The 260,146-nt window shown below is 37.7% G+C and overlaps 28 protein-coding genes, 1 non-coding gene and 2 pseudogenes across 49 annotated transcripts; 16 read left to right on the top strand and 15 right to left on the bottom strand.

Moving 5' to 3' along the window:
- Positions 1-17,103: 17,103 nt before the first annotated feature.
- On the top strand, positions 17,104-19,813 carry LOC110616803 (BTB/POZ and TAZ domain-containing protein 1). Of its 2 annotated transcripts, none has more exons than XM_021759294.2 (5): positions 17,104-17,368; positions 17,464-17,597; positions 17,940-18,243; positions 18,351-18,667; positions 19,380-19,813. In XM_021759294.2, the coding sequence occupies exons 1-5, from the start codon at positions 17,213-17,215 to the stop codon at positions 19,537-19,539; spliced, it is 1,071 nt and encodes a 356-aa protein (XP_021614986.1). In that variant the 5' UTR covers positions 17,104-17,212; the 3' UTR covers positions 19,540-19,813. The 2 variants fall into 2 exon arrangements, with proteins under 2 accessions (XP_021614986.1, XP_043813187.1); XM_043957252.1 differs by having other exon boundaries at positions 17,233-17,368; positions 17,457-17,597.
- A 1,545-nt stretch (positions 19,814-21,358) lies between these two features.
- LOC110617044 (vignain) lies at positions 21,359-25,548 on the bottom strand. Its single transcript, XM_043957221.1, has 5 exons — positions 23,731-25,548; positions 23,320-23,552; positions 23,159-23,231; positions 21,889-21,956; positions 21,359-21,776 (listed from the first exon to the last, which is right to left on the bottom strand). Exons 1-5 carry the CDS (start codon positions 24,176-24,178, stop codon positions 21,516-21,518), a joined length of 1,083 nt encoding a protein of 360 aa, XP_043813156.1. The 5' UTR covers positions 24,179-25,548; the 3' UTR covers positions 21,359-21,515.
- Positions 25,549-25,797: 249 nt separating this feature from the next.
- Positions 25,798-28,489, bottom strand: LOC110617089. Its single transcript, XM_043957222.1, has 2 exons — positions 28,385-28,489; positions 25,798-26,092 (listed from the first exon to the last, which is right to left on the bottom strand). Exons 1-2 carry the CDS (start codon positions 28,487-28,489, stop codon positions 26,006-26,008), a joined length of 192 nt encoding a protein of 63 aa, XP_043813157.1. The 3' UTR covers positions 25,798-26,005.
- A 693-nt stretch (positions 28,490-29,182) lies between these two features.
- On the bottom strand, positions 29,183-32,365 carry LOC110616562 (autophagy-related protein 16). Its single transcript, XM_021758971.2, has 5 exons — positions 32,131-32,365; positions 31,859-31,985; positions 31,412-31,593; positions 31,126-31,321; positions 29,183-30,528 (listed from the first exon to the last, which is right to left on the bottom strand). Coding segments are annotated over exons 1-5 (1,530 nt in total). The 5' UTR covers positions 32,133-32,365; the 3' UTR covers positions 29,183-29,505.
- Positions 32,366-34,204: 1,839 nt separating this feature from the next.
- LOC110617989 (alpha/beta hydrolase domain-containing protein 17B) lies at positions 34,205-37,834 on the bottom strand. The gene is made up of 5 exons (XM_021760981.2): positions 37,267-37,834; positions 36,487-36,523; positions 36,157-36,393; positions 36,005-36,052; positions 34,205-34,946 (listed from the first exon to the last, which is right to left on the bottom strand). Exons 1-5 carry the CDS (start codon positions 37,566-37,568, stop codon positions 34,455-34,457), a joined length of 1,116 nt encoding a protein of 371 aa, XP_021616673.1. The 5' UTR covers positions 37,569-37,834; the 3' UTR covers positions 34,205-34,454.
- Positions 37,835-40,717: 2,883 nt separating this feature from the next.
- LOC110617937 lies at positions 40,718-44,036 on the top strand (annotated as a pseudogene).
- Positions 44,037-48,590: 4,554 nt separating this feature from the next.
- TRNAT-UGU lies at positions 48,591-48,662 on the bottom strand. The gene has a single exon. It is a non-coding gene; the product is annotated as a tRNA-Thr (tRNA).
- Positions 48,644-51,193, top strand: LOC110617514 (protein MHF2 homolog). 4 transcript variants are annotated; one of them, XM_021760353.2, is made up of 6 exons: positions 48,644-48,791; positions 48,868-48,916; positions 49,000-49,040; positions 50,436-50,475; positions 50,634-50,687; positions 50,813-51,193. In XM_021760353.2, the coding sequence occupies exons 1-6, from the start codon at positions 48,768-48,770 to the stop codon at positions 50,914-50,916; spliced, it is 312 nt and encodes a 103-aa protein (XP_021616045.1). In that variant the 5' UTR covers positions 48,644-48,767; the 3' UTR covers positions 50,917-51,193. The 4 variants fall into 4 exon arrangements, with proteins under 4 accessions (XP_021616045.1, XP_021616046.1, XP_043813475.1 ...); XM_021760354.2 differs by having other exon boundaries at positions 48,651-48,795; XM_043957540.1 differs by having other exon boundaries at positions 48,715-48,791; positions 49,000-49,095.
- A 467-nt stretch (positions 51,194-51,660) lies between these two features.
- On the bottom strand, positions 51,661-53,832 carry LOC110617512 (leucine-rich repeat receptor-like serine/threonine/tyrosine-protein kinase SOBIR1). Its single transcript, XM_021760352.2, has one exon. It carries the CDS (start codon positions 53,755-53,757, stop codon positions 51,859-51,861), a length of 1,899 nt encoding a protein of 632 aa, XP_021616044.1. The 5' UTR covers positions 53,758-53,832; the 3' UTR covers positions 51,661-51,858.
- Positions 53,833-54,813: 981 nt separating this feature from the next.
- Positions 54,814-58,030, top strand: LOC110617560 (protein-L-isoaspartate O-methyltransferase 1). Of its 3 annotated transcripts, none has more exons than XM_021760428.2 (5): positions 54,814-55,140; positions 55,922-56,068; positions 56,375-56,645; positions 57,086-57,250; positions 57,573-58,030. In XM_021760428.2, the coding sequence occupies exons 1-5, from the start codon at positions 54,889-54,891 to the stop codon at positions 57,821-57,823; spliced, it is 1,086 nt and encodes a 361-aa protein (XP_021616120.1). In that variant the 5' UTR covers positions 54,814-54,888; the 3' UTR covers positions 57,824-58,030. The 3 variants fall into 3 exon arrangements, with proteins under 3 accessions (XP_021616120.1, XP_021616121.1, XP_021616119.1); XM_021760427.2 differs by having other exon boundaries at positions 54,848-55,140; positions 55,898-56,068; XM_021760429.2 differs by lacking the exon at positions 55,922-56,068 and having other exon boundaries at positions 54,846-55,140.
- Positions 58,031-58,846: 816 nt separating this feature from the next.
- On the bottom strand, positions 58,847-61,470 carry LOC110617561 (28 kDa ribonucleoprotein, chloroplastic). The gene is made up of 4 exons (XM_021760431.2): positions 60,769-61,470; positions 60,561-60,662; positions 59,455-59,736; positions 58,847-59,184 (listed from the first exon to the last, which is right to left on the bottom strand). The coding sequence occupies exons 1-4, from the start codon at positions 61,321-61,323 to the stop codon at positions 59,119-59,121; spliced, it is 1,005 nt and encodes a 334-aa protein (XP_021616123.1). The 5' UTR covers positions 61,324-61,470; the 3' UTR covers positions 58,847-59,118.
- Positions 61,471-61,724: 254 nt separating this feature from the next.
- Positions 61,725-65,492, top strand: LOC110617562 (rhodanese-like domain-containing protein 11, chloroplastic). Its single transcript, XM_021760432.2, has 10 exons — positions 61,725-62,014; positions 62,141-62,236; positions 62,496-62,603; positions 63,086-63,182; positions 64,305-64,344; positions 64,441-64,515; positions 64,684-64,771; positions 64,902-64,969; positions 65,102-65,174; positions 65,269-65,492. Exons 1-10 carry the CDS (start codon positions 61,856-61,858, stop codon positions 65,350-65,352), a joined length of 888 nt encoding a protein of 295 aa, XP_021616124.1. The 5' UTR covers positions 61,725-61,855; the 3' UTR covers positions 65,353-65,492.
- A 1,127-nt stretch (positions 65,493-66,619) lies between these two features.
- LOC110617253 (serine/threonine-protein kinase AFC2) lies at positions 66,620-70,394 on the top strand. Of its 3 annotated transcripts, XM_021759924.2 has the most exons (12): positions 66,620-66,867; positions 67,593-67,788; positions 68,119-68,145; positions 68,231-68,384; positions 68,489-68,537; positions 68,633-68,747; positions 69,038-69,129; positions 69,251-69,407; positions 69,486-69,550; positions 69,658-69,755; positions 69,836-69,938; positions 70,040-70,394. In XM_021759924.2, the coding sequence occupies exons 1-12, from the start codon at positions 66,769-66,771 to the stop codon at positions 70,184-70,186; spliced, it is 1,302 nt and encodes a 433-aa protein (XP_021615616.1). In that variant the 5' UTR covers positions 66,620-66,768; the 3' UTR covers positions 70,187-70,394. The 3 variants fall into 3 exon arrangements, with proteins under 3 accessions (XP_021615616.1, XP_043813388.1, XP_021615617.1); XM_021759925.2 differs by lacking the exon at positions 67,593-67,788 and having other exon boundaries at positions 66,653-66,867; XM_043957453.1 differs by lacking the exons at positions 68,489-68,537; positions 68,633-68,747 and having other exon boundaries at positions 66,645-67,788.
- A 1,820-nt stretch (positions 70,395-72,214) lies between these two features.
- LOC110616523 (cytochrome P450 71A1) lies at positions 72,215-75,267 on the top strand. The gene is made up of 2 exons (XM_021758913.2): positions 72,215-74,346; positions 74,496-75,267. Exons 1-2 carry the CDS (start codon positions 73,378-73,380, stop codon positions 75,108-75,110), a joined length of 1,584 nt encoding a protein of 527 aa, XP_021614605.1. The 5' UTR covers positions 72,215-73,377; the 3' UTR covers positions 75,111-75,267.
- A 616-nt stretch (positions 75,268-75,883) lies between these two features.
- LOC110617622 (quinolinate synthase, chloroplastic) lies at positions 75,884-81,317 on the top strand. 2 transcript variants are annotated; one of them, XM_021760541.2, is made up of 8 exons: positions 75,884-76,727; positions 76,899-77,183; positions 77,509-77,727; positions 77,814-77,993; positions 78,639-79,148; positions 79,586-79,747; positions 79,820-80,004; positions 80,959-81,317. In XM_021760541.2, exons 1-7 carry the CDS (start codon positions 75,981-75,983, stop codon positions 79,889-79,891), a joined length of 2,175 nt encoding a protein of 724 aa, XP_021616233.1. In that variant the 5' UTR covers positions 75,884-75,980; the 3' UTR covers positions 79,892-80,004; positions 80,959-81,317. The 2 variants fall into 2 exon arrangements, with proteins under 2 accessions (XP_021616233.1, XP_021616230.1); XM_021760538.2 differs by having other exon boundaries at positions 80,952-81,317.
- A 1,270-nt stretch (positions 81,318-82,587) lies between these two features.
- Positions 82,588-86,673, top strand: LOC110617701 (manganese-dependent ADP-ribose/CDP-alcohol diphosphatase). 2 transcript variants are annotated; one of them, XM_021760662.2, is made up of 3 exons: positions 82,588-82,725; positions 83,670-83,753; positions 85,283-86,673. In XM_021760662.2, the coding sequence occupies exon 3, from the start codon at positions 85,303-85,305 to the stop codon at positions 86,263-86,265; it is 963 nt and encodes a 320-aa protein (XP_021616354.1). In that variant the 5' UTR covers positions 82,588-82,725; positions 83,670-83,753; positions 85,283-85,302; the 3' UTR covers positions 86,266-86,673. The 2 variants fall into 2 exon arrangements, with proteins under 2 accessions (XP_021616354.1, XP_021616353.1); XM_021760661.2 differs by lacking the exons at positions 82,588-82,725; positions 83,670-83,753 and adding an exon at positions 83,768-84,383.
- Positions 86,674-87,118: 445 nt separating this feature from the next.
- LOC110617702 (high-affinity nitrate transporter 3.1) lies at positions 87,119-88,231 on the bottom strand. The gene is made up of 2 exons (XM_021760663.2): positions 87,988-88,231; positions 87,119-87,779 (listed from the first exon to the last, which is right to left on the bottom strand). The coding sequence occupies exons 1-2, from the start codon at positions 88,115-88,117 to the stop codon at positions 87,295-87,297; spliced, it is 615 nt and encodes a 204-aa protein (XP_021616355.1). The 5' UTR covers positions 88,118-88,231; the 3' UTR covers positions 87,119-87,294.
- A 1,484-nt stretch (positions 88,232-89,715) lies between these two features.
- On the top strand, positions 89,716-93,297 carry LOC110618189. 2 transcript variants are annotated; one of them, XM_043957943.1, is made up of 9 exons: positions 89,716-90,541; positions 90,623-91,293; positions 91,496-91,701; positions 91,810-91,890; positions 91,976-92,062; positions 92,141-92,147; positions 92,363-92,434; positions 92,744-92,893; positions 92,982-93,297. In XM_043957943.1, exons 1-9 carry the CDS (start codon positions 90,132-90,134, stop codon positions 93,062-93,064), a joined length of 1,767 nt encoding a protein of 588 aa, XP_043813878.1. In that variant the 5' UTR covers positions 89,716-90,131; the 3' UTR covers positions 93,065-93,297. The 2 variants fall into 2 exon arrangements, with proteins under 2 accessions (XP_043813878.1, XP_043813876.1); XM_043957941.1 differs by having other exon boundaries at positions 89,717-90,541; positions 92,141-92,273.
- Positions 93,298-94,505: 1,208 nt separating this feature from the next.
- On the bottom strand, positions 94,506-95,477 carry LOC110617936. The gene has a single exon (XM_021760934.1). The coding sequence runs from the start codon at positions 95,475-95,477 to the stop codon at positions 94,506-94,508; it is 972 nt and encodes a 323-aa protein (XP_021616626.1).
- Positions 95,478-98,495: 3,018 nt separating this feature from the next.
- On the top strand, positions 98,496-106,891 carry LOC110618285. Its single transcript, XM_043957323.1, has 5 exons — positions 98,496-98,536; positions 105,148-105,354; positions 105,455-105,541; positions 105,692-105,758; positions 106,502-106,891. The coding sequence occupies exons 1-5, from the start codon at positions 98,519-98,521 to the stop codon at positions 106,516-106,518; spliced, it is 396 nt and encodes a 131-aa protein (XP_043813258.1). The 5' UTR covers positions 98,496-98,518; the 3' UTR covers positions 106,519-106,891.
- A 4,581-nt stretch (positions 106,892-111,472) lies between these two features.
- On the top strand, positions 111,473-116,157 carry LOC110616595 (probable serine/threonine-protein kinase WNK3). Of its 2 annotated transcripts, none has more exons than XM_043957322.1 (8): positions 111,473-112,090; positions 112,250-112,287; positions 112,450-112,677; positions 112,767-112,990; positions 113,082-113,239; positions 114,163-114,331; positions 114,657-114,761; positions 114,863-116,157. In XM_043957322.1, exons 1-8 carry the CDS (start codon positions 112,004-112,006, stop codon positions 115,612-115,614), a joined length of 1,761 nt encoding a protein of 586 aa, XP_043813257.1. In that variant the 5' UTR covers positions 111,473-112,003; the 3' UTR covers positions 115,615-116,157. The 2 variants fall into 2 exon arrangements, with proteins under 2 accessions (XP_043813257.1, XP_021614712.1); XM_021759020.2 differs by having other exon boundaries at positions 111,474-112,090; positions 114,651-114,761.
- A 1,600-nt stretch (positions 116,158-117,757) lies between these two features.
- LOC110616596 lies at positions 117,758-119,855 on the top strand (annotated as a pseudogene).
- A 2,915-nt stretch (positions 119,856-122,770) lies between these two features.
- On the bottom strand, positions 122,771-126,372 carry LOC110616594 (protein DEHYDRATION-INDUCED 19 homolog 6). 2 transcript variants are annotated; one of them, XM_021759018.2, is made up of 5 exons: positions 126,153-126,372; positions 124,472-124,614; positions 124,020-124,097; positions 123,655-123,875; positions 122,771-123,153 (listed from the first exon to the last, which is right to left on the bottom strand). In XM_021759018.2, exons 1-5 carry the CDS (start codon positions 126,229-126,231, stop codon positions 123,054-123,056), a joined length of 621 nt encoding a protein of 206 aa, XP_021614710.1. In that variant the 5' UTR covers positions 126,232-126,372; the 3' UTR covers positions 122,771-123,053. The 2 variants fall into 2 exon arrangements, with proteins under 2 accessions (XP_021614710.1, XP_021614711.1); XM_021759019.2 differs by having other exon boundaries at positions 124,472-124,587; positions 126,153-126,355.
- A 22,559-nt stretch (positions 126,373-148,931) lies between these two features.
- LOC110618090 (pentatricopeptide repeat-containing protein At3g48250, chloroplastic) lies at positions 148,932-151,780 on the top strand. The gene has a single exon (XM_021761129.2). It carries the CDS (start codon positions 149,572-149,574, stop codon positions 151,435-151,437), a length of 1,866 nt encoding a protein of 621 aa, XP_021616821.1. The 5' UTR covers positions 148,932-149,571; the 3' UTR covers positions 151,438-151,780.
- LOC110618091 (pachytene checkpoint protein 2 homolog) lies at positions 151,753-157,022 on the bottom strand. Of its 3 annotated transcripts, none has more exons than XM_021761131.2 (14): positions 156,709-157,022; positions 156,560-156,623; positions 156,267-156,373; positions 156,028-156,095; positions 155,751-155,854; positions 155,564-155,668; positions 154,957-155,046; positions 154,759-154,834; positions 154,137-154,206; positions 153,962-154,032; positions 153,734-153,824; positions 152,989-153,116; positions 152,317-152,445; positions 151,753-152,125 (listed from the first exon to the last, which is right to left on the bottom strand). In XM_021761131.2, the coding sequence occupies exons 1-14, from the start codon at positions 156,836-156,838 to the stop codon at positions 152,075-152,077; spliced, it is 1,284 nt and encodes a 427-aa protein (XP_021616823.1). In that variant the 5' UTR covers positions 156,839-157,022; the 3' UTR covers positions 151,753-152,074. The 3 variants fall into 3 exon arrangements, with proteins under 3 accessions (XP_021616823.1, XP_021616822.1, XP_021616824.1); XM_021761130.2 differs by having other exon boundaries at positions 151,753-152,174; positions 156,709-157,016; XM_021761132.2 differs by lacking the exons at positions 156,560-156,623; positions 156,709-157,022 and having other exon boundaries at positions 151,753-152,174; positions 155,751-155,849; positions 156,267-156,333.
- A 764-nt stretch (positions 157,023-157,786) lies between these two features.
- LOC110617101 lies at positions 157,787-158,588 on the top strand. The gene has a single exon (XM_021759710.2). It carries the CDS (start codon positions 157,959-157,961, stop codon positions 158,388-158,390), a length of 432 nt encoding a protein of 143 aa, XP_021615402.1. The 5' UTR covers positions 157,787-157,958; the 3' UTR covers positions 158,391-158,588.
- Positions 158,589-166,002: 7,414 nt separating this feature from the next.
- Positions 166,003-168,263, top strand: LOC110616556 (pentatricopeptide repeat-containing protein At1g08070, chloroplastic). Its single transcript, XM_021758955.2, has one exon. It carries the CDS (start codon positions 166,061-166,063, stop codon positions 168,155-168,157), a length of 2,097 nt encoding a protein of 698 aa, XP_021614647.1. The 5' UTR covers positions 166,003-166,060; the 3' UTR covers positions 168,158-168,263.
- Positions 168,264-171,106: 2,843 nt separating this feature from the next.
- Positions 171,107-175,674, bottom strand: LOC110616998 (protein JOKA2). Of its 2 annotated transcripts, none has more exons than XM_021759559.2 (7): positions 175,422-175,674; positions 173,047-174,113; positions 172,834-172,957; positions 172,472-172,729; positions 172,218-172,367; positions 171,587-172,138; positions 171,107-171,419 (listed from the first exon to the last, which is right to left on the bottom strand). In XM_021759559.2, exons 1-7 carry the CDS (start codon positions 175,443-175,445, stop codon positions 171,321-171,323), a joined length of 2,274 nt encoding a protein of 757 aa, XP_021615251.1. In that variant the 5' UTR covers positions 175,446-175,674; the 3' UTR covers positions 171,107-171,320. The 2 variants fall into 2 exon arrangements, with proteins under 2 accessions (XP_021615251.1, XP_021615252.1); XM_021759560.2 differs by having other exon boundaries at positions 172,472-172,723.
- A 1,682-nt stretch (positions 175,675-177,356) lies between these two features.
- Positions 177,357-177,929, bottom strand: LOC122723898. Its single transcript, XM_043957862.1, has one exon. The coding sequence runs from the start codon at positions 177,912-177,914 to the stop codon at positions 177,402-177,404; it is 513 nt and encodes a 170-aa protein (XP_043813797.1). The 5' UTR covers positions 177,915-177,929; the 3' UTR covers positions 177,357-177,401.
- A 25,929-nt stretch (positions 177,930-203,858) lies between these two features.
- Positions 203,859-206,710, bottom strand: LOC110616907 (plant intracellular Ras-group-related LRR protein 9). Its single transcript, XM_021759431.2, has 3 exons — positions 205,703-206,710; positions 204,792-204,958; positions 203,859-204,717 (listed from the first exon to the last, which is right to left on the bottom strand). The coding sequence occupies exons 1-3, from the start codon at positions 206,444-206,446 to the stop codon at positions 204,087-204,089; spliced, it is 1,542 nt and encodes a 513-aa protein (XP_021615123.1). The 5' UTR covers positions 206,447-206,710; the 3' UTR covers positions 203,859-204,086.
- A 321-nt stretch (positions 206,711-207,031) lies between these two features.
- LOC110616906 (C2 and GRAM domain-containing protein At5g50170) lies at positions 207,032-213,592 on the bottom strand. Of its 5 annotated transcripts, none has more exons than XM_021759429.2 (10): positions 212,824-212,946; positions 212,160-212,274; positions 210,734-211,942; positions 210,442-210,624; positions 210,077-210,360; positions 209,762-209,878; positions 208,849-209,111; positions 208,600-208,777; positions 207,666-207,935; positions 207,032-207,577 (listed from the first exon to the last, which is right to left on the bottom strand). In XM_021759429.2, exons 2-10 carry the CDS (start codon positions 212,227-212,229, stop codon positions 207,326-207,328), a joined length of 2,826 nt encoding a protein of 941 aa, XP_021615121.1. In that variant the 5' UTR covers positions 212,230-212,274; positions 212,824-212,946; the 3' UTR covers positions 207,032-207,325. The 5 variants fall into 5 exon arrangements, with proteins under 5 accessions (XP_021615121.1, XP_043813375.1, XP_021615117.1 ...); XM_043957440.1 differs by having other exon boundaries at positions 212,160-212,488; positions 212,824-212,928; XM_021759425.2 differs by lacking the exon at positions 212,160-212,274 and having other exon boundaries at positions 212,824-213,591.
- Between the last annotated feature and the right edge of the window lie 46,554 nt (positions 213,593-260,146).

Here is a 260,146-nt window from a genome sequence, read left to right as displayed (position 1 = left end):
GATTCTGGGCTGGGCCGAAAGCTGGGTTGGACGCTGAACCCAGGAGGAGAAGGAATCCATGGGAAGGTTATACGGGCTGGGCCAATCTCGATGAGGAAGAATCCGGTGGAGTCCGGCCTCAGGGGTCTGATGATCTGGGCTTGTTTTGAGAGGACGTGCGGGCCTTCCTTTCATGGGCCATGGCCGTAATCTAGGCCCAGGATTGGGGGTAGGGAAATCCAGCGGTCATCAATTGCCCCTTCACCTTCTTGGCAGTTATTGCTCTGACTGCCGAGGGGGTGAATACCGAGAACCATTATGACCGCGTCTGTTCACGTACAGATGCCTTCATAACTCCCTTTCATCTTTTTGTCATTCCTCATTTCTTGAATCCTATCTCCCTCTTTCCCTTTCTGGCCTTTCCTTACCTCTCAGATACTCTGCTCTTCTTTACTTTCCTGTCATTATCGCCTGGACATGCTTCTTTTTCCTTTCCCATGAATATCTTTTAAAGATCCTGATATCGTGGGCTTAGAGTCTAGAGTTATTTTGCGCCAAGACTTCAGATTTTGAGCATATATCAGTGTTGACTCCTCTTCACTTCTAGGGCCTTTGTCGGAGAAAGGGAGTCTTCCCTTCCAGCGAGATTCTCCTATTTTTTCTGCAAAGGATCTATTTGACGCCTTCTTCAAACGGATTGAGGTGAGCCCGGGGCTTCATTGCTTTATTGCCCTAGGGGTTTGCTTTAATCTTGCTTTCATTATCTTGACAAAAGATTATCCTGACTTGTCTCTGTTTGGAACTTTTTGCAGTACCTGAGATAAAGATGGGTCAGTCCAAATCTCTCGAAAATCTGATATTACCTCGAGGGAGTCTGAAGGTTGCTTCTGAGGTCCTCCTAATAGGGCGGTTGATGGGTGGAGCCATTTGGCAGGTCGTTGAAATTGTTTTACTCGGATCATCTGGCTGGCCTCCTCCTCTGGTTGTTGTTCGAGCTCCAAAGAGGCTATGGGATGTTGGGGGGTCTGTTTTGACTTTACCTCCCTTCGAGAAGGAAATTTTCCCGATGTCCATGTTGTCTGCTTTTGATATAAATGGAGGTGGCGAAAATGATCAATTTATTGTCCCCTTTGGTGTGGAGTACCTGTATTATGAGAGGCTGAGATCTGTCGCACTCAGTCAAGTTTCCGTCGATGCCTTCGAATATATGCTCTGTGATCTTCTTGAAGTCGTAACTCGAAGACTTATGTTTTTCATGCGTGACATACGAACAGCATATAATATCTGAGCTTGTTCGTATGTATCGTGCATCACATTTGGGCAACCGAATGTTTGCCTATAGGGGAACAGTGAGAAATGCTTATGGGAATCAACTTATTCAGTTCCCCTATAATAACGAAGCGAGGCTCGGCCAACCTACAGAGCTCGTTTTCCGTACCCGAGAGTTCCTCTGTATCGAAAACTGGGATAGTGTGATGGGTGATAGTGATGTAAACGTAGACGATGTATCTGGTCATGTAAATCCTCTAAGGATAGTTTTTTATTCTGTAATATGGGTATTCGTAACGTGCTGTAATGAAATTTTCATTTTTTCGTTCATATTTGAACTGTTCCTTCTTTATTATGAATGAGATGTTGAGACTGTTTTCTCCGTGGTTTTCTCTGAGAAGTCTACGATATTGTTTTTTCCTTCTTGCCTTTTAATTGACCCGACCCAGAATCCATTTAGCCAGTCTCAGTTTTTAGTTTACTCTTTTCGAGCTGTACCGACCGACCTGCGAGCTCACTTTCGGTTTACTATATCCAAGCGAGACCTACCGACCTGCGAGCTCTGTTTTTAATCAAGGGGTTGAGCTTCTGACCCATAACTTTCAATTTACTTTTTTTCGAGCTGGACTAACCGACCTGTGAGCTCTGTCTGCGTTCAATGAGCCGAGCTCTAAGTTCCCTTAGCTTTTACTTTTTCCGAGTTGGACTAATCGACCTGTGAGCTCTGTCTTTAATCAATGGGCTGAGCTTCTGACCCCTAACTTTGTAAGATTCCGAGGCGTCTTCATTGCTTCGTTCTGGGCTCCTGGCCTTTGCTCAATGGTGATCCCTCTTAGGTGATAGGCTGGTCTGACTTTTATCATGCTTCCTCCTGTTTGTCTCCTTGGGTCTTTCTATGACTTACTCTTTTTTCTTAGTTTTTTACTGCCTGAGCGGTGATGATGTGCATTTTGCATGTCAGGTCGTCCTGAGGGAGAGATTCGACTAGAGATCGGTTTCAAGGTTTTGACGACTTGAGTTTGTTTTATGCGGATAGCGTGTGGGCCTTCGGCTGATGGGCTATTGTCATGGGCCTGGCCCTTTGTAGGGGTGGAGAAGCCCAGCGGTCATCTTCTTGCCCCTTTACCTTCTCGCCGGTTATTATCTAACCGTTGAGAGGGTAAACTTCGAGAGCAATTAATGATCGCACCGCTCCAAGACAAAACTACTCAGAACAACGTTTCATCTCATTATTGCCTTTCACTTCGAATTCTCTCTGTCTTCTGAAGAAATTTGCTCTCTTCTGCTCTCTGTTTTCCTGCAACTTCTTCTGTTTTTTCCACCCTATTGCGTTTTTAGGTACGCTTCTTTGCTCTTCCATGGAGGGTCCAAAGCTCCCGGATGTCGCTAATTTTAGGTCGCATATCACTTCTTCTACCATAAATAAACATATTTCTCGGAGGTATCTAGATACTCCACTTTATCTTATTCGAGCTCCTTTCCAAAATGAAAGGATAGTTCTTCCAAACCCTCCCCCCCTGGTTTGATGGATCCCCAGAGGGGGCGTTGCCTAGTCTTTTTTCTCAAACAGAGGGATTTCGGTCTACCTTTCCCTTTTACTCCTTTTTTTGTCGAGGTTTTCCGATACTTCGGAGTAACCCCCCGGATGTTATCCCCAAATTCTATTTTGTTCATGAGTTGTTTCGAATCCATCTGCCGAAGCTGGGGTTTCACACCCATGGCCTGTCTGTTCGTCACTTTCTTCCGTCTCGTTAGGGCGGTTCAGAATTTCTATTATTTTTCCCCTCGTAGTGGGTTGTCTCTTTTCACGGGCTACAAGGATTCCATAAAGGGATGGGTTGAGAATTTCCTTGTGGCGGAGCTGAAATTAGAATCTGCCTTATCATGGGGAGTGGATCTAAGTTGGGAGGATGTTCCTCCGGGCTGCAATGACCTGCCCCGGTTGAGCCTTATTGAGCAGGTGGGATTGCTTCGACTGACTTCTGTTGAAAAGAAGTATGACGTCGAGAAGTGTATGTTCGTGTCTAATCTTAGGGATATCCGGGACACGGGTATAGTGCCTCGTCCAATGACTGTTTCTTTGTTGTAAATGATATTATAAAATGCGCTAATCCTTTATAGTTTCGTGTTTTTGCAGCTTCTGTCGTTGAAATGGAAGAGATCAGGCATCCGAAGAATTTAGTCCTGTCTCGGGATAATATGCATGCAATTTTTGATGCCCTTCGGGCTGGGCGTTCTGTGCCTGAGGTCGCTGCAGAGGTGGCTCAAGTTGCTTCTTCCAAGAAAGTTAGCCGACCTCCTACCAAGGCTTCCTCTCGGGATCCTAAGCTGAGCTCTCGAGGCTCTAAGTCATCTCGGCCCTCTAGTCGTGCCAAGTCGGCCTTGAATATTAAGCCTATTGAAGAGTCTAAGTCTACTCAAGGTTCTTCAGAGGGTGTGAGGGGAGTTTCTCTAGCCATTGTGGAGCAGACCGAGGTCGTTGAACAGGCACAGTTGGGTCTTGCTCGTTCTTCTGAAGAGGTGTCAGGGGGAAAACTTAAGTCCCCCGTTACCGAGGATGAGGAGGCCCCTGGGAAGGGGAAAGAGATCGTCCTTGTGGAGGATTACGTCTTGGAGGCGCCTGCCAAAAATGCCCCTGCCCCTGTGGGGGTCAGGTCTGAGTCTGGAGACTCCATAGGAAAAACCGGGGACAAGCGTTCAGCGCCTCATGGAACACCTGCCCCTCCTCCTGCCCAAAAGAAGCCCGGGGTTTCCAAAGGATCTTCTCCTGCCCTTCCTCCTATTAGGAAGGGAAAAAATGTTCCTGTTGTGCCTCTATTGTCTTCTACTGACAACGACACTCTAAACGCAGCGGACATCACTTCTCAATCTCCGGCCAATGCCGTCGCCGAATTTCTTAGAGAACGGATGTTCGGCGGAGCTACAGAGGCCTCGGATCCACGCCTGCTTGCCCTTACTGGTTTTTTAGCCAGTTTTAACAAGGAGCAAGCGTCCTTCCGATCCCGATCTCGTGAAGAGCTTGGGAATACAATCAGGGAGATGCTTTTGATGGTAAATTATTTTTCTCTCTCTTTCGGTCTTCTTTATTTCTTTCTTTTGATGGTTGTCCTCTCTTACTAGGTGACGGGTCTTTTTATGGAGGTGGACGCTCGCGACCACTCCCTCCGGGAGTCCGTGGATCGCCGGATCGAAGAGGCGCGCCTGGAGGAGAATATATCTGCCACCAATGACGCCAGGGACAATCTTATAGCTGCCCGGGAACATTCCCAGTCCCTCCAGGCGGAGTTGCACTCTGCGTTGGAGGCCCTTAAAAGAGCTGAAGACAAAGCGGCTGAGGCATCAGAGCACACCAAATCCCTGGAAGCAGGGTTGTCTCGTACTCGCAGGTTCTCCAGGAGTCTGATGAGAGGACAGCTGAGGTGGAAGTTCGTTGTGTAGAAGTTTTAAAGCAGCTGTCCTCTATGACAGCGGCTCTTCAGGAAAGAGATGAGGCTGTAAGTCAAAGGGATGAAGTCCAGTGCCAATATGAAGCCTTAAAGGCTGATTCTGAAGGACTTCAAGTTCGCCTGAATGAGGTGAATGCTCAGAAGGAGAGGGCCTTGGCTCGGGTGGAAGTCCTTGAGCAGGAGCTGAGCACGAGCTCTGAACGAATCAGAGTCCTGGCTTCATCGGCGGAGGAGTCCCAACTTCGCCATCAACAGCTTAACCATGAAGTCAGGACTTTGGAACGTAAATGTTCAGCCCTGCTCGAGGTGGTGAAACATGCTGAAGGCAAGGTCCTGCTAGAACGCGAGAGGTGTCTAGCAGAATATCAGGAGTCGGAGGAGCTGAAAAGAAAGATTGAGCAGGCCTGTGAAGCTCACCTTCAGGACTACAAGGATTCTCCTGAGTTGAAGGCATTTATAGCTGAGGCCTGTGAAACACATCTTGACGAATATCTGTCCTCTGCAGACATGAAAGCTGCTGTTCTTCAGAGCATGTATGTAATTGGTTACAATCGCGGTATAAGAGAGGCTAGGCATGCTCCTGATACTCCTCTGGCAAAGCTTCGTATGGCTGAAGTGGACTCTGATGGTGAGCCGGTATTGTATGGAGAAGATGATTTCCCTATGCCTAGAGGGGACTGTCGTGTCGGAGGTCCGTCGGCTGTATCTTCTGAAGAAGAATCCGAGTCGGATGGGGAGGACCTGGGAGCCCTTGAGTCTGAAAAAGGCGACCCCGAATCTGGAGGGGAGGACCTCAATCCAGGGTTGGAGATTGCCCCTGTTATTGATACTAAGACATCTAACCCAAAGGATGCCGGGCTTCCTCCAGATACAGTTGTAAATAAACATAATGTAGGCGAGGATGTTCTTACAAATGTAAGTCCCTTAAGGACTATCTTTCCTTCAACCTCGTCCGATAAGTAGATTGTAACAGCCCTGTATTCTTAATGAAATTTGAATTTCTTTTGACTTGAGCTCCTTTATAATTTATCTCTCCTTCTCGTAACTGTAATGCTTACATTGTATATTTTTATTCATAAGCTTTTTCTGAACTAGATTAGCCTTTAGTCATGAGCTCGATTGTCTGAACTTATAAGTCAGAGCACATACCTTCTACTGGTGATTAGCAGGGTTGCCTTTTTGCTTTTAGTTCTGTCTTGTCAGGAAATGAAGCTGAGGTCCTTTCTTCCCAAATTGCCCCCTTGACCTCCTCAACCTTTCATTGCATGAGTGTTGAGGGGGTAAATAATTTTTTCGGCTTCCTTGGTTATGAGCTCGGATGTCTATTTGACGAACTCGAGTTATGAGCGCGGTCCTTCAGCTTCGTATGGAATTTTTTTTTTTTTTTTTATATATCCTAGCTGAGAGCTCGGCTCTTTACTCTTCACTTAGGCTTTTACGCCTATGGCTTGTGATGCTTCGTATATCCCTGGATATCTTTCGAGCTGTTTGCTGTCTAGACCTCTTTGTAAGCTGAGCTTAGCATTAGCGATCACTTTTTAAGTTCAGTACCTTTTGGCCATAGTGCTCCGAACTCCTTCGGGAGATCGGAGTTTGGCCTTTCTTTGATGCCTTTGGATGCATCTTTTTGTGAGGTCGGAACTGTATTTTTATGCCTTGTCCCTGCATATGATATGGGGAATTTTTGCTTAAAGATGGTCTTAAGGCCTTCTCCAGCTGTTTTTTACTTTGTTTTCCTGGGAGTTCTTAGGGGATCTCGGTCTTCTTTGTGTTTCCGGGACAACCTCGGGGCCTCGCCGGCTGTTTTTTGCTTTGTTTTTCCGGGAGTTCTTAGGGGATCCCGGTCTTCTTTGTGTTTTCGGGACGACCTCGGGGCCTCGCCGGCTGTTTTTTGCTTTGTTTTCCCGGGAGTTCTTAGGGGATCTCGGCCTTCTTTGTGTTTCTGGGACGACCTCAGGGCCTCGCCGGCTGTTTTTTGCTTTGTTTTCCCGGGAGTTCTTAGGGGATCCCGGTCTTCTTTGTGTTTCAGGGACGACCTCGGGGCCTCGCCGGCTGTTTTTGTTCCAGGAGATCTTACGGGATCCTGGTCATTTTTGTATTTTCGGGATGACCTCGGGGCCTCGCCGGTTGCTTTTGTTCCAGGAGATCTTACGGGATCCTGGTCATTTTTGTATTTCCGGGATGACCTCGGGGCCTCGCCGGTTGTTTTTGTTCCAGGAGATCTTACGGGATCCTGGTCATTTTTGTATTTCTGGGATGACCTCGGGGCCTCGCCGGTTGTTTGTGCTCTCAATTTGGTTTGCGGTGTCAGGAAATCTAGGGGATCCTGTACACCTACCTTTCTTTTTCATGGAGGAATATTATTCATGGTAATAAAGATAATCTCATTGTGTAAATAACTTGTTTCCTTCATATTCATCGGAATACAATGTTTTTTTTTACAACTATATCAAGGGAAATACCTCTTGAGGTGTTGAATATTCCAAGCGTGAGGCTCCTGGTTCCCTTGCATATCTTCAATCCGGTATACTCCTGGCCGGACTACTTTTGTTACCTTGAACGGGCCCTCCCAGGTCGGTGCTAGCTTACCAGCTGCCGCCCTTTTTCCTGTGGCTTCCAGGTTTCTTAAGGCCAGGTCTCCCACTTTCAAGCTTCTTTCTCTGACCTTTTGGTTGTAGTATCGTGCTGCCCGTTGTTGATAGGCGGCAGTTCGGACTTGAGCTTCTTCCCTGATTTCCTCAAGGGCATCCAGGTTGCTTCTTAGCTTGTCATCATTAGTGCTTTCATTAGCAAATTGGACTCGATGAGTAGGAATCTGCAACTCAACTGGGACTACGGCCTCTGTACCATAGGCAAGTGCAAAGGGCGTTTCCTTAGTGGGTGCTCTAGGGGTGGTTCGGAGTGTCCACAGGATGCTGTTGAGTTCTTCTGCCCAATTTGTCTTTGCCCCATCTAGTTGCTTTTTTAATCCTTGTAGGATGGCTCTGTTGGTGACCTCTGTTTGGCCATTAGTTTGAGGATGAGCCACAGAGGAGAATTTATGCCAGATACCCATGTTCGTGGTGAAAGCTCTGAAGGTGCTGCAATCAAACTGTCTGCCATTATCCGAAATAAGCACTCTGGGTACACCAAATCTGCAGATGATATGCCCCCACACAAAATCTATCATCTTTCGAGCTGTGATTGTGGCTATTGCTTCCGCCTCTGGCCATTTTGAGAAGTACTCTACAGCCACCACTACAAATTTCCTCTGCCCCGTGGTTTTGGGGAAGGGTCCCAGGATGTCAATTCCCCATTGCGAGAAAGGCCATGGATTGGATATGCTAGCTTGAGGAGTGGCTGGAGTTTTGATGGCATTAGCAAATCTCTGGCATACGTCGCATCTTCGGACGAACTCTTCTGCTTCTTTTTTAACAGTGGCCAATAATACCCTTGCCTGAATACTTTATTAGCTAATGTCCCTCCTCCCTCGTGGGCTCCACACATGCCTCTATGTATTTCTTCCATCACCTTCGTAGCCTCTTCCGGGTTCACGCATCGGAGCCACGGGCAGGACTTTCCTTTTCTGTATAAGGTCCCCCTTATCGCTTGGTAGTTAGCGGCACGAGGTGCTATCTTTTTGGCTTCATCTTTATCCTCGGGGAGTTTACCTTTTTCCAGGTACTCTAAGTAAGGGGTCATCCAAGTCGGGTTCTGTTCTACCTGCAATATTGTGTTAGTTTTATTAAAAGCAGGTGTATGGACCTGTTGTATGTACACTTCATCGGGAAGCTGTTCCAATTCTTCTTTGGATAATCGGCTAAGCAGATCTGCTTCCTCATTTTCCTCTCGGGGTATTCTTTGAAATCTGATGGTTACTCCTCGACTTGTGAGCTCGGCTTCTAAAGTTTTTACTTTAGCCAGGTAACTCTGCATAAGGGGGTCTCTAGCCTGATACATCCCTGTTACTTGGTTGATCACCAGCTGAGAGTCGCTGTTTATCTCGAGATCGGTTACTACCACTTCCAGTGCCACTAACATCCCATTTATCAGGGCCTCATATTCTGCTACATTATTCGAGGCTTTGAACTCTAGACGTAAGGCGTAACATACTTTAAAATCCTCTGGCCCCTTAAGCAATATTCCGGCACCACTGCCCTTAGTGCCTGATGCTCCGTCTACATACAGCTTCCAGTTAAATTCTGGATGAGGCTCCCCCTCACGTTCCTGTCCTGCTATCCCTGAGGATGATCCTCCCTGCCCCTCGTTGAATGAGCACTCTGCTATGAAGTCAGCCAAAGCTTGAGACTTTATAGCTGTCCTGGGTCGATATTCTAGACAGTAAGGGCTGATCTCTACGGACCAAGCCAACATCCGACCTGAAGTTTCCGGCCTGCGTAGAATCTTCTTTAAGGGTTGGTCTGTCATCACAACTCCTTGGTGGCCTTCCAAGTAAACTTTGAATTTCCGGACTGCCAGCAATAGGGCGTAAGCCATTTTTTCGATGTTCGAATATCTGACCTCGGTATCTCTGAGTACCTTGCTGACGTAAAAAACGGGTTTCTGCTCCCCTTCTTCCTCCCTTACTAACACTGCGCTGACTGCTTGTTCTGAGGCTGCCAAGTATATCAAGAGTTCTTCTCCTTTCATAGGACTACTGAGCACGTGGGGCGAGCTGAGATATCTTTTAAGCTCTGCGAAGGCCTTTTGGCAGTCTTCTGTCCATTCAAAGTTTGGCACCTTCCTCAATTTTTTGAAAAGGGGTAAGCATTTTTCTGCTGACCTTGACATGAATCGATTGAGTGCTACTAATCTTCCGGTTAGTCTTTGGACGTCCCTTACGCAGGTCGGCTCTAGCATTTTCAATATGGCTTCTACCTTCTCCGGGTTAGGCTCGATGCCTTTTCCGCTCACCATGAATTCCAAGAATTTTCCTCCTCTAATAAAGAAAGCACATTTTGCTGGATTCAACTTCATTCTGTACTGGTTTAATACCCCGAATACCTCCCTCAAGTCCGCTATGTGCTGCTGGAAATTTGGGCTTTTGACCACCATATCATCTACATAAACTTCTACATTCCTGCCAATCTGATTTTTGAAGATTTTATTCATCAATCTTTGGTACGTTGCACCGGCATTCCTCAATCCGAATGGCATAGCTCTGTAGCAATAAGTCCCATCTTCAGTTATAAACGAGGTCTTTTCCTCATCCGACCTTTCCATTGGGATTTGATGATAACCAGACATAGCATCCAAAGAAGACATATAATCGAAACCGGCCGTAGAGTCGACCATTTTATTAATATCAGGAAGTGGATAACAATCTTTAGGGCAGGCCTTATTTAGGTCAGTAAAATCTATGCACATCCTATATTTGCCATTGGCTTTTTTGACTAATACAGGATTTGCTAGCCATTGTGGGTACATAACTTCCCTAATAAAGCCTACCTCCTCGAGTTTCTGCACCTCCTCCCTGGTGGCCTGCTGCTTCTCTCTCCCTACTACTCTCTTCTTCTGCTTTACTGGCTTGGCCTCGGGGAGTACATTCAGTTTGTGTGTCATGACCTTAGGGTCAATTCCAGGCATGTCGGAGGGCTTCCAGGCGAAACTAGACGCATGACCTCGGATTAGGGCCATGACTTCAGCTTTTTGTTCTTCAGTGAGGCCGGCGTTGAGACTGAAGACTTTTTCTGCCTCTGCTTCTGACAAAGGGAAGATCTCCAGCTCCCCCACCGGTTCTGTCCTGGCTTCTGTTTTCTCATCCCGAACCTCTAGAACTTCCGAGTCAAGAGCTTTTTCAGTGGAGCTTGGTTCTGCTACTGTGGCTAAGTACACTGCTCTTGCCTCTTCCTGGCTGCCCCGGACTATTCCTACTCCTTCTTCTGTTGGAAATTTAAGCGGCAAATACCTGATACTGGTGACAGCTTCGAAATTGAACAGCGCAGGCCTCCCCAAGATCACATTATAGCTTAACGGAAGTTTGACCACTAAAAATACCTCGTGGTGAGTACGAGTTCTGGGTGCTTCACCCAAGGTGAGGGCCAGCTTCACTTTCCCTTCCACGAGCACCGGTACTCCTCCGATCCCCTTGATTGGTGCCTGGTTTCAGACCAACTGTTCTTCCGGAATTCCCATATGCTGAAAAACCCGGTATGGTAGCAAGTTGACTTTACTCCCGTCATCCACTAAGACCTTCTTTAACCGATAATTATGAATGACGGCTTCAATGACGAGCGCGTCGTCATGGGGCATCTGAATACCCTGAGCATCTTCTGAAGAGAAGGTGATGGTCATGGGAGAGTGGTCAACGATTTGCATGACCTCAGTACTGCTGCTCTCTCCCTCCCGACTTCTCTTCTTCCCTCGGCGGCCCATCCGACCTCCCGTTCCTCCAACAATCATGTTGATGGTCCCACTGGATCCATCGTTCACTGGTCCCGTTCCTGCTCTCCTCGGCACCTGAACCGCAGGGCTGGATTGAGGCCTTTGTCCCTCTGATTTCTTTACAAAGTTCTTGAGGTGCCCCCTCTTTATTAACCTCTCGATCTCTGCTATCAATTGGAAGCAGTTGTTGGTATCATGGCCATGCGTCCGATGATATTGAAAATATTTGTCAGGATTCCGTTGGTCTGCTTCCGACTTCATAGGTTTGGGCCACTGGAGGAATTCCTTATTCTGGACAGCCATGAGCACCTCGGCTCTGGACGCATTTAGTGGAGTCGGCTTCTCAGGGACCCAAGGGGGAGGCAATCTTGACTCAGGGACTCGTGGAGGGGGCGGCCTTTGATCCCTTCGCTCCCAGGCCTGCTTGTACGGCTCGGGCCTCTTACCGTGTTTCTTTTCGTGTTTCTCCGGCCTCCTTTCTTCTGAGGCTTTTTCTTTTCCTGTCATCCTTTTGGCAAATCGGCTTGTTACTAAGGCGTCATCCTGCCTTATATACTTCTCCGCTCTCTGCATCAGCTCGGCTAGGGAGGTCGGAGGCTTTCTGCTTAAGGAACCGAAGAACTCGGTAGAGGTCGTTCCCTTTTTCATTGCCTCTATCGCCCTTCCTTCATCGAGATCAGGAATCTGCAGGGCCTCCGTATTGAAACGAGCGACATACTCTCTGAGTGATTCACCCTCTTTCTGTCTTACTGTCTCCAAGTAGCTTGTCTTCCTCTCTGCTAGCACCCCGGCTATGAATCGACTGATGAAGCGAATGGCTAGGTCTCCGAAACTTCTGATACTTCCGGCCTCAAGGCTGTTGAACCACGCCCGCGCTGGTCCCGAGAGCGTCGTTGAAAATACTTTACACATTAAGGCATCTGACAGAGTCTGCAACTCCATGAAGGTCTTATAGTTCATGACGTGCTACCTCGGGTTACCAGTTCCATCATAAGCCGCCATTGATGGCATCATAAACTTCTTAGGGAACGTCTCTTGCTGCACCCACTTTGAGAAAGGGGAAGAAGTAGGCAAAGAAGTTTGGCTTTGGTCTTTCTTACCTAGCTCGGCTAGGAGCTGTTCTCTCAATTTCTTCAACTTTTGGTCCACCTTCTCGTCTTCTGGGCTGGGTTTTTTCTCCAGGTGGTATTCCTCCTCCTCTGCTTCAGTTCCCGTCCACCCGGTTATTTCGGCGGAATAGTTATCCACCTCCTCATTTTCTATCATCTCCCTCGCCCTCCTCGCATGGATTCGAGCCTCCGGTCCTTCCTCTTCGCCGGCTTTTCTTCCTCTTTCTTCAGTATCGCGGCTGCTGGTTTGAAGACGGTCAGGTGCAGGTCGGGGGTCATTGGTCTGAGGTTCCTCTACAACCGGGAGTGTATTTACTGGGGTGTTGAGGCCTCTCTGTTGCATTATCTGCCCCAACCAGTGGGCGGTATTCTGTAACTGGCAAGCCATGTTTTGAAGATCCTGGTTAGACAAGGTAACAGCGGGAGCATTCCCTGCCAAACTTGGCGAGGGATTAAGAGGAATAGGTGTTTGGTTGTTTAATGTCGTAGGACTAGAAAAGGAGAATTGTTGCCCCTCTTGGGCAGAGCTTAGGTCATTTGGGACGTTAAGGTTACTTTCTTGGTGATTAGCCATCGTGGATCTCAGTGGGTTTTGTTAAGAGTGAAAACTCCGGTGATGAAAAGATCTCCGTTGTTTCCCACAGACGGCGCCAATTGATGACTTGAGATCCAATAGAATAGAGTTTTACAAGAGTTTTGATATTGAAGAATAAAACCTTTTTTATCTCTCTAGAGGGGTATCCCTTTTATCCTTTCTTCCTGCTTGCTGGTGACGTATAACAGCTCTCCCATGATTGGGCCACGCGTCTCTGTCATACAGATATGGGCGTACGAGGATATCAGGCACCTGCTCCATGCGTAACGGCTTCTGATTCTCTCCCGTGCGTACGCTCGAGCGGATCTGCCAGGCTGTATAACGAGTCTCGTTCTGGATTCTGGGCTGGGCCGAAAGCTGGGTTGGACGCTGAACCCAGGAGGAGAAGGAATCCATGGGAAGGTTATACGGGCTGGGCCGATCTCGATGAGGAAGAATCTGGTGGAGTCCGGCCTCAGGGGTCTGATGATCTGGGCTTGTTTTGAGAGGACGTGCGAGTCTTCCTTTCATGGGCCATGGCCGTAATCTAGGCCCAGGATTGGGGGTAGGGAAATCCAGCGGTCATCAGGTATTGTTTAGACATAAACGACAACACGTTTGACAGAGGTTGGATACCCTCCGTGCATTCGGATGCAGAGCAGTTAAGGTGTTACAAGCAAGACTATTTGAGCCCATTGTAGCGGATCATGACAAGTTTTACATTAGGTGTGTGTGAGAAAAGGGTTACTTTTTTGGTTGTCAAGATTCGCCTAATTACATTGGTTAATGCGACGGAGTTGCAGAGTTGAGTGATGAGCCATGGGTTATTGGCAGAGCCGATTCAGAGATTTTCAGCTCGAGTAATGGACCAAACCATGTGGCAGACAATTAGTGGAAATTGACCTAACTGGAGTGCGACTATGACCAACAGAAGAAGATGAGCCAATCCATCATCCAGAAAAAGCAAAAAAAAAAAAAACTTGACCATGTGTACAAGATGACTCAGATTTGGACGTATGACCAGGAAATCTGCAGAGCTAATTGGCTTTATTGCGAGGCAACTGGGTAGCTGATTGGATAGGAAATTGTCAGACTCATATGCATCTTTCACAATTTAATGGCTTATCCGTTATACCTATAATCACTTGCCAGTAATTTTGAATCTTGCAGGCATGAGAGGCTGCCTAATTATGAATGTTTGAATTCTCCTCCTATTAGATTCTTCATTCAAAATCTTTGATAAGATTCATGTTGACCTCAGTTATGGGGAAACTCTTTATTCAAAGTTGTCTCTAGACTTTCTCCTGAGAAGAATTTTCCTCCCAATGCTGTATTACATTCTACTAATGATGTTGGACTCTTATTGAACTTAACTCATCCTTGAATTTATTTTCCTTTTTATAAATGGAAAAGAATGAAAATCAGAAGTTGGAAGGGGAGAAGATGATTGATAGGAAAAGAAAGAAGGCAGTGCGATTCATTTTCCAAAATTAATAATTTTATAAGAATTTAATTTAATTTATATAAATTCTCTTATTTTGAAAGCAAGTATTTAAATATAAATTCTGATGATTTTGTTTCTAAATTTTTATTAGATAAAAAGTGGCAGGCAGACATATTGGGCCTCTGAGAGTTCATGAAGCCCACAAGAGTTGGTGAAAAATGAGCTAATGAATAAGAAAGTTTGAGTGTTGGGCCATTGCAATCCAAGCAGCCCTAACTCCTGACGAGGGCTTGCTGTCCTTAACAACAACCCACGCAACAGAAACGCACCGTTCCAAATTCTCATCGTTTTTTCTTTTTGGAAGAAAATGCTGGGATACTAAATCCAAGAAAGAAAATAAATAAAACAGTGAAATGAAATTGGAGTAAGCCCAATTTACAAGGAGAAGGCCAGAAGGGATAGAACTCTTATGAGCATATAGAAAGACAGCCCAACAGCAAATTTTGACAAACTTTTATACACATGCATGGGCTTACAGCCAAGATGGCAATCTTATTAGAATAGATTTATAATATTTTTTTATGCATAGGAAGGCGAGCCTTTAACCCGTGACGAAAATAAAAAATATCCTGTAATCTAAAGCATCCAATGTTAGACATTACCGCCAGATTAACTAATGCATCCGTAACACAATTTATTTATTTATAAATATGTATAAATCTCACTTAGATATATCAATCGATAATATTAATATAAAATATTAATATAATTTAAATTTTTATTTATATTAATTTCTATTAGATCAATACTAATTTTAAAATTTATTTTTATTATTAACCGTTTAATTTTATATTTTGTGCTATTTGAAGACTAAATAATACAACATGTAACTACTTTTAAACGAATGTAATAACCTCTCAATCATATTCTACATTAGTTGTGCCCCTCCATCTAATTTTTTTAATTTTTTTTAACCATTTTATTTATATCTAATTTAACCCAATCAAGTAAAGGAGATTATCGAGTAATGTTTACCGATATTCGAATATAATTTAGAGTTAAATATCTATTTATATAAGTTTAATTAAAATATATAAAATTAAATATATTTAAATATTTTTTTTGTGAGCCGATGATCGCAGAGTTTAAACTGATTTGATTTTAGTGGTATAAGATAAATTTATTAATTGAATTTAAAATTTATTTAAATGGTTACAATATTAAATTAAAGTAGAGGCTTTTTTTATTTCATAAACAATTTTTTTTTTTTAATGAGAAGATGGAGATTGAGACGATGAATCTTAATGGGCATTCCATTAAGCAACTTAACGGAATTTAGTTTTCTTAACGCAAACAACTTGCTTGTGATCATCATTAAATTTAATACCTAGCTACTTTTATAAAATTATATTATTATAAAATAACACGCGAAACAACGACGTCGTTCCATACCACATGGAAAATGTGTGCATGTTGCTTCCTTGAATGTTCCATATCTTATTATAAAATAAGATATTATGTGGCACTGTGGCGCACCACCATGGACCTTATTGTATCATTCAAATCAGAGTCGGTTCCCACATTAGCTTTGTTTGGTGCATGGCGGACCAGATAAAATCACAACGCGTAGAAACGTGTGCATGTATGAAAGGCGACAACGATGTCTAGGCTTGTTATGTAATGTCTGCCAATTCAACGGGATGGCACCACGTCGAAAGTAATAGTTACAGGTCATCTATTTGTTATACAAGGGGACGAAAGTTTAGCTGGCGTGGATGAGAACGCCTTAACGAGTTTGATTGATCTGAGAGTTAGACTCTTCTGAATTGCGATATGGTCGAGCCGTTTATTACAAAATCCCAAACATTTCCCAACGTGGGTTATCCATCCTATGTCGGATTTTTTGGGGTCCTTTGTCTGTTTTCAACTTAGTATTTTCTCTTTCCCTTATTTTTCTTATAATTTCTTTTTATCCTTTCCATTGATATATTTATAATTTTAAATTAACAAGTCTCGAATTATATTGAAAAAACATTTTAAATATGTCCTCGTCATTATATATATATATTCTGATTTTTTTTTATCAATAAATTGATCTAAAAATATATAAATGGAATAAATTAACTGATCTTTTCTATAATTTTAAGGTATAAATAATTAAAAGAAACTGAATTTGCAACTTATTATTTAATTAATATAAAATTTGTTATTTCTATAATGAAATTTATGAATCACAATTGATTTTGAATTATTGAAAGTTTATTAATTGTATTCAAAAAGTAGTTAACTAAAATAATATAATTAATAATAACGTGAAACATGTGACGGGGCATCACATTATAAAATCCAATTTATGTGTTATTTTCCTATTATTTAAATAATATATTTCTATTTAATTTATATTTAAAAGATAAAATTTATTAATTTTAAAAATAATTTAATAGCATGAATTATTTAATTTTGATTAAATCAGAATAACATAAATGATGAATATATCATAAAAAATAAGAAAAAATAAAAAAAAACATTTACTTGTCAATAATTGTAGAAATTATAAATTGAAATTCTTATTATTATTGTATTTGATTTTTAAAAAATAACTCATTTGCACATTTAAAAATAAATAAATTATAAATTTGCTATTTCAGGTATATCCCACAGAAAATCACTGTCACGCACTTCTCCAGGGCAGGCTAGGCTAGACTTCCATGACTTGCATGATGGCGCTTCTCTTTTTTTTTTGTTTTTGCTTCCCCAGTTATACCTCCAACTCCAATGTGTTTCTTCTTCCATGCGCAATAGTTGACTACACTTCTTTTGACTGGACGACTGTTCTTCCACGCACCACCAGGAGCGCGTGCTTCGCCTTTTCCGCCTATAACATTCGTATTTTCCTACTTAAAAAAAAAAAAAAATCGCTGGCACTGTCTTCAAATGTCTATAAAGCTCAGGGACAGCCTGCTCCTTTGTTATTGCAATATAGCGCAAAAGACTCCTAATACGTGTTCTTTCTTCCTATCCACCTTCTATGGAAGATTCTCACAACGCAACCACCACCGCCATCGCCTGTGATCTCTACGGTCATTGTCAAATCTCCGATCAAATTCCTCGTGAAATACCGAAACCCGACGTCCATATTATCACCTCCGGTGGCCAACGCATTCCGGCTCACCGTGTTATACTGGTACTAAACACACACTCTCTCTCTAATTTTGATTATTGATTTGCGAGATATTGAACTAGTTTTTAATTTTTCCTTCTCGATTTGCGAGGATGCAGGCCTCCGTATCGCCAGTATTGGGGAATATCATTGATAGGCCACGCAAGCATCGCAGCTCAGAGAGAATTATCCCCATCCTCGGCGTCCCTTGCGACGCTGTTGTGGCGTTAGTTCGATTCATCTACTCTTCAAGGTTGGTTATTTGCGTATTTGCCAACGTGTTGATCTCGGCCGTCCATCAGATCATCACAAGCTGATCAGATGGGCGAAAAAAAGAGAGTTCAATTTGACCGCTGATTAGTGATATAATTAAATAAAAAAGGAAATTTCAAATAAATTAATTATCTATGATTTATGAATTATCTTAGAAGCTTACATTAAAAAAAAAAAAAAGAAAAGAATTTTATTCCATGCTATTTATTTTGGTCGGTTACGCAAAATCGGCGATGCTATTTTCCAATCTTGGTGAAAGAAATTTAATTGATTAAAAAATATATTTATATTTAACAAAATGACGGAAACGCCACTGTTGCAGGTGCAATGAAGACGAGTTGGCGAAGTTTGGGATCCATCTACTGGCATTATCCCACGTTTACCTGGTCCCGCATCTGAAACAGAGATGCGCCAGGGCTGTGGGTCAACAGTTAACGATTGAGAATGTGGTAGACGTGCTTCAATTGGCAAGGCTCTGCGATGCACCGGATCTTTACCTCAAATGCATGAAGTTTGTCTCTAGCCATTTCAAGGCTGTAGAGAAGACTGAAGGCTGGAAGTTCATGCAAAATCACGACCCCTATCTGGAGCTCGAGATTCTTCAATTCATTGATGAAGCTGAATCGGTAATTTCCTATTAAAATAGCTATAACTTCTGTATTGTGTTTAGATGGGTAGTTAGAATTAAGTTATTTTCTCTGTTATTAACAATGATTATGGGAATTATCAACAGAGGAAGAAGAGAACGAGGAGGCACAGGGAAGAGCAGTGTCTTTACATGGAGCTGAGTGTGGCGATGGACTGCCTAGAGCACATATGCTCCGAAGGGTGCACAAGCGTTGGGCCGTATGACGTGCAGCCCAACAAGAAGAGAGGCCCATGTAGCAAGTTCTCCACATGTCAAGGTCTCCAGCATCTGATCAAGCACTTCCTCGCGTGTACGAATCGGGTAAATGGAGGGTGCTCCCGTTGCAAGAGGATGTGGCAGCTACTGAGACTTCACTCTTCCATGTGTGAGCAGCTCGATTCTTGCAAAGTTCCTCTGTGCAGGTAATTAACGAGGTCCTTCCTATTGATCATTCTCATTAAAACTTAAAATGGTCGTGTTCAGGATCTAATTTTCAGTTAGTGTAAAGGGGGAATTACTCTATGTGTTCAAATTTTGTTTGCCTCTGAAGTTTAGTAGTGGTTGGCTTGTCACCATTAATTGTTCAATATCAACTTTCGTAGCTGTAACTTGTGACGAAGTGGGATTTTCCCCTTCTCTTTTTTGTTCTATTTCTGAGAAAAGGGCATCGTACCAAGAGGACAAAGAAGGTGATATTTATTTCATTTAGTTCAACAAAGTAATGTTTTGGACCAAGTAACTTTATGTCTTTATGGCTTTATCTGAGGATGAGAAAAGCCCAGGTCGACAGTTCATCAGTTGAGAGTGGAACAGGGGAACCTTGTAACGTACCAATTTTCTTCGCTTTTGGCTTTTAGGAAGCATTACAACGGGCTAATACTTCCCTTTTTACTCCAACAAATTAAAGATCACTTGGTCTGTTAGGAATAGTTACAGAGAAAAATAATCGCCTGAAAATGCAGTGATGATGATATATACGTTCTTTTTTAAAAGGGGTCCGTACATTAATTGACAAGCATGTATTTTGTTTTAGCAATATAGGTTTATTTCATTCCTTGAGTAGTCATTTGTCATAGGTTTATCACACAATTACGAGTACTATGTTTATCCTGGCTGTTTTGTGTCGTGTTATAGGCAATTCAAACTGAAAATGCAACAAGAGAAGAAGGGCGACGATGCGCTATGGAGGCTACTAGTGAGGAAGGTAGTGTCGGCCAGAGTTATGTCTTCTCTCAACCTGCCCAAGAGGAAAAAAGGAGCAACTGAGGGACTCAATACGGTACCGTCGGATTAGGATCTCCAGATTATAAATTTACAAACCAACAAGTAGCAAAGTGCAGTAAGATTCATTATAATGTTTGTTCTTTTTGTGGATAATTGTAAAAATAAAAAAAAAGAAGCATTTTGGTTTGTTCCTTTGCACTCATTTTCCTTTTTATTAAGAGTCTGTGAAGGAGTAGGCGAAAGTGTTAATTAGATGATGAAGTTGAGTACAATGATGTATATGGAGGAAAAGGTAGTTGCTTGTAATATTAAATTCTCTAAATAAACTCATAGTTTGGCCTGCATTTCTTTAACTAGTATCTTATCTTCTTGATTCCGCTAGTTATCTATAATTAAGAGAGTCATTTCATCTGATTTTTCAAATCAGCACATCAAATATGACATGATGGAAGTCGGCAGAAAAGTATCGTCCACCAGTGTGAATGAAGCCAAAATTTCAGCTGCCCCATTGAAGCTCCACAAGAAGAGACATTCACATAACAGACCAGCCTGATTATAAATTTTTGCATGGGCTCTATATTCATTTGCTAAATTTTATATATTTATTTCTATTAAAATGAAAAATTTTAAATAAACAAGAATTAATTTTTATTAATAAATTGATAGAATTTTTTTATAAAATTATTTATTTCAAATCTCTAGAGTAAATGCTGCGCTCACCTTTGGAGACCCAACTATCTCTTTAATATTTCACATTGGAGCATATTCATTTTAATAATTTTACAAAAATAAATATAATTATCAATAGTTACATGTTTAGTTTAATGGTAAGTATATCTGACTAAATTTAAATTTAAGAGATTTTATATTTTTAATTTTTGATTAAAATATATATATATATAATTATAAATTTGACGAGAACTAGCTTCAGCTGGCTTGAAAATTGGTTCAAAATTGTTGATTGAAGCTGCACGCAGGAGCAATTTTCAAATCATAAATAAAATGCATGTATCTATTTTCTATTTCAGTTTCAATTGTCAACAATTTTGGTCACTCGGCAACAAAAGATCTCTGGTTGGTCACAGGCATCAATCAAGATTAAAGGCTTGTTAGTATTTTTGTTAATAATTTTCAATGGACTAACATCGTCTCTCTCAAATTTACAGTGTTATGATTGGTGAATTTAATTTGCACAGCTGAAGATGCCCACCTATTGTTGGTATCGACAAGCTAGCTGGCTAACTTTTCTGTTTTTTAATGGAAAAAATCGCTCAGAAGATGTCTTTTTCTCATTAGTAAATGTGGAAAAGATGCCAACTTTGTTTTTAAACAAGAGACTCCAAATGAAATTTCATGGGCCTGGTCCTACATTATTTGGATTCATTCCAACAAATTGGGTAACTTTAAACTACGTTTGCATGTGAAAAATAATTGGCATATTTTTTTATAAAAAGTGTTTTACATAAAAAAATATTTTCTACTAAAATTATTTATTTTTTATTATTTAATTTTAATTTTAATAATAAATTTCTATAATGATATTGATAAGATTCTAAAATTTAGAAAGTGACTCATTAAAAAAAAAGTCATTTTTTAAAAAATTAACCTAATTCTTATTTTAATTAGAAAAATATATTCTATTACTAATGTTTTTAACACACCAAATGTTAAAAAATGTGAAATAGTGGATCATTAATAATAAGATGTACTTCTTTTTTACTGGGTTTCCTTTTGCTACTTTCTGGTAAAATTATTTATTTATTTTTTGAGCAATTGTCTATTTATTGAGTAATTAGTAATTGTAGCTGCATGAAAATTTCTGAGGAATTTAGATGGTCTGCTTTGAATTTGAAAGAGGTCAATTCCTATAGAATCTCATGCACCAGAGATAATCTTGAAAGATTTTATTCACGTTCAAACAGGAAACAAGAGAAAAGAAAGTGTTCAACTGATACACCATACTGGAATCTTTCCGTCATTGCAGCCATTCAATCAGAGAGACATGCGGCTGAACTGCCAAGCAAACTCCATGACGGCATATGTTGTTTATAGTTCATCCTTGGCAGAAGATTGAACTTCTGCAGGATTATTTGAGTTCTTAATGGGATAAGAAGCCTCCATTGCTATACCACAGAGTCCCTCTTTCTCTGAGATGCCACGCTGCATCCTTATGTAACCCTTCTCTCCCCATTCTGCTCCCCAGGAATTCTTCACAATCCAGTACTTAGTTCCACTAAGTGTTGTTCCATAACCCACGACTGCAACTCCATGATCCAGCTCTGTTCCACAACTTCCAGTAAACACCCCCTGTGTTCATGCTCCACAATATTAAAGGAAGGATCAACTTGCAAATTGTTTTGTGTTAAAGTTGGTTAATCAACTTGTAAAATGTTTCTTTTTGACGAATAATAAATTTTACCTCCGAGTAGAACTGGAAATCTGAACCTCCAGCATCTATGGCCACAGATACAGGCTGCTTTGCCACTGCTTCAAGTAAGAGCATTTTTTCGATTCATGCACAATTTAAAAAATAATTATCAGTTCATGCAGAATCCGAAAATATTTTCGGATTCTGTGTGTCAACAGAGCGTGTTCGACAGTCATACTGTCGAACACGCTAGTTCGACACTCATAGTGTCGAACAATGGGGAGTTCGACACCATGAGTGTCGAACTGCCAGTAGCTTCTTCGGCACCCATGGTGTCGAACAAACTGTTCACTGCTCCCCTGGCCGGTCCAGTGGCATGAACAGAAATTTGAAAAATAATTATTATTACCATTTAGTATTTACATAATTAAATTTTAAAAATAAAAAATATTATACTTAAATTTTTAATACATATAATAATTAAAATTATATTTATATATAAAATTATATTTTATAATAGATATTTTTATATATAAAAAAATATCTATATTTAAAAATAAATTTAAGTAAAAAAAGAACCTGATGATAATGGAAATGTTGAAAGGTGAAGAAGGAAATCTGTTGAGGAAGGAGCTGGAAACGGAGAAGAAATTGCTGAAGAAATTTGGAAAAAAAAATACTAAAAAATTTTGAAGAAGAAAATGCTGAGAAGAAAAAATTTGAGAGATAAAATAGAGAATGAGAAGATGAAAGCAGAAAGATGGTGTATGGAAGGAGACTTAAAGTCTCCTCCCCGCGTAGCTGTGCGTGGGTCTCCTTTACCCAGACAGTGGCTTGCATGCATGAACACATGTCATGCATGCAAGGCACCCCTTATGCATAACATGTTTCATGCATGCAGGCACTCCACCCAAAATGACCTGCATGCACAGCGCCCCATTCGACATTCAAAGTGACTTGCATGCACAGTACCACATGGGTCTCCTGAAAAGTGCCTTGCATGCATGACACATGTCATGCATGTAAGGCACCCTTTGCATGCATGAGACATGTCATGCATGCAAGGACATGTCCACATGTCCACTTTATAGGCTGTTCGGCACTTTGGATGTCGAACACACCACATCAGACACGCCACATGGCAATTCGACACTCATGATGTCGAACTCCCCATTGTTCGACACTATGAGTGTCGAACTAGCGTGTTGGACAGTATGACTGTCGAACACGTTCCGTTGACACACAGAATCCGAAAATATTTTCGGATTCTGCATGAACTGATAATTATTTTTTAAATCATGCATGAATCGAAAAAATGCTCCTTCAAGTAACGCATTCTCATTATTTTCAGGAACCTTCTCATACCCATCAATAGAAACTGCTGGTGAATTCTCCTGGAATCGTTGCAATTACAAGAAATAATAGAAGTTTATTATCTCATCTAAATTTAGTTCGAAGTAATTATGGAGAATGGATATCTACCTTCAAAACATTACAAATTTCGTCCTCAGCTTTGTAAGGGTAATTAGCCTCAGTTGTTATGCCTCCATGTTGCATAATGAACTCAAATGCATAATCCATTAGCCCTCCATTACATCCTCCGCACTCAGTGTCACAGTCCACCAACTCTTGCTCGGACAAAGACACTAGCTTATTAGTCTTGATTTGATTAATGCCCTCAACTGCTGCGATGGCTGAAAATGCCCAACAACTACCTATGGCACATCGAAAATGACAAGAATTAAACTACAAGCAATCAAAACATGTACCATTATCGTTAATCGACATTCCACTCCTTTTTGCAATTCTGTCAGAGGTTCGTATATGTCACTAATAACTATAACTTGAGGAAGATTCCATAACGCAAGCCGTTACATGAAAAACAAGCCTTACCACATTGGCCTTGGTCCTTAACGCCTGTAACCGCACCTTTCTTTCTCCAATCAATGGAGGGAGGGGCGGTTTCCACCTTCTCATACACGAAGCTCCCGTTTCCCTGTGGCAGCCCTCGAAACATCCTGTGATGTTTGACATTTGAGCTAGCATAAATGCTCCTAAATTCATAGCTGGTCATGTCTGCAAACTTGTTCAGCTTCAGTTTATAAGGCTTATCCAGCTTGTTAGTGTTGTGAACATGCATGACATTGTGCTTGAAAACATTGAAACGCTTGTGTTTCTCATTGAGACTCCTGGAAACAGTGTGGTAACTCCTCCATCTCTCGTACAAATCCCACAAACTTTCCTCAGATGCCAAATCATTTTCATTGAAATCAAAACTCTCTGCAATTCTTAGAACCAAAGTAATTGATAGAGCAACAAGTAGAAACCTCTTCATTGCCATATTTTTTAGGGCCAAAAAAAACTCAACGCTTGATGGGAAGTAAAGAACTCAGGTGCTGCGTTATATAGAGAAATAAAAGACGAATAACAGAAGAAAGACTACGAAATTAATAAACCAAACAAAGAGCAATAAATGAAGAAGTTAGAAGTTCTTATGGGCATCGAACAATCAGATAAAATTAATAGAAGATGATATGGAGATTGGGTGCGAGAATTTTTTCTTTTTCTTTTTTTTTTTTTTTAAAATTTTTGATAATAAGGTTCGAGAATATTAATGGGAAGGAGCTGTATGGATTGATATTTACCTATACGAGAAATACAAATGAAGAAAGGATAAAGGCAAGGGATGAGCTTTTACATGAACAACACGCTATTACGTCATCTTGTTGAAGTAGAGTAGGAAAACAAAGAGGTGATGAGAATGGGCATTACGTGCATGGAGTAGACTCTTTGAGCCACGATTTTTCCAAGTAGGAAGCAAAGTCGCTGATAACTATCTTCGATCCATTTGGAAAAATTGCAAAATCTTTCCATGGTTATGATGGAACGAGGGAAACGGCCATGTACTTTAGTTTTCAGATCATGACCAAGTATGAAATGGCGGTATAGATGCATGCCATTTGCATATGAGGGGCCACCTTTCCCAGAATTGGGGGGTAAACCAGAAAGAAACTGGAAAAAGCTTCAACCAAAATGTTCATTTTGTTCGCTGATAGGTACCAGTGGTGCTTGCTTTCTTGCCTATCGATATCAATACTTAAAATTTAACCCTCAACTTACCATCAACGGAAGAGGGATCCCTTGCTAAACTTGTTTAGATTGCTAATTATAGAGGTTTTCCTGATGTAATGAAAAATCCAGAAGAGGAAATGATCCAAACTTGTTTAGATTGCATTTTTTTACCTCATTTGATATGAATAATTTTGCAAAAAAAGAATACAAATGAATTCTTATAAAATCATTCTTGATTTCATCTCTATACATATAATAAAAAATTTTAAATTCTTTTATTTCGAAGAAGAATTTTGTTTGAAAAAAATTCAATAAAAAGAATTTTGAATTGAATTTTTATCCAAATAACTGCTTTGTACAAACTACTTCAGTTACTCCTCATCATGCACCTATAAATCCATAATAATACCCCATTTTCATAATGAACAATTAAGCCATCATAATCTACAAGCAGAAAGATGAGAATGTGGCATTAAAAATTAAATGGTGAGAGAAAACTTAGCTGGAGCATGGTGATGCGCTAACTTCCAAGTTGAAACAACCATTCTTGGCTGTGATTCGTAATTCTCTTGGTGGTGGGAAACTTAGCTGGAGCATGGTGATGCGCTAACTTCCAAATGCTTTCATCTTAACTACAATTCTCATGCATCCTAAATTTGTGCATTATCTAGTGCTACAACAATTTCCTCCCCCAAGGCCAGCGTTTTCAAACGACATAAAGATTTATAGAAAGAATTAGAAATTCCAGGTTCAAAATAATTAAGCACACACCAAAGTTACTCATGCAAGCAAGCTAATGGGAAGCAACATTGATCATAATTAAAGGGTCTCTCTCAGTTATAATGTCTTGAGATGAGATTCCGCTGTGTCAATAACTCTAATCAAGACTAAAAGTTGAAACAAACTTGTTAGAACAATTATCAATTATTTTTCATAAATCAGCAACAAGAAGGAAGGAAACTGTTCTCAAAACATATAAGCAAAACTGCCAAATCAATTATTTCCTTACAATGTTTTAGAAAAAGGAAGCTCAAGAGCTAGCAGCACTTGAGGGAAATAAAGGAAATAGAAATTTGACCACATGAGCAGCTTTGGCTCATGCTAGACTATCCTTCTGTTTAGCCTGCTGCAATAGCTCTTCTCTGACCCTCCTTATCTCCATCTCCTTTTCAAGTCTTTCTTTCTGAAAGAATGATGGCACAAGGCCAATACAAAACAAATATTATAAACCAGAAAAAGGGAAGAAAAAAAAAGACATGAAATGAACTGCAAATTGCTGGACAATGGCAGCCAAAAGAATGTGAGAGAATGATTAGGATAACTGAAGACTCTAAATTCAAATAATGTGAATACACGACAAATTCATTATTTTTTTCAAATACATGTATGATTAACCTTGACAGATAAAACCAATAGTTTGAAATTGATTTGGACAAAGTTACTGCAGAATTTTATGGAAGATTGTAGAAGCTAACAGAAATATTGCATCAAAATTCAAAAACAGTAGTGCAGCCACATGTATCACTGCATCAAAATTGTTGCCCTCACTGCACAGTACAATGAAACTGACTCGAGCAGTTTTATAATGAGAAATTTTCAAGTCTGAAATTAATGAATATGATTCTGGCATATCAATATAAAGCATTTTAATCTATACTCACATGACAGGGATAATTTATTTCATTTTTTATACTCATAAACGTAACTGTAATGAGGATTAGTAGTTGCTCAAAGCTTTGAACCCAATCTTTTAAATTATGATATGGCTTACACTCATATATTATTGATAAATTTTGGAACAAACATGGAACTTTAATTTGTGTGGACAAAATTAATCAACTATAAACTTTTTTTTCAGCAAGGCCCTCCATAGATTTAGCCTGCTTTTAGTTGTAGAGTAAATTTAAAAAGAGGGGAAAACTTTGTTTGTTATTTCAAATTCTACCAATAATCACCTCCAATTTGAAACCGTGTTGACAATTGGACTTCATATCTAATATAGTTACTGTAAGATTCAAATTTCTTCATTAATCCGTGAACTCTCAAGCAACTTAATATAGCATTATGCTATCTCTTACCCGCCTGGATAATAGTTGACCTCTTGTTTTTCCATTAAAATTTCATTTATTTCACGAAAAGTATTTTCAATAAAAATATTTTCACATTTTGTAGTGTTTTTTAAAAAATCTGTTGAGGAAAATGTTTCTTGGACAAAACAAAATTAAGCCTACTTAGGAAAAATTACTCTCTTTTTAAAGAAAGTCTAAAGACTTTAAGAATATTATTAATACAACTGGACTTTCTACACAAAAGTATTATTAAGTTTTTGTTTGTTTGTAGAAAATATTATAAATTATTTTGAATGAATATATTTTTCAATAAAATAACTTGTAGTTTATTTATTAATTTTAATTTAAAAAAATATATTAATAAATTTATACATCCAAATTTTAGACTCAATTTGTTTTTCGGAAAATATTATATAAAAAAATATTTCTCATATTTTTTTATAGTTTAGAACATTCAGAAAAATTAATTAGCCGAAAATATTTTCCAATCTAAAGAAAAAATAAAGTCATTTTCTCTATTTAAAATTTTTTTTAAGGCCTCTTATACAAATTTATTAATATATTTTATTTTTTTAATTAAAATTAAAATTAAAAAATAAAAAATAAATTATTTTATTTAAAAATGCTTTTCACAGAAAACATTTTTTAAAAAAAATTTTATAAAAAATATTTTTTAAATATAAATTATTTTTTACAAACAAAAATAGTTTTAATAATTTTTTTTTTGAAGTATAGAAAATACCTTTCACTTTTGAAAAGTAGAACTAATTTTATTAAAATATCTTACTTTTTGTTTTAATTGAAAAATACTTTCAATTGGCTAATTTTATTGAATACTCCAAACACAAAAAAAAAAAAAAAAGAAAAATAATTCCCGTTAACCTCTCTTTTTCTATTTAACATTGGAAAATAAGCTTTTTTTTTTTTTTTAATATTCCCTCCAAAAATATTTTAGACTTAGTTTCCGTGAAACAAAATGACCTAAATAAATCTATCAAAGTCGGGGAAACTATTCGTAACATCATCAAAACTATAACAATCCCACCCACCTTAAATTTAAACCGCATGGTAACAGAGTTTTCCAATTTTCGCAGGAGAATCACATAAATCAAAGTAGCTGGAGAACAGAACTCCTTTACCATCTTTTCAAAACCATCCCCAACCCCAAGTTTTTTGATCTCTGAAGAATCTATAGACCAAATTTATAACACGAAATTGGGCATACAAAACAATTGCAAAATTTCCATACACAAGGAGCAAACTCCAAGAAATTATTGGAGTTCATAAAATGTGCGATAAGTGCATTGCTAGGAGGTCTCAGTTCAACTCTCCCAATCCCCTATCCCTTAAAAAAGAAAAAACTCTCTGAAATAGAATTTGAAAGAAAAGTAAGAAGAGATAAGTACCTTCTCATCCTGGTGAAGAGCAATCCAGACATGGACTCTATCCATTGATTGCCAAAATAAAAAGGCCCCAAATGACATTGCAAAATACGTTGCCACTTTCACCATCTTCGCGCTTCACTCTATTCTTCACCTCTTCCTCGAGAATTACTTGATTGGGGAATCGGCAGTTAAGAGAGATCAATGATTATATACGAATCCGATGCAATTGGGCTTCCGTCGGATGTAGGCCGCTGAATGGGCATTGCATCTGATTCCACTTAAATCCAGTGAAGGCCCAATTTCGAACGCAAGCTCCAACTGTGTTATGGTTTATTTATTTATTTTTATTTTTTATGGGTGTTTTTAGTTAACAGTTAGATGCAAACCATAGATATCAAATAAAGTATTCTTCTAAAACATCAAAAAATAGTTGATATTAGTCATGACGTATATAATTATATTTTGAATCAACTCTACTTCCAATCAGCTGGTAATTTTATTTTTTATTTAGGCTATCTTACTTTTTTCATTTTATTAATTATATATATATTTTAAATTAAAATTTTTATATCAATAAATATTTTAATCATTATAATATGTAATACATAAATTAAAAATATTATAAATAATAATTAAATTAATTATAATACTCATTATTATATGATAAAAATTAAATATATGAATAAAAAAATAATTACATAATTATATTTTAAAATTTAAAATTTTTTCTTTTAAAGAAAAAAAACTTATACTATCTCAAATTCAATTTCAAGAAAATCTTCGTTGCTTTAAAATAAACTCCCACAAAAAAAAGGCCTAGAAACAAAAAGACAACGAATTCAATTTGTAAGAAAATATGGTTAAGCAGCAATATGCCACATCCAACCAATTCAATTTCTAATATTCTCCAATTACTTGCAAGTAATGTACCAATCAATCCGTTGCTCCCTCTTTACAGCAACTATAATTTTTCTATACAAGTCCTAGGACACAGGCAGGCACGCCCCTCCGTTAAGAATCGAGCTGGGCGACTGCTCTCATGACTCACAGCATTCCACGAACTTGTTTGGAAACCAGACAATTGAATTTTAACAAGATTGCAATAAACAATTTGGCATGTTGATGGGTGCACAAGTAAACCATCATGTCCAGGTATGTATAATTCCCTTCTTGTCAGCAGTAGCTAATGGTTTTCCAAGTCCACTCCACGAACAACAAAGGACAGAAGAAGTGTGTTCCTTCTGAATGCTTACGATATCAGCTTTAGATATTGACCAAATATAGACAGATCCATCAGCTGATCCAGCAGCAACATAGTTGTCATCAGGACTTATACAAGACCGACTCCAATTATATGCCGCTCTGTTTCCAGCAGCTCTTAACGTTCCCCAAACTTCCAAAGACCTCATATCAAATAAGTTGTGCAAGTTATCTCTCCCACTCGTCAATATGACATTCCCATTTTGAGATAGACTTATAGATGTAATGGCAAGTGAATGTGCAGCAACTTCACTGAGTAGCTTTCCTGAATGAACATCCCATAAACGAAGATTTCCATCAACGTGCCCTGAACAAATGGTCAGTCCATCCATACTGAAACACACAGCATTGCAATTGCTGTGGAAAACAATAGTGCTGGTGCAGAAGCCCTTTTGCAAATCCCACACTTTTATTCTACGATCATAAGCAGCACTGACAACATGTCGACTTGAACTTTTGCCGACATCTACAGCACACACTTCGTCAATGTGGCCAGTGAGAGTGTGACGGACACGCCCTGAATTGGCATCCCATACATACAAGTTGTTTGAGCGACTGGCTGCAATGACAGATCTATTATCACTGGTCACAGAAAGATCAAGAACAGACCCAAGGCAACCATAAAGAGTACGACTTAAAGATCCAGTGTTTGCATCCCACATTTTGATTGATTGATCCTGTCCACCACTGATCAGTTTGCTTGAGTTATACTCAAACATCACAGAAGCACAGCCGCCCTCATGAGCAGTAATTTTGTGCTTGCATATAGTGGGAATGGTTGATTCCACAAAATACCCAGCACCCTCTTCACTTTGCCGGACCATCCCATCCACTTGCTGCTGTGCAAGTTTCTCTAAATCACTTGTCTTGAGCGGATCAATCATTTCTTCATACAGTGAATTTGCCTAAGTTAATTATGGAATCAATAATTAGCCACATATATACAGTAAGGAAGACGAAAAAATAGAATGTAAATAGAACCCCACAAAAACCAAGAATAATAAAACAACCTATATAAACTCCAGTCATGCTTTTTTGGTAATGATAAGATCAATCTACAATATGCAACTTACAACAGAGTAAGTATAAATGAGACAATTATGTCACAACATACAAATGTAATACCCTGGGATCTGAACAAAACTAATTTATGATGCTCTGGCATTTAACATGCAGGTAAGATTACAGAAGCAGAGCAACAAAATTAACTACCTTCCCTGCATGTGAAACCAAATCAGGAGACTATCTCCATCCAAATTCTCTTTGCAACCAATGGTTTACGGAAGGAACATAAAAACAACGTTTCAGAAGATCTCTTCAAGCACATATTAGATTTTGTAGAATCGCTATTCCATTGCAATAGCTTAAGAAGAATTTTCTCAATCAAGTGTTACTCTAAAAAATGAAGAAAACATTAGGAGAAAAAGATTAAAAAGAAGGTCAGTGGACCAATTAAATCTCTTCCACACTTTCATTTTGATTATACGGATGATATGAAGTACCTCATTAAGACGTTCAGCATCCTGCACCTTTTGCAGCATCCAGCGATCAACTAACATTTTATTTTCTGCTTCTGAATTCTTAACCTTGACAGCCATCTGTTCCAATTGATTTTGAAGAGATTGATTCTCACCCACAACCAATTCTAAAGCCTTAATCTTTTCTTCCAAATATGCCCTTAATTGAGAGCACACATCCCTGCAGCACAAGATAATGCTTCAATACTTCTTGACACCATAAAACCTCATAAGCATCTCCATATAAGGCTAAAACATAGACCAATGTAACCTTGTTTGAGCCAACTCCTTTTGCAAATCAGTACATGCTGCTTCTTTTTCTTCTAAGGCAGCTTTTGATGCTCTGGACTCTGCCACCTCCACCACAAGTTGCTCGGATAATCGAGATTGAGCTTTGTAACATTGCTGAAGTTCGATTTCGAGATTTTCTGCTTTCTCCTTCCATTCTGATCCCTTCCGTGATATACACAACCAAAACTTACCCCATTAAAAAATAAGGACGTTCAAAATTAAGTTAAGATAATAAAGAATACAATGCACATGGAGGGAAACACAATTGCAACTAAAGTACATATCAAAGCTTGGAAATTTTATAAGCAAAAATGTATCAGAATAAGGAGCCATTATATTAACAAAACAGATTGTAATTAAAAGATTTGTTTTTCTCTAGAACACAAACACAATTTGATAAAATCAATTGGGAGAGAGAGACAGGGACCTGAGAGATAATAGGCCTGGAAAGAGCAATACAAGCAGGAGCATGAGCACCTTCTTCAAGCAAATGGCGCTTCCTTAGCGCCTTCAGCGCAAGCTTTATGGCTTCCCTCGCAAGCTCCTCCTGAGACCTGAAAATTTTTCCTGACGTCAAATCACCAAATTTCATAAACAGAAGAAATTCAACACTCAACTAAAACAAATTCATCGTTCGGACTACAAGAACATTAAAACTATAGAAATCAAAGGAAAAGTTGAGGACCAAATTTTACTTACATAATTGATTGACTGGCAAGGACCAGTTATGAATTAGGGTTAGAAGGCGTAAAACTATGCTATTCTCATGAATATGATGGCGGAGTAAGTTTAACACAAGGTTGCAGCAGCAAAGCAATTGCTTAATCTTTCTGCTTTTTTTCCCCTCAAATCTTATTCATGATGTTGGAAAACAGAAGCAGAATGAATTATATGTGGATAAATTATCAGAACAATCCTATTCCTTATCAAAATCAACCACTTACGTTCTTACTTTTAAATGATTCCTATTCCTTATCAAAATATTTAAATTTAGGATTAGTTAATTTATTTTATTAAAAAAAATTATAAATATACTATAGTATTAAAATTAAATAATTTAAATATTTAACATTACAATGAGTTTATTAACTTCTTCATAGAAATAATAAAACTATTGGATTTATAAAATATAAAAATATTTTAAGTGAGTAATTGGAAATAAATTTGATAATGATTACAAACTTAAATAATTAATTTCGATAAATATAAAAAAAAATGAAGATGATTTACCAATTATTATGCTGAGATCGTTAGTAGGCAAATTTAAATTAGAAAATTATCTAAGTTGGTAAAGTCCTTTCAAGAATATTTAGGGTTTTGATAAAATTTTTCATTTCGCATTATATAAACTTCATAAAAAAAATTATTCAAATATATATATCTGTTGTAAAATTTTGACTCAATTTTTTAACATATTTCACTTTCTATAATATAAATTTTTTAATGAGTCTATTACACTTAATAAAATTTATTTATTTATTATTAATTATCAATATTAAATAGGAATATATAATAATACATGAAAATAGTACAAGTGCTAATAAAAATATGAATTCTTATGTTATATAATGAAAATAAAATATCTGTATAGGGCACTAAAATATAATAAAAATCAGTCATATATATATGCTTGTTCAAGACGGTTATCAACTCCAAACGCCAAAACATCACGGCTCCTTTTTCAGCGCTACATGTAAGATTTCGGTTCAAATTAATTTAAATAATTTTTAAATTTATTTTTTTTATTTAATTTAAAATAATTAATGTAAATTATTAAATAATTTTTAATTTATTATTATATATAATTATAAATTTAAATTTTCATAAAAATTAAATTAAATTAAATTTTTAAATATTGTGATTCGCTGATTCGCATAATTTTGTATTGAGAATGTTTTGATATCAAGGGTAATAACTCTATCCCTTTAAGACTTGTCCTACGGAGATATACTGAAATTTATAATTATATATAATAATATATTAAAAATTATTAAATTTAAATATACTATTTTAAATTAAGTAAAAAATAAATTTAAAATTATTTAGATCAATTCTTACACACGCCTTTGGATTATTTGGTTGTGGAAGCTAGATCATGCATTATTGTGCTTTTGGTGTATAGGATATTCTCCCTAGACATGCAAGGTGATTTACGTCGTCATCAAATTTTGCCAAAAGTCATTCCCCTCAGGCTGATTTTTATTGAGGCCCGTCAACCAAAACAAAAACTATTAGCAGACACCCTACTTCAAAGATAGAAACAGAAAATTTTGATGTAAAGGAAAGGCAAGGCAATAACAAAACGAAGTAACACAAGAATAAAATAAATATTGAGAATCGTTTAACGCGTATGGAATCAAAGCGAGAGTTTGTCTCAGAAGAAGAATGAAGTTGACCCTCAGTCTTTTGGAAAAACTTTGCCTTGGAGAAGCAGCAGCGGCCGAGCAGCTGTAGGAATCGGGGAAGACAGAGATGATGCCGACTTCTAACTGACCCAATCTAGAAATCCTTATTTCAATTATTCAGGTTTGCCCTAACTGAACTGAGGCAACAAAAGGTACTAAAATCAGAGGACAAACTCTGCCTATATATATCATATATGTTAATGCATATAGCGTAGATAAACTGACCAACAATCATGTCCCACGTGTGCATAAAATTTGTATCCTCGGTATCACATGCCATGGCTAGAGAAACTCGCCTATGCCAAATGCTCATCTCAGACATGCTTCTGTGTTAAACATGGTATAACATTGCAAGAAGATGGGCTAACTATATATAACCAGTGATCTTCATTTCTCTTGGAAAGTCTAAACAAAGAGGTTAGAATTCTTCCATTAACAATCAAGGGTAACAAATCCCAACCCAGTATGTATCAAACACCTACGACCCATTACACAGTTATTATGCAACTTCAATGAGCAAGGCACACACTCCGAAATCACAAGTTAAATGCCAAATAATTCCCCATTTTTTCCCTAAAACCAATCAAGTGCACAAATTTTACAAAGGACTTGGCATTCTTACCCAGTACGAATCCTATCAATCCAATCCACACTTTTCCTTGCCTTTTCTAGCTGTAGGTCAATGCTCTTTCTAGATTTGTCATGGTATTCCACACTTCTCCGTGACCTCTCCATTTGGTCAAAGGAAGTCTTTAACTTTTCTAGCTTCTCAATATTCGTAAACTTATATTCATGAAACTTCAGTTTTTCAGGTCTATCAGTGCTTTTTCTTGGTTTCTCCCTCCGATCTGTACTCTTTCTCGGACCCTCATAACAATCAGTACTCCGTCTTGGCTGTTCAAGTCCATCTGTACTCCTCCTAGCAGTATTTCTTCGTAAAGGTGATTTCTCAACTGTTGATAAGAACTTCTTCAGATGCCTAAGATACTCTGGATACAATTCTAAATCGCAGTGATTTCCTCCTTTGACCCATAGGGGTTCATATTTCTCCTGGCACAATTCCCAAAGCTGCTTTCCATGAGAACAGTCAACTACTTCATCAGATGTTCCCTGTAACAGAGCAGGTAAACTATAGCAGTTAATGTCAAGCAACTCTTAAGTCTTGAGTAGACTCCCAAACCCACCCCAACAGTTAAATTTTCAGCTCATTAAGGTTTTTTTTTTTCCAAAGCAGCATGACAACATTCAAATATGGATAAATGTTGACTCCTCCACGAAGTAAAGTTAACTAATTTCTAGTATATTATAATGTTAAAACATATTATTGTGTCTTTTCTTCATATCAATGACTTTTTATTTAGATGGACAAACATATACATAGGATAATGCACTAATGACTCGCCCAAGGAGACTAAGATATTCCTCATCATTTAACTGAAACAATACTACAATTTTCACAGAGCAAATATTCCTAAGGGTTTGTGTAGATCGTTAATTAACTTATAAGATAGTTTGATAGCTTATAAGCTCTAAAAATAAACTGACATATTTGTCTGTAATATTTTTCGCATTTATGAGCTCAGTTTATAAGTTAAAAAAAATGGGCTGGGGGAGACCATGTTATCATTTCAGTGCTTATAAGCTAGGTTGACCAAATACTTCACTATATTGTCTTCGTTTAATTTCAATATTCCATCGCGTACTTTATTTAATATCCCTTTTAGTAATTTTAACAATAAATGTGCTTAAAAGTTACTTTTTACTAAATGAATCAACTATCTATCAGCCAATATAAGCATCTTAACCAAATATGTAATTACTTAAAATTTTAAATACTTGTAAGCTTAACATAGCTTATAAGCTTTAAGTACTTGTAAGCTAATTTTGATAATTTAAGCCACACCCCCTCTAAAAATGCTTGATACGGCCTCAGCTTGGTTGTTGACCAACACCAAATTAAATTTTGAATAGTCTTGTAAATAGAAACAAACATCCTAGTACTTATAAGCTAATTTTCATAAATGAAGCCAAATACACTCTAAAAATGCTTGATATGGCCTCAGCTTATTTGTTGATCGACACCAAATTTAAAATTTGAATAACCTCGTAAATAGAAACAAGCAACATCTCAATTTAACTTCATGCAGTGCTGAGATCAAAATACTTACATGGATAACCAGCACAGGACACTTCACCAATGGAATCTTGTCTATATTCTGGATTACAGCCAAGTAAAAGAAATTTCAGTTCAGAGGCATAAAATGCAAGTTTGTGCTCTTTATATTATAAAGGTATTATAATGGAAGAAGAAAAAAAATACCTTGTAGATATCAAACCAATAGGTGCGCTTCACAGGATACATGACTCTTAACCCTGATAGTATAGGACTATGCAGGACAACAGCTCTTAGCCGAGGTAAACGTGCAGCAAGATCCAAAGTAGGCCCACTACCAACAGATTGACCATAAAGGATGATATTCTCCTGCTTGGTACCATAGCTCTCTTCAAGACACTTATAAGCAGCTTCAATATCAGCATAAGTATTGTGCTCACTGGGCTGCAGAAAGGCAAAAAATGAAGCTTTAGAGAAACAGCTTGACCACAGTAATTTCAGTCAAATATCAAATCTAAGAATATTTATATTGCTCACCTTCCCTGATGACTGTCCATACCCAGAGTAGTCATACCTGCATAAATTGCACAAAAAGGTATTTAAACACTTACCCTGTATCTAATACTTAACTGATAATATATCCACCTTATTAAAGAGCAGGTTCCTAATTGACGAGAAGATATAGGAATCTTCTGGTCCCCGTTGTATTATTTTTACTTCCCCATTAACCAGAAACCGTGGACAAAATATATTACTTACCGAAAAAGCGACACCCTCTTCAATTATCCCTTCTGCACAAACTATTTTCATGTCTAGGCAAAAAAATTACCCTCAATATCCTTTTTGCCCAACATGTTGCTGATATTACTTAATTAGACAGATATGCCAATTCCAAATATGAAAATCCATAAGATATTCCATTCCCCAAATCAAAGCAGTTATTTCTTAACGAAAGAATCATAGGAAATCCAGTGAATTTGACATTAGATCTGCTGGAAGAAAACTCCACTTCCTTAATTCAGTTAATCTATCAGCAAGAACACTAAACCAGGCACACAACAACCACTTGATCTTAAACAGACTCCGTCCCATTTAAAGAAATCAAACCAATGCTTGATCGATAAAAAACATTTAAATCTATCCAAAATTTATAATTTTCATCAAGTAATTCATAATCTGCAGTACAGCTCTTTCACAAAAGCAATTCAAATTACCTACTCTCTCAACGGCGAATCACACACTAGCCAATTTCAACAACATAGCATCTGAATATACAATTTCGAAATTGAAGACACGGCTAAGTGAAACTGAAGTTACCCCATGAGATTTACACGCAAGTGGATGCTCAATTCGATAAAAAGCTCATACATCTGGCCGATATCAGCAGCATTTCCATGAGAATATAGCAGAGTAGAGGTGGCCATAGGGTACCTAACATAAACAGCAACTATCTCGGTACCCCGGCGGGTGGGAAGGCGCAAGACGTCGACGTTCTCGCGGTGAGGGAAGTGGTCCAGCAGCAAAAGGCCAGTGGCATCATCAGTAATTAGCTTGTACGAAGGAGGGTTCGGCGGAAAAAAAGCAAATTTTGCTGCCATGGAAGAAGTCACCCCACCCATTCCTTTGATGCTCGGAACTCCCTTCTCTCTCTCTCTCTCTCTCTCTCTCTCTCTATATATATATATATATATATATATATATATATGCCCAATTGTTTATGCTCTGAAAAGGAACAGTGAGTTAGTGGAAATTAATCAGTAGAAGGAGGAGGAGATGATGAACATTCCTTGGCTTTCTCTTTTGGCAGAGTTCTAAAGAGAAAGAGAAAGAAGTAGAAGAAGGCCAGAACTGGTCAGTATCAAATACGTTAATTTTGTGGGTGAAATTTTCTCTTGCCCGTTTAGAGAGCAATGATATGATTACAGCTTGTCTCATGCGGATGTTCATCACCCACTCTCTCTCTCTCTCACGTGGTTGAGCTTCTGTCCTTATTATTTTGCACATTTACCCTTATTTTTGTATATTTTCTAATTTACCCTGACCTTCCATTCGTGCCCTTTCTTTACGGATTACGCATATTGCATGTTTATTTATGTGAATTTTATTATTTAATATTTTAAATATATTATTCTTAATATAATAAAATCATTTTTATTAAATAATTATTTATTTATTTATTGAAGAAAAACACTTTTTGAATTCGATTTCATAATGCATTTATTAGGAATAAAGGAAAGTTTAAACTTTGAAAACTGGAGGCATGTTCCACTTTTATTAATAAATTTTTTTTTTCTATAAAAGGGCATTCAACTTTATTTGAGAAAATAATGTCTAGCTGGCCCACAAAACAACAATATTTTTGACTCGGACATCATTCTCTTGCAAAATTATAATGACCATAATCAATTACATTTACAAGCGCAAGTTTAGTCAGTATTTTCATATTCATACCTCAAGTAAATAAATAAATAAATTACTTTTAAAGTTTTTTAAAATTGAAAAATTATAAATGTTGTAAAGAAGTGAATAGATAATTAGTAAGTTAAAATTTATTTTAATTAAAGTTTATTAAAATTAAATGGTGGAAACTTTTTTTTCAAAAGAAATGGTGGAAATGAAAGCTAAATAAATCCACCAAAAGCATTGATTTGTATCCAGGTTGTCCCATTTTCTTACACGTGTCGGTGATTAAGAAACAACAATACTCAGCGTTTTGGGAATGTATTCCCTGAAGCGCAAGCACAAGCAACAGCAAATGTGAGGACCATTAATATGCAGGAGAAGAAGGTTACAAGTTTAGTGTTGAATAAGACAGCTTTGTCCAACAACCAGATCTTGAATTAGGTTGGATTATGTGATTAATGCAACCAAACAACTCAATAAGATCAAACGGTTCCTATTATAGTAGGTGTAAAATTATTATTTAATTATTATAAATAGAAATATAATATAAATTATAAATATGAGAATAATAAATTTTAAATTAATTAAATAAATATCATATAACTTTAAGCTAATAAAATTAATATAATTTGAAGTTAATAAAAAAAATTAATTATGAACAAATTCTTGGACGGAGATTTAAAAGCAAAGAGAAATGAGATAGTAGGACCCATGTTAATAAAGATGATGGGTTCCTATGAAACAAACCCACTTGATTGCTCAGGTGGAGCCTCCTTTAATATAAGATCCCTTATTATCTATTTTCATGTCTGGACGTTGACTCATCTATTTCTCTTCCTTTTCAAATTTCGATTTAATGTTCTGGATTATTTTATATTCTCAATTTTAATTTTATCCTATTAAATCTTTTAATTTTTAAATGATTAAATAATTTAATGTCTATATCTTATATATATATTATCATATTATAAAAATTAAATTATTTAAAATTTAAAAATTATTTAAAATATAAAATAAAAATAAAATTAAAGGGGTAAAATAACTTTCTATAAAATATTAAAAAAAATAAATTATACATTTTACCAATTATATATTTTCAGAATAATAAATACATTATAACTATGGAAGTGATCGTACGTGTGGCTATTAATAATTACAATTTATATATTTAATTGAAATTATTTAATAGATATGAAAATGTAAGAATGTAAATTTAGAAATTATTTACAGTTTTAATTTTTAAATGGTTTCACAAATTAATATATTAGAAAATAATTATTTTTAAAATAGTAAATAATTATAACGAATTTTCATAGATTAAGTAAAATTTTATGTGAACTTGTATTTTTTATCAATATTTCCAAATTTTTTTCACATTAAAAGTAATTAGAAAATATAACAATTTCGTAAATTTATCTTTCACAATTCAACATCTAAAAATAAATATAACTATTAATTAATGTATTATTTTTTTCTAATTGGTAGATTATTCTTTTTCATCAAGAATTTGACAATTTATTACTAGTTAAACTCTCGAGTCTGGAATTTTTTATTATTATTTCAAATTTAATATTGAGAAAAAAATAATTTAGAGAGAAATTTAATCTCCATAATTTAGATGATTTTATTAAATGAAAACATTAAAATATTTCATTAAATTTGATGAAATATCATCATAATTTAATAAGAGATTATACAGAAGACAAGTCCAATTCCTTTTTTTTTCCTGTAAATAAATCTCTAAATTTATATTTAAGGCAAAATAATTCATGATATAATAAAATATTATACTCTAACAATAATTTTTTAATAATAAATATCAATTTTGCAATTTTAAAAATTATTACTATGTATATGTAGTTTTTTAATTTTTATGTTAAGTAAAATAATAATTTTTTGATATTTTATTATTAAAAAATATCATAACTTATTTGAGCTTAAAAATAACATTTAGAAATTTATTTGATAAAAAATATTGAATTAAACTTATTTAGTTTTTAATTAAAAGTTAATTTGTACTTTATTTCTACAAATATATCCAATACTTTTATTTATTAAACTTAAATTTTTAACTATTTTATTCTATCAATTAAATGAAAATTTTTCATTGTGTTATTTATTTATTCGTGGTCATTGAATTTTAATTACGATTTTATTATAATTTTTAAATTTTAATTTTATTTTAAAAAAATTATTAACGTTTAAATATTTACTTGAAACAGTAATATAAATAAGTTTTCAGTAAATTTTTTAATAAAGCATACACGTGGTTTAATATTTTTTTAAAAAAATTTCTTTGAAGCTTAACAAATAGAGTTAAAATTTTCTCTAGATTTCTAAGTGCTCACCCTATGTCAATGAGAAAATGGAAGCGGCCATGAAAGACGACCATACTACTAAGAAGTGCAAGATTCGTGACCGCTTTATTGCAATATTTATAGGAATATTCTTTGGAGACAAGGTTCTCGGCGCCACAAAAAAGATATGCTTGTTCAAGAAAGGTGTCTCAAGCAATAGTGATGTGAATAGAAAAGAGATAGTGATGGAAAAATATAAGCAATCTGGAGAGTGAATGCAGGTTACAAGGCGTAATAAGCGTTCTCAAAATAAAAATATGGTAAAATTTTCTAAAATAGACCACCTTAGGTCCAGATTTAGAGTGCTTGATGAAGAAACCATATCCATCACTAAAAAAGGAAAATAATAGGTCTAATTTTTCTGCTCTTAGTGGTATAAAAAATAATGGTGATTCTTGAAAAGCAATAAAGTGATGAAACGAGTGAATGGGCAAAAGGAGACAAATGATTCTAGATGGATTACATAGATGAGATCAAAAAAAAATTTTCTAAAGATCAATGTCGATAGAGCATGGTACGCCGATACTAACATAGGATATGGAGGAGGTTTGATTTGAGATTGCAACGACACTTGGATTCAAGATTTCAAGACCACTTTTCCAAAGACTAGCGTTTTACAGGCAATATATGAAGGTATTCATCTAGCAAGAGAGCTACAAGTCCAGAATAGTCATAACAAGATGGCAATTGACATGCTCAATGGTAAGAATCCGATCCCAGCAAGGTGGAGTAAATGAGAGGAAGGAGGACACCGTCAACAAAGAGTTCGTTGACGAATAGTAGATCGAATTTCGAGAAGAATGGATTACTGATCATCCAAAGCTCGAAATTAAGGGAGGTGGAAACGCAGCTTCTTATTCCACTGTTGCATGGAGAGAGTGGTGCTTGCTAGGTATATTTCGAGGACTATCCATGGTTGGTGTACAGATATACATAGAGAGAGAGGAGAGAGAGGAGATAAGGTGGGGAAGTTTCTTAATTTGCTAAGGAGATGTGAGAGTTTTAGTACAAATGATCCTAAAAGAACTTTATTATTTGATGTGTCAAATGAATTTCTTTGAGTCATGTAGAATCTGTCACATGTGCATTTATTAAAAAATTATTTGAGTGAACATTGATTATTTTTTTAAAGTAATTAAAATTAAAAACCTGCAATAAAATAGTGATTTGAATTTAATGACCGTAAATGAAAATTATTTGCATTAACTCAAAATATTTCTTGTTAAATTAATGAAAAATGAGGGAAGTAAATATTATTTATATAAAAAATCTTAAACGCCCTTGTATTAGGAAATTGCGAGGTTATAATAATAATAATAATCTCATTTACATAATAATCAATTGTGAAATTGTTTTAGGAAATTGCGAGAATCGAATCCCAGAGAGAGAATGAAAGAGTGAGAAAAGCGAAAAAGCCTAGAGCAGAGCAGCATAGATATTGGTGGTGGTGGGAAATTGCAAGGATCAAAGACACGAGAGCGAGAGGAGTATGTTGGTGAAGGGCAAGACAATATCCTCGATAACACACTGACTACCCACATGTCTCCTTGTATGGGTCGCCACTTGCTTCCCCACATCTTCTTTTTTAATTTTTTCAATCAGATTCAGATTTCATATTTGAAAGCTTCATACAATCATAAATTCTTTTTCCAACATTAACACTATGAGGAAAAGCTGTATGTACGAGGCCATCACCTCCAACTTATTTGGAGATAAACCCATTGTCTAGACTGAGTGGCCCATTCATGAAAGTACGATTAGACCCATAATTTTGAGGATCTCACGTACACGTGCTTCAAACCCAACAAAATATCTAAGCCATGTTTTTTTTACCTGGGCCGAGATGTTAGAGAAAAAGATCAAGGATCACCGAACACGTCATTGAATACAAACCATGACACTGTTGTGTTATTTTAGTGGTTAATCACATGATTTTACTAAACTAATCACCAATTTACAAACAATAAACATTTTCAATTCAGACAAGACAAGGCAGAAAAATGGAGCATTAGTCAGAAAGATGTATAACTAGAGTGTTGCTGGGAACCTGCTAAGTGGGAGACTGATGATCAGTGAGATGCATTTTTTCAGTTGATTTTAGGGCCCACCTGCTAAATTATCTCATCTTTTCAGTTCTTGCCAAGTGTCACTCTCTATTATTATAATAATAACAATAATAATATATGTCTATAAGCTTGCCACATGATCTTCTAACATTGCATAAATATGGAAGGCTAGTGCCAATCCACCTAGCTCAAGCATGGATTCCGATGTGCTTCATCAGTGTATTATTGAAGTCTCTCAAAAACTCAATTCCCATCTCCAATCTCCTAAGCACAACTGCGTCACCACTCTCAAAACCCCAACACCACGCATCAGCTGCTTGGCAGTCCACAACATCTTCCTTTATGCAGCCTCAATCAATGAAATCAATGTTTTTGACTTATCTAACTACACCCACATTGATACATTTACTACTAATGATCCATCTTCCCGGCTTCATCAAGTCTATAGCATTCCATAAAGCTAAAATCTTCACAGCTCATCAGGACTGTAAGATCAGAGTCTGGCAAATCTCTCACTCCAAACAACATCACCTTATCTCCACTCTCCCTACTCTTAAAGACCGGTTTCGCCATTTCGTCTTCCCAAGAAACTACGTCAGCGTTAGGCGTACACTGGGATACAGTTTCAGGGTTAGCTGTGCATGGAGGATTATTGTACTCAGTTTCATGGGACAAGAGTTTTAAGACATGGAATGTTGAAAACAATCGGTGTTTAGAGTCAATATCATCAGCCCATCAAGATGCTGTTAATACATTGGTTGTATGTGAAAATGGAACTGTTTACACAGGTTGTGCTGATGGGTTAATTAGGGTTTGGGAGAAAGTTGGCAAGGAGAAACACCATAGTTTGGTTGCAACGCTGGAGAAGCATAAGCCAACAGTGAATGCGCTTGCATTGAACGGTGATGGATCAATGCTATTCTCTGGTGGCTGTGATTCGATCACCGTGTGGGAGAGGAAGGGAAATGAACATCAAATGGTGTTTGTGGAGGCACTGCGGGGTCATGCAGGGCCAATATTATGCATGGTGACCGTGGATCATTTGCTTGTGAGTGGGTCATCAGATCGGACGGTGAGGATTTGGCAAAAAGGGAAAAGGCATGGATATAACTGTGTGGTGGTTTTGGAGGGGCATGAACAGCCAGTTAAGTCGGTTGTGGCAGTTGCAGGAAGAGATGAGTATGAGAATGGTGGTTCGTCCTTGTCAATTTGTAGTGGAAGTCTTGATGGGGAGATCAAAGTATGGGAAGTCAGAACCTAAGGAGGATTATCTACAGATCATAGGCCATCGATAATTAGTAGCTTTTGTGGAATTTGTGAAATATTTATCTGGATTTGATCCATTGTGAATCAATAGATTTTCAGAAAATAATTAAATGAATTTTATTAGAAAAAAATAAATAAAATTCACTTTAATACTTTAATGTATCGGATTATTTAAAAATCTTCATTGGTCATAATTGATAAAAAAAAAAAGAGAAAACAAAACATTCTCCCTGATTATTACATTCAACAAAAGGTTGTCTCGTTGATTACATTTCAATTAATTATAAGCATCTTTTAGTTAATGTGTCATTTATACATTAATCAAAACCCATTTCTTTCCTTTTTTTTTTTTCAGGTTTTTTGGGAACAAAGTCATTGCGCATAAGTTCAATAATCTGAAAATTATATTTAATTATTATAATAAGTCACTTTTTAAATAAATTATAAATTATATATGTATTTTTTCTAGCAGCGAATTATGAGGAATAGAGATTTGAATTTAAGTCTATTTTTGGATCACTAATCAAATGAGGGTGTGGAAATTGGTAGCAAATTTGATACTTAAGAAAGATGTTAGCTCTGAAAAATGGGTGCATGTGATGTGAGATGGATACTTAAGAAAGTTGACCCATATCGGCCGGCATAAAATAGTAATGTGTTTGCGTAAGGGCTTACGCATGCAATTTCAAAGCTTCAAAAAGAAACACATCCTCAGCCGATGCTTCATAATTATAATTATTGGCTTTTTATGGTCTCACAATAATTAAAGGTGTTTCTTTTGAAGTAACATTATTCTTTTTTATTATTTTAATTCTTTATTAATTTAAAAATAACTCTGAATATTTTAAATAATTTTATACTTATCAATAATATAAACTAAAAAATTAAAAATATTATTTATATATAAGTGATAATATTCAGCAAGGTTACCTTACAATACCATGTGCAACTTCACTGTGGACTGATCTTCCTACCAGCCAAAGACATTAGAAAAAAAAAAAATACTCCTTTTTTTTTAATCTATCATTTTAGTAGTTTCTTTATTTCAGTATTTTATTAAATATATATATATATTTTATTTTTTCTTCAATAAATAAAGTATTTTAAAAATATTAATTAAATTAATGTGAAAAACTTTAAACAATTGAATAAAATAATATAGAGGGAGGATATAATATGGCTGAATTCCATATTGAGATTGGCACACTTGTAAAAATCCACTAAATTTAGTTTAGCCCTATGATAGAATAATATTTCATTTGGGTATCAAATTATGGAGTGACCATTGCGTTTACCCCAAATATTCCTCTTGAATTAACAAAAAGATACCATTATCCAAGCTTATCATATGATACAGTGATTGGTATTTGGTGATGTTATTGGAATTGAAAGGTAACCTTTGCCAATGGAATCTATATGATTAAAGCTTAAGCATTCCCCGAGGCAGTTCCAATTGGATCACAATGTATTTCAAGGTTATCCTCCCCGTGCACCTCATAAAAGCAGACTGCCCAGGACAAAGTTTATCGTTTATGGGTCTCAAGTATCCCTTCGGGCCAGCCCTGGACAGAAATTAGACAGCCCAGGCCCAACCCAGTCTCAAATTTTAATTATTATTATCATTCCACCCATCCCTTTCATAATTTTTATCCATTTTTTCTATTTAAATTATTTCAAAATTATTATTTATTGAAAATACTAATCTAACACAACTCTTTAAATATTTGTAGGATAATCATAGAAATAATATGTCTTAATCTTGTAACGAAAAATTGAATCAACATAATGTCTACATTGAATCTTTCCCGACCCGACTGCATCAGATAATAGTACCAAGGTTACACTCCAGCCTCTATAACAATGACCATGCCAACACAAGGGTAATATCCAAGAAGACTGACTGACTGACTGTGTGTGTGTGTGGGGGGGGGGGGGGGGGGAGGTTGTTTACACAAAGCAAAACGATACAGCTATTACACCACCTTTAATTACATAAATCAAAACACCAATTTGTCCCATATATGAATATTTCTCTTCAGACGTGAATCTAAATTTTGGACAGGATAGAAGAAGTCCAAATCAATCTAACAAATCCTCTTGACGGTGGCATTGACTTAAATTAAGTCCGTGTATTTTGCTCACCCACGTACCCAACAATCTTTGTTGGAACAGAAATTCTCAACTTATTATTTATAGTCTAGCACTCTAGTTCCTTGTAGTGTCAGTTCCACCACATGTTGACATCAATCACATTTCTGTTTCAGTGACACTCCAAAATTTCCTTTGTTATCTGCTATTACTAGTGCACTTTGATTGGAAGTTTGTGAAACAATTCATCTTAATTATAACTGTAAACACAACATTTCCTGACAGCCACAAATAGGATTCACCAAATTGCAGTTTTACATAATGCATTGGATGAAGACATAGAAGTATGACCAGATCAACATAAGAATATCAGCTCGATGTCAGTAGTTTTGCCGGCAAAGCTAAATACTATTACTCGAAAGTCCAATCTCAAGAAGCAGACATCAAAACTCCATTGACTGTTGCTACCTCTGTACTGCAAGATACCTATCTAATGGAGATGCATAACAACGCGAACATACATGGACACAGCAGAATTTAAGTACAATCATAAAATCATATTTTTGCCTCCCAAAAAAAATCTGCTTCAAAAGTGCCAACATGCATCTACGGGCATGAAGATTATATGCTCAACTGAATAACAATGCTAAAAATCATATAGACATCCAAAAATAACAAAACAGTTGCAAAGATTTAGCAGAACAACACAATTTTCGTCTACACTTGACAAATTCCATATAAATCACTATAAATACTCGATTCCATTTAAGTCTTTAAAATATAGCATACCTTATATCTTGATTCTCAAAGTCATTCAAAGAGAATAGAATTACTTCAGTGATTGTGAATGATATCAAAGCAACTGATGAAAAGGGGATAAATACCATGTATAATTGTCATCAAAGAGGAACAAAATAAAGCCTTTTGCTGCTGATACTTATATGCTTCTAACTGTAAACATGTAATTGATTTTACAAAAATGCCCACAGACCAAAAAAAAAGTTCTTTTTTTCATATGCTTGGACTGCATCGTATCTCTGAAAGGTCTCAACATAACAAAGCCTAAACCAAAGTAGTGTGGTCAGCTACAAAAGACCAGAATGCCAAAATCTATATATATCCTTCTTGTTCTTACCTAAACCAAAGAAGTGTGGTGAGCCTAAACCAAAATCCTCTAAACCTTAGACCATTTCCTCAATATATATCCTTCTTGTTCTTACAGTGTTCTCCTCATTCAAAAAGGACATGTAAATACACAGCGATTAACGTTTCTCCAAACTTCGATCTCTCTCAGGCCACCTAGCCATTTGCATCTGATCATAAGGCTAATTCCACATGAAAACAGGTCTTAATCCCGTCTTATATTCTTTTCTAGATATCTTTTGTGTTAATTAATGTCTTCTTTTTTCTTTAGACAACTTTATGTATATACATAAATATATGAAGATAAGTCTTATGATCTTAATACCATCCAACTGCAATAATAAATCGCCTCCATGAATAAAAAAGTCTTGCCATTTATTTTAGTCTTCTAGAAATCTTCTTCCTACACTAAGCTTATGAAAGCGCATGAGCTTTTTTCCACCATCTATCGAATTTCTAGCTTTGCCAATGCTATCACAGCGCAATTTTGCTGCGTCTCCATCAAATTTTACGCATTTAGAAACGGAATGAAAGGGGGAAAAGCTAACTTCTGTTTCTAGTTACTAACAAATTGAGAAGGTAAAATATATAAATTCCAATAATTTCCATCCCAATCATCAAGAAATAAGTCCTTTCAATCCATTAAATAAACTGGGATGCTATTGGTACCCCAATTGAATATTCATATTCTAATTCAAAATCAGTGAAAAAGAACAATGTCAATGAACCACCAAAACATGGAATTTCTTTTACCAAATGCCTATCGTGCCTTTCGTCGAAGACGCTTCCTGAGCTTCTTGTACTTGTGCTTGTTCATCTTCTCCTTCCTCTTCTTCTTCACGCTATCAGCCCACATGGTCCTCGCATCATCGGTATCTTTTTCAGCAAAACCAGACCCAACATCCTTCAATTGATCAGTCCCAATTATAGGAATGGGGTTTAAGGAATAGCCAAACGGGAAATTGGGATAACAAACCTGGAGGGGTTTAGTAGGGTTTTGAGTTATTGAGTTGTTCTCTGCGGCTGTTGAGTCCCAGAGAGAAATTGAACTGTTCACAATATCGGGTTTGGTAGCGTGAAGGACGGGATTGAAGAGCAGCGGAGTTTTGATGGCTGTTGCTACAATTCTTACAGATGGGGTCGTTTTTCGAGCGAGCTGATTTATTAGGCTCGCCATCGGGGGAATTCGCCTTTCACCATGAAAGCTGTAATAAAGAGATTTTAATGGGATCTCACAACCCAAGGGGAGCTTAAAACATAACGGCGTCGTTTAAAATGGTGATATGGATGAAGGAGAAAAAATTTGAAAATTGATATATGCCCCCACGCAGGATCGAACTACGGACCTTCAGTTTACAAGACTGACGCTCTACCACTGAGCTATAGGGGCTTGATGTTTGGAAGGTGAGAAATTATTCTATAGTTGTTTTGCTAAAACTCGAAAGCAGAGAATTTTTTGAGGCAAGAGTCACAGGCGAGCATTTGCTGGACTCACATGGATGACAACGCTTTCGATCCTGTATGTATGTGTATTTCCTGATATTTCCTAATGTATTTAACTGTATGAATAATTTATGAGGGTTTTTTTTTTCTAGGATTTGATTCGCGCCATTTTCAAGCTCGTTTGGAGCAGAAGAGCCCTCGGTTTGTAAATATAACCATCTGTTTTTTCCCCCTTTGTTTTGGTATTTGACCTAAATAGTTAAAACTTCCCGGCCGTGTTGCAGAGCGTGAGAAAAATGAAGGAGCTGATGCTGTGGACTGCGAGGTCTCTTTTATACTTTCTGCGGTCTCACACTTGTGATTTTTCTGTGTTTTTTAAGGTCTGAATCGTGTTGTGGTGCACATGTTTAAGATCTATACTCCAATGCTTCATCTATTTTTTAGGTTATAAAGCAATGATTGCTAAAATTTCCATGGTACTATAGGAATCGGATTCCTGATTCTGGGTATGCAAGGATGCAATTTGCTTTGTGATATAACTTGGGATCATCTGGTTTTTTAAGAATATTTTTATTGGAATTCATACGGATACATAAATTCTTTCAGTTTTTTTTTTTGTACATTTGATCTTGAATCACACCGCTTCAAGTTTGTTTCTTCTTTAAAAATCTCTGAAGCTGGATGCCCTTGGAATTAGTCTTCACTCTTATGTGGTTCTGTATTTCCATTTTCAAGAGGCGGACTGAAGAATTCCTGTATTCTGCTTTCCAGCATGCTTAAAATTAGATATGTTGCAATCCTTATAGGTGGGTGTACAATGCAAGCAAGACTTGGTGTTGGTTCATCTCGCTACTAACTCTTTGTGTGGGACTTTTGATTACTGATGAATATCTGGACAAAAGTCAGCAAATTATCCTTTCTGTGAACAACAAAGCCATGTTCAATTACAATAACGTGCATTTTCGTAGTTTATCTTAAAACCAAACATTTAATAGATTTCGCCCCATGGGCTCATCACCCTATGAAACAACAATGCATGGTGGATTAGATGTTTATATGTTGTCCTATGGTTCTCTTCTATGTAACTTTTCCTTTTCTTTCTCCTTGATCTTTTTTTGAACTCTTTGTTCTCTGATCCAAAGTAGGCAGATATTTGTGCTTCTAATGCATCATCAATGTCTATTTCCCCTCTTCATTTCTTGCTGTTGTAGGATCTTAGCTTTAATTAAGTTAAGTTGCTATAGTGCTTTTCTAGACGATAGATTATTGTAGCTGAGTGGGTCTGGACCTGTTTCTTATTTTGGAGAATATTGAGTTATTGGCGTTTCATCTTTTACATATGAATCTTAAATGATTCATTAATTATTTGATTTTGCATTTGCATCTTTTCCCACCTGATTGTGCCGTGATTTGCCCTCTGAACAAGCCTCATTTTACTTCTTCATTTGTTGGCTGGCAACCTCTCCTTTTAATCCTTAAGTTGTAAGGTAGTTAATAGAATGCCAATGTTTTCCCGTGTAAATGGTATGGAACAATATAATATTAAGAAAAATGAACTCATGCATCATTCAGAAGATTGTGCATTGTATAATAAATCAGTATCTGGTGGATTATGTCTTTTTCCAGATTAAAGTATCCCTATTTCTTTTTTAGTCTGCACTAGTCCGCTTTCTTGAATGTTGAATTATGTATTCGCTCTCATCAGTCTATACTGGTGCAGGTAGGAGTTGGAACCTCTAAGAAGATTCGGCCCACTTCTGGTATCTCACATAACTACTTTATATATTTACACCCTTTTCTATTAAGCATTTCCCCCAATCTCCGCATGCATTAATTCATTTAGAATGAACCGCAATTGTGATGTAGCAAGTATCCATCCGTTTGATTATCATTCTTGTGTTGATTTTTTCTGATGCAGCTAATTCAAATGCAGTAAAGCTGAGCTGTGAACTTCTCAGAGTTTTTGTCGCAGGTTGAACCACGTTCAAAAAATTTGGTGCTTTCTTGTCAACACAACGATGTCTAACTTGTAATGCTTGTCAACCAAACTGAGTTTCTATGATAAAACATTCTGATGAAACACTTATAACCATGCAGAGGCTGTGCAGCGTGCTGCTGCCATTGCTGAAGCAGAGGGAGTTAGTAAGATTGAAGCTACTCACTTGGAGAGGATTCTACCACAGTTACTTATGGATTTTTGAAAAGGCATATAGAAATCCTTATGGATTTTTTCTTTTTTCTTTTTTCTTTTTTATAATAGCCATACAGAAAATATGGTTATGGTTTTCTTTTTCTTTTTCCTTATGCTGGAATTCGTTCTTCCCAAATTCTGATTCGCATAAATAGTAACTATTTAACAACACATTTTTTGTACGTTGATGTAATGAATCAGCATAAATGGTTGATGTTCTCTTCTTGTCCTTAAAGAAGAGAGAAACTTTCATGTCTATACTAAAATTTTCTCGTCTGCTTCTTCCATTTTCATTGTCTTCCATTTATTTGATTCGTTATTTTCAAGTTAGTGCTCCCGTTTTCTTCTGTTCCTACTAAGCATGCATCTACATAAATTACTTGTATATTAATGCAGCATGGATGAAGCTCTCCGCTTTTTCTTTCATAGAAGCCTCTTTCAAGCCTGAACAGATCTCAACTCCCTGTCTACTATTTATTGTGGATCTCGTTTGTCTTTTGTTTCAATTTTTTTTAAGTTATGCAATGCCAAGACGAAGAGCCGATCCATAAGGCTAAATTAAACATGTAAGCTCTTCTATCATTTGATAAAATTTCCCAATGACAGCGCTTATTGAACCTGAACGGCTGACTTTAAGGAATTTCAGACGACGTCTGCAGCACAAACTTTCTCATGAAGCCCAGTAATCCAAAAGTTAATTGAATGTCCTTTTAGTTATGATTGAATGTCCTTTTAGTTATGGAACTATGTTAACTGCACCCGTAGTCACGGGCTTCAATTCAAGGAATTTTATTATACAAATTGAAATTTGAATATGATTTCACTATAAAAACTAAAATTAAGGTGAAATGTACCTCAAGTTCCTATAATGCAAAACATCGCATTGGACAGGATCAAACTTAAAAAAGAAGCATTTACATGCCCAATTATTCTTCCAGGGTTGCATACTCAATTAGTGCTTGATCTGAGACAGCATACACCTAACATCTTTACTGTTAGGCCTTTGTTTTGGATCATCCAAAGTGCAAAAGCAAGCAATTTTCAGGACCAGCAGCATTTGCTCCTCGTACCCTTTACCAATCAGACTCCGATCGATTGCCTGCTCTGGATTTTCAGATGTCATGATATTTCTCATCCACTTGACCAGACTCATTTCCCTGGTGGTTTGGAAGAACTCGTCAGATGGAAGCTTTCCTATGACCAGAACCCCAAGTAGCACACCAAAGCTGTAGATGTCACACCTGTCTGTGAATTTCAGTGTCTGATGATACTCTGGTGCTATATATCCCACTGTTCCTGCAACATTGGAAGTTGTAACATGCGTATTGGCATCAGGCACTGCCTTTGCGAGTCCGAAATCTGCAATTCGAGCTTCCATGTCATCATCAAGAAGGATGTTTGCTGGCTTTAGATCTCTGTGAATGATGCGTGGACTGTGGCTCATGTGAAGGTATTCAAGGCCTGATGCTACTCCTAGAGCAATTCTGTGCCTGACGAGCCAATCCAATTCTCTCGTCCCCATTGAAACGTGATTCAGTGCGTCTTGTAAGCTACCATTCTTCATGAATTCGTAGACAAGGTAGTGGCAATCGGGCCGAGACACATGTGCCAGGAGAGGAAGAAGGTTCCTGTGTCGAATTTGACCCACTGTGTTTATCTCTGATCGAATTTGCCTCATTTTCTTGTTCATAAACTTGCTATCTTCTTCAGTTAGTTCTGCAGCATCCATTGATGGTTGGACGATCTTCTTTATTGCAATCATTTTTCCATTACTTTCAGGCAATTCAGCTTTGTAAACTTCCCCACATCCTCCTCTTCCAATTACTTCCAGATTAGAAAGCCCATCATCTTTCTCCAAGAAAGCCAAATGCTCTACTTTCTTTATCACATGAGGACTAAAGATTGCTGGCCCTGAGTCTCTTCCTCCACCTCTGATAGCTGCCAACGCAAACTTAAACATTACCAAAAACACATACCCAGATATACCTCCAGCAACTGCTCCGGCGAGAAATCCTATGATCCACCTACTAAGCTTCTTTTTGGTTTTTTTGCTCTTGTGATGGGCGCCTCTTGTCGACGATGGGCTAGGAGCTTGAGCAGAACCCACGAGTGCAGTGGGTCCAGCTGCAGAAGAAACATTTTTGCTTCCCCCGATTGTATTATTCTCAGCTAAAATGTAACGTTTTGGGTATTGAGACTCTATGGATCCAGCTTTGTTTACAGGTCCCTCAAGGAAGTTATTTCCAGTGAAGTCGAAGAATTGGAGATTGCGAAATGAACGTATAGATTTAGGAACTACTCCAGAGAAGAGATTATTTGCAAGAGAGAGACGTTCCAAGTTGGGGAATTGCTTCAAGAAACTCAAATTGCCAGAGAACTTATTATTGGAGAGATCAAGAACTCTAAGATGTAAAATATTAGATAATTCAGAGGGAATTTCACCGGAAAACTGGTTGTTTCCAAGGTCAATAATCTCCAGTTTCTCGCAGTCAACAATCTGTGAAGGGAATTGGTCAACTAGTTGGTTTTTTGGAAGAGAAAGTTCTTTGAGCTCAGAGAGGCGGCCAATCGCAGGAGACAAGAACCCAGTGAGGCGTTGGGACTTAAAGATAAGCCTGGTGATTTTGAGAACATAGGTGTTGTTGTTAGATAGTCTCCTCTCGCAGAACACACCTGGGCTGCTGCAAGGGTGGATGAAGGAGCTGTGTTGACCGCTGATGCCCAAGTCTTTGGAGATGATGAAGTAGGCTTTGAGGTCTGAATGATCGAGATTCAATCTTGCATATGTAAGGAGGAGGAGGGAGAGGAAAATGAGAAGGTAAAGAGAGGTCTTATGAGGTTCGAAAGCCATTTCCGGCGAAATGTAGGGGGTGGGAGTTTGAACCAGGGTTTTAAATTCTCCCGTTCTGGTTGGTGATGCACTGGTCAGCGGTGTTTTATTTATTTATTTATTTAGTTTTTGAATTATATTATTCATATAAGCATACACAGTGAGAGAAAAAAAGAGTAGTAGGCCCCACGAATCATCAAACATGATTTGTCAATCGCTTTATTTTCTGGTTTTTTCTTCAACAATTTAAATGAGTTATTTGAGAAATTTACCATTCATCTCATCAGACGTTGAAAAATTTATTAATTTATATATTTTATATTATTAATTTGTGTAAAGTGATAATTATTTTTGTAAAATAATCATTTTATGGAAAATATATTAAATTAACAAAAAATCATTTTTTAATTATATAAATATATTTTTATATATTAATATAATAAAATTATATTAACTTAATAATACTACTGTTAATTCTGTTATTTACAAAGTAGGTTATTACATTTATATTTTAAAGTGTTAATATTTTTTAGACATATATATCTTTTATTAATTTATAAAATAGAGATAAAATATTATAGATTGTAATTTAAAAAATTACAAAAATTATATTTATATATTATTTTTATTATTATTGTATTTCTGTTAGTAAAATATATTCTTTATAAAAAAATAAAATGAATTTTATAAAATTTAATTGATTTTTTAGATGAATTGCATTGAAATTAAGTACCCAAAAGACAAGTTTACACGTTGTTAGGAAAAAAGATTAAATATTATAGGTAAATTACAAGTCACATATTTAGCAAATGTTATATTTTAGTTTATATATTATTAAATTTAGTTTTTTAAATTGTATTTAATTAATAAAATTATTTTTTAATTTAAATTTTATATTTTTAACTAAAATTAATCTCTCTATTTTTTTAAAATATTGCAATTCATTTAGATAGCAGAATGGGCTGACAGATCCAAATAGATAGCGGTTGCTGTTTTCTTTGGAGCTTGGGCCTTTAAGTAATTGAGAAAAAGAAAGGTCCATTAGGAGGCCCAAAAATAGAAGATGTGTCGGCGTTGGGAAGCGGCGAGAATGGGCTGACAGGTGTGAGAGCCAGAAAGAGAGTGAGAGAATGAACCAGAAACCAAAAAGCTATGCCAGTATCTATGCCTCTATCCCCAGTAATAGCGTTTGGTTGCCGCAACTGTGTGGCTCCTCTTAAGCGCCTCTTAACCTACTCCTCCCATTCTCATTATCACCATCGTCGCCGTCTTCTTCATTTCCTCCGCACTGGCAGTCTGAATTTCCCCTCTCACTTTTCTCCTCTATCTTCTTTCCATCATCTCCCCGAAAATCTCAACCGTTTCTTCACGGGTAATATACACTCACTCTTCTTCCCGATGGAGGTAACATACTCGCTATCTGTCTCTATCTCTCTTCCCTACTGTTAAGAGATGGATGTTTCGGGTTTTATTTTGGTAAATTATAGTTGGGTTTTGATTTCATGTATTATTTTGTTTGATTCTGTTATTTTGATTAGTTATATTGCTGAGAAATCAAGTGCAAAGCAAAGGATATCTCTAGGATCCTTTGATTTTTGTTTCTTGACATTTTGTTCACTTTAATCAAATGCTTATGTGGCTAATTGGACATAGATGTGACATGTTTTTGGATATGAAGTTTATTAAATAGGCTAGTCGAGCTGGTATGATGGCTACACTGTGGATGTTTTCTTAGTTTGAAGTGTGATTATTGTGAAAGGGAAGGATTTTGGGAGATTGATGCTTATAGCGAGTGTGGCAAGTTCAACCGCTGATGAAAGACCTTTACTTAACTGTGTTTGTTGTGTGTGTGAATCGGAAATGGAGTGGAGACTAAGAAATTGTGATTTTGATGTAAAATGTTTATTGTTACAACGTGCGCTCTCTTGACGAATGTTTTTAACGGTCGGATGTTCAATGCATCTGAAGATATTAATGCAGGCAGTCTTTGGAGAGTTCTGCTATGATTGGTCATCAATAAACTATTGTAGGATCTATTGGCTTTTTGTGTGATATATAAGTTGATGAGAAATTGAGATTGTCAGTAGCAGTTACTAAAAAATTTTTGTGTATAAGAAGATATCTGCTGACATCAACTCGTAGTAAAACTAGTCCTGTTTAGGTTGTTTTATGTGTGTATTTGCAGGGAAATTTATGTCAAGTTGGGTGGATGTACTACGTACTACTGGCCATTGTTACTGGGGTTGATTGCTTTGTAAGTGATACCCAAACTCACACAAGCACGAGGACCTTTGACCTTCAAACTCAACCCTTGGCTGCCTGTGCTCTGGAGGTGATGCATGAGAAGCTACATACTTTGAAGATTTCAATTCCATGTTTCAGATTCAGACAGACTTCAGTGCATTTCTGTGATTTTACTATTGTGCAGTTTAGATTCTGGTTATGCATCCTTCTTAAAGTATGAGAAGTAGTATGGCGTCTCAAAAGTATCGAGCTTATGTATTGTGTTTAATATATCATGTTCTTTTTCTTTTGGTGCAAAATTTAATTGCATTATGTCATGTTTTTTCATTCTACTGTAGCTTATTCTCTTTTTGTGCTAGATTTGAGTTAAAGTGGTTCTGTTGACAATTAACAGAGATTCTTTGCTGGAAGTGGCATCAACAAGAATCAAGCAATGGTGGCACATTTGCAGCATTATGGAGTGATCAGCTCAAAAAAGGTGGCTGAAGTAATGGAAACTATTGATAGGGCTTTATTTGTACCTGATGGATCTCCAGCTTATGTTGACAGCCCCATGGCAATAGGTTACAATGCCACTATTTCTGCACCGCATATGCATGCAACTTGCCTTCAGTTGTTGGAGGAGCATTTAAAACCTGGGATGCATGCTTTAGATGTTGGCTCAGGTTATTTTCCTTACTATTGATTAAGTTCATGTAAAATTAGTCATTGAAGGAGTTGATTGTTATGTTTGTTTTGATGTTGGAGCTTTAAGATAATGATGATCAAAGCTCTCTCTCTCTCTCTCTCTCTCTCTCTCTCACACACACACACACACACACACTTTTGTTTGTTTTGGTGGTGTGGCAGTGAAGGGGGAGGGTTTATTTTTCCCTGAGCAATGTAGAGGGGAGGTTGATTTACTCAATATCTTGAACAATGTAGCTAGGTTATCACCTGGAATATAGTACCATCTAAGAATAATAGCATTATTGATGTCCTAGATTTTTCTAGGTTATGCAAAATGTTCTCTTAGTTTGGGATCAAGGCTTTGTTGCTGTCATATACACAATATTCTCTCCACAGTTGACAAAACTCACAACTTTTGTGTGTTTCCTTCTCTTAGGGACTGGGTATTTAACTGCATGCTTTGCTGTGATGGTTGGACCACAAGGTCGTGCCGTTGGTGTGGAACATATTCCAGAGCTTGTCACATCTTCAATCAAGAATATTGAAAAAAGTGCAGCCGCTCCATTACTGAAAGAAGGTTCTCTCTCGGTACATGTTGGTGGTATGGGCTAAAAACTTTTTCTACAGGACATGTATTTCCCTTTGTTATGCCGTTTAAGGAGTTAATTTGGCCAAGCAGTTGAATAGCATACTTGCACATGTCTACCTCACTTTGTAGGTTCTTTTGGGCCATAACTGTTAGTATTTTGTAACCTAATAGACTAAGTTCTACTGGTGGTATAAGCTGGGAATTTTAGTCCGTTGATTATTGATGCCTTTTTTGTTTTTGGGTTTATTTGATTCACCAATCTTGTTTATGAAATACATTCAGTTGCAATCAATAATTTATTAACTGCCTTTAACTGTTGTGATAATGGTGTTAGATGGAAGACAAGGTTGGGCGGAGTTTGCACCTTATGATGCCATACATGTAGGTGCAGCAGCAGCAGAAATCCCACCGGCACTTGTTGAGCAGTTGAAGCCTGGTGGCAGAATGGTGATTCCAGTTGGCAATATATTCCAGGATTTGAAAGTTATCGACAAGAACGAGGATGGTTCCATTAGTGTCCGGAGCGAAACTTCTGTTCGTTATGTTCCTCTAACGAGTCGAGAAGCCCAGCTACGGGGTTATTGAGTTATGGATGTTATCATCAAGTCCAGATAGATGACTATGGTTATTTATGCATTTTGATATACACAAGTCTATTGTACAGTTGTACAGGATTGACGTTGCTGTTGCATGTTTTGGTTTCTGTTCCTTTGTTGTGGGAGGCCTTTGCTTTGGCGGACTTGTAAATAATAATAATAATAATAAGTAATTATAAAAAAGTTCCTATCAAAATCTTTGCGTTTTCTGTGTCTTCACCATTTGTGTAATGTCATGTGTCGTTTGATATTTGATAGATTTTACTTGTGATATTTGATATTTGATTTGAAGCTAAAACTTTATGATAGTATGGTGTTTAAAATTTTATTTAGGATAAAAATTTATTGAATAAGTATAGGAAATGTGTAGGTGAAAAAGTTTCTAAAACTTGGCAGATAAATAGGTTAAAGTGGGCAGCAGTTAAAAGGAAATTATACATTTCGTCTCCGGGTATCTCAATCCAAACCCTTCCCTTCTATTTCACTTTATCCATTTCTCTCTCATCACTTTGAAACCCATGATTAATTAAGACCTCAAAGACTCTTTGATAAAAAGAAGAAGAAGAAAAAAAGACCTCAAGACTTTTCTAGGACGGGAAATTATCATGAAATCCACCCGAATTTCAACAAGGACAGCCCCACCAAGTTCCTTGGCTTTCTTCATTAAATCAACATTTGATCAACTGGTTTTGCCATTACTGATTGCATGTTATTAATCCTTGAATATCTTCAAGCACCATTTGGAAATTCAACTATGAAAATTGTCCTACCATAAGATCAACGCCTCCTGCTGCTTCTGCGATAATTTTGTTTCAAATGCTAGTGTTATGATATAAGCTCAGCGAGAGCAATGCAACACATTTACAAAACATTTGCAGAATGATGCGATCAAGGTTTCCTTCCACCTACATGCCAATGCCAAGACAAGCATCAACAGAAGACGCTCAATGCTGCTCAGATTGCAGGTCATCAGGCTCAGCAGATCTAGTTTACAAACTGCCTTCCAGGAGAGTTTCATTAAGATTGTCTCAGCACCATAAACTTTCTTTCAGTAAGAAAATTACTAATTATCTCACAAATTATACTGAACTGTCAACTTGAGCAACAAATTTTACGGAACACGTGAAGCAATTTTTGGATAGCTTCTTCATATATCCTCAAAGAATATCATCCACAAAACTAGCTGACAAAAAATTGATACTATAAAACTCACTCACAAAAAGGACAGGAAAAAAAAGAAGAGAATTATGCTACCCATGAAACTTTGTATCTAAATATATGACGTCAAAAGAAGTTGCGCCTTGGTCTGTCTTCAGCAACATTTACTCTGATTGCCCTCCCCTCAAGACTCTGAAAAACCAGACAAACAGACATTATCAAATAGAAATCATATAACATAAATAGTCCTTGCACTAATAAATACCCCATTAACAGAAAATTACATCCATTTCTTTTCTGAATTCCAAGTATACATGACCAAACTAGTGGATGTTGGTAACATGAGAAAAGGAGTTGCCAAACATAAATCTGTGTCGCTATTTGCTTTTCCACATGTAAAATTATGAAGAATGCCCAAGTTCTAGAATAGCTTCCTTTTATGAAAAGTAAACTACTACGTACCCGCCCATCAAGTGCAGCTATAGCATCATTCAACTCAGTCTCAGTGGACATGGTTACAAAGCCGAAACCACGAGAGCGACCACTTTCCCTGTCATAAACTACTCGAGCATTCACCACCTTACCATGTTCGCTAAAAACTTGCTCCAAGCGAGCATCATCTACATCCCACGGCAAGTTACCCACATAGATTCTATAAGCAGATTCATAGACACGAGGAGGGCGTTCAGGCCTTGATCCTCGAGGAGCAGCCTTGTTTACAGTCAAGAATCTACCATTTAAATCCTGTTCAAATACAAATGAAGTAGAAACAACCTTGTTAAGAGGGAAAACTAAAGCCAGAGATTACACATATAGAGAATGCAGGATGTGAGTAATCATTGGCGACATAATTAATAAAGGAAAATCTAATACTAACATTCTTATACATAGTGTTACTTAGATTAGCATGCCAATATACAAGCTTATTACAACCAATTACCAGCTAAAATATTTTGCCATCTTCAAGTAGATGCATACACAATCAGAACACAGCAAACATTTACTTGCCCCAGGATAAAGACTAGTTTAACAACTAATTCCCATCCCAATGCTAGGCATTTACTATTGATGTTATTAACCTAGTTTCCACAAAATATTAACTGAAACCAAAAGCCTATTTTGCTTGATCAGCGAGTTCTAATCCCTTTCTAGTTGAATCACAAAATTGTAGCAACTTTTTATAGGAAACACGTATTGAAGTGTTGTTTATAGCAAAACATTTCAATCCACAGTATTCTGAAATTGAAGAGAAATATAACAGTCAGGTCTAAACTTAAAACTGAGGCAAATGGAATGAAATGATTACTATTGGATACTTCTAATATCATATATACATGTAGCTTTAATCTTAAAGAGCCAGTGGCACAGAAGAGCTAGCAAAAGACCAGGGACATCTGCAATGATATTGACTTTCTTCACCCGATGATTAGCATATAAACATCATTATCTCAATCAGTTCCTATTCCCATTTGCTACTATTCATTTCTTATGCAGTTACTTCAGATAATGTTGAAAATTATACAAAGCCAAAGGGAAGGGGAAACGAAAAAGAAAAAGAAGGAACTTACATAGCGGTGAAACATATCCACAGCCTTCTCTGCTTCCTCAACGGTACTCATAGTAACGAATCCAAATCCACGACTTGAATCAGTTTCCCTGTTGTAAATAACCTATAACGAAAAGATTCAACGAAAAAAAAGGCCATCATGAAAACCCCCATAAAAACCACAAAAGATACAAATAACCAAAATTCAAATAGAAAGCAGAGACTCATACCTCAGCAATCTCAACAGTTCCAGCCTGCTCAAATAGCATAGCTAACTTCTGACTATCAACATCATAAGGCAAATTCCCCACGAAAATCTTCGCATCCTCAGGTGGCTCCACAAAGCCCTCCTCTGTTTCCGACTCCTCAAAAACCCCCTCAGCAGAACTCTCACCATCACTCCCATCTGCCTCCACCACCTCATCTTCTCCATTTGACTCCCAATCAGAAACTTGGGCTTCAACATCACCACTTGGTTGATTCTCCCATGTGGCTTCTTCTTGTTCAGATTCTGATAGAGTGATTGTGGTGTCGCCTTCCTCTTCTCTTTGGGTCCAATCAGAGGTCTGAGCTACAAAGGAGATAAATGATGAGAAATGGGTTTTGGGTTTGAGAGAGAGAGACGATAGGGAGTGAGAGGAGTAGGAGAGGTGAAGCTTAATGGGTTTGGGTGGGATTGAGAGACATTGGTAGGGAGGTTTTGAGGCAAAGATGGAAGGGAGTGAAAGGAGGCATGAGTCCGCCATCGATAGAGGCTTGAAGGTGGGAGTAGCTGTGGCCGACATTTGAATGGAGGAAGAGAGAAGGGTTCAGAGGAGGCTGAGGACTGAGGATAAGGGACAGACTGCAGGGAGAGAGAGCGGAAGAGAGAGGTAGGTACAATATCAAAAGACAGCGAGCGCAGAATAACAAAGAGTAGGGCTCGGTGGATGGTCCAAAATGGCCTGCAATTCTTTCATTGTAGTTATGGATAGGCAATGGGCTTTTTTTTTCTGGATTTTTTAGGGCCAATCAATCAATTGCTTTTCTTTTTTTAAATAAAATAAACACACATACCATAGCAAGAGATGAGTTTCCTCGACATTTATTGGGTGCCAAAACATTTCTAAACGGTGCGTTTCATCTTTAGCCCAAAACGGCAACGCTTGGACCAACTTATTTGTTAATTGTTAAGAACAAAACGTCAAACTTATGCGAAAGACGAGATTAATCTGGATAAAGCCGTTCCGAGGAAAAAACTATTATCCAGGATCAGCAAGTTCGTGAAAAAGTTCACTGCTTTTTCTAGTCTCGTCTCCCAATTTCAGGCTCGCAGCAATGGATTCTTTACGACTCCCTTCTCTCAATGCTCTTACAGTTACACATTCCAGCTTTCAAAAAGAACAGAGCGCTCAATTTTCGGGAAAGTTGAATTACTTCAACTCTTCAATGTCCCCTTCTCTGAAACTCGGCCCCCTTCTTAGAACTCACCGTTTTGTATGCCAATCTTCAGTCTTCTCTGAGCTCTGTTTCATGCTTTTTTTTTTCCAGAAAAAAGAAAAGAAATCGTTTTATCTTGGTTTTATACCGGCTATCAACTAAATATTTTTCCCTCAAAAACAGCGTAGGAGGGTTATCCAAATGCAAGCTGAAGATGAAGACTATGATTTGAAGCAAATGAGAGACATGGCTGCTGCAAAGAGGAGATGGGACGCTATGGTAATGATCTCATGATACAACATTAATATAAGCAGTCGAGAAAGCTGGAACCCTTGTAGCGAGTCTTAATTTGCGTGCCACTCAATGTGTGTGTGTCTGATGATGTATGCGTAAGAAAGGGAACTTTTGTTGTTGTTGTTGAATGCATCTTTAGTTTAATGCATTGCAATCTTTAATTTGAGGGACTGGAGTTTGATTAGAGAGTTCATAAATTTTGCTTGTTTTATTCCTTTTTTTTAATACTGTTTTGCATATGTAGATTAGGGAAGGAAAAATAAATATTCTTACACCAAGGGAAGCAGGTTATGCAATTCAACTCAATAACAGAACCCTACTGGATGTTCGACCCTCTGTTGAGAGGAAAAAGGTATAGTTCCTTTTTCTATCTGTTCCTTGTTCAATGTCAAATGTTGGAACTTCTAATTTTCTTATTCTTTTGTTCTTGCATATTTTGTGACTTAACTCCCTCCATTTGATGGTTATAACATTTACAAGGGCAATTTCTTAATAGCCCAATAATATCTGTGCGTGTCATTGCAAGAATTTCACTGATTTTGCAATGTGATGGTTGATCTTGTATGTTAGCAACTTGCTTGTTGGTTAGTCTTGTTGATCGAAAGATCTATAATGGAATTGTGTAATGAATAGCAAGTTGGCTTTTATATTCTTCTTATTGACTCATTTGCTATAATTTTTGTTGAGAAACTGGAATTAATCTTTTTACTCCACCATTTGGTGTTATTTGATGTTTAGTACCGATTCTTTCACCACCATGACTTGTTTTCCTTAGTGCACATTTTAATCTCCTTTTCCATTGGGTTAATTGTTAATGATTCACCTGTTTTGAAGGCATGGGTAAAAGGCTCAACTTGGATTCCAATTTTTGAAGTTGATGATAGATTTGAGATGGGAACTATTTCAAGAAAAGTCACAAATTTTATGATGGGTATCATCTAATTTGTTCTCTTGTCTATTTCATTAATCTTATTGCATAGCCATGCCATTCTCATCATCTGTCTTGGTTATCATATATAATAATTTCAGCAGATGAATAGTAAAATGATCATATTTGTACAATTGCTATAGGCATAGTCGTCTAATCAAGATTAATCCCTCCTTTTGTTAATTGGGAATTGAGAATCGAATTGAATCAAATTATAAGATTGAATATGAATTTTAGAAAATGATTAAACAATATATATAGCAGTGTAAAATACATTCATCTATGATATATTTTTGCAAATGCATCAACATATAGATCTTTTTTCAGAAGTATAGTGCTTTAGAGTACAAATCATGGATCTTTAAAACTGAAATTGATGGCTAATCTATATAAACTAAATTATAACTATATTTTAATAAGATGTTAGAGTACTAACAATATGAAAAATAAAATAAACGCAAAATACAATTATAAACTAAAGGGAAAAACAAGATACTCTTTACAATAATATAATACAATATAAATTATAAAATGTAGGTAGATAGTTTTATTGTTGTAAATGGGCATAGCAAGTCTCTGTTTGCTTGGGAAGTATGGGAATAGTGGAAGAATACAATTGGAGTAGAAGATGCAGGTGCATTATGCATGAACAGTCATTTGGTTTTATTTACTCTATGGGAGTTTTTTTTTTTTTTAAAAAAAAAAAGAAAAAATAGTTTTTAAAATTTAAATTTAGTGCAGATCACTTTGGGGAGGGTTTAATATTCTTTCTTGCTAAGGTCAATGTTTAAATTTGATTTTTACACTTGTTGGATCTTAAAAACGCTATAGCGAAAGAAATCAGTGAATTGGTCAATTCATTCAATTCGCTATTAATTTGATTTGGCACTGATTTAGGTATGCTTGTGATTCTAGCTTATATATTCAAATTTGTAGGAAAGGGGAATTGGCTTGAATCGTACAATTCTAACAACACTGGTTGTAGGCCTAATTGGATTGATCAGCCTGACTGAAATGGGTCACTGTTAAATAACACATATAAAGATCATTGTTCCTTTGATCACTTTTAATTTTCTTGTAGTTGTGTTCATTTTTTTCCCTTTTAAATGGCTTGTGCATTTGTAGGTGGCTGGTGGAGTGGTGTGCCTACATTGTCCTATGATAAGTATGTGGTTAATGGGTTTAACTTTCTTAATTACTTGCGCATATTTTTGTTTGCATATGAATGTCTTCCTTGTTCACTAGTTTTCTGTCTTTACAGCCAGTTCATACCAAAGGTTGAGGAGAAGTGTCCAAAAGATGCGGACCTGATAGTTGCATGCCAGAGAGGATTGAGGTCAATTCTTAGTTTAATCCAATAATAGTTTCTGATATCAATTTATCCACATGTTTGAAGAAGTGAATTTAATTCTTATGGAAGCTTTAGGGGACACCTAGAGTTGCATTGCCTATTTAAGTTTATATATTAACGATAAATTTTCTGCTTTATGTTGAATATTCACAGATCTCTAGCTGCTTGTGAATTGCTGTACAATGCTGGTTACAGAAACCTTTTCTGGGTTCAAGGAGGTCTTGAGACTTCTGAAGAAGAGGTATACAGATTTCCAATGTGAATTTTGGTATTTCCTTCAGTTCTTATGATTCTGATTTTCCTTTTAGTTGATTTTTTTATACTGATTAAATAAAAGAAATTTAACCCATCTAGTGACTTGAATGGAGTAGGATCTTGTCATAGAAGGTCCTCAGCCTCTTAAGTTTGCTGGAATTGGTGGGGTTTCCGAATTCCTTGGGTATACATCTCATCCTTTCCTCTTTTTAATTAGTCTAGTGAAATAAATGTTGTGTATTTTTTTTTTTTCCTAATTTTTATAACGTACATGATAGTCCTTGATCTTATGTGTTATCTTGTATTGGATCTTTAGTTGGACAGATCAACAAAGAGTTGCAGCTGCAAAAGAAGGTTGGGGTTATCGATTATTATTCTCTGCGCGTCTGGTAACTACAATATTCGCGTTAATGGTAAAGTAACATTATAGGAAGAGCAGTTGTCGGCTTAGAAATTTAATGTCCATTCTTATTCATGATGCAGGTTGGAGTCTTTCTCGTTGCTGATGCCTTGTTTCTTGGTGCTCAGCAAGTAAGCCGCTATATTCAGGATATAAGGTCACACTGATTTGATCTTGAAGATACTTGAGCAATGAACTTAAGAGAACATTGTAATTAAATAACAGTAGCATTATCCACAGATTCCAATGGAATCAGAATTTTTTGAACCAAAATTATAGAGCACAAAGCTGTGCACGTTTAGAAAAACAACCCACACCATCAAAAAGAAAGTGGAGGAAGATCTCGCCAAACTGGCTGATCCAAAAAGTTCATAATCCCCTGCCTAAAGAACATGGGATGTGAAGCAACAAAATTATAAACCTCTAAACTCACATAAAGGCCTCGCCAAGAAGATGCAAGTTTAGCTTTTCACTCGTCTTTTTATTATTTTTATTTTTTTTTATAATAATGTATTTTTATAAATAATGGAATAATTTTTTTAACTAATGACACATTCAGTTTTTATTGATTTAACATTTTTTATAAAATAATCATTTTATAAAAATACATATTATTTTATAAAATATAAAATTTCTATAAGATTTTTTTGTTTTAATAGAGTAAGTTTCACTTTATTTATTTATTTTTTCTCTCAAAATTTATATTGATAATTGAATGCAAGTGTGATGAACGTACTTAATAGAGGTAAAAAAAATTATTAATTGATTTTTAAATTTTAAAAAATATATTAATATATTTTTAAAATTTTAAAAGATTTATTAGATAGTGCCTCTATTAGTTTTGATCAATAAATATTATAAAAAAAATATAAAATATGAATTAAATAACAACAAGAGGAAGGATACACTACCCCTATAAAGACTGACCATGTGAATGGAACAGAAAAAGTACAAGTATAGTTGCATATTGAAAAAAGACAATAAAAAATAAAAATAAAAAAGAAAGGGAAGAACTAGATTTTCTAAAATTCACATAATTCAAAATTTATTTTCAAATTTAAGACGTCATAATATTATAAATAATTTAATATATTTTTTAAAATTAAAAAATAGTTAGTATTTCTGTACTATAAAAATTAAATAATAATAATAAAAGAAAAAAAAATTAAACGGAGGTTACCGTCAAAACTAACGCATTAACAACTAACAAAGTATGTTTGGATGGTTTTCCGTTGCGATAAAAAGAATGGAAAAAATAAAAAATGGTTTTCCGTTATTCTCGCTATTAACTAACGGTAACTTAACCATGGTTAAACAGACAAATTAACTGAGGCCATTGAAAGCTAGTGAACACGTGTCGTGGTCAAACCCACGGTTAAGATCAAGACACTTGGACGGCCCAATCTCGTCTCAACCGCCTAGCACTCACATTGTTGCAGGTTAAAATTAGGGTTAGCTGCAGCTCTTCCTCATCCAACGAATTTTATCTTTCTCCGTTGTCTGGTTGTTTATTTCTCTTCAGGGTTCCAAGATTTGTTTTTCCCAATTTTCTTTTTTGATTTTCTCCGATCTAGCTTCCGATTATGGAGATGGAGCGCGTGACCGAGTTTCCCCTGGCGCACCTTGATCGCCGACCCAGGAAGAGGGCTCGTCTGGGCTGGGACGTTTCTCAGGTCCCCAAGGTAGCAGCTTTTGTTCTTTCGATCTTATGTCGCTTGTTTTTTTGTTTCACTTTTGCAGATCTGATCAATTTTGTTTAGGTTTACTTGTGCGATATATCAGTTAGGGTTGTTTCTAGTTTTTCACCTACTCATGTTGCATAATATCAGAACTTTGGTTTTATTTTTATGCAGATCTAACATTTTCGTTGTATTTGGGTCTTTCTCTCTGTTTAAATTTTACACCTCTTGGGTTTTCTTTGCTCTTAGCATGTTTCTTTTTCTTCCTGTATAACAGATCTGTACATATACATGTATGTATTGGTTTAGGTTATTGTGATATGCGTCTTGTTATTCTCGTCTTGAGATTATCAGGTAGATTGTGCTTTTTTTGCGGTGGATAATTGTATTTTAGATTTCATGCTGAGAAATCTGAGAAATTTGACTGTGTATACCTGGAAAGAAATCATGCTTTGTATTTTCGTTAATTTGCTGAAATTATTAATCGTATGATTTTTCATCTATGTTAACCTGTTTTTAGGATGCCTCACTGTATATATTGTATTATCTACTTTTTGCTCTACTGTTAATATGATTTTGTGGTTTTTTGTCAACTGGGATTTGTTTCTCTTCTTTCCTGAATGAGTATTTATCAATTAGTGAACGGGATTCCCAAGGGTATGATGGTATCAGGTTGAAGTTTTCATTTAATTTCTTAAAATGGTACATGAATGGGTGGCTATGTGTAGGCTCAGGTAGGAATATTTTGTGGACAAGAGGTTGGCAGTATAACAAGCTATGCATCTTCTGGAGCAACCCCAGACCATATTATCTCTAGTTCACTATTTGTAAAGGGAGTGGCTCGAAATGGTTCTCCCCCATGGCGGGAAGATGACAAGGATGGCCATTACATGTTTGCAATTGGAGAAAATTTAACTTCTCGCTGTAATTACACTTTACTATCTTTCTACATTTTTAAACAGTTCGTAGGTTTTGTAATAAATTAATGTTGATCATGACAGCAGGTTTTATTGATGATGCACGATCTTGATGTTTTAGTGCATTGGGTGATGTTGCTGCCTCTTTTTTTTTTTTTTTTGGGGGGGGGGGGAGGGGTTGGGTCTTGGTTCTTGGGAACTTCTTAAGACCATGCATGGGACTGGTTGTTCCCTTATGAAAGCTATTTTGTTAACAATATTGATCAATTTTGCTATGTTTGGTTGTTGTACAAACTCACTAAATTTATTGTCTTTCCTTTTGCTTCCATTCATGCAGATAAGATACACAGCAAGATGGGTGAAGGTATGTCAGGTCAATTCTTCGTTGTTTTTTGGGTTTACCCATCATTCACTTGGCATAACTCTGGGACTGTTTATTATTTGTGTAGGCACCTTTGGTCAAGTATTGGAATGCTGGGACAGAGAAAGAAAGGAAATGGTTGCAATCAAAATTGTCCGTGGGATTAAGAAGTATCGTGAAGCAGCTATGATAGAGATTGAAGTGCTGCAACAGCTTGGTAAACATGATAAGGGTGGCAATCGGTGAGTTCTTTAACTTCTATTACTAGTTCATATTGGCATTGCAGGCCCTATAACAAGCTTTCTCAAACACTATGTCAGTGGTTAAATGGCTTTATTCCTTGCAGTTGTGTGCAAATACGGAACTGGTTTGACTATCGTAACCATATCTGTATTGTAAGTATATGGTTGATTTGTGATGGATTGATTTCCCCAATTCAGAAATAATCAGGGGGTTAAGACTTCTGGGTGAATGTTAATGGTTTCAACAGGTTTTTGAGAAGCTTGGACCAAGTTTATACGATTTTCTACGCAAAAACAATTATCGCTCATTTCCCATTGATCTTGTCCGTGAGATTGGAAGACAACTGTTGGAATGTGTAGCATGTGTGTAGTAATTACCTAAGCTAGTTTATTCCAATGCATATTTGCATTTTTACTTTTCCCTGTTATGGTTTCAACTGTGTTATTCGTATGATCTCCATACCTGATTATGAGATGTGCTTTTTTCACACTTGTGTACCCACAAAATGCTACATTATTATTGTGTAGCAACTATTCACATCTTTTTTTTCTCCTAACAAAAATGAAAAAGGTTCAGAAACTTTTGTTATTGCATAATTTTATTAATTTAATAGGGTTGAGTGACAAATGTTGCTATTTGTTGAAATCTGCAGTTATGCATGACTTGCACCTGATTCATACTGATCTGAAGCCCGAGAATATTCTGCTTGTTTCTGCTGATTATATTAAAGTTCTTGATTACAAGGTAATGCCCTGTCTATTGTTGTTGTGACATTTTATTCGTTTTCTGTTATTGCAATCCCCTATTGCCAACAAATTAGAGTTCCATAAGAAACTAGCATATTGATGTATCTAGTGGTCTGTAGGGTTCGTCCCGAGCACCAAAGGAAAGCTCCTACTTGAAAAGAGTCCCAAAATCGAGTGCTATTAAGGTGATTGATTTTGGTAGCACTACTTATGAGCGCCAAGATCAGAACTACATTGTATCTACCAGACATTACCGTGCTCCAGAAGTTATTCTTGGTAAGTGCTTAATTTTGTTATGCTCTCCATTTTGTTCTAATGATTGAGCAGAAGATGAATTTCTTGATATTCTTTTAGGACTTGGGTGGAGTTATCCATGTGATATATGGAGCGTCGGTTGCATCTTAGTGGAATTATGCACTGTATGAGTCTGAATTTTGCTTGCTGCTTTTTAGTGTTATATATATATAGCTGCAGCTGGGTTTTGTGCTGACATGGACATTTACAACTCGGGATACTGCTTTTACAGGGAGAGGCATTATTCCAAACTCATGAGAATTTGGAGCACCTGGCTATGATGGAAAGGGTCTTTGGGCCACTGCCTCAGCATATGTTGAAGAGAATCGAGTATGCTTAGTATGCCTGCTTTTTCATGAATGCTTAACGTTTTATTGTGCACTGTACTTATATTTTCATGTTTTGAACAGTCGACATGCAGAGAAATATATTAGAAGGGGTAGATTGGACTGGCCTGAAGGTGCGACTTCAAGGGAAAGTATTAAAGCTGTTCTGAAGTTGCCTCGTCTTCAGGTTTTGTGGTGTTTGATTTGTGTAGTCTGTAAATAAAATTCAGTAATATTAGTTTTGTGGTTATTAATTTAATTGGTTTTATGCGACCTACGTACTTGCAGAATCTAGTAATGCAGCATGTTGATCATTCGGCTGGAGATCTGATACATCTATTGCAAGGATTGCTTAGATATGAACCCTCTGATAGGCTAACAGCTCGTGAAGCCCTAAGGCATCCCTTTTTCACAGGGGACCATCTAAGGAGATGACCAACAGATGGTTGACAATCGATAGATGTAAATAATAAATATATTCTTATTCCCAGGGATGTTACGGCTATGCCTGGGCCTCGCCTTGCCATCTCGGTAAAATTTGCACCCAGTGCTCTGTTAAACCTGCACTAACCCAATGCCATGTGTATAATTAAAAATTATCAACGTGGAATGAAGAAGTTACTTGTGCTTTTTCCCTGGAGAATTTTGTTGCGTGTTTTGTCATTTGTGATTGTGGTTGGAGTTGAGGAGTTGAATTTGCTTATTAAGCACGATGGGAAGGGTGTGTGCCGTTGAGGGTTGCATTTTTTGCATGTCTTTACACTGGCGTCTAAATTCGTTGGAAACCAAACTCCCTAGCAAACACACTTGACAAATAGACGAACTGAAGGATCTTCACAATCTTCTAGTATTTAGACCATGTTTCTTTTTCTTCCCAATATTCGCCTTTAAAGTGTAGGAGGAATTTTTTAAAATATTTAATGAGGGAGATGTATGAATTTTGTTCAGTATTATTCTATAGTATCTCGGCTCCTAATACTGGTGTAAGGAGCATTTTGTATTAGACTAACTATCGAAAAAGAGAAAAAATCTTAGATCTTCAATTTCTTTTTGCTCATTCTCTTAATACACATGCTCCGAGAGTTTTCTTCACCTTCTCACTTTCCTTTCTCGGATAATGATTGTCTGAGAGTGAGTATAGATTGAACAAGATAGGTTTTTAGATTTTTCTTCTATTTTTCTTTTTCTGTTCTCGATAATGATTGTATGAGAATGAGTATCGATTGAACAAGATTGGTTCTTATAATCCAAATAAGTTCTTCCTTTTAAGAGTGTTAAGGGCTACAAAAAGTGAAGTTACTATTATTATTTGTTATATTAGAAGTGGCCCATTTATTTTAAAATTTAGTTTCTTTAATTATTTTTTAAAATTTATTTTATTTTGAAATAAATTATTGTTGGATATGTGATTGCAAGATTTTCATGTTATTTACGAAATTATGTCAAAAAATCAAAATGGGTGAAATCCCATTGGAAAAGCATATAAGATAAATTTTAAATTTCTTAAACTTGTACTGAATGGACCGAGAAGAAACCAAATTGAATAGTGTGTTGGCTTCTATCTATATTTGTGACAGTTGATGAAGTTGCTGCAATCAGTGTGGAAATTGAAGGTTCATCAAAAGAACAGAAGAACCAGTGATTAGACTAGAAGATGGCCCAATTAAACAAGCAAAAAGAGGTTGCTTCAGTTAGAAACTTTGGACATAGAGTTAAAAAGATTTAGGGAAAGAAGATAAATTTTCAGCCCTTTTCCTACACTCAAGCTATATAGGAGGAAGGATGTTTATTTCTCTTGGTTGTCATGGCAAATAACTAGAGGAAAAAGAAGTGATAATAAAAATTAAGAATTTTTCTTAAGTTTGAAAGGTATCTTGGAAGAAAAATATTCTCTCTTCTTTTTTAATATTAGAACTAAAGTTTTCAAGTATTAAAAATAACGGTAAGAATTAACCAGTTGCATTTTGTAAATATGAAAAATATTTTAATATAATTTTAAAAATTTAAAAATTAATTAATTTCTCTAGACACTAAATACTAATTTTTTCTGATCTTAATCACTTGGAATATTTCCTTCTCTCTAAGACTGCGGGTTATCCGTTCATCATGTCATCAATGTGGCTTGCGCGAGCCCCAGCCTCAGCCTCATCCTCAAATAAAATTAGGATTCTCTTCCTTGGCTACAAGTCAAGAATTGCCTCTTGCAAGGCTTCTACACTGAAGGCTTCCTTCTGCTAATTTCGACAACCATATCTCAGCAGGCAGCGGCCCCAATGAGGTCCAGTGAGTTTCTGTCCAAATAATTTGTGAAAAAAATTATTAAGCTAAATAAGATAAATTTATTTGACATATAAAATAATTTTCTAAGAAATAAATTTAATTTCAAGTTACAAGAGGGGATAGTTTTTATAAATATTTTAATAAATATGTATTATAATTATTGATTATAATAAAACTAAACCAAACAAAAGAGTTTTGTGGCTTTTTCAAAAAGTTGAAATTAATCTACTTAAAACAAGATCCAAATAAGGTGGATAAGACTTGAGTTTTTTGGTGTTCCATAATTTCCACAATATATCTATTTATGGAAAAAGCTGCTGTATTTACGATAAACCTTGCTACCTTGAGCAAAAGTATTAATTGTAAAAAATGCCTATCCTACTGGATTTGCAGCAAACATAGGAAGAACGGACTAACTCCACGCCATCTTCCTGCTTAACAATAAATTAATATATTAAATTTTACTAAAAATATTTATATAAATAAAATGAAGTTAATATTTTATTGAAACGTAAATTAAAAAATAACAAAACATTGAAATTATACATAGAATAGAAAAACTCATAAAAGGAGGATATATATGAAAAAACCACAGAGAGAATATACTTAATTTATCATCACAATAATCAGAGTTGGAATCTTAATCATTGTCTATGATTCTAGAAAAAGAGAGATTTATTATAATATGGTTATTCAGAGTGATATTTTAACTTGTAAAAAGTAATAAATTAAAGTAGATGTTGTGACTAGTATTAAATTGTCTTTTAGTATATTTAAGATCCAATTTCTCTTAGACATGCAGAGAATGTGATGAGTCTTTTTCTTGGGAATGGTACCTATCTATTTATTTTCTTTCATTTGTTGAAGTAATATTATTCTAAATATGAATTAAATTAAATAAATAAAACTTAGCAGGTCTAATCTAATAATATTAAGATACGAACAATAATAATAAATTGAATTATCTTTAGGAGGAATTGCATTAAATCATTGAATGATGAGCATAAGCAATCTTCGCAGACACCCAATTTTCCTATCTGTTGCCATTTCCATAAATAAGCGGCAAAAGGTGACGAAATCGTTGACACGACAACAACAGATGGGGCGATCCTATCAACTTCGCAGCAAGGAATGATGTTCGAATTTGTCTGTGTATTAATGTGAAGGATAAATCAGAAACACAGCAATCTATGCAATCTGTATATCCATAACATTTGACAGCACAAGTGATCTATTCTGCTTTGCCGCTTCATGAATTGTTCGTATGTGAAAGGTGATAACTCATTTTGCTTACTATATATATGGATTGAGAGGTGACTTGTTGCTAGTTCATTGTGCATGAAAGAATGGTGGAAATCAACCGAATGGCTATACTATCATACTTGCAGCAAATTGTGCGAGAACTGCATAGGGGAGTAGCAGAGCTCAATCCCTTTCTTGTCTCTCTTCTTGTCATTTTATTTCTTCTCTTTTGGCGTAAGCTTACTGGAGGTGGCAAACACAAGAAGCTACCTCCTTCCCCACCAAAGCTACCCATAATCGGCAACCTTCACCAGCTAGGTAAACTCCCCCATCGTTCTCTTCATACTCTCTCTAAGAAGTATGGCCCTCTAATGCTCTTGCAATTCGGGCACAATAAGAATCTCGTGGTTTCATCTGCAGAAGCAGCCAGAGAAATGATGAAAGTCCATGATATTGTATTCTCAAACCGACCTAGAATAACAGCTGCAAATATCTTCCTGTATGGGTGCGCCGACATCGCATTCTCTCCCTATGGAGAGTACTGGAGACAAGTTAGGAAGCTTGGTGTAATTGAGCTTCTAAGCCTTAGAAGGGTTCAATCGTTTCAGTTCGTAAGAGAAGAAGAAGTAGCAATTTTGTTGGACGAAATCCGTGGTGCATGTGCTGCAGGAGCTTCCGTTGATCTTAGTGAGATGTTGCTTGCTATTTCAAACAACATAGCTTCCAGATGTGTTATTGGGCGGAGGGCTGATGATGAGAAATTTGGTAAGGGCAAGTTTGCAGAGTTGTCGAAAAGGATCATGGAGCAATTTGCTGCTTTTATAAGTATTGGGGATATGTTTCCATTGTTGCGATGGATGGATAATCTTACTGGTTTAATTCCTCAGATGAAATCATCTTTCAGAGAGATGGATGCTTTTCTTGATAAGGTGATTGAAGAGCATAGAATTATGGAAAGTGATGATCAACCCCACTCTGCTGAGAAAGATTTTGCGCATATTCTCCTTTCTCTTCAGAAAAGTTGCAGGCTTGATTTTCAGCTCACTCCAGACCATCTGAAAGCAATTTTGATGGTATCTCTTCTTCCTCCCCGGAAATTGTTGCCTTTTCTTTCCTTTGGAAGAAAAGCAAAGCAGAAAGCCATATCTTTTTTGTAGTTAAAGTAGTTAAAAATGCATGAATTATCGTCGAAGCATCAACTTTATCTCGTTACAAATTTCAGGACATGTTCGTGGGAGGAACTGATACAACTTCAACTACCATGGAATGGGTGATGGCAGAGCTTCTAAAAGACCCAAAGTTGATGAGAAAAGCCCAAGAAGAGGTAAGGAGAATTGTGGGAAAGAAATTAAACGTCGACGTAGCCGATGTTGATCAAATGAACTATCTGAAATGTATAATAAAAGAGGCTCTAAGATTGCACCCTCCTGCTCCTCTACTGGTTCCAAGAGAAACATCAGCAAAGGTTGAATTGGGAGGCTATGAAATTCCTCCCAAGACAACAGTCCATGTGAACGTACTTGCCATCCAAACAGATCCCAGAATATGGGAAAGGGCGGAAGAGTTTTTACCAGAAAGATTTGAGAATAACCCAGTTGATTTCAAAGGCCAGGACTTCCAATTCATCCCATTTGGTGGTGGGAGAAGGGGTTGTCCGGGTATAGCTTTTGGGATGGCCTCGGCGGAATTTGTGATTGCCAACCTATTATATTGGTTTGACTGGAAGTTGCCTGATAGTGGTGCTGCTCCTGAGAATTTGGACATGACTGAAGTTTTCGGAATAACTGTTCATAAGAAAATTCCACTTCGTGTTCAACCTACGTTGTACCATCCTTGATCATGTTGGTGCGTAGTGATAAAGGGAAGACGACGAGGGTTTTCAAAGAGAAGGGATGGAATTGGAGGGACTGCATATCTTTTTTTACTTTTCTTTTTTAAATAAAGTGGGTATCTTAATTTGTTATCTTTTGAAAAAAATAAAAATAAGCCCTAATATGAGTAATTGCACCATATGCAGGTACTTCTGTATTAAATAGCAAATCATATATAAATTTCGATTAATGGTTACTCTATGTATTAAAAGAGATTGAAATCACCTTTAGCTCTATCTCTTCTTCCTGTTGAGTCTTAATTAATTTTTTTTTCCACCACATCGTCGCGTGCATGTGGAGTTTTCGGTTATAAAAGGTTGCTAAAATCTCTCGGCTCTATGGATGCAACTCTCCGGTTGGTTTTTCCGGGCACAATTGCTCCGGAAATGGTGTGAATTTGGGGGCAGCAACCTAATGTGGAGAAACAAAGCTTGCTAGGCCATACTGCTGAATTGGATTCTTGCAGACTTTAGGGTTTATTTGTTGTTTGGGATCAGCCAGTTTTTCTGAGATCTAAAATGGGTGAGCTGTGTGTGTTATGGTCTGGACCTCGAGCCTTGTCGTAATGGGCCTTCAGTCTTTTCCCAATCTAATTAAAAAATAAAAATAAAAAAGGAAAAAACAAAACGGAGTGTCGTCAAAGAAATTGCATAATGATAAATTCGTTTTTCTATTGGTTGATGCTAAGTGGCGCCAACGTCCTTTTCCAGAATCCTTGTTTTGTGACCTTTTAAACGGCCCTGCTTTCTCTTTTCTCCACGTCCATCCGTATCAACCCAACCCATACTTTTCACTCCCCTACACGCACTTTTAGGCCTCTCGACTTCACCTCTTCCATGGAGTTCTCTGCTACCATCCCCATGAATGCCTCTTCTTTCTATTATTCTCTTTTCTCTGTCTCCCCAAACAATACGCCTCATCGTAGACTCTTTTCCCACAAAACCCAATTTCCTTCCTTTTCTTTTACTTCCCTTAATTGCGTCCGCCCTGATTCCAACTCCAATTCTTCTAATAACCCTAATGTTTCTCGCTTTTCCTGCTCTGCTGTTGCTTTCTCTCACTCGCCCACCACTGACCTTGTGGCTGCTAAGCTGCGCCATCTTATAAACGAATTTCAATCCCTCCCGGAATCAGTCGACCGAGTGAAACGGGTCCTTCACTATGCATCTCTTCTCCCTCCTTTTCCGGACTCGTCCCGGGTGGATTCTAACCGGGTCATGGGATGCACGGCCCGAGTATGGCTCGATGCCCAGCTTGATCACTATGGAAAGATGAGATTTTTAGCTGACAGCGATTCAGAGATTACGCGAGGGTTCTGTGCTTGTTTGTTATCGTTGCTGGATGGGGCGGCACCTGAAGAGGTGCTGAGCTTGAAGACGGAGGATTTAGCGGTGTTGAACGTGGGGTTGCCTGGTGGCGAGAGGTCGAGAGCGAACTCTTGGCATAATGTGTTGGTGAGTATGCAGAAGAGGACGAAGAAATTGATAGCGGAAAGGGAGGGGAAGAAGCCTTTCGATCCATTTCCTTCATTGATTATCGCTTCAGAGGTTATTCAGGCCAAGGGAAGCTACGCTGAAGCCCAGGTTGGCAATGAAATCCTTTAATTTGATTTGACTTTAATTGCATTGCTTGAACGTGATCAGGATTATAGAACCAAGAGAATTCTGCTTTCTGTTTGTGAAAATTTAATTGGATACCTCGTTTTTAAATTTGTCTCCTCTGCATTTACTAGAGCATTTTGTTCCCTTTGATAGGCAAGATATTTGTTACCAGATGAGTCCAAGGTCCAAGAACTTGTCAACGTGCTAAAGGAGAAGAAAATCGGTGTTGTTGCCCACTTTTACATGGACCCTGAAGTTCAAGGAGTCCTAACTGCTGCACAAAAGCATTGGCCTCACATTCACATATCTGATTCATTGGTCATGGCAGATAGTGCTGTAAAGATGGCTAAAGCCGGATGCAAATTCATAACGGTCTTGGGTGTAGATTTTATGTCAGAAAATGTGCGTGCAATCCTTGATCAAGCGGGCTTTGCAGGGGTGTGTCTTTATTTATTTATGTGATTTGTGTTGATTCTGCATGCCAAATTATATGCAAATGGTTAAAAAGGGAAAGAAGTTGCTGGCCTGGAGGGAGGGGAGCGTTGAATATTTTTTTCTTGACTTACTCTTAATAGTTAATGTCTCATCAAAAGTTTGTTTTGATGGTAAATTTATATGCTAGAAGGAAATTCTGAAGTTAATGTTTCCACCTTTATACTTTATATCCATATTTGATGAAGTTCTAATTTAGACATAACTCTATTGATGTCCAATACCATTGAAACGGTTCTGAACATTGTTTCCCTGTCACATTTAACTTCAGGTTGGTGTCTATAGGATGTCAAAAGAGTCCATCGGCTGTTCTTTGGCAGATGCTGCTTCTAGCCCTTCTTATATGAATTATCTGGAGGCAGCTTCTGGGTCTCCACATTCTTTGCATGTTGTCTACATAAATACTTCACTTGAGACAAAAGCTTATGCTCATGAGCTTGTGCCTACGATCACCTGTACTTCGTCTAATGTTGTCCAAACTATCCTGCAGGTGAGTAATATTAGCTGTCTCAAGTCAGCATATTGTGTGGTGTGAAGCATCTAATCTTGGGTTTCCCTTTTTTCCCTTATCTGCAGGCTTTCACCCAAATTCCAGATTTAAATGTGTGGTATGGGCCTGATTCATACATGGGTGCCAATATTGCAAAATTGTTTCAACAAATGACAATGATGACAGATGAGGAAATTGCTGAAGTACATCAAGCACATAATAGAGACACCATAAAAGCATTGCTACCTCGCTTGCATTATTATCAGGTAATATCTCTTTTCAATTTCAGCTGAGAGAGGATCAATTAAATGGGCTGTGCATGGTTTATACACTATATGGTGTGTACTGTGAACATTATTGGGGAAAGAAGGTATTTGTCCAATGCATCTACTGAAGTCTGCGTTGTTGTTGATTTGGTCATTTTTTATTGTACTGTGTTCTGCTAATCCAGTAGTTTCAAGTTATAAGATAAATGCAACAATGCATATATAAATTTTTCTGAGCCATTGAATGTGAAGTTAGATTTTATTTGTTACTATGTATAGTGATTAGTGATACTGCAGCCATATTTTATGAGTGAAATATGCAAGATTGTATGTCTGGCTGATATATTTTGGACATGATGTTATTGTCTTGTCTTGTGCAGTTATTTTGGTAATTCCCATTTGCATAGGAAGAAATGTCTTTAGAAAATTTATTTTGACCGTTACTTCTTCACTCCTACCCCTCAAATATTCTCAATGTAATCTTTCAACTTTGAGGTCCATCATCTTTTATCTTATTTGTTTTTTTCTCTATTATCAAGCTGTGAGTGGATATGGACTCTCTTTCCCCTGTTATTTTCTCTAGGTTGATGCCCTATTGCTGTCTTGTTTTCTAAATTTATTGATGATAAAGCATTCTTGTGTCAGGATGGGACATGTATTGTTCATCATCTTTTTGGATATGAAGTTGTGGATAAGATAAAGGAGATGTATTGTGATGCTTTCCTAACGGCTCACCTTGAGGTCCCTGGAGAAATGTTTTCCTTGGCAATGGAAGCAAAGAGGAGAGGAATGGGAGTAGTCGGTTCCACCCAAAACATATTAGATTTTATAAAGCAGAAAGTTCAAGAGGCACTAGATAGAAATGTGAACGATCATCTCCAATTTGTGTTAGGAACAGAATCAGGAATGATCACTTCAATTGTTGCAGCAGTTCGACATTTACTAGGTTCTGGAAAGTCATCTGGGGAAGCTAAGATTACCGTTGAAATTGTCTTTCCAGTCTCTTCAGACTCAATAACAAGAACATCACCAAATTCATCTCCAGGTCTAAAATCAGCGAATGCAGGGGACTTCATGTTACCTGTTGTACCAGGAGTTGCTAGTGGGGAGGGATGTTCTATTCATGGTGGCTGTGCTTCCTGTCCATACATGAAGGTTAGCATATTCTTGTTAGTTCATTGATTGCATAAATTTCTGTTTATTGTCAATGAAATCAAGTTTTTGAGTCCAATTTGTTGATTGTCTTAGTTGCACACACTTGCAATAGTTTTGCAGATGGACACTTAAAGCACACTATGCCAAAGTAGGCGGAAGTTTTCATGATAAAAAGAAAAAACTAATAATAAATTAAGCACAAACTTCCTTCAAAATTATCAATTTCTACTAAGCTTGTTTGCATTGGAAGATTACATCTGGGTTTGTGAAACAACCCTGTCCTAAACAAAAGAATTGGATAATTTCGAAGTTGAATTTTCTATTAACAGCTGGAGTATTCTTGTCCTTTTGTAGACTTGTAAATGCTATCTTAAATCCCTGAGGAAATTTATGCCTGAACTTAGGCCTCTAATATGATATTTGCTGTTACCTGCCAGATGAACTCTCTTAATTCCCTTGTAAAAGTTTGTCAACATCTGCCTGATGAGAAAAGTGCCATTGTGGCATATGAGGCTGAGCGATTTAAAGTGCAAACTCCCAGCGGAAAATCAATTGCAGAAGTTGGATGTGAACCGATACTACACATGAGACACTTTCAGGTTAGACTTTTGGAATCTTCAATCTATCACATTATTGTTCTAAGCTTCTCTCTCTTTTGATTACATTTGCAGACTAGAAAAGAACTACCGGAGAAGCTTGTAAATGATGTTCTTCACCTCAATAGCAGCAGAAGGCCAACATAACAAGAATGAAAAATTCTGCCTCCTCTTGGAAGTTGAGATGCTAATTTATAGAGAATCCAGCATGAAGGGGGTTCTGAAAAATGAGCGATTCCCTACCATTGAAGATTTTTCAGGTCAGCATATATTCAAACTTTTGTTATACACAATGTCTTTTGTACTTGTCAACGATATAGTTTACCCCTCCCCCTTTCTTTTTCTTTCTTTTATAGAATACGGTGTTATAAGATGTAGGGGAAAATGAAGCAAAATTCATGATACATTATTTTATGTTGTAACCATTTGTTTGCGTGTATATTAGGATCATCATTCATGGGAACAGCATATTTTGCTCTTGAGCTAAACAAGATGAACTCCTACATTGCTCATTATAACAAACATTTTATTGTTTGTTAACTATTAAGACTGAATCTAATAAAAATCTCTCAGTTATGGGAAACTAGCCATCTCTTTGGAGACTATAATTTAGGGTTTGGCTACTGGATTTGGTTCTTTAAGCTTTGTTATTTTAAGCTATGTTGTATTGAAAATGTCAATGGTGATAGGCTTTTTAAAGCTTTTCAAATGAATAAAACCTACTGTTAAAAAAATGTATTGGATTTTTTTTATTACTCTCAAAGTAAAAGTAATTTATCTATTCAAATTTAGTTTTGACAGGGATATACATATATAATTGCATAAATAAAGATCAAAATCAGCGTATTAGTAGCACTTATTGTTATTATTGAATCGCAGAAATTTATAAAAATAGTTTATATGCATTTAAAGATGGTGCATTTTTTTTTATAGGAGATTGTGTGGATAGGGAGATTCAAATTTGGTTCTGGTAAATTGAATTTGATATCTTGAGCATTGGATAACTTTCTTTTAAATTGTTCCTTAAATTATTTTAATAAAAGGGTAAACTATCTTTTTTAGCTAAATGTATATGCAGTTTTTTAATTTTAGTTTTTTTTTTTTTTTTGTTATGTAATTTTAGTCAAATTGAAAAGTTCAGTTACAATTTTCCAATATGACTGCTTAAACAACAAAGAGAATAATGTTTTAATGTCTCACTCTCTAGAATTTAGGGAGGGACCAAGCCGAGTTAGGAACATCAATAAGAAGCAAGACTCCATGAATGGACAATCTCCAACACTGAAGGAAGAGAACAAATAAGGCAACTCCATCATCAACAAGACAACATCTTCAAAAAGGGCGAAAATAAGAAAGGATGATAGGCAGAGCTCACCTGCAATCATTCTAATATGTCTGGATTGACCATTATTATTATTATTATTATTATTATTATTATTATTTTGTCGAAATGGATTGACCATTAGGCTCGGTAGATAAAGTCTCCAAAGTTGCCCGCTAAATAAGCAACAGAAACCCCTCTACACAACACCTTTTATAATTTTATTTTTATCGATTTTGTTGTCAGTCCTTACAGATATTTGCTCTATCAAGAATCAGACTAATGAATCCTTCACTACATGCACAAACAAGCTTTGCCTCCAGATAGAAGCTGTTTTGGTCCAAACATCTTCTCTACAAGGAAAATGGAGTAAGTAGATCTATCCAAACCATCTCATATTCCATTTTGATTTTACTAAAACCACCAATAAAATGCTATGTATAAATTTACACGACACGAGAAGAGGAGGGAGAATTCATTTTATGGGTAAAGGAACGGAACCTCCGTCGCCGGAAGGACAACTAACTGGTTCCTTGATGTAAAACAAAAACACAAAAACAGAGAAACGCATTAATTTATACATTAAGAATTAAAAGAAGTGAATCATAAACTTAATTTCAAATGTTAATAAATAGATTTTTTTTTAATATAAAATGATATAATTTTATTCTATATTACTTTTTTAATCGACTATTTGATATTGTATTAGTTTATTAGAGATAAAAGTATAATCATAGAGGAATCAAGGAAAAAAAATGAAATGTAAAAGAACATATAAAGAAGATGATTAAATAATAATAATAATAACTAATGATACTTCTATATAAATAAAACCTGAAATTACATGGATTGATATTCATGGGTTTAATATAAAAAATCTAAGATTTCGATGTCAAGTCTTAAAGAGGATTCGGCTCCCAATGCATTGGTTTAAGAAGCCGAACCTTCAAAGGATTGGGTCAAGATTGAATCCCTTAAAAGATTTGGTCATGAAAAAGCCAAATCTCAAGTTTGGCCATGAAAGGTTGAATTTTGGATTCAATCATGAAAAAGCTGAACTCTTAAATTTCAATTACTCCTCTGAAATAATGGATGTTAGACTCATTCCATACTAGAAATAATTACAGATTTAACAATTAAAAGAATGATCAATTTTTTTGTTTTCTTTCTTCAAATGAAAACACTAAGAGAATTCAACACTCAAAAAAGAATTTAATACTTAAAAGTTAAATTTTTTGATTTTGGTATCAATCCAAAATCAAATTTTCAAATATACAATCCACCTTAACCCTAAGTGATAAAAAAAATAACTTAGAATCCATATCCACAGTGAACTATAAAAAGAATTTCAGCTTTATTAAAAAAAAAAAATCATGAGAGCTTATAGAAAGGAGCATATCAGGTAGGTCTAACTAGTGTTCTCTTTACTCTTACAGGTTTATATAGACAAATGGGTGATTGTTGTTTTGTCCACTATTACATCTGACCCAATTGACATCGCTGTCAACAACATGATTCCCAACGCTGAAAAGCAATTCATACACCTAAAAGGCAATGATCCAATTGACGTTGCCACCAGTAACATGATTTTCAACACCTAAAAGGCAATTCATTGCCAAGATCAGCAAGAGCGACAGAATCGTTAAGGATAACTTAAAAGGTATTTTGTTGTCGAAGTTCACAAGAAGATAAGATCGTTAAACAGTTACTTGCTAAGGTTTATAAAGCGATAAACTTATCAAGAACAATCTAAAAAATAATTCATTATCAAAGTTCACAAAAAAATATGATCGTCAAGCAATTCATTGTTAAAGTTGATAATGTGATAATAGAACTTGAGATATATTTTAACTAATTGATTCGATTACTGTTTGTTTAAGAAGCCAATTTAGTTTGTCAAAAATAAATCATTTAGAGTTAACTTTCGTAAAAGAAAGGTTAATTTGGTTTGCACTCTCTTTTTTTCTTTTTTAAATGTAATTTTTTAGTTTTTAAAAATCATATTATTGGTTAAAAAATCAAATTAGGGTTTAGGGTTTATCACATATTAATTAGTGTAGAAAAAATTGAGGCAAAATATTTTCATCTTAAATTTTACTAAAATGCCACTATTGCACTTTAAATTTTAGAAGCCTCCCATCCCACGGCACAAAACTAAAATTATAATTTTAATATAAGCTCAAAGTAGTAATATATACTTATAAATTCAAATTACTAATTTAAATTTACCATTAACAATACATTGTTTAATAATTATAATTATATGTATATAATATACGAATTTTATAATTGAAATTCATACCATATATTTTATATTAAAAAATAATATTCTCAAATTTAAATTAATTTAAAAAATTCAAAAAATTCACCCAATTTATTAATCGAAATTTCATTTATCTTATTAGTTCCTACCCACCGACATAAAAAAAACCTCTTAATATAAAGTTTGAAGGGTGTAGATTTTTCAAGGTGTAAAGATGTCATTTGGCGTACAATTAAAAATAAAATAAAATAGAATAAAATTTTGGCAAAAATAAAATAAAAGACTTTGGCAAGTGAAGAACTGCAGCCCATCCTTTCTGACCAAGTTATTTCCTGATGCAGCCAGGACTCTAATCAAAGCTGCAATTTCATGGTCGCTGTCTCTCGTCTCCACCAAAATTCGACGGATCGATTCCAAAAACAATTGTACGCTCCCTAAACATTCTGCACTCTCTCTTGTCTTCCTCTTCTTCTTCTTCTTCTTTCTCTTTCATATAGAGCTATGCTTTCCTCATGCTTAATTGTTATCGTTTTGGGACTTTCATCTTTTGCGTGGGTTTTAAGCAAATTTATCTTTCTTTCAAGCTCTTATATTCAATTCCAAATCTGCATCCCTTCACTTTTTGAGTTTAAGGGCATCTAATGAATTTTTCTAGCATTTTGTCATAATTTTTCTAGATTTAGCTTATAGCTTGTTGCTTGTCAAAACCTAAGCGATTAAGGATTTGGGGGAATAAAATTAGTCACTTGTTTGTAATCGAAGGCCTCATTAGCAAAAAATTCGTAATGTCACAAGTGTTTCTCCAAAAAAAAAAAATATTTTAGTTTATTCATGTATAGATGAGACCTAAAAGCTTTTGTAGCTCAAATTTATTCATTACTCTCATGTATCTCCTCCAACTTGAAACTCCATTTCTATCTAATAATAATTTTTTTATCAGTTTCGGATCCTATATCATGCAAGCAAATGGCACCTTCTGTTATGGAGCCAACTTCAATTAATGGAAAGGCGGTTGTCCTTCTCCAGGGAAATTTGGTTGTTGTGTTTGTTTTCTTGTAAGCATATGAGTGTTCAGCATTATTAATAGTCATATAGGTGCTTATAACTTTGTTGGAAAGGTTGTAATAAGGATGACCATTATTTAGCTTTGATGAGTTATACAGTTAATTTGTAAGTTAGCTTTCTATTCAAAGTTAGCATTAGAAAAGGTTTTTATGCCTGTGGGATTCGGGTACACTATATATGCATAGTAACATCTTTGGTTAGGGGTATATATTCTAAAGACTACAAAATTTGTTCTTTTAGTGTTTTGCAGTTTGACATATTTAGTGTAGTGTTAGTTTCTGTTTTATGTAATCATTAGAATACTTTAGAACAGAGATGCTGCAAACTCCAACATTGGAGGTTTATTTATTTATTTTTCCAAAGGAATTAATTGATTCACAATGTCTTGCACCTTTAAAAGCTACATTTTAGGAAAGAAAATTTGCTGATTGATTAATATGGCTTTAATGATTTTGCATCATTTGTTAATTTCAATGGTTACTCAATTTTGTATTCTCTACAAGTTAATCATGTAGAATTATGATGTAAGATATTCAGATGATTTTATTTCCAGCAGGCATGATACTATCTTTATCTTGACTCTTTAAGCCACATATCATAGTAATTTGTTCTGCACCTGTGAATTTAATCAATTCTGATACTGGATTGTTAAACTTAACACTTTTAGGTTGAAACTTGTATTGCCAGCTATGTTAAGATGCTTTTATGCTCTCTTATTTTGAAAATAAAATATTTAAATTATCAAAAGACATAGATAACTAGGAAAATAGACACAAGTAACATATGAACTTTTAATTTGCTATTTTCTGCAGACTTGTTAGTCATGGCTAGTGTGCTTCAATTCATTATTTGATCACTTTTGCTAATATATTGTCATGTTGTTTGATAGGTTGTCTGTACTACTACACTATGGGTTCTACAAGTGATTTAGCTACTGTACAGGGGAAGCAACCTCTTTTTTCTTTTGGAGTTATCTCTGATGTCCAATATGCTGATATTTCCGATGGTTACTCGTTCATTGGTGTTCCCCGTTATTATCGACATAGTATTCAAGTATTGCAAAGAGCAGTGCAAAAATGGAACAACCACGGGATGCTTAAGTTTGTGATGAACTTTGGGGATATTGTTGATGGAAAATGCCCTCAGGCTGATTCTCTAAATGCTGTGAAGAAAATAACTAACGAATTTAGGAAATCGAATTGCCCCGTCTATCACATGATTGGTAATCACTGTCTCTACAATCTTGCCCGTGAGAAATTACTCCCCATATTGGAGATTTCCAGTCCTGATGGTCATGCCTACTATGATTTTTCACCTTCTCCAGAATACAGAATCGTTGTGCTTGATGGCTATGATATCAGTGCCATTGGATGGCCTCGAGATAATCCTAAAACATTAGAGGCATTAGAATTTCTCAGGAAGAAGAACCCAAATTCAGAAAAGAACAGCCCAGACGGACTGCTAGGCCTGGAGAGGAGGTTCCTTATGTACAATGGAGCTGTTGGGGGAGAACAGATGAAATGGTTGGATGATGTACTTCAGGATGCAACAAAGTTGAAACAGAAAGTGGTTGTTTGTTGCCATCTGCCATTGGATCCTGGTGTATCATACCAAGAAGCACTTTTGTGGAATTATGATGAAGTAATGAATGTGATACACCAGTACAATTGTGTGAAGGTTTGCCTATCTGGTCATGATCACAAAGGTGGGTATTCAATTGACTTCCGTGGAATACATCACAGGTCGTTTGAAGCAGCACTGGAGTGCCCTCCTGGTACAGATGCATTTGGATATATTGAAGTTTTTGATGACAGGTTAATGCTTGTTGGTACTGATAGAATGGAGAGCACTGATATGCATTTCAAGCCCTGAACAAAATTTCAGGATATGACAGTACTAAATCATTCTTTAATAGAAGAGAGTACATTATCTTAAACAAAAGCCTCTAAAGAAAAATTCATTTGTCATGGAAGATCACACATTCATATCACTTGAGCATGAGGTTTCTTTGCAATTACTGAAAAAGGTATGGATGCAATACTCTATTGTTTTGTAAGTGCAAGATTTACACTGGAATACATTTGCATTCAGGGTACGTTTTCTAAGGCCATATCCATGTTCTCAAATGGGTAAATTATGCCCTTAGCCAACGATTAAAACATTCAGTTATTTATTTAATGCCTGAGGTTGAAAATCTGTAAAGCAGTTTGTATCTATATCTGAACAAATAATAGACTTATGATCCTTCAAATTTTAGAGTAACCAAAGTTTATCATGCCATTTATGGATGTTTGCGCTTATTTTCTGCAGCCGGTTTCCTTTGTCATCCCCAAAAGATATTGGAGGAATCACAAACATAAATTGATAAATATTTTCGTACTTTGTACACTTCCATGCATTCATGGATTTACCTAGTAAAATTGCTCTGTTTATTTTAGTCTTGAAACTATGTTCTGCTCAAGTAGTATCTCGTGATCATTCTTAGTCAGTACATGATAAGAAAAATGAGAAGCAAGTTGATGAATCTATTACTTGTTTTCCCAAGAAATATTGCACATTAGAAAATTTCTGCTTAAATAATTTGAGAACGACCACCATTGTTAGCTTGCTTTTACTTCTTATATTCCACACTTGGATTATATTTCAATTGTTCATGTAATAGTATTATTGACAAAATAAATTTTATTCAATAAAATAAAACAAAAGTTAATATAGAAGATCACCTGCAAAGTAATGTATTTTTCTTTTATTTTCTTTTGAGCTAAGAAATAATTATCTATTAAACATTGAATTACCAAGCTTGCATTACCCTTGATGATCCCTTCCCCAGTAAAACAAGGAAACCCTAATACACCAAAAATAAAATAAAACTAAAAATGCCTTCAGGATTTCTTTTTGTCTTCACTTTGCTTCAGTTGTCTTGGCATTTCTCTTCTCGTTCGCGAAGAAACCAAACAAGGCCAAAACAGAGAAGGCACTAAAGCAAACTGAGGCAATATCGAGTGACACGTGGCGTCCGGTGATTGCCTGTATCTCAAAGAGGTCGGTGGTTTTGTGAGCATCTGTGCTCTGACCATAAGCCACCTGGGCCCCTTCAGAGTTGAGGGCGTAGGCGCGTACAAAGTACGTGGCAGTGGGCACGTCACGCTCAACGGTCCATGTAAAGGATTGGTTGTTTTTGGCGTAAGGCCTGGAGACGATGGTGACTTGGCAAGTCTTGTCCTTGGATAGGTTGTCCTCGGTTTTTCTCCACGCGCGGTCCGTTTGGCTTGCAGGCGCATAACACAGCTTCACCTTGATGGTCTTGTAGGCCGAGTCAGTCCCAGCTGGGAGCGTCTGGTTTACTCCCCAGGTTACAGTGATATTGTCCACCCCAGCTTTAAGAACTGCAACTTTTAATTATTAATTAAATTTATTCTGAATTTACCGAAGACAGAGGAAAAAGAAAACAGCTGAATCTTAGAAACCCAAGTTAAAAAATGAGAAAAGATCTACTGGATTAAAAAGTTTGACAAAAAGATGGTCAATTTTATGTGAAATAGAGAATTGAGAAAAAGAAATTAAATATAGAACAAGCTGAGAGAGATTGATTACCTTGTCCTGGTGTTGGTGAAGCAGTGAGTAGAAGAGTTTTTTGCAGAGAAGAGAAGAGGATAAATCCATAAGAGGAACCACAGAAACAAGAGAAAAGAAATGAAGCCAATAGAAGATTATGTGCTGCCATTATTGATACTTGGGCTTTAGAGGTAAGAACGAGACTGCCAAAAAGGTGGGAAAAGTTAGAAGAGAGATGTTGATGATGGGAAAGGTGGGGGCTGGGGCTGTGGTTGCCTTTATACAAGGCAACGACAAGTGCACAAAGGATGAAGGAGAAAGAGTCAATGGGCCAAGCTGCCCATGCTTAGTGGGAGAAAACTAAATTAAATAAAATAAAAATGGCCCTTAAGCATGTGGAAAGGATAGGGTTAAGTGTGAATTTGGAATTGACATGTATATCTTTGGTGATAATACTTGTTGATTATTTTAGTCCATGGATTTTGTCCCCCATTACACCTAAAAGAGCAAATCAACAAGGAAACACAAAGAATTGGGAAGGAGACGAAGGAGGCTGAGCTGCAGAATCAAAGGAAAAGCCAGGTTTATTCTTTATCAAACTGTGCTTTTGCAGCTCTTTGAAATTTACCATGTGCAATACCCTAAAAGAAAAAATTAGGATTTAATTATGGCTATTTTTAATATTTATTTTTAAATGTCACATGTGCATTCCAATGAATTTATAAATGTGATAATTAAATTTTATTTAGAATATTTATTATCGCTAAATTGATAACAATATTATAAATTTATAATTTTTACTGTAAATATTGCTGCAAGTGGTAACCATGTAAATAATTGATTTACAAGTAAAAGAAAAAAAAAGTTTCTGTTTTTCTTTTCCTACTCATCAACCTCTCTTTCTCACAGACCACATATATTTGTTATAGCTTAGTTTTTCAATAAATTATTACTGTTGCATGTCTTTTTTTTTAATTAAATTTCCTTATTTTTTGTATATATATGTATTTAATTCTCTATTTTTATCCAACACTTCCTTTTAAATCATATTATTGATAAATTTAATTAATGAATGAATGACCAACCACTTAATAGAAAGGAATGTCCATAAGAAAAAACTTCCCCTCTATCTAATTAAGATGGCATGTTCTTGTTGCCTATAGTTTTATTTTATTTTAAGTGATTTGATTATTTTATATGTATTTGCTCTATTTGTTCTTTCTTATTTGGCATATTCTAACATTTTTATAATGATTTTCTCATTCTTCCAATCATTTTTAGTTATCAATTTTACTACTGTCTAATAATGAAATGCAATTCATTTGTTTATTTAACCAAATATTTTTTTATTATCATTTTGCTCTTTTTAATTATTTTATTACTATATATCCATAAGAATTTTCAAAAATTATATGAAAATGAAGTTTGAAATTTTTAAGATTTTTAAATAAAAATTAGAAAACGAGCCCGAAACTATGTCATTTTGATTCAGCAGCCTCAGCATCACGTGCATAAGAAGTGCAAGCCAAAACGCTGTCATTCTGTATGCGTGCAAAACAAGCGATTAAAAATTCAGCTGCAGCTTTTGCGGGAATTAACAGAAGAGTTTGCTGGTTTTCCCTTGTTCCTGCTCTTGATCTTTTCCTCTTCAGATGCTATCGGCTGCTAACGAAGTCCTCTCATCTTGGCTATGCTGAACAAAATATGCGCCACTGCTCAATATTAGAAAGGATTTAGATTCACCCCCTTTTTTTTTCTTTTTTTTTTTTTTTTTCTTAAGGCTCCTTTTTATTGGGCTTGGATCTAGTATTTAGATTTTTATAGTATTCTTTCATGGGCTGCTCTTTAAATTATTTAATCTGATAAAAAATCAAGGAGAGCACACACACGGCTTCGTATTTGCTAAAACGCAGTAATTTGATCGTTCCGCTAGCAAATTCTTGAAAAGACAAACAAGAACTGCATAGGATTAGATTGCTCGTCGTCCCTGTCAACGGCTATAGCTTTGTACAAACTTTACAAGGAAAATGACATTCCCACAGACTGCCGGCCAACATTCTCCTCTTGCTGATATTATCAATGTCTCGATTCATTGACAGAACATATATGTCAATGTACATTAATATTTGCCTCGTGTTCTTGACCAAAATCGTAACACCTTTCCTTCTGCGTGTTCCGAGACAATGATGGAAAGGAGATTGAGCAAGGAGTCCTCAAGAGGCTCTGTCACTCTGCAAAAGAAGCTAGTAGAATCTCGCCAACCAAGCAAAACCCAACAACCACCGGACCTCACAGATTTCATGAATGACATGTTCTTTGGAACTGTGCAAACTGATAAGAAAGCTTATAACTTGACTGGAAGTCCTTCGGAGGATGATGACGAAGAAAGTTTCGATGACAGCACCAGGAGTAACAGCAGCAGGTTAACACAAGAGTGGCTAGAGGAGGCCAGACGAATGATGGCTTCATCTCCTACGCGGTGTGACTCGCCTACCAAGGTTGCTGGATCGCCAAAGTTCGCAGCTATTCCTGGCAGGCTTTCATCACCTTCTGTACTTGATAGGAGGGATCCTCTCTCTAGGTCTGCTAGAAGGTACGTTTTTGTGATGATTTACATTTAGATTTTACTGTGAAGCTCAGAATGATACCAAAATTTTTAGTATTTTCTTCACAGGCACAAAGCAATAGAAGGGTTCAGTGGAGAGATACTTGCAAAATCAGCAAAGCACAGCCGTAATAGATCAGAATCATTAGATAGCATGCCCAGCTCTCCCTCAGAGCCATCCCCTGCATTACAGGTCCAACAGTGGTTTTCAAACATGCTCAAACCCTACAATCCAGAATCCCACCAACCCAACGACTCCCCCACCCCCTCCATTGATCCAGTAGCCACAGTGCTGCCTCGTCAGCCAACATATCGCAAGTCCCGCTTCCAAACTGAGCCAACTATACCTGCTTCCCAAGGAGTACCAGTACCGTCACGCAGAACTTTCAAAGCAGCCCCATTACCTGATACCCAGATGCTCTCTCCTCCAAAGAATCTCATTGAGTCAGCTCACCGGAGATCAATATCATCCTCGACATGTTCCCAACCGGAGAAACAGCTCTTGTCTCCACCGAGGAATGTCGTAGAGTCTGCTCATAGAAGATCAATAACGAGGTCGACGTGCTCTGTTGGGAAAATTGCACCAAAGCCTCATGTAAATGGGTGGCAACAGAAAGAGGAGGGAGAACGAGTCGTTAGTCTAAATGACTTCCTTAAGAACCAAAGAATCAAGATTGAGAGGATTCTGAATGGGGAGATTGATTCTAAGGCCAAAGTTATCCTTTCTGGCACTTCAACCAGTTTAGTACAATTTACTTTATGAATAGATATTAATTCGACGGTTTGAACTGAAGTTCACTGCGAAGTTGAATATCAATATCTCAAATTAAAAAGAACTTACGAACACTTCTATATATGAATTAGAAGATTAACAAAGTTGAATTACTGTTTTTTACGTTGATTTGTAGTTCTAGTAATGTCTGAGATGGATTTCTTGGGCAGATACAAGTTCAATGGTAGCGGCAATATGCTATGCATGGTTGTTGGAGAATAGGTTCATAAAGAATAAAGGAGAGGGAGATGGAGACCGTGATGTAGTGGTGCCGGTGATGAATGTAAGGAGAGGCAGAATGTGGAAGCAAAGGCAGGCGGCTTGGCTCTTCCACCATGTTGGCCTTGAGACTACCTCATTGCTCTTTGCTGATGAGGTGCTTCCAAATTAATGCCATTTCTGTTCCTTCCTTAATGCATAATTTTTGGAGACTTTTCTTACTTATTGAATTGCCACCCTTCTCTAATCCTTAACTGTAATTCAGGTGGATTTGGAGAGTTTGATAATGGCAGGGAAATTAACCATCCTTGTGGTTGGACAGGACATACTGAAAACTGATAATGAGGTCAGTACATGTTATAATAAAAGATCAAATGGGCAAAAGTATATCCATTTCAATATTTACTTTGGCCTTCTATTTTTCTCTGCAGGTTGGATCTAAGTGCACTATTCTTACTGATAATTACTGTGAAGATGCTTATGATCTGCTTCAAACCCCAGTGCTCAAAAAGCTTTTGGTAAATTATATCACAGCTCTAGTGTAAAAAGGAGACTGGCTTTTCTTGGCTGAGGCTTAATATTTCCTTATCTTGCAGCTTGCAGGTATCCTTTTAGATACTCAAAATCTGAATGCATCTACTAAGTTGTCAATGACAAGGGATGCAGAGGCAGTTCGGTTGCTACTAGTTGGTTCAACTGCTAATTATCAAAATGCCCTTTTCGAACAATGCATGTCTTCTGCTTCTCCAAACCATCAGCAAATTTCTTCATTCTCATCTCATGATTTGTATTCTTTTTTTCTTTTTCTCTTTATTTAGTAATTCAAGATCAAAGAGACAGTTCCTTCTTTGAGACTTTGCGGTACAACTACGGAAAGCCACCTAGTGAGAGTAAGCTGTTTAACTTTCTCTTGTATCTAAGTGAAGATCCTTTAGGATTAGTTGAGAGAAAGTAAAATCGCTTATGATCATGCATGTCACTTGATTACTATAATTTAGAAATTAAAGTCCTTGTGGCAGTTGGATTCATTCAAGGATTGGGTAACTAACCAAATGAATGATTAATCAATCACTCCACAAATTTAAGGGATTAGGTGTAATCTATGTATGTGTCTGGTCTGAAATTCTTGTGCATTTGCAACTTTCTGTTTCACTTCTTACAAAGCTTGCATACTTTTTTACTGTGCTTGGTGAACGAAGGAGGACTCGACAGCACGACCCAGATGGAGCAGAGAGAAGCAGAGAGAAAGTCAACTTCTATCTGTTACAGTGAAGCCAGTGTACCAAATTCAGATAAGAAGTCTAAGGATGTGAAAAATGCAAAATCCAACGGGGACACACCAAAATCAGGTAGCAGTCCATTTTTGAAGAAGAGAAGCTTTGAAATTTATTATTCATTAGTTAGCTATTCCTATTTATCTATTAATTATTCTTGCAGCCGAAACTGTGAAAACAAATTCTGATTCCTCTCGCGGAAAGAGTAAGTTCTTCCTGGCAAGGTGGTTTGGTTTCGGGAAATGATGACAGAACTCTGCACTCATCATTTTGCTCATTGTGGCAGAAACCTTAACTTTTAATGAGATTAGACTTTTCTTTTTTCTTCAGACGTTTCCCTTAGGGATGATCGAAATAGCTGAGCAGAATGTCCTGAAGTCATAGTCAAATGGCCATGGCTGCTATGCTTATTCTATTATTATTTTTGTACCAGACAATAATGTCAAAAGGTTTTAATAACAGTCAGATTGATAACATCATCTAATACTTAGCCATCTTTATTGACGACGAAAATCTTGTTCTTGTCAAATAATTGGAAGAATAGGACCACAAAAAAAAAGTCGTTTCATTTCATATGCCAGAGGACTAGATTTATGCGTTACAGAATTTTTCTTCACTTGAGAAGAGTCTCTTTGGCAGGTAAACATCACCTTTCTAATGATTTATAAAGATGATTAAACAATATGTGATGCTTCATATTGGTTTTGCAATCATATAGTTTGCAGGTTGATTATTTTGCTCTACCAACTTTATCATAACAACAGCCAATTACTGCAAAAATTTAAAAATATTCGATACAGCCTAATGCCCTTGACTTCAAATATAAAAATGGTATCCTATGATATACAGTCTGCCCTTTTCATTAAAATCATTGGATTGGTTGCAGAAGATTCAGAAATGGTAGGATAAACAGAAATTATTGTCTATCGAGTTGACAGTAGGTAAGGGAGAGCTCCCCAAAAACAGAGAGAGAGAGAGAGAAAGAGACAATGAAGCTATTCCCATTACAGGAAAAGCATCTGCTTTTGATGTTATTGAGGTTAGGATCTAATTTTGGAACACGTAGAAGAAAAGCAAAAGCAAATGAAAAAGGATGATGTAAATTTGTTATGTTCATGTGCAATACACATGCCAAGCAAGTTCTTGCAATATAATTAGTTATTCTCATCACCAGCAGCCCCCACCTAAGAACCAATCCTTCACACTCTTCATCACATGCACCAGCCGGCTCTGTTTAATTTGCCGGATACAGACATTCAGCGCAACCTGTGGAGAACTCAGAACTCCTTGTCTAGATATCTCTTTTTCCCATTTATAAAATTTAGGAACATACATATTGGTAGATTTAGGTACAAAGTGAAAGGCTAATTGCTCATATTTCAAGATCAGATCAAGAACAAAATATGAGAATTTTGTGAAAAAAACAGATGGAGATGCCTCTTGATGTTAAATTATTGTCTTGTCCAGTTATGCCCACTTGTTCATCTCCAGCTGTAACTAACTCCCAATCTCTCTCTTCGGTCCTACTTCATTTCTCATCCTAATCACCTGTCCCTCTCTCCCCCCAATCTGTATCCTCACCACCTCCACATGCTGGCCCATAACATCAACACCTCACATCTTCTTTTACAACCTTCTTATTTTGGGTGTTGGTGGTGGTGCATATTTGCTGCTATGTCGTCTTCTTTTACCATTCAACTCTCCAGGCATAGAGAAACAAGCAAAAATCGGATGACCCACCAGCGTTAAGTCCCTCTAGTGAACCTGAACTTCCTGTCTGAGAAGACAGTGGTGTCGATGTCAAGGACGATAACGCTGGTGATGAAGATGATGTTGATTGAGAGGAAAGGTATATGGATGGCAATGTTGGCTTAAAGATAAACAAAGCATGCCTTAAACCAGGACTAAATAGCCAGTCATGGACATCCCAGTACACTTCTACTCTTAGTTTATTAAGATTAAAGGACTGATTACCTCTAAACTTCCATTGAAGATGCTTCACATGAATTGCCAAGTGTCCATCAATCCTAATCTCCAATTCTGGCTCAACCCCATTAGCAGAATTGCTATTGTGATGACTTGTGTTCTTGCATTCAATAGAGATCTCATGAAACCTACCTCTCTCATGAAACTTCATCCTTGTAGAAAACTTCTTCTTGCCAAATATGTGCTCCTTCCTGGAAACTAAAATTGGATCAATAAGGGCAGGCCTACATCCAGTTTTTCGATATGCGTCTTTCTTTAGATCACCCAGAAGTAGTACAACCTCTTCATCGCAGACGACAGCAACATAATACTCGGAGTGTGGCTCAGTTTCACCGTTGAATTTTGCAGCCTTCAGGTCCCAGAAGATATCTATAGCTTTTCCATCCGCTATAAAGCGCTTGGAGCCTTGTTTCCTCCAAAAGTACCAAGGTTTCAGCTCCACTTTGCAGGTGTACTGGCTGTCTCCTTCAGGACCTTCCACTGAAACTGATAGGCCATGGAGCAGCAAATTCTTGCACCATGTTATGGTGATCAGACGGCACTGATCTACAATTTTTGTACGATAAACAGACATGAACACGCTCTGCCCTGACCTGGTTACTGTGGCAGGATCATCTGTTAACTTCTCGCCAGATGTGAAACAAGCAGGAATTCCAATTGGGTGGTCTTGCATGGCTTTGATCACCTTGAAAGAAAGCTTGTTAATGGGTTTAGCCTAATTTAGACCAAGATGAAACAGAGTGACCCAACAGGATGATGGTGAATGAATTGGACAGAACTCAATTGTATAAAAGGAGATGCAGAGAGAGAGAGAGAGAGAGAGAGAGATCTTGCTTATCACAAGATATGTTGAGTCACATATGCTGCCAGATCGAGGTGTTCTCGGCAGCATTAATGGAAATAAAGAAATATTTTCAAAGTGGCAAATAGATGGCAGTGAGTGAGAGTGAGTGAAGAAGATCCCCTTCTTTTTATATTCAATTATGCTCAAACTCTTACCTGGATTTTGTATTTCATAAACATGTATTTCTTTTCTTTGTTCCCTTGACCTTATATAAAATTTTTTTTTCCCCTTTTTATCTTTAACAATACAACTTTATTGAATCCGATGTAGTTTTGGTTATTCTACACAGATAAATCACTAAATTACTTATTCCCATACATGGTTAAAAGCCGAGAAGGTCATTTTTCACCAGATTTGGGGCATAGATTTCTACGTGCACAGTAGGTTCCCTTGGGAGTATGACAGCACATGAAGTCATGAATGGTAAAACTTGATCAGTCAAAACACAACATTAAAAAATTTAAAAAATATTATAATAAAATTCACGTAAAATTTTATATATTTACACTCATATAAATAAATTTAATTCAGATAAAAATAACTTTGAAAAAATAATAGAAGCATATTACATCTTCTAATACACTAATGCTTTGTCTTTAACTGATATGAAAACAAACTCTTACATGTGATATCACTTCTAAAATATGAAGGTTTTTTCATATTTTGAGAAAAATTAAGATCATTTTAATACAGTTAGGATTGTGGGTGTGATTTCACTTTTTAACTTCCTTTTGGTGTAGGAAGGAATCTAGGTTATAGGAACTGGCAGTGAGACCAGTAGCAGAAAAATTCTGAGGAATCTTCAGCTGCATTTGCTGATCTGGTCCAATTTCACTTTTGCTTACCCAACGGATTTTACGGTTAGGTTTTAGCAGAAACCTTTAAACAGTAAAAACTGAAGTTTTAATTTAAAAGTTTTGCATGTTAATTATTGCATTATCAAAGGAGAAAAGAGTGGTCCCCGAAACAAGCAGCCAGTTATGAGTTACTGTTGAATGCTGTTGGTATAATGATTTTGGGTTGAAAGTGAAAAATAAAAGTGGAGAGAATGATGGGAATGATGATTTATGTTAGTTAATTTGACAGTTTAGTTTTGATTTAGAAGTGAAACATTATTTAATTCAACCGTTGTATGAATAACTTTTTCATATTAACCATTATTTGCTATAGCTGGATTTTCAATATACATATGTATGGATTTGCTGTTTCGGGATTTGAAATCCCACGTCCACAACTTAGCATGTTTAATATAAACCTATACTAATTAGGATGAGATTATTGAATAATTTAAATTAATCATTTTGAATCAATTATAAAAAATTATTTAAATTAATTTTAATGGAGTTTATCGAAGGAAAATAATAATATACTTCTATATAGATTATAGACATTTCTCATCTTGAACTAACATTTAAATTTTTAAAAAATTAGACCTGATTTAAATTTAAATATGTTACGTGTTAGTAAAATTCTGAGTACTCCCCTCTTTTGAGTTTAGCTATAGTTGATCTCCGAAAATATAACTTCTCCTCTTTGATTCTTTTTAAATTGATTTTTAAATTTTTAAAATAAATCAAATATGATTTAATGTGATGTTATGATTGGTTGGTATTTCAACTTTTAATTTTTTTATTTTATGAGATAAATATTTAATTTTAATTTGAGGTACTTTATGTGTTGATTGTGTATGCATTTTTGTTTGCACTCTATCTTCACTAATTAAGCTCTATTTCTTAAATACTCACTTAAGAGTTAAGATAAAGAAATCAAATTCATTAGTTTTTTTGGAAAAAAAATATTAGTCTACTTGTTTATTTAATATTTATATTATTTAGACTTTATAAGTTTAAATATTTATATTATTAATTTAACTATTTATACTTTTTATTAGTATTAAATAAATTAATTAATAATAAAATAAGTAAATAGTTTTATTATATAAATATATGAACTTTTTATTTAAATAATTAAAAATCTTGATAAAATACACCTCGTAATAATAATTTACTCCAATTTCCTTTTATTACTATCAAAACAGGATTAAATCTGCGGATAGTTTGGATCATCCGTATGTTTTTAGATTTAAATAAGGAATTTGAGATTTTTTTTTAAATATTTTTTTTTATTTGATCTGTCCTGAATCGAGTTTCCGCAAACTAATTTTTAATTAAAAATGTAGATTGAAATCGAGCCTACTCAAACTAGTTATAAAAATATAAATAAAAAATATATATCAATTTTTAAATAAAATTTAAATATTGTTGATTTAGAGAAAAGATAATGTTGATTAATATTTCCTTTTATTTTGTATAGTTTTTAATAAATTTATTTTATTATTTAAATTTTTTTTTAAAACATATAGAGTTAAAATTTATTTATTAATTATAATTTTTTTTCATTTATTGATTGATCGTGATTATTATTATGTGTAATTTTAGTTAATATTATAAAATTAATTTATTTTTTTTAATTTAAAAAAAAAAGTAAATTATTCATATTCGTATGCAGGTCCAATATGAACAGGATCAAACTTAAATATTAAAAATTTATTTTTTAACAATTTTTTTTTAATTTAATCATTTTAAACTTAAGCCCACACAAATCAAATCGAGTGAACAGTGTTTTGATAGCACTAAATCAAGTGTTAATCAAGCAGGATGTTGGAGGACAGCTAATTCGTGAACAGAGGTAGAAAAGGCAGTGATAATAAAGGTACATTTTTTCCAAATTACAAATTATGGGTCTTAGTCCTATTTCTTTGATTGTTCCTTGGAATAAAATCCTGAATGTTGTAGAAGAAATATGGCCGTATATCTCAAACATCAAACTGCAAATAGGTATGCTCTTCGTTATTCTTCCAACAACATGACATGTTAGAAGTATCCCACGTATAAATTTATTCTTAAAGAAATAGAAATGGACAGAATCTCTCTTTTTTGTAAGAAATTTTTTTTTCTAGGATCTATCTCACCTGTTGGAGAGGGTTTTTTTTTTTTTTTTTTTTTTTTTTTTTTTTTTTTAAATATCTGACTTAGTTAAACATCGGTTTAAACTCAGTATAATCATAATGATTTCACCAGCTCGCTTCTCTCTCTTCTTTGAAGTCTGTATGTTATTTCTTCGGCTATTGTAGGACTTCTGCTATACTTGATATTTTACGCATGGAGTTAGGATTAAGAAATTTATGAATCCATTATGTTTAATTAGCTGTTGATAGAGTTTTCTTTCTATTACATATTTACATTCACTACTGTGATAGCTTTGGTCCATGGTAGTTATTGAAGTGAATAGAGAGTTTGATTACTGATCAAGCATAATTTAGCCACATTTTTATTATAATTATTATTGTTTATTTACACATTTTTTAGTTTAATTTATGGTTTTTATCTTGTTTTTGTAGAAAAGGAAGAAATTGAAGAGTTGAAGAAAAAGTGCAGAAAATGACAGCAAAAGTGATTGGACTAGTGATTTGCCCAAATTTGCCCAAATCAAACTGAAGCAGAAACCTGAAGGCAACAGGCAGAAGTGATTTGCCCACTGATTTGCCCAAGACACTCGAAGACACTGGTCAAATCACTCGCAGAAACAGAGAGGACTGACTCACAGAAAAGTGATTGGGTCAGTGATTTGCCCAAAACACTCAAATCACCAGGCAAATCACTTTGACAACAGAAAATACAGCAGATGCGGGAAAAGAGCAGAAATTCCAAAATCAAAGGAAAGAAGTCCAAATCCACTTCAAACACTACAAGATCAATCCCAAGAGCCACGCCCCTCATTTAGAGAGTTCCATTCTCAATCAAACACAAAATTCAAAGAGGAATCAAAGACCACAAAGAAGACCAAATCAAGTTGAAATTGCAAAACCCTAATCAAATTGAACTTGGGACTCTCCAGCTATATAAGGGCAGCATCAAAGGCATCTGAAAATCATCTCTCAGCCTCAGCAACTCTGCAGAAAAATACAGCAGCCACTCTCCATCTTCTTTTCTTCTTTTCTTTTGTGATTTTGTCCACCATGAGTGGCTAAATCCATTCTTTTCTAGTTGAAGTTGGAAAATTCAGATTTGTGATGAATTGGGAGATTTAAATCTCCATTGTTAAACTTCTATTTATTTTCAATATTTATACAATTTGATCTTTCTATAATTGTTGCTTTGCTTTTAGAATCAATTTAGGCCTATTGCTTTTAATTGCTTGAGTAACAATTGTTTGAATAATTTAGGTCCGTAATTGTTTAGATTATTTAAACACACATTTAATCAAGTTGCATAATCTAAACTTGACCACGCGGTTGGCAAGGTTAGAATTATGTTTCTCTAAATCTTAATGCAGTTAACAGTTGTTCGATGCCAAAGGCCCCAAGGACGTTCCTTGGCAGCTAGTTAACTAGTGTTTGATTAGCGAACGTTTCCTAATCAAACTAGAACTAAGGAGGAATTTGGATTGTGAGAAGCGTCTTCCACATGCTAAACTAATTTATTGAAATAAATAGGAGTATCTATAAGATCAATGATCAATTCTAAACAAACTGGAATACATCCATACTTCAACTAGAATCCTTCTCCCATTGAAATTCTTATCTTTTTAAACTATTGCTTTCTCTTGCTATTTAGTATTAATTCATTATCATCAAATCAAAACCCCCCATCTTTTTATTTATTTGTTATTTACTTGTCCAAAGTCATTATTAGGAAAATCCGTAGTGTCAAGTCCTTGTGGTTCGACCCTATTGCCACTATCTACAAATTTATTTGTTGATTGATAATAGGTTTATTTTTGACGGCTTCGACAACCGCCTATCAAAAATTGGCGCCGTTGCCGGGGATTTGATCTAACTAACGTATTTTCCTTTTATGATCAGAGCTGATCATAAAGAAGCTCTTCTTTACGATCCTGAAATTGAACGCACTACCAAGACCTTACAAGTATGGCTACGGTAAGTATGTCTTTTCTCTCTTCTCAAATTTCTGAACTAACCTCTCTTGTGGATAGTTATGTCATAGGTCGAGCTCAACACTTTCAGCCACCAAGACCATGTAGGATCTGTGGATATGTGGGACACCCAACTGATCAATGTCCCACACTTTATCAATATGACCAGCAAGTACATGCCTTTGGAGGATTCAATAGCCAGCCAAGACATGATCCCTACCTTGATACCTACAATCCATGTTGGAGGGACCACCCGAATTATGACTATGCAAGGGCTAACTACTACCAAAACTATCAAGCCCAAGCAACACCTCAAAACTCCACTATGGAACTTGAAGAGATGGTAAGGAAGTTGGAAATTTCTGGGAAAATTCTCCAACAGCAAGTGGATCAAGCGGTTGACCATTGGAACACACACATATTAAGAAGAGAGGAAGAGCTTCAAGATCTATGGGACGATGACGAAGGTTCCCAAGAAACAGACCGAGCTGTTGAGTCTGCTGCACAAATCACCACTACACTTGAAGCTGAACCAGCTACTGCCCAAACAATGCTTGTTGAAGCTTCTGTCCAAACTGCCGAAGAAAAGACAGCAATTGCTGTCGAACATGCTGAAGCCCCTGCTGCAGAATTTTCTGCACCAGCAGAATTTTCTGCACCAGCAGAATTTTCTGCACCTGCAGAATTTTCTGCACCTGCTGCAGAATTTTCTGCACTTGCTGCAGAATTTTTTGCATCAGCAAATTCACCCACTGCCACACCGGCCACTGCTGAAATTACACCAGAAACCAAGTTCCAGATTACTGCAGAAAATCCAGCAATGGCAGAACCCCCTGTTGCAAGTGAAGAAGCTAAAATTCAAGCTGAAAATCTACATGTCCAAACTACTGCAAATAGAGACAGCAGTTGCTGTCCACCTTCTGAAAATTCCACAATTGCACCAGCAATTGCTGAACCTGCTGTCCAAAAATCAGCAAGTGCTGAATCTGCCACCATTGCACCCCTTGTTGCTGTCCAAACACCAGCAACCTCAGAAATTGACACAACTGAACCAGAAGTTGTTCCACTTGCTGAACCAGAAGTTGTTCCACTTGCTGAACCAGAAGTTGTTCCACTTGCTGAACCAGCAACATACACTACTGAAACAGCTCTTGAACAGCCAGCAAAGAAACAACAAGTGAGCCAAATGGCCACTTCAATGAGCAAATACGAGTCTCAAGGGAAGCTACCCTCCCAAACTGAAATAAATCCAAGGCAAAATGTTAGTGCCATCACATTGAGGAGTGGAAAAGAGTTGCAAGACAATAGGGTTGAAAAATTGCAAAAACAGGCCATGGAAGAAATTCTGCCAGAAAGTGATCAGGGCAGTGATTTGCCCAATTCACTCATAGAAACTGACCCGATCGCTGGGCAAACTGAGCTGTCCAGCAGTGATTTGTCCAGATCACCAGATAATCTGCCCAAATCACTGGGCAAATCAGACAGCAAGCAGACAGAAAACCAGCAGACAGAGAAAGCACCAGATCTGAAACCCTTGCCTAGCCACCTCAAATATGCCTACTTGAGAGCTGAAAATACACTTCCAGTAATTATTTCCAACCAGCTCAGCCAAGAAGAAGAGGAAAAGCTCATTGATGTGTTGAGGAAGCACAAGAAAGCAATTGGATGGACCTTGGAGGACATAAAAGGCACCTCAAGACCATTCGGTGGAGGCTCAAGACAGGGTGCAGCACATGGAAAGCATGTTGCATCTGCTGGTTCAACACTTTCTGCCCCACCACCATGACAGACAGTGATTTGACCAGTGATTTGCCCAAATCACTGGCCAAATCACCCCCAGGCCAGGAAGTCTCTTTCCCTTTTCTTCTTAAATTTTTTATATATATGTTTACACATTGAGGACAATGTTTGCAGTAGGTGTGGGGGTACTGTTAGGTTATTTTTGCATTGATTACATTATCATTTGCTTTCTTTTTGCTTTCTTTTGCATCTTTTTGCCCCCATAAACACACACCAAAATTTTTCACACATTTTTTTCACTTTTTGCACACACACACACAGAATTTTGACTTAGCTTTTGCTCTACTCAGCATAGATAACAAGGTTAAAAGAGCTTCCTATCTCATGACCCCATTGATTTACCACCCCTTTAAGCCTAAATTGAATCAATTATAGTGTGCTACCTTCACTTTGAAAGTTCTTTTCTTGAATTGAATCCTTAAATTTGCTGTGGTCAAGGGAAATAAAAATATAAATACATGCAAATAAAAAGTTAGTGTAACTCTCTAAAAACTGATTTGCCCAAACTGACATGAAAAGAAAAGAAAAAAGACCAGCACAAAAGCACAAATTAAACCTGTTCCACTGGTCTAAGACTATGAACTGAGCCTAATAGCCACTTGGAGAAGTGACTGACTGAGTAACCGGGGGTGTATCACCCATGTACACAATCGCGTAAAAAGGTTAGTGACTTTTTCAGGCAGAAATAAGTTTCAATGGTCTAGACTATGAACAGAGCTAGTAGCCACTTGAACAAGTGACTAACTGAGTAACCGGGGGTGGGTATCACCAATATGCACCTTCGCGTAAAAAGGTTGGTGACTTTTTCAGGCAAGAATGAAAAGTGCTGCTGAATAAAATAAAATAAAATATTCAAAGAAGGGCAAGTCACTCTTAGAGGTTGCATTGAGCTCATATAAAGAGAATATGCATGATTGAATCAAAAACCTTTTTTTTGACCATGGTAGGTGAGGGGAAACAAGGAAAAGAAAAAACAACCTTGGTGCATGTATTCTATACTGTGATACTTCAATTTGGGAGTCTAGGGGGGGCTGATTAAGTGGTACTTAGGCTCTAAGGAAAAAGGGGCTTGATTGGCTAAGTTATTTGTTGCTTGAGGACAAGCAAAAGACTAGGTGTGGGAGTATTTGATCAAGCATAATTTAGCCACATTTTTATTATAATTATTATTGTTTATTTACACATTTTTTAGTTTAATTTATGACTTTTATCTTGTTTTTGTAGAAAAGGAAGAAATTGAAGAGTTGGAGAAAAAGTGCAGAAAATGACAGCAAAAGTGATTGGACTAGTGATTTGCCCAAATTTGCCCAAATCAAACTGAAGCAGAAACCTGAAGGCAACAGGCAGAAGCGATTTGCCCACTGATTTGCCCAAGACACTCGAAGACACTGGTCAAATCACTCGCAGAAACAGAGAGGACTGACTCACAGAAAAGTGATTGGGTCAGTGATTTGCCCAAAACACTCAAATCACCAGGCAAATCACTTTGACAACAGAAAATACAGCAGATGCGGGAAAAGAGCAGAAATTCCAAAATCAAAGGAAAGAAGTCCAAATCCACTTCAAACACTACAAGATCAATCCCAAGAGCCACGCCCCTCATTTAGAGAGTTTCATTCTCAATCAAACACAAAATTCAAAGAGGAATCAAAGACCACAAAGAAGACCAAATCAAGTTGAAATTGCAAAACCCTAATCAAATTGAACTTGGGACTCTCCAGCTATATAAGGGCAGCATCAAAGGCATCTGAAAATCATCTCTCAGCCTCAGCAACTCTGCAGAAAAATACAGCAGCCACTCTCCATCTTCTTTTCTTCTTTTCTTTTGTGATTTTGTCCACCATGAGTGGCTAAATCCATTCTTTTCTAGTTGAAGTTGGAAAATTCAGATTTGTGATGAATTGGGAGATTTAAATCTCCATTGTTAAACTTCTATTTATTTTCAATATTTATACAATTTGATCTTTCTATAATTGTTGCTTTGCTTTTAGAATCAATTTAGGCCTATTGCTTTTAATTGCTTGAGTAACAATTGTTTGAATAATTTAGGTCCGTAATTGCTTAGATTATTTAAACACACATTTAATCAAGTTGCATAATCTAAACTTGACCACGCGGTTGGCAAGGTTAGAATTAGGTTTCTCTAAGTCTTAATGCAGTTAACAGTTGTTCGATGCCAAAGGCCCAAAGGACGTTCCTTGGCAGCTAGTTAACTAGTGTTTGATTAGCGAACGTTTCCTAATCAAACTAGAACTAAGGAGGAATTTGGATTGTGAGAAGCGTCTTCCACATCCTAAACTAATTTATTGAAATAAATAGGAGTATCTCTAAGATCAATGATCAATTCTAAACAAACTGGAATACATCCATACTTCAACTAGAATCCTTCTCCCATTGAAATTCTTATCTTTTTAAACTATTGCTTTCTCTTGCTATTTAGTATTAATTCATTATCATCAAATCAAAACCCCCCATCTTTTTATTTATTTGTTATTTACTTGTCCAAAGTCATTATTAGGAAAATCCGTAGTGTCAAGTCCTTGTGGTTCGACCCTATTGCCACTATCTACAAATTTATTTGTTGATTGATAATATGTTTATTTTTGACGGCTTCGACAACCGCTATCAATTACTTTGTTAACGGGGATTGTATTTTATGTTGGACTCTCAGTATATTGCCATTATCTGGAATCCTGTGAAAGACAATTTTCCATTCTTCTAGAACAGTTTCTTAAACGAAATCACTTTGAAATTCTTTTTGCAGACAAAAATTGGTTCAATAACAGATGCAAGTTCTATGTTTAATTGGTCTTTATGGACGGCAGCGGGACCTCCATTCCTCAGCAGGACCATGACAACGGCAGGAAATTCTGCTGAATCGGCTGCAAAAGTTGCTTCAAAAGCCATCACTGATGGTGCCTCCCGCATCAAATTTAAGAGACTCGATAAAACTGCCAGGCATATAATGCAGGCATGCATCCATTTGTCCAGTTTGGAGTTGAATATTACTGATAGTACTTGAGTTTTTCTTTTTTTATCATTGTAGCTATTGATGATATTGTTGTTAAAAGATTCTAGACAAGGAAGCAGTGCAAGAAGTAAGGGCACAGAGGGAGATAACTGATATTAAGCCCGGTTATATTGTGCAACTCAAAGTGGTATATCTTTTTTATTATTGTAGTTACTAATGTGTCGTCACATGTTAATTGCAGGAGGGATAATAGAGAGTTTTTTTTTTTTTTTTTTTTAAAAAAAATTTGTATAATGGACTCAAAGTTTTATTCCATCTTGATCCTTGATATGACCAGGAAGTACCAGAGAATGAGAGACGTGTCTTGCGATGGAGTACGACTGTGAATTTGCTTATGGTTGAAGGTGCATAGAAATATGGGTCACATAAATTGATGAAGTTGAAGTACCGTCCAATTTCTAATGGTTAGGTTTCTCCAAAATGTGATATACTAAGGATTCACTTTGATTTATTGGGTTTATGGCGCACACATCCTAATTTTGCCTTATTATATACATTAAATAATTTAAGGTGAAAATTACCATGTATAAGACAGTGGCAAGTGGCAACATGTAGATATAGAATCCTCTGTTCACAGATGGAGACGATTATTCATCATCTTCTTCCATGATTAAACAACCCTGTCATGGTTGGGGGAGGAAACTAATATAGATTGAGGCAGAACTTGATGCAAGAGAAAAACCATTGTTGTTTTCTATTGCATACCAGCTCGCTACAGGATTAATGTGACTAGAGAAATGTCTATCATTTTAGTCGTTGAATGTAATGTATAATTTTGAGTTAAATAAATTTTTTGTAGTGTTTTGCATAGCTTAAGAATTTTGCGGATAAGGGCAGTATAAAATGAATTATACAGAAGTAACAGATTGCAACCTTGCAGCAAAGAAAAGAATGTGCCCAGATAGGTAATGGAAGTAGTCATTGTCTTGTCCCTTAATTTTTGGTTGGTTTCGTTTTATAGTCCACACCCCTCACCCCCTCCTTCCCCTTCCACCTCCTCAAAAAATGTTTTTCAATTGTTATCACTGTTTATCCTTTCTGCACTCTGCTTCTAGATGATGATCCTATAAATGAATGGTGATTACAGGTACTCACCTAACATAAAGGAAATAAAGGTGCTAGACAAGAAGAAAGTGCGGAGGGCCAAGCTGTACTATCTCAGAGACAAGATGAATGCACTTAACAAATAGTAGAAAACTTGATAATTAGCGTGAGTTTGATTATCGGTTCATTGAGAAAGTGGAGTTAGTCATGCTGGCAAAAAGTGAGAACCATTTGCATTCCTTTTTAAAATTTTGATGCTATTCAGGTTTAGTTCCTTCTCTCTTTTCCCTCGATTTTGAAATTGCGAGAATTAGGATGGTGAAAATATATTATGTGAGGCTGCCAGTGGATGAACTGCAAGCTTCAAAAAAGATTTAAATGTGTTTATAGCTATGCATCATGATAAAATATTCTAGTGCATACATTTGCATTCCTTGAGTTTGACTGCAAATTCGTTTGAACTTTAAAGGCAAGTCATTTTGAAAAGAGACTAGGAAACCGTGACACATGGTGCATCCAAATCTAGATGTATGGTTATTATCATAATATAGATTAATCTGTACTTCTCTACACTAACAAATACTTTCAATCATGAAAAATAGATACCAGTAACTTGGGTAGGATTTGACAAGAGATAAATATAAAAAGTTTCAATCGATGGATCAAAATAACTAAGCTATAGTTTATCATGGAAAGTTGTTATATACAAGTTTTGCATGTCTCGAAATGCATAATAGCTCATAATAGAAGGAGGAAGTAGTTTGCCAAATCAAATATTTTATATTTATATACGTCTGTTTCTATCTTATGTTACCTTTCTGGTCCATTAAAATCCAGTTGTGGTGTGGTGTGGTCTGGTCTGAATGTCACAAGAATCCTGAAAACAGAAGTGGACTGAATGCAGTTAATGTTTCTTCAAATGGTGATCGATGCTTCCACTGAAGCAAAGGGGTCAATTCTCTCTCCATTTCTTTTTATATCAAAGAAATATTCAATGAATAATCAGATTTTTTTGGCCGACTGCCCATAAGACGGATCGAGCGCTCCACCCGCCACCGCCGTTTTGTCTTTCACTATCTCCTGCCAAATAAGTATCCTTATAATAGAACTTTTTATTTGTCAATTCCCACTTTTCTGGACACCCAAGCTTCCACTATTGGTAGGGTGGGGTACTTGATTTAATTTATAATAATACCTATTATAAGTATTTATTTTTTTAAATAATAAATTATATTAATTTATTTTTTACTACGATATTATAATATATATTTCTTTCATGTGAAGATATGATTTAATTTTAGATTAAATAAACAAATAAATTATATTATATGAAAAATTAGCAAAAATAATTTTTACCTTTGCTAAAATTAGTGTAAATAATTTATTTGAATTAATGAAATAAACATTTAGTGAAATTTTAAATAAAATGTTAACAATATAGTAAAATATTTTATTAAATTAGCTCATGTGCACTAAATGAAAAGCTTCATTTCCACTAAAAAATTATAAGCTTTAAAAATATTTTAAAAAAACAAATTCACTTCAAACTATAAAATCATTTTATGGGTTAAGTTAAATACTTCTGAAATAAGTTATTTTCAAGTATTAATTTCACTTGATTTTTAAAGAATAAATTTCATTGATATAAAATCGAATTTAAATGAACTTTAATTTATTAATAATATGGATTTAATTTTGGTTATTCATGATTTACATTTATTTATATTAATAAAAAACTATATATTTTGAATAATATTGACTAGTTACTGTTGCTAATTATTGGGATAACACTAAAAAGAAACAATCATTTTTTTTTTCACATGAAAAGTAAAAACATTAATTTAGATGAAAATTGCGGATCTACAAAAGTATTAATACCTATGTTTTATTTTTTAAAAAGAGTTAATGATAAAAAAAATCTGTAATTGTAATTATATTATGATTTTTTTATTAATTAAAACTTAATTTTTTAAAATTATTTTAATTGTACTTATCATTAAAAAACTAATAAATTGCTACGTCATTTGCTACATTAATATCATCATGTTACCACTCCACGTTAACAAAGTTTAGAATTAATTGTTAAAAAAATTTATACTTTACTTTTATGTTAATTAAATTTTATTTTTTTTAATATTAGAGCAAATACACTCTATTAATTAGGAAACTTACAAAATTATTAAGTTTTTTTTAAATTAAATATAAAATATTACTATTATTATTATTCAATTTTATTTTAATTTTTATCAATAATTTTATAATAATAATATATTTCTTGATCTTATTTTAACTAAAATTATTATCAATTATTTACTATTTAGCATTACTTTTAAAATTGTTTTTTAAAAAATAACCTCATTAAATATATTAGTTATAAAATATTAAAAAATAATTTAAAATAATAATTAATATAATTTAATTTAAAAATGTTAAAAATAATAAAATAATTTTTTAAGATATTTTTTTAAATTATTCTTTTAACTCTAAACTATAATACTATAATCTATCATCTTTTTTTAAATTATATTAATATTTAGAATGAATTTTAAAAAATAAAATAAATAATTATTAAAAAATTCTATTTTTATTCTAAAATTTTAGATTATTGTTAATTTTAAAATTTATTGACATGGCTTGTTGATGTGGGATTAATATGGCGAGTGATGTGATAATTTTGTTAATTTTTACCGGTATAAATAATAATAGGATACAATTGAAATAATTTTAAAAGGTTAAATTTTAATTAATAAAAAAAATATAGATTATAATTGCAACAAAATCAAGTTTCCTTGTCCTTTTGTAACTCGATACTCTGACTTTTTTCTTTTCTTTAAACTTAATTTCTTATTTTCCCTTCTCCATAAAAAACAATCTGCGTCAATTGATTATTAATTAAGAAAAAGATGTTGTCCCTATTAAGAGATCAAGAGATATTTCGATCATTACTTATGATTTTTATATGGTGTTATTGCATTGAAGGATTTGGTTCCTACTTACAAGTCAGACATTTTATTTTTGATAGAAACAAAAGTTATTAGCTCTCGTATAAAATTTTTTTATAATTTTTGACAAGAATTGGGAGGAGGCCTTTCGTTAATGTGGAAGAATCATGAGTCTATTTTTGTGATTGACTTTTTTTCAAATTTTATTAATTCGATTGTTTCGGAAGGTAATATTCAATGAAAGTTTACTAATTATTATGAGTTTCCGGAATCATAAAAACGACGTCAGTTTTGGAATCTGATTTGAGATTTATCTCGTAAAAACTCTTTTCCGTAACTTTATTCGGAAAATTTTAATGATTTAGGTTCGAGAGATGAGAAATGAGGAGTATTTTTGTCAAATTATCTTATACAGAGGTTTAGACACATACTTAAAAATATTTTTGTCAAATTATCTTATAAAAGAGTTTGATTTTGAATGATTATAAATATTTATTAGACTCTATAACTGATATTTCTATTACATGGGTTCGTCGTGATGTTACTCTAATTGCTATTACTTTGGCTATAGAATATATCAGGTATAATTGTCTCTTTCATTGGGATGATATTCCTATTTATTTGATAAAATTTTATTAATACAATAAATAGTTTTATTTGAAAAGAAATTGCAACAAAATCAATAGGAGATTTTTTTTTTCTAAATTTCTTTTAATAATTTTTTTAATTAATTTAATAACTGTTCTTCTAAAATTTGTCACCTCCATTTTCGCATGAAATAATTTATATATACATTAACTACTAATAAACATTTAAAGAAAACTATTACTAACAAACGACGATATGTTTATTTCAAAATGTAAAATTTTTACATTTATTTTTTTATTAAATTAGTAAATAATTAATTGTCAGTTTTTTGACAAATATAATTTATCTATAAAATTACAATAACTAGTAATATAATTATAGCTTTTAAAAAAAATGCAGTTACAAAATTATATTTATCAACATCCTAATTAAGTAATTGAAATATGGCTTATTGTATAAAAAATTTAATACTTTGCATTTTGTTAATATTATAAGCTGATCTTCTAATTTTGTATAGCAAAATTTAATTTTTTTAATTAGTTATAATTATAGTCAAATTTCAAAATTGATTTTGATGGATTTTAAATTTAGTATACTTGATTTAATATATATTTTTTTTTATTTTCTTAGATTCTATTTATTTGCAGTAAATAATTTATATTTAAAAAATATTTTATGTGAAAAATAATTTTTGTAAAAAATATTTTTTAATAGGATAATATATTTTATATTTTTTAATTTAAAAATAAAATATATTAATAAATTTATATATTGATGTCTTACTAAAATTTTTAAAATATAAAAATGACATTTTTTTTTAAAAGTTAGTTTTTTAAAATAATTTAACTTTTATTTTAATTAAAAAAAATATTTTTTCGTTAAATAAAATTTTTAAATACCTTAAACATAAAAAATATTAAAAAAACAGCGTTTTAATCAAAACTAATGCCACAATATATCATAAAAAAAACTAATTATAGTTAAACCCTTTAAGTAACCCCACTTAATCTACTAAAATTCCAACTCTGATCATAACAAAATTCCTACTTTCCTTAATTAAATAATATCTCATAATAATTTATTTATATAGAAAATGCATAATTGGAATGTTGAACTAGAACTTCTCATGGTACAATAAGCCTTTTTAAGTATTAGTAGAATCTTAAAGCTGACTTAATCAATCCATACCTAATCTTAGCATTAGTGATTCTTTCAAAAAATAAAAATATATACATCAATATTAGCAAATATTCAATACAATTCTAACCAAGTAATATGTCGAATGAAATTAATAAATTTCATTTATAAAAAAAAAGAAAATCAGAATTGAATGTTGATCTAGAACTTTTCAAGGTTATATTTACAGCGGCTAAATCCGTAAATCATAATAAAATTAATAATTTTAGAATGATATATTATTTATTCTTTTATGTTTACTGATTATTAATTTATTAATAACTTGTAAAGAAAAGAATTAAAAAAAAAAAAAAAAAAAACAGAAGGTTGAGTAAAGATGGAATGAGGAACGCAACGCAAGCAGTTGCAATGACGGAGAAGTTTTTGGAGAATAAGGGAAGATTCTTTCATACTTTTCCGTATTCACATGTAAATCCAAATCTTACCTTTATACACCAGTAGCTCTCTTCTGACTCGGCCGTCGCCATTGATCTTATAGCTTAGCTTTCCTTTCACAAACCCAACTGTTTCTTCTTCTTCTTCCTATTTCTCAAACTCTAAATATCTTTCCTGACCCGCTACTTTTCTTTTCTTTTTTCCCTTTCCTGATCGAGGGTATTTTTCCTATCAGCCAATCGTTTAATTTCGCTAATTTTTGATTCGGATCCCACTTAAAGTTTGAAAGTCAATTGCAAACTTTATACAATAGGTAGAAAAAACAACCGTAGCGCTTTACTAATCCATAAAATTTATCCGAAATCTTTTGTTGATGCCTTGATTTAGGTATCTATCTTTTTTTTTTTTTTTTCTCGAATCGGTATCGTGCTTGAGGGACGAAGATGCCTCAGGAATCCCAGTCCGAGCAAGACCCTGACGATTCCGATGCTGAGTTCGTGGAGGTTGACCCTACTGGTCGATATGGTCGGGTCAGTTTTTCCTCCTTTCTTTTAATAATTATTGTTCGTTCATTTCTCTTTTCAGCCCCAATTATTATTATTATTATTATTATTATATGAGTTAGCGTTTTGGTTCATTCTAATTGGAGGGTTGCTGCCGATTTTTGGTTTTACATTGTCTTCTTGCAGTACAAAGAGATTCTAGGGAGAGGGGCTTTCAAAAAAGTGTATCCTTTTTGTGCCATTCTGATCTCTTCTTCATCGCTTTTTTTTTATGGATAATAAAAACAACTTTGTATGCCAACGATTAATACACGTATCAGTACTTCATAAGGGTTGATTGCGGGTATAATTTCTGTTTATCCTTGATAAAGCTGCGTGGTATTTAGATACAGAGCATTTGATGAATTGGAAGGAATAGAAGTAGCTTGGAATCAGGTTAAGGTAGCGGATCTTTTGCGTAATGCTGTTGATTTGGAGCGTCTGTACTCTGAAGTTCATTTGCTTAAGACTCTGAAGCACAAAAACATAATCAAATTTTATAATTCCTGGGTCGACACCAAAAATGAAAATATCAACTTCATCACTGAGATTTTCACTTCTGGGACATTGCGGCAGTAAGCTTTTTAATCACAATGCTACAGAAGTTTGCATTTCAGTATAAGTTTATTTGTTAAAAAGGAGCATTGTTTTAAATCTGTATTAGGTACCGAAAGAAACATAAGCACGTTGATTTGAGAGCACTGAAAAAATGGTCCAGGCAGATTTTGGAAGGCCTTTCATATCTTCACAGTCATGACCCCCCAGTCATCCATAGAGATTTAAAGTGTGACAACATCTTTGTTAATGGAAACCAAGGTGAGGTGAAAATTGGTGACTTGGGTTTGGCTGCCATTCTTCAGCAGGCACGTTCAGCTCATAGTGTCATTGGTGAGGACAGTGTTCTAGAGATCTGTCTACTTTCTTGATTATGAAGTGTTTTTATATGATAACAGCATCTTTATCACAAATGTGACTCTAGGTACACCGGAGTTTATGGCACCAGAGCTTTATGAGGAGGAATACAATGAGCTTGTGGACATTTATGCCTTTGGCATGTGCTTGCTGGAGTTGGTGACTTTTGATTACCCTTATGTTGAATGTGCGAATGCTGCTCAAATATACAAGAAAGTGACATCAGTAAGGCATTTGAGATTCTTGCCCCATTGTATTCATGTGCTATTCATGCAACCCATAACCGTTCATCATCCCCTGTAATTTAATTCAATATCTTGCTATGGTTGTAGGCTCTTATTAAAAACTGCAAAGTACTTTGGCTGATTTAGTTTGGGAAGATTATTTCTGTAGATTTATATATTATGATGTTAGTTTTGTTCATTCATTACTGAACACATAATGACATTGGCTGTTTATATACAGGGTAAATAGAAAGTTCTATATGCATTTTGTGGATATTCTGTCTTCCTCCTTCATTATCACATGCACGAAATTTCTTTTTCTTGAATAGGCTATCATATGACAGCTAACTGATATATGACGCTTTGGGTATTGGGTGAAAGCGAAAATTTAGGGTTTGTTTGAAACTAGTAAATTGATAACTTTTTGTAGGTAATGCATGTGTTACGCTTTGGGTATTGGGTGAAAGCGAAAATGTTGTACTTGAACTTAGGGTTCGTTTGAAACTCGTAAATTGATAACCCTTAGTTCTTCAATGATCATGTTTTTGTAGGTAATGCATGTGTTTATTGTTTGCATATTTTGGAATATAAGAAGAGGAAAGGAGAGCTCAAATTGTCTTTTCCTTTCTCCTCAATTTCAATCTTTATATGCAGTGGATTTGTATTATCAAAGTGGAATCTTGTCTGGTTGAAAAGATTGATATTATACTAACAAAGTTGCTTTTTATGTATTACCATCAATTTCTTATGGATTATTGTTAAAGAATTTGAACAAATTTCAAAATGTTTTAAGAAGACACCATGAGCCAGCCTCTATGCAACCATAAATTCACACTCATCATATCAAACAGCTGCCACCACATGTTAAAATTGCTACACATCTTGGTGTCAAGGACTTACTTGTCACGTTTTTTTTTTTGGTAGGGAATAAAGCCTGCATCATTAGCAAAGGTGACTGATCATTCTGTGAAAGCATTTATAGAAAAATGCATTGCGAATGTCACCTACCGATTGCCTGCAAAGGAACTGTTGATGGATCCTTTTCTCCGATCTGATGAGGAACGTTCTTTACAATTCAATTTGCACCATTCAGGTAAATATGAATGGTTATGGTTTCTGAGATCTATAAAAGTCAAAATCTCATCATATATTTGTTTTATAGGAAAACAAGGGAGTGGGGGTGGGGTGATTGGAAAGAACCTGAAGAGAAGGAAAATAAGCGCCTTTTAAGAATTCAAATAGAATTTTTTACTGATTTCCAAATGAAGTGAAGTTCCCAATTTGTATAAATCCCCTCCTCCACTATATATATATAATTTTAAATCAATCCATTCTCTCAATTTTTTTTGTTTTTTTTCTATGTTTCCCCTCCTCCCGTGCTAATGTTTTGTTTTGAATTTCAACATGAGAAGATACAGGTGATAGTTCTGATTCAGCTGAGCGAAGTAAGGACTTCACAGTACAAGGACAGAGGAAAAATGTTAACACAATATTTCTGAAACTAAGCATGGCTGATTCCACAGGTTCTCCCACTCTCTCTTTCATTCAACTTCCACTTCCAGAGAATAAAGATTTTGTCTATTATTATTCATAACTGTCAATTTAAAAATGTTACATTCTCTAGGTAAAATCCGTAATATCCACTTCCCCTTTGATATTGAGGTAGATACAGCGATAGCAGTTGCTAGTGAAATGGTGGAGGAGTTGGATCTGACTGATCAAGATGTTTCAACAATTGCTGCAATGATTGACTCAGAAATTCAGTCACATATTCCAAATTGGGGAACCTCTAAATTTTCTGCAGATAATATTTCTGAAGAAGTTGCAGAATCTCCTTCCGAAAGCAGGGATTATCCAACCATAAACAATGAATCAACTCCTTCTCCTAGTAGTCTTGCATTTGAGAGATTGAAGACTCCTTCTAGTAGTCTTGCATTAGAGAGATTGAAGACTTCTTCCAGCAGTCTTGCATTAGAGAGATTGCCTTCAGGTAGGAAGTATTGGTCTGACTCACCCAGGGTAGTTGGTGGAAGCTCTCCAAGTAGGCTTGGCCACTCGAACTCGCCTTTCCACCAAACTTCTCTCAATAATCACCATGATGCTGACAGTCAAAATGCTGCTAGTTCAGTTGTCCCGTTGGAATCTGAGATTGGGACTAATGTGGAATCTAGTGATATCAACAGTGTCCCTCTGAATGTGAAGGTACTTGCCGAAAAACTTGAAGAACTGTTGGTAAAGCAGCAAAAGGAACTTGATGACTTGAAAAGTCAGCATGAAGTAGCCATATCAGACCTTCTAAATGAAGTTCCTCCAGAAATTAGTCAGCAGGCTTTAAACTTGTGTAAGCTAAAGATGGCTGATTACAAAGTGCTATGAAATGGTGATAAGCAATGCAGAGTCACAAATGAGAAATGAGGAGGGCGGTCGGGTTTTAAAAACCAAAAAGCATGCAATTTGCACATCTCCAATTTGAGGCTAGATGGTAACTAGTTTAAGTTGCTACTCTACCCAAAAGATTTTAGAAAGTTAAAGCATGCTAACATCTAACATCTCATAAGTGCTTAAAGATCTCTATAGCAAAAGGTCATGGTATGGGACAATTTTTGAGAGCAGACAGTGTGGCTATGAGTTCCATAGAGGAGATCGTCATGCAAGACATTTAGCTTGAGATTATGCAGCTTAGGTATGCGTGATCAATAAGTAGTGTTTGTGTAATGCTTGATTTTTTGCATAGAAGTTGATCACGACATCCACACGAAGTTCTATGACATTTTAAGGTTTGCAGTTTGATACATATGATCAAAATTTTGTGGAGTGTATAGGTGTACATAGGTTTTATGAAACTTTTTGGTTTAAATTACGGTTACAGACTTTGTTGCATTGTTTCTATTTAATTTTTTTTTCTTTGAGAAGCTCCAATTTCTTTTTCCAAATGGGTGGTTAGCTTGTTATGGCCTTTGAAAGTGTGTAGAAATTTGATTCTAACTAAAGAGCAGTAAGCAAAAACTACTTACCTTTTGGGTATTATTATTATTAATTAACATGAGCCATATAAAAAACAGAGCATACAAGTTGGGGCAATGGGAAAGTGAGGATTTCAACTTTAAGGGTAGATTTTGATACTTACATTGTATTATAAATATAAATTTATTTTATTTTATTATTATACTCATATTTAATATGTATTAAATAAAATAAAATTTATTAATCCTAAAAATAAATAGTAATTTAATTTGCTTAATCCTAGGAATATAAGTAGATAATATATTATAAAAGATCAAACAATATTTATTAGTATATTAACTACAAATGCATCCGAGTAAATCTGGGAGATCTAAACTTTAATTCCCCGTTTCCCATTTCAAAAAAAAAAATTAAATTAAATTTATTTTATAGAACAAAAATAATTTTTATATAAACAAAAAATTTATAATTAAAGAAACTAAAAATTATATGTATATCCTTTATAAATTTATATATGTAATTTAATATAATTTAATTATTAATATTTTTAAAAACATATTCCTTAATAGATGTGATCAAATAATATTTAACTAACTATTAATATTTAATTTTATTATAAAATCAATTATTTGTTATTTGTATGATAACAAATAATTTTTAATCAATAAAATTATAACATATGTCAAAAAGTTATGAATTTATAAATTAAGCAATAAAATATGCTTACTTATGTTTTTAGGTTTTTAGTAACACCACTATATTGATATATTTACAAAATTTTAATTCAATTCATATTAATATCATTTATGAGAATTTTTTTAAAATTTTTTTATAAAAAATAAGGTGTGCCAAATATTAATTTTAAATTATAAAATTAAAAAAAAAATAAAATGGAAAAAAAAATAAGGTGGGCAATTTGCCCAGCCTTCGCGGCTAAGTCGGGTAAGTGATTGTGAGTTGGGTTGATCTTTTCCGTGTGTTTTTCTTTTTTGCTATCATCCATATTTTTAATGTTTAATTCTATATTAGTTTTGCATCATATTAATTTAATGTCATTCAATATCTTAGGAAAGATTTAAAAAGCCAATCCCTTCCTAAGTTAATATTGACCTATGTCCATATTAATCAATCAGTCTTTCTATCTCAAAAATTATATTTATTTATTTATTTACCTTTAATTTTGTTAAAAAATTGTGTGTTTTTTTTTTTACTTTTTATTGATTAAAGTGAGTAAACATTTATATTTCACTTCAAATATTAAAAATTCATGAATTTTTTAAAAATATTATTAAAAAATAACTTTATTTTAGAGGGAAAATTGACTGATTATATATGATCTCCTAGCTTCCTTACTAAAAACTTTACAGGTTTGAAAAACAAACAGTAGAGAGCAGCTGTACGAAAGTGAAACAAATGAGGATGTTTTGATGATGATGAGAAATTCATTACTTCACTTTAATTAGAGATTTGGTTTGGTGTCATATGCATGGTTTCACGAGTTATGTGGAATCTAATGTTGAAATTAGCAAGTTTGCTCATTATAGCGAGGATGGTTGATTATCTATTCTATGAGCAGCTTGATCGGCCACAAAGGAATTAAGGGTAAGTTTTTTGTTTCTTTCTTTAATCACTCTAGTAGGGCCATTTACAGTTCCAATATAAAATGCGGACTTTCAATCCATTACATATAAAGTTAATTCTGATTCTAATTCTGCAGTGCTATTAGTTTTTCGGTTCACCATATGCTCTAAGATATTAGAGTTTTCTATTATAGTTACCATCCATATTTACTCTCACATCTCAAATATTTGCTGCCGGTGATTTTTGTCAAGTAAATATTGTTGCATATATTGTAGCTAAGCTTTGCCAACATAATGTATTTTTGCCGGATTGGCAATAGTATACTATACTTGTTGTAATGAAACCTTACTGCAGATTGCAGCCGTGAAATGCAAATGTTTGATTTGTAGGCAAAAAGAAAGTATAAACTCAGCTTGAACTGAAGAAACAGATAATAAAATGGATCCTTTCTTCCCTATGTGCTCTCTTGGCAATCTCAAAAATCTCACTCTCCATGGCAATTCCAGCCTCGGCCACAGCCCTCACCACCTCTACACTAGTTCAGCCTCATGCCTCCCCTTCCTTTGCAAAACCCACCAAGCTAACTCCCAAAACCCTACTCTCCTCTTCCTTCATTTCCTCCTGCCTCTCTACCACACCCTCTCCTTGTTCATCTTTCTCTACCACACTCTCTCCTTATCTTCCTCTACCATCACTACCCGCGGCCGCTCCTTTAACGTCCGTGCCGCCCGAGGGAAATTCGAGAGAAAGAAACCCCATGTCAACATTGGAACTATTGGCCACGTCGACCATGGGAAGACCACTCTTACAGCTGCCCTTACCATGGCTTTAGCCGCTACCCGTAACAGCGCACCCAAGAAATACAATGAAATTGATGCCGCCCCCACCATCAATACGGCCACTGTGGAGTACAAGACTGAGTCCCGCCATTATGCCCACGTGGACTGCCCTAGTCACGCTGATTATGTCAAAAATATGATTACAGGTGCTGCTCAGATGGACGGTGCAATACTCGTCGTCTCCGGCGCCGACGGCCCCATGCCCCAAACCAAGGAGCACATCTTGCTGGCAAAACAAGTTGGAGTTCCCAGCATGGTGGTTTTTCTGAATAAACAGGACCAGGTTGATGACGAGGAGCTTTGGCAACTGGTGGAATTGGAGGTGCGTGAGTTATTGTCTTCTTATGAGTTTCCTGGTAATGATATACCCATCATTTCTGGCTCTACGCTTTTGGCTTTGGAGGCCTTGATGGAAAATCCTAGTATAAAGCGGGAAGAAAATCAATGGGGCGATAAGATTTATGAACTCATGGATTCTGTGGATAGCTACATTCCAATTCCCCAAAGGCAGACTGATTTACCATTTTTACTTGCTATTGAAGATGTGTTCTCCATTACTGGTCGTGGTACTGTGGCTACAGGCAGGGTTGAAAGAGGGACTATTAAGGTAACAGTAGATCTTGTGGGGTTGAGGGAGACTAGGAATACTACTGTGACAGGAGTAGAAATGTTTCAAAAGATTTTGGACGAAGCCATGGCTGGTAGATAATGTGGGATTGCTGTTGAGAGGTGTCCCAAAGGCTGATATCCAGAGAGGAATGGTTTTGGCTAAACCTGGCACACTTTCTCCGCATACTAAATTCTCTGCCATTGTGTACGTCCTGAAGAAGGAAGAGGGTGGTAGGCGTTCACCATTTTTTGCTGGTTATAGGCCTCAATTTTACATGAGGACTACTGATGTGACTGGTAGGGTCTCTTGAATTATGAATGACAAGGATGAGGAGTCAAAGATGGTTATGCCCTGTGATCGTGTGAAGATGGTCGTTGAGCTTATTGTGCCTGTGGCTTGTGAACAAAGGATGAGGTTTGCTATGACAGAAGGAGGGAAGACAGTTGGAGCTGGTGTTATTCAGTCTATCATTGAGTAGATAGTAGATACTGTACGAGGAAATGCTCTTGGCTTTTTGAATATTTTTGAACTTTATGTACTCAGTTGAGCAATTAGTTTCACCATTTTCGCCAGAACTTTTCAAAGCCATTATCATATATTTTGCAGTTTTGTTCTTCTTTTGCACTTTTTGACTGTTAGCCTTGTTCAATTATATTTGTGTCATTATTTTAATTTGACTTGTTCATCCACTGTTGCCCGTGTTTTTTGCTTCTAATTGCTAAACTTCAACAGCTTTGAGTTACATGTATCAAGAAGAGATTGTGGTTGCTGATTTTATTTGTTAGACCGTCTTTCAATTCAAGTTCTGTGTTTGGAACTCTTATGAGCAGAATTCCTGTCATATCTCTCTTCTCTCAGGTCGTGCATATGAAGAATTGTAGAATGTCTGTTCTCTCTCAAGACCATGATTTAACTGCTATCAAAGTCAGTACTGGCACAGGCTTACGTGCACTATAAAGTAGGAATACATGTTTGATTGCATGTAGGTTCATGGATTGCGGAGGTGCTTTAGACTTACAACATCAGTGCGCTGTCCCTAGTTCCCTGAGAAATATTTTTTTCCGTTGGGATCAGTTTTTACATCGTAAGCAAACTTTTCTTTGTGCTTTTCTTCAATGTCATGAAGGGTTCTCTTCCATAATGCTTGGTAGGTCGTGTTTTATATTTATGTTTTTTTTCCTTCTTCTGGACGGCTCTTTCCTGTAGTTATCTTGCATCTTTCCCTTTTGAATATTGTGTGTTTCAATACAAAGCTCAGGTTGAAATTTTCTTGATTGACACTCAAGTCTATTGCAGCTCTTTAGATGGTAATTCTCCTACCCACCTGCATTTGTCCTATAGTCAGGGCAAATGCAGGTTTTTAGAAAGGTTTTTTTTTATATTCAATATACAGGTATCTTGGATCACTAGAGGTGTTTGAAAAAGTGTATGATTTGAACGTGGATTCCTCCAATTTTGAAGTGGGTCGTCAATATTCTAGCAAGATGCAAGGAGAGTTTAACTGTTTTTGCCTGATGAGCAGATTCTCTGCACAACTGAAGTCCGTAAACTTCCCACGGTGGCTAAATTTCCAAAGCCTGTGATAACACAAAACTCCAGTTGTCTCGCGTTTTAACTTTTGTCTTTCATTTGAAACGCTGGAGATTTGACAGATCCATGACAGACAAGAAAGCGAGTCCTACTCTCCTGGCGAAGTTATTAATTCTGTATTAAGCCTATTTTCGGTGGGGACAAACTGAGAATGAGAAACAGCTTCATTGGTAACATGGGCGAAATCTTGTGAACCAAAAGTGTCCAGAGGACTTGGTTTTAGAGATACGGCTTGCTTTAATAGAGCCTTATTGATAAAAGCAGGATTGAAGAATTCTTTCTAAACCTGATTCTCTCATGGCAAGGTTTCTTAAAGGCAAAATATTTTCCTCATTCCTCTTTCATGCAAGCTAGGATTGGCGGTAGAAGCTCCTAGGGTTGACGAAGCATTATTTGGGGCAGAGGCATTTTGCAAGAGGTTATTCGTTGGAGCATTGGCTATGGTGAAGCAATTATGTGTAAAACTGATAAATGGGTTCCCAAATCCTTCCCTAATGCTCCTAGAGTTAAACCAGACCATGATCACTGCGTAGTATGAGTTTCTCAATTGATAGACTTCCATGATCAATCTTATAATCTTCGAGCTCTTAAGGCTAACTTTTTGGAGGTAGATATCATGGATATTTTAGCCATAACTATCAGTCTCTATAGGAGGGATGATGAGACTTCACCAAGCTCATCAAGCATGGGATTTATTCTGTTAAATCAGGCTATTGGGTTGCCAGGAATCTGTATGCTGCTTCTATGCTTAATAATTCTGTTATTGCACGCTCTAGTTCCACTTCTAATTTTTCAGCCTTATGGAAAAAAACTGACAAATTCCTTTACCGAGGAAAATTTCTATCTTTCTACGGCTCATGTTTCAGGATAAACTTCCTTGTTATGTGGCTCTGCACCGAAATTTTCTCAAGACCTCTCTGTCAATTCTGTTCTGTGGAGTTTCAGAAGCCTCGCATTTTCTTTCTTGCCCCAGGTCAGCAAGTGTTTGGACTTTTATCTTTTTTTGGATTCAGATCAGCTTGCATTCCAAATTTGAATATCCAAGATGCTTGGGATGTTCTTACGGGTCCTCTCTATGAAAGGCCTGATGGCTCCTCTAATACAATCCGCAGTGTTTCTCTTATGGCAATTTTGGAAAGCTATAAATAATCTCATCTTTTGAAATTATTCTATGGAGGCAACTAGGATTGTATCTCTAGTTGAACAACATGCTTCGGAGTTCAACAGAGCAAATTCTTGAGATGTTTTGGGTGTTATCCAGAGCAATATGATCCTCGCACAACCGTTTGATTGGACCGCTGATATAAATTCTTTTAAGCTCAATTTTGATGCTCAAGAGGATAAACCTAGAAATAAAGGCACCATTGCTGTAGTAGCACATGATCATTCGGGAACTCCTATCTTTTGGCTTTGCAAATTGGTTTTGGGGCGATCTGACCCCTTAATCCTGGAGGCTCTTGCATGTAAAGATGCTACAGATTTAGCTGTTCTTCAGAATTTAGACGAGGCATGCTTTGAGCGTGATTTCCTGGCTGTCATTCAAGCTGTAAAGGGGCCTATAAAATTGTCCAAGATATTCAGGATCTTGCTAAAGGAGGGCTGTCTTTTAGCTTCTCACATGTCAATAGGGAGACGAACAAAGCTGCACATTCACTTGCTTCAAGAGCCTTACGTGATCAAAATTTTCTGTATGATCCTTGGCACAAGAAAGCTTTTTTATTGTTCAATGCCAATTTGAATGAAATCACATCTTTAGACAACACAAAAAAAGAAGAAAAAAAAAAATTCCAACAGCTACAACTGAGAGGGCAGGTGGAAAATCCGGGAAGGGCAGAAGGCAAATAACAAAAAAAAATTAATGACACCTTCCACTTCCCATCAGCAAATGTTAACCAACTTATTCATTAAAATTTGTTTCTGGTTACTGTAGTAAGATATAGCATTACCATTAACAATAGAAGAGTTCACTTTTCTTCTCAGTAATCATTAGATAAATGTAGTTTTTAATGATATACATCATATGTTCAAACTTATTAGCCATTCAAGGAATGTTATTTCTAGAATTAGAATACCTAACATGGAGACTATTTGCCTTTCCTAAAATCATGCACCAGTACTAAAAACCCTCCAGTGTCTGTATGCAGCATAATTCATGGTGGTGAATGCAGAGTGATGCAGCCCCTTTGCATCATATGTGGAAAACTTCAACACCCTGAGTCGATAACAAAGCTCTAGAAGATGGTTGAGGCAATCAAGTGTTGCACAAATGCTGCTCTCTGCCTTCTCTCTTCAGAGCCCTCCTCATCTCCATCAGGTGAAGATATATCAGTGCTGCACGTAATAAATGCAATATGCAATTAGTGGTTTCCCATTTCCAAATCTCCTCAAAATTTCATTTATTTTGGTTTCAGAAGTTCATCTCTCATCGAATACCATAAATTTCTGCTCCCAAATCTCGGTAGTGGAGATGAAGTGAACAGTGCAACAGAACTAAATGTACATAACACATCTTTCTTCTCCGTGGAGTTTACTTATGGAAATATCAGCAACTTAGTCCAGCACGTTTATGAAAAATGAGCAAAATTTTGCCAACTCATGGAAACTATCGATAGTAAAGACAGAAAATCAGCAGAAATCCATGTAAATATTGATGACATGTGATGCTTCTTATATATCTAAACCTTCATAGTAAATGACAGGAAATCAGCAGCATTTTCTGTTCCCTAGCTGGTTTCCTGATCTCCCACTTATTTCATGGAAATCAAGTTTGATTTTGGCTTCGCCTGAACCCAGAAATAGTAAAAAAATCATGATGCCACAAGAGGAGCATACCTTTTAGACTGTGCAATTCTGTTGGAAGATTCATCTTGTTGGCTTCCTTTAGAGTGTGAATGAGATGAACTATCAAGAAATGGTGAGACAAGTGGATCTGGTGCAGGTTCATTTGTGTTTGCCCTGCCATTTGTAGAAGATCCAAGAAATGAACTAAGCTCCTTGCCAATCATAGCTGAACTACCAGCCCAGAGACCAGATTTTAGATATTTTCTCCTTCGCTGCAAAGGAATTAAACATGTGAATTCAAAGTATAAAATAATGCTTAAAAGATTATAAATTCATGCACATGTTAAATCCTGAGTTCAAGACTAAGGATGAGTTGAGTTGCAAGCATGGGAAGATCGAAAACGAGAGAAAATAACCTTCAATGAACTTGCATGTTGTACTATGAAATTCCCAATTACATCCTTCCCTAGATTTGCTGCACAAAGTGGGCACACCTGAAACAACAACATTTAAGTTACCTTCAGATTCAAATTTCATCCAATGGCATAAAGAATCAAGTACTGAAGGGCAAGATAACCAATTAGAATGCTGGCTACAACTTTTATCTCCTTAAACAGATTGGGTTGAACAATATCTTTAAAGCACTTCATAACAAATGTCATGTTTGTCAGTGGCGCGACCCATGATTTTGGAAGGGAACCACAGCAGCTACCGTCAATGGAGGAATCAATACCAATGCAACTTGATGATTCATTATCAAAAGCTTAGTTACCAATGAAAGTTTGCCAATATATCTATAGATACATATAAATAAGCCGAAGGAACATGCATGTACACCGCATATTATCAGATAAAGAAAAGCACATACTGCATTTTTCAAGTCAAAGCAGTGTTCATCCTGCAGATGGCTGCAGAGCAAATGAACTTCAATGTCTACATAGCAGAATGGGCACGGAAAGTAAGCTCTAGCATCCTCATCTCCATCTGAATCATCAATTGCCAAATGATTATCTGTTGACAGATTACAAAATGGATGGAAGCAAAAAAGAAAGAGTTATATGAATGACATATTCATCAATCTAGCAGTAGTTGTGACCAGTAAGGACAAAAAGAGTATACAATGGTTTCGAAAGCAAGGTACAGCTAGGATTCCACTAAACACCAATTCTATAAATGCAAATCAAAAGAATGGAAGTGAAAGAAAAAAGGAGAAGGAAAATATCCTTTTCAAAACAATTGTTGCACTAATCGGAAAATACTTACTTCAACCTAGTCTACATGAATCTAAAAGACAATAACATTGGACCGACATAAAAGAAAATGGGATCTATATAACTGCACTTTAGGTCAATGTAGACAGGATCTAAACAAGAATTTCCCATAAAGGTAATAGTATCTACAAATATATCTCAAGTAATTCTAGTCGGAGGAATGAGCTCATGCAGATACTTATAAATCCACAAATCATGGGTATGCTCTAACCAAGCAAATCTCTAAAAAGTAAATAGCCATAAACTTCAACCACTTTGCTTTAAACTAAAACCTTAATGATCTCAACCTCTGAACCTTCAATAAACAATCCTAGAAAAAGTACTCAAATGAGCAGTAAATATTTAAATAAACTGAATCTATGAAGACTGATGAACCAATTCAAACTGAATCTCTTATGGAACTATTCCCCTTCTAAAGCTTCTACTCAAAATTCCCTGAAATTCATCCTTTTAATGCACGCTGACTAGGCTACTCAAGCGAAATGTTAGACCTCCCACCTTCCCAAAACTTATTTCATCTTCTGATTCATCATGGTAAAATTCTTCTTCGCTATTAGCATAATATACAACACAAAATAAGTTACATCACTGTCCTGTTTAAATTCAAGGAACCAGATGACTTGATCAAAAGGTTTGATTTTGGCTTGAAAGTTTCTATTTTGCATTTGAAAGCTTTGATCTTTTCTCCTTGGAAAACCAAACAACAACTTTAATGCATCAAGTTCATAGAATAAAGTCCTCTGGAGCTTTGACATATTTAAATCAATCTGAAAGACCCTTAACAATTCCAGTATATAATTAACGGATCAAATAAAAATTCCCAAGATTCCAAAGACCCAGTAACAAAATTCCACAGCCGTCAAGGAGAATCTACGAGTCTAATCACATGCTTCTACCAAGTAATTAGTTTTGTCTCAACTTGTGTACTAATCTGAGATAGATGAGACTCAAACTCGCTCTAGCTCATACAACAACACCAGAGCACAAAAAAGAAAAAATACGACACTACTTCCCAAACCCATGATTCTCCTGAAATCCCTCAAAAAAAAATAAAAACAAAAGATTATCCCAGACAATTTATTATATATAAAATTTTTTAAAGAAAATAATAATAATAATAAAAGAAAGCTCTTCAGACATGCCAACTAGACAAAGATTCACTCAAAACACAACCAGATTACAGAACCTCACAAATAGATTCTGGCTTCTCAAAAAACAAAACAGAACTTTAAAACAAGCAAAAAAGATCAAAGCATTTTCGAGAAATGAAGCGATTACCAGAGTTGTAAGTGGCAGCTTGTAAAGCAGAGAGGTGCTTAGCAGCGTTAACTCTTGAGGGCCAGTAATCGACATCCATGTTGAGTCAGCTTCCCAATGAACTGCGTCCACTCAGTGGCTTCCGGCGAGAAAGGTCAGATTCCTGCAAGGCAGTGTTGATGGGTATGGCGGTGGTGACTACTTTCATGCGAAGATTTAAGCTGCTCTTATATTGCGCTCTGACATTCAGAGAAGCTTTTCTGACACACAAAAGATACTTCATGGACGTATGACACGTGGCGTTCCGATTGAGTTGTATCTTATTTTGTTTACTTTAAATAAACTAATTACTATTTGTCTTATAAGAAAATAAACTAATTAATAGGACCAATTGCTTTGATGTAATTATTGTTGAAAATATATATTTATTTAAAGAGATAATAATAATAAAAATAAAAATTCTGAACGATTCACATTTTATAAAATATATTTTAAACAATTAATTAGTATATTTTAAATTGATTATTTAAATTTCTTTATATTTTACTATTAAATGGCCTCTTAAATTTAATAAAAATATAATGCCACTCAGCTAATTATAAAAAAATTTAAATTTTATTAATTTTAATAATTATACTCTAAATATTTTTATTTTAATAAAAATATTTTAAATTAATTTTTTAATTTGATTTGATTTAATTTTTAATATTAATTCAGTTTATTTATAATTTTAAATAAAATATTTTTACAAACTAATAACTTATTTTTTGATATTTATTTTTTACAATAATAAAATATAATTTTTTTTATGTAATTATAAGTTATAAGTATTTTTAATAATATTATATTTAATAAATTAAGAATTATAATTGTTATTACTTGAGAAATTAATTATATTTATCATATTTAATTTAATAAAGCTAAAAATTAACTATCAAATTAATTAATAAAAAATAATAAAATTTACTTTAATTTGTAATTATAATTTATATTTTTTCTTATGAATTTAATCATTTTAAATTTTTTAAACTAATTATTCATTTTCAGTAAATATAATAAATATAATTAATTTTGTTTTAAAAAATCATAATTCTTGATTTATTAGAAATAATATTATCTTAACACAACTTATAATTATAAAAAAGTTACATTCGTCATTAAAAAATATATTAAAAAAATGAGTTCAACTCATAAAAATATATCATATAAAATTATAAATAAATCGAATTAACATTAAATATCAAACCAAATTAAAAAATTAATTTAAATATATTTATTAAAGCAAAAAACTTTAGGATATAATTTTTAAAATTAACAAAGTTTAAATTTTTTTATAATTATCTATTTTGATTTATATTAAAATATTATTTTTTTATTGTTAATATTTTTATTAGATTTAATAATTAAATTGAATGTTAAAGTATAAATAAATTTAAGTGGTTAGTTTAGAGTATATTAATATTTATAATTTAAGTGTATTTATAAAATTTATACATGAATCTTGTTAATACTATTTATTTTTTATATTAAACTAAAAAAGGATAATAAGTTATTTTTGAAAACAATTTATTTAGAAAATATTTTCCATATATAAATCATTTTTTTTTCTAAACTAATGGAGCCTATGTGTATACTGAATTTATTATTTTTTTATGCTTATGTCAATTTTCTCTTGCAAATTTATATATTTACCTTGGAAATAAAAAATATATATATATTCTTAGATAGTTAATTTTAAATTGCAAATATTTGTTTGTTTTCATGTTTTGTGATTTATATTGTTAAACTAAATCAACAAATAGAATTAAAATAATTTATTTTGATTTAGTTTATTTCATTCTATGATTCTGATTTCTTTTATAAAACAAATATTAGCTATTTATTCTTTTATTTAATTCAATTTAATTTCATTGTTATTGAATTCTAACTTTGATGATATCAATGAATTCAAATTTCGTTGTTAAAATAAATTTAAAGTTTTGATAATTTGCTCTTTTTTTTATTAATCAATAATAAAATCATTAACCATTATTAAAACTGCTAATATTATATTTTAAAGATAAACCACTATTTTTGAAGAAGTAGTATAATTTTGGAAAAAGAAACCTGAATTAGATTTTATTCCGAGGGAAAAAGAAAAGTCAAATGGATGAGGACAACCTCAAAAGGTTTCTGGAAAGCAAGTGGGGGTTGCCAGGAAAATTCTGGACTGTGGAAGTTGCTTAGATGCGAAGGATGAGAGATGGATGCAGTGCATTGAACTAAGTTGAAGCATGCCTACACAAAAAAAGCCCAAACAACCAAAAAGCCAGCCTTCTGCTGTGGGACATCCCACATTAAACTATTAAATTCTGTGGTCCCGCTAATTGAATTTTTTTTTTTTTTAATTCTTTCATGAATTTTAATATTGAAATAATTTACTTTTTTGGCTCATATTTTTATATATTTTTTATTACATAGTGAGCATTCTAAATGAAATTGTTTGCAATTAAATAATGGAAGTATTATTTTTGATATTTTAAAATTAAAATGATTGAAATCAAACTTTTAAAATTTTAATTACATCACAAGAAAAAAAAAATTATTGAAGTACTAGTCATTAAATTTTTAAATTTCATGCTAGTATTAACTAAAAAATTGTGAAATGTAATTGCACTTAATTTCATTTGAAGAACTCCACTTTAATTTTTGAGTTGATAAGAGGACATGGAATGGCAAAACCATGGGCTCTTTTAGAAAAAAAAGAAAAGAAGGAAGAAAAAGAATATATATTCATTATTTACAAACGACAATAATAATGCTGAGAAAGAAGAAAACGCGGAGTGGGCTCTTGGGCTCCATTGGATATGATTGGGCCAAGCATGGTGGGTAAGGGGTGGATCCCAACTCACTCTTAAGAATTCATAATTCATCAAGAAATCGGCCCAAAGCATGCACTAAGAAACCAATATTTTCTTCTTCCCCTTTGGATGCTTTTTTTTCTTTTTACCATGCAAACAAATTTACATTAAAATAAGGTGTTGTGTTTTTGGACAAAGTATATCAAGGATTGCAAGCTTTTAAGCTACAAAATGAATGAACATAACATGTCCTACCTAGCTCTATGTTCGACCCATCCCTGAAGGTTCTGAATCTCATCTCAGCATAGTAAAATTACAGTGTGGAAACTGTTAGAACAGTGAATATGTAAACTAGTTTTAAGACGCGTGAAAGAAAAATACTTTCTTTTAGGTGTTAATTACCCCATTATATTTGCTGCAGGGTTATGGCAACACTCTTTCAGAATACAACAAAATCAAAAAAATTACAGACAACAATTCTTTAATTTTCTAAAAGAAATTCAAATTGAAGATTTAAGGGAGAATGAGAAAGTGTATATAGAGTTTGGAGTAATTGTTTGTAACTGTTCGAGACATCTTTTCAGACAGACATATTTGTATATCTGTTAGTAATTGTTGACTATTGAAGGCACCTTTTCAGACAGACATGTATGTATATTTATTAGCAACAATTGGGAATACCTTTTCAAAAAGATACAGACATGTCTGTATATCTATTTGATAAGTGGTTGTCGAAACCGTCAAAAATAAACCTATTATCAATCAACAAATAAATTTGTAGATAGTGGCAATAGGGTCGAACCACAGGGAATTGACACCAATGATTTTCCTAATAATGACTAGGTCAAGTAAATAACAAGTAATTAAAAGAGGGGGGTTTGAGTTGATAGATTAACACTAAATAGCAAAAGAAAGCAATAATTTAAAGATGAGTAAATCAATGGATGAAAAGCTTCTAGTTGAAGTATGGATCTATTTCAGATTGTTTAGAATTGATCATTGATTCTTTAATACTCCTATTTATCTCAATAAATTGGTTTAGGATGTGGAAGACGCTTCTCACAATCCAAATTCCTCCTTAGTTCTAGTTTGATTAGGAAACGTTCGCTAATCAAACACTAATCAACAAATTGCCAAGGAACGTCCTTGGGGTATTATAGCATCGAACAACTGTTGACTGCATTAAGACTTAGAGAAACCCAATTCTATCCTTGCCAACCGCATGGTCAAGTTTAGATTATGCAATTTGATTAAATGTGTATTTGAACAACCTAAGTAATTACGGACCTAAATTATTCAAATAATTGTTACTCAAGCAATTAAAAGCAATAGGCCTAAATTGATTCTAAAAGCAAAGCAACAATTATGGAAAGATCAAATTGCATAAATATTGAAAGTAAATAAGAGTTTAACAATGGAGATTTAAATCTCCCAATTCATCACAAAATCTGAAATTCACCAACTTCAACTAGAAAAGAGTGAAACTAGCCACTCATGGTGGGCAAAATACACAAAAGAAAGAAGAGAAAAAGGGAAGAAGCTGCAGAATTTCTGGAGAGTTTCTGACGAGTTGAGTTGCTGATCAGAAGATGATTTTGCTGGTTTTGAGACTCTCTTTTTATAGCTGCAGAATTTCATCCACCTAGGGTTTCAAAATCCCTTTTTGATTTGGTGTTTGACTCCTCTTATGATGTTGAATTTAATTGCAATTGGAATTCCTTGGATGAGAAGCTCTTTCGTGGCTCTTGGTTTTATGTTGGTAGTGATTGGGTTGGATTTGGACTTCTGAAAATTTGGATTTCTGTTTTCTGCCCAATTTCCCGCTCTTCTGTCAGTTTCTGCTGTCAAAGTGATTTGCCTGGTGATTTGAGTGTTTTGGGCAAATCACTGACCCAATCACTTTTCTGTGAGTCAGTCCTCTCTGCCTCTGCGAGTGATTTGCCCAGTTTCTTCGAGTGTCGTGGGCAAATCACTGCCCATATCACTTTTGCCTGTTGCCTCCAGTTTTCTGCTTCAGCTTGATCTGGGCAGATCACTGGGCAAATCACTAACCCAATCACTTTTCTGTCAATTTTCTGCACTTTTTCTCCAATTTTCCAAATTCTTCCTTTTCTGTAAAAACAAGATAAAAACCATAAATTAACCAAAAAAATGTGTAAATAAACAATAATAATTATGATAAAAATGTGGCTAAATTGTGCTTGATCAAATACCCTCACACCTAGCTTTTTGCTTGTCCTCAAGCAACAAATAACTTAGTCAATCAAGCTCCTTTTTCTTTTGAGCCTAAGTACCACTTAATTAGCCCCCCCTAGACTCCTAAATTGAAGTATCACAATATAGAATACATGCACTAAGGTCATCCTCTCCTTTCCTTGTTTCCTTTCACCTACCATGGTCAAGAGAAAGGTTTTTGTCTCAATCGTGCTTATTCCTTTATGTTAGGTTTAATGCAACCCCTAGGAGTGATTTGCCACCTCTCTTTCTCCTTTTTATTTAATTTTTATTTTTATTTTCAGCAGCACTTATTCTTATCATTGCCTGAAAAAGTCTCTAACCTTTTTACACGATTGTGTACATGGGTGATACACCCCCGGTTACTCAGTTAGTCACTTGTTCAAGTGGCTACTAGCTCTGTTCATAGTCTAGACCATCAAAACTTATTTGCTTGAAAAAGTTACTGACCTTTTTACGCGATTGTGTACATGGGTGATACACCCCCGGTTACTCAGTCAGTCACTTCTCCAAGTGGCTATTAGGCTCAGTTCATAGTCTTAGACCATTGGAACAGGTTTACGATTTGTGCTTTATGCTGGTTTTTCATGATAGTTTGGGCAAATCAGCTCTTAGGGAGTTACACTAACTTTGTGTTTGCATGTATTTGTATTTTTATTTCCCCTGACCTTAGCAAATTTGAGGATTCAATTCAAGAGAAAAACTCCCTAAGTGAAGGTAACATACTGTGAATGATTCAATTTAAGCTTAAAAGGGTGGCAAATCAATGGGGTCATGAGATAAGGAAACTCTTTTAACCTTGTTATCTATGTTGAGTAGAACAAAAGCTAAAACAAAATTCTGTGAGTGTGTGCTGAAAGTGAAAAAATGTGTGCAAAATGTGTGAAAGGAAAAAAAATTTGGTGTGTGTCATAGGGCAAAAAGATGCAAAAAGAAACAAAAAGAAAGCAAAAGATGATGTAATCAATGCAAAAATAACCTAACAGTACCCCCACACCTATCCCAAACATTGTCCTCAATGTTTAAACATATATATAAAAAATTTTAAAAAGGAAAGGGAAAGGGACTTCCTGGCCTGGGGGTGATTTGGCCAGTGATTTGGGCAAATCACTGGTCAAATCACTGTCTGTCACGGTGGTGGGGCAGAAAGTGTTGAACCAGCAGCTGCAACATGCTTTCCATGTGCTGCATCCTGTTTTGAGCCTCCACCGAATGGTCTTGAGGTGCCTTTTATGTCCTCCAAGGTCCACCCAATTGTTTTCTTGTGCTTCCTCAACACATCAAGGAGCTTTCCTTCTTCTTCTTGGCTGAGCTGGTTGAAAATAATTACTGGAAGTGTATTTCCAGCTCCCAAGTAGGCATGTTTGAGGTGGCTAAGCAAGGGTTTCAGATCTGGTGCTTCCTCTGTCTGCTGGTTTTTTGTCTGCTTGCTGTCTGATTTGGGCTGTGATTTGGGCAGATTATCTGGTGATGTGGGCAAATCACTCTCTGTCAAGTCTGTCTGCTCCAGTGATTTGGTCTGTGATTTGAGCAGATTATCTGGTGTTGTGGGCAAATCACTGGGCAAATCACCCATATCCAACAAGTTACAGTAGATTGCTGTTTTTTCTGCTTCAGTGATGTTGCTGTCCACTTCTCCTTTCCTGCAAAGACCATCATAAAGTAAATTTTCTTGATCAAAATCAAAAATTTCTTGACTTAAATCATCAATAACATCAAGGCCATAAACAGGAGAAACATCATTGGGGAATTTCATGGCATCATAAACATTAAATTTGATAACTTCCCCTTCAAACTCCATAGTCAATGTGCCATCATGCACATCAATTTTTGTTCTTGCTGTACTTAAGAATGGTCTTCCAAGTAGGATATCAGAGGTGGTGTTGCTCTTGTCTTCCTCCATGTCAATAACATAAAAATCTGCTGGAAAGACTAATTGGTCCACTTGCACCAACACATCTTCTAGCACTCCCTTGGGGTAGACAACAGATCGATCAGCCAATTGGATCATAATGCTGGTGCCCTTGAGTGTACCTGCATTCAACAAGTTAAAAATGGAAAGAGGCATGACATTTATTGAAGCTCCAAGGTCACACATGGCCTTCTTTATTCCTATGTTGCCTATTTTGCATGAAATGGCAAACATTCCTCTATCCTTGCATTTGGTGGGAAGTTTCCTTTGAATGACAGCTGAGACACACTCCCCCACACTTACCTTTTTATGTTCAGCAAGTTTCCTCCTATTGGTGCATAGCTCTTTGAGAAATTTAGCATACCTTGGTATTTGTTTGATAGCATCAAGTAGGGGTATGTTGATTTCCACTTTGCGAAGTGTCTCCAATATCTCTTTTTCCTCTTTCTCCTTTTGGGATCTTGCAAATCTCTTTGGGAAGGGAGGAGGTACCTTGAATTTCTCCATAAGTTGCTGTTTCTGCCTTTGATTGGATTCTGCCTGGTCTGTTGATTTGGGCAGATCACTCTCTGCCTTCTCTGGTGATTTGGGCAAATCACTGCTGGACAGCTCAGTTTGCCCAGCGATCGGGTCAGTTTCTACTAGTGAATTGGGCAAATCACTGCCCTGATCACTTTTTGGCAGAATTTCTTCTATGGCCTGTTTTTGCAATTTTTCAGCCCTATTGTCTTGCAATTCTTTTCCACTCCTCAATGTGATGGCACTAACATTTTGTCTTGGATTTATCTCAGTTTGGGAGGGTAGCTTCCCTTGAGACTCATATTTGCTCATTGAAGAGGCCATTTGGCTCACTTGTTTCTCAAGACTTTGCACAGAATTTGCTAAATTCTTCACAATCTCTTCAAGAGGTGCATTAGAGTTCTGAGGTGCAGCTTGGGCTTGATTCCTTTGCTGGTAGCTCGGATATTGATTTTCCCTTGCATAACTGAAATTTGGATGATCCCTCCAACCTGGATTATAAGTATTTGCATAGGGATCATACCTTCTTTGCCCATTGAAGCCTCCAACAGCATTGACTTGCTGGTCCTCCTCTTGAAGGGAAGGACATAGATCAGTTGGGTGGTTGTTGGCACATATTCCACATGTCTTGGGCTGCTGAATCTGCTGGACTTGTTGGGTTTGACTCACAACAAGGCTACGGACAGCATTGGTGAGTTCAGAAAGTTGGGATGATAAAATGGAATTACTCACCTCATTTACATTCCTTGTTGGCAGCTCTTGGTCTCCAAATTGTTGAGAAGCTGCAGCCATGGAGGAAATTAAGTCCCTCATCTCTCGAGGTGATTTTTTTTCAATTGTTCCTCCACAGGCTGCATCAATAAACTTTCTCTCCGAGGGTAACAGACCTCCATAGAAATACTCAATGAGAGATTGGTCAGAAATATCATGCTGGGGGCAGCTTGTGCACAATTTTTTGAACCTTTCCCAGTACTCATACAAGCCTTCAGAGTGTTTTTGCCTTATGCCGCTAATTTCTCGACGGATGCCTATGGCTTTTGAGGTTGGGAAGAATTTTCTCAAGAATGCCCTCACCATATCGGTCCATGATGTGATGGATCTGGGTGGTAAGTAGAATAGCCATTCTTTGGCATAGTCTTCAAGAGAGAAAGGAAAAGCTCTAATTTTGACATGGTCTTCTAAAATACCTTGAGGTCTCATGGTTGAGCACACAATGTGGAATTCCTTCAAGTGCTTGTGAGGGTCCTCATTTTCAAGGCCTCTAAATTTGGGAAGGAGATGGATCAGACCTGTCTTTAACTCAAAAGGTGTTGTCAGTTCAGGATAAGTTATGCATAGTGGTGCATGGTCTTCAGCTGGCATAGCTAGCTCTCCGAGGGTTCTCTCCCTTTGTTGTGGAGCTTGGACAGGCAAGTTTCTAGCTTGATTTTCAGCTTCAGCAGCAGGTTGTTCTTCCATTTCAGGAATTTCTGCAGTAACCCGGATTCGGGTATCTAGTTCAAACGCAGCAGTGTTTGGCGTGACAGCAGGTATGTCTGCTGGTGCAACAAATTCTGCAGCAGGGGCAGATGTGACAGCAAGTGCTTCAGCTGGTGCAGAAAAATCAGTAGGTGCAGTAACCGTTCTGTGAGATGGTGTTGCTGATGAAGATGCTTTTGAGGCTTGGTTCCTCAAATTTGCTGGCTTCCTTAAGCTCTTGGCAGTTTTTTCAATCTCCGGGTCGTAAAGAAGAGTGTCTTTACGGCCAGACCTGATCATAAAGGGAAAATACATTAGTTTAAATCAATTCCCCGGCAACGACGCCAATTTTTGATAAGCGGTTGTCGAAGCCGTCAAAAATAAACCTATTATCAATCAACAAATAAATTTGTAGATAGTGGCAATAGGGTCGAACCACAGGGAATTGACACCAATGATTTTCCTAATAATGACTAGGTCAAGTAAATAACATGTAATTAAAAGAGGGGGGTTTGAGTTGATAGATTAACACTAAATAGCAAAAGAAAGCAATAATTTAAAGATGAGTAAATCAATGGATGAAAAGCTTCTAGTTGAAGTATGGATCTATTTCAGATTGTTTAGAATTGATCATTGATTCTTTAATACTCCTATTTATCTCAATAAATTGGTTTAGGATGTGGAAAACGCTTCTCACAATCCAAATTCCTTCTTAGTTCTAGTTTGATTAGGAAACGTTCGCTAATCAAACACTAATCAACAAGTTGCCAAGGAACGTCCTTGGGGCATTATAGCATCGAACAACTGTTGACTGCATTAAGACTTAGAGAAACCCAATTCTATCCTTGCCAACCGCGTGGTCAAGTTTAGATTATGCAATTTGATTAAATGTGTATTTGAACAACCTAAGCAATTACGGACCTAAATTATTCAAACAATTGTTACTCAAGCAATTAAAAGCAATAGGCCTAAATTGATTCTAAAAGCAAAGCAACAATTATGGAAAGATCAAATTGCATAAATATTGAAAGTAAATAAGAGTTTAACAATGGAGATTTAAATCTCCCAATTCATCACAAAATCTGAAATTCACCAACTTCAACTAGAAAAGAGTGAAACTAGCCACTCATGGTGGGCAAAATACACAAAAGAAAGAAGAGAAAAAGGGAAGAAGCTGCAGAATTTCTGGAGAGTTTCTGACGAGTTGAGTTGCTGATCAGAAGATGATTTTGCTGGTTTTGAGGTTCTCTTTTTATAGCTGCAGAATTTCATCCACCTAGGGTTTCAAAATCCCTTTTTGATTTGGTGTTTGACTCCTCTTATGATGTTGAATTTAATTGCAATTGGAATTCCTTGGATGAGAAGCTCTTTCGTGGCTCTTGGTTTTATGTTGGTAGTGATTGGGTTGGATTTGGACTTCTGAAAATGTGGATTTCTGTTTTCTGCCCAATTTCCCGCTCTTCTGTCAGTTTCTGCTGTCAAAGTGATTTGCCTGGTGATTTGAGTGTTTTGGGCAAATCACTGACCCAATCACTTTTCTGTGAGTCAATCCTCTCTGCCTCTGCGAGTGATTTGCCCAGTTTCTTCGAGTGTCGTGGGCAAATCACTGCCCATATCACTTTTGCTTGTTGCCTCCAGTTTTCTACTTCAGCTTGATCTGGGCAGATCACTGGGCAAATCACTGACCCAATCACTTTTCTGTCAATTTTCTGCACTTTTTCTCCAATTTTCCAAATTCTTCCTTTTCTGTAAAAACAAGATAAAAACTATAAATTAACCAAAAAAATGTGTAAATAAACAATAATAATTATGATAAAAATGTGGCTAAATTGTGCTTGATCACTATTAGTAATTGTTAGAGACACATTTCAAAGTGTCAAGTCTTTAATTTATAATATAATTTATTAATTTTGAATTTCCTCCAAAATATCCCTCCAAAACACTTCATGTTTAAATTAAAGTTGTCCATAATATAAACACTTAAAAAGTCTGATAATTTTTTAATGTGGGATTATTTATTTTCATTCTCACAGCTTATTAAAACAAGTTATTTTTATAATAATCCCCATTTAGCTTGTTTAAAACAAGTTTAGGTAATATTTTCACTCATATAAAATGTATCTTTCGACTTAAACCTTTTATTAGTATAAATATATTAAAATTTTAAGAATCATAGGTGATTTATAAATTTAAACTTAAATGCGTATTGTAGAACCGGAAATACCATACAAGTGAAAATTATTTTCTCCAATTTAGAAGTTTCACTAGATAAACTAGTACTAATATGGCCTTGTGCTACCTCCTGAATTCATGAATATTTACAGTTAAAACTATTAAAGCGACACCATTTCTCATATTCATATAGGTGAAGCCCTTATTTAAATAAGATATTTTCATTAAGAGTGTCATTACTCCTCCTCCTTTATAAGTTAGTATTAACTTTATATATCATTTAATGATCACAAATTTTACATTTAGTTCCCTTACTAATGATTTGTTATTACCCTTTAAACTTTGCTTCAATGATTTGCTAAAGAAAGTTGAGTTCTCATTATTAGTAAGTCTAGCTAACAAGTCTTAATCCTAAACCTGCAAATATGTTTTTTATTAAATATCTTGAGAGTCCTTCAGGAAATGGATTTGCCAAGTTATTACAGGACTTAACATAAATAATTGTTATTATTCTATCAGCAATTAATTGCCTTATATATTCATGTTTCAAGTTTATATGTCTAAATTTATCATTATATACTTTACTCTACGCTCTAGACATGGTTGTTTGACTATTACAGTGTAAGGAAATAGCTAGTATCGGTTGTGACTACAACTTTATATCCAATAATAAATTTCTCAGCCATTTTGCTTCCTTACTTGTTGTACCAAGAGCTATAAACTCAGATTTCATAGTAAAATGTGTTATACATATCTGTTTCGTTTATGCCCAATAAACAACACCACCACCTAGAGTAAAAACTCATCCCGAGGTAGATTTATTCCCATTAACACTAGTCATTCAACTAGCATCAGTATAACATTCTAAGACAACATGAAACTTATTATAAAACAATTTGTAGCTCATAGTTTTCTTTTAAGTAACAAAGTGCTCTTACTATTGCTTTCCAATGTTCTATACTAGGATTACTAGTATATCTTAACAATTTACACACTATAAAAGCAATATCAGATTTAGTATAATGCATAACATACATTAAACTACATATAGCACTTGCATATTCAAGTTGAGCTACTGTTCTACCAGTATTTATAGTTACTTTGCATGATACATCATATGGAGTATTTGCTTCTTGTATATTCAAGTATTTGAACTTATTTAGTACTTTCTCAATGTAATGAGATTGACGAAGAGCAAAACCCTCATTGTGTTTCTCCACTTTGATACTTAAGATTGTATCTATCTCATTTAGATCTTTTATCTTAAACTGTGATGCAAGATTCTTCTTTGTATCAATCACACCTAATATGTTAGTTTCAATAATTAATATATCATCTACATAAACACATATAATAACTCTAAAATCATCTGTAAATTTAGAATAAATATATTTATCTACATTATTATGCTGAAAATCATATTTTAAAATTACAGAATCAAATTTTTTATGCCATGTTTAGGTGCTTGTTTTAATCCATATAAAGTTTTAACTAATTTGCAAACTTTATTTTCATTTTCTGGTAGAACAAAATCTTCAGGTTGTTCCATATAGTCTTCCTCATCCAATTCACCATTTAAGAATGCAGTTTTAACATTCATTTGATGAACATATAAGTTATATATCGATGTTAAAGTCAAAAGAATTCTAATGGATGTGATTTTAGTTACTGGTGCATAGGTATCAAAATAATCTATTCATTCATTTTGTTTAAAACCTTTTGCTATCAATCTTGCTTTGAAAATTTGGATTGAACCATCTGTATTATATTTTCTTCTAAAAACTCATTTACAGCTAATTGGTTTAGAACTAGGTGGTAAATCTGCTAGAAGCCAAGTATTATTGTACATTAGTGAATCCATTTCATCATTAATAGCCTCCTTCTAAAAAGAAGCATCCCTTATTCCAATGATTGGCTGAGTGAATAAGTCAACTTCAAAGTGAATTTGTTGTGTGAAGAGTGCGTTATGACTTATGACCACCTGCCTGGTGGGGGCGGTTCCTCCGTTGTGGGTAAATGGGAAACCCAACTCTACAAACCCGAGGAAAGGCTGCACAGCAGACTGTATTGTTTCTTGAAATGTTTTAGGATTATCCTCTATATTTAATAAAATAGAAATTTTATTAAGAATATCAGTTCTATTGTCTTTAACTAGAAAAACAATAGACTGAAGACATAAAATCTGAACGTTCTTTACAAATTCTAGCACGTTGACTTCTCCTAACTTCATGAGGAGGAGGATTATTATTTTGAGTGGTGTTTGAATTTGGTTCCAAATCAGTTCTTGGTTCACTAATAGAATTACTGTTATTTATAAATTCTTGATTGAAATCTGAATCATTGTGGAATTTATTTTCAATAAATTCGATATCTCTTGATTCTATAATCACATTAGAACCTAAATCCAATATTGTGTAAGTTTTAAAATTTTCTGTATATCCAATAAAAACTCCTTCTAAGGCTCTAGGATCCAATTTCATTTTCTTTGAATCAGGAACTTTATAATATGTTAAGCAACCCCAAACTCTAAGATAATTTAGGTTTGATTTTCTATTTTTTAATTTCTCATATGGAGAAATTTTATATTTTTTTAAAGAAATTCTATTGTGAACACGACAAGCTGGAAGCAAAGTCTCACCCCACAGATTTTTTGGCAATTTAAAATTTACTAACATAACATTAAGCATATCAACTAAAGTTTGATTCTTCCTTTCTGCTAAACTATTTTGTTGAGGTGTATATAAAGCATTAGTTTGATGAATAATTCTATTTTCTTCACAAAAGTTAGAAAATTCTAAAGGAAAATACTCACCACCTCTATCACTTCTTAAAATTTTAATTTTCTTTCCCTTTTCATTTTCAACTTTAGATTTATAATTCTTAAACATTTGAAAAGTTTGATCTTTATTTTCCATTAAATACACATGAGTATATCTAGATGTATCATATATAAATGTGATAAAATATCGATTTCCTCCTCTGGTTAATATGCCATTTAACTCACAAATGTCAGAATGTACAAATTCTAAGATTTCTGTATTTTTTTCAACTTTTGAAAAAGTTTTTTTTTTATCCTTTTGCTTGAATACAAACTTCACATACCCTTTTATCATCTTGTATATAAGAAATTAATTCATGTTTAGACATATATTTCAAAGATCTAAAAATAAAATGTGTTAATCTATCACGCCATAACGATAAAGGTAACTCAACAATATAAATAGAAGATTCAGTCATATTATTTATAGTAGATAGTTTGAACATTCCATCACAGACATATTCCTTGCCCACAAACAATTCATTCTTGGACAAAATTATCTTATCAGACTCAAAGATAGCATTAAATTCTTTCTCACTTAATATACTAGCAGAAACAAGATGTTTTCTCATTTTCGGTACATGTAATACATTAAGCAACATCAATTTCTTTCTAGAAGTGAAGTCCAACTCAACATCTCCTTTGCCCATTACCTTTGCAGTATTGTGATTTTCTATCAGAACTTCTTGTCCATTATTTGCATTTGTATAAGCCTTGAATAGTAATTTTGTAACAGCCCGAAAACCGAACTGCCACCGGCACTAGGATCCAGATCGACTTAAGGTTGCCGGGACCCGTAGTAAGCCTGCTATCCTGTCTGTATACCTGTGAAATCCCCTACATGATCATACATGTACTGTAAAAATATAAAAGTTTTCTTCATTCCAAGGCTTAACCTGTGCATGCACTCTCTCTGTGCTCTACCAATCCCTACTAGAGCTCCTCATGGCTCTAGGCGGATCAAACTCATAATGTTAAGCCTGGTTTTGCTCATAAATATACAACAGTAAAGAAACATACAAAAACTGATCATGTGACTCCACAAAGGGATTACAAGTCTTATAAGTCAAGCACCATTCTATACACTGTACATATACACTATCTCTTTACATTTACATGTCCCCACTAGCTATTACAACACTCTGTACTCTTCCTGTACCCTGCTGAGTTCTCTCTGACCTCTGAACCTGCACAACTGGAGTTAGGGGAGAGGGATGAGCTACTATAGCCCAGTGAGTAGAATAGTCAAATAACAGGTGATAAAACATGCTCTCATGGAATGCAACACATAATCACATCACCTCGGCCGGACGGATCAAAACTCCCTCTATCTCATCTGGGGTACCTAAGTACCATGTGCCTGGTCCCCGTAGGGCTGTTCCAGGTCTTTGTGTTGTGCCTGGTCCCCGTAGGGCTGTTCCAGGTCTTTCCTCTGAGGGCTAATGAATCCTCACGAAGTCCGTGCCGTCTCACATAAGCAATGTACAAGGAGCAATGCCAAGTACAAGGATAAATGCAATGCATCATCTTGGTGTACACTAATGCACTCACCCTAGAGCATATTCATGATGCATGAAGCATGATAAAATATTCAGTTCTCAGATTAAAACATTAAGTTAAGTTCCACTCACCTTTGGTTATCTCTGAACTGACTCTGCAGGTTCTGACACTGGACTCACTGCTGATTTCCCTGATTCCTCTGGTCCGTACCTACACAGGTGGACTCAAATGAGGGACCAAACTCACTCAAGAACAGCTCTAAGAAACTCCCCAAACCCCCTCTAAACGATCCTAAAACCAACACATAAAACATGCAAAAGAAAGCTGGACAGGGCACTTTCGGCGGCAGGTTCGGCGGCCGAAACCCCTCTCCAGAGACGAAACTCCTGCATGTTCGGCGGCACCTTCGGCGGCCGAAGGTCTCGTCCAGAGATGAAACTCACACACTTTCGGCGGCCGAACTCCCTCTTTCGGCGACCGAAAGTCTCTTTCTAAACCGAAAGCCTAGCTTTCGGGGGCAACCTTTGGCAGCCGAACTGCCTCCACAAGGGGTTCGGCGGCCGAACCTTCCTTCGGCGGCCGAACCTGGTTTTGCCCGAAGGACAGAACCCTGCTCTGTTTCATGCAAACTTTGCCCAAACACCTACAAACATGCATATCAACTACTCCCAACTAGCATATACACATATATATGCACAAAGGGGTCTAAAACGACCCTAAAACCCCAAACAAACATAGCACATAACACTAAAACATGTTTGAACACCACAAATCATCCAAAACCTCACCTAAACCTAAACATGCATACTACCCATACAAACGTCATAAAACCTTTCAAAATCATCAAAGAAGCTCAGGATCTTCACTTACCTATTAAAGAACTTGAGGATGAAGGATCCTAACGTGGAGATATGAAGAAAAGCTCTTCCAAAGATCCAAGCTTCAAAACTTGGTTCTTTTGTTCAAAACCTTCATAAGTCACCAAAACTCTTAAAACTCTTGAAAGATTTGAGGAAAATCATGGAAAACATGAAAGTCAACGTAGGAGAGGCTGAAACTCACCTCTGGCTGCAAGTGGAGGAGAAATAACCTCCTTCCACCGACCCTTGGCCCTTTTATAGGTGGCTGGCCAGACCACCTTCGGCAGCCGAACGTGAAGCCGCAACCATGCAATGTTCGGCGGCCGAAAGTTACCTTCGGCGGCCGAACCTTTGCATTTCTCCCTTGTTGCTTTTCTTTCAAAACTCAAGTCTTTTAACACTTCAAAACATAAAAACAAGTGAAAAGACTTTGGAAAACATATGCCTTACCCTTCTCGAGGGTTCCGACACCCGAGATTCCACCGGACTACAGGAATTCCGATGCCGGACTCGAGCCGGGTATTACAAATTTATTATTGGAGACATGAACAGTGGCACCAGAATCAAACCACCAACTATTTGCACTCTTGGTGGAAGCCATATTAAGTTCTGATTCTATAACCATTCCAATGCGCAACTTAGATATCATTGCAATAAAATCTTCATTCTTCAGTATATTTGCTTTGTTGGAATTTTGGATAGAATTGTCTTTCTTTTGTTTCTTCAGAAGCCTGCACTCATGTTTGTAGTGCCATTTCTTACCATAATGGTAACAAGTTTTTCCTTTTTTTGAACTTTTGAAGTTTCCAGAATTGGAAGGACTTGCATCATCAGAAAATTTCTTCTTATTCTTCTTATTCTTATTGTTATTCTGATTACCTTCAACAAAGTTAACCTTTGTTGCAGATTCAGTATCAACACTTTTAACACAAATTCTTGTTTCTTCCTCTATTTGTAAGTTTTTCTGAATTTATTCCAGAGAAAAGTCTCTTGTTGTATGCAATAGTTTTTTCCTATAATCATTCCAACTAGAAGAAAGTTTTGATATTATTCCTCCTACTTGTAATGCTTCAGAAACAACTATCTTCAAATCTTTCAATTTAGATATAAGGTTCAATTTAGATATAAGGACTTACAATTCATAAACTTGATCCATGATAGAAACATTCTCAACCATCGAAAACTTAAAATATTTCATTATAAGAAATTTATCCACACCTTGTTTTTCAGTGTTGTACTTGTACTCCAATACCTTCCAAATTTCTTTTGGAGATGACTCAGAGGTGAACAAGTTGTAGAGCCTATTTGACATATTGTTAAGAATGTGTCCTCTACACAACAATTCATCTTCTCCCCATTTAGTACATTATGCCTTGACTTGATCAGTATCTTAAGATATTGGTGCATGTAAATCAGGATACAGTACATACGAGATCTTCAGAACAGTAAGCAAAAAGAGCATCTCGTCTTTGAAACGAACAAAATTTATTCCAGCAAATTGGTCCAGTTTTACAAGTTCTTGATTCATAACAGAAATAGCTTTTGATTCCACAATTAACTCCTGAAAATTGTTAGAACAATGGATATATAAACTGCCTTTGAGACGTGAAAGAAAAACACTTTCTTTGGGGAGTTAATTGTCCCATTTAAGGGAGAATAAGAAAGTATATATAGAGTTTAGAGTAATTGTTTGTGGCTGTTGGAGCCAGCTTTTCAAAAACATTTCCAAGTGCCAAGTCTTTAATTTATAATATAATTTATCAATTTTGGATTCTTTTCATATTTAAATTAACGTTTTCCATGATATAAACATTTAAAAGGTCTTGTATTCTATGTGGAATTCTTTATTTTCATTCTCAAAACTTATTAAAACAAGTTATTTTTATAAGAGAAACTATTTATCTAAATCAAGTCTACATAAACCCATAGAATATATACATGAGACTTCATGTGAATCCAATCATATAAATAAACTGAATATCAACTTATTTTTTTGGTGTTTATAAGCTATTATAAATCTATTACATTACTATAAATAAACACGTCACTTAACTTTTAGAGCTTATAAGCTAGTTTGACCCGTTTACAAGTTAGACCAAAACCCTCTAAACCTCTTATAGAGCTTTAATGCCTATTCAACTAACCTTGTTCAGCCACTCACATCGTTAACAGAAACTGGTCCGCCATCTCCTCCATCAAGCCAACTTAAACGAAATTAGTAAATCCAAAGGGAACCTCACTATATACATGCACCATATTTACCAAAACAAATCAAATATATTCAAACAAAGTGAGAGACTGCCAAGGTGGAAGCCGTCTTCTCTTGACAAAAGAATAACTAGGTTTCTTGCTTTGAAGGATGTTAAATTTGAGTTAAAGTCTAATTCACCCAAAAACTAACTTAAAAGGATGTAGTATCCAAAATCATTATAAAAGATAAATTACTTCTAGTTCAAATTAATATGAAATTCAAGAAAGTTCAGATGATTCCACCAGAAAAACTTCCATGATTTTCAAAGAGAAAAGAAAAGGGGCTCAACTTTAAAAGGATTGTCTCTCTAGTATTACAGAGAGAGGTTTTTTTTTATTTTTTTTTAGTTTTTATTTTTTTATGCTTGCTATTTTTTGTTTTAGGAATGAAAGTTATATATATATATATATTTTTTGTTAACGTGACTTTAGGACAGAAAAATTGATAAATTTTCCGTTAAAAAAATAAAAAATAAATTAATTTCTTTTTTCTGAGAATAATAATAATAATAATAATAATAATAATAATTATTATTATTATTATTATTATTATTATTATTATTATTATTATTATTATTATTATTATTCTGATCTAAGTAGCACACCAGAAGGGAACCCAAATTCAGTAAAGTTCTGGTGAGCAGGGCAAAAGGGCTCAAAAGAATTGAAAGTAAGTTCCACGATTTCCACGCTCATAATCTGGTTTTTCACATGAACTACCTTGCAGCAGTATCTCATTTTATTTAGATTTTTTTTAAAAAGAAAATTATATATTTAACTTTATCACTAAATTTAAACTTGATAAGAACAGACTTACAAAACCCTAGTCATGATCTTTTTTATTATTTCAACGGACAAGAATATAAAACTTGTGAGTTTAACGGTAGAATTTAAGGGATTGTAGAAAGCAAAGAAAGAATGGATGTAAGATGCAAATATAGAATTAAGAACTGCAGGTAGACACTTGCAAAGGCAAATACAAATTAATTATCATGTTGGTCCGCTATCACTATATCCTTCGGGAGAGATTCCCATTGAACAGTATCAAATGTTCAGTTGCGTACTATGTCTGTAACACAAAAGCATTACTTGTCGTTTCAATGGCATTCGCGTCCTCCCACTCCAATAACCATCATCATCATCTCCACCACCACTCAGTTGACTATAATGTATAACCCAATGATATACTTACAAATTATTTCAATATACGAAAACGATCAGTACAAAAGAAGAACAACCCTTCTTAGCTGCAGTAACAAGATTAACGAGAGATGTAGTGTCCAGGTTCAGAGACGAGAGGCAAAATAAATAAATAAACAAAAATCGATCACCTTCCCGACCCCTCTAGCTAGCTATATGACAAAATGCAAGTTTATATGTTATCTTTAGTCAGGGTCCACAATAATTAGAAAAGATAAAAATGATGTTGGGATATCAATTAGCAAGTAGCTATTGAACTTTCTGTCATATTTACGTAATTATCAAGGAGTGGATATAGATATATCTCATGATTCAGGCCCACAGACAAATGATCTCTTCCAGTTTCTTAGAAATCTGTGCTCGGGCGGCAGCTTTAGCCATCAGCCATGATTAAGTTACTAGAAAAGGAATTAGAGATTAATGATGACCACCAACAAAGCTGTTATTATGTTTTTGGCATCTGATCAGATCTCAAATACATAGATAGAATCTGCCCAGGGTCAGTAGGCACAAACCAAACCCATAGTCAACCTAGATAATCTTTTCATGATTAAAGAAAAGCAAAGGTAGGAAGAAAAAGAATGGTCATTACAGCTTGTCATGTTTAAAATGTCAGCAACTGATGGCTAGACTTCGGGTTCCATCAAATTTGAGTTTGAGGTGGGGGAAGCTATTGCTGATGACTGTAGAGCAAAGAATTAAAGAAAGAAACAAGAGTCAGCCCTAGCCATAATTGTGTCATCAACTAGTGCAAGAAAAATACGAATCCCAACATGGTAGGGTTATATTTGAGGGTTACATCTCCTCTCCTCGAAAAAAAAAATAGAGGACAAGGTGAAAAAATGGATCCCACGAAGTAAAACTAGAAATTAATTAAGAATAGTACTCATAGATTAATTATTTGATAATTTTTATATGTGCAAATGCCCAGATGCCCAATTAGATATTGTTTTTAAATGAGATTCTTAGTAGAGCTCATCATGTATCTAGAACATAGCACGAAAAGATCCGGGATATGTACAAAGACCGAATCAGATGGATAGGAGCTTGATTATGGGGGATGCAATTGGGCGATCAAAGACTGAGAATTTTGTCTATCTAAGTGCAGCTAATGTTCTTGAAGCACCTAGCTTCCTCAGTAGTTCTGTTGAAAGCTAAACCACAATGCGCCATTCTCTCATTTAATTGCTATAAAACTAGCCTTACTTATATTTTGCGATGGGATTGAATTCTAAGTCTGCGTTCATGTTGTGATCAGTTGGTTGGGGTGATGTAAATGCAAGAATAATGATGATATTGAACTCAAGGCAATGGAGATTATCTTATAAGTAACAGATTTTATGGTTTTAATCAAGTTTATCAATTTGTTATCCAAGTATTGTTTAATTAGATGATAAGAGACTGATCATATGCTTGATTTTAGAGCGTTGTTATAAATTGCAGCGGTTTTAAATAAGCGAGTCGAGATCTGGAAGAAAAATTACACCAACTGAAAGTATACAAGAACAAGAAATTTATTAGATCTCATTTCAAGCATTTTGCACACAGACTTTTTATTACATTCTCACAATCTCTGACAGCTGCATTAAGACAACCTCAACTATATATCAGCAAGAAGAAGCTACAATAACTAGTTCGATTAATCCTACTAATAATTATTCATCCCATTTCGCAGTTATTAAGACAACACTCCTACTAGTTAAAATTGGTACAAACAATCCTAAAAAGAGAACATGACGACAGCTGAAAACAGACGAAAAATAAACAAATAAAGAGTAATCAATCGGACCAGGAGCTCTTAATTCCCCTTGTATGGATGCCTCCATAAACGTCATTATTCTCATCTTGAAAAGACAAGTAGCTTAAACGAATGCCCACTCAGCTCACGCAAGAAATGAAGCAGAATCTTAAACTTCTTCCTGGGTTGGAGCAATGGAAACAAGCTGAAAGCTGCCACCATGTTCATGGTCTGAGAAGAGCAAGAAGAATAAGGAGAAGGAGATAGCAGAAGAAGTAGAGAAAGCTAGCTTTATCCGGAGAATGAGAAGAAGGTGTAATATTGTGATGCACGCATACTAATCTTATATTCCCGCATGCATGTTTCTCTTTTAATATATACAGTGACGGCACATTTCCACAGGGAAAAAGAAAAGCAAATAAAGAGATAGAAAAGTGAAGTTAAGGGATTTTATGAGGCGAAAGCATGGTGCCCCTAAAGCTAGGTCTTTTTTTTTTCCCCTACTCTTATTTGCTTGCCCACCGAAGGCTCTTTATATGTATAGTAAGGTTTTTTTTTTTTTTTTTGTTTTTTTTGGGTCGATTGCGTCTTCTTGCTCTGCTTTTGTACTGGATGTTGCTGGCATGTGGGGCTTTTTTTAGCAGTTACCTCCATCCCTAATGCTTGAAAAATTATAGAATATTACTATTAGACTATGAAGAACACTTACATAATATAATAAACTAATAGAAGATAGATTTTTTTTAAAATACAAATTAATTTCTATTCTTTTAGAGTTTTATTTATCCACTTATATATTATATTTGTCTAAAATCGTTAGTTTATTATACCAGGTACAATTGATTACATAATATATCGATAATACTGTATAAGTTTTCTAATTTTCATCTCATATTATGTGCAATAAATTTACTTTCTGCATTAAATATAATAAATTTATATAGATTTTAAATTAATAGTTATAACAAAATTATTATATACCTTATGAGGAGATATATATTGATGGTGCTATTATGGTTAGAAGTCAATTTATGAAGTGGTTGATGATTGTGAGTTTTAGATTATTATGCTTACCATCAATTATTTATCCACGTAAATCTCTTGCACAATTTTCTCATTCATTTGAATAATCCACGAAATAATATTTCCTTTTTTAAAAAAGAAAAGAAAAGAAAAGGAATTGCCAACCAAAACGAATACAACTTGATAGATATATGTAATTATATATTTATTTTTCAATAAAAAAATCTGAATGTAATATAAATATTTATTAAAAGGAAATTATATTTGGCTCAATATATCAATTTCCCTGGAAGAGGGGCACAAATTAGGAATACAATCTCTTTGAATCAAAGGGCTATTTTGGTAGCGGAGGACCACAAGCGTCAAGTTGCGTGAGCTCTACTGAAGCCATTTTACTTGTTGGACCTTTGGCCCCACATTTCCATGGCTGCTAAACAATGCATGACACGTGAGACGATAAATGCAGACCTGTCTGCCACGCCCGTTTGCAAAGGGAGGTGGGTGGGACCAGTTCGCCCTTTTCTAACGGATGAAACTTCGCGTGAAAGACAAACAAGGCGGGGCCCAGAAGATTGGTGGGGCTGTTTGTCTTTATATTATTTATTCTAAAAAGCTGACTCAGCAACTGAGTTGCCAATTTGCCCAGCTTCTCTTCCTCTATTTTATTTCTTTTTGTTTTATTTTTTTTCTTCTGCTCACCTTTTCCTTTCTTTTGGATTGGAAGCAAACCCGTAAATAGGCCCATAGTTGCAATTGTGGGTTTGGTGTTCAGAGCAACACTGGATTTCAACCCAAAAGAAAGATCCACCAAAGAAATTCCGATCCGGGGTTTATTGAGAGAGCGTTAAACCCTCAGAAGAATCGCTCCTCACATTTCCGTCGTCTCTGCAACAAACTTTAGTATCGGAAGCAGCCATGACTCCAGCACGGGCAATCCTTGCATCTCTCAGACTCTCCGACTCCCTCCTCTCGACCCGGCTTTACACAGCTCCGTCGCTTTTAACTCAGGTGACTCACTTTTCTCCTTTTCTCATGGAGCAGTCCCGTTCTTTTTATTATTTCAATAGCGATCAAAAGGTGTACTTCTCGTCAAAACCAAGCTCTCTTGTAGAGCTCTTATTGGCCAATGACTGGTCCACTGAGTTGGAGAGTGAGTTACAGAACTCCAACCCCATATTGACCCATGAAACTGTTATTTTTGCTTTGAAGAAGTTAGATAAAGACCCTGATAAGGCGTGGGGTTTCTTTAATTGGGCGTGTGAGAGAAACGGGTTTAAACCTAGTTCGCCTTCGTATAGCATGATGCTTAGAATATTGGTTAATAAGGATTCTATGAAGAACTTTTGGATTATATTAAGGAAAATGAAAGAACAAGGGTTTTATATCGATGAGGAAACTTATTTAACGATTTCCGCTATTTTTAAAAAGGAGAAGATGAACAGCGATGTGGTGGCTTTTAAACATTTTTTTGATAGAATGGTTAAAGAAAATGCTATGGATACTGTAGTGAAAAATGTGGCTATTGTTATTTCTGAGAAGGATTGGAGCAATGATGTTGAGAAAGAATTGAGCGGGATGGGAATCGTGTTAACAGATAATTTTGTGATAAGGGTATTGAAAGAGCTTAGGAATTATCCTCGGAAAGCTTTGCAGTTTTTTCATTGGGTTGGTAAGTGTGAGGGTTATGATTACAACACTATTATATATAATGCCATTATGAGAGTACTTGGTAGGCATGACTCAATTGAGGAGTTTTGGAGTGTTCTTGAGGAGATGAAGAATGCTGGTCATTATATGGATATTGACACTTACATAAAGATTTCTAGGCAGTTTCAGAAAAGCAAGATGATGGAGGATGCAGTGAAGCTTTATGAATTTGTAATGGATGGCCCATTTAAGCCCTCAGTTCAAGATTGCAGCATTCTTTTGCGGAGCATCTCATCAAGCGAAAACCCAGATTTGGATTTGGTTTCTAGAGTTGCAAAGAAATTTGAGGCAACAGGGAATTCACTTTCTAAAGCTGTTTATGATGGCATACATAGGTCCTTGACAAGCGCAGGGAAGTTTGATGAAGCAATAAACATTATGAAGGCTATGAAAGATGCAGGATATGAGCCTGACAACATCACATACAGTCAATTCGTTTTTGGACTCTGTAAGGCAAGGAGATTGGAAGAGGCATGTGAGGTTCTGGACGAAATGGAAGCACATGGATGTATTCCAGATACTAAGACCTGGACCATTTTGATTCAAGGGCATTGTTCTGCTTCTCAAATCGACAAGGCATTGATGTGTTTTGCGAAGATGATGGAGAAAAACTGTGATGTTGATGCTGATGTGTTGGATGTGCTAATAAATGCTTTTCTTAGTCAAAAGAGGATAGATGGTGCATACACATTGCTGATAGAGATGGTAAACAAGGCTCATATAAGACCTTGGCAAGCTACATACAAACTTCTTATAGAAAAGCTTCTAGAAGAGAGGAAACTTGAAGAAGCACTGAACCTTCTTCGTTTAATGAAGCAACAGAACCACCCTCCATATCCTGAGCCATATGTTCTATATATCTCCAAGTTTGGGACTGTGGAAGATGCCACAGATTTCTTCAAGGCATTGAGTGTAAAGGAATATCCATCAACTTCAGCTTACCTTCATGTCTTCCAATCATTCTTCAAAGAAGGTAGACATTCTGAGGCCAAAGATCTGCTATACAAGTGTCCTCATCACATTCGTAAACATCCTAAAATTTCTGAACTATTTGGTTCTGCAAAAAGTGTATAAACTACCGCTTGATCTTATTTTTCCATTGCTTTATCATAACTTCCAAGGTATTGCAAGCAGTTTAGGGCTGTGTCGTAAGCATAGGAGGTATCAGTGCTTCAAATTCATTCAACGGAGAGTTGATCAAATTATTGAGGGAATCTGTTCATTTTCATTCGTAAGAATTCTTGTTATTGGGTAATGCCAAAGTTTTTGTATATTGGCCTGTCTAAATTTCAGGAAAGAAACTGAAAACTGAAAATTGTTGTTCTGTCACTTGCAGTCATTATCTTGTACAACTTTCACTGAGAATCAATGTAAAATGCTCTGAAAAGATTGAAAGAAATAAGTTATTGCTTCGGACATTCAACTATATCACATCATCACATGCCATTTGTTTTTCGTTTCCATTTGTGGCTTTTTTATATATAGATAAAAAAAATTCTACAAAATGCTGGCAGTGTACGGGATGCTCATCCTTACATAAGAAAGGGCTAAAAACCTCCTACGCTTGCTTATGATTTTGATTTTTGAGACACCGCGTAGCGTAGAAAAATAGGCTTCTTTCTGGATGGGTTAGCATTGAACATCTCTTACAATTTACATGGGATAAAAAATCAATCGAGCAGCTCAGAACGCTCCCTCGTTGCTGTGTCTATCATTGCTGACAAGAACTTATTTGCGTGACAGCCACATGGGTTTGAAAGAGCTGCATGTGCCAAAAATGGGAGTTTTCTTAATGATCTTCCACTTAGTCCCTGAAGAGGAGAAGAAACATGGTTTCATAGTATGTCATTTTATTAAATCTCAGGCAATTGCTGTGCAGCTTTGGGATTTTTTTTTTTTTTTTTGGGGGGGGGGGTGGGTTTAGGGGTTTTTGGGATTTTTTTTTTAACTCACCTCGCATGCCTGTGCAGCTTCAAGCAATTGTTTATATAAGTCCACTGGCGCCTGACCTTCTTGAATATCAGCTGCATTCAATTTCTCTTTCAAGGTTGAATAATTTGGAAGTACGAGGTTGTCAAAGTCCTACAGAAAAAATTTCATAAGTAATGACAAAAAAGACGGAAGGCAGTAGGTTAGCAGTGAGAAAGCAGGTTACATCTTAAGTGTCAACTCCACACAAAAGTGCTCGAGGATAGCTGGATAGGACTGTTCAAATTATCCTTCCAGGCCCCTACTAAGCTGGAGCCATAATTTGACAACTGGCTTTGGCCAGTTAAAAGCAAGAGCAATTTTATGTGACAGTGTTATTTCTTCTAAGTGATAACTGGGTACTTTTCATGTGACATGATTTAGCCTCTATTCAACAACACTAGCTGTTTTAGTAGTTGTTGTTCTAATAACTGTTAATTAAACATTAGAAGGACAAAGTCTCATGATCCACTTTCTCGACTAGACACTAGAGTCGAAACACTAATTATTACTTTAAAAATTGTTGTTGAAGGGCCTTAAATGGACAAACCACGTGGTGGATTAGATTTATGCAAGTATTTCTCAAGATGGAGTGAGAAGATTATGGAAGTTCAGAAACCTAGTTTTAAGCAGAAAGTGAGACAGGTGTATTCACACCTGGAAATTTGATATGATTCCAGTTCGTATGAGTTCCTGCAAGCAAGACCTTAGAATTTCATAACGAGCTTCAAGAGTTGGAGGACCAACATAAGCTTTGATATCAGCTCGATCCACAAATGCAATATCTGCAACTCAATGATTTTGTAAATATGTGAGAGTCAACTGGTACATAGGCAACGTATGCACTGTATTAATGATGATCAAGCTATAAAAAGCAGAAACTATCATAAGGGAATATTTGAAAATTTTCAGAAGAAAATTTATATAATGGCCAAATAGTTTTCTTTGTTTTCCCTTTTCCTAAATAAGAGTTGAGAATGAAGAGCTCAATGTTTAACTTCCACAGAAATGCTTGTGGTTAGCGGTTTTCAAAGTCCATTGTCTTCTCCTGGACTATATTTCAATTGAAACTTGAAAACCAACTATCAAGTTCATGAAAATGATTAAGTGTTAAGGAGCACTGCCGACAATATTCACAAGCAATAGAAACGTGGGGATTAAATTGACTTCATTGGAAGGACATATGCTCAACTCTCTTGTGTACATACCCAGTCAATGAACTCTGGGAGGCATCCAAAGAAAAGAAAGGGGAAAATCTAATATCAGGATATATATCCAGAAAACTATTAGCAGCCCAATGCAAGTGAAGTATAGGAGCGGAAATGAAAGAAACAAGTTCAAGTTAGTTGAACCCAAAAACTAGGAAGAAAATTGTCTGGAACTGAAAAATTCATAGGCTTACCTATAGCAGCAGTTATATTAGAGGTAGTCAGGATAATCACATTTGGCGAGCATTTCAATTTGTCCAACTGAGTTAGTAGTGCATTGACAACCTGTCACACATTTCAAAATGCACAAGGTATCAAAAAAAATGAGCAGCTACCTGCACCTTGAAAAAAGTAGCGTCACTTGGAACGTTCACATATTAGACATTAGAAATTAGTTTGGGAGGAGGGAAAAGTGGCAATACTCGAATAGAATCAGAAGGTTCAGAACCAGACAAAGCAGCTTTTCTTGCAGCAGCAAGGCTTTCAACTTCATCTGCAGCATCAACGAGTCTAAGATATTACATGCTAGAAGGAAGAAAGATGAGCAACAAATAAATAAAATCAAACAAAAATAATATTAGCATAGTTAAAACTCACCAATTAAAACAAATACCAGATTGTTTTCTTCTTCAACCATTTCTTGAATTTTCTGGAAAAGCTTTGCAACCTGATGCAGTAACCATTTAACATTTTTTTTTCTTCAAGAGTTTTATAAAAAAATAGAGACTCGAAAAATGTAGATGCATAATTAAGGATCAGTGACTGATAACTTGAAATAAGTTGAACTACCACATGAGAAACAAGACAATATTGAAGTAATTTATTTATTATTTGCTGCAGAACATGACATGAGATAATGCAGCAAGGCTTTTAGTTGTTTAAAAAAACAATATTTAAATTCCAAACAATATCAAAATACCAATCATCTAATTGGAAAAGGAAAAAATATAAACAAGTCCAAACAGTCATTTTTCACTTACACTAATATAATAAGCAACTTATTTTCATGAAAAAGTAGAAAAATGTAAAAATACAAACAAGACATTAATTTTTGCACCAGCAATGAGAAATCATGTCAGAGTCTAAGAATTGATAATGATCAAATATTCGTTAAAACAAATTACAATTTAAAAAAAGTGCCACAAAAAATTTGAAGGAATAGAATAAGCTAGTTATAGAAGCCATAAGTGTTTTCCCGCTATGTAGCATGAATACATACCAACTTGCCACTTTCAGAGAACCATTTGCTAAATAGAGAGTGTGCATTAACTTCCACCAATTGGCACTGAGGATATCTGTTTAAATGGGAAGAATAAACAAGAAAAATAAAATAAGATCCTTTTAAAATGTTATACGGTAATTTTTTTTATTGTTTTGGGAAGAGCGTGAACATTCATCAAATAAGACATCAAGTAACCTGGAGTTAAAACGTATTGACAGCTTTTGAGCCAATGCTTTACATAAAGACGTTTTCCCAGTCCCTGGTGGCCCATATAAAAGAACAATTCTGCAAAACATAATGAACAAATGATATAAGTCCTGATCTTAGACTGCAACTTTTAAATGGAAGCTGCAGTGCAGCACAATCATTTCTACATTTGCAGCTTTCAAATCTGCTTTAGAAACTCCATATGAGATATGTTACTTAGGGTTGCCATACATTGAGTTTTTATCACATCCCAGAAGTTCTTGTATCAGAGATCTGCCCAGTGCAGGGAGGAGAAATGATACATTAAAAACCAAGAGTTCAAGAATTCTTCTCCAACTATAAGTCAAATAGTTCATTTGCAAGAGGAAACATCCAAATAATAATAGCATAGATGTTTGTTAATGATATATATTATGAAGCAAATATTATCCACAATCATAAGCTTTTATATTATCTGGTAACCCTTTCAGAGTTTGAAAGTCGCTTTCGGAAGCTTTTCTTTAACTGTAATGCAATATATATTGGGGTGTTGTGCTTTCAAATTTTGGCAAAACTGAATTGCAGAAACTGATAAAATGAACCAAATGTTCCATACCTGTTCCATGACACAAGGAAAGGGTTAACACCCTTCTCTGTGAAGAGTAGTGCACTCGCTGCATAACGCAACAACCTTTTCTTGAGACCAGACTCATAAATTAGGCTGCAAAAATAAATTACTGTGTCATTGGTAAGTTCATTAATTTAAGTGGACAACCAAGAAAAAGAGAAGTTGCAAGCCAAACCTTTCCCACATGCCATCAAATTCCTTTGCAGGAAGAATCCATTCATTGAAGGTAGAAAGTTGACCATCCCCACTTAATTCCTCACATGGTCCTTCCTCACTAAGCTGACAAACAACATAATCAACAAATAGAACAAATACATTGAGCGCACAGCAAACTCTCTATGTTACTACACAAAGAATGGCAAATACTGATCGCCTACTCATGATTTACCATTACCACCTCATACAACGTCAACATTTAAAAACTAATAAAGGATATATATAAAGCATATTACCTGAAAGACATGTACAACTGGTTTGACCTGCCAAAACAAAAGAATCTCATGTTTCTTTGCCCATTCATCTACAAAGCAAAGAAGTGAACCGTTAATCTCTTTCCGTGACTATCAACACATAACATCATTTTCTTTTACTTCATTTGTGCAAAGTTTTAGAAAAATAGAAAGATTTTTTTCATTTTATGTTTTCCTTTCTTACCCAATAACCACAAAGGTAAGAGAAAGCATATGAATACCCGTGTCACAAATACATATTCTTTGTACGTTTTGTGCAAGAAAGGGATCATCGGCAGGCACTGGAATCGGTCCATCAACATAGCTTAAACTCCTCTTTTCAAGCATTCTGATTATGTTAAACCAAAAAGGTAAAGAAAGAGCATTGAAATTCTGAAAATCATAAAAGACAGCAAAATAAATTGATCACGGAACAATAAGCACTTAATGTTATAGTTTCACCTCAACAACTTCAGCATGGTAATAAGTGAACATTCTTACATCAAATTTATAAAAAGAAGTACTCATGGCGCACCTTTCAACGGCGCAGCGGACATCTTCAACTCGAGCTGTGCTCGAGGGTTTTAAGCAAACTTCAACTGAAAAATAAAATAAAGAAAATAATAGTTAAACAATAAAGCAATATGAGAATTAACAAACCGGCATAAAGGGCTCAATACACACCAGAAACGAGAAATTTGTCCTGGCCGAGAATGGAAGAAGAGTCAGGTAGCTGTGCTTGTGCAACGCCGTTTTGCTCGGAGAAGTGGGTCTCTGTGGGATTTTGCGTAGTGATCTCCATGGGAGTAGTCATTTTCTGGCGATGTTGATGTTGGATTCATACACAGGGAAGACAGAGGAAGGGAAACGTGAATATTGGAAAACCCTAAAGAAGGACCACAAAGAGGAGATTTTGTTTTTTGAAATTCCGGCGGGAAAATGATCAGGAAGACAGCTCTGATATATTTAGTTATTTACAGTTTTGCCCCAAGGTAGATTTTGTCTCATATTACATGAGATTAAAAAAAAAAAAAAATTAATAATGACAATCCTTATTTTCTTTAAAACTTGAAAGCATCAAGCATTTATAAATCAGTTAAATTTTAAGAATATAAGAAAATTTTGAAATCTGAAATTAAATTAAATTCATATAACATCCAAAAAAATTCATGTAATGAAACTCAACTAAAATCAACTTCATTTCTAATCCAAAAAGGATTTTAATATTTTCTTGAAAGTAATTTATGTTTTCAAAATTTATATGTAATTCTTTACTTGCAGATACATTTTATCTAGTAAGTGATTTATGTCATTAATAATTTAAACAAAATTGATTAAAAATAAACCAACATCATTCAAATTTTAATTACTAGAAAATTCCTTGAAAATCAACTTTTAAAATTTGTTTGATTTAAACAGGTTATTTCTTAAATAGTGAATTTTTTATGAAATAATTTAATTAAATTAGAGAAAAATAACTTACTTTTCTTACATACAAAAGGAAAAAATAGTTAAAACTTTCTAAAAAATTTTTTTTAAAAAAAAACTAATTAAACAGATAAAATTTAGCAGTTTTTCAAATCTTAAAATTTCTTAGTTGGTCACCAGAACTGAACAAGACCTTCGTTTTAACTCTATGAAGCGTCATGAAGTGTTGGATCATGGGAGTGCCCTTATTAGAAGGTGGTCAAATAATGCAGAAGACAAGGAACAAAAGAAGGTCCACAAAATAAAACTCGGGATTAGAGAAACAAACAAATCCAACATTATCCTGCCACCAGCTTAACCGAGCGGTCATCATTTCTCTGCAGCTCCCAGTGAATAAAACTCATCGACAAAAGATATGACGCAGACGCACCACCACCTTCTCTTTTCTTTCTTGCTTCCGCCTACAATGTGAGGCTCTCCTTCCTTAGAGAGGACAACCATGAAATATGAAGAATAACTCAGACCATGAAGACATTAACCACCTTCAAATCCTCAAGGCTGTAGCTCAAGCATGGCATTCTCGCTCTTGTAAATCTAGGCCTACTAATGAACATGATGCCCACCGCCAAAATTTCCTACCCAAGCCCTCTCGATTCAAGCTTGAAGCAGTGAACAAGTCTTTGACCAAGAGGGTTGCAACTGGAAACTGGGATTTCAAGCAATCACTGCTGGATTCCTATGAGATTGTGACCATGACCAAAATGCTGGAGAGAGGGCTAGTGCTAGATGAACCATTCTTTGGGTTGGATGATCAAATTCGGGTCCTCAAGAGGCGAAAGGAAAGTAAGAACAGTCTTAGAAATTTATTTAATCGTGTATCTTCAAGGAGATTCAATCAGCAGGCTGATATTCCTCCTGCAGATAACAATCAATTTTGATATGTTCTTTATTTCTTTAGTTCTTGTTATTGTTTACATGAAATCTGAACACATCTTCAAGTTTTCCAATGAAGAACTTCCTTCCGTTCCCCCCCCCCCCCCCTTCAGTAGATTCTTCATCGGAACACCTGAAAGATGGTCTGATTATGTAGTGCAATTTCCATGATTAATCTGTCTAAATCCTCACAAAGTTCACCCAACAGAAATTTTGCAGATGACCATTAGTGCCAACAGATTGAATTGATGAAGTTGCATGATTGAACCAATTTCGGTCCTTAATTTTTAAGCATCACTCCGGGGAATGCAACCAGTTGTAGGATTTTCTGAGTTGAGCTTCTTATTGGCATTGGATATTGTGCTATTACATGAGCCAGAGATACTGTGCTATCTCAATTATTACTGGTACTTGGTCCTTTGCATTAGCAGATGCCCTTTACCACCAGAAACTGATTATAGTTCATCAAGGACGATGAATAATTGTGCCGACACAACTCTAAGCATTATAGGATTGGAATAAATTACCTGTGCCCAAAATGACATCATGCTCCAATTATTCATTGTAGTAATACCTTCTCCAATGAAGCTAACCCAGAAGTTGGCTTTTGCTAGTTCTGTTGTTCAGGGGGAAAAAATTACATTGAATTTAGAAATGATGTGCAAGTTATACTGGCCATCATTTAAATCCATAGGCCCAATATCCTAAATGAAGGATTTTTCCAGGTATGCTCCGGATATCCTAAATGAAGGATTTTTCCAGGTATGCTCCCGGAGCATAGCCAAACTATATGGAAAGTAGTGACAGTAGGGTCTCACTGCAAGGACAAACACCAGCTCTGTTAGAAAGTAATTTTTTTTAAGACTATTCTCATATCAATAAAATAAACCCTGAAATTTTTATTAGTAATTGTAGCTGAAAATATGAATACTTCTTGCTATGTATATTTTTTTACATTGGTTTTGAGTCAAGAATTTTATAAGAATTTAATTCAATTAAATTTTTTTCTTATAAAATTCTTATTTAAAATAAAAAAATAAAAAATTTTTAATTTAAAAAATTTTTATTATATATTATGTATGGTGATAAAATCATAAGAATTTATTTAAATTTTTTTCTTTATAAAATCATTCATGTCAAACAAGGTTAACATCTTCCGTTTGCATCAATCCCCTTATGCTTCTTCTGCATGAAGCCATGAGTTGCCGCATCAATGCTTCCTTCAACAACTTCGCATTTCCTATAGAGTAGGTTGGAAGATAATTGGTTCCCTCTGTGCCATCTGAAGTCTGAACCTGCTTATGGGGCTTAGTGGGATTCTGCTGCCTTTGGACCAAATGCTCGTGATGTACAAATCTTCTCAGGCTCCTCTTCACGAGTTACTCTGTTGTTGAAAACCCTGCAGACATTTGGGTCAGCTGGCATCCTTTCTATTCTTGAAACGTGGGCGTGTAATCAAATGAAACGGTAATACTAACCGACCAAAATCTATTTATTTGTTGTCTAAGTGTATGAGAAACCATATAAAAGCTGCTGGAATCGCATCAAGCCAAACGATATTTTTTTTTTTTCCCTCAAAAAAGAAACGATTTGAACAAGATCTTTCATGATTGAAGCAACACATTTCACTACGAAACCATTCAAAATATTAGTATCCTAATAAGAACACATTAATCATATAATTACAGTGTGCTATAAACGCTACGCAAGCTAAAAAGCCTATTACTATAATTAGTAGGTGGGTAAAAAATTATGTTAAGAGGATTTTTTTTTACAATTAACCTTTTAGAATCATTTTTACTTTTGGAGAATGCATTAAGAATCACATTAAACAATGTATACAAAGTGGACTTATACCAAAAAATAAAAAATTAATAGAATTTATTTTTTTAAAATGTAGGTTTGGTATGAAATTAAAAAAATTATATTACATTAACCTTATTTAACTATATTTGGTTTTGGATTAATATACCTATTTAAAACGACATTATAATAAGTTAAGTTAGATTAAATTTTAATATCTCCAACATGAGAAAAATTAGTAGGTTATAGTATTTTATTGCATATTAATCGTTAGTCATTAATCTTATTTTATTAATGTTGACTTATTTGCTAATCCTAATTGATTCTAGGGATTTGATTTGATTTGATTAGGATCCTTAATTATCTCTGTAATTATTATTTGATTATTTACTTCCTGTTTAGATATGATTCTTTGTGTATAAATAGCCATGTAGACATATTGTACAAATCAAGAGTGAAATACAAGAATACTCAAAATTTTCCCAAAAATCTTCATGGTATCAGAGCCTTTTTCCTGATTTTTTGGGTTCAAATTCAATTTTTCCTCTTTAGGGTTTCAAAACCCTAGATTTACTTTTTTGGTACTAACCCATTTAGGAGCCCTTCACTCTCTCACCGCCGGCACCAGAAGAACCGCCGGACTGCCGCCGGCCGATCGACCTGCTCCGACGCCGGAAAAGCTTGCGCGTGAGTCTCACGCGCCACCTCTTCCCGGCGCGTGACCCGGCGCTTCCCGGTGCGTGACCCACCGTCTGTCACTGCTTCGCCGCTCCGATCACTCCGGCGACGATTCCGACCATCTTCTGGCCTTCCCGTGCTGTTACCCGGTCTTTTTGGTGAATCAATTGGGCTCTCTTGTGTGTACAACCTTGGGTACCTCATATTCTTTCAGGGTTCATAAATCTTTACTATGGCAGAAGGTAAAAGGGTCTCGACTCCTAACTCTGATAATCCTTCCTTGCAAATTAGTCCCATAAAACTTGATGGAACCAACTATCTTGCTTGGTCAAGGTCTTGTTTGTTGTTTATCAAGGCTAGAGGACTGCAGGGTTATGTCACTGGTAATAAAAAGCAACCTGATGAGAGTGATCCAGATTTTCCTCAATGGGACTCAAATAATTGTCTTGTTATGACATGGTTACTGAACTCTATGCAACCTAATATCTCTAAGTCCTATTTGCTACTTGATACTGCTGCAAAAATATGGAAAGCTTTGTCCTTAACTTATTCCAAGATTGGGAATGATGCCCAAATTTATGATATTCGGAATAAGATTCATGGTACTAAGCAAGGAGAAATGACTATCTCCCAATTTTATTCTGAGTTATGTGGCTTATGGCAGGAACTTGATTACTATCAAGACTTTCAGGCAGACTGCACTGGAGATACAGTCAAATTTCAGAGAATGATTGAAAAGGAACGGGTCTATGATTTTCTTGCAGGGTTGAATAATGAATATGATCCAATTCGAGTCCAAGTGTTGGGAAAAAATCCTTTTCCTTCTCTACAAGAGGCCCACGCTCATGTTCAACAAGAAGAAAGTCGTCGACATGCTATGCTCTATACTGCACCAGTTGAAAAGGCTGGGTTGACTACTAGTTTGAGCACACCACAGCCTCCTACTTCTGAGAAAGATCAATTACACTGTGACTATTGTGGGAAACCGAGGCATACCAAAGAGACTTGTTGGAAGTTACATGGTCGTCCCACTAGAGGTCGTGGAGGAAAACGAGGTACCTCTAGAAATCAAGCTAATTTAGCAGAAACTGTGGAGGAGCCTTTTAAGGAGACAACAACGACTGAGTTTCTTTCCGCTAATGAACTTCAGAGTCTCAAGCGCCTCTTGTCTCATATTGACACCTCTTCATCCTCTGGTGCCACATCTAACTTTGTAAAGTCAGGTAATGCTTCCTCTTTTAATAATGTTCCATGGATTATCGATTCTGGTGCGAATAGACATATGACAGGCTCTTCTAAAGGCTTTCTCAATTATTCTCTTTCTCTAACCAAAGATAGTGTCAGAATTGCTGATGGCTCTTTTACTCCAATATCCGGAACAGGTTCTGTTATTTGCACATCCAACATTAAATTATCATCTGTCCTTCATGTTCCCCACTTTCCTGTCAACCTTTTATCTGTCAGTGCTATCACCAATGCCCTTAACTGTAAACTTGAATTCTTTCTTGATCATTGTGTTATTCAGGATCTTCGCACAGGGAAGAGGATTGGCAATGGTAGGCTGCATGATGGCTTATACATGTTGGAGAGTGATCCGGGTTCTTCGATATCTCAAGCTTGTTTTGGAGAAAATAAGGATGTTAATCGGGAAATAATACAATGGCACCGACGATTAGGACATCCATCATTTTTTGTCTTAGAAAAACTTTATCCTGATTTGTTTGCTAAAACCCAGTTTGGCTCTTTATTTTGTGATGCTTGTGAGTATGCGAAACACACTAGAACATCCTATCCCTTGAGTCATAATAAAAGTCAAATTCTTTTTGCAACTATTCATTCTGATGTTTGGGGGCCTACTCAAACTGTCTCCTTATCTGGTAATCGATGGTTTGTCACCTTTATTGATTGTTGCACTCGAATGACTTGGGTCTATCTGATTAAAGCTAAAAGTGATGTTTTTTCTTGTTTTCAATCTTTTCATAAGATGATTTGCACTCAATTTGATACTAAGGTGAAAATTTTGAGAACTGACAATGGAAGAGAATACATGGATAGTAGCTTTTCTGCCTATTTGGAGAGTAATGGGATAGTACACCAGACTAGTTGTCCTTATACTAGTGCTCAAAATGGCGTTGTTGAGAGAAAAAATAGACATCTATTGGAGGTAGCTCGATCTCTTATGTTCACCATGAATCTACCCAAAGCATATTGGGGAGATGCAATTCTTGTATCTGCTTACCTTATAAATAGAATGCCTCTCAAGACCCTTGACTTTATGAGTCATCTGGCAGTTCTACAAGGGAAGAATTCATACGTTGTTCCACCAAAAGTATTTGGGTGTGTTTGTTTTGTCCATACTAGAACGGCAGGGAAATTGGACCCCAAGGCCCTTAAATGTGTGTTTGTTGGGTATTCTCCGACACAGAAGGGATATAGGTGTTATCACCCTCCCTCTAGAAAATACTTGGTCAGTATGGATGTTACCTTTCGAGAAACTGAACCCTACTTCAATACCACCCACTCACCTCTTCAGGGGGAGAATAATGAGCAAGAAGAGGTGATCCAAAATTGTGTGATTCCAGATGAGAGTTTGAGTTCTAATCGACAGGGGGAGATGTCCAATCAGGGAGAAAGAATTGGTCGTTTGGACAAGCCAGATTTGAGAAGGTATTCAAAGAGAGACAAGGCAGAAGAAGCCATTATGCAGTCTACTCAGAGTCAAGAATCTTCTTCTGGTGAGTTATCCACAACTCTTGAATGCTTCAATGATTTAGATAAACCGATTGCACAAAGAAAAGGGGTCAGATCTTGTACTAAACATCCTATTTCTAACTTTGTTTCTTATGAATCCTTGTCTCCTTCCTATAGAGCCTTTGCCTTGTCTATTTCCTCTGTGTCTATTCCACAGGATTGGAAGAAAGCTCTTGCAGAACCTAAATGGAAGGAAGCAATGATTGAAGAGATGAAAGCATTGGCTAAAAATGAGACCTGGGAGCTCGTCACTCTTCCACCTGGAAAGAAACTCGTTGGCTGTAAGTGGGTGTTCACAGTGAAACACAAAGCTGATGGTACAATTGAACGATTTAAGGCCAGATTGGTTGCTAAAGGTTTCACCCAAACCTATGGAGTGGATTATCAAGAGACATTTGCCCCAGTTGCAAAAATGAATTCAATCAGAGTTCTGTTATCTTGCGCGGCCAACTTGGACTGGGACTTGCAACAGTTTGATGTGAAGAATGCTTTCCTCCATGGAGATTTAGAGGAAGAAGTATTCATGGAAATTCCTCCTGGGTTCGCTGATGAGAAGACACAAGGAAAGGTGTGCAAGTTAAAAAAAGCTTTGTATGGGCTAAAACAATCTCCCAGAGCTTGGTTTGACAGGTTTAGCAGAGCCATGATGTCCTTTGGTTACCAACAAAGCAATGCTGATCACACTCTGTTTATCAAACATCATAAGGGTAAGACCACCCTTCTTATTGTGTATGTTGATGATATAGTGGTGACAGGTGATGACAAAGAGGAAATGGCTCAACTAAAGAGGTTGTTAGCTCAGGAATTTGAAATCAAAGATCTGGGAAAACTGCAATATTTTCTAGGTATCGAGGTGGCTAGATCAGAAAAAGGAATTTTCATCTCTCAAAGAAAGTATATTCTGGATCTTTTGGAAGAAACTGGTATGATGGGGTGTAAACCAGCAGAATCTCCCATTGAAAGTAATCACAAGCTGAAAGCAGGAACTGGTGAGTCCGTGGATATTGGAAGATATCAGAGATTGGTAGGAAGGTTGATTTATCTCTCACACACTCGACCGGATATAGCCTATGCTGTTAGCTTAGTCAGCCAATTCATGCATGACCCTCGCGAGACTCATATGCAAGCTGTACTTCGCATCTTGAGATACCTAAAGTCTGCGCCAGGGAAAGGGCTTCTTTATTCCAAACATGGTCATCTCCGAATTGAAACTTTTACAGATGCAGATTGGGCAGGATCTCTCGATGACAGGAGATCCACATCTGGCTACTGCATAGTTGTGGGGGGAAACCTTGTCACTTGGAGGAGCAAAAAACAAAGTGTTGTTGCTCGGTCAAGTGCGGAAGCAGAATACAGAGCAATGACCCAAGGAGTGTGTGAACTCTTATGGTTGCAGAAGTTATTGGAAGAGTTGAGATTGTCCGAGAGAGACAAGATAACCTTGTATTGTGACAATAAAGCTGCTATAAGTATAGCACAAAACCCAGTCCAACATGACCGAACGAAGCACATTGAAATTGATCGGCATTTCATTAAAGAAAAATTAACAGACGGTGTCTTGAGCCTAGTTCATGTGACTTCTACTGAGCAACTTGCGGATGTGTTTACTAAAGGGCTTAACAACAAGATCTATCATAATCTGATTTGCAAGTTGGGCATGTGTGACATCTTTGCACCAACTTGAGGGGGAGTGTTGACTTATTTGCTAATCCTAATTGATTCTAGGGATTTGATTTGATTTGATTAGGATCCTTAATTATCTCTGTAATTATTATTTGATTATTTACTTCCTGTTTAGATATGATTCTTTGTATATAAATAGCTATGTAGACATATTGTACAAATCAAGAGTGAAATACAAGAATACTCAAAATTTTCCCAAAAATCTTCAATTAATGATATATAAATATATCCTAAAAAATAAATACTTTTTTTTAAATGGTAAAAAATAAATACCTTTAAATATAATAGTATCGTTTCATTCTAATGTATTTTATTTAAAGAGTATAAATAAATTTATTTAAGAGTTTAAAAGTTACATATGACTAATTATTAAGCTTTTTTATTTTTGTTAAGAGTCAAATAAATTTAAATATAAAATAATATTATTTTTTTAATAATAAAATATTATTTTTTATAATTTAAAAAATAAAAAAATAAAATTTTAATTTTCATAAAAACTTAAAGAATACATAAATATAATAAAATAATTTTTAAAATTATAAAAATAAAATGTTATCATATAAAATATATTTTTATTATTAAAAAAATAATATTATATTAAATAAAAATTTATTTGACTATTAAATAACTTAATTAACTCAAATAGATTGATCTTATTTAATACTTGGAGTAAAATATACATTGTTTAATTGCACTTATATCCCTTTAAAAACCGTCAACCTTCAAACGGCAATCCCAGAATAGGGTGGCCGCAAAGAACATGGCTACTGCACTTGCTCACTCTCCTGCCAAATTTCTCCCACCCGTAACCGCCATTCCTCAGTTCCCAGATGACCCCAAAACCCTAATCTTACAACAATGCAAAACAACCAAAGACCTGAACCAAGTCCACGCCCACCTTCTCAAAACTCGCCGCTACCTCGACCCTACAGTGACCGAGAACCTTCTCGAATCGGCCGCCATCCTCCTCCCCACTACCACCATGGACTATGCGTTATCCATTTTCGACAAAATCGACCATCCGGATTCTTCGGCTTATAACGTCATGATAAGGGCCTTTACAATGAAGCAATTTCCTTATAAAGCCTTGCTGTTATTCAAACAAATGCTCGAAAACGCGGTTCCTTTCGATGAATTCACTTTCCCTTGCACTCTAAAATCTTGTTCCAGATTGCGTGGAAAAAAAGAGGGGAAACAGATCCATGCTCAGATTGTGAAATGTGGGTTTGGGTCTAATTCTGTTGTCTTGAACACTTTAATTCATATGTATGCTAATTGTGGTGAAGTCGAGATAGCGAGGAAAGTGTTTGATGGAATGCCTGAAAGAGATATTTTTGCATGGAATTCTTTGTTCTCCGGGTATGTTAAGAGTGGATATTATGAGGATGCCGTTAAGTTGTTCTATAAAATGAGGACATCGGGTGTTCGGTTTAATGAGATAACTTTGGTTAGTGTTTTGACAGCATGTGGAAGATTGGCTGATATAGAACTGGGAGAGTGGATTGCTGAATACACAAGGGCAAATGGGCTTGATGTAAATGTTAACTTAGCTACGGCTCTTCTTGATATGTATGCGAAATGTGGTGAGGTGGACAAAGCACGGAGGTTGTTTGACCAAATGGGTCGGAGGGATGTTGTTGCCTGGAGCGCTATGATTTCTGGTTATAGTCAAGCACGGAGATGCAAGGAGGCGCTTCAACTTTTCAGTGAGATGCAGATTGCAAATTTGGATCCCAATGAGGTTACTATGGTCAGTGTACTCTCCTGTTGTGCTGTCCTTGGCGCACTGGAGACTGGCAAGTGGGTTCACCTGTATATTAAGAAGAAGAGGATGAAGCTCACTGTCACACTAGGAACCGCATTAATAGATCTCTATGCAAAATGCGGACAAATAAATACTGCAACTGAAGTGTTTCAAATGATGCCTTCAAAAAATGTATACTCATGGACGGCCCTAATTCAGGGTCTTGCTAATAACGGGCAAGGAAAAAAGGCACTTGAGTTCTATCAATTGATGCGGGAAAGAAATGTTAAACCAAATGATGTAACTTTTATTGGAGTTCTTTCCGCATGTAGCCATGTTGGTCTGGTTGAAGAGGGTCATGATTTTTTCAACAGCATGGGTAAAGAATTTGGTATTGAACCTAGAATGGAACACTATGGCTGCATGGTAGACATCCTCGGTAGAGCTGCATTGATCAAAGAAGCTTATCAGTTCATAGAGAAAATGCCCATCCAGCCGAATGCTGTTATTTGGAGAACGCTGTTGGCTTCTTGTAGAGCTCATAAAAATGTTGAAATTGGGGAGAAAGCAGTCAAACAACTAGTTAGTTTGGAGCCCATGCATAGTGGGGATTACATTCTGTTGTCTAATATTTACGCGTCAGTGGGTAGGTGGGAGGACGCAATGCGGACAAGGAGTCGGATGAAAGAGAAGGGGATCAAGAAAACACCTGGTTGTAGTTCAATTGAGTTGGATGGAGAGATTTACGAGTTTTTGGCTGAAGAAAATGCGTATCCAATAAAGGAAGTTTATTGCGCTACTGAAGACATGATAAAACAAATCAAGGCCGCTGGTTATGTCCCAAACACAGCAGATGCAAGAATAGATGCAGAGGAAGATGATAAGGAAGCTGCAGTTTCTCACCATAGTGAGAAGCTGGCCATTGCATTTGGTCTTATTAAAACTCGTCCTGGAACCACGATTAGAATATCCAAAAATCTGAGAGTGTGTACAGATTGCCACAATGCAGCAAAAATAATATCAAAGGTATATAATAGAGAAATTGTCCTTAGGGATCGAAACCGCTTCCACCACTTCAAAGAGGGGTCATGTTCTTGCAATGACTATTGGTAAAATGGGATGCCATTTCTATATGTGTCGATCAATAACTTATTTAGGTTTTGATCTAGCGAGTGTATGCACTCTGAATTGAAATTTAATTGATTTTAGTGAGTTTCCATTTGTGGTGTATGCATATGGTGATGATGCATGATTAAGTGATCTCTTCTATCAGATTGAAGTTTGATGTTTCATTTGCCAGCTACCTAGCCGTCTCGTAAAATATCCTTGCAGCGTTCCTGGCCTTCTGGAAATAATGCAAAGGATTTGACAAATGGGGCAAAATTTAAGAATGAAGACATTGTTTAAGAAAACAAAGGTGGCTCTTTCAGGAAATAAAGAAAAAAGTGAGAAAACAAAAAACAAATCAAAGGTAACCTTCGCAACGAATCCCAAATCTAAATCCCTCATCAGTTCGGCACCTCTTTTCATTTATTTTTTTTTCCCATTTTTCTCTCACAAAAATAGGAGTTGGTTTCCTTAACTTTACACTTTTAACCAAACACACACTAAACCACAACTCAAAACTTTTATTGATGACATCTCTTCTTGGTAAGAGAGAAATCTTCTCATTCTTTGATTTCGAGTTTTAAACAGAAAGGATCGGCTCTTACCACTCCGTCAGCTTCTTTTGCCCTCCAAGGCAAGGAAAGACCGTCATACCTGTTATTTGGCTGCGGTCGCCCTTCCACTGTTGGATTGGTACTTTTCAGCTGAATCATTTTCTGCAAAGGTTAGCTTGAGACACGATTTCTTTGTGTTTGTTATGTTCGTTTTAACATAATTTTTCTTTTTTTTTTGGGCAAGGTGCAGCTGGAAAACTTGGAAGAGCTGTCCTGGTCCTATGAAAGAACGCAAATAGCTCCACTAATGGTAACTCGTATTATTCTAGATCAATCTAGAAGGCGCGAATGAATTCATTTTAGGGGACATCACCTCTACTTCTCATTGATGATCCTTTGGTCTTGAGTTTCTTCTATTTGAAGCTTTGGCCTCAACATGTTTCAACCTCCATGAGGTATGGCCTTGAGCTTTTAGTAGTATTTCTAGCTTTGACTTTGGATTCAGATTCTTAAGATCTGGAGATCTTATTGTAGTTGTTAAATCCATGCATGGCAGCCGGCAATTAAGCTCTACCTCGTGCTTTTCTGGCGGCAACATTCTACTTAGGGATGGCAGGCGGGCGGGTTTTCACGGGTACCCGATCCGCCCAAACCCTATTAGTACGGATTTGGGTTTTTACAAAACGGATTTGGGCGAATTCGGATTTGAAAAATTTTACCCGTCTCGGATTCGGGTAGGGTTCGGGATTAGGTGATCGGATACCCGTTACCCGAACCCGATTAACTATACTAACAAAACTAACCCTAATCTCTAATTTATTTTTTCATTTTACTCTTTTCTCTCTTCGTTTACGTCTCTCTCTCCCTCGCTTCCCTTCCCATAGTTCTCAGTCACGCCTCTCCCCCACTTCACTGACGACTGCCGGCAGCTCAGTCGTCACCGGCGACGTCTCCTTTCTCTCCCCAGTCGACGATAAATCTTCTCTCTCCCCCATCAGCAATATCTCATTCTCTCTCTCCAGCAGCGACATCTCCGACTTTCCAGTTGAAGACAACTCTTCCCTCTGCCCGGTCGGCGTCGGTGATATCTCATTCTCTCTCCCCAGTCGGGTGAAATCTACTCTTTTCGATTTAAGTTTCTCTCCCCGCACTTCACTGACGCTAGAGACAACCCTTCTCTCCTCAATCGGCGACATCTGCTTTGACTATAACTCTCTTCAGGTTTTAAGATCTTTTATGCGTATGTTCTTAAAGAATTTTATAATTTATGAACTATTAATCTGATTATTTGGATATGTTAAAAAATCTAATTATTTGCTATTTGATTAATGTAATACTGTTGATTTTAAAAATTTATGGACAATTAATCTAATTATTTGATTATAAATCATTATTTGTTGGGTTGCTGATTCTTGTCATAGTTTATTTGATTTTGTCATTGAATTGAATTAAAAAAATTATTTGCTGAGTTGCTGGTTTATATCGGGTTCGGATATTGTGCGGGTATTGTTAAACGGGTTTGGGACGAGTTCGGATAGTAAAATTAAAATATTAAACGGGTTTGGGACGGATTCGGGAATTGTATATATAATCGGGTTCGAGTTTGGATACTCTCAATTTTGCGGATACCCTACCCGTTTACATCCCTAATTCTACTGCTTCTCCTTCACAATGTTGGGTCCGGTTGGTTTCCGGATTGAAGACCCGTTTAGCCTAGTTTTCCCCCTATTGCAGCCTTAAGCCCGCTTTTGTGGATTGAATAAATGGTCCGGTAGCTGTTTATTTTTTTCCCATTACACCACATTTTAGTTGGACTCAACTCTTTGCGTTTAAGGCCTTAATGGAATTACTTGCCTAAGAAAAATGGGGATGACAATAATCTCAGCAGTAAGATCCAACTAGGTAGCAGCAACAGCATAGTCAGATAAGTACAGTGCAATATATCTACTACCCAAGACCTGGTCCATAGCTTTTCGAGTCAAATCCGTAGCTTCCCTCATCTCCTTTTTTAATTTTTCGGACCTTTCTCGCTGCTTACCAGTCATGTAATCTAGCTTACATTCAGAATTTTAATTGAATATAGGTTTTTGACCAACACCGATCTTTTGTCTATGAATACCACAGGCAGTCCTAAAAAGGGGTCTCCAATCAAGCCTAAGACTTAGCGGCTAAATTCTAATCCTCACCGAGGGAATCCGATTACGCACACAACTAATAACTGGTACAAGAGAAAATCCCAATGGAAGAAGCACCAAGACAGCATTACTGCAAACCGAGACTGCCATGCTAGATGAACCAACGGCACGGACAGCAGTACACTAGTCTACGATACGCACAATACAAGACCATACCATTAACTACATACATTGTTGAGACAACTATACAATTTATGAGACCACGATAACTAAACAAGTTCTATTATTTATCCACATTCTGCACAGCATAGATATGTTCATAGAGAATTCCATCCATCAGTAAAAGGTCTAATAGCCCTTCATTCTGAGCAATTTTTACAGAACCCGCCTGAGCAGATAACAAGTCACATCTACGTAATTATAACTGTATTTATTTTTTATAGCAATTACTATATCTACCTCGATGTTAGGTGTATCCGATTAAGCTTTCTCCCCAGTAAGGAGATCCATCACAACACGCTTGATGCTCCCATTATTCTTCTTCAGCAGCCTCCTATTCATTTCCTTGTCAGAGAAGCCCTGCACCAGAACAAAAACATTAAGCCTCCGCTCCAGTATAAGCTTATTAAAAAGATTGATCAAGTATATTATTGAAGCTCTAACAAATCTTAACAACTAAAAGTAAGATTAAAATGCACCAACTATTGTAAATTGTACTCGTCCATCCTTTACTACCAAAAACTTACCATCTCCTGTAACTCTTCAAGAATTGGATCCCAATCAGAAACGCCACAGAGATCATCCACCGACTGTTCTAAGTTGTACTCGTTCATCCTCAAGATCTCCTTGTTCAAATCAATCTGCTTGAAGCCCATCTCCTCAAGTTCCTTAAGAAGAGACTTCTCAACAGCATCTTTTACAGTGACATCATCAGATGACGATGGGACATCCATAGCAGGAAGGGCTTCTGAGGGCACAACAGGGGCCATGTCACGCAAGTCTATGATAGGATATGACACAGAGGAAGGAGCCTGATTAGAAGCAGAACTGGAAACACCATCACCAACTAACAATGTATCATTTATAGGGAAATTCAGCTCCTGTTCCTTAGGCTGCTCAACATCAACTGTGGGCACTGGCACTGAAGTAGAATTGCAAGGCTCTAGAAAACCACTATCCATTACAGGCTGCAGATTCACATCTATTATTTGAGGGCTTTTGGAGCCACTGCAATCAGGGAGCAAATTCAAGTTCAAACCTCTAACTCCATTAAGCGAGTCTTTCACGGAAGCATCAACCTGAAAGGTCATAATGTATAATTTACAACATATGATGCATATCCTGAAAGTTTGAAGGGAAATTCCAAACAAAAACTACCTGGATAAGAACCCAGACACGTTGCCCAAATTTTGTGCCTGATGGGGATGCCATCCTCCAGTATGAAATATATCGACCAGGTAACTCAGGAGAGGTAAAATCAACTGCAATGTCAAGTTCCCCATCCACAGGCACACCATCAGCAGGAATCTGGCAAGTATTCATGAAACCACTAAATGAACCTATATAACAAATAAATTTGCAACAAATAATAAAAAAAGGGGAAATGGAAATTTAAGCAAGGAAGATGCTACCTCCAAGTCAGCAGAATCTGCATGGCTGAATCTGTCTCCCCCAATCCACACAAGCCGTGATCCCTGAGGCCACACAATGCTGCCACTATTGCGCATCCGCCAAATCTTGGTAAAAGGAGTTGATGAAGCCATCATTGTACCATCCAATAAATTCACATCCAAAATGAAGCGGCTGTCCAACTTGGCTCGAGCCGGCTTTACTCCGCAATGTCTCATGACAGGTGATAGTGGAGGGGGCCCAACCCAGTAATTCTGTGACTTCACAGGAGAGAGAAAAGGAAATGGAAAAAAGTAAGTAAAACTATATCAAAGGATTGTCTAGCCATAAAGACATGTAGTTAAAGATGAGAAAGTCTAGGTACATGATCGTGTAACCCCTTGAATGAGCGTGGATGCCTATAATACACTGGCCTGTCCATCTTGATATAATCATATTCGTTACCCATTTCTATAAAGCAGATGCTGCAGAGATCGTAATCCTCTCTTCTGCATGAACAAGAAGGGAAATGGGATCACCTGTACATTTGATACTAACATTACAAGAGGAACACCAAAGCTTTAGATAAATTCCTTACACTTTGGACTTGTACCGAGGTCCAGTGATGGGATGAACACCACAACCATCACACTGGACACCTCTATGGAACATGCCAACCATGGAATCATTGCGACCATTACTCCTTCTAGACGAGCTCATTTGAGGCACTATAAAAGGAGGAATAGATAAGTCATTTACCACAGGTATTCCACTAAATGGACATTCAGTACCAAGTGAACTTGGCAAAGCTGAGGCAGTGGAGCTAGAGGATGCACCAACACCAAAACACTTCTCACTTGGCTGACCAGCATTCTGCTTCTTTGTTTCTTTCCTGTCATCAACATGAGGTGTTGGTGCAGAGTTGACATTAGCGCATCCAGATGGATTGGAATCACAAGGAGGATCCAGATTCAAATCAACAGGAGCAAGCACAGAATTGACAGGCACACCCACACCTCTAGTTACATTTGCAATCCTCACCTCTAGACTAGGTTCATCATTCATAGCACTTGTCTCCGCAGGTACTGCTGAAGGCATTGGGTGTTCTGTAGCCCCTGTTTGGGTGCTTGAACTTGCATTGACTCCAGAATGCTGGGATGGACTCAAGATGGTTTGCCCCATTTTTGAAAAGCAGTCAACAACCTCAGCAATCACAGGATTGGGAGCAACAATTTTTGAAGTCAAGTCAAGGGATAGCCTTGAAAGAAGCTCAGATAGAGACTCACGAAATGGCTCAGGCACAGATTTCAGCATATCAGCAGCACAAATGTTGATGTTTGACAATGGATTCTGAACTCGAGGAGATCTCATGGGAGTCGAACTACCACTGGATTTAGCATAAGATTTACCATGTTTATCATTGTTGAGCTGTACATTAACCCTCAGAAATTTCAGGCTTTGTTTCATCACATCAAGTAGATCATCATCATCAACAAGTGTCACAACATCGCCATCTTCATCAACATAAGTCAGAGTAAGATCAGCATTAAGAGGGAAATTAAAGAGACCAAGGATTTTTGCCCTTAGCCCACTCAAGTTGAGATCAAGTTGTCCACTCTCATTAACATGAGCATTGAAACGCCTAAGAGTGTCACCATACCTAACCTGAAGCCATAATGACAAGGAAAATAAACAAAAATAAGCAATGAAGGTCGTGCAACCCAGTTTAAATTGAGAAAAAAAAAACATATTAAAATATTGTGCATCTCTTCTTCAGTGCAACAATTAGCTACATGGAGAATTTAGATATAAACAGTGAACAAACAAATTGAACACAAACACATTGTTGAGTTAGAATGAGTTATAGTAAGGGATTTTCCAGACACCTAACAGTCATAGCAAAGGGGAATGTGTCCAGCCACAGAGTGGAGCAAAGTACAACAGTGTGTAGGCTGTGAGGTACAGGCCTGGCCATGTGATGTCAGGAATTCAGATTCAAAAGGTTACACGGTGGTCTATCCGCAAGCAGTTGGCCCCATAGACGCAAGCAAATTGCCAAATTACATAAATTCTTTGTGTTCCTCTCCTTCATTGTGACTATCTCTTACTCTCATGTATGTGAGTACATTAAGGGACAAAACAATCATCATCTCACTGAGATATCTCACTGAGAAAATGAACATCTTAACCTTTTGAAAAATTCCACCCGCCTCCCCCCAAATCACTGAATATTACAAATGCATGATTACATATACACATGCAGTTATCCAACAAGGCAATACTCTCTCCACTGTACTCTAAAAGTCCTAAAAATAGGTAAGAACTACGAGCTGGGAAAACTCATAACAAGTTAAACTATTGAACTAGAAATTTTTATCTGCAGAAAACAGACATTTATACATGAAATTTCATTTTCCTTAAAGCAATGCATGGGATACAGCGCCATCTACTTTGGCCTACAAGTCATAGTTAAATCATTTTATCAAGCACCCCGCAGTAAATACCAATTTCCTAAAAAGTAAATTAAACGATTTAATGGAAATTGAAATTTTCATTCAACGTAAAGGTGTTGCCGCAGTATGCGTGTGGAAGAAGTCCAGTAACAACACAAGCACAAACTTCCATTTTTCTTTACAAGTCCCTAAACAACCTCGTATTATCAGGTCCACTAACACCTTAAGCTCAAATTAGCCCCAAATTCAGAAGGATTTCCCAAAACTCAGAGCACCACATGACAAAATAAATTCCCACAATCAATTAAGCAGTAAAAAAAACTGCCTGAAACCTTCCAGCTAAAACAAAGAGAAAAATAGAAAGAAAAAAAAACCAAAAAGAGGGAAAAGCAAGCAATCCCAGATATTAAAACCCAAACCAATTACAATTCAACGACGAAAAATTAGAGCATGAAAAAAAAAAAGGCAGCCCACCAACCCAAAAAAATTTAAAAACTTAAATTGAAGTAAGAAGACAGACCTTGATCACCAGAGTAGACTCCATAGGTTGCAGAGAAAGACGCGTTCCAGTGAGCCGCGCAAATTCCAAAAGGGGAAAAGCCAAACCCTAAGTACCGTAACTGGTAGCGCTTGATAAAGAGAGATGGAGAGGAATTGTTCAAAAGATAAAGAATGGGATCCGAGAGAGTGATTTTGGGAAAGGCCTAATTCTCCAGCGTACCTGTAAGCCGCTTTTGGCGTGAAAATGAGTAGGTGAAACTTCGGCTGGAGGTTGTGTTGATTTATATGTATTTATTATTATTATTTTTTTTCCCAATTAGCTTGCTGCATAAGAAATAATTTTTATTTTATTTTTTTATGAAAATAAATTTATTTTATTTATTTCTTCCTAAGAAAGGAAACCTGCTTCGTTAAGGAATCCAATCAATCCATTTGTATTTGGATTGATCTTTATCGCCATTATTAGATCGTTTGCAACTCGGCCGTACTCATTACGAGATGTTTGACTTTATTGTTATTGAAAGAAAAATATTTGTAAATAAAAAAATGAACGCATCAAAAAAAATTAAAAATTAGTTTTAATATATTTTATTTATAAAATTGTAAAATAATCTATTACTTTCTAATAATATTTAGACTAATAGTTTTAAATTTTTTTATTTTATTATATTATTTTAAATTTATCAATTTTTAATCTAAATTAATTAATAATGATGATAATCTTAATCTATTTAACAAATTAAATTTAATTACATGTACAATCTACAAAATCATTTTAAAATGAAAATGTAAATCCCAGTATTTACCGATGATAATAATAAAAATATATTACGTTTTGTAAAATTTTCCATTGTAAAAAAACTACCTTTTGTTTTATTTTTAATGGATTTTTTTTCACCATTAAAAAATAATTTTAAAATTTTATTTTTTACTTATTAATATAAAATGAGTAAAACACATTTCTGTTTGCTAATTGACATGGTTATCAAATATTTATATCAAATTTTCTAATTTTATATCTAAGCATTTTAATTTTATTACTATTACAAATAATTTTTAAATTAACTTTAATCAACTTTAAATTTATATATATATATATCATTTCGAGTGTTATACTTTTGTCAGTTATATTTAGCTGTAAATCAAAAAAATTAAATAAATTGAATTAATTTAAAATTTTAATTTTTTTAATTTAATTTAATTTTAATCAATAAAAATTAATTAAATTAAATTAAATTGATTGGTGAATAATAATATACTATTTCTAATATTATAAGAAAAATAGATTAAATATTTTAATTAAATTTTAAAATATTAAAAATAATGTGTATAAAATAAAAAAAAATTAATTGATGAAATCAAATTAAACCAAATTAAATTGATTCGATTTAAAATATTACACCATACAAATTATATTACAAAATAAATTAGGAGTGAGTTAATTCTTCTTCTCTAATTAGTTATAATTTGGATTGCTTTCATTTTCCATTCATAACAAGCCATAGAGTTTCTTTAGATAATAATTTTATATATTAAGTTTACTAAATATATCCCTATTTTTAAAAAGTATAAAAATTAATTTAAATAATAATTTAATATTTTTTTTGAAGTCAATAATAATAATAATTTAATATTAAAAAGTGTTGAGAGAGTGATTTAATACTCTTATTTATTAAGTGAGATTAAAGGTAAATAATTTTAATCGCTAAAAGTCTTAATAAAATAACATTTTTTTATTCAATTTATTAAAAGCAAAGAAAGAGCATAAAAATAAGTATTGCTAATATAGCTGACTACTAATAAAACATGTATTATTTTCGGACAGAACCTAATATTTTGAAAGTAAACTACAAGAAAGTTTTTTTTTTTTTAAATAAAAAAAAATATTTATGTAATAATGCGTGACCTTGAGGAAACAGTTGTCTTCCTCAACTACTAAAGAAGGTTTTTTTTAAAAAAAAAAAACTACAAAAATGATATAATTTGAGGAATGCCATCTTCAAGCACAATCTTTAAACAAATACATTACAACATCAGTGGTGATTTTCCTCCCCTGTTGAACAAGCACTCCGCGACGCTTCCCTGCGAAGGCTAGCAGCACCAGCACTGTGATCCATGCCAACACGGTGGCACGGGCGGCGACAACCACCAACGTTGACGTCAACAGGAGCCCGACAACCAAGATAGTGGATGCACAGAAGGCTGGCCAGTTGGTGGCACTTTCATTATTAGCATAGTACACAAAAATGCAAGAACATAGAAACACACAGAAGAAGAAGAGCAAGACTGTTCTGGTAACAGTTGTGGTTCCAGACAGGTTCATAACTGGTGATTTGCAGAAGAAGAAGAAGAAGAGGAAGAGAGAGAATAAATAGGATGTTTCTTGGTGGGTTTCTGGTTTTGTTTTGTTAATGATAATGGCATTGGCAATTGCATTATTTGATTGATGAGCAACATGAGAGGTTAGAATTGGAAAGCATGTGCAGGCACATGGAGAGTTGGTGACGTGCATTTATGCCAGTATTAAATATCCTGGAGATTGATTAGGTTGGTTGACAGATTCCAATTGTAACATATTTATAAGAGCGCTCAAATTCAATGGAAATATTTTAAATACCATATTAAATTTAAATTAAATTTAATTTACGTACAAATATTTATAGCCCTATAAATAACACATTATCTCTTTTTACGGTTAATATAAAATTTAACACGTATCAATAATCTAATATATTTGTACGTATTTTTGTATTTAAAGATCATTAAATTATATTGTATGTGTTATCCAAAATCGCTATCACACATGAAATTGCACATTTAAATTCTTTATATTTTACATTTGATTTATGAGTTTCACTTTCATAATCACACAATAAATCTTGCATTGACATTATACTTAATAACTTCTCAGGGACGGAGAAACCCTGGCAAGAGAAAGAAACTAGCTCAAGGCAGTTTTTCCTTTTTCTTTTTTTTTTTAAAAATGAAAAAATACTTTCAGTAAAAATTGAAAATTATAGTATAAAAAACTGAAAAAAGTTAGACAGTTCCCAAAAATATCCCAAATCAACCCATTTTTAAAGAGAAAATGAAACCACCTCAGATAAGATTTTTACATTTTTACTTTCCTCTCAATAAGTGGGTTTTGGGCACTACAACAGATTTGAGTATTTGAAACCACCTCAGATAAGATTTTTACATTTTTACTTTCCTCTCAACAAGTGGGTTTTGGGCACTACAATTATTTGTGATGTCGGTAAAATTTTATATAATTATTCATATATTTTTAAATTTATATTTTTTTAATTTAAAATTTTTTTATTTTTGTTAAGTTTTAATTTATAATTTTTAATTTTAGTGTGATGTTTTTACTTTATTTTCCGTGCCAAAATAAGTCAAAGAATGATGGAAGCATTCTAAAGAGAAATTTGAATAAGTTTAACTAGATTTTTGAAGAAATAGTTCCGTATTTTTGTCTCTACCCTATATTTTTGCATTTTATACCATATATTTTACTAAATGGATGTTGAAGCCTACCTTCTACACATAATACCTCATGTTGTTACCAAGAGTCCTAATTCCCTGAATTTTTCATTAGAGTTACGAATTAGAAATATAAATACATCATAATAATTGAAATACTTAAGAATTTTTTTGTTACTTTTAAAAATATATACATGACGGAAATAGAGAAGAACTCAAGGAGGAAGATTTGAAAGATCTGGAAGTAGAAATCTATATATCTAGAGTTTTTATTTATCCTCTTATTATTCTTTTGATTTGTTCTTCAAAGTTATTTTAAGATGATTTTGGATAATTTGTTAATAGAGTTTATTGTTGAATTCTTGAACATGAGTGTAATACCCGGCTAGACCCCGGCATCGGCATTCCTATTTTCCGGCGGGATCTCCGTTGGAATCTGAATTTCTCAGATGTCGGAGCCTTTCAGATAGGTGAAACAGAGGTTTTCAAAATGTTTTTACATGTTTTTATGTTTTTTATTAAGAAAATTGAGTTTTGAAACGAAAAAACCAAGGAGGCAAATTGCAGGTTCGGCCGTCGAACGTTGCATGGTTTCGCATGCAGCTTTGGCCGCCGAAGGAGAGTCGGTTGGCCACCTATAAAAGCTCCTTTGACCGAAAATGGGGTGTGTTTTCACCCTCTTTTCGTGCAAAGGTGAGTTTGTGTCCTCCCTTGGTTGTTTTCACCATGTTTTTCAAATCATGCAAGATTTAATGAGGTTTTAACTTGTGTTTTTGAAGTTTTGAGCAAAAGAAGGCAAAGTTGAGAGTTTTGGAGATTTTGGATCGTTTTCCTCCACATCTCCGAGTTAGAACCATCGATCCTCTCGTTCTTCAAGAGGTAAGCATGGCTCCTCACCTCCCCTTATGTTTTAAGCATGGTTTAAAGAGTTTAAGAGAGTTTTATGGTATGGTGTAAATGGATCTAGAGGTTTAAAGGGTATGTTGCTCATATGCTGTATTTGATGCTTTGATGTTGTTTGTGGAGTTTAAACTAGTTTTTAAGCTCCTATATGCATGGAAAAGAGTATAGGCATGTTATAGAAAGTTGGTATGCATGTTGAGTGTGTTTGGTTTGGTTTTGGAGGCTGAGTATGCATGTTTGACCCGAGTTCTGCCTTCTTGGCAAACTCAGGTTCGGCCGCCGAAGCAAGGTTCGACCGCCGAACCCCTTGAGGAGGCTGTTTTGGTCGCCTAACCTTGCCCCGGAAAGACTTTCGTCTCTAGAGGGAAGGTTTGATCGCCGAACATGCCGCGAAAGGTGGGTGACTTTCGGCTCTGAAAGTCTTTCAGCCCCCGAACCTTGCCCCCGAAAGTTTGGACTTTCGGCTCTGGAAGGGACTTTCGGCCGCCGAAGGTGCAGCCGAAGGTGCCGCCGAAGGTGCAGCCGAAAGTGCATGAGTTTCGGCTCTGGAGGGACTTTTGGCCGCCGAACCTGCCGCCGAAAGTGCCCTGTCCAGCCTTCCTTTGTCCATTTTTCCATGCATGTTTATGATGTTTTAGGGGATTTTTGGGGAGATGTTTATAGCTATGTTAGAGTATGTTTGGTCCTCATTTGAGTCCACCTGTGTAGGTGCGGACCCGAGGAACCAAGGAGGCCCACAGAGTTAGAGTTACAGAGACTGTTCAGCAGTTGACAGAGGTGAGTGGAACTGAACTCTGTTTTTAAATTAATGAAAGCTTTTAGCATGATTCATGCATCATAAATGCCATGTGATATTAGGGTGTATTGCATTGCATTAGTGTTCACAAAGATGACGCATTGCATTATTACTTGTTGATGGGGACGGACACAGAGTAGGACCCTTTAGCCCTCTGATGTTTATGTTTATGTAACAGAAGTCCTGAGAAGCCCCTTGAGGGCCGGGCACAGAGTTTATATGCATGTAACAGAAGTCCTGAGGAGCTCCTTTGAGGGCCGGGCACAGAGCAGAGGGATTTTTGAGTCAATCCGTCCGTGATGTGCTTTGTTTGTGATGTGACGCATTTCATGATAGCATGTTTTGAATGTTTTCTTGTTCTGCTCACTGGGCTCTAATAGCTCACCCCTCTCCCTAACCCCATGTTTTCAGGGCCATAGAGAAGGCAGAGGAACAGCAAGGGTAAAGTCTAAGTGTAATAGTATAGAGTAGTGGACATGATGTGATGAAATGTATAAAGAGATAATGTAAAGTCATGTAATGTATATTGAGTTAGTATTGTGCTTGGCCCTAGAATATGTTTAAATCCCTTTTATATGATCATTATGTAATGTTTTATGATGTATTATGATGAGATCCAAGCTTGATATATGATGATGACCCATCTAGAGCATTTGATGAGAGCTCTAGTATGGGGTTTGATGTTTACAGGTTAGTGCATGCACAGGTCAAGCTTGGTGAATGATAAAATTCAAAATTTTTATGGAAATATATGATCATGTTTGGGATTTATCAGGTACACAGAGTTCACAGTAGGCTTGCTACGGGTTCCGGCGATCTTAAGTCGATCTGAATCCTAGCGCCGGTAACGGTTCGATTTTCGGGCTGTTACAGTTTGGTATTAGAGCCCTAGGTTCATATGATCGGACCTATAGAGTGTCGGACTCATAGAGGTTATAGAAGGGCAAGCACAATAGGAAAGATCATGTCCACTAGGATAGGAGCCAGAGTCCTGTCTTGATGATGATGTGTAATGCCATGATTTTATGCATGTGTATTTCATGATATGCTATGTTATGTGATGAGGGTTCATGTGTTTTCAAATGGACCATATGATGCTAATGTTTATGTGTTATGTTATGTTTTCAGAAGTCAGGATGAGAGGGACTCGTCGATCTGCTAGATTAACTGGAGCTCCGCCAGAGAATGAGGGCATGGATGCTCGTCTCCCTGCTTTGCCAAGGGCAATGTCTCAGAGAACAGGCAGAGAAAGAGCATCAAAGGACCCTATAAGGTCTTTTGATGAGGACAGGAGGGAAACAAATCAGGGTAGAAGATCAGGTGATGTGAGGGAAGCTATGGATGTTGATTAGAGAAGAGATGGAGGGTTAGGTATTGGCACGTCTGAGGAGGGTATGGGATCATCACAGGGAGGCGCTCAGGCCTCGGGGTATGGTTATCCACCCCAATATCAGCCCTTTCCTCAGGGCCCAGGATATTCGATGGGGGTACATCGGATTATCCTAGTTTTCACCCATATCCCACTTTTATGCCTTATCCACCTTTTTACCCACCATATCCACAGTACCCCATGTATCCACCCTCACCCTTCTTCCCCAGTTCAGCATACCCTACTCCAGAGAGTTCTGCACCTCCTCCACCACCAGCAGAACCAGTAGCCTCTATTATCCAAACACCTCAACCTGGCCCATCTGAGAGGAGCAAAGTAAAGATGACTAATGTAACGACCCGAAAATCAGACTGCTACCGGCGCTAGGATCCAGATCGGCTTAAGGCCGCCGGGACCCGTAGCAAGCCTGACATGAAACCTGTAAACCTGTTTAATCCCATACATGATCAACAATCTGTAACATCCTCAAACCCATAGCTAGAGCAGTGACATCACTAGGTATGGGTTAGGCTATTTCACTACGAAAGTAAGTGGCATTAGGGGAGGTGCTAGCTTACCCCGAGCTACTTAGGGGAGGTACTAGCATAACTCTAATCTGCTAATAACTGAATTATAGAAAACTCAAATATAGAAACGGACATATTCAGAAATAAAGTAGACAGTGTGATTAGCGAGTCGGGAACGAGTCACTTTTGGGAGGTGCTTAGGGTTTTCTGACGTGCTTGCTTGAGGTGTTTGTTTTAACTCCGTCATGCTTGCTTAAGTGGAAAGGACTTCTAAAGGCTAAAAGCATATTTTAGTAGGTCAATCTATGATTATTGAAAGTTTAAAAACTAAATTGAAATATGGTAAAAAGTTTAGTGGGTTAAAGTATAAATATGGAAAGTTAAAATATAAAAGTCAAATTTTACTTTCCATGTGTCACCTAGCTATTGGATGAAGAAATGACCAAGCAATTTGAAAAAGGGATTGTCATCTTCTCCATTTCACTTTGCCGTAGCTCACACCATAGGAAACCAAAGAATTTCTTTTCTTTCTCCCACCAAAGCCAAGCCAAAACCTCACCAAATCAACTTCTTTCTTTAACCAAAATTCATCCTAAGATCAAGATCTAAAGGAAGAGCCATATATTGAAGGGATTGAAGAAGAAAAGTTTAGGGTTCCATATACACCAAGCTTGAAAATCAAAGGTAAGTTTAGAAATGAGTAGGAAATAGCATCATCTCATTTCTTCATGCATGGATTTGAATTATAAAGCTTTAATTTATAGTTTATTCAATCCTTTCCTAAGACATAAATTGACCTAGGTGAAGGAACATCAAAGGGAAAGGAGATAGCTAGAGATTAGAAGAGGAAAAGAAAGGAGGAATTCAAGAAAGGTTTGGTGTTTGTATGATTTTCTGTTTTCCTTGGATTCTGCCATGAATAAGTGAAATTAGGGGTTGATTTTACTTGCTGGAAATGTTGCTTTGACTGTATAAATATGTTATATGAATGTTAAAATGATGTTTGAAAGGCTTAGAGTAAAGAAATTTAACATGAGAGCTAAAAGTGCAAATCTGCCAGAATAGGTTCTAACAGGACAGTCAGTGTTGGAAGCCTTATAACTTATTGTGTATTTATTGAAATTAGTCCTAAGATATACCAAATGAAAGATAAGACAAAGATCTAAAACTTTTATGAATTGACCAAATTCGAAATCTGTATGTAAGATGATGAAAATTGCAAGTGAACCTAAACTGGATACAGTGGTAGTGCATCCGGAACAGAGTCTATTGATGATACCATCACTAATTTTATACTCAGTGAAATTTGTTAAGACCAGTTCCAATTGAATCTTAAGAAGTATACCTAAAACTTTGTAGAAGACACTTTAGCTTGAATTAGTATGGAACTGCATGAATCTGATACGTTTTGTGATACTATAAACAGGTACCAATTCTGGACTGATTAAGACCTTATGGAGCAGATTGTAAAGAAAAATTCATAACTTAAGTTAGGATGATCAGAATTGCATGAATTATACCTTGTTGGAAAGCTAAGACATAAATGTACATTTCTTATGAAGAAACTGAAGGTAAATTATAACTCTAAACTACTTGAAAAGTTGATGCAATATATGGCAGAATGTAGTTTTCTACATTAAAATGCTAAGTCAATAAAGTTTTGCACTATTTGCCATGAGTTTTCCATATTGTAAATCTTGGCATATGATATATGTAACTTGGAAAATGAATTCAAATAGCTTCAAATGGCATGCATTTTACATTGATACATTGAATTAATAGTACTTGGCCCTAGTAAACGTCATAGGAGTCGAGGTTAGTATAAGGGTATGGCATGCCATATAAACATACAGAGTTCGCAGTACTGCTACCGATACATTATCTATATTTGAGGTTATATATCTGGTACCTCATAAGCATGGCCACAGAGCTCTGCTATCACAGATTTGGCCTCTGAGCCTACCGTTCGGCACCCTGTGCCTACCGTTATAACTCCTTATCTACCTAGTCGATCCTACTATGTGTTTATAAGGGCTAAGATCTTAATTAAGATTGATACTTGATTTTGTGAACTTATTAGTGAATGTTAATATGTTTGCATCTCTTACATGCACTAAGCTGTGGTAATTTGTTATAAATAGAAAATGTGCAATAACGGAAAAAGAAGATGTTTTTATTCCGATTATCTATATACGTGAACTTGTTTGTTCTATTTTGTTATTTGTTTGCTATCACCCACTGAGCATTAGCTCAGCGTGTTGGTTTTTACCTCACGCAGGTTGTCGCTAGAATAGGGGCAACAGAAGTTATCAGAGATTTACATCAGATATCAAGGCCATCATCATAGCTGGTTGTTTTGAGTCTCTGAGTCATAGTGCAGTTATATTTTGGCATGTACATATTTAAAAGAGTGAGTTGTAAAGGTTATGTAAACAAAGAATAGTAAAATATCAAATGACAGTTGTTAGTGTAATTATAAGTGTGATTTTCATATGTATTACAGGTTAAAGTGCTAATGAAACAGAGAAAATTCTGCCGAAAATTTTGGTTTAGACATCTCACATTTATTTTAATCACTTGATGACAGTTACATGCATTACCTAAAAACTTGGTATTTACAGATAAAAGAAATTGTTTAGTCCTGATATAGCTAAAAAGGTATAGTTTGTGACATTCCTTGCTCTATCTACTCTTTGAGAGGGTAAGGGGTGTTACAATTAGTGGTATCAGAGCAAAGGTTTAGGCGATTCTAGGTCATAGTATGTATGTGTATATGTGTCATATATGTACATGCCAAAAATGAGTTACAGCTATGGTATGGTTCTGATGTAAATCTCTTCTTTGTGTCTTTAGGTCATATAAAAGATGTCATCTGAGTCACAGAGAGCAGCAGATGAAGAGGTAGAGAGTCATGCTCCCTCTGAGGCAGCTGCTGCTGCTGCTCCTGCACCTGCTGCTGCTCCTCCACCTGCTGCTGCTGGCGGACCAGGGCAGGATGCATTGTTTCAGCAAATAGCTGAGTTGATTAGGAGGGTTACACAAAATGTACCAGAGGTACCACCACCACCACCTGTTGTAGCCCAGGCACAACCTAGGCCTCCAATAGAAAAACTCAGGAAATATGGTGCTACAGAGTTTAGAGGTAAAAAGGAAGATGATCCTTCTGCTGCAGAATTCTGGTTAGAAAGTACAGAAAGGGTCTTACAGCAGCTACAGTGTTCACCAGCAGAGAGCTTGATGTGTGCAGTATCATTGCTGAAAGATGAAGCTTATAGATGGTGGACAACTTTGACACAGATGGTTAGACTAGAGCGGCAGACTTGGGAATTCTTTTTAGCAGAGTTTAAGAAGAAATATATTGGGGCCTTATATATAGAGGAGAGAAGAAGGGAATTTTTATACCTCAGACAGGGCAGGCTTACAGTAACAGAATATGAGCGAGAATTTGTCAGACTTAGTAAGTATGCCACAGAGATAGTTCCTACAGAGGAAGAAAGATGTAAACGCTTTGAGCAAGGATTACATGCTGATATCAAAATGTATCTCACAGCTATGCACATCAGGGAACTTTCAGTTTTAGTAGAGACAGCCCACAGTCTGGAGCGAATTAAAGAAGAAGAGCAAAGTAGAAGGCAGAAAGGGCAGCAAAAGAGGAGCCAGAGCCAATATCAGGGACAATCCTCTGCATCTCAGACAAGTGGTAAGAGACAGAGGGAATTTCAGTAGACAGGGCAGAGAGGGCCACCTAGGCAGATTCAAAGACCTGGGCAAAGTTCAGTAGTGAGGTCTGGACAGCAGACAACCTCAGTATCCAGTACAGGAGGACCAGGTAGAGGGTTGCCACCTGTATGTGAGCATTGTGGCAGGCGACATGGCGGAGTATGCAGGAGATTAACTGGGGCTTGCTACTTATGTGGAAGCTCAGACCACTTTATGAGAGATTGTCCTAGAGGCCAGTCAGTGCAGCCTATACAGACAGAGAGATCTTTGCCGACAGGGTCTAGAGGCAGAGGTAGAGGTAGAGGTGAATCTAGCAGTGCTCAGAGTCACAGAGTATCAGAGACAGTAAATAGACCAGACACTAGAGCACCTGCCAGGGCATATGCTATTCGTGCAAGGGAAGACCAGGACAAACCAGATGTTATTGCTGGTAAATTTTCTATCTTTGGCAAACATATTTATGCATTAATTGATCCTGGTTCCACACATTCATACACCAGCATACCCATCAATAATGAGAAGGGAATTGAAGTAGAACCTTTAGAGCATGACATAGCAGTGACCAATCCCTTAGGACATCTTGTGATTGTGAATAGAGTTTACAGAGATTGTCCTATATGTGTGCAAGGTCATACCTTTTTAGGTGACCTGATAGAGTTACCTTTTAGAGAGTTTGATGTGATTTTGGGCATGGATTGGTTGTCTAGACATCATGTCATAGTTGATTGTAAGTTAAAGCGAGTCACACTCAAAACATTAGAGGGTTCTGAGGTTATAGTTGTGGGTGAGAGGTCAGATTACCTCTCTAATGTCATATCTGCCACTACAGCTAGGAGGTTGATTAGAAAAGGCTGTACAGCTTATCTAGCCAGTGTGATTGAAACTAAGAAGGAAGGTCCTAGTGTGTCAAACCTACCCACAGTGTGTGATTTTCCAGATGTATTTCCTGAAGAGTTGCCAGGGTTACCTCCAGAAAGGGAAGTGGATTTTGCTATAGAAGTTGTGCCAGGCACTGCACCTATTTCAATTGCTTCGTACAGAATGGCTCCTACAGAATTGAAAGAGTTGAAAATACAGTTACATGAATTACTTGATAAGGGCTTTATTCGACCTAGTGTTTCACCATGGGGTGCACCAGTGTTGTTTGTGAAAAAGAAAGATGGATCTCTTCGATTGTGTATTGATTACAGACAGTTGAATAAGATAACTATAAAGAATAAATATCCACTGCCCAGAATAGATGATTTGTTTGATCAGTTGAAAGGGGCCAGCATTTTCTCTAAGATAGATTTGAGATCGGGCTACCATCAGTTGAGAGTTAAAGGGACAGATGTGCCTAAAACTGCATTCAGAACACGATATGGACATTATGAGTTTCTGGTTATGTCATTTGGGTTAACAAATGCACCTGCATCATTCATGGATTTGATGAACCGTATCTTTCATCCATTTTTAGACCAGTTTGTTGTAGTATTCATTGATGATATTCTGGTATACTCTAAAACTAGAGAAGACCATGACAAACATTTGAGGATAGTATTACAGACTCTGAGGGAAAAGCAACTTTATGCTAAGTTCAGTAAATGTGATTTTTGGCTCAATGAAATAACATTTTTGGGACATGTTGTATCAGCAGAGGGAATCAGGGTAGATCCACAGAAGATTAAAGCTGTACTAGAATGGAAGCCACCAAAGAATGTTGCAGAGATCAGGAGTTTCTTGGGTCTAGCTGGGTACTACAGAAGGTTTGTAAAAGGGTTTTCACTTATAGCAGCTCCATTGACTAAATTACTACATAAGAATGTTAAGTATGTTTGGGATGATAGATGTCAGGCAAGTTTGACAAATGGAAGACTATGCTCACTGAAGCACCTATACTTACACAACCTGTTTCTGGCAAGGAATTTGTGATATACAGTGATGCTTCTCACAATGGACTTGGATGTGTTTTGATGCAAGAAGGTAAAGTGATTGCCTATGCTTCTAGACAACTGAAGCCACATGAGAAGAACTATCCTACCCATGATCTAGAGCTGGCTGCCATAGTTTTTGCACTAAAGATATGGAGACATTACTTATATGGTGAGAAATGTTACATTTATACAGATCATAAAAGCTTGAAATACTTGCCCACACAAAAGGAGCTAAACCTGAGACAGAGAAGATGGATGGAGTTATTGAAAGATTATGATTGCGTCATAGATTATCACCCAGGCAAAGCTAATCTGGTAGCAGATGCACTCAGCAGGAAATCCTTCTTTGCATTAAGAGCAATGAATGCGCAGTTGACTATAGCAGATGATGGAGCTATCATAGCAGAATTGAAAGTTAGACCTAACTTACTGCAACAAATTAAAGAAGCACAGAAAGAAGATACAGAGATAGCCTTATGGACTAGACAAGTACAAGAGGGGAAGAAGCAGAAGCATGTGATAAGTGATGATGGTTACTTGTACTATGGTGACAGAATATGTGTACCTAACATTGGAGAGCTGAAACAGAGTATTCTTACAGAGGCACACAACAGTCCATATGTTATGCATCCAGGTAGCACTAAGATGTATCAAGATCTGAAGGCGCATTATTGGTGGCCGGGTATGAAAAGAAATATAGTTGAATTTGTAACAAAATGTTTGACATGTCAACGGGTAAAAGCAGAGCATCAAGTTCCATCAGGGTTATTGCAGCCTATCGCTATACCAGAATGGAAATGGGATAGAATTACCATGGATTTTGTAACAGGATTGCCACTCACACCAAGGAAGAAAGATGCCATCTGGGTAATAGTTGACAAGTTAACTAAATCAGCGCATTTCTTGCCAATCAGAATGGATTACACATTGGAGAAGTATGCAGAATTGTACATTAATGAAATTGTGAGACTGCATGGTGTTCCTATCTCTATCATATCAGACAGAGATCCAAGATTCACATCCAGATTCTGGGAAAAACTACATGAAGCTCTAGGGACAAGATTGAATTTTAGTACAGCTTTTCATCCTCAGACAGATGGCCAGTCAGAGAGAGTAATTCAAGTTTTGGAAGATATGCTCAGAAGTTGTGTAATTGAATTTGAAGGAAGCTGGGAAAGATATCTTCCACTAGTAGAATTTGCTTACAACAACAGTTATCAGGCTAGTATTAAAATGGCTCCTTATGAAGCATTGTATGGCAGAAAATGTAGAACCCCATTGTGCTGGACAGAACTCAGTGAAGCTAAACTTGTAGGTCCAGAATTGATAAGACAGACTGAGGAGAAAGTGAAGATTATCAAAGAAAGATTGAAAGCTGCAACAGATAGGCAAAAATCATATGCAGATTTGAAAAGAAAAGATATAGAATTTGCTATTGGGGATAAAGTGTTTTTGAAAGTTTCTCCATGGAAGAAAGTGCTAAGATTTGGCAAGAAAGGTAAGCTAAGCCCTCGGTTTATTGGTCCATATGATGTAATTGAGCGTGTGGGTCCAGTAGCCTACAGGCTAGCTTTACCTCCAGAGTTAGACAGAATACATAATGTCTTCCATGTATCCATGCTAAGAAGATACAGATCTGACCCATCACATGTCATTCCAGCTGAAACCATTGATGTACAGTCTGACCTGACTTATGAAGAAGAACCAGTGAAAATTTTAGCAAGGGAAATAAAAGAGTTAAGGAATAAGAAGATTCCCTTAGTGAAAGTGTTGTGGAGAAATCACAAGGCAGAAGAAGCTACATGGGAGAGTGAAGAGGTGATGAAGCAACAATATCCACAGCTATTCAAAGCAGGTAAAATTTCGAGGACGAAATTTCTTAAGAGGGGAAGAGTTGTAACATCCTCAAACCCATAGCTAGAGCAGTGACATCACTAGGTATGGGTTAGGCTATTTCACTACGAAAGTAAGTGGCATTAGGGGAGGTGCTAGCTTACCCCGAGCTACTTAGGGGAGGTACTAGCATAACTCTAATCTGCTAATAACTGAATTATAGAAAACTCAAATATAGAAACGGACATATTCAGAAATAAAGTAGACAGTGTGATTAGCGAGTCGGGAACGAGTCACTTTTGGGAGGTGCTTAGGGTTTTCTGACGTGCTTGCTTGAGGTGTTTGTTTTAACTCCGTCATGCTTGCTTAAGTGGAAAGGACTTCTAAAGGCTAAAAGCATATTTTAGTAGGTCAATCTATGATTATTGAAATTTTAAAAACTAAATTGAAATATGGTAAAAAGTTTAGTGGGTTAAAGTATAAATATGGAAAGTTAAAATATAAAAGTCAAATTTTACTTTCCATGTGTCACCTAGCTATTGGATGAAGAAATGACCAAGCAATTTGAAAAAGGGATTGTCATCTTCTCCATTTCACTTTGCCGTAGCTCACACCATAGGAAACCAAAGAATTTCTTTTCTTTCTCCCACCAAAGCCAAGCCAAAACCTCACCAAATCAACTTCTTTCTTTAACCAAAATTCATCCTAAGATCAAGATCTAAAGGAAGAGCCATATATTGAAGGGATTGAAGAAGAAAAGTTTAGGGTTCCATATACACCAAGCTTGAAAATCAAAGGTAAGTTTAGAAATGAGTAGGAAATAGCATCATCTCATTTCTTCATGCATGGATTTGAATTATAAAGCTTTAATTTATAGTTTATTCAATCCTTTCCTAAGACATAAATTGACCTAGGTGAAGGAACATCAAAGGGAAAGGAGATAGCTAGAGATTAAAAGAGGAAAAGAAAGGAGGAATTCAAGAAAGGTTTGGTGTTTGTATGATTTTCTGTTTTCCTTGGATTCTGCCATGAATAAGTGAAATTAGGGGTTGATTTTACTTGCTGGAAATGTTGCTTTGACTGTATAAATATGTTATATGAATGTTAAAATGATGTTTGAAAGGCTTAGAGTAAAGAAATTTAACATGAGAGCTAAAAGTGCAAATCTGCCAGAATAGGTTCTAACAGGACAGTCAGTGTTGGAAGCCTTATAACTTATTGTGTATTTATTGAAATTAGTCCTAAGATATACCAAATGAAAGATAAGACAAAGATCTAAAACTTTTATGAATTGACCAAATTCGAAATCTGTATGTAAGATGATGAAAATTGCAAGTGAACCTAAACTGGATACAGTGGTAGTGCATCCGGAACAGAGTCTATTGATGATACCATCACTAATTTTGTACTCAGTGAAATTTGTTAAGACCAGTTCCAATTGAATCTTAAGAAGTATACCTAAAACTTTGTAGAAGACACTTTAGCTTGAATTAGTATGGAACTGCATGAATCTGATACGTTTTGTGATACTATAAACAGGTACCAATTCTGGACTGATTAAGACCTTATGGAGCAGCTTGTAAAGAAAAATTCATAACTTAAGTTAGGATGATCAGAATTGCATGAATTATACCTTGTTGGAAAGCTAAGACATAAATGTACATTTCTTATGAGAAACTGAAGGTAAATTATAACTCTAAACTACTTGAAAAGTTGATGCAATATATGGCAGAATGTAGTTTTCTACATTAAAATGCTAAGTCAATAAAGTTTTGCACTATTTGCCATGAGTTTTCCATATTGTAAATCTTGGCATATGATATATGTAACTTGGAAAATGAATTCAAATAGCTTCAAATGGCATGCATTTTACATTGATACATTGAATTAATAGTACTTGGCCCTAGTAAACGTCATAGGAGTCGAGGTTAGTATAAGGGTATGGCATGCCATATAAACATACAGAGTTCGCAGTACTGCTACCGATACATGATCTATATTTAAGGTTATATATCTGGTACCTCATAAGCATGGCCACAGAGCTCTGCTATCACAGATTTGGCCTCTGAGCCTACCGTTCGGCACCCTGTGCCTACCGTTATAACTCCTTATCTACCTAGTCGATCCTACTATGTGTTTATAAGGGCTAAGATCTTAATTAAGATTGATACTTGATTTTGTGAACTTATTAGTGAATGTTAATATGTTTGCATCTCTTACATGCACTAAGCTGTGGTAATTTGTTATAAATAGAAAATGTGCAATAACGGAAAAAGAAGATGTTTTTATTCCGATTATCTATATACGTGAACTTGTTTGTTCTATTTTGTTATTTGTTTGCTATCACCCACTGAGCATTAGCTCAGCGTGTTGGTTTTTACCTCACGCAGGTTGTCGCTAGAATAGGGGCAACAGAAGTTATCAGAGATTTACATCAGATATCAAGGCCATCATCATAGCTGGTTGTTTTGAGTCTCTGAGTCATAGTGCAGTTATATTTTGGCATGTACATATTTAAAAGAGTGAGTTGTAAAGGTTATGTAAACAAAGAATAGTAAAATATCAAATGACAGTTGTTAGTGTAATTATAAGTGTGATTTTCATATGTATTACAGGTTAAAGTGCTAATGAAACAGAGAAAATTCTGCCGAAAATTTTGGTTTAGAAATCTCACATTTATTTTAATCACTTGATGACAGTTACATGCATTACCTAAAAACTTGGTATTTACAGATAAAAGAAATTGTTTAGTCCTGATATAGCTAAAAAGGTATAGTTTGTGACATTCCTTGCTCTATCTACTCTTTGAGAGGGTAAGGGGTGTTACACAATCATACAATAAAAATTAAAACTTTTCTTTCATTCATTTCTCAAACACCAAACTCAACCTGTGCATGCACTAAACATAATCATAATCATAAACTTGACCCCTCTGTGGGATCTCATCAATGCCCCAATGGGCGATATACATGTGTTGAGTTGGCTACCATCTATATCATAAAACATCTAAGATCATGTTTTTAAAAGGGATAACAACATCCATAGGGTCAAGCACAACCTCTAATCCTCAATATCAATATACATAACATGACTATTCAACTTTACATCATTATACAATTTATCATGTCCACTTCCTATCTATTACAACATATGACTTTACTCTACTTGACTTCTCTGTCTAGCCCGTACCTGCAATCCTGGGGGATTAGGGAGAAGGGGTGAGCTACTAGAGCCCAGTGAGCAGAATAATAGAAAACAATATTTAAAAACTCATGCCATCATGTAATGCAACACATCACAGCAAATCACATCTCGGATGGTATTGTCACCAATAGTCCTCTACATTCCAAAGTGCCGGGACGTAGAATGGGTACAACCGGTCTTTCTCTTAACATAACATATCATACATACCAATGTGCCAGGGACGTAGAATGGGTACAACCTGGACTTTCTCTTACATAGTGCCAGGGACGTAGAATGGGTACAACCTGGACTTCGATACCATATCATGCCGTAGCATCATCATACCATATGAGGACTAAAGGATCATTCAATAACCAATCCACATCAACATCATAAATGCAATGCAACATATTCGTGAATTCTAATGCAAACAACCTAATTCATCACATGGCATCCATGATGCATGAACATGCTCAACTGTATAATTCATTTGCTTTAAAAACATAAAAGTTTATTCTACTCACCTCTGGCTGAAGTTCTACTGACTCAGAAGCAGCTGAACTCACAGCTTCTGTGTAGGTTCGGACCCGAGAAACCGAGGACCCCAGTAGTGAGTTCAGCTGCTTCTGAGTCAGTAGAACTTCATCCAGAGGTGAGTAGAATAAATCTTTATGTTTTTAAAGCAAATGAATTATACAGTTGAGCATGTTCATGCATCATGGATGCCATGTGATGAATTAGGTTGTTTGCATTAGAATTCACGAATATGTTGCATTGCATTTATGATGTTGATGTGGATTGGTTATTGAATGATCCTTTAGTCCTCATATGGTATGATGATGCTACGGCATGATATGGTATGGAAGTCCAGGTTGTACCCATTCTACGTCCCTGGCACTATGTAAGAGAAAGTCCAGATTGTACCCATTCTACGTCCCTGACACATTGGTATGTATGATATGTTATGTTAAGAGAAAGACCGGTTGTACCCATTCTACGTCCCGGCACTTTGGAATGTAGAGGACTATTGGTGACAATACCATCCGAGATGTGATTTGCTGTGATGTGTTGCATTACATGATGGCATGAGTTTTAAATATTGTTTTCTATTATTCTGCTCACTGGGCTCTAGTAGCTCACCCCTTCTCCCTAATCCCCCAGGATTGCAGGTACGAGCTAGACAGAGAAGTCAAGAAGAGTAAAGTCATATGTTGTAATAGATAGGAAGTGGACATGATAAATTGTATAATGATGTAAAGTTGAATAGTCATGTTATGTATATTGATATTGAGGATTAGAGGTTGTGCTTGACCCTATGGATGTTTTTATCCCTTTTAAATACATGATCTTATATGTTTTATGATATAAATGGTAGACAACTCAACACATGTATATCGCCCATTGGGGCATTGATGAGATCCCACAGAGGGGTCAAGTTTATGATTATGATTATGTTTAGTGCATGCACAGGTTGAGTTTGGTGTTTGAGGAATGAATGAAAGAAAATTTTTAATTTTTATTGTATGATTGTTGATCATGTATGGGATTAAACAGGTTTACAGGTTTCATGTCAGGCTTGCTACGGGTCCCGGCGGCCTTAAGCCGATTTGGATCCTAGCGCCGGTAGCGGTCCGATTTTCGGGTCGTTACAACTAATTACCTGAAGCTGGATGCTCCTAAGTACAAACTAGGAGATGATCCATTTGAGTATCTCAAAGTGGTCAAGATGATAGCAGATGAGCTAGGGGCAGATGACAGTAGAGCCATTTAGATGGCGGGGTTCACTTTGAAGTGCAAGAATGCAAAGGAGTGGTTTAGTAACTATGTGGACCCTAGATTGGATAACATGTCCTGAGGGGAGTTTGCAAATGAGTTTACTGGGTGGGCTTTTCCGTATAGTTCTAGAGAGCTGAAAAATGATAGAGTTTGAGCAGCTGAGGCAAACAGAGGACATGAGTGTCGATGAGTACACTAATAGGTTCATGGAGTTGTTGCAGTATGTGGGTCAGGCCTATGATACAGATCAGAAGAAGGCTAGGAGGTATACTATGAGGCTGCATCCTAGGTACTCCTCCTTGATCCACACAGCTGAGAGGGAGAGTTTCCATACCGTGGTGGACATAGCACGGAAGATGGAGGCTAGTACCATTATTCAGGGAATAGTGAAACAACAGGGGGCACAGTCTTCGGGTTCTAAGACCCCAAGCAGGGGAAAGTCAGATCCCTCTTCTCAGAGTGCAGCGGCTTCAGGCAGTAAAAAGTGGAGTGGCTCCACTAAGAATCCAAAGAAGAACAAGTTCTGGAATAAGCTAAAGGCAGGTCTGGGTTTAGGTAATGGCTCGAGCTCAGGCTCAGAGTTTCCCGTGTGTGTAAAGTGTGGTAAGCTGCACAGAGGAGTTTGTCAGTTTGGGACTACAGCATGTTTCAGGTGCGGCCAAGAGGGACACATGGCTCGTGAGTGTCCGAGGGCAGTTTTTTCAGCACCGTCCCAGCAGACAGCTCCAGCCAGTATGCCACAGCCATCAGCTCCAGCCACGACTCAGGGCAGAGGCAGAGGAAGAGGGGCAGCCTCTTCATTTGCGGGTTCCCGAGATGAAGGTCTGTCAGCTCCAGCTCGGATCTTTACTATGACACAGCAGGAGGCGAACACATCTAACATAGTGGTGTCAGGTAATCTCATCATTGGTTGTTCTGATGTGTATGCTTTATTGGACCCCGGTGCTTCTCATTCATTTGTTGCTCTGAGAGCCATAGAGAGAGTGGGTTTGATGACTTCTAGGTTAGAGTGTCCCCTTTGGGTCAGTAGGCCCAAGTGTGATCCATCATTGGCAGAGTCAGTCTGCCGTCATAGTCTAATGTTTATAGATGGTAGATGCCTTCCAACTGACCTTGTGGTTCTAGATTCGACGGATTTTAATGTCATTCTAGGGATGGATATTGGCTATCTGCATGTGGTGCTACCTTGGACTGCAGAGACAAGGTAGTCAAGTTCAGAGATCAGGATGGATCTGAGTTTGTCTTCAGAGGAGACAGGAGGGGTATGCCTAGAGGTTTGATATCAGCCCTTCAGGCTCGTAGGTGCTCAGGAGGGGTTATCAGGGGTTTCTAGCTCATGTGAGAGAGCTGGATAGTCAGGTTAGGGAATCCGTCTCAGTGCCCGTAGTTAGAGAGTTTCCTGATGTTTTTTCAGATGAGCTTCCAGGACTACCACCTGTTAGGGAGATAGAGTTCGAGATAGAGTTGTTGCCTGGTACCAGACCGATCTCTATCCCTCCCTATAGGATGGCACCAGCAGAGCTAAAAGAGTTGAAAGAACAGTTGCAAGAGTTGGTAGATAAGGGTTTCATCCGACCGAGTACCTCACCTTGGGGTGCTTTAGTGCTGTTTGTGAGAAAGAAGGATGGATCCCTCAGACTTTGTATCGACTACAGGCAGTTGAATAAAGTCACTACCAAGAATAAGTATCCTCTACCCAGGATCAACGATCTATTTGACCAGCTATCAGGAGCAGGTTGTTTTTCTAAAATAGATTTGAGATCAGGTTACCACCAGTTGAGAATCAGGGAAGAGGATGTACCAAAGACAGCATTCAGGACCAGATATGGGCATTATGAGTTCCTTGTGATGCCGTTCGGGTTAACTAATGCCCCTGCAGCATTCATGGATCTCATGAACAGAGTTTTCAGACAGTATCTGGATCACTTTGTTATTGTCTTTATAGATGATATTTTGGTGTATTCCAGAAATGCAGAGGAGCATGCCCATCATCTGAGGATGGTTCTGCAGACCTTGAGAGAGCATGACTTGTATGCCAAGTTCTCCAAGTGTGAGTTCTGGCTGAGGAGCATCTCTTTCTTGGGGCATGTTGTGTCAGACCAAGCATAGCAGTGGACCCCAAGAAGATAGAGGTTGTAGCTAACTGGCCTAGACCCACCATAATGACAGAGATTAAGAGTTTTCTGGGTTTGGCAAGCTACTATAGGAGCTTCGTACAGGACTTCTCAAAGATTGCAGCTCCTATGACTAGATTAACCAGGAAAAACCAGAGGTTTACATGGTCTGACCAGTGTGAAGAGAGTTTCGAAGAGCTAAAGAAAAGGTTGACTTCAGCACCGGTGTTAGCTCTGCCTATCAGTGATGAAGACTTCACAGTATTCTGTGATACGTCCCGAGTGGGACTAGGTTGTGTGTTGATGCAGAATGACAGAGTGATTGCTTATGCTTCTAGGCAGCTGAAGAAGCATGAGGTAAATTATCCTACACATGACCTTGAGATGGCAGCTGTAATCTTTGCACTCAAGATGTGGAGGCATTACCTTTATGGGGTTAAATGTGAGATCTTCACAGATCATAAGAGCCTGCAGCACATCTTGAGTCAGAGAGAGTTGAATTTGAGGCAGAGAAGATGGGTAGAATTGCTGAATGACTATGATTGCAAGATCCCGTACCATCCGAGTAAGGCAAACGTCGTGGCAGATGCCTTAAGCCGGAAATCACTTGGCAGTTTGTCCCATATCACGGCAGAGAGGAGGCCGATGGTGAGGGAGTTCTATAAGCTCGTTCAGGAAGGACTACAGTTTGAGTTATCTGGTACAGGTGCTTTGATAGCTCAGATGAGAGTTACACCCGTGTTTCTGGAGCAGGTAGCTCAGAAACAGCATGAAGACCCAGAGTTGGTCAAGATTGCCAGGACTGTTCAGTCAGGCAAGAGTGATGAGTTCAGATTTGACGACAAAGGGATCCTTCGTTACGGGACCAGACTATGTGTACCAGATGACATCAGTCTGAAGGGAGACATTATGAGGGAAGCTCATAATGCTAGATATAGTGTTCACCCTAGAGCCACCAAGATGTATCGGGATTTGAAAAGAGTGTATTGGTGGCCAGCTATGAAGAGAGAAGTGGCACAGTTTGTGTCAGACTGCGAGGTTTGTCAAAGGGTGAAGCTAGAACATTAGAAGCCGGCTGGAATGCTTAACCCAGTACCGATTCCAGAGTGGAAATGAGAGAATATTGCTATGGATTTTGTAGTGGGATTACCGGCGGCGTCCAACAGACTAGACTCCATATGGGTGATTGTGGATCGCCTGACTAAATCTGCTCACTTCATCCCTGTCAGGAGTAACTACTCTGTGGACAAGTTAGCGCAGGTGTATGTTGAAGAAGTTGTCAGACTGCATGGGGCTCCCGTTTCTATAGTGTTAGATAGAGGACCCCAGTTCACCTCCAGATTTTGGAGGAGTCTGCAGGATGCTATGGGCACAAGGTTGGACTTTAGCACTGCTTTTCATCCACAGACTGACGGACAGTCAGAGAGGACCATCCAGACCATAGAGGATATGCTCAGAATGTGTGTGCTAGATTTTGGCGGTTCTTGGAGGCAGCATCTACCCTTAGTGGAGTTTGCCTTCAATAACAGCTATCATGCTAGCATAGGGATGGCTCCATATGAAGCTCTTTATGGGAGGAAGTACAGGTCACCTATTTGTTGGGAAGAGGTTGGAGAGAGGTCCTTGGCAGGGCCTGAGTTGGTAGAGATTACCAACAGAGTAGTGCCCATCATCAGGGAGAGAATCAAAACTGCTGTTAGTCGGCAAAAGAGCTATGCAGATGTCCGCAGGAAGCATATAGAGTTCCAGGAGGGCGATCTGGTATTGCTGAAGGTGTCTACAATGAAAGGGGTGGTTCGTTTTGGGAAGAAAGGTAAGCTAGCTCCACGGTACATCGGACCCTTCGAGATTTTGCAGAAGGTCGGGAATGTATCGTACAAGTTAGATTTACCTGCTTCCATGGAAAGAATCCATCCGGTCTTCCACATTTCTATGTTACGGAAGTTTGTGTCAAATCCGGGAAAAGTTCTCACTGAACCAGATATTGAGATCCTAGGAGATCTCACCTATATAGAGCAGCCAGTGCAGATCATAGACACTCAGATCAGAAAATTGAGAAACAAGGAGATCCCGATGGTGAAAGTCCTTTGAAACCACCATAATATCGAAGAATGTACCTGGGAGACACGGGAGTCTATGCTCCAGCAGTACCCCTACCTCTTTTGAGGTTAGAGTTTATGTTTTCTTTGTAGTTTATGCTTTCATGAGTTCATGTGATGTTCATCATATAGTTATGTTATGCATGTAATAGAGGAGGAACATTCGGGGACGAATGTTCTTAAGGGGGGGAGAATGTAATACCCGGCTAGACCCCGGCATCGATATTCCTATTTTCCGGCGGGATCTCCGTTGGAATCTGGATTTCTCAGATGTCGGAGCCTTTCAGATGGGTGAAACAGAGGTTTTCAAAATGTTTTTACATGTTTTTATGTTTTTGATTAAGAAAATTGAGTTTTGAAAGGAAAAAGACTAAGGAGGCAAATTGCAGGTTCGGCCGCCGAAAGTGGAGTTCGACCGCCAAACGTTGCATGGTTTCACATGCAGCTTTGGCCGCCGAAGGAGAGTCGGTTGGCTACCTATAAAAGCTCCTTTGACCGGAAATGGGGTGTGTTTTCACCCTCTTTTCGTGCAAAGGTGAGTTTGTATCCTCCCTTGGTTGTTTTCACCATGTTTTTCAAATCATGCAAGCTTTAATGAGGTTTTAACTTGTGTTTTTGAAGTTTTGAGCAAAAGAAGGCAAAGTTGAGAGTTTTGGAGATTTTGGATCGTTTTCCTCCACATCTCCGAGTTAGAACCATCGATCCTCTCGTTCTTCAAGAGGTAAGCATGGCTCCTCACCTCCCCTTATGTTTTAAGCATGGTTTAAAGAGTTTAAGAGAGTTTTATGGTATGGTGTAAATGGATCTAGAGGTTTAAAGGGTATGTTGCTCATATGCTGTATTTGATGCTTTGATGTTGTTTGTGGAGTTTAAACTAGTTTTTAAGCTCCTATATGCATGGAAAAGAGTATAAGCATGTTATAGAAAGTTGGTATGCATGTTGATTGTGTTTGGTTTGATTTTGGAGGCTGAGTATGCATGTTTGACCCGAGTTCTGCCTTCTTGGAAAACTCAGGTTCGGCCGTCGAAGCAAGGTTCGGCCGCTGAACCCCTTGAGGAGGCTGTTTTGGCCGCCTAACCTTGCCCCCGAAAGTTGAGACTTTCGCCTCTAGAGGGAAGGTTCGATCGCCGAACATGCCGCGGAAGGTGGGTGACTTTCAGCTCTGGAAGTCTTTCAGCCCTCGAACCTTGCCCCCGAAAGTTTGGACTTTCGGCCGCCGAAGGTGCCGCCGAAAGTGCATGAGTTTCGGCTCTGGAGGGACTTTCGGCCTCCGAACCTGCCGCCGAAAGTGCCCTGTCCAGCCTTCCTTTGTCCATTTTTCCATGCATGTTTATGATGTTTTAGGGGGTTTTTAGGGAGATGTTTATAGCTATGTTAGAGTATGTTTGGTCCTCATTTGAGTCCACCTGTGTAGGTGCAAACCCGAGGAACCAAGGAGGCCCACAGAGTTAGAGTTACAGAGACTGTTCAACAGTCGACAGAGGTGAGTGGAACTGAACTCTGTTTTTAAATTAATGAAAGCTTTTAGCATGATTCATGCATCATAAATGCCATGTGATATTAGGGTGTATTGCATTGCATTAGTGTTCACAAAGATGACGCATTGCATTATTACTTGTTGATGGGGACGGACACAGAGTAGGACCCTTTAGCCCTCTGATGTTTATGTTTATGTAACAGAAGTCCTGAGAAGCCCCTTGAGGGCCGGGCACATAGTTTATATGCATGTAACAGAAGTCCTGAGGAGCTCCTTTGAGGGCCGGGCACAGAGCAGAGGGATTTTTGGGTCAGTCCGTCCGTGATGTGCTTTGTTTGTGATGTGATGCATTTCATGATAGCATGTTTTAAATGTTTTCTTGTTCTGCTCACTGGGCTCTAGTAGCTCACCCCTCTCCCTAACCCCATGTTTTCAGAGCCATAGAGAAGGTAGAGGAACAGCAAGGGTAAAGTCTAAGTGTAATAGTATAGAGTAGTGGACATGATGTGATGAAATGTATAAAGAGATAATGTAAAGTCATGTAATGTATATTGAGTTAGTATTGTGCTTGGCCCTAGAATATGTTTAAATCCCTTTGTATATGATCATTATGTAATGTTTTATAATGTATTATGATGAGATCCAAGCTTGATATACGATGATGACCCATCTAGAGCATTTGATGAGAGCTCTAGTATGGGGTTTGATGTTTACAAGTTAGTGCATGCACAGGTCAAGCTTGATGAATGATAAAATTCAAAATTTTTATAGAAATGTATGATCATGTCTGGGATTTATCAGGTACACAGAGTTCACAGTAGGCTTGCTACGGGTTCCGGCGACCTTTAGTCGATCTGAATCCTAGCGCCGGTAGCGGTCCGGTTTCCAGGCTGTTACAATGAGCAACTAAATTCTTTTATTAAAGGACCTAATGTAGTTTGGATTATTGATTCTCTTTAATTTATTCGAGTTTATTTTATTCACTAATCTATTATTCAACTCTTTGAAATTAATATTTTAAGTATCTACGAGATATTTAAATGATTTTATCTTGAAGGGACTTTTAAGGAGGGAATTAGAATTGAATATACAGGAATATTAATTGAATTACAAATGAAAATTTGACTCGTGAAGTCTTACACAAAATAATCACAGTATTTGTAAAATTAATTAGGAAATTATCATATCATTGGGAGATATGTGATAATTTTTTATTAATTAATTTGGTCTTACTCAGGAGAGATGAGATGGTCAATTACCTTTGGATTATTAACTAAATGAATAAATTGATTCATATTAATGTGAAATCAAGTACTCTAATACTTAATTCATTCTGAGTCAGATCAAGCTTTGAGTTAATGATATTTCTCTCCTTTTCAAAAAAAAAAAAAAAATTAATTGTTTCACGAATTCTGTTTAATTTTATTTTATTTCAAGATTATAATCATCTTTCACAGTTAGTAGTATAAATAATAATTAGATTTATAAATATTTTGGTACTTAATTTTCATTTCATATGGATATGATACTTCATTTCCTCATTATTTACAATTTGTGGATATAATATAGTGTATAACCTGTCAATTTTTCGGTGCCGTTGTTAGAAACAGGCAATATTAATGTCAGAATAGTAAATTTATTATTAGTTTAGACATTTTATTTTTTCATTTTCTTTAATTATAAATGTGTTATTTATAAGTCAAAACAAGTTAAAGTTAAAGAATGAAATAGTCATTTTGGAGAGAAAAAATCATTTTGGAGTGTGTTTTTGTCTCAGTCCCGTGTTTTGACCTTCTGCTTATGGATTACAAGTCTCAAAAGAATATAAATAGATTATAATCGAGAGATTCAAAAACTTTTTACTTACTTTTGAATACATTTATATGGCAAAATTGGTGAAAAACTTAAGAAGGAAGATTTGAAAAATCTAGTACAGAAATTCATATATTTAGAGTTTTTTTTTTCTTTTTTCTTTTATTTTTTTCATCTGTTGTTGATAATTATTTTAAGATGATTTTTTTATAATTTCTCAATAGAGTTTATTGTTGAATTTTTGAATATGAGCAACTAAATTCTTTTATTAGGGGATTTGATATGTTTTGGATTATTATTTTTTTTTAATTTATTTGATTTTATTTTCTTTATGATCTATTATTCAAACGTTGAGATTAATATTTTTGAATACTTACAGAATATTTGAATGATTTTATCATAAGATTAATACCGAAAGATAATATTTTAGAACTGAATTAAAATTAAATATCACAAAATATTAATTGGATTGAAAATAAAGAGTTACCTACGGAGTCTTATACAAAATAATTACAAACATTAACTAAGAAAATTATCATATTATTAAAAAATTATCAAATTATTAAAAAATAAGTGATAATATTTAATTAATTAATTTGATCTTGAGGGTCAATTATCTTAAAAATATTTGCTCTAAACTTAGATAATTAAAATTAATTGTTAACTAAATGAATTAATTAAATCTGTTCCAAGTGAAATCAAAGTATTAAAATATCATAGTTGTTATTTTACCTGGTTAGTGTTTAATTTTTACGATTAATAGTCCAAATAATAATTAAATTTATAAATATTTTGATACGTTATTTTGAGTTCTTGTGAATATAATATTTTACCCTCACTTTATTACTTGATACGATATTTTAATCATCAATACTCTATTCTCTTTTTATTACTTTGAGATTTATTACTTGAGATGATTCCATTATACTCTGATTCTATTCCATACAAATTATTTGTTTAAAACTATTCCATACAAATTATTTGTTTAAAACGATTCTAACTATTGTAAATACGATACTTTACTCTCTCCTTTTTATTATTTGAGACAGATATTTTACTCTCTTGTTACTTGAAACAATATTCTACTCTATTACTTGAGACATTCCTTGAGGCATTTCTCTCTATATAAATTATTTCCTTGAGGCATTTCTCTCTATATAAATTATTTATTACGTGAGACGATTACTCTCCATACAAATTATTTGAAATTCTATACGTGTGTATTACTTGAAACGATTCCTCTCCGTACAAATTATTTGAAATTCTATACACTTGCGGATACAGCATATCAATTTGCTATTAAAGTCTCAGACCAGAAGGTTTTGCCAAATTGGATCTTCCGTTTCTTCAAACACAGATTCTTCCATTTGGAAATCTAAAAATGGAATTGTAATCAAGCAGCTAAATAACATTGCAAACCAGTTGAAACTACACCTGGTTCAGACAATTATACCAGAAAAAAACAATAAAGATAATGATAATAAAGAATTAAAATACAGCGGCGTACACATATTCATTTTTACACGACTTGCATTTACAGGAACGAGGAATGGTGCCAAAAACAAAATTTGTTAGATTTTCATTTTCTTTCCTAGCAACATGAAAAGCAGAAGCCATTTTAGCATGTGTACAACGTCGTGAGAGGAAGGGGACGGCCAAATATCATAGGCCCATGAAGTTACAGCTGCTGATCAAGGTAAGCGTCCTTCGGAGATCTTGGACTTAAATATCCTGAAACACCTGCAGCATAATTCTTCAACCAAGATGTGCTTCGTGTCAACCACCCAGTCTCTGCTTGTTCTTGTACTTCAAGCATGCTTTTCCTTTCTTCCTCTATCAGTATGTCAAGCCACCTCTTAGCCATGAAAATCTTGACAGCTTCAGTCCCTTCCTTCACTAATTCTGATGGCGGGATGATAAGAGGATTTTGTTCCAAGTTCAATGTGGTCAAGTTATCTAGCCGCCCAAATGTATCAGGCAAAACTTGAATCTGGTTATTGCTGAGGTCAAGTTCCTTTAGGTTTGTCAAATCACCAAATGTGTCAGGAAGTTCTGTCAGGTCACTGAAATTATTGCTCAAGTTGAGGATCTCAAGATTCGTCAATCTCCCAATTGAAAGTGGAAGGCCCTGAAGCTCATTGAAGTGAGCATCAAGATGCTGCAGAGATCTCATCTCACCGACAGAAGTGGGAAGAGAACGAATCTTGTTCAACTGGATTGACAACCTCTTAAGATTCACCAACTCATATCCAATATTAGTAGGCAAGTATGTAAGACCGTTGAAACTCACATCCAACTCCACCAGTGACCTAAACCATTGAAAATGAATAGTCAACAAAAATAGTACCAGTCATAGAGTGATTCTGTAACAAATTACACATACCTGCAATGAGAAATAGAGTCAGGTAAAGACAATAGCTTATTGCTGGAGGCGTCTAGAATTTTCAAGTTAAGTAGCAAACCAATGGAATCTGGCAATGCTTCCAAGAGATTTGAAGCAAGATTGAGCTCCTCGAGATTTTCTAACCCAGCTATTGAGTCAGGAATGAACTGTTGTCACACAAGTTACAGACATAAGTACAAAGTAAAAAAGTCAACACAATGCATACCCATTAGCAAGTAGTTTAATAGATATTTGAGACATTATGGGCAATAAAGCCATGGAGAAGCAAGGAAAGGAAATGAAACATGCAAACAAAGCAAATAAAATCAAACTTTTTAAATTCTTGTGACCAATAGGATTCTGATTGTACCAATGAATACAATGCAAAATTTTTCCTCAAAGAAATGCACTATGCACACGCACAAAACGCATTACAACCAATCAAACAAAATAAACTTTCAATACTACTATTTACAACCATATAAAGGCATAAGCACGGCTGAGAATCTGTGCTTTACCTATGTAAAAAGATCATGAAAGAACAGACAAGCCTTAAGAAACACAGATGAATTGCAATGCAACATCCTATCCAGGTTAGATAAATAATTCCACAGTTTATCCACCAGTATAATTTCACAAGAGCCTGGAGTTCACATCCTAGGGAATCCGCAACTCTATTAATTAAAAATCCCATCACAGTTATATCACATACATAACCAAAGCAAAAGCTCCGAAGCTAAAGGCCTAGAATGCAACAACTAAAACCATGACCCAGAAATCTCAATCAACTAATCATTTGTAATCCGAATCCGTATCCACTTACTAAAACGTTAGTAGAAAATTGCATGTCCCTTCTATCTACATCAAGTCAACTAAATTTTCTAATAATGGATAAAAGGGAAGAAGCTAACCTCGAGCTGATTATTAGAGAGATTAAGCACTCTCAATCCATGAATCCTTCCGAACGCCTCAGGCAATAACAACAATCCCTTGTTTGACAAATCGACCCTCTCCAAGGTCTTGCCGGACGCCTCTTGAAGTATACCCACGACCTCTTCGTTCAACTGCACGCTCACTTCCTCCTCTTTCAGCTCGTCATCCGCCTCTCCCATCTCCGCCTTCTCATAGATCTTCACCAACCTCTGCTCCGCCGCCTTCAACAGCTTCTGGTAAGACTCGTGCATCTCATCCAATTGCAATATCGTTTGGTACAAATTCTTCTCTTTCTCGGCTGTTTGCCGACACTGCTGTTCCTTGTCCGCCAAGTGCGCGCGCCATTCAAGCCTGTCGACTTCGGCCGGCCGGGAAGAGAGGACAATTTCTTCAAGCTGTTTGGAGAGGTTGGACTCGATTTCAGAGAGTTTGAGTCTGGAAGTATCGACGGTCTCGTGGTCAGGGCGAGGCCCGAGGGTTTGAAGCACCGACCGGGTCTGGGCCACGTCGGAGATGGCCCGGGTCATGGAAGCTATGACTTTTGGGTCGGTTAAGTGGGGTAATTGGGAGACAATGGGTGCTTGACTAGAAGAAGGATCGGACGAAGCACGCGGCGGCGGCTGCTCGATGTCCAAGGTAGTGTCGGCAGACTTGGGTCTGAAAGAGGGAAGACGGCCCATGACATAAGAGAGGATTGGGAAGGAGTTGGGATTCGGATCCATAATGGTAACCAGGTAGAGGTTTTGGAAGGAAATTTGCAGAAAGAAAGATAAGGAGATCAGTTGCTTTTAGGTTCTGCCCCACTCTCCCACTGTTCTCTATAGAGAGGGAAAACGTGGGGCGGTCGAAACGATGCTCTACTGCGTTTGGTTAAGCTTGTTCTGTTCTGCACCACTCTCCCCCTGTTCTACGTTGAGTGGAAACGTGGGCGACAAAAATGATGCCACTTTTTTTTTATCCAAATTATACTAGGACTACTGCTGATTTAGTTGCTGCGTTTACAGTTTCTTATTTGGATGGGCATGAAGAATACGGCTTTGGGGAAAAAAAAAAAAGCAAAAAGAAAATATGGCCATGGGCTTAGTAGGTATTCAGATTGAAATTAAATTTGGGCCGGTGTCCAGAAATACACTGGTTTTTTTTTTCTTTTGGAAGGCACTTGGTTTCGTTATTAATTTAGTTTTAATTTGATTTTGATCTAATTTAATCAAAATTAATGATTTAAAATCTTAAATTTGGAAACATAAATTTGAGTCTTTAACACACGATTCTCTATTACAAAAATTTAAATTTAAATCTGACCAGTCTCTAACTATATAGTTCATCCATAACTTTCTATAAGACTACCAGGAAGTTAAAACGTTACATCAGAACCTCGCCTACAACATCCTTCCATTCCAACTGCTCTCTGTAAATCAATGTCCTATATTTCATTTTAAATGATTGATGGAATAAGGGAATTTCTCCAATTCCATCTCCACATGCAAATAGAATCAGCAGTGAGCTTACCCTATAAACTACAGAAAACCCGCCTCCGGCAAGCGCAAGGGGGAATTGAGAAAAAAGGAAAATGATCTGTAATGGGTGCAAAATTCCTTCAATCATATCTTCTCTGTTAACACATTTTCAGCCAACTTTTCTGAGATGACACCATCTTGTTGACTAGCAAAAAGCACTTCTCTCTCAAGCAATTCAAATATCTCCTTCAATCTATGTGTGAATTTCTCAGTTATGTTTCGTGTGATCCTCTGCTGGAACTTGGTGCTTTTCAACCAAGTTGTCCCGACATAAACATCACACTTGCATGCAATATGAGCAAGGGCAGATTGCTCAATCTGGTACTTAAAATTGACCTGCAAGGGCAAATGCATCAGCAAAATAACCATACAAATAAATAACCACCCATGGAAATCAACAGGGCAGCAAAATTTCTCCACATACACGGAAGTGATCACCAAATGGTACGTTGTGGAGCACCATGACCTCATTAACAACCCACCCTCGATCATTTTCCATGGCATACTTTTGCTGTGTGCAGCTGACTTCCCCTCCAAAGATTGAAACATGGTGGTTGAATCTGTAAGAGATATGTCGTTCAAAAATGCCAGGCTTCACACATTCCCAAGTGGTAGTTGTATAATTACGACATCCAGATTTTTCCATTATTCTGTGCTCCATCTTTCCTCCAAATATTTCCATGAGTGATTCTACCTGCATCATCACCACAGATTACGCACAAGTATTAATAGCTCATCAGATTAAATATACCCACATGTTATATGGGAACATATAAAACAGAGCTAGGCATCAATAGAGTCCTTCCTAAGACAATGGATTACTGAAGCACCTAGAAATAATGGTCTCTACATTTGGAAAGACTAAAGGTGTGTTGAGGAAGGCCACAACACAACAGGTGGCATTGTCCAGGGCCCAACTCTGATATATATGTACTTAGTCCCGATGGTTATTGTAGAGAATTTTTATCAAGACTGGGTCTACGACGACCTGCAGTTTAAATGCATGGAGTTTATGTGTCCATGTAGACTTGGTCTAGACTGGGTCTACATGGACCACAATGCCAGTGCAAATGCATGGAGTTTCATGTATCATTTTACACTATGGGTCCATGTAAAGTATCAAATATAGTACTAATTTAATATACATGTAGAACCCCAAGTTGACAGCTTACAATGATACTAATGTATATAAGTCTATGGATGTGAATAAACATGATTTGCAAAGCCACAGAACCCATGCTTGATTTGCGTACTCCATGATACTTGTACAAAATTTCTTATAAAAAAGGTTCCACTGGTTCAACCCTGAACGCTTATGAAAAATGGAGAGGATAACGTGAACAGAATTGATTGCATACACTGATAGGCAGTTCGGAAGAATAAATTTTGGACATCTTTGCCTCTTCAACATCGAAAAGGGATCCGGAGTCTGCAAGTATAATGGGAGTTTCTTCTAGATCCTGCTGCTGCTCTTCTGCAATTTGTGCTTTCTGCTCAGGTGTCAGTCTTCTTGTTCTCCACAAGGCAATAATTGTTCTGTTGAACCCAATAAATCACCTAACCCCATGAAAGAAAAGTATTATTCGAAGTCAAAGGAGACACATTACCTGCTGGCTACATTGAATGGCACAAATGACTGAAAATAGAATCTAAGCCTGCCTTCTTCATCTTGAGCCTTCGCCCCATGCCTTGCATCAACACCTCTACCCTTCCGCAGAACTACGACCAGTGTAGGGCTACCCACAGAAGACAGTGATGGGGGAAGCACCTGGATGTCTTCAATATCCTCCCAAAGAAAGAAAAATTTTGTTTTGTGTCCAAATAAATTGGCATAAAAACCCACAATTCTAGCGGACAAAAAGAGCCTTCCCTGCATCAGAAATACATCACAGAATCAAACAAGAGGAGATCATCACATAATGTAAAATCAGATTGTGTTTTGCACATATTCAATTTCTGCTAAAGTGATTATAAGATTACCATTCTTTCCACACCGATACCAAACAAGAGTTCTTCACAAAAAAGAAAGAAAAAAAGATAAAGAACATTTACAATTTTAACAGAAGAGCTCATTGCTATTTCCTGGTACATTAGCAATGCATACTAAGCCTCTGTTTGTTTGCAAAATAACTTGTATTTGGAAAATATTTTTTGCAAAAGTTATTTTAATTTTAATTTAAAAAATAAAATATATTAACAAATTCACATATAGAAGTTTTAATAAGGTTCTTAAAGTTCGGAACATGACTTTATCTTTTTGAAAAGAGTAAGTCATTTTCCTTAGCTTTTTTTAAAGCAGGAAAGTATTTTTTGTTGAGAAAATTTTTTGAGCACCCCAAACATCAGAAAACATGAAAATATGGAATGGAAAATATTTGCCATAAAACAAACAGAGCCTAAGTTGCCAATATTTGCATTTAATTTATGTTAAGCATGATGCACCAACTCAGCTAACATGGTTATTCCAACAATCAGTTTCTTTCTATAAGCATAGATGCTGACACGGAAGCATACTAGCACCTGCAAAGGCATTTTCCTCTTCAAGTGGCAAGTAAAGTCGCTGATAAGAAATTCTTCTGGTGGTAACCCAAACAGTTTCTGGAACGTAGAATTCCTGTGAGGTGATCGTAAATTCAACTGCCACAGTGCCCCAAATTGAATGAGATCAACACTTTGTCATAGAAATTTAAAAGGAAAAACAAATGCAGGTTTCAGTGGCGGGATTCTAACATTCACAAGGTGCAATACAGGAAGAGAGATATAAAAAGGGCCCACTTCTCTGGATAAATGAGTGGATAAATGAGTTGACGCATATGGATAGTAACTAAATTTTACCTTCTTACCAACTTCCTTTTCCATCTTTGTTAAGTACTCTTTAATTGTTTCAACACCTTTGTTGTTGTCTAAAAAGATTCTCAAGTGTAACTTTGACTGAGAAGACTGAGCAAGCTTTCCTTCAAGGGACACCCACATATCTGCCAGTTCAGTAGACGTGCACTTCAAAAAATTGATCTCAGCATGGCCAAGTGAGGTGGCCTGGTCAAATGGACCATCAAAATCAAAAACTTCCAAATCTAGAACTGAAGGTGGCTCTTCCATAGCATCAAACTCGAGTATGTCTGAATTATAATTCCAAAATGGTTTAACCAATAAACAGTGTAAAATATGAATCAAAATATACAAGAAGATAAATGCCTCACCATTCCACTGGGGATTGCTAGTTTGGAGCTTAACAGAGCTTGTTCTTGTTTTACCATTACAAGTGAACACCACATAGGGATCTGAAAACCCTGTTGAGTCCAAGGATGCCAAATTGGTCCCTTCAATTAATGCCACAGTAAGAATCCATCCGTTACCTTGGGCTTTAATTCCATGATCACTACCTGTTGAAAGTTAAATGAGTACTGGATTGGAGTTACACCAGTGAAAAAATTTCAAGTTCCTCTTAGAATTTTGAACTTAGATATAAGCAAAATAATATAAGATGTTGACCTCTTTGAATCCTAGCTTGTATGAAATGTGAAGCCATGTTATATACTCTTTCCAATTGAATGACTAAAACTGCACAAGTGATAAGCTGTCCAAAACTGTCTGGCAAATCAAGTCCACTAAATTCTAAACCTTGGGCTTGGCTTGGTTCGCATAATACAATATGCAGGATGATATAGAAGACCATAAAAATTGAGGAAACAACAGTAAAATTCCAGAAGTACTCGTAAGCCAAATCCCAGTCCGACTGATGTTCTGCTTCCAAAGTTGTCAGCACCTGGTCCTTCTTTAACGAATCTGTCGATTCCACCATCTTAAAATGTTTAGCCAACAAGTCGGAAAACTGATCAAAACTCTCCTTCAATCCCTGTCTTACTCCTCCTTCAATCATACCTTTCATCATGGTACTTTGATGGAAGTCAATGCCCCATGATATTATGAGGTGGGATGATTCTTCTCCTGAAGATAGTTCAAATCCAGGCACTATCTTGTATAACAATTCAACATCGAATGTTCTTCCATATGGAACATCTGGTGTGCTAACATTTACCAAAACAGCAAATTCCCGTCCATCTGCTCTCATATAGGTCTGCTCCTCAGTGGCTTCAACAGCCTTAACTAACTTTGTTGCAGCTCTTGTGTAGGTAACAGTCCGTGCTAGATGAGACATATTACCTGATTTCCAAGACCAGGACTCCTCTTCTACATCTGTTGTACCCTGCAATTCTGCTAAGTCCTTCCTAAACTGAGAACCCGGTGCAAAAAGAAACTTATTGAGATCATACGGGGCTATCTCATAAATCTGATCAAGAAGAATTCCTCCAAGGAGGTTTTCTGGCATTTCTTGTTTGCTGTCACTTGATTTCATTATCTCCATAGCTTCTTCAAAGCTGCAGCTATATGAATGTTCCTCCACACAGTCCTCATAATCAGATGATGCAGTGGCCGAATCTGAAGAATTATCAACTCTTGAGACTTCCTCATTCTTATTGAAAACTCTCTCCAAACAATTTGCAATGGTCTTTATTAGTTTCTTCCCTTCTGCCTTCTTTAGGCATGGAGCTTTGGAGCAATACATACCATGAGAAGACAAAAGTAGACCCTCTTTATCTTTATGTCCCTCATTCTTAGCACTTGAATTTGAAGAAAGAAAATGACTGACAGAAGAGCCATGGGCTTTTCCATTAAGAGATAAAGAGAGGAGGATTTTCCCTGAACACAAAGACCAATATATTATAATTTAGAAGTTTCCATGACTATTTAAGTAGTATGTACCACCCGTAAAGGCTGCGTTCCGCTTATATAAAAAAAAATTTAAAAAAGCAGATTATGAGATTCAAAATACTAATAATGTAGGCCACCAGAACCCATATTTGGCGAGTTCTTTTAAATGAACAAACTGTAAACCTGCACAAGCATGTCATCTGACCTGCAACCGGTATTGTTTGTGTTGAGAAGCAATCATGATCCTCAAACTCGACTAGAAAACAAGTAGTCATTTGAAATTGTTTGGCTTCCCCAAGTTGAGGACAATCAATAAAAGTCTGAAACTTGCAAGGGATCCAATCAAAAGTTGTTATAATATTCCATTTCGTTGCAAATTTAGAGTAAATAAAAAAGGAGGGGGGGGGGGGGGGAATCAGCCGCGAGAAGGGAATCATTAAATTAACAACGCAATTCAATTGGTTGGGAGTTAACTTTGCTCAGAGATAAACAACCGAGTCCCAGTGTAAATAAAGAAAACAGTCACTTGCAATCCTGTGCAAAGGGAAAACACTCCTTCAGTTTTAATGCTATAACAAAGTACTTCTGTCATAAATTAACTCTCAAATTTACAGTTTCCACAAGGGAACTCTCTTGTTATAAAAGATTAAGAATTCATTATTTAGTACATCAGTGGCAGCACTAAAAACCAAAACAGAAAATGCAGTATCATGCAATCAAATGGATTGTTCTATCTAAATTGTCAGTATTCAGTCCATAATATGTCAAAGAGCTAAATCCAAAACTAAAGGAAAACACAAACCCAATTCTATTTCAATTTCAATAAAGAATCTTATGAGCCAGCTATATAAAGAGACAGAGACACTAACCACATTCCATATTGATAAACTTGCCAGTTTGGGGCTTTTCAAGAGGTAACCAAGTGGGAGGCAAGGTTTGATTATGTTCTGCTAAAACCGACCAGACCGGAATGCTTGCCCAACCCACCAAATCTCCAGAGCCACCGAACAACCCAAAATCATCATTATGACTAAAAAGAGTCACAAGCAAGTCTTCATCAGTATTATGGACCCTGAAAGTAAACTCTTCATTCCAAACTGGGTTGGTGTTGTTTTTCAATATTCTAGTCTTGGACTTGTGATTTCCTACTTGTAGCTTAACAAACGAGTCGCTCACAAGCAAGTCCTTCGCCTGCAATACATACACAGAGAGCCTCATCTCTACTAAAATTTCAATACGTATAACTTGTATCAAGAAATAATGAATTGGGGTTTAAAAGTTAAAGACATAGAGGAATATATGGGTGGTAGAGATGGAAGCAAAGATTCGTGTCGTCTTATAAGAAGGAAAAGTGAGAAGGAAGCCATTGAGGAAACGTGGACAAGAGCAAAAGGGGACACGAAGGAGAGAAGAGATGAAATGCGGTAACGTATAACCAAAGATGGAAAGTTTGAAGGTAGAGTCGTAGAGAGAGAAGATGCGGTTGGTTTGCTAATCGGGTCAAGAAACTTCATCATCGTCGTCTTTAATTTTGCCCCTTCGTGACGGTTATATCGGCGTTGGATTTCTCTGTTAGTTTTCGTGAGGCTTGGGCTAGTCTTTTGTAGCTCGCATTTGTTCAAGTGTTATCTTGAGCGTTTGCTCCTATTTTCCCCCCAATAAATAAAGGGCTATCAAAGAAAAAAAAAGATCAATATAAGTCAACAATATATTATTATGTTCATTATATTAAAAATATTTTTAAAATTATATTAAAAAAAAACAAAATTAAGCCTGTTTTATGCATCGGAAAGAATATAAATATCTTCTCTGGGGAGAGGCAAATGGCAATAGTGGCAAGATGTTGTAATAAAAGAGACACGGAAAGGGAAGCCAACCGCCTTTTAGTCGAGTGGAAAGTCATCCCTCTTGATCTTGGGTTTTCTTGGATAAAATGTTTTGTATGAACTTTAAATACTATCAAATATGATAAGAAAAAAAAATAGAATGAAAGTAAAATAAAGAAAAAATAGAATAAATTATTGAAAGGGACTTATTGATCAGATGTTTTGATTCATCGGCTTTTTAAAAATTCGACCTCTTAATAATTTATCGACTTGTTTGATATTTTGATGATCTGCATATATCAATTTGTCTAATATTTTAATGACCTGTCAATCTGTACTGACCTGTTTGATATCTTGACGATCTATCGATCTGTATCAATCTGTTTGACATCTTAACAATCTGTACCGACATATTTAATATCTTGATGATCGGTCGACCTATCATGGTTTAAGGCTTGATTTGTATATAAATCTCTTTTCTTTTCTTCTTTGTAGTATAGAAAGTTTAGTTTGTACGTTTTAGAAAATTTCGCTTGTACTGTTAAAAAGTTTTGCATTCTTAGATTTTCCTAAATAGGGATGAACCTAGTGTATATATTATCACATTTCTATTAATGAAAAGACAAGAATTTTCATTCCCAAATTGTGTGATTCTCCGTCTTCACATGGTATCAAAGTCATGGAGGTTGAAAAGAAATACGGAGAGAATTCAGAAACAATGAAAAATTATTTCAATCCTTAAACACTAAATTCTAATGACAATCCGGATAATTTGATTATCAAAGTGCAGTTAAAAGGAGAAAACTACGAAAAATGGGCAAGAGTCATGTAGACTGCATTGAGAGCCAAAAAGAAATACGGTTTTATCGATGGATCCGTCAAACAACCAAAGGACGATGCACCGAAACTCAAAGATTGGTGGATGGTTAACTTTATGTTGATTTCCTAAGTGTTTAATACTATTGAACCAACACTTTGATCGATTATTTTTTCGTGCTGAAAGGGTGAAGAATTTGTGGGAAGATATTAAGTAGAGATTCTCAATTTGAAATAGACCACGAACGCAGTAATTGAAATCTGACCTAGTAAATTGTAGGTAGGATGATCAATACATTATGTCCTATTTTGATAAACTCAAAAACCTTGTGAAATGAGATTAATAATTATGATCATATACCAATGTGTACACGTGTAGGCTGCAAATGCAATCTTACCATTAAAATGGAGCGAAAGAGTGAAGAAGAAAGAGTTCATCGATTTCTGATGGGCTTGGATGAAGAAAGTTATGGTACTGTGCAGCCCCATGTCTTGAGCACTGACCATTTTCTTAATTTGAATCGTGCTTATGCTATGGTGGTTCAATAAGAGCGAGTAAGAATTGTGACGAGAAGCAAAAATGAACGGGACAATCCCATGAGCTTCACAATTCAGGCCAATGGTTGAAATTCAGGGAAGGATAAAAATTAAATTTCTGTTTGCTCTCATTACAATCGAGAAGGTCATAACACCGAAAGTTATTTTCAGTTAATAGGCTACCCAGAATAGTGGAGTACTTAGTCTCGTGGTAACTTAGGTGTGTATGGTTGTATTCAAAAGCGTGAAACTAGAGGAAGACGTAATAAAGGAGGTAATGTCCATGCTCATGCAACTGCAGTTGATACTGGATGAGAAGCAATGATGGATGCAGATCGAAAGGGATTGAATGGACTCAATGACGAGCAATGGGCTGCTTTGCTAGACATGTTAGACTCTCACCAGAATACTAATGAGAGGTTAACAGGTAACCAAAGAAATTTTTCTTGGATTATTGATACATGAGCTTCCCATCATATGGCAAGAACTACGACTTTTTTAAGTGACTTACATGACATTGCATCATGCTCCGTCAGATTGCCTAATGAGAAGAAAACCATAGCAGTCAAAGAAGGAACCATGTTGCTTGGTGGAAATTTAAAATTACGACAAGTTCTTTTTGTTCCAAATTTGAAATGCAATTTGATTTCTATCTCTCAGCTTCTTAATGATTCAAATTTGGTTATTCAACTCACTAATAAAATATGTGTTATATAGGACCCAAATTTAAGGATTCTAATAAGAGTGGGTGAGCAATGAGAAGGGCTTTACTTTCTCAAGGGAGTCACTTCAGTTCATGTTTGCAAATTGAGTACTTGAGGAACTTTTGAGCTTTGGCATAAAAGAATGGGGCATTCGTCATTTAAGTTGATACACTTGATTCCAGGAACTGATAGATTGGATAGACAAACTAATAAAACTTGTGAAGTTTATAAGCAAAAAACAACTAAGAGAGGTTTTCTTTTCTAGTAATAATAAAGCATCAACATATTTTAAATGTGGCAAGGGCCTTGCATTTACAAGCAAACTTGCCTATAAAATTTTAGGGTGACTATATACTAATCGCTAGATATTAACATAACTCCATCTAAGCTGTTGCATGCAAAACACCATATGAGATTCTCTTCTGACAAGCTCATCCTTACAATCACCGAGTTTATAGTTGCTTGTATTATGCCCATAATCTGCAATGGGATAAAGACAAATTTGTTAGTAAAAGTCGTTGATGTATATTTATTGGGTATCCTTTTGGATGGAAAGGTTGGAAGTTGTATGATTTGGATATTTAAGAGTACTTTGTATCAAGAGATGTTATGTTTGCCGAAATAGAATTTCTATTTGTCAAGAGCATTGATAATATGACCACTGATGCGCGAGGTATGGACTTAGGGTATGCAGTTGATGACTCACATACTGATGTGGGAAAGGAGTCGCCCGGCAACCTGGGCAGTTCATATACTAACCTTAATGTGAAAGACGATGTTTCCATATGTAATGAAAAGGTCGGAAGGAGTGATGTAGCTCCTAAGCAGTTAGGAAGGGGATGCAATAAAGAGGTCAGAAGGAGTGATGTAGCTCTTGAGCAGTTAGGAAGGGGACAACGAACCAAGCAAGTTTTAATTCGCTTAAAAGATTATGTGATTGCGTAAGCCTCTCGCCATTCTCATCCTCTCAATCAGATTCTTCTTCAGGTACTCCTTATCCTATAACACATTATATGAGTTATGATAAATTCTCTGCACAACATAGGTATTTCTTGGGAGTTATTACTGCAGAACATGAATCCAACTCTTATATTGAAGCTTTTCAAGATGCTCGATGGAGAGAGGCCATGCGCACGAAAATTTGAGCTTTGGAGGAAAATGGTACATGGACAGTTGAAGCTTTACCTCCTGGGAAGAGAGTAATTGGCAGAAAGTGGGTGTACGAAATCAAGTATAATTTTGATGGGAGTATTGAATGATACAAGGCACAATTGGTTATCTTGGAGAATAAACAAGTTGAAGGGCTCTATTATCAAGACACCTTTGCATCCATAGCAAAAATGGATATTGTGCGTACTCTTCTTGTAGCCGCATTTGCCAAGAATCGAGAATTACATCAAATGGACATCCATAATGCATTCTTACATAGAGATTTACAGAAAGAAGTCTATATGAAGATGCCACTCGGCTTTGGCTCTTCCTCCTCTAGCAAAGTCTGTCACCTCCGTAAGTCTCTATATGGTTTGCATCAAGCACCTCGATATTGATTTGCAAAGCTGGCTGCTTCTTTACGAGCCTATGGATTTCAACAATCATAGTCAGATTACTCCTTGTTCATTCTTCACGTTAGATCGATTCATTTTATTGTCCTTATTTATGTTGATGATCTAGTTATCGCAGGAAATGATATTTTCGTTGTTCAGAAATTCAAGGAGTACTCCAGCCGCTGTTTCCACATGAAAGACTTAGAAAAATTGAAATTCTTCTTAGGCTTGAGGTAGCCCGCACGCAGAAGGTCTTTTTCTATGTTAGCATAAGTATGCCTTAGATGTGATTTTTGATGTCAGATTGCTGAGTTCCTATAACAACCCAGAAACCGGACCGCTACCGGCGCTAGGATTCAGATCGACTTAAGGTCGCCGGAACCCGTAGCAAGCCTACTATACATTCTGTGTACCTGATAAAATCCCATACATGATCATACATGGGAGATATGAAGAAAACCTCTTCCAAAGCTCCAAACTTCCAACCTTGCTAGTTTTGCTCAAAACCTTCAACACACACCAAAACTCTTAAAACCCTTGAAAGATTTGGTGAAAAACATGAAAACCATGAAAGTCAACGTGAGAGAGGCTGGAACTCACCTCTGGCTGCAAGTGGAGGAGAAATAACCTCCTTCCACCGACCTTTGGCCCTTAAATAGGTGGCTGGCCAGACCACCTTCGGCAGCCGAACGTGAATCCGAAACCATGCAATGTTCGGCGGCCGAAAGTGACCTTCGGCGGCCGAACCTTTGCATTTCTCCCTTGTTGCTTTTCTTTCAAAACTCAATTCCTTTAACCCGTGAAAACATTCAAAACTCTTCAAACACACCTAAGAACATATGTCTTACCCTTCTCGAGGGTTCCGACACTCGAGATTCCACCGAACTACAGGAATTCCGAGGCCGGACTCGAGCCGGGTATTCCTAAGAGTTGTAATCCCTTTTTGTGTTTTCACATGATCAGTTTATGTTTACATCTTGTTGTATGTTTATGAGAAAACCAGGCTTAACATTATGAGTTTTATCCGCCTAGAGCAATGAGGAGCTCTAGTAGGGATTGGTAGAGAACAGAGATAGTGCATGCACAGGTTAAGCCTTGGAATGAAGAAAAGTTTTATGTTTTTACAGAAAATATATGATCATGTATGGGATGTCACAGGGTCACAGTCAGGATAGCAGGCTTACTACGGGTCCCGGCGACCTTAAGTCGATCTGGATCCTAGTGCCGGTGGCAGTTCGGTTTTCGGGCTGTTACAATACATTTGCATAAAAATTTAAACTTTTCATATACCAAGCTCGACCTGTGCATGCATCATAAACTGTACATATAAAATCCACACTAGAGCCCTCATCAAATGCTCTAGTATAATAAACATCACATGCCTCAAGCTTGGATCAACATAACTTATCATTTAAAAATTTTACATAAAGATCATGATAAACAGGGATTACAAAATATATACTAGGGTCAAGCACATTTCTAATCCATAAAAGAAATTACATGTCCACCCTATACTATTACATAAGCTACACCAGCTACTATGCCGACTTCCCGCTCTATCTCTGATCCTGCAAACCTGGGGTTAGGGGAAAGGGATAAGCTACAAGAGCCTAGTGAGCAGAACATAAAAACAGTTTAATAAATATATGCTCTCATGAAATGTATCACAACACAAACAATACACATCAAGGATGAACTTGTCACCAATAACCCCCTACATATTTCAAATAAATGCCCGACCCTCGACGGAGCTCCTCAGGACTTCCTTTTAAACATAACATAACATATTCATAAATGTCAGGGGCATAGAATGGGTAGCCCTGTGTAATACCCGGCTAGACTCCGGTATCGGAATTCCTACCGTTCGGTGGAATCTCGGATGTCGAAAATCTCTAGAAGGGTAAAATCATGTTTTTATAAAATGTTTTAATGTATCTTATGGTTTTAAGCAAAAAAGAAATTGAGTTTTAAATGAAAAAGACCAAGGAGACATTTCTAGGTTCGGCCGCTGAACGTAGGATGGTTTAGGGGGGCAAGTTAGGCTTCCGAAAGTTTCAAAGGTTCGGCTGCCGAACCTCATGTTCGGCCGCCGAACTTGCATGAGTTTTGGAGGCACTTTAGACTATCGAAAGGTGGTCTGCCAGCCCCTATATAAGAGCTCCATGGCCAAAATGGGCGAGTTTTCTCCCCATTTTCGGCCACGGTGAGTTCTTGCTCTCCCATGGTTCATTTTAGATGTTTTTCCGTCGATCTTTCATGTTTTAACAAGCTTTATGTTGATTTGAAGATATTTGAACAAAAGAGTGAGTTTTGGAAGCTTGGAGACCAAAGAGTTGAGATCTCTCCCATCTCCAAGTTGGATCGTCTCTCCTCTCGTTCTTCAAGAGGTAAGAGTAGATCCATAGTTCCTTTAATATTTTAAGTAAGTTTTATGAAGTTTCTTAGAGTAGAAATGCATATGTAGGTTTATGTGGAGTTTATGGGTTTACTGTGCGTTTATGAACAATGTATGTTGGATATGCATGTTTGATGTGTTGTAGATGGGGTTTAGGATAGCTTGAAGCCCCTATGGAGCTTGTATGCTTGAGTATGCATGTTGTAGAATAAGAAAATGCATGATTGAATGAGTTGGGAGGCGTTTATGCATGTTGAGCTGAGTTTCTGCCCTTTTGGGAAGAACTCAGGTTCAGCAGCCGAAGGCTCTTTCGGCCGCCGAACCTGCCTTTGGTAGCATGTATCGGCTGTCGAACTCTGCCCCCGAAAGTGGACTTTCGGCTCTGGAAGGGAGTTTTGGCCGCCGAACATGCATGAGTTTCATCTCTGGAGGGAACCTTTGGCCGCCGAAGGTGCATGACTTTCGGCTCTGGAGGGCTTTTCGGCCGCCGAACCTGCCGCCAAAAGTGCCCTGTTCAGCCCTCCTCTGCATGATTTATGTGATTGTTTTAAGGTGTTTTAGGGGGTTTTTGGGGAGTATTTTAGAGTCATGTTTATGTATGTTAGGTCCCTCATTTGAGTCCACCTGTGTAGGTTCGGACCCGAGGAACCGAGGACCCCAGCAGTGAGTTCAGCTGCTTCTGAGTCTGTTAGAGCTTCAGCCAGAGGTGAGTGGAATATCTTATTTCGTTTCAAAGTAAATAAATAAATTCTGAGCATGATACACGCATCATGAATGCCATGAGATATATTAGGGTGCTTGCATTAGAATTCACGAATATATTGCATTGCATAATATGTTGTTGATGTGGGTGAATGTTGGATGATCCTTTAGCCGCACTGTAATACCCGGCTAGACTCCGGTACTGGAATTCCTACGTTCCGGCGGATTTTCCGTTGGAATCCGGGATTCGAGGATGTCGGAGCTTGCCCTAAGGGTATTAGAGAGGTTTTTAAAATGTTTTTATCAAGTTTGCATGATTTTGAGTTAAGAAAATTGAGTGTTGAAATGAACAGGCCAAGGGGACAAAAGCCAGGTTCGGCCGCCGAAGGTGAAGTTCGGCCGCCGAAGGTTGCATGGTTTCGCATGCACGTTAGGCCGCCGAAGGAAGAGTCGGTTGGCCACTACAAAAGCCCCTTTGCCCGAGACTTGAGTGTCAAACACTCTGTTTTTGGGTCAAAGGTGGGTTCCAGCTCTCCTTGGTGTGATTTCTCATGTTTTCCTCAAATCTTGCATGTTTTAACATGTTTTTAGCTTTGTTTTAGAGATTTGAGCAAAAGGAAGCAAAGTTGAGCACTTGGAGATTTTGATTGAGTTTTCCCCCATCTCCAAGCTTGGATCATCAATCCTCTAGTTCTTCAAGAGGTAAGCTTGGATCCTCACCTCCCTTTATGTTTAAAGCAAGTTTTAAGCAGTTTTGGAGAGCTTATGGCATGTTTTGGGGTATAAGCATGAGTTTGAGCATATGTTGAGCATATGCGTGTTGTTGTTGTTTTTGGGGCTTGAGCTAGGTTTTAGGCCTCTATATGCATGAGATATGTTATAGGTTAGTTGAGAAGTGTTGGTATGCATGTTATGGGTGTTTGATAGGATTTTGGAGGCTGAGAGCATGAGTTGTGCTCGGATTCGCCTTGCTGGAGAATCCAGGTTCGGTCGCCGAAGCAAGGTTCGGCCGCCGAACCCCTTGTGGAGGCAGTTTCGGCTGCCAAACCTTGCCCCCGAAAGCTAGGCTTTCGGGTAAGAAAGGGACTTTCGGCCGCCGAAAGAGGGAGTTCGGCCGCCGAAAGTGCATGAGTTTCGTCTCTGGACGAGACTTTCGGCCGCCGAAGGTGCCGCCGAACATGCATGAGTTTCGTCTCTGGAGGGGGGTTTCGGCCGCCGAACCAGCCGCCGAAAGTGCCCTGTCCAGCTTTCTTTTGCCCATTTTTCCATGCATACCTATGATGTTTTAGAGGGGTTTTGGGGTGATATTAAGAGTTATGTTTAAGTAAGTTTGGTCCTCATTTGAGTCCACCTGTGTAGGTGCGGACCCGAGGAACCAAGGAGGCCCACAGAGTTAGAGTTACAGAGACTGCTCAGCAGGTGACAGAGGTGAGTGGAACAAAACTTTGTTTAAAGGTAAATGAATGTTTTAGCATGATTCATGCATCATTAATGCCATGTTTATGTAGGATGCTTTGCATTAGTATTCACCAAGTTGATGCATTGCATTATTACTTGTATATGTGGATTGGACCGAGGCGACTCCAATAGCCATAAGTCTGTCATTATTATATGTCCTGTGTGAGCTCCTTTGGGGCCGGGCATTTAACTTGGATAAGTCCTGTGAGAGCCCTTATAGGGTCGGGCACCATGAGTAGTTAGTGAAAGACCTGTGTGAGCTCCTTTGGGGGCCGGGCACCGACAGAGGGAGTTTTGGGGTCATGTCCAATCCGAGATGTGAAATGTTTGTGCAGTGATGCATCATATGATAGCATGTTTTAAATGTGTTTGTTTTATCGATTCCGCTCACTGGGCTTTAGCAGCTCATCCCTCTCCCTAACCCCATTTTTCAGGGCCTCAGAGAAGAGAAAGAGAAAGAGAAAGCAAGGGTAAAAGTATATGTAATAGCATAGAGGAATGGACATGATGTACAGTACAGAGTTTATGTAATGTATAGAAATGATGTATTAGCAAGTTATGAGTTATAGAATTGTGCTTGGCCCAAGTGTATGTTTATCCCTTTGCACATGATCATTTTATGGTTGAGATAATGTTGTTATGATACGCTAGGCTTGGTGCATGGTAGTCTTTCTATCTCTGTAGTTACTGTATGGTACCATAGCAGGTATCACTCTTCGAGTGCATACAGACAGAGCATGCATAGTCCAGGCTTAGTTGATGAGAAAAGTTTCAAGAAAGGAACAGTTAGAAAAGCAAAGAAAAAAAAAAATAATAATAATATAGAGAGAGTACGTGACAGTTTTACGTTTAACTGTGATCTTGTATGGGATTTATCAGGTACACAGAGTTGACAGTAGGCTTACTACGGGTCCCGGCGGCCTTAAGCCGATCTGGATCCTAGTGCCGGTGATGGTCCGGTAAGCGGGCTGTTACAGATTGGTATCAGAGCATAGGGCCTCTAGAGTACGGTGTGCTGAGCTAAGATGCTCAGGGATTAGAGAGATCTCACATCGGAAAGAGGTTGTCTTAGAGGGCAAGCACAATAGGAAGATCATGTCCACTAGGATAGGATGTTGAGTCCTGTCTTGATGCTGTGTAATGCCATGATTTTATGCATGTGCATTTTATGCTATGCTATAAGTTGAGGGTTCATGTGTTTACATGGATCATATGATGCTAAAGTTTATGTTATGTTTTCAGAAGCTAAGATGAGAGGAACCCGTCGATCAGCTAGATTGACTGGAGCTCCGCCCGAGAATGAGGGTATGGAAGGGCGTCCCCCTGCTTTGCCAAGAGCTATGTCCTAAAGGGCAGGCAGAGAAAGATCATCAAGGGACCCTAGAAGGTCGTTTGATGAAGGCAGGAGGGAAACAGAACAGAGAAGAAGATCTAGTGATACAAGGGAAGAGATGGAAGTGGATCCCAGAAGGATGGAGGGTTAGGTGTTGGCATGACAGAGGAGGATGTGGGATCATCACAGGGAGGCGGTCAGGCCTCGGGGTATGGTTATCCACCCCACTATCAGCCCTACCCACCGGGCCCAGGATATTCGATGGGAGGCACATCGGAGTATCCTAGTTTTCACCCATATCCCACATATATGCCTTATCCACCGTATTACCCCCCATATCCACCATATCCCATGTATCCACCCTCACCTTTTTCCCCCAGTCCAGCATATCCTACACCAGAGAGTTTTGCCCCACCACCACCACCAGTGGTAGAACCAGAAGCCCCAGTTATCCAAACACCTCAACCTGGCCCATCTGAGAGGCGTAAGGTAAAGATGACTGATTACCTAAAGTTAGATGCTCCTAAGTACCAATCAGGAGATGATCCATTTGAGTACATTAAAGCAGTCAAGATGATAGCAGATGAGCTAGGGGCAGATGATACCAGAGCCATTCAGATGGCAGGGTTCACTTTAAAAGGTAAGAAGGCAAAAGAATGGTTTAGCGTCTATATGGACCCGAGGTTGGATAACATGTCTTGGGAGGAGTTTGCTAATGAGTTTACCGGATGGGCGTTCCCAGATAGCTCGAAAGAGCTAAAGATGATAGAGTTTGAGCAGCTCAAGCAGACAGAGGATATGAGTATTGATGAGTTTACTGACAGGTTTATGGAGTTGCTGCGGTATGCAGGACAGGCCTATGATACTGAACAGAAAAAGGCCAGGAGGTATGCTATGAAACTGCATTCCAGGTATTCCTCCTTGATCCATGCAGCCGAGAGGGAGAGTTTCCACACCGTGGTGGATTTAGCACGGAGAATGGAGGCTAGTGCCATTATACAGGGTACAGTAAAACAGCAGCCGGCACAGTCTTCTGATTCAAAGACCCCAGGTAGGGGTAAATCAGATCCCTCTTCACAAGGTGCAGCAGCTTCCAGTGGTAAGAAGTGGAGTGGTTCCACTCAGAAGTCGAGGAAGAATAAGTTCTGGAATAAGATTAAAGCAGGTCTGGGATTAGGCAGTGGCATGAGTTCAGGCTCAGAGGTTCCAGTGTGTGGAAGGTGCGGTAAGGCGCACAGAGGAGTTTGTCGTTTGGGGATGACAGGATGTTATAGGTGTGGCCAGGAGGGACACATGGCTCGTGAGTGCCCTCAGGCATCTTTCACGGCACCATCCCAGCAGATAGCTCCAGCTAGCATGCCACAGCCACCAGCTTCAGTTATGACGCAGGGCAGAGGCAGAGGGAGAGGGTCAGCCTCTTCATCTGCAGGTCCCCGAGGTGGAGGTCCGTCAGCTCCGGCGCGGATTTTCACGATGACACAGCAGGAGGCAAACACTTCTAACACCGTGGTGTCAGGTAATCTTCTCATTGGGTGTTCTGAGGTGTATGCTTTGTTAGACCCTGGTGCTTCGCATTCCTTTGTTGCTCCCAGAGCCATAGAGAGAGTGGGTTTGATGACGTCTGGGTTAGAGTGTCCCCTATGGGTCAGTGGCCCTAAGTGTGATCCATCGTTGGCAGAGACAGTCTGTCGACATAGTCCAGTGTTTATAGCGGGTAGATGCCTTCCAGCTGACCTTGTGGTTCTAGAGTTGACAGATTTTGAGATCATTCTAGGGATGGATTGGCTATCTGCATATGGTGCTACCTTGGAATGTAGAGACAAGGTAGTTAAGTTCAGAGATGAGGATGGATCTGAGTTTGTCTTCAGAGGAGACAGGAGGGGCACGCCTAGAGGTCTGATATCAGCCCTACAGGCTCGTAGGTTGCTCAGGAGGGGATGTCAGGGGTATCTAGCTCATGTGAGAGAGCTAGACAGTCAGGTTAGGGACCCCAGTTCAGTGCCCGTAGTCAGAGAGTTCCCAGATGTGTTTCCAGATGAGCTTCCAGGACTACCACCTGATAAGGAAATAGAGTTCGAGATAGAGTTAATGCCTGGTACCAGACCGATCTCTATTCCTCCCTACAGGATGGCACCAGCAGAGCTTAAGGAGTTGAAAGAGCAGTTACAGGAGTTGGTAGATAAGGGTTTCATCCGTCCCAGTACCTCACCCTGGGGTGCTCCAGTGTTGTTTGTCAGAAAGAAGGATGGATCCCTTAGACTTTGTATCGACTACAGGCAGTTGAACAAAGTCACTACCAAGAATAAGTATCCTCTACCCAGGATCGATGATCTATTCGACCAGCTAGCAGGAGCAGGTTGTTTCTCGAAGATAGATCTGAGATCGGGCTATCATCAGTTGAGAATTAGGGAAGAGGATGTACCTAAGACAGCTTTCAGAACCAGATATGGGCATTATGAGTTCTTAGTGATGCCGTTCGGGTTGACTAACGCCCCTGCAGCATTCATGGATCTCATGAACAGAGTTTTCAGAGAGTATCTGGATCACTTTGTTATTGTCTTTATAGATGATATCTTGGTGTATTCCAGGAATGCAGAAGAGCATGCCCATCATCTGAGGATAGTTCTGCAGACCTTGAGAGAGCGTGGCTTGTATGCCAAGTTCTCCAAGTGTGAGTTCTGGCTAAGGAGCATTTCATTCTTGGGGCATGTAGTGTCAGATCAAGGTATAGCAGTAGACCCCAAAAAGATAGAAGCTGTAGCCAACTGGCCTAGACCCACCACAGTGACTGAGGTCAAGAGTTTCTTGGGTTTAGCAGGCTACTACAGGAGGTTCGTTCAGGACTTCTCCAAGATAGCGGCTCCTATGACCAGATTAACTAGAAAGAACTAGAGATTCACATGGTCTGACCAATGTGAAGAGAGTTTCGAAGAGTTAAAGAGAAGATTAACTTCAGCACCGGTGTTAGCTCTGCCTATTAGTGGTGAGGACTTCACAGTGTTCTGTGATGCATCCCGAGTGGGATTAGGTTGTGTGTTAATGCAGAATGACAAAGTAATAGCTTATGCTTCTAGACAGCTGAAGAAGCACGAGCTGAACTATCCAACACACGATCTTGAGATGGCAGCTGTTATCTTTGCACTCAAGATGTGGAGGCATTACCTCTATGGGGTGAAATGTGAGATCTTTACAGATCATAAGAGCCTACAGCACATCCTGAGTCAGAGAGAGTTAAACTTGAGGCAGAGACGGTGGGTGGAATTGCTTAGTGATTATGATTGCAGGATCCAGTATCATCCGGGAAAGGCAAATGTTGTAGCCGATGCCTTAAGCCGGAAATCACTAGGCAGTTTATCTCACATTATAGCAGAGAGGAGGCCGGTAGTGAAGGACTTCTACAGGTTAGTTGAGGAAGGGCTACAGTTAGAGTTAACTGGTACAGGTGCGTTGATTGCACAGATGAGAGTTACACCCGTGTTTCTGGAACAGGTGGCTCAGAAACAACATGAGGATCCAATGTTGGTCAAGATTGCCAGGACTGTTCAGTCAGGCAAGAGCGAAGAGTTCAGATTCGACGACCAAGGGATTCTCCGATACGGGCATAGATTATGTGTACCAGATGACATCAGTTTGAAAGGAGACATTATGAGGGAAGCTCATAATGCGAGATATAGCATTCACCCTGGAGCCACCAAGATGTATCAAGATCTGAAGAAAGTGTATTGGTGGCCAGCAATGAAGAGAGAAGTGGCACAGTTTGTGTCAGCCTGCGAGATATGTCAAAGGGTGAAGCTAGAGCACCAGAAACCAGCTGGAATGCTTAACCCACTGCCGATTCCAGAATGGAAATGGGAGAACATAGCGATGGATTTTGTAGTGGGGTTACTGGTAACGTCCAACAGACTAGACTCCATATGGGTGATTGTGGATAGACTGACTAAATCTGCTCACTTCATTCCTGTCAGGAGTGGCTACTCTGTGGACAAGCTAGCGCAGGTGTATCTTGAGGAAGTTGTGAGGTTGCATGGGGCTCCTGTTTCTATAGTGTCTGATAGAGGACCCCAGTTTACCTCCAGGTTTTGGCGAAGTCTGCAGGAGGCTATGGGCACAAGGTTAGACTTCAGCACTGCTTTCCATCCACAGACTGACGGACAGTCAGAGAGGACCATCCATACCATAGAAGACATGCTCAGAATGTGTGTGCTAGATTTTGGCGGTTCTTGGAGGCAGCATCTACCCTTAGTGGAGTTTGCCTACAACAATAGTCATCATGCTAGCATAGGGATGGCTCCATATGAAGCTCTGTATGGGAGGAAGTGCAGGTCACCAGTTTGTTGGGAAGAGGTTGGAGAAAGGTCCCTAGCAGGGCCTGAGTTAGTAGAGATCACCAACAGAGTGGTGCCCATCATCAGAGAGAGACTCAAGACTGCTGTTAGTCGGCAGAAGAGCTATGCAGACGTTCGCAGGAAGCACATAGAGTTTGAGGAGGGGGATCTGGTCTTACTCAAGGTGTCACCAATGAAAGGGGTGGTTCGTTTTGGGAGGAAAGGTAAGCTAGCTCCACGGTACATCGGGCCTTTTGAGGTATTACAGAAGGTCGGGAATGTGTCGTATAAACTAGATTTACCTACTTCTATGGAAATAATTCATCCGGTCTTCCATGTTTCTATGGTAAGGAAATTTGTGTCAGATCCGAGTAAAGTTCTTAGCGAACCAGATGTGGAGATCCTAGGAGATCTCACCTATGTAGAGCAGCCAGTACGGATCCTTGACACCCAGATCAAAAAGCTAAGGAACAAGGAGATCCCGATGGTGAAAGTCCTCTGGAACCACCATAATATAGAAGAGTGCACCTGGGAGACGAGGGAGTCTATGCTCCAACAGTACCCCTATCTCTTTGAAGGTGAGTTCTAGCTTCTTTTGTACTTGATGTGCTTTATGTTATGTTTTAGTATGTTGAGTTAGAGAGGAACATTCAGGGACGAATGTTCTTAAGGGGGGGAGAATGTAATACCCGGCTAGACTCCGGTACTGGAATTCCTACGTTCCGGCGGATTTTCCGTTGGAATCCGGGATTCGAGGATGTCGGAGCTTGCCCTAAGGGTATTAGAGAGGTTTTTAAAATGTTTTTATCAAGTTTGCATGATTTTGAGTTAAGAAAATTGAGTGTTGAAATGAACAGGCCAAGGGGACAAAAGCCAGGTTCGGCCGCCGAAGGTGAAGTTCGGCCGCCGAAGGTTGCATGGTTTCGCATGCACGTTAGGCCGCCGAAGGAAGAGTCGGTTGGCCACTACAAAAGCCCCTTTGCCCGAGACTTGAGTGTCAAACACTCTGTTTTTGGGTCAAAGGTGGGTTCCAGCTCTCCTTGGTGTGATTTCTCATGTTTTCCTCAAATCTTGCATGTTTTAACATGTTTTTAGCTTTGTTTTAGAGATTTGAGCAAAAGGAAGCAAAGTTGAGCACTTGGAGATTTTGATTGAGTTTTCCCCCATCTCCAAGCTTGGATCATCAATCCTCTAGTTCTTCAAGAGGTAAGCATGGATCCTCACCTCCCTTTATGTTTAAAGCAAGTTTTAAGCAGTTTTGGAGAGCTTATGGCATGTTTTGGGGTATAAGCATGAGTTTGAGCATATGTTGAGCATATGCGTGTTGTTGTTGTTTTTGGGGCTTGAGCTAGGTTTTAGGCCTCTATATGCATGAGATATGTTATAGGTTAGTTGAGAAGTGTTGGTATGCATGTTATGGGTGTTTGATAGGATTTTGGAGGCTGAGAGCATGAGTTGTGCTCGGATTCGCCTTGCTGGAGAATCCAGGTTCGGTCGCCGAAGCAAGGTTCGGCCGCCGAACCCCTTGTGGAGGCAGTTTCGGCTGCCAAACCTTGCCCCCGAAAGCTAGGCTTTCGGGTAAGAAAGGGACTTTCGGCCGCCGAAAGAGGGAGTTCGGCCGCCGAAAGTGCATGAGTTTCGTCTCTGGACGAGACTTTCGGCCGCCGAAGGTGCCGCCGAACATGCATGAGTTTCGTCTCTGGAGGGGGGTTTCGGCCGCCGAACCAGCCGCCGAAAGTGCCCTGTCCAGCTTTCTTTTGCCCATTTTTCCATGCATACCTATGATGTTTTAGAGGGGTTTTGGGGCGATATTAAGAGTTATGTTTAAGTAAGTTTGGTCCTCATTTGAGTCCACCTGTGTAGGTGCGGACCCGAGGAACCAAGGAGGCCCACAGAGTTAGAGTTACAGAGACTGCTCAGCAGGTGACAGAGGTGAGTGGAACAAAACTTTGTTTAAAGGTAAATGAATGTTTTAGCATGATTCATGCATCATTAATGCCATGTTTATGTAGGATGCTTTGCATTAGTATTCACCAAGTTGATGCATTGCATTATTACTTGTATATGTGGATTGGACCGAGGCGACTCCAATAGCCATAAGTCTGTCATTATTATATGTCCTGTGTGAGCTCCTTTGGGGCCGGGCATTTAACTTGGATAAGTCCTGTGAGAGCCCTTATAGGGTCGGGCACCATGAGTAGTTAGTGAAAGACCTGTGTGAGCTCCTTTGGGGGCCGGGCACCGACAGAGGGAGTTTTGGGGTCATGTCCAATCCGAGATGTGAAATGTTTGTGCAGTGATGCATCATATGATAGCATGTTTTAAATGTGTTTGTTTTATCGATTCCGCTCACTGGGCTTTAGCAGCTCATCCCTCTCCCTAACCCCATTTTTCAGGGCCTCAGAGAAGAGAAAGAGAAAGAGAAAGCAAGGGTAAAAGTATATGTAATAGCATAGAGGAATGGACATGATGTACAGTACAGAGTTTATGTAATGTATAGAAATGATGTATTAGCAAGTTATGAGTTATAGAATTGTGCTTGGCCCAAGTGTATGTTTATCCCTTTGCACATGATCATTTTATGGTTGAGATAATGTTGTTATGATACGCTAGGCTTGGTGCATGGTAGTCTTTCTATCTCTGTAGTTACTGTATGGTACCATAGCAGGTATCACTCTTCGAGTGCATACAGACAGAGCATGCATAGTCCAGGCTTAGTTGATGAGAAAAGTTTCAAGAAAGGAACAGTTAGAAAAGCAAAGAAAAAAAAAATAATAATAATATAGAGAGAGTACGTGACAGTTTTACGTTTAACTGTGATCTTGTATGGGATTTATCAGGTACACAGAGTTGACAGTAGGCTTACTACGGGTCCCGGCGGCCTTAAGCCGATCTGGATCCTAGTGCCGGTGATGGTCCGGTAAGCGGGCTGTTACACGCACTACGTTATGATATGATGTGATACGGTATGGAAGACCAGTGAGGCCCATTCTACGCCCCTGGCATATTGGAATATTATGTTATGAATGTAATGTAAGAGAAAGACCAGTGAGGCCCAGTCTACGCCCCTGGCACTATTGGAATGAGTAGTGGGCTATTGGTGACAAGTTCATCCTTGATGTGGATTGTTTGTGATATGTTGCATTTCATGAAAGCATGAAATTTAAATTGAATGTTTAATTATTCTGCTCACTGGGCTTTATAGCTCACCCCTCTCCCTTAACCCCCAGGTTTGCAGGTACAGGGTAGATCAGGAGGTCAGCAGGAGTAGAGTCATGTGTTACGTAATAGCTAGATGTGGACATGGATATGATGTAATGTAAAAGTATGATATAGAAATGTTATGTAATGATGCTTATGAAAGTTTAGAGTTGTGCTTGACCATAGTATTATGTTAATCCCTTTCTAGTACATGATCTTAATGTTTAATGATGATTATTGTAAACCAAACTCAATTTATGTTATGTCACCCCATTGGAGCATTGATGAGGACTCCAAGGTGGGGTCAATGTTTATGTTTGTGAATAGTGCATGCACAGGTTGAGTTTGGTGATTGAATGGAAAGAAAAGTTCAAAATTTTTATGTATGTTGTTGATCATGTATGGGATTAAACAGGTTCACAGGATGAATGTTTGGCTTGCTACGGGTCCCGGCGGCCTTAAGTCGATCTGGATCCTAGCGCCAGTAGCGGTCCGATTTTCGGGTCGTTACAGATTGGTATCAGAGTCCTAGGTTCATATGGTCGGACCTAGAGTGTTGGGCTCATAGATGTTCTAGAAGGTCAAGCACAATAGGAAAATCATGTCCACTAGGATAGGATGAAGAGTCGTGTCTTGAATGATGATGTGAAATGCCATGATTTTATGCATGTGCATTAATATTATGCTTTGATATGTGATGTATGTGATGCGGGTTCATGTGTTTGCACATTAACCATTTGATGCTAATGTTCTATGTGATGTATGCTGTTTTTTAGAAAACAGGATGAGAGGAACTCGTCGATCTGCACGATTGACTGGAGTACCACCCCAGGACGAGGGCACTGATGCCCGTCCTCCTGCATTGCCTAGGGCAATGTCAAGTAGGTCCAGCAGAGAAAGAGCAGTAAGAGACCCTAGAAGGTCTTTGGATCTTGGTAGAAGCAAATCAGTAAGGGGAACAGTTCATGGAGGAATGTCAGAGGATGTGGGGGATGATATGGATGTGGATCATGTAACGACCCGAAAATCGGACCGCTACTAGCGCTAGGATCTGGATCGACTTAAGGCCGCCGGGACCCGTAGCAAGCCTAACATGCATCCTGTGAACCTGCTTAATCCCATACATGATCAACAACATACAAAAAAATTAAAACTTTTCTTTCCATTCATATGCCAACTCAACCTGTGCATGCACTATAACATAATCATAACATTGATCCCTCAGTGGGATCTCATCAGTACCCCCAATGGGTGACATAACATATGCTGAGTTGGTTTACATAAACATCATAAAAATCTCTACGATCATGTATTAAAGGGATACAACAATCTATGGTCAAGCACACCTCTAACATCCATAAACATCATCTCATCACATATCTAAACTGTACTTTTACATTACATCAAAATCATTTATCATGTCCACACTAACTAATACATAACTCAAACTTCATTACTCTATCCGGACTCCTGCTCTATCCTGTACCTGCAAGCCTGGGGGTAAAGGGAGAGGGGTGAGCTAAAAGCCCAGTGAGTAGAACTATAAAACATATTAATACTATGCTCCAATGAAATGCATCATAACACAGACAATTCACATAAGGGTTGGGTGAACTTGTCACCAATTAGTCCAAGCTAACATTGTGCCAGGCCATAGCATGGGGTCCTGGTCTTCCTGTCATAACATACATTACTTACCATTTCCCCAGGGCCTCCTCTGGGCTCCTGGTCTTCGAGTCCCATAACCGTGCCAGGCCGTAGAATGGGGTCCTGGTCTTTCCTTACATAGTGCCGGGCCGTAGAATGGGGTCCTGGTCTTCCTGTCATAGACTAATTGGGTCATCCAATATTCACCCACATCAACAACAATCGATGCAATGCGGCATATTCGTGGAAACTAATGCAATCATCCTATTGCATAATCATGATGCATGAAACATGATAAAACATTTAATTTAAAAGATTAAGTTTAGTTCCACTCACCTCTGGCTGACTCTGACAACACCGAAGCAGCTGAACTCACTGCTGGGGTCCTCGGTTCCTCGGGTCCGAACCTACACAGGTGGACTCAAATGAGGGACCAAACATACATGAACATAACTATAAACTACTCCCCAAAAACCCCCTAAAACATCATGAAACAACCATACAAAAACATGCAAGGAAGGCCTGGACAGGGCACTTTCGGCGGCAGGTTCGGCGGCCGAAAGTCCCTCCAGAGCCGAAAGTCAGGCAGGTTCGGCGGCACCTTCGGCGGCCGAAACTCCCAGACAGAGACGAAACTCATGCATGTTCGGCGGCACTTTCGGCGGCCGAAACTGCCAGACAGAGACGAAAGTCTCCCTTTCGGGGGCAAGCTTCGGCAGCCGAAAGGCTACCTCCCCAGCCATGTTCGGCGGCCGAAAGTCCTTCGGCTGCCGAACCTGGTTTCTGCCAAAGGGCAGAAACTTGGCTCCCTATGCACATTTCGCCTCCAAACCTTTCCAACATGCATCAAACCTATTCTACAACACACAAACACAAGCATACATGTTCCTAGGGGCCTCAAACCATCATAAACCCCATCTACAACACATCAAGAAGCTCACATTGTTCATGAACATACATTTATACCCATAAACTCCAAAAGCATAACCATAACCTAAACATGCATTCTATCCCATAGATCTACTTAAAACTTACTTAAAACATGCAATGAGCTTAAGATCGGCTCTTACCTCTTGAAGATCGAGAGAGAGACGACCTAAACTCGAAGTTGGGAGAGATTGGGTTCTTGAACCTCCAAGCTCCAAAACTTTGCTCAAAAGCTTTAATCTTCAAAACAAAGTTAAAACAAATGAAAATCTCGAAAGATCTAGAGGAAAGACGTCAAAGATGGGTGAGGGGCGGCGGAGACTCACCTTGGCCGAAAATGGGGAAAAAGCTCGCCCGTTTTCGGCTAAGGGACCCTTTTATAGTGGCTGGCCAGACCACGTTCGGGGGCCGAATGTGCCTCCGTATGCATGCCATGTTCGGCGGCCGAACTTGAGGTTCGGCGGCCGAATCTGGACTTTCCTCACTTATGCCCTTCGGGGGCCTAAAGCACTCCCGAAGTGCATGCATGTTCGGCGGCCGAACTTAGGGTTCGGCGGCCGAACCTGAGTTTTCCTCCAATGCTATTTTCATGCAAAAACTCATTTTCTTTCATGCTTAAAACATAAAACACATTAAAACATTTTATAAAAACATGGTTTTACCCTACTAGAGGCTTTCGACATCCGAGATTCCACCGGACGATAGGAATTCCGATACCGGAGTCTAGCCGGGTATTACAGATCAGAGGAGGGATGGCAGTCTCGGAGTAAGTATGTCGGAAGAGGGAATGGGAGAGTCCCAAGAAGGCACTCAGGCCTCGGGTTTTGTTCAGCCACCTTACTACCCACCCTTTTCACAAAATTTCGGGTATTCGATGGGAGGTACATCGGATTACCCCAGTTTTAACCCTTATCACTCTCAGATGCCATACCCACCTTTCTACCCACTGTACCCACAGTACCCTATGTATCCACCCCCACCCTACCATCCAGGTACAGCAAACCCTACCCCAGGGGATGCTGCACCTCCTCCACCACCAGCAGCACCTACTGTCCCAGAAACCCAAATGCCTAAACCTAGCTCATCTGGGGGGAGCAAGGTCAAGATGACCGATTACATGAAGCTGGGTGCTCCCCAGTTTGAAACCGGTGATGACCCGTTTGTGTACCTTGAGAGGGTCAAGAAAATTACAGATGAGATAGGAGCTGATGACAGTAGAGCCATTCAGATGGCTGGGTTCACAATAAAATGTAAGAAGGCCCGAGAGTGGTTTAAAAACTATGTGAACCCGAGGTTGGACAGCCTATCATGGGAGGAGTTTGCAAATGAGTTTGCAGGATGGGCTTTCCCTGATAGTTCAAGAGAATTGAAGATGATTGAGTTCGAGCAGCTGAGGCAGACGGATGAGATGAGTGTGGATGAGTTCACAGACAGGTTTTTGGAGCTATTGCCGTTTGCCGGGCAAAATCTGGATACAGATCAGAAAAAGTCAAGGAGGTATATCATGAAGCTCCATTCCAGGTATTCCTCCTTGATTCAGTCAGCAGAGAGGGAGAGTTTCCATGCCATTGTGGATATGGCTCGGAGGATGGAGGCTAGTGCAATCATCGAGGGAAAAGTCAAACAGTCAGTGGCACAGCCTTCTGGTTCCAAGACCCCAGGTGGGGGAAGGATGGACCCTTCTCCTCTGAGTTCAGCTAGTAAGAGGTGGAGCAGTACCACCAAGAAGCCAAAGAAGAACAAGTTCTGGAATAAGATCAAGTCTGGTCTGGGATTAGGAAGTGGTTCGAGCTCAGGTGCAGATAATGCAGTATGCAAGAAGTGTGGGAAGCCGCACAAAGGAGTATGTCTAGTTGGGACGACAGCCTGCTTCAGATGTGGGCAGGAGGGACACTTGGCACGGGAGTGTCCTAGGGCAGTTTTTGTGGCACAGTCTCAGCAGACAGCTTCTGGTAGTGTGGCTCAGCCAGTAGCTCCAGCCGTGACTCAGGCTAGTGGCAGAGGCAGAGGAAGAGGGGCAGCCCCTTCTTCAACGGGTTTCAGGGGTGAGGGCCCGTCAACTCCAGCACGGATCTTCACCATGACTCAGCAGGAGGCAAATGCATCGAACACCGTGGTGGCAGGTAATCTCATCATTGGTTGCTCAGATGTTTATGCCTTAATGGACCCTGGTGCATCTCATTCTTTCATTGCTCCGAGGGCCGTCGAGAGATTGGGTTTGATGGTCTCTGGGTTAGAGTGTCCCCTATGGGTCAGTGGACCCAAGTGCGACCCATCAGTGGCAGAGTCAGTCTGCCAGTGTAGTCCATTCTTTGTGGAGGGAAGATGCCTTTCTGCCGACCTTGTGGTTCTAGATTTGACAGATTTTGACGTCATTCTAGGGATGGATTGGCTATCTACCCATGGTGCTACCTTGGATTGCAGAGACAAGGTAGTCAGGTTCAGATGTCAGGATGGTTCAGAGGTTGTCTTCAGATGAGATATGAGGGGTACACCTAGAGGTTTGATATCAGCCCTACAGGCTCGTAGGCTGCTCAGGAGAGGTTGTCAGGGTTTTCTAGCTCATGTGAGAGAGCTGGATAGTCATGTCAGAGAGCTCGCCTCAGTGCCAGTGGTCAGAGAGTTCTTAGATGTTTTCCCAGACGAGCTGCCAGGTTTACCACCTGCTAGGGAGATAGAGTTTGAAATTGAATTGATGCCTGGAACTAGACCGATCTCTATCCCTCCCTACAGGATGGCACCAGCAGAATTGAAGGAGTTGAAAGAGCAGTTGCAAGAGCTGGTAGATAGGGGTTTCATCCAACCGAGTACCTCATCTTGGGGTGCTCCAGTGCTATTTGTGAAAAAGAAGGATGGATCCCTTAGACTTTGTATCGACTACAGGCAGTTGAACAAGGTCACTACCAAGAATAAGTACCCGTTGCCAAGGATCGACGCTCTATTCGACCAGCTAGCAGGAGCGGGTTGTTTCTCCAAAATAGATCTGAGATCGGGGTACCATCAGCTGAGGATAAGAGAAGAGGATGTACCGAAGACAGCATTCAGGACCAGATATGGGCACTATGAGTTCCTTGTAATGTCGTTCGGGTTAACCAATGCCCCTGCAGCATTCATGGATCTCATGAACAGAGTGTTTAGCCAGTACCTGGATCACTTTGTTATTGTCTTCATAGATGATATCTTAGTGTATTCCAGGAATGCAGAGGAGCATGCCCATCATCTGAGGTTAGTTCTGCAAACCTTGAGGGAACACGGCTTGTATGCCAAGTTCTCCAAGTGTGAGTTCTGGCTGAGGAGCATTTCATTCTTGGGGCACGTTGCGTCAGAAAATGGAATCGAGGTAGACCCCAAGAAAGTGGAAGCCGTAGCTAACTGGCCTAGACCCACTACAGTGACAGAGATCAAAAGCTTCTTGGGTTTAGCAGGTTACTAAAGGAGGTTCGTTCAGGACTTCTCTAAGATTGCAGCTCCTATGACCAGATTGACTAAGAAGAACCAGAGGTTCGTGTGGACCGACCAGTGTGAAGAGAGCTTTGAGGAGCTAAAGAAGAGGTTGACTTCAGCACCGGTGTTAGCTCTGCCGACTAGTAATGAGGACTTCACAGTCTTTTGCGATGCGTCCTGTGTGGGACTGGATTGTATGCTAATGCAGAATGAAAAGGTGATTGCTTATGCTTCTAGACAGCTGAAGAAGCACGAGTTGAATTACCCTACACATGACCTAGAAATGGCAGCGGTGATCTTTGCACTCAAGATGTGGAGGCACTACCTTTATGGGGTAAAATGTGAGATCTTCACAGATCATAAGAGCCTGCAGTACATCCTGAGTCAGAGAGAGCTGAATTTGAGGCAGAGAAGATGGGTAGAACTGCTCAGTGACTATGATTGCAAGATCCAGTACCATCCGGGTAAGGCGAATGTTGTGGCAGACGCCTTAAGCCGGAAATCACTTGGCAGTTTGTCCCATATTTCAGCAAAGAGGAGGCCAGTGGTGAGGCAGTTTTTCGAGCTCATGAATGAAGGTCTACAGTTGGAGTTGTCTGGTACAGGTGCTTTAGTTGCCAATATGAGAGTGGCACCCGTGTTTCTAGAGCAGGTGGCTCAGAAACAGCATGAGGACCCAGAGTTAGTGAAGATTGTCAGGACTGTTCAGTCAGGCAAGGATAGTGAGTTCAGATTCGACAGCAAGGGGATCCTCCGCTATGGAAACAGATTGTGTGTACCAGATGACGTAGGGCTGAAGGGAGACATTATGAGAGAGGCTCATTGACAGGAGCGGTTGTCGAAACGGGTCAAAAATAACCTTCTTGGTTACCTACAATTTACAACTGTAGATAGTGGTGAAGGATCGTATCCACAGAGAATTGATTACCTATTTATTTATCTCAATCAAGACCAATAGAACTAATTGAAAGCACAAGTGAAAGCAAGTAATCAAAGAGAAATAGAAACAAGTGCAAGGAAAGTAAAAAGGGGGGTTTTGAGATGATTTGATTAACAACTAGTGAAAGCAATTAAAATAGTAAGTAATCTAAAATAAGAGAGAAATCAATATGAGAAAAGTCTAGTTGAAGATATGGATCCACTTTGGTTGTTTGGGTTGATCATTGAAACATGGTTATCTTGATTGGATCAATAGGTTGGTTATGGAGGTGGAAGACGCTTCTCACCACCATGTCTTTCCTTATGAACAAACTGATTAGGGAACGTCCTCTAACCAATTACTAATCAACAAATTGCCAAGGAACGTCCTTGGGCCATAGGCATCAAAACAATTGCCAATTGCATGAAGAACTAGAAAGATCCAAACCCTAGCTACTCAAACGCATGAGATGTTGCTAGATCATACAATTTCTTGGGTTTTTACTCCAAGTGTTCTATGGAAAGAATATTTCCAGCAATTACGGACTAACAAATATCCTAATCCAACAATTAATTAACTTTGCAATCAAGAATCAAGTGGCCAATTTGATCAAAACAACAAAGCAATCTTGGAATCAAAGCACAATTGCATGAATATTGAATAAAATCAAAGACAAAAGTTTCTGTTCAGATCTCACAACCCTTTAAACAACCTTAGTTTCAACCAAACTTCAGCTAGAAAGAGGGTTTCAGCCACTCATGGCGGAACCAAAACAGAAAATAAAAGAAAAGAAGAAGAAAAGATGAAGAACTAAGGTGGAGAAAGCCTTGGAGAGGCCTTGCCGATTCTTGGAGAAGTGGTGGAACCAAATCTGCCTCTTCTTGTCTTCTTGAAGCCTTTAAATAGATCTTGAGAGGCTCCTTAGGGTTTGGTAGCAGTCCATGAGTCTTTTAGAGGCTGTCCAAAGTGCCCTTAGTATTGCATGTGCCTTGTTTGTGCATGAGTGAAGGCAAAAACGAGTCACATGTGATAGAAGGCAAGTGGGGGCTCTTTGGTCTTTTTAATTGCTGCCCAAGGTCTTCAAGATGTTGCCTAAAGAGTTAAGAGGCTGCCCATGCACTAATACGGAAGGTGAAGCCTCCTTTTGAATTTTGAATGTGCATGATACTAAATGGAAAATATGTGATCTTCAAGATTTGGCTTCCTTAATAAGCTTGATCTTGAAATCCAATATTTGAATGGGAATCTTGAAGATTTGGATCTCAAAATACTTCCCTTGTTTGGCTCCTCTAATATGACAACTTGGGATATGGCTTCTTGAATGAGGAAAGAGAGTGTTGAGAGTGATTTTCGGCTGCTTAAAATGAGTTTCGGAGGCTGGACTTTCAGCTCTGGACGCAAGGTTCGGCGGCCGAAGGTGCCCCCGAAAGTGGTGGAGTTTCGCCTCTGGACTGGACTTTAGGCCGCCGAAAGTGCCCCCGAAAGTGGGTGACTTTCGGCTTCCGAAAGTGCTTCCGAAGGTGCCCCCGAAAGTGGGTGACTTTCGGCTTCCGAAAGTGCTTCCGAAGGTGCTTCTGAAAGTGGCTGTTTTTTGGCTTTCTTTGGCACTTTTAAGAGCATTTTCTTCAAATTGTTTCTTCACACCAAATACTTGCAAAACATTATTAAAACCACAAAATTAGATAGAATAGGTGCAAATAAACATCAATAAGATCATGAAAATATGGACTAAAATATGCTTTATCAAATACCCCCACACTTAAGCTTTTGCTTGTCCTCAAGCAAACAAACATAGTCAAATAAGCTTTCTTTGCTCTAGATCCTTATTTCCACTTAAGCTCATACTCTAGACCCCTATTTTGAAGCATTGCAGTGAAGAATATATGCATGAAGATTACTTACCTCTTTTCCTTGTTTCCCTTTGCTTACCATGGCTAGGATTTGTTTTCTTCAAGAGAGACCATACATGCACATTAATTTGTTAAGACTTTTTCCAGCTTTTGAATTGACTTGCCCTTACCTTGAAGTACTTTATTCAGACTTTTACACTTTAGATCTTGCTTGGAAAGGTCACCAACCTATTTTTGATGTTATGGTTTATATTTTTCAGTTGGTCACCTATCCAAGTGGCTACTAGCCTTGTTCATAGTCTTTTGACCATTGGAACAGTTTTTAAATTTTGTGCTTTTGAGGTCTTTGCCTTTGCTGAATTTTCTTTCTCTCAATGATTTGGGCAAATCAACACCAATTGCTAAATCAAGTTACATTAAGTTCATTCACACAATTTCAATTTATTCTCAATCAATTGAGGGTCATCAATATATTTTTCACCATGGCAAACTCAAAGATTCAATTCAAAAGGCAATTCTCAAACATGAATACAACTCACTGCAATTGATTCAACATAAGTTTAAAGAGTTATCACATCAATGGGGTCATGGAAAGAAAGACTCATTCAACATAGTTCATCAGTTTGAGTAGAGCAAAACAAAAAGGAAGAAGAAGGTTGTGGTTGTGTGTGTTTTATTGAAAGCATAAATAACAAAAATGAAAGAATTTTCCTAATGCAAGCAAACTAAGAATCAAAGCAAAAATAAACTTAAAAGTAAAAATTCAGATGTATGCACCCCCACACTTAAATCATGCATTGTCCTCAATGTATAAGAAACATAAAAGAACAAAGGAAACTGAGTACTCCCCGGGGTGTGGTGTGCATGGCGCGATCTTCTTGATCAAGTCTCAAGTAATTGGGGAAGGGAAAAGCGTCCCAATTGCATTGAGCAAAAAGTGTAGCGCTCCTTTTGATTTGGTCATGAACCATCCTACTTTCTCCATGTACTCATGAAGTAACATGATGAGCTTCTCCTCTTTTAGATGAGGTGTGCCTCTAGCTTTTATGTTTGCATTTTTGAGATGATTGGGCAGCACCTTGAACTCCAATTCTTGTTTCTCCATGTGTAGCTGCAATTTAGTACTAAAATCTGGCAAAACAAACTCTACCTTATTCGGAGGTTTAGGAAGGCATTGATCTGCATGGTCCTTTGGTTTAGGTGCTTGGACTACCATTTGTTCCTCCGGGGCATGGACTGTTTGCATTGGAAGGATGGTATAATTGGGTTCAGTATCCTCCTTTTGCATAGGACCTAACTGAGGTGGAAGACTGATCTGCGTTGGAATCTGTGGAACAAGGTTCGGCGGCCGAAAAGTGTCTGAGTTTGGCTGCCGAAGGATGATTGCTTCTGGCGTATGAAAGGTAGTCTGGTTCGGCGGCCGAAAAGTGTCTGTATTTGGCAGCCGAAAGTCTTCAGTTTGTGGAGTGGATTGTGGCGAGGGATTCGGCTTCCGTAAGTCAGTAGGGTTCGGCGGCCGAAAAGTGTTCGGCGGCCGAAGAATGTTTTCCGCCTGCGCAATGTGTTCTTGAAGTGGCGCATCAGACTCTAGCATCTGGAGGTCAGCAGGGTTCGGCGGCCGAAAGTAGACTGGATTCGGCGGTCGAATGTCTTTTGTCTGCGCAACCTCAACCTGTTGGACGCTGCAATTGGTTTCTTTCAGTTTTGGTTCTTCCTGACTTTCATCATCTTCTTGGCTAGCTTCCCTGCATGAATCATTGGTTAGAATATCATCTTTTATATCAAAATTATCTTTGCTCAAACAATCAATGATATTTGAATCATTAACAAGTTCTGTTTGATCCGTTTGTTTGGACAAACAATATTCTGGTTGTGTTTCTTCAGCAACTCGTTCTAGCACTTGCCATCTTTCATCAGCTTGACGCTCTTCCTCTTCTCTTACCATGTCTTCTCTCCATTTGGCGGCTACTTGATCCACTTCCTGTTGGAAATTGTGCAAAGTTTCCAACATCTTACGAAAATTAGTTCTGGGATCTTGAGGTATTGCTTGGGCTTGATAGTCTTTGTAGTAGTTAGCCCCTTCATAGCCATAATTTCGATGGTCTCCCTAACATGGATTGTAAGTGTCATGGTAGGGATCATATCTTGACTGTCCATAGAATCCTTCACATGCATGTACTTGTTGGAGTTGTTGTACTTCAAGAGCTTGTTCAGCTCGGTCTATAACAGAACTTCTCATAGCAGCAATTTGTTCATAAAGTTTCGCAATGAGAAAAGGTATACTTACCTCGTCCATGATTTAATTCTGCGATGGTGACTTACTTGGGTGAGATGATGGGCGACTGAATGTTGATGAAGTTTGGCGGCTGGAGTGGAGTACTTTCGGCGGCCGAAGATTGATGAGTTCGGCGGCCGAATGTTGGGCAGATTGCTTTACGGCTTGCTTTCCAAGTCTTCTGAGAGTGCATTCAATTTCTGGATCAAAGGGTAGTGTGTCCCTGCGTTCAGATCTGGTCATGAAAGAAAATAAACAAGTAAAATCAATTCCCCGGCAACGGCGCCAATTTTTTACAGGAGCGGTTGTCGAAACGGGTCAAAAATAACCTTCTTGGTTACCTACAATTTACAACTGTAGATAGTGGTGAAGGATCGTATCCATAGAGAATTGATTACCTATTTATTTATCTCAATCAAGACCAATAGAAATAATTGAAAGCACAAGTGAAAGCAAGTAATCAAAGAGAAATAGAAACAAGTGCAAGGAAAGTAAAAAGGGGGGTTTTGAGATGATTTGATTAACAACTAGTGAAAGCAATTAAAATAGTAAGTAATCTAAAATAAGAGAGAAATCAATATGAGAAAAGTCTAGTTGAAGATATGGATCCACTTTGGTTGTTTGGGTTGATCATTGAGACATGGTTATCTTGATTGGATCAATAGGTTGGTTATGGAGGTGGAAGACGCTTCTCACCACCATGTCTTTCCTTATGAACAAACTGATTAGGGAACGTCCTCTAACCAATTACTAATCAACAAATTGCCAAGGAACGTCCTTGGGCCATAGGCATCAAAACAATTGCCAATTGCATGAAGAACTAGAAAGATCCAAACCCTAGCTACTCAAACGCATGAGATGTTGCTAGATCATACAATTTCTTGGGTTTTTACTCCAAGTGTTCTATGGACAGAATATTTCCAGCAATTACGGACTAACAAATATCCTAATCCAACAATTAATTAACTTTGCAATCAAGAATCAAGTGGCCAATTTGATCAAAACAACAAAGCAATCTTGGAATCAAAGCACAATTGCATGAATATTGAATAAAATCAAAGACAAAAGTTTCTGTTCAGATCTCACAACCCTTTAAACAACCTTAGTTTCAACCAAACTTTAGCTAGAAAGAGGGTTTCAGCCACTCATGGCTGAACCAAAACAGAAAATAAAAGAAAAGAAGAAGAAAAGATGAAGAACTAAGGTGGAGGAAGCCTTGGAGAGGCCTTGCCGATTCTTGGAGAAGTGGTGGAACCAAATCTGCCTCTTCTTGTCTTCTTGAAGCCTTTAAATAGATCTTGAGAGGCTCCTTAGGGTTTGGTAGCAGTCCATGAGTCTTTTAGAGGCTGTCCAAAGTGCCCTTGGTGTTGCATGTGCCTTGTTTGTGCATGAGTGAAGGCAAAAACGAGTCACATGTGATAAAAGGCAAGTGGGGGCTCTTTGGTCTTTTTAATTGCTGCCCAAGGTCTTCAAGATGTTGCCTAAAGAGTTAAGAGGCTGCCCATGCACTAATAAGGAAGGTGAAGTGTAATACCCGGCTCGAGTCCGGCCTCGAAATTCCTGTAGTCTGGTGGAATCTCGGGTGTCGGAACCCGCGAGAAGGGTAAGACCTATGTTTTCATGTGTGTTGTAAGAGTTTTGAATGTTTTCAAGTGTTAAAGAAATAAGTTTTGAAAGAAAAGCAAGAAAAGCAATAAGGGAGAACTGCAAAGGTTCGGCCGCCGAAGGTCCCTTTCGGCCGCCGAACATTGCATGGTTTCGGATTCACGTTCGGCTGCCGAAGGTGGTCTGGCCAGCCACTTATAAAAGGGCCAAAGGTCGGTGGAAGGAGGATATTTCTCTTCCACTTGCAGCCAGAGGTGAGTTCCAGCCTCTCCTAAGTTGACTTTCATGTTTTTCACCAAATCGTTCAAGGATTTTAAGAGTGTTGGTGTGTTTTGAAGGTTTTGAGCAAAAATAGCAAGTTTGGAAGTTTGGAGCTTTGGAAGAGGTTTTCTTCATATCTCCACGTTAGGATCACTCATCTGCAAGTTCTTAAGGAGGTAAGGGTGGATCCTGAACTTCTTTGATGGGTTTTAAAGGTTTTATGGAAGTTTGATGGGTAGTATGCATGATTAGGTTTAGGTGAGGTTTTGGGTTTTGGGAGATGTTATGTTCAATCATGTTAAGTGTTGTTTGATGTGTTGGTTTGAGGTTTTAGGCTAGTTTTGGACCTCTTTATGCATGTTTGATGGTATGTGCTAGTTGGGAGTAGTTGAGATGCAAGTTGGGTATGTTTTGGGTAAGTTTTGCATGAAACAGAGCAGGGTTCTTCCCAGCGGGCAAAACCAGGTTCTACCGCCGAAGGAAGGTTCGGCCGCCGAACCCCTTGTAAAGGCAGTTTCGGCTGCCAAAGCTTGACCCCGAAACTTGGGACTTTCGTCTCTGAAGGCAAGGTTCGGCCGTCGAAAGTGCCGTCGAAGGTTGAGTTTCGTCTCTAGACGAGACTTTCGGCTGCCGAAGGTGCCGCCGAACATGCATGAGTTTCGTCTCTGGAGAGGGGTTTCGGCCGCCGAACCTGCCGCCGAAAGTGCCCTGTCCAGCTTTTTTTTGCATGTTTTATGTGATTGTTTGGGGATCTTTTAGAGGGTTTTTTGGGGAGTTTCTTAGAGATGTTCTTGAGTTAGTTTGGTCCCTCATTTGAGTCCACCTGTGTAGGAACGGACCAGAGGAATCCCAGAGAGCAGCAGTGAGCACAGGTTCAGAACCTGCAGAGTGAGTACAGAGTCAGCCAGAGGTGAGTGGAACTTCTCTTTTCAGACTTAAACTGCTTTGAGCATATATCATGCATCATAATAAGTCTAGTAGGATGATTGCATTAGTTTCACGAGTATGATGCATTGCATAATACGATGCGTATGAGGCTGTGGATAGACCAAGGCGACTCCAATAGCCCAAACTCTGTTATAAGACCTGGCCAGGCCAGGCAGCCATCTATAGGTAAGACCTGACTAGAGCAGGCAGCAGAGATAGTAAGACTTGGCTGGGCCAAGCAGGCAGAGTGTAAGACCTGGCAGGGCCAGGCAGACGGAGGTTGTAAGACCTGGCTAGGCCAGGCATCCTTATAGTGGGATTTTTGGTGGTCATGTCTATCCTTGAGATGATGTGCTGTTATGCATTCCATGAGATCATGTTTTCAACTCATGTTTTATAGTTCTGCTCATTGGGCTTGTATAGCTCATCCCTCTCCCCTATCCCCCAGGTTTGCAGGTTCAGAGTCCAGAGGGAGTCCAGCAGGGTTTGCAAGAAGCAGAGTTATGTAATAGCTAGTGTGGACATGTACATGTAATGAGATAATGTACAGTGTGTAGCTTTGTGTTTGACTTATAAGAGTTGTAATCCCTTGTTGTAGACACATGATCAGTTTATGTATGTTTCTTTTCTTGTTACTACATATGAGAAAACCAGGCTTAACATTATGAGTTGATAGATCAGAAATAGTGCATGCACAGGTTAAGCCCTGGAGGAAAGAAAAGTTTTTAATGGTTTGACAGAAAATGTATGATCATGTATGGGATTTCACAGGTACACAGACAGTATAACAGGCTTACTATGGGTCCCGGCGACCTTAAGTCGATCTGGATCCTAGTGCCGGTAGCAGTTCGGTTTCCGGGCTGTTACAGATTTATATCAGAGCCCTAGGTTCACATGGTCGGACCGAGATAGATAGAGTTGGGCTCATAGAAGTTTAGTAGGTCAAGCACAATAGGAAAACATGTCCACTAGGATAGGATGTTAGTCCTGTCTATCTGATGATGTGCAATGCCATGATGCATGTGTTGTTTTCCTATATGCTTTGCTTATGTGCTCTGTTATGTGTTGCTTTCCAGAGAGAGTTAAGATGCGAGGAACTCGTCGATCCGCGAGATTGACTGTAGTCCCACCTGAAAGTGAGGGTACAGCTGCTCGTCCTCCTGCATTGCCAAGGGCAAGGACTCACAGGTCAAGTAGGGAGGGAACGTCAAGAGACCCTAGAAGGTCTTCTGACGAGAGCAGAAGAGGCAAAGGGGAAAGGTCAGGAGAAGAGAGAGTGGCTATGGAGGAGGCTCAGAGTCGAGATGAAAGGATGGGGGTAGGAAGGTCAGAAGAAGGCATGGGGGAGTCCCAGGGAGGCGCTCAGGCCTCAGGGTTTGGCTATCCACCCTTTCCACAGGGCCCAAAGTATCCGATGGGAGGCACGTTGGATTACTCTAGCTTTGCCCCATATCCACCCTACATGCCATATATGCCCTATCCTTCCTTCTATCCACCATATCACATGTATCCACCCCCACCTTTTCATCCAAGATCAGCATCGCCTGAATCCAGAGAAACAGTACCTCCACCACCACCTGAACCAGTAGCCCCTGTTGTTGAAGTCCAACCCAGTTCTTTAGGGGGTAATAAGGTGAAGATGACGGAGTACTTAAAGTTGGATGCTCCTAAATTCAACACGGGAGATGATCCCTTTGAGTATCTCAGTGCAGTCAGAATGATAACAAGTGAGTTGGGAGCAGATGAGAGCAGGGCCATTGAGATGGCAGGGTTCACGTTGAAATGCAAGAAAGCCAGAGAATGGTTCAAGAACTATGTGGACCCCAGAATAAACAGTATGACATGGGAAGAGTTCGCCAATGAATTTGCTGGGTGGGCTTTTCCTGACAGTTCCAGAGAGCTAAAGGTTGTGGAGTTCGAACAGTTGAGACAGACGGAGGAGATGAGCGTTGATGAGTATACAGATAAGTTCCTGGAATTGTTACCATACGTGGGTCAGGCGTATGATACGGATCAGAAGAAGGCAAAGAGATATGCCACAAGGCTTCATCCCCGGTATTTCTCTTTGATTCTTCATGCGGAGAAGGAGAGTTTCCACTCCATTGTGGATGCTGCTAGAAAGATGGAGGCCAGTGCCATAAGTCAGGGAGTAGTCAAGCAATCAAAGGCACAGTCTTCTGGTGCTAAACCAGGTTCCTCCGCACAGAGTACAGCAAGTACGAGCAAGAAGAGATGGGATAAACTCAGAGGAAAAAGAAGCAAGTTCTGGAACAGGCTTAAGTCAGGCCTGGGAATGAGTAGCGGCTCCAGTTCGGGCGCAGATCTTCCAGTTTGCAATAGGTGTGGGAGACCGCACAAAGGAGCTTGTTTGTTGGGATCTACAGCCTGCTATAGATGTGGGCAGGAGGGACATTATGCACGGGAATGTCCTCAGGCGACTTTTGTTACACCATCCCAGCAGATGACGTCAGGTAGTGTCGTACAGTCAGCAACTTCAGCCCGACCACCAAGCAGTGGCAGAGGTAGAGGAAGAGGGGCAGCCTCTTCATCAGGGATGGGTTCCCGAGGTGCAGGTCCGTCAGCTCCAGCACGGATTTTCACCATGATGCAACAGGAGGCAAACACTTCGAACACAGTGGTGTCAAGTAATCTCATCATTGGGTGTTCAGAGGTGTATGCTTTGATGGACCCCGGTGCTTCTCACTCTTTCATTTCTTCTAGAGCCGCAGAGAGATTGGGGTTGATCGTATCCGAGTTAGCGTGTCCTCTCTGGGTCAGTGGACCTAGATGTGACCCATCATTGGCAGAGTCAGTCTGTCAGGTCAATCCAGTGTTTATAGAGGATAGATGCCTTCCAGCTGACCTTGTGGTTCTAGAGTTGACAGATTTTGATGTCATTCTAGGGATGGATTGGTTATCTACCTATAGTGCTACCTTGCACTGTAGGGACAAGGTAGTGAGTCTCAGAGACCAGGATGGGTCAGAGTGTGTCTTCAGAGGAGGCAAGAGAGGGACACCTAGGGGTTTGATATCAGCCCTTCAGGCTCGTAGGATGTTGAGGAAGGGGTGTCAGGGGTTCCTAGCTTATGTGAGAGAGCTAGATAGTCGGGTTAGGGAACCATCCTCAGTACCAGTTGTTAGAGACTTTCCAAATGTGTTTCCTGAAGAGCTTCCAGGACTACCACCTGATAGGGAAATAGAGTTCGAGATAGAGTTGATGCCTGGTGCTAGACCGATCTCTATTCCTCCCTACAGGATGGCACCAACAGAGTTGAGAGAGTTGAAAGAACAGTTACAGGATTTGGTAGCAAAAGGTTTCATCCGCCCGAGTACCTCCCCTTGGGGTGCTCCAGTATTATTTGTCAGAAAGAAGGATGGACCACTTAGACTTTGTGTCGACTACAGACAGTTGAACAAAGTCACTATAAAAAACAAGTATCCTTTACCCAGGATCGATGATCTATTCGACCAGCTGGCAGGAGCAGGTTGTTTTTCTAAGATAGATCTGAGATCTGGATACCACCAGTTGAAAATCAGGGAAGGAGATGTATCTAAGATTGCTTTCAGGACCAGATATGGGCATTATGAGTTCCTAGTGATGCCGTTCGGGTTGACTAATGCCCCTGCCGCATTCATGGATCTCATGAACAGGGTTTTCAGGGAGTACTTGGATCTTTTTGTGATCGTCTTTATAGATGATATCTTGGTGTACTCCAGGAATGCCGAGGAGCATGCCCAGCATCTGAGGATAGTTTTACAAACTTTGAGAGAGCATGGCTTGTATGCCAAGTTCTCCAAGTGCGAGTTCTGGCTAAGGAGCATTGCCTTTTTGGGACATGTAGTATCAGAGGAAGGAATAACAGTAGATCCCAAGAAGGTAGAGGCAGTAGCCAATTGGCCTACACCCACGACAGTGACAGAGATCAAGAGTTTTCTGGGTTTGGCAGGCTACTATCGGAGGTTCGTTCAGGACTTTTCGAAGATAGCTGCTCCTATGACCAGACTGACCAGGAAGAATCAGAAGTTCGTATGGGCAGAGGATTGTGATGAGAGTTTTGAAGAGTTGAAGAGACGGTTGACTTCAGCACCGGTGTTAGCTCTGCCGAACAGTGATGATGATTTCACAGTGTTCTGTGATGCATCCCGAGTGGGATTAGGTTGTGTGTTAATGCAGAATGACAGAGTGATAGCTTATGCTTCTAGACAGCTTAAGAGGCACGAGCTGAACTACCCGACACACGATCTTGAGATGGCAGCTATTATCTTTGCACTTAAGATGTGGAGGCATTACCTCTATGGGGTAAAGTGTGAGATCTATATGGATCATAAGAGCCTGCAGCACATCTTGAGTCAGAGAGAGTTAAACTTGAGGCAGAGACGGTGGGTAGAATTGCTCAGTGATTACGATTGTAAGATTCAGTATCATCCGGGTAAGGCTAATGTTGTAGCTGATGCCTTAAGCCGGAAGTCACTTGGCAGTTTATCCCACATTGCAGTAGAGAGAAGACCGGTGGTGAAGGACTTTTATAGACTCATGGATGAAGGGCTACAGTTGCAGTTATCTGGTACAGGTGCTTTGCTTGCACAGATGAGAGTTACACCAGTGTTTCTAGAGCAAGTGGCTCAGAAACAGCACGAAGATCCTGAGTTAGTGAAGATTGCCAGGACTGTTCAGTCGGGCAACAGTGCAGAGTTCAGATTTGACAGTGAGTGTAACGACCCGAAAATCGGACCGCTACCGACGCTAGGATCCGGGTCGACTTAAGGCCGCCGGGACCCGTAGCAAGCCTAACATGCATCCTGTGAACCTACTTAATCCCATACATGATCAACAACATACATAAAAAAATTTAAAACTTTTCTTTCATACATCCAACTCAACCTGAACATGCACTGCACATAGCCATAATCATAAACATGATCCCTCTGTGGGATCTCATCAATGCCCCAATGGGCGATACATCATAAGATGAGTTGGCTTTCATGAACGTAATAAAACATTTTTTATCATGAAATAAAAGGGATACCTCATACACAATGTCAAGCACAATATCTAATCCTCAATATCATTACATGACTGAAACTGTACTTTTACATCACATTAATACATTCATCATGTCCACACTATCTATTACATATGCCAGACTTCATTACTCTTGTAAACCTCCTGGTCTACCCTGTACCTGCAATCCTGGGGAAATAGGGAGAGGGGTGAGCTACTAGAGCCCAGTGAGCAGAATAATAAAACACTTAAAACATATGATAACATGAAATGCATCACATCACAGCTAATCACATCAAGGATGAACTTGTCACCAATAGCCCTCTACATGGTCCAACTGTGCCAGAACGTAGAATGGGTCCTGGTCTTTCCCTTACATATCATAACATAACAGTGTCCAACTGTGCCAGAACGTAGAATGGGTCCTGGTCTTTCCCTTACATAGTGCCAGCGAACGTAGAATGGGTCCCACTGGTCTTACTTTCCGTACCGTACATATCATATCGTCATATCATAGATCGAGGGCTATGGATCATTCAACATTCATCCACATCAACATCAAAATGTGCAATGCAACATATTCATGAATTCTAATGCAAGCAACCTAATTCATCACATGGCATTCATGATGCATGAACAATGCTCAAAACTTTGAAATTTATTTACTTTAACGTAAAGGTTTATTCCACTCACCTCTGGATAGCCCTGACCAGACACTGGGGCAACAGACTCACTGCGGGGGTTCTCGGTTCCTCGGGTCCGAACCTACACAGGTGGACTCAAATGAGGGACCAAACATACGTGAACATAACTCTAAACTATTCCCCAAAAACCCCCCTAAAACATCATGGAATGATCATAGAAAAACATGCAAGAAAGGGCTGGACAGGGCACTTTCGGCGGCAGGTTCGGCGGCCGAAAGTCCCTCCAGAGCCGAAAGTCAGGCAGGTTCGGCGGCACCTTCGGCGGCCAAAACTCCCAGACAGAGGCAAAACTCATGCATGTTCAGCGGCACCTTCAACGGCCGAAAGTCCCAGACAGAGACGAAAGTCTCCTTTCGGGGGCAAGCTTCGGCAGCCGAAGGCTGCCTCCACAAGCATGTTCGGCGGCCGAAAGTTCCTTCGGCTGCCGAACCTGGTTTCTCCCAAAATGGCAGAAACTCAGCTCCCCTATGCATTTATGCCTCCTATCTCATCCAAACATGCATAAACCTATTCTACAACATTCCTCAATCATACACAAGCAACATACAAGTTCCTAGGGGCATCAAACCATCAAAAACCCCAACTACAACACACAAGCAACTCACATTGTTCAAAATCACATCAAAAACCCATAAGCTCAACATAAGCTACACATGCATTTTCTACCCCATGAACTTGCATAAAACTTGCTTAAAACGTAATGTAAGCTAGAGATCGACTCTTACCTCTTGAAGATCGAGGGTGGAGGCGATCTAACTTGGAGTTGGAAGAGATTTGAGTTTTTGAACCTCAAAGCTCCAAAACTTGCTCAAAACTCGAAAATCTTCAAAACAAGATGAAAACTAGTGAAAAACTTGAAAGATCTGAAGGAAAAGACTCAAGATCGGTGAGGGGTGGCAGAGAACTCACCTTGGCCGGAAATGGGGAAAAAGCTCGCCCGTTTTTGGCTAAGGGACCCTTTTATAGTGGCTGGCCAGGCCACGTTCAGGGGCCAAACGTGCCTCCGCATGCATGCCATGTTCGGCGGCAGAAATTGAGGTTCGGCGGCCAAACCTGGATTTTCCTCACTTATGCTTCTCTTTCAAAACTTGCTCCAAACTCAGAAATCTTCAAAACAAGATGAAAACTAGTGAAAAACTTGAAAGATCTGAAGGAAAAGACTCAAGATCGGTGAGGGGTGGCGGAGAACTCACCTTGGCCGGAAATGGGGAAAAAGCTTGCCCGTTTTCGGCTAAGGGACCCTTTTATAGTGGCTGGCCAGGCCACGTTCGGGGGCCGAACGTGCCTCCGCATGCATGCCATATTCGGCGGCTGAACTTGAGGTTCGGCGGCCGAACCTGGATTTTCCTCACTTATGCTTTCGGGGGCCTAAAGGCGCTCTCGAAGGCATGCATGTTCGGCGGCCGAACTTGAGATTCGGCGGCCGAACCTGAGTTTTCCTTCAAGGTTGTTTTTATGCAAAAACTCATTTCCATTATACTTAAAACCATGAAATACCTTAAAACATTTTATGAAAACATGATTCTACCCTACTAGAGGCTTCCGACATCCGAGATTCCACCGGATGGTAGGAATTTCGATATCGGAGTCTAGCCGGGGATTACAGTGAGGGGATTCTTCATCACGGTAAGAGATTATGTGTACCAGATGATAGCAGTTTGAAGGAAGACATTATGAGGGAAGCTCATAGTGCGAGGTATAGCGTTCACCCTGGAGCCACCAAGATGTATCAAGACCTGAGAAGAGTATATTGGTGGCCAGCGATGAAGAGGGAAGTGGCACAGTTTGTGTCAGCCTGCGAGACATGTCAAAGGGTGAAGCTAGAACACCAGAAGCCGGCGGGACTGCTGAACCCACTGCCAATTCCAGAATGGAAATGGGAGAACATAGCTATGGATTTTGTAGTGGGGTTACCGGCGACGTCCAACAGGCTAGACTCCATATGGGTGATTGTGGATAGACTGACTAAATCTGCCCACTTCATTCCAGTCAGGAGTAACTACTCTGTGGACAAGTTGGCGCAGGTATATGTAGAAGAGATAGTGAGGCTGCATGGAGTTCCAGTGTCGATTGTATCAGATAGAGGACCTCAGTTCACCTCCAGATTTTGGCGGAGTCTGCAGAGTGAAATGGGCACACGATTGGATTTCAACACTGCTTTCCATCCATCCACAGACAGACGGTCAGTCAGAGAGGACCATCCAGACCATAGAAGATATGCTGAGAATGTGTGTGTTAGACTTTGGCGGTTCTTGGAGGCAGCATCTACCTTTGGTGGAGTTTGCCTACAACAACAGCCATCACGCTAGCATAGGGATGGCTCCTTATGAAGCTCTGTATGGGAGGAAGTGCAGAACACCTGTTTGCTGGGAAGAGGTAGGAGAGAAGGCTCTTGCAGGGCCAGAGTTAGTTGAGATTACCAGCAAGTTAGTGCCTATCATCAGAGAGAGGATCAGAACAGCTGTGAGCAGACAGAAAAGCTATGCAGACATCCGTAGGAAGCAGATAGAGTTCCAGGAGGGGGATATGGTATTGCTCAAGGTGTCGCCAATGAAGGGAGTGGTTCGCTTTGGCAGAAAGGGTAAACTAGCCCCACGGTACATTGGTCCCTTTGAGATCTTGCAGAAGATCGGGCCTGTGTCGTATAAGCTGGATTTACCTGCATCCATGGAACGAATTCATCTGGTATTCCATGTTTCTATGTTGAGGAAGTTTGTGTCGGATCCGAGTAAGGTTCTCAGTGAACCTGATATAGAGATCCTTGGAGATCTCACGTATGAAGAGCAGCCAGTAAGGATCATGGACACACAGATCAGAAAGTTGAGGAACAAGGAGATACCAATGGTGAAAGTCCTGTGGAACCACCACAACCTAGAAGAGTGCACCTGGAAGACACGAGAATCCATGCTCCAGCAATACCCATATCTGTTTTGAGGTTAGTGTTTCCCCTTTTCGATGTGTGTTATGTTGTGTTAGGGACATTCGGGGACGAATGTGCTTAAGGGGGGAAGAATGTAATACCCGGCTCGAGTCCGGCCTCGGAATTCCTGTAGTCTAGTGGAATCTCGGGTGTCGGAACCCGCGAGAAGGGTAAGACCTATGTTTTCATGTGTGTTGTAAGAGCTTTGAATGTTTTCAAGTGTTAAAGAAATGAGTTTTGAAAGAAAAGCAAGAAAAGCAATAAGGGAGAACTGCAAAGGTTCGGCCGCCGAACATTGTATGGTTTCGGATTCACGTTCGGCTGCCGAAGGTGGCCTGGCCAGCCACCTATAAAAGGGCCAAAGGTGGGTGGAAGGAGGATATTTCTCCTCCACTTGTAGCCAGAAGTGAGTTCCAGCCTCTCCCAAGTTGACTTTCATGTTTTTCACCAAATCGTTCAAGGATTTTAAGAGTGTTGGTGTGTTTTGAAGGTTTTGAGCAAAAATAGCAAGTTTGGAAGTTTGGAGCTTTGGAAGAGGTTTTCTTCATATCTCCATGTTAGGATCACTCATCCGCAAGTTCTTAAGGAGGTAAGGGTGGATCCTGAACTTCTTTGATGGGTTTTAAAGGTTTTATGGAAGTTTGATGGGTAGTATGCATGATTAGGTTTAGGTGAGGTTTTGGGTTTTGGGAGATGTTATGTTCAAGCATGTTAAGTGTTGTTTGATGTGTTTGTTTGAGGTTTTAGGCTAGTTTTGGACCTCTTTATGCATGTTTGATGGTATGTGCTAGTTGGGAGTAGTTGAGATGCATGTTGGGTACGTTTTGGGTAAGTTTTGCATGAAACAGAGCAGGGTTCTGCCCAGCGGGCAAAACCAGGTTCAGCCGCCGAAGGAAGGTTCGGCCGCCAAACCCCTTGTGGAGGCAGTTTCGGCTGCCAAAGCTTGCCCCCGAAACTTGGGACTTTCATCTCTGGAGGCAAGGTTCGGCCACCAAAAGTGCCGCCGAAGGTTGAGTTTCGTCTCTGGACGAGACTTTCGGCTGCCGAAGGTGCCGCCGAACATGCATGAGTTTCGTCTCTGGAGAGGGGTTTCGGCCGCCGAACCTGCCGCCGAAAGTGCCCTGTCCAGCTTTCTTTTGCATGTTTTATGTGATTGTTTGGGGATCTTTTAGAGGGTTTTTTGGGGAGTTTCTTAGAGATGTTCTTGAGTTAGTTTAGTCCCTCATTTGAGTCCACCTGTGTAGGAACGGACCAGAGGAATCCCAGAGAGCAGCAGTGAGCACAGGTTCAGAACCTGCAGAGTGAGTACAGAGTCAGCCAGAGGTGAGTGGAACTTCTCTTTTCAGACTTAAACTGCTTTGAGCATATATCATGCATCATAATAAGTCTAGTAGGATGATTGCATTAGTTTCACGAGTATGATGCATTGCATAATACGATACGTATGAGGCTGTGGATAGACCAAGGCGACTCCAATAGCCCAAACTCTGTTATAAGACCTGGCCGGGCCAGGCAGCCATCTGTTGGTAAGACCTGACTAGAGCAGGCAGCAGAGATAGTAAGACCTGGCTGGGCCAGCCAGGCAGACGGAGGTTGTAAGACCTGGCTAGGCCAGGCATCCTTATAGTGGGATTTTTGGTGGTCATGTCTATCCCTGAGATGATGTGCTGTTATGCATTCCATGATATCATGTTTTCAACTCATGTTTTATAGTTCTGCTCATTGGGCTTGTATAGCTCATCCCTCTCCCCTATCCCCCAGGTTTGCAGGTTCAGAGTCCAGAGGGAGTCCAGCAGGGTTTGCAAGAAGCAGAGTTATGTAATAGCTAGTGTGGACATGTACATGTAACGAGATAATGTACAGTGTGTAGCTTTGTGCTTGACTTATAAGAGTTGTAATCCCTTGTTGTAGACACATGATCAGTTTATGTATGTTTCTTTTCTTGTTACTACATATGAGAAAACCAGGCTTAACATTATGAGTTGATAGATCAGAAATAGTGCATGCACAGGTTAAGCCCTAGAGGAAAGAAAAGTTTTTAATGGTTTGACAGAAAATGTATGATCATGTATGGGATTTCACAGGTACACAGACAGTATAACAGGCTTACTACGGGTCCCGGCGACCTTAAGTCGATCTGGATCTTAGTGCCGGTAGCAGTTCGGTTTCCGGGCTGTTACATGAAGCCTCCTTTTGAATTTTGAATGTGCATGATACTAAGTGGGAAACATGTGATCTTCAAGATTTGGCTTCCTTAATAAGCTTGATCTTGAAATCCAATATTTGAATGTGAATCTTGAAGATTTGGATCTCAAAATACTTCCCTTGTTTGGCTCCTCTAATATGGCAACTTGGGATATGGCTTCTTGAATGAGGAAAGAGAGTGTTGAGAGTGATTTTCGGCTGCTTAAAATGAGTTTCGGAGGCTGGACTTTCGGCTCTGGACGCAAGGTTCGGCGGCCGAAGGTGCCCCCGAAAGTGGTGGAGTTTCGCCTCTGGACTGGACTTTAGGCCGCCGAAAGTGCCCCCGAAAGTGGGTAACTTTCGGCTTCCGAAAGTGCTTCCGAAGGTGCCCCCAAAAGTGGGTGACTTTCGGCTTCCGAAAGTGCTTCCGAAGGTGCTTTCGAAAGTGGCTGTTTTTTGGCATTCTTTGGCACTTTTAAGAGCATTTTCTTCAAATTGTTTCTTCACACCTAATACTTACAAAACATTATTAAAGCCACAAAATTAGATAGAATAGATGCAAATAAACATCAATAAGATCATAAAAATATGGACTAAAATATGCTCTATCACTCATAATGCCAGATACAGCGTTCACCCCGGAGCCACTAAGATATATCAAGATCTGAAGAAAGTGTATTGGTGGCCAGCTATGAAGAAAGAAGTGGCACAGTTTGTGTCAGCCTGCGAAGTGTGTCAGAGGGTGAAGCTGGAATATCGGAAGCCGGCTGGAATGCTTAACCCACTACCTATTCCAGAGTGGAAATGGGAGAATATAGCTATGGACTTCATGGTGGGGTTACCGGCATTGTCCAATAGGTTAGACTCCATATGGGTGATTGTGGACAGACTGACCAAATCTGCTCACTTCATCCCTGTTAGGAGTGGCTATTCTGTGGACAAGTTGGCGCAGGTGTATGTAGATGAGGTTGTCAGGTTGCATGGGGTTCCTATTTTAATAGTGTCTGATAGAGGGCCCCAGTTCACCTCCAGGTTTTGGCGGAGTCTGCAGAACGCTATGAGTATCAGGTTGGATTTTAGCACTGCTTTCCATCCTCAGACGGACGGACAATCAGAGAGGACCATCCAAACAATAGAGGATATGCTCAGAATGTGTGTGCTGGATTTTGGCGGTTCTTGGAGGCAGCATCTACCTTTGGTGGAGTTTGCCTACAATAACAGCTATCATGCTAGTATCGGGATGGCTCCATATGAAGTTTTATATGGAAGGAAGTGTAGATCGCCTGTCTATTGGGAAGAAGTTGGAGAAAGGGCCTTGGCAGGTCCTGAGCTAGTAGAGATCACCAGCAGAGTGGTGCCCATAATCAGAGAAAGAATCAAGACTGCTACAAGCAGGCAAAAGAGTTATGCAGATATCCGCAAAAGGCAAGTAGAGTTTCAAGAGGAGGATTTGGTATTGCTCAAGGTGTCTCCGATGAAAGGGGTGATTCGATTTGGGAAGAAAGGTAAGCTAGCTCCACGGTACATCGGACCCTTTGAAGTCTTGCAAAAGATTGGGAATGTATCGTACAAGCTGGACTTGCCTGCTTCAATGGAGAGAATCCATCCGGTTTTCCATGTTTCCATGTTAAGGAAGTTCGTGTCAGATCCGGGCAAGGTTCTTAGTGAGCCTGATATGGAGATCCAAGAGGATCTCACCTATATTGAACAGCCAGTACGGATCCTAGACACCTAAATCAGAAAGCTAAGGAATAAGGAAATCCCGATGGTGAAAGTCCTTTAGAATCACCACAACATCGAAGAGTGTACCTAGGAGACACGGGAGTCTATGCTCCGGCAATATCCTCATCTCTTCTAAGGTGAGTTTTTATGTGCTTTGTATGAATGTTTATGTTTTATCCTATGCCATGTGTTTGTTTGGTGAACATTCGGGGACGAATGTTCTTAAGGGGGGAAGAATGTAATACCCGGCTAGACTCCGGTATCGGAATTCCTACCGTTCGGTGGAATCTCGGATGTCGGAAACCTCTAGAAGGGTAAAATCATGTTTTTATAAAATGTTTCAATGTATCTTATGGTTTTAAGCAAAAAGGAAATTGAGTTTTAAATGAAAAAGGCTAAGGAGACATTTCCAGGTTCGGCCGCCGAACGTGGGATGGTTTAGAGGGCAAGTTAGGCTTCCGAAAGTTTCAAAGGTTCGGCCGCCAAACTTGCATGAGTTTTGGAGGCACTTTAGGCTGCCGAAAGGTGGTCTGCCTGCCCCTATATAAGAGCTCCATGGCCGAAATGGACGAGTTTTCTCCCCATTTTCGGCCACGGTGAGTTCTTGCTCTCCCATGGTTCATTTTAGATGTTTTTCCTTCGATCTTTCATGTTTTAACAAGCTTTATGTTGATTTGAAGATATTTGAACAAAAGAGTGAGTTTTGGAAGCTTGGAGACCAAAGAGTTGAGATCTCTCCCATCTCCAAGTTGGATCGTCTCTCCTCTCGTTCTTCAAGAGGTAAGAGTAGATCCATAGTTCCTTTAATGTTTTAAGTAAGTTTTATGAAGTTTCTTAGAGTAGAAATGCATGTGTAGGTTTATGTGGAGTTTATGGGTTTACTGTGCGTTTATGAACAATGTATGTTGGATATGCATGTTTGATGTGTTGTAGATGGGGTTGAGGATAGCTTGAAGACCCTATGGAGCTTGTATGCTTGAGTATGCATGTTGTTGTAACGACCCGAAAATCGGACCGCTACCGGCGCTAGGATCCGGGTCGACTTAAGGCCGCCGGGACCCATAGCAAGCCAAACATACATCCTGGAAACCTATGTAACAGCCCGGCCCCTTTCGACCGGCCCTGTTACCGCTCACAGCCCGTGACCTTCCTCTGGGCCCAGCCACTATGAGCAGCTCTTAACATCCCTTCACCCTCACGGGTTCCAGGCAGGATTTGTCCCTCGGGGGAGCCATTACGGTCCGCCCTAGCCCGAGTGGATTTGGCCCAATTCCTTCCTCTGGGAATTAGGTCGCCTCTCCACTGCTCGAACCCTTGACCTCCCACTTTAAGGGAATAGTCTGGTGAGAGTGAGTACCAATTGTGCCATTGGAACAATTGGTACTCACTCTCACCAGACTATTCCCTTAAAGTGGGAGGTCAAGGGTTCGAGCAGTGGGGGAGGCGACCTAATTCCCAGAGGAAGGAATTGGGCCAAATCCACTCGGGCTAGGGCGGGCCGTAATGGCTCCCCCGAGGGACAAATCCTGCCTGGAACCCGTGAGGGTGAAGGGATGTTAAGAGCTGCTCACAGTGGCTGGGCCCAGAGGAAGGTCACGGGCTGTGAGCGGTAACAGGGCCGGTCGAAAGGGGCCGGGCTGTTACATAAAAAAAAGCGCCTTTTTATGTAACAGCCCGGCCCCTTTCGACCGGCCCTGTTACCGCTCACAGCCCGTGACCTTCCTCTGGGCCCAGCCACTGTGAGCAGCTCTTAACATCCCTTCACCCTCACGGGTTCCAGGCAGGATTTGTCCCTCGGGGGAGCCATTACGGCCCGCCCTAGCCCGAGTGGATTTGGCCCAATTCCTTCCTCTGGGAATTAGGTCGCCTCCCCCACTGCTCGAACCCTTGACCTCCCACTTTAAGGGAATAGTCTGGTGAGAGTGAGTACCAATTGTGCCTACTCACTCTCACCAGACTATTCCCTTAAAGTGGGAGGTCAAGGGTTCGAGCAGTGGGGGAGGCGACCTAATTCCCAGAGGAAGGAATTGGGCCAAATCCACTCGGGCTAGGGCGGGCCGTAATGGCTCCCCCGAGGGACAAATCCTGCCTGGAACCCGTGAGGGTGAAGGGATGTTAAGAGCTGCTCACAGTGGCTGGGCCCAGAGGAAGGTCACGGGCTGTGAGCGGTAACAGGGCCGGTCCAAAGGGGCCGGGCTGTTACATAAAAAGGCGCCTTTTTATGTAACAGCCCGGAAGTGATCCCCGGCACTGTTACCGCTCACAGCCCGTGACCTTCCTCTGGGCCCAGCCACTGTGAGCAGCTCTTAACATCCCTTCACCCTCACGGGTTCCAGGCAGGATTTGTCCCCTTGGGTTCTCGACGTCGCATCCTTCCCCAAGTGGATTTGGCCCAAATTTCCCTTAGGAAATTAGGTCGCCTCTCCCACTGCTCGAACCCTTGACCTCCCACTTTAAGGGAATAGTCTGGTGAGAGTGAGTACCAATTGTTCCAAGTTGGGAGGCGTTTATGCATGTTGAGCTGAGTTTCTGCCCTTTTGGGAAGAACTCAGGTTCGGCAGCCGAAGGCTCTTTCGGCCGCCGAACCTGCCTTTGGTAGCATGTATCGGCTGCTGAACCCTGCCCCCGAAAGTGGACTTTCGGCTCTGAAAGGGAGTTTCGGCCGCCGAACATGCATGAGTTTTGTCTCTGGAGGGAACCTTCGGCCGCCGAAAGTGCCGTCGAAGGTGCATGACTTTCGGCTCTGGAGGGCCTTTCGGCCGCCGAACCTGCCGCCGAAAGTGCCCTGTTCAGCCCTCCTCTGCATGATTTATGTGATTATTTTAAGGTGTTTTAGGGGGTTTTTGGGGAGTATTTTAGAGTCATGTTTATGTATGTTAGGTCCCTCATTTGAGTCCACCTGTGTAGGTTCGGACCCGAGAAACCGAGGACCCCAGCAGTGAGTTTAGCTGCTTCTGAGTCTGT

This window comes from Manihot esculenta, chromosome 6 (genome assembly GCF_001659605.2).
Source record: "Manihot esculenta cultivar AM560-2 chromosome 6, M.esculenta_v8, whole genome shotgun sequence".
Classification (NCBI taxonomy): Eukaryota; Viridiplantae; Streptophyta; class Magnoliopsida; order Malpighiales; family Euphorbiaceae; genus Manihot; species Manihot esculenta.
This window is presented reverse-complemented; position numbering and strand designations above follow the sequence as displayed.

Coding starts and splice junctions, on each gene's coding strand:
- LOC110616803 (XM_021759294.2), top strand. CDS start 17,213: ATGGAAGATTCTCACAACGCAACCACCACCGCCATCGCCTGTGATCTC. Junction 17,369..17,463: donor CGGCTCACCGTGTTATACTG/GTACTAAACACA, acceptor GCGAGGATGCAG/GCCTCCGTATCGCCAGTATT. Junction 18,668..19,379: donor TGCAAAGTTCCTCTGTGCAG/GTAATTAACGAG, acceptor GTCGTGTTATAG/GCAATTCAAACTGAAAATGC.
- LOC110617044 (XM_043957221.1), bottom strand. CDS start 24,178: ATGGCAATGAAGAGGTTTCTACTTGTTGCTCTATCAATTACTTTGGTT. Junction 23,553..23,730: donor TAAGGACCAAGGCCAATGTG/GTAAGGCTTGTT, acceptor GATGTGCCATAG/GTAGTTGTTGGGCATTTTCA. Junction 21,957..23,158: donor TGAGAATGCGTTACTTGAAG/GAGCATTTTTTC, acceptor TCTTACTTGAAG/CAGTGGCAAAGCAGCCTGTA.
- LOC110617089 (XM_043957222.1), bottom strand. CDS start 28,489: ATGGTGAAAGTGGCAACGTATTTTGCAATGTCATTTGGGGCCTTTTTA. Junction 26,093..28,384: donor CTCTTCACCAGGATGAGAAG/GTACTTATCTCT, acceptor TCATTCTTTCAG/AAAGAAAGACTTGAAAAGGA.
- LOC110616562 (XM_021758971.2), bottom strand. Junction 31,594..31,858: donor CCAGGCCTATTATCTCTCAG/GTCCCTGTCTCT, acceptor ATATCACGGAAG/GGATCAGAATGGAAGGAGAA. Junction 31,322..31,411: donor AAGGAGTTGGCTCAAACAAG/GTTACATTGGTC, acceptor CTTGTGCTGCAG/GGATGTGTGCTCTCAATTAA.
- LOC110617989 (XM_021760981.2), bottom strand. CDS start 37,568: ATGGGTGGGGTGACTTCTTCCATGGCAGCAAAATTTGCTTTTTTTCCG. Junction 36,053..36,156: donor ATTGGTTTGATATCTACAAG/GTATTTTTTTTC, acceptor GCTGTAATCCAG/AATATAGACAAGATTCCATT. Junction 34,947..36,004: donor GTCCTGTGCTGGTTATCCAT/GTAAGTATTTTG, acceptor GCTCTGTTACAG/GGAACATCTGATGAAGTAGT.
- LOC110617514 (XM_021760353.2), top strand. CDS start 48,768: ATGGATGACAACGCTTTCGATCCT. Junction 48,792..48,867: donor ATGACAACGCTTTCGATCCT/GTATGTATGTGT, acceptor TTTTTTTTCTAG/GATTTGATTCGCGCCATTTT. Junction 49,041..50,435: donor CTGATGCTGTGGACTGCGAG/GTCTCTTTTATA, acceptor ATACTGGTGCAG/GTAGGAGTTGGAACCTCTAA.
- LOC110617512 (XM_021760352.2), bottom strand. CDS start 53,757: ATGGCTTTCGAACCTCATAAGACCTCTCTTTACCTTCTCATTTTCCTC.
- LOC110617560 (XM_021760427.2), top strand. CDS start 54,889: ATGCCAGTATCTATGCCTCTATCCCCAGTAATAGCGTTTGGTTGCCGC. Junction 56,069..56,374: donor TGGCTGCCTGTGCTCTGGAG/GTGATGCATGAG, acceptor GACAATTAACAG/AGATTCTTTGCTGGAAGTGG. Junction 57,251..57,572: donor TCTCTCGGTACATGTTGGTG/GTATGGGCTAAA, acceptor TAATGGTGTTAG/ATGGAAGACAAGGTTGGGCG.
- LOC110617561 (XM_021760431.2), bottom strand. CDS start 61,323: ATGTCGGCCACAGCTACTCCCACCTTCAAGCCTCTATCGATGGCGGAC. Junction 60,663..60,768: donor GAACTGTTGAGATTGCTGAG/GTATGAGTCTCT, acceptor TTTTCGTTATAG/GTTATTTACAACAGGGAAAC. Junction 59,185..59,454: donor TAGCTGCACTTGATGGGCGG/GTACGTAGTAGT, acceptor CTGGTTTTTCAG/AGTCTTGAGGGGAGGGCAAT.
- LOC110617562 (XM_021760432.2), top strand. CDS start 61,856: ATGGATTCTTTACGACTCCCTTCTCTCAATGCTCTTACAGTTACACAT. Junction 62,015..62,140: donor TTCTTAGAACTCACCGTTTT/GTATGCCAATCT, acceptor CCTCAAAAACAG/CGTAGGAGGGTTATCCAAAT. Junction 64,516..64,683: donor GCATGCCAGAGAGGATTGAG/GTCAATTCTTAG, acceptor GAATATTCACAG/ATCTCTAGCTGCTTGTGAAT.
- LOC110617253 (XM_021759924.2), top strand. CDS start 66,769: ATGGAGATGGAGCGCGTGACCGAGTTTCCCCTGGCGCACCTTGATCGC. Junction 67,789..68,118: donor AGAAAATTTAACTTCTCGCT/GTAATTACACTT, acceptor CCATTCATGCAG/ATAAGATACACAGCAAGATG. Junction 68,146..68,230: donor ACACAGCAAGATGGGTGAAG/GTATGTCAGGTC, acceptor TTATTTGTGTAG/GCACCTTTGGTCAAGTATTG.
- LOC110616523 (XM_021758913.2), top strand. CDS start 73,378: ATGGTGGAAATCAACCGAATGGCTATACTATCATACTTGCAGCAAATT. Junction 74,347..74,495: donor ATCTGAAAGCAATTTTGATG/GTATCTCTTCTT, acceptor TACAAATTTCAG/GACATGTTCGTGGGAGGAAC.
- LOC110617622 (XM_021760541.2), top strand. CDS start 75,981: ATGGAGTTCTCTGCTACCATCCCCATGAATGCCTCTTCTTTCTATTAT. Junction 79,149..79,585: donor CTTCCTGTCCATACATGAAG/GTTAGCATATTC, acceptor GTTACCTGCCAG/ATGAACTCTCTTAATTCCCT. Junction 79,748..79,819: donor TACACATGAGACACTTTCAG/GTTAGACTTTTG, acceptor TTACATTTGCAG/ACTAGAAAAGAACTACCGGA.
- LOC110617701 (XM_021760661.2), top strand. CDS start 84,329: ATGGAAAGGCGGTTGTCCTTCTCCAGGGAAATTTGGTTGTTGTGTTTG. Junction 84,384..85,282: donor GTTGTTGTGTTTGTTTTCTT/GTAAGCATATGA, acceptor GTTGTTTGATAG/GTTGTCTGTACTACTACACT.
- LOC110617702 (XM_021760663.2), bottom strand. CDS start 88,117: ATGGCAGCACATAATCTTCTATTGGCTTCATTTCTTTTCTCTTGTTTC. Junction 87,780..87,987: donor TTCACCAACACCAGGACAAG/GTAATCAATCTC, acceptor TAAAAGTTGCAG/TTCTTAAAGCTGGGGTGGAC.
- LOC110618189 (XM_043957941.1), top strand. CDS start 90,132: ATGATGGAAAGGAGATTGAGCAAGGAGTCCTCAAGAGGCTCTGTCACT. Junction 91,702..91,809: donor CATTGCTCTTTGCTGATGAG/GTGCTTCCAAAT, acceptor ACTGTAATTCAG/GTGGATTTGGAGAGTTTGAT. Junction 92,894..92,981: donor CGGGGACACACCAAAATCAG/GTAGCAGTCCAT, acceptor TTATTCTTGCAG/CCGAAACTGTGAAAACAAAT.
- LOC110617936 (XM_021760934.1), bottom strand. CDS start 95,477: ATGCAAGACCACCCAATTGGAATTCCTGCTTGTTTCACATCTGGCGAG.
- LOC110618285 (XM_043957323.1), top strand. Junction 105,355..105,454: donor CTGCCAGGCATATAATGCAG/GCATGCATCCAT, acceptor TGTTGTTAAAAG/ATTCTAGACAAGGAAGCAGT. Junction 105,542..105,691: donor ATATTGTGCAACTCAAAGTG/GTATATCTTTTT, acceptor TGATATGACCAG/GAAGTACCAGAGAATGAGAG.
- LOC110616595 (XM_021759020.2), top strand. CDS start 112,004: ATGCCTCAGGAATCCCAGTCCGAGCAAGACCCTGACGATTCCGATGCT. Junction 112,288..112,449: donor AGAGGGGCTTTCAAAAAAGT/GTATCCTTTTTG, acceptor CGTGGTATTTAG/ATACAGAGCATTTGATGAAT. Junction 114,762..114,862: donor AAGCATGGCTGATTCCACAG/GTTCTCCCACTC, acceptor TACATTCTCTAG/GTAAAATCCGTAATATCCAC.
- LOC110616594 (XM_021759018.2), bottom strand. CDS start 126,231: ATGGATGTCGATTACTGGCCCTCAAGAGTTAACGCTGCTAAGCACCTC. Junction 124,098..124,471: donor GCTTTGACTTGAAAAATGCA/GTATGTGCTTTT, acceptor TTGTTGTTTCAG/GTGTGCCCACTTTGTGCAGC. Junction 123,154..123,654: donor AGAATTGCACAGTCTAAAAG/GTATGCTCCTCT, acceptor TATTACGTGCAG/CACTGATATATCTTCACCTG.
- LOC110618090 (XM_021761129.2), top strand. CDS start 149,572: ATGACTCCAGCACGGGCAATCCTTGCATCTCTCAGACTCTCCGACTCC.
- LOC110618091 (XM_021761130.2), bottom strand. CDS start 156,838: ATGACTACTCCCATGGAGATCACTACGCAAAATCCCACAGAGACCCAC. Junction 155,855..156,027: donor CAGTTGTACATGTCTTTCAG/GTAATATGCTTT, acceptor GTTGTTTGTCAG/CTTAGTGAGGAAGGACCATG. Junction 155,669..155,750: donor TTTGATGGCATGTGGGAAAG/GTTTGGCTTGCA, acceptor TTATTTTTGCAG/CCTAATTTATGAGTCTGGTC.
- LOC110617101 (XM_021759710.2), top strand. CDS start 157,959: ATGAAGAATAACTCAGACCATGAAGACATTAACCACCTTCAAATCCTC.
- LOC110616556 (XM_021758955.2), top strand. CDS start 166,061: ATGGCTACTGCACTTGCTCACTCTCCTGCCAAATTTCTCCCACCCGTA.
- LOC110616998 (XM_021759559.2), bottom strand. CDS start 175,445: ATGGAGTCTACTCTGGTGATCAAG. Junction 172,730..172,833: donor TCAAGGGGTTACACGATCAT/GTACCTAGACTT, acceptor TCTCCTGTGAAG/TCACAGAATTACTGGGTTGG. Junction 171,420..171,586: donor TTGAAGAGTTACAGGAGATG/GTAAGTTTTTGG, acceptor GTTCTGGTGCAG/GGCTTCTCTGACAAGGAAAT.
- LOC122723898 (XM_043957862.1), bottom strand. CDS start 177,914: ATGCACGTCACCAACTCTCCATGTGCCTGCACATGCTTTCCAATTCTA.
- LOC110616907 (XM_021759431.2), bottom strand. CDS start 206,446: ATGGATCCGAATCCCAACTCCTTCCCAATCCTCTCTTATGTCATGGGC. Junction 204,959..205,702: donor TCTCTAATAATCAGCTCGAG/GTTAGCTTCTTC, acceptor GTGTGACAACAG/TTCATTCCTGACTCAATAGC. Junction 204,718..204,791: donor GACTCTATTTCTCATTGCAG/GTATGTGTAATT, acceptor TCAATGGTTTAG/GTCACTGGTGGAGTTGGATG.
- LOC110616906 (XM_021759425.2), bottom strand. CDS start 213,172: ATGAGGCTCTCTGTGTATGTATTGCAGGCGAAGGACTTGCTTGTGAGC. Junction 211,943..212,823: donor GTTTATCAATATGGAATGTG/GTTAGTGTCTCT, acceptor CTTTGTGTTCAG/GGAAAATCCTCCTCTCTTTA. Junction 207,578..207,665: donor CATTTGGTGATCACTTCCGT/GTATGTGGAGAA, acceptor TTGCCCTTGCAG/GTCAATTTTAAGTACCAGAT.